The 265487-nt window shown below is 42.2% G+C and overlaps 11 protein-coding genes across 19 annotated transcripts; 6 read left to right on the forward strand and 5 right to left on the reverse strand.

Moving 5' to 3' along the window:
- Positions 1 to 2639: 2639 nt before the first annotated feature.
- Positions 2640 to 15009, reverse strand: RNF168 (ring finger protein 168). Of its 2 annotated transcripts, none has more exons than XM_054984029.1 (7): positions 14830 to 15009; positions 12744 to 13085; positions 11354 to 11430; positions 10947 to 11123; positions 10082 to 10191; positions 6720 to 6807; positions 2640 to 6466 (listed from the first exon to the last, which is right to left on the reverse strand). In XM_054984029.1, the coding sequence occupies exons 2-7, from the start codon at positions 13042 to 13044 to the stop codon at positions 5426 to 5428; spliced, it is 1794 nt and encodes a 597-aa protein (XP_054840004.1). In that variant the 5' UTR covers positions 13045 to 13085; positions 14830 to 15009; the 3' UTR covers positions 2640 to 5425. The 2 variants fall into 2 exon arrangements, with proteins under 2 accessions (XP_054840004.1, XP_054840003.1); XM_054984028.1 differs by having other exon boundaries at positions 14528 to 15009.
- A 3380-nt stretch (positions 15010 to 18389) lies between these two features.
- On the reverse strand, positions 18390 to 25243 carry SMCO1 (single-pass membrane protein with coiled-coil domains 1). Of its 3 annotated transcripts, none has more exons than XM_054983491.1 (4): positions 25139 to 25243; positions 22158 to 22307; positions 21219 to 21312; positions 18390 to 18682 (listed from the first exon to the last, which is right to left on the reverse strand). In XM_054983491.1, exons 1-4 carry the CDS (start codon positions 25192 to 25194, stop codon positions 18674 to 18676), a joined length of 309 nt encoding a protein of 102 aa, XP_054839466.1. In that variant the 5' UTR covers positions 25195 to 25243; the 3' UTR covers positions 18390 to 18673. The 3 variants fall into 3 exon arrangements, with proteins under 3 accessions (XP_054839466.1, XP_054839465.1, XP_054839464.1); XM_054983490.1 differs by lacking the exon at positions 18390 to 18682 and adding an exon at positions 19915 to 20800; XM_054983489.1 differs by lacking the exon at positions 18390 to 18682 and having other exon boundaries at positions 19915 to 21312.
- Positions 25244 to 30248: 5005 nt separating this feature from the next.
- WDR53 (WD repeat domain 53) lies at positions 30249 to 36488 on the reverse strand. The gene is made up of 3 exons (XM_054983563.1): positions 36033 to 36488; positions 34478 to 34973; positions 30249 to 32844 (listed from the first exon to the last, which is right to left on the reverse strand). Exons 2-3 carry the CDS (start codon positions 34955 to 34957, stop codon positions 32263 to 32265), a joined length of 1062 nt encoding a protein of 353 aa, XP_054839538.1. The 5' UTR covers positions 34958 to 34973; positions 36033 to 36488; the 3' UTR covers positions 30249 to 32262.
- On the forward strand, positions 36487 to 44237 carry FBXO45 (F-box protein 45). The gene is made up of 3 exons (XM_054983564.1): positions 36487 to 36814; positions 39236 to 39592; positions 41278 to 44237. Exons 1-3 carry the CDS (start codon positions 36557 to 36559, stop codon positions 41461 to 41463), a joined length of 801 nt encoding a protein of 266 aa, XP_054839539.1. The 5' UTR covers positions 36487 to 36556; the 3' UTR covers positions 41464 to 44237.
- A 7952-nt stretch (positions 44238 to 52189) lies between these two features.
- Positions 52190 to 57612, forward strand: NRROS (negative regulator of reactive oxygen species). The gene is made up of 3 exons (XM_054983697.1): positions 52190 to 52275; positions 53342 to 53453; positions 55346 to 57612. The coding sequence occupies exons 2-3, from the start codon at positions 53358 to 53360 to the stop codon at positions 57308 to 57310; spliced, it is 2061 nt and encodes a 686-aa protein (XP_054839672.1). The 5' UTR covers positions 52190 to 52275; positions 53342 to 53357; the 3' UTR covers positions 57311 to 57612.
- Positions 57613 to 69595: 11983 nt separating this feature from the next.
- CEP19 (centrosomal protein 19) lies at positions 69596 to 72679 on the reverse strand. 2 transcript variants are annotated; one of them, XM_054983580.1, is made up of 3 exons: positions 72634 to 72679; positions 71952 to 72153; positions 69596 to 70274 (listed from the first exon to the last, which is right to left on the reverse strand). In XM_054983580.1, the coding sequence occupies exons 2-3, from the start codon at positions 72079 to 72081 to the stop codon at positions 69913 to 69915; spliced, it is 492 nt and encodes a 163-aa protein (XP_054839555.1). In that variant the 5' UTR covers positions 72082 to 72153; positions 72634 to 72679; the 3' UTR covers positions 69596 to 69912. The 2 variants fall into 2 exon arrangements, with proteins under 2 accessions (XP_054839555.1, XP_054839556.1); XM_054983581.1 differs by having other exon boundaries at positions 72432 to 72649.
- A 278-nt stretch (positions 72680 to 72957) lies between these two features.
- Positions 72958 to 82530, forward strand: PIGX (phosphatidylinositol glycan anchor biosynthesis class X). 2 transcript variants are annotated; one of them, XM_054982094.1, is made up of 7 exons: positions 72958 to 73022; positions 74537 to 74615; positions 76888 to 76945; positions 78770 to 78911; positions 80579 to 80792; positions 81029 to 81129; positions 82003 to 82530. In XM_054982094.1, exons 2-7 carry the CDS (start codon positions 74549 to 74551, stop codon positions 82159 to 82161), a joined length of 741 nt encoding a protein of 246 aa, XP_054838069.1. In that variant the 5' UTR covers positions 72958 to 73022; positions 74537 to 74548; the 3' UTR covers positions 82162 to 82530. The 2 variants fall into 2 exon arrangements, with proteins under 2 accessions (XP_054838069.1, XP_054838070.1); XM_054982095.1 differs by lacking the exon at positions 72958 to 73022 and adding an exon at positions 73063 to 73148.
- Positions 82531 to 89483: 6953 nt separating this feature from the next.
- PAK2 (p21 (RAC1) activated kinase 2) lies at positions 89484 to 158090 on the forward strand. Of its 3 annotated transcripts, none has more exons than XM_054984130.1 (15): positions 89484 to 89600; positions 122974 to 123181; positions 134013 to 134113; positions 134484 to 134634; positions 141400 to 141431; positions 142678 to 142779; positions 144144 to 144273; positions 145186 to 145249; positions 146105 to 146153; positions 147583 to 147695; positions 149602 to 149719; positions 150632 to 150731; positions 152127 to 152323; positions 153149 to 153286; positions 154395 to 158090. In XM_054984130.1, the coding sequence occupies exons 2-15, from the start codon at positions 122995 to 122997 to the stop codon at positions 154479 to 154481; spliced, it is 1569 nt and encodes a 522-aa protein (XP_054840105.1). In that variant the 5' UTR covers positions 89484 to 89600; positions 122974 to 122994; the 3' UTR covers positions 154482 to 158090. The 3 variants fall into 3 exon arrangements, with proteins under 3 accessions (XP_054840105.1, XP_054840106.1, XP_054840107.1); XM_054984131.1 differs by lacking the exon at positions 89484 to 89600 and adding an exon at positions 89931 to 89986; XM_054984132.1 differs by lacking the exons at positions 89484 to 89600; positions 122974 to 123181 and adding an exon at positions 123385 to 123441.
- A 3413-nt stretch (positions 158091 to 161503) lies between these two features.
- LOC129332847 (aquaporin-12-like) lies at positions 161504 to 167729 on the forward strand. The gene is made up of 3 exons (XM_054984133.1): positions 161504 to 162110; positions 163230 to 163346; positions 166564 to 167729. Exons 1-3 carry the CDS (start codon positions 161504 to 161506, stop codon positions 166725 to 166727), a joined length of 888 nt encoding a protein of 295 aa, XP_054840108.1. The 3' UTR covers positions 166728 to 167729.
- A 5234-nt stretch (positions 167730 to 172963) lies between these two features.
- On the reverse strand, positions 172964 to 195960 carry LOC129332844 (galactose-3-O-sulfotransferase 2-like). Of its 2 annotated transcripts, none has more exons than XM_054984129.1 (4): positions 195876 to 195960; positions 181502 to 181612; positions 176004 to 176952; positions 172964 to 174226 (listed from the first exon to the last, which is right to left on the reverse strand). In XM_054984129.1, the coding sequence occupies exons 1-4, from the start codon at positions 195902 to 195904 to the stop codon at positions 173387 to 173389; spliced, it is 1929 nt and encodes a 642-aa protein (XP_054840104.1). In that variant the 5' UTR covers positions 195905 to 195960; the 3' UTR covers positions 172964 to 173386. The 2 variants fall into 2 exon arrangements, with proteins under 2 accessions (XP_054840104.1, XP_054840103.1); XM_054984128.1 differs by lacking the exon at positions 195876 to 195960 and adding an exon at positions 187602 to 187650.
- Positions 195961 to 204368: 8408 nt separating this feature from the next.
- Positions 204369 to 206756, forward strand: LOC129332671 (uncharacterized). Its single transcript, XM_054983902.1, has 2 exons — positions 204369 to 204740; positions 206043 to 206756. The coding sequence occupies exons 1-2, from the start codon at positions 204369 to 204371 to the stop codon at positions 206754 to 206756; spliced, it is 1086 nt and encodes a 361-aa protein (XP_054839877.1).
- Positions 206757 to 265487: the final 58731 nt, after the last annotated feature.

A 265487-nucleotide genomic window follows, 5' to 3' on the forward strand; every position in this document is an offset into this window, starting at 1 on the left:
CGATGCCTAGCAAAAACGAAACCAAAGAGCGAGGAGAGAACCGAGCAGAGCGCTTTGCTTGGCATCTTACCATTGATCCAGAAGAGTTAGCCGTATTAGTCTGTAGTAGCAAAATCAAAAAAAATCCAGTAGCACCTTTAAGACTAACCAATTTTATTGTAGCATAAGCTTTCGAGAATCACGTTCTCTTCTTCAGATGCATGGAGGGCAGAAGGAAACTGGCCAAATATAGGAGGGGGGGAGGAGGGGGGGGATGTAAACAACTCCTTTGATATGGAGATGCAGACAGCTCCTTTTGGTGTGGGGATCAGTTTGCTTGTGTAAAGATTCAAAGGAGTTTGCCGTGTTAGTCTGTAGTGGCAAAATCAAAAAGAGTTCTGCAGCACAAGCCCTCGATAACCACAGTCCTCTCCGCCAGATGCATCTGACAAAGAACCGTGGTCCTCGAAAGTCCAGTGGCACCTGGCGGGGGCTTTCAAGGACCACGGTTCTCTTTGTCAGATGCATCTGGCGGAGAGGACTGTGGTTATCGAGGGCTTGTGCTGCAGAACTCTTTTTGATTTTGCCACTACAGACTAACACGGCAAACTCCTTTGAATCTTTACACAAGCAAACTGATCCCCACACCAAAAGGAGCTGTCTGCATCTCCATATCAAAGGAGTTGTTTACATCCCCCCTCCTCCTCCCCTTCCCCCCCTCTCCGCCTCCTATATTTGGCCAGTTTCCTTCTGCCCTCCATGCATCTGACAGAGAACGTGATTCTCGAAAGCTTATGCTACAATAAAATTGGTTAGTCTTAAAGGTGCTACTGGACTCTTTTTGATCATCGTACCATTGTATGCAGTCGAGCTTTGAAACATCGCATGAAGCCGGTGAGGTAAATGCAGGATCACCACCGAATGGACATATCTCGACCATCCATTGACAGCACACGGTTGGAAACGGAATAGCAGCATGGGCTGATGCCAGAGAACATACTGACACTTCCAAACGCGGGAGAACCTGCTCCTGGTGGGCTGCAAAAATACAGCGAGTAGCCATGTTAGTTCACTGTAGTAAAGCAAAACAAACAAAAGGCCAGTGGCATCTTAAAGACTAACATTTATTCCCAGTATGAGCTTTGGTGAGATGGAGTTCAGGTGTGGAACTGGCTAGAAGTCTGTCCAACAAAAGCTCATACTGGAATAAACGTTTTCAGGCTTCAAGGTGTCACGAGATTTTTGTTCTGTTGCAAACCAAGAGCCCAGAATGGAACAATGGTTTTTTCTCTTAATTCCGCTTAACAGTGCTCCCTCTGCCCAAGCCACTTACATATGAGATTGATAGGTCTGACTAGAGGCAGTGTTCCTCCGCTTCTCGACACGTTTACTCCTCCCTCATCTAAATGCTGAGAAAAGCATTTGCTGAATGTCTCTGCCTTTCACATAATGTAAGAAATGCAAAGACTTAAGTACACACTCAAATGCTTATATGCAAAGGCTAGATTATTCTGGTAGTTATAGCATATTTCATCAGTGTGTTCGCGAAATGGAAATAATTGCCCCCTCCTCATTGACACAGCCCATCCCCACTTGTGAAGTGGCAATAAATACTGAATATCACCAATCAATCCATGTAGGTAAACATCTATTGGTAAAAATTGTCTGCAGGTTTTGTTTAGTATTGTCTAAGAAATTGTCAGAGACTGCTAGATCTAAAAGAAACATGCATTTCCATATAAATCTTTAAAACAAAAGAATGTTATAGTTGAGATGGAATAAATCACAAACACAGGTAACAGAATTTTAAAGCATTGTTGGGGTTCATCACTTCTTAGTATCCCAAAGGATTCTAGAAGTTAGGTCAGATGTGTGTAATGGCCAGAGAACAGAAATAGAAATGGAGAAATGCAAAGGCTTAGTTAAAGTTACTGCAGCCTTATACAAAGTAATGCCTGCCAGGTTGTCCACAAATAACTTTTTGACCCTACTTAGTAATCAATAATGGGCTATATACAAGTACAATACAGTAATCAGAATTATATAGAGCAGTTTCTTGTCAAGAGCAGAAGCCAGATTTCATTCCGACTAAACACTTTTTTAGTAATGTTATGCCCATGAGGTCATGTAGTGGAAAGAGCTAAAACAGTGTAGTGGTTAGAGGGCTAGATTATGACCTGGGTGACTCAGGTTTGAATTTCTATTCTGTCATGGAAGCCCAGTGCATTACTTTAGGTCAGGCAGTCTCTTGCAGCCTTAAGACACAAAGGAAAGACAGGGCATAAGTATTTTAATAAACCTACCTCAAAGGGTTGCTGTCAGGATAAAATGGAGGACATAAACATGCTGTAACCTGTTTTTGGTTACCTTTGGGAAGAAAAAGAGAGTATAAATATTTAAATAAAAGTGTTTGCTGAAGGAAATCTTAAGGAACCCAACAAGAATAGCACAAATGCTTACAACCCTTGATGTTATTTCAAAACAGTCCTGGCATTTTCATATAGTCACTACTGGAACACAATGGGCACACTTGGGGCGGGGGGTAAGGAAGCTATGACTGGTTTTCAACATACAGACAACCTTGTCTGGGGTATGTATGCACCACAAAACCAGTGCAATTTGAATATCTAACATATTTATTACAATGTTTATATCTCGTCTTTCCAAATGGTTTAAGGCAGCTTACAATAATGGTTAACATTTCCCAATTAAAACCAAGACAAAATAATACCTCAGATCTCTTAAAGATGCCTGCCATTTGCACACTCTCAAAAGCCCTGTCAAACAAGCAAGACTTACAGTGCCTCCTGAACATTGTCAAGGAGGGAGCTCCCCTCATCTCCTCAGGGAGCCCATTCCACAGAGCAGGAGCCACAACAGAAAGAGCCCAGGTACTGCTCAATGCCAGGCAGGCCACCCTAAGTGATGGGACAGTCAACAGTTCCAGGGCATATGGAAGAAGATGGTCCTTCAAATATGTGGGTCCCAGGTCATGAAGGGATTTAAAGGTCATGGCCTGTACACCTTGAGTTGACCCTTAAAACAAACTGGCAGCCAATGTAACTTTTAAAACAGGTAATGTATGCTCCTGGTTTCTATCTCCTGCCAATAGTTGAGCTGCTGCAGTTTGGACCAGTTGTAGCTTTTGGGTTGTCTTCAGCAGCATCCCCATGTGGAGCGCATTGCGGCAATCCATCTGTGACATTACAGAAGCATGGATTAGCATGGTTAGATGAGCTGAGTCTAGGTGGCGAGTTGGCACATCAAATGCAGCTGATAAAAGGTGCTCTCAGCCACCATGCCAACCTGCTTTTGAAAGAGCAAGGTAGGGTTCACAGGCACCCCCAAACTCTTAAATCTGCTCTGAGAAAGCCAACTTCATTTAGGGCAAGTAGATTCACTTACACAGCTTAAATGAAATACAGAATTGGACATCTAGAATATTCTTAAACAGAAAACTATAGTTTAAGTTCATCTCCACTTATGTACACCTGAATTAAACAAATTAGAAGGAACTCAACATGAATCTGACTTAACTGTCATCCATAAGCATTCTCTAGCTCTAGAACTGGCAGGTCTTTCTTCAAGTACTAATATGAGCACACCTTAAAACCCCAAACACCCATACATTACCACCACCACCCTGGTGTAAAAGATCAACTATGTAGTACATGATGCAACATGCTCAAGGTTTTTGTGGGCACTTTCAAAAGTTTACTGGTTCAGCAAATTTATAAAAATAAGGTTTTAAGCAATTCAGCAGAATGTCAGCCTGAAAAACAATACCATCTTAGCATATTTTCTCCCAAATAATCTGTATAAGGGTATAAGAGACTGTTCTCATAAGGGAATACTAGAGGAACAAGAGACTACATATAAAAAGTCGATGATCATTGTGGTTTTTGCCACTCCTTTATATACATCTTGGAGTTAAGATAATTTTGTTTCATTATTTCAGTGAGCCAGTCATTTTCAAGCCATGAATACCTTTATTGGGTTGTGGACTGGGCAGTTTCTCCAAACTATAAAGAACACTTAAGATATTATATATTTTTCAGTGGAAGCAGATTAAGTGTGTTTTAATAGCTGTTATTTATTTCATTGCTGGTGTTTAGAAGTTCGTCCATAGGAAGCTGGAGGTCTGGTGCTGGGCAGACTAGGCCCGCCTATACTGAAAGAGAAACCAGAGCAGGAAGAGCAAAGACAGGCCAAGTGAAGGCCTGTAAAAAAGGATACAACAATAAAGCCAATAAAGCCTTGTGTTGTGTCTTCATCAGGATCAAGCTAAAAAATAAGGATTAAAAAAGGCAGGCCCATTAATAACAGCTCCAGAGTTGTTACTGCTAAAATAGAAATCCAAGAACTTGGGTTTAAGCAAAAACAGACTAGAATGATATGGTAAAATTTGTCCTTGTGCATGAAAACAAATGATAAAAGCACAAAGTTGCGACCAATCTTAAGAATGTTTGCTCTGCCATTGTTAAGTATCTGGGTAGTTACGTTTTAGCAGGGAACGGAGGTCTCCGCAGCTGCGTCTTCTAACATTTGGGGGAAATTATATTATACTTTAAGTGCAGGAAAGAGATAAGGACATAAAGAAAATGGTCTACAGGATTCTGATGGCCTACTATTGCATATTACATGCATTTTTCAATATGCAACATTTGTGTTATACATCTTTCTAGAACTGAATTTTTAGCCATAGTCTTATGTAAAAAGACTAGTCATCAGAAACATATTGGAATACTAAAAGAGTAGGTCATTTTCTTATCTGTGAATGTGATGTTACAGATACTGAGAAACAAAATTCAAGTATTTATGTTTCTTTCTACTGACTCTGTCTAACCAGACATTACTTCAAAATATGTCAATGGTTTAATTTTCTGACAAAAATCACACAAAAATCCAATTATAGTGTTTTTCTCATAAGACTTCAAAGCCATTTTAATGGATGTTCTAAATGAATGTGCTTTACTTATGAATATTATGTTCATGGCACCTATACATTAAGAAACGTGTAAAGATATTCATTGACTAAACTGGCTATGAACTTAAAGATGGAAACTAATCAACAAGAACAGGTCACAGACATACTAGTTATAATTTTCCAGTACAATTTAATCCGTTCCACTCATTTACTTACTGCTCTTGTGCAGTAAGGATGGGAAGAAGAAAGAATCAGGAGTTCTTCTGGCAATACATTCCAACCTAAACCACAGCACAACCATGAGGTCTCCTGACACTCCAAATAACCTGTTACCATTCAAGTGAATTAAAGTACTCTGATAACACAAAAGACAGTAAAAGTGGGTATAGCTGGTTCCCAGTCAAGAAGTGTTAACTCTGAAAGGACTTAATCCCTCCACAAATAATTGCTTAACCCAGTTAGCTTTCAAACACAGAATCCCTTCATTCCCACTAATGCCATAGAGTCTTCATAGGTGCTCTACTTTGTGACAGATCTTTTAAACATCTGAAGGATTGTTTTTTGCTTATTTGGCAGCAATTCTGCCTCCTTAGAGTCTGAACTGTTGAGTACACAATTCAAAACATTTCCTCCTTTTATACCAAGTGGCTTTGGCTGGTGTTTGTTAGGCGGCTTACAGTTTTCATTCTGAGAGCTTCTGCGCAGTTTGCGTTGATCCACTTCAGTCTTCTTGTTTGGAGGTTTTGAGTTCTTTGACAGTTTACAAGAAACTGGAGATTCATGTTCTGACTGAGATGTTTTGGGGCGCAAATGGTACTCATCTGGAGAGCCTTTTTTGCGATTTAGAGTTTTCTCTTCTTTGTCCATTTCCTTCTGAAGCTTCAGAGCCAGAAGTCTGTCCTGCTGTTCTTGCTTCAACCTTTCATAAAATTTCTGCTCCAAACCCATTTGTTGTTCTATCTCATTCATCTCTTCTTCAGTAGTTTCAGAGAAAGTTCTTCTTCTTTTATCCTTCAAGTGTGAATTGGCTGCTGTTTCAGGGGATGATTCTTGAGATTTTCTCTTTGATAAAGAAATTTCATTCAGAGATCCACTGTGGTTTATATTTCCAACTGGGTGGTTTTCCACCATTAAATTGCAGGCTGCCGTACCGCTGTTCTGTTGGTTACCAGAAATCACAGATATTTGTATTTTCTGACAAGTGCCAAGTTTTGCATGTTTAGACAAGTGCATATTTTCTATAAGCGTGTCATTTTCAAAGTCAGAAACAGCTGCTTCTCTCTTTGAAAAAGGATCCACTAGCCGAGAGTCTTCCTTGCATGTGACACTGGAAAGTTTACTGGCAAGTTCATTTCCCCGATAAGTGGAAAGGCATGTCAGATCCAGACCGAGAGTGGTTGCTTCATCTTTAGTATAAACATTTAATTGTGGTATCAATGGATCTAAAAAAGTAACTTTGGTGTCACTCTCCTTGATTGTTATTTCTGGAGTCAGTATGGGCATCTCCTCTTCTCTCCCTTCCTCCTCACATATAAAACTGTTTTTAGTACTGCTGCTTTCCTGAAAAGACATGTTAGACAAAGTATAAATTATTCTTCCCTATCAGATTCTGTGTGCACTTTTTTTAAAGATAAAAATTAAAAATTGGAATTTCTTTGGCATAAGGGCTACAAAATTATGTGGGATGAACTAGGCAGGCATTCACAGTAACTTGGATTCAAAATTAAAATGTAGTTTTGGAAATAATCACAAGTACTACATGCTCTCATGTTACATAAAAATTAGAATAGGAATCCAGGTACGTATAGATTACCCAAGAAAAGGAACCCGTGTTTTCTTCCTCTGATTTGTTGAAGAGTATCATTGTAGGTGAAGCAGTACAGGATTTTGGAGACAAATACCTTAAAAAGAAAAAAGGGACATGTTTATGTTTCTTTTACAGTCTGTGATATACATGTGGGCAAAACCATGGCTCTCAATTTTGTCTTTTGTTTTGAAGTACAATAAGCTTCTTTCATTATGGTGGGAGGGGGCCAAACCTCTGACAAAATAAGCAAAAACTGACTAGTTAGCTAATTTATTTGGAGGTTCATGATTTACAGTAAAATACATAGATATCACCAGAATCTCCAAAGCAACAGTGACAACCAATTTAAGTGGCTAACTAATAAAGGACTAAAATGATATACGAACCCTAGCTGAAGGACCAGCATGGTACATCTATAGGAGTAGCCACGGCAATCTATTGTAGCAAAAAAACCTCTTAAAGCATCATAAACATTAACAGAGTAATTGTGGCACAGCCAAAGCACACTTTTTCAGATGTGTGGATGTTCATTTAAGGTCATTTAAGAGGGTAGAACCCAGATTCAGAAATGAGAGTTATTGTTTCCTACAAAGTGAGATCAAAAGGGTCAGGAATTGCTAAAGAGAGCAGGATTTGCCACATATTCCCACCTTGTCAAGCTTCAAATGGATACTCAAGCAAGTTTCACATTGTCAGACTGGTTTCAAGAGACCCTGGGAATGGCTGTTTCAGTATTGCTTTACTGACATTGTTCCACTTGGTATTTTTGTTTGTATCAGTAATGTAGATTTTTCAGAAAATTTGAATTGGAAAATTTTCTGATTCCCAAAACAGTATGATCATATTTAGAATGTTTATTTTGACTTCTATTTAGTGAACAATTTAAAAGCACGTCATGTTAATTGTATGACTCAATGGCAACAAATTCTTGGACTGAAATATTCAATTATGGAAAAAACAACTTAAATGTTATATTCAAACAAATTCAGAGCTTCATGTGGAAATTATGTGGAAGTTATTTTTACAAGCATTCTTTAAAAATAGCATGTACTTTGCCTGTACTGCTTAAATTTAAGGAAAAAAGAGAAGGCTCTAAAAATCCTGACATGCTAATTTTAGCACACCCAAAGAACTGTGCAAGAAGAGTCCTGGTTGTCCACTCGCATTTCAACAGAATTTAACGATTCCACAAAGGTCACTGGGGAACCTCAATTTTACTGTCACTATTAGTAGCATTATTCATTAGACTGGTGATTACAATATCCACCATGAGAGAGGGGAGACACAAGAATTTTAGCTTTGGTTCTGATTTGGCTTACATAGTCAATCAAGTGAATTTATAACTTGATTTTTACTTGGATTGGTATATGTATTTATGGTTTTATTCTCCCATGTTCCACTTACAAATCAATAAAGCACACATGGACTCTCTCATACAATTCTTAAAGATAATTATCTGAAAAACAATAATCACAACTTTGAAACTGTAAAGCCTGCCATATATTGGACAATGGCATCCATTCAATATTGTTAATTTTATCAAAGAATCATTAGAAAGGAATAATTTTCCAAGGAAAAATAAAACAGTGGGAACTTTTCTGCCCAACATCTCTGATTTACATCAATGGCTTTACTGCACTTATTTACCACTAGCAGCCTCTAACTGGGAGTGATTCATAACCATATAGGTTGAATTCTAAAATCAGTTTTCCTCTGCATACTATTCTACATACTACGCCAGTTTGGTGGAGCAGTTAAGAGTGTAGGACTCTAATCTGGAGAGCCGGGTTTGATTCCCCACTCCTACACTTGAAGCCAGCTGGGTGACCTTGGGCTAGTCACAGCTCTCTGGAGCTCTCTCAGCCACACCCACCTCACAGGGTGTTTGTTGTGGGGATAATAATAACATACTTTGTAAATTGCTCTGAATGGACATTAAGTTGTCCTGAAGGGCGATATAGAAATTGAATGTTGTATTGTCAAAGGCTTTCACGGCCAGAGAATGATAGTTGTTGTGGATTTCCCGGGCTGTATAGCCATGGTCTTGGTATTGTAGTTCCTGACATTTCGCCAGAAGCTGTGACTGGCATCTTCAGAGGTGAAGCACCAAAAGACAGAGATCTCTCAGTGTCACAGTGTGGAAAAGATGTTGGCAGGTAATTTATATCTACTCAGGACGGTGGGGTTGGGCTGAATCATCCTGTAAGAGTTTCCCAGGGTGTGGAATGCTAATGGAGGGAGGCTTCACTGTATATGCAAAAGAACCTCCTCAGGATACAGTGAAGCCTCTCTCCATTAGCATTCCACACCCTGGGAAACTGTTACAGGATGACTCAGCCCAACCCCACCGTCCTGAGTAGATATAAATTACCTGCCAACTTCTTTTCCACACTGTGACACTGAGAGATCTCTGTCTTTTGGTGCTACACCTCTGAAGATTCCAGTCACAGCTGCTGGCGAAACGTCAGGAACTACAATGCCAAGACCACGGCTATACAGCCAGGAAAATCCACAACAACCAAATTGAATGTTGTTGTTATATTACAACAATCTCCTCTGCATACTTCAACTTTGCATACTACAATTTCTTAACTTTAGTGGCATTTTGCAACAAATAAACAAAACCCACAAAACAAATAAGCTTTTCTTCTCTGTATTAAGACTCTACATACATATTCACTTTGGTGACTATTTCATGCATCTGACATGAACATTCTCACCTATGAAAATTTAAGTTACAATGAGTCTGTAAATTACAAGACTCTTTGCTCCTGGGGAAAGGGGGCCCCTCCCAAAAATACCATGGGGGTGAGAATCCAATGTTTGCAGGTAGAAGGAATTGGCAAGAATTGCCTTGTCTTCTGTCTGTGGAAATCCTGTATGGGATTCTACCCATCTACTAATCAGACTGCAGAATTACAATGCCAGAACCCAGAAATATTTTAATGTTGCAAATATGAGTTATGAGCAAGGAGGATTATCACTTCATACACAATATTGAGCCCAGCTGAAATTAAACCAACTGGTATGCTTGCACTGCTTTTCTGCTCTGTAAGAGGACATGATTTCTCAGCTGTCAATAAAATTACTAATAGCCAATAGCATATTATTACTATGTTTACTAAATCTGAACAGGAAAACTATATTTCATTTTTGACTCCAGGCTAAATAAAGTATAGGTTTAAAATAAGAAAACTCATTACCTACCATTTGAGGTATAATACACAGTTTTGTAAGACGTCAACATAAAATTGTCAGAATAAAAGCATAATGCAAGATTCCTATGACAAATTTTTCTCTCTCTCTGTATAGTATTACAAATTGAATTGGTGCACCATCTAATCCTGTGACAGACCAATGTGACTTACTTTTTAATGTCCCCAGAATAACCTGATTTGCTCTTTGATGTTTTGCAGGAATTCAAGGGGGATGGGCCAGGTGATAGACTTCCGAGTATATGATCCTCTGTAGAGCTGTTCTTTAATAATCAAAGAAAGGGGAAAAAGAAAATAAAGATGTCTTTATACAGTTGATAACATAGCACATTAAGTCCTATAATACCAATGAAAGAAGAAAATGCTGTTAAGTATTTTTCCATCCATTTTGGGTGGAGATTGTGTTGTTCATTTGCTCCAGACAAATCAGTGAGATTTTCATTACCTCCAACTGAAAAAGAGAAAAGGAGGGAGGGGGGATTTCATAGTTTAATCATGCCCAGCATCAATTTTTTGAGCCTTGTGTTCTAGATTGTATCATTTAATCTTTTGTTTTAATACAATGGTACATACATTTTGCTTTCTTACTGCCCAAGTACTTTTTAAACACAAGATTGGAACATAAATCAACTCATTAAGCAGTATTCAAAACCACTAGTGTTTCAATTGCTGAGACTGTTTAGGAGGAAACCCCCCAAACAAATGCCCGCTTGTCGTGAATCTCACAAGGTGACTTTGTTCTCTCACAGCCTAACCTACCTCACAGGGCTATTGGAAGGATAAAATGGTGAAGAGGTAAACCATGCTCATCATCTTGAGCCCCCGAGTAATAGCACTCGTAAGTTAAGCCCACTAGCTAAAATAGTGCAAAGGAGACTATGAGTAACATATAACAACACTTAAAAAGTTATTAAGTGTTTTAAGATTCCAATCAGCTTTTAAGGAAATTAAAGTGAGGCTGTAGCTGTTCCAAGTTGCCAACATCAAACTACTTATACCTGACCTTGATCAAACTTACCAGATTCAAACTTAGCTCCCGGGCCAATTTTTCATCTACTAGTAATTGTTCTGCCATCTGTTTTTTCATTTCTTCTGCTAGCCTCTGCTGCTCTTCTTCTTCTGCTAACAGCTTTCTAATATACTCTTCACTTGCTTTACTCTCCTCTTGTTCATAAGCCCGTCGCTCTGCCTCCACCTGAAGCAGGAATATACCATGACTTATTTATAGCTTCCTCTTATTCAGTTTGGAAATTATACTTACAACTACAAAAATTAAGGGTTCACAAAATTTTGCCTCAGCTTATGCCACCCATTATTTGTAGCTGCAGCTGACCCTCTTATCTTCCAAATCTAGTGCTGGGGCTATTTTTTGGGGCCCATTAAGAACCAACTACTACTAGGCTCCCTTCAACTTTCTAGATTTACCTTAGTAATCTCAGCTTCATACTCCTGTCTTAATTCTCCAGGCTTACTTAAGCAACGTGCTGGCTGAGGTATGCATACTGCAGCAGATAGGGGAAAAGAGAAGGGAGAAACAGAACAACATTAATGATGTTGCAGTTTAATTATATTTCTACATGGCAGGCTGCACACCTATGTAGTGAACCTCTTAAACACCTCCCTCTCAGCATTTGTGTTTTTCCAATACTGAAGTATTAAATAAAAATAAGAGGAAAAGAAGCTTCCAATTTTCCAGTCTCCAGGAATTTATCCAATAGTAGATCAAAATCTAAAGCACTGTGCAACTTGGTTTCAGAGTTGTCTTTTTTTCTTTTTCAGTATACAATCCATTCAGATATATTGCTTTGAAACTACAAAGCATTTTTAAAGTAGCTTGCGAGTATTGTGCACTAATAAGCTGTCTTGTAAGCTTTCGGCTCTGTGGGGGAGAAAAATTAAAACAGTTTTAAACAGTTACCGTTTAAAGAGGTAAACAAACAAAAAAACTACTGTAGTACAAATTCTTTGCATGTACTTATCTTTGAACTATGAACTATTACTTTCTGAAAAAAAGATAAATTGAGAAAGCAAGCCACACAATGAATTGGAAGAATTCTGATTACAAAGAAGTTAAAAACTGTTTCATAGAATCATAGAGTTGGAAGGGGCCATACAGACCATCTAGTCCAACCCCCTGCCCAGTGCAGGATTAGCCTAAAGCATCTCTGCTTTCTCTGTGAAGAATTTATCAGATCATTAGAACAGAAAATTGTGCCATCACCCAGTGTTAATAACTCCACTGGGATAAGTAACAGAAAGTACCTTTAACAACCATAGTCTCACACAACAACAAAGTTTTTGATAGTACTATGGGCTGTGGGGAAGGGGCACCTCTAGCCTTATGAAAGATGTTAAAGAAAACAACAAATGTTCAAGTCATGGTAAAAACTCTGTGAACCAGGAGATACAGTTCAGCCCTAAGATTTCAGCACTCGCTTTCTTTCTGAGCTCATACAACTTTCCCCCCTCCAAACAGCTATTTGCTACTCCCATTTTCTAAAAAGAAAAGCCCTCTCGTTCTTACAATATAACAGTGATAAATTACTGTGCTATATTTGTCATGAAATGTATTCATTTGCAATATTGATTCAGAAGAAATGCACATTTATGCAAAGCTCTGCATGTTTCCCCCTATAAGTTGTCATTGACACAAGAATAATTCTGCTATTGCAGCCTTGTAATTAAATCCACAATGAGAACATTCACAAAAATTTTACTAGCTTACCTACAGACATTCATAATTTAATTGCTTTGACAATCCTCTTCCAGATTAACAAGTACTTACTTATATGCAGCATGGTATAATTTTACTCACCGTTTTCTTCTAGATCCTGACCATTAATTCTACGTTTGCATTCTTCAGGGAAATACTTCAAAATCTTTCCCCATAATTTCAAATTAATAAGAGTGTTCTTACGGGCATTATAACGTGCCCAAGAAGAGACCCGTCGACGGCAGAAAGGACAGCATAAACTGGCCTTCTCTACAGTAAGCTGGAAACAGGGATTGCAGAGTGTGTGTTGGCATGGCAATGTGACAGGTTCCAGAAAAATTTCCATGCAAATATTGCAAAGACAGTCAGATAAGGAAAGCGGAGTCTCCAATTCATTTGACATCCTGGGTCCAGGAAAGGAAGGTGCTAGCACATTATTAGCATCTGCAACCAGAACATATTACAGTCACTGAATCATAAAAAGATAACATAAAAGAGGTGTCTATTCAATGATAACTGGATAAGCTATTTGTCTCCCTTTTCTCAAAATCCTCCCCAATCTTTAACTTCCTCTTTCTCACACCTTTCTTTTTGCACATGTGTAAGATACACATGTATCTTACTTGATATATAACCTACATCGCCACTGTATGGAGCAGCCTCATCAATTGTGAGGCAAATTTCTTATCCTTTAGTGCATACTATCCATCATATTGTATGTTACCCAATGTCAGCCTATCGCATGAGAATCTAGGTTAGCACTGTGTATGATTTCTATAATTGTTTTCCACAACAGCTATTCTAAACAATGAAAATGTAATGATAGCTTCTGTCTCTTTCTGTATAAAGCTGTGTGCAAGCTTCACTTTTCCCATCAGTATCTTCTGTCTCCTATTCCTTCCTCTCCTGTTCCTTAAGAAAGCAACTAAGTTTACAGCTGGATACAAAAGACTGAAGAAACCTAGTTTTCAGTTAAGATGAAGACTTTTATGGACGTTATCTAAAATGAATGGAAAAACTTGTAAACAAATAGCTGATCTGCAGAACATATTGATGTGACAAGAAATATATAAGAGTGAACGGTGCAATGTATTAGAGTGATATGATTTTTCCCACCTCTTTATTCTGTACCCCCCTTTTCTTAATAAAAAATAAAAAACTTTTTAAAAAGAGCAATCCTAAGCAGGTCTACTCAGAAGTAAGTCTAACCCTGTTTCTAAGAAGATACAACCTGAGTAGTATTATAACTTAGTGTTCCCAGATCACAAAAACTTATTTCATTAAGAATAGTATTAAGAACAAAACCAAATTATTCAAAAAGGTTTTCATATTGTAGGGAGGGTCTCATGCTTCGCTAATGAGTTAGGGACCATAGACTTCACCACTATGTTGCCTTACGTACTATCTGTTGCTTTAAATATGTGCTCCTATGTCAGCCCTAGAATTGCTTATATTATGTTTCAGCAATTCTTCAACTCTAACCTTATGTCTTTGTAAGCTTGCATTTATTTACCCCCACAGCATTGTTTACGAAATTGTCCTTGATACTGACTGTATTACTCTCACACTGTGTAATCCACCTTGACTCTCAGTGACATAAGTAATAAAAACTTGGAAGGCCTTAAGAATTTTTAATAATCCCATCTATGCAGATCTGAAAACGCAGGCTGTCAGTTAAAAACAGCAGACGTTACAGAAGTTACATACATATGTAGCATACTGCTATACTAGGACCGGAACAGAACCCCAAACACAAGCGGTTTCTCAAACACTGCAGTGGATAGAGGAAACGTTTGAAGAGGTCACACTAAATTCAACATCTCTTAACGAATTCCGCTTTCATCGCAGTATTCCGTTACGATCTCATCTAAAGAAATACAACTCACCGACATTTTAAAGTCGAGTACGACAAATTCCTCTGGCCCGAGCCCGCCAGTTCATATGCATCCAATCGCGCCCGATTTCCGGGTTTCAATACGCGCTCTCTTTTCTGGATTTTTTTTGCCCGAGGCTTTCGTGCAGGACGAAAATGGGGGTGGGGTGGGGGATTTCTTCGTGCTCTATTTTCAATCACAACCCATTGCGTCCCTGGCTGGGTGAATAAAGCTAGTCGAGTCCAACAACTACTAAATGTTTTAACGCGCGCCTCGCGAAAACAGAAAAAGCCGCGAATTCCCTTCAGCCTCACCCGCCAAGGAGAGCAAAAGCCAAGCGGCCTCCCTCCGCTCGCCGCGCAAGGAACAAGACCACAGCGGCAGCTGTCCCAGGCGCTGCGCTCGATCCGGGAAGGGGGGGGGGGGCAACGCAGTGCTAGTCCGTTGGGCGAACTGAGAAGCAGCCCCACAGCAGCCCCGCCGCTCCCTCGGCCGCCAAACGCCGGGCCACCCCTCCCTCAGCCCGGAGAGGAGGCGCGCACGCGCCCAACTGCTTCTCTTCTCCCCTCCGCAAACGCCTGGCGGAGAACGCGGTTCAGCCAATGCCGCCGTCGCCCAGTGGTAAGCCCCGCCCCTTCCTTCTGTATTGTCCCGCCACGCTTTAAAGTGCAACGGGAAAAGGCTCCATGGTGGGAGGAGGTTTGGTTTGTTGACTTCTCTGTCACTCACACTATGTGATGGGTAGGCAAGTCGCTGCCGATTGTCCACACTGTTTCCATCCTCTATATGTTGTTTATTTAAGTTAACTTACCAGGCTATGTAGCTTGCCAAGTGACTCTCTTGAAGGCCCAACAGGAGGGAAAGTCCTATAAAAGCAAGTTATAAAGCAGAGAAAGTTTCGCCTCTGATCTTATCACAGTGGAACAGGGAATGTGGTGCAAGGCCTCCTCAAAAGTATGAATGAGAAGGGAGGAAACAGAATAAGAACTCTAGTGTATGCAGGAACCTTCCGCTCAAGGCTTCAAAACAGCATGAACTGAGCATGAAAGCAAATTGGCAGGTTTGGGATCAGTTGGAAAGACCTCTGTGTAACACAAAATTATGGTATTAAGACTGAGAGAAGTTCCCAACAAAGTTTTTAAATCAGAAGCCTGATTTATTATGTAACACCCAAGTATATAAAGAACAAGCTGATCTACTGACAAACTCAAAGATAACAAGCATTATGTACTGTTCAAACTGGTTCTTTTAAGAGAATACATTGATTACTGAAATATATAGTTGTGTGTGACAAAATTCTGTACTCAACATATTAATAAATCAATTCTAGCAGGGAAAAGTAAATGCAGGACAATGAAAAGTTTGTTTTAACAAGATCAAAGTAACCAAAAACAACTTTCTATATATAATCTGAATACCTGTACAAAAATTATTCTTTTTACAAAGTTTGGTTTATTAATATTTTACATGAACTCTAGTTCTCTTTAAAGTACCAGTACATTCTTATTTAAAATATCTTTATATTGCTTTAACGGAAAACAGTAAAAAAATAAAACTGTCATCCTATAAAGCACCTCATCTAAAAAGGCTCAGTAACAGCGTAGATTAAATGCTCTGTACTGGAAGCTAGTAAAAAACAGAAAGATTTTACATCCATCAACAATTTTAAGAAATTATGCAACTTTCTATGTATCTTTCGGAAAAAAGTTTCCAGAGGATAAGAGCAGCCACTGGAAAAGCACTAGATCTCACTCTCTTTGCCTTTATTTGACAAAGTGAAAAAAAATCACCCATAGAATTTGCTAACCAGATCTTAACTAGCATGTGGACTCTTATGGATCCTTGGCTTACGAACGTTATAATCAGCACCTTAAATTTAACCTAGAAGCAAATCCTCAACTAATGCTGCTAGCACAGGATAGATCCAGAGGAGTTAGCCGTGTTAGTCTGTAGTAGCAAAATCAAAAAGAGTCCAGTAGCACCTTTAAGACTAACCAATTTTATTTTATTGTAGCATAAGCTTTCAAGAAGCAAGTTCTCTTCATCAGATGCCTGATCCGAACTGGTCAAATACAGAAGAGGAGGGGAGGGGAAAGAACAGGACATATATCACAAGAAGACAGGATGCAATTAGTGTGAAGGCAATCAAAACATTCCTTTGCTTGTAAATGTAAACATCTCCTTTTGGTGTGGAGTCAGTTTGCCGCAGTGAAGGTATACAATTCCTATGTAGTATAAGCCCTCGATAACCACAGCTCTCCCCGCCAGCTGCATCTGACAAAGAGAACTGTGGTCCCCGAAAGCCCACACGCACTCAGGCTGAGATAATTGACAAACAAAGCCCACACCAGGCGTCTCTGGGCTCCCCCAGACCACGCCTCTGTAAAGGAAATCTGTTACCTGTGATAATGTGATAACCATTCATAGTCTCTATTCAGTCCCAGCTTGACAGAGTCAAATTTGCATATGAATTCCAGTTCAGCAGCCTCCCGTTGGATTTTGTTTTTGAAGGGTTTCTGTTGAACCACAGCGACAGTAGACCGATACTCATATCTACATGCCTCCAGCTTCCACCCTAAACATACCACTCGGTCTATTGTCTACAGCCAAGCCTTACGTTACAACCGTATCTGCTCCGATGCTCTCGACCGAGACTCACACTTAAGAGATTTACAACAAGCATTTTTGAGACTACAGTACCCACCAAATGAAGTGAAGAAACAAATCAACAGGGCCAGACTAGTACCCAGAAACAGTCTGCTCCAGGACATACCTAAAGGAACTAACAACAGAACACCACTGGTTGTCACCTATAGCTCCCAGCTCAAACCCATCCAACGTATCATCAGGGAGCTACAACCCACCCTGGAAAATGATACCTCTCTCTCAGAAGTCCTGGGTGGAAGACCTTTCCTTGCCTACAGACAGCCCCCCAATCTTAAACGACTTCTCACTTACAATCATGAATCGGCCAGCAGGGCCACCAGCACAGGTACCAGGCCCTGCAACAGACCCAGATGCCAGCTCTGCCCCTATATCTACCCAGGGAATACAATTACAGGACCCAATGGCATCAACTACAGTGTCTCTGGCTCTTACAGCTGCTCATCCTCCAATCTGATATATGCCCTCATGTGCCAACAATGTCCTTCTGCTCTGTACATTGGACAAACCAGCCAACCTCTACGCAAAAGAATAAATGGACACAAATCTGACATTAGAAATGGAAACGTCCAAAAACCAGTGGGAGAACACTTCAATCTACCAGGACATTCCACCAAAGACTTAAAAGTCGCTGTGGTTCAACAGAAACCCTTCAAAAACAAAATCCAACGGGAGGCTGCTGAATTGGAATTCATATGCAAATTTGACTCTGTCAAGCTGGGACTGAATAGAGACTATGAATGGTTATCACATTATCACAGGTAACAGATTTCCTTTACAGAGGCGTGGTCTGGGGGAGCCCAGAGACGCCTGGTGTGGGCTTTGTTTGTCAATTATCTCAGCCTGAGTGCGTGTGGGCTTTCGGGGACCACAGTTCTCTTTGTCAGATGCAGCTGGCGGGGAGAGCTGTGGTTATCGAGGGCTTATACTACATAGGAATTGTATACCTTCACTGCGGCAAACTGACTCCACACCAAAAGGAGATGTTTACATTTACAAGCAAAGGAATGTTTTGATTGCCTTCACACTAATTGCATCCTGTCTTCTTGTGATATATGTCCTGTTCTTTCCCCTCCCCTCCTCTTCTGTATTTGACCAGTTCGGATCAGGCATCTGATGAAGAGAACTTGATTCTCGAAAGCTTATGCTACAATAAAATAAAATTGGTTAGTCTTAAAGGTGCTACTGGACTCTTTTTGATTTAGCACAGGATAGGTTCAGCACAGATACGTTGCCCAGCTCGAGATAACATACATGTTGCTGCATTTTTAGTTGAAGCTTCCTTGTCTTCAAAGGTAGACACATGAAGAATGTATTATAGTCAAGCCTGTACAAGCACAGTGAAGTCAGGCTGGTGTGGAAGATGTGCAAGATGTAAATGAAGAAGTCACACCTTGAAACAGTTTCATACTGCTTTTTGAAAAGCAGGCCTGGGTCCAGAAACTCCTCTAGGGCTGGCCAGATAAGGGAAGCCACTCAATTTGACTACAGCTTCTAGATCAACTAGTTAATGAAAGCATATCATTAGCATATCGACAATACCAACCAAAGCTTTGAATGATCTCATTCAGTGATTTCATACAGATATTATATACCACCCATGAGAGCATCAGCACTTGCAAACCTCCATATAACATGTTCCAGAAAGATCTCTGCATCTCCAATGACAACTCTACAGACAAAAAGATTCAGTCTACTGGATATTTGACCCTAACATTCCTAACAGTTATTCCAAATAGTCCATGAAAATAGAATGGTTGACTGTATCAAATACTGATGAGAGGACCACTAGAATCAACATGGAAGTATTCACCCAGTCTATGTGGAAGTAATTTAGGCTGAGTGCTCATAACTAGCCCAAGATGACCCAGCTATGGTTAAGAGAAGATCTGAACCCAAAATTCCCCACTCATTGATTATATCGCACTGGATTCCTCCATCTGTCAGCATAGGATTGGATTTATACTTCTCATATAGGATAATAACAATTAGCATTTATATAGAGTATTCAAAGTATTTCATGATTATTAGCTTCATAATCCGTACGACAACCCACCACATGTCTAACCTCTAATTTTCAGGCAGAGAGTCCTGATCCCAGTCCACATTGGGTCCCCCCCTCCTCTTCCAGAGGCTCTACCAGACAGGCAGCCTGTTCCCTAGGGTTGCCAGGTCTCTATACCCTCCCAGCAGAGGGGGGACCTGGTACTTACCTGGAGGCTAAATCCTACGTGTGGCAGTGCACGTGCATGTTCCCACACCGGCAGCGGGCTTGTTCCCACACCTTGTGCATGGACAATTCAGCCCATTTGGGGCCAAAATTGGCCCCTACAAAGCATGGGAGCATGCCCATGCCAGGCATGATGATGTCCCTTGAGGAAGTGATGTTGTCATGCCCGCCAGAAGCACACTCACTGAACATTTGCCCAGGAGGTTCCTGGCCAGGTAAGCAGTGGCGAGGGACAAAGGCTGGGAGCAGGGGATCCCCTGCCCTCGCTGGGAGAATGGGATCCCTACTGTTCCCTATATTTACTTCTCACCCAGCTACTGCCCAGGACTACTGGGGAGAGGGAATTCAGTGTTTACTTTCCCTTGTAGATGCTGCCACCATTTAGAATGACTATATTTACTATATTGGTTCATTTGTCATGACCAGAGTGTCTGAGGGCCAAGCTACAAGTGATGAATGACACAGGTTGGACACTTTTCAGCTTCCCTCAAGTTTTTTTTTTTGAGTTATTTTTATTTATATTTATACTTTCTCAATGAGACCAAAGGCAGATTACACAGTGTAAGTGAAATACAATATATACAATATAATCAACAGCTGGGACATTCATTGAGCAAAATACAATAGTGAACAACGGTTAGGACATTCAGTGAGCAGATACAATAGGGTACGGTAACAGAAAATTTGAAACAAACATAAAGCCAAGGACAGAGATGAAATCTTTCTGAAACAAGGCATAACTAGTTAACATGGCATGTTTAGCAACATGGAAAGTCCCTAGTAGGAGCATATATACATCGGTAGACAGTACAGCTTCCCTCAAGTTTTGATGGGAAATGTAGGCATCCTGGTCTTGCAGCTTGGCTTTCTGACTGCAGTCCAATGGACTTTTCAACTGTCATTTGTCCAACATTCTGCCAAGCTGCCTACATTTCCCATCAAAACTTGAGGGAAGCTGACAAGTGTCCAACCTTTGTCATTCGTCACGTGTAGTTTGGCCCTGAGATTTTAATTCCTCTCAGCCAATAAGTCCAAAACAGCCAGGATTAAAACAGAAACAAAAAAAAATTGAACATTTATTTACAAGATAAAACACAGGAGTGAATGTTTTCACAACTCATATATATTGTGGCTAAATAGGGAATGATTACTATGTAACAGAACAGATTAACAGCCAGCAGTCTTTCTGCTGCCTCTATTCAGCAGACCCAAACCCTTCTTTCCCTCTTTAATTGCCTTCCAATGGACTCCAACTGACACTGGCCCCCCATTCTGCCTGCTGTCATTGGCTGCTTCTCTGGACAGGCGGAGCTGGAACCAATCCTGCCTGTCACAGTAGGCTTGTACTGCTTCTCCCAAAATACAGATGAGGTGGAGGATGAGAGGTAGTCCTGCATGAGACAAACTAGAGAGTTTATGGCTGAATCAAAATTATAAACACTCGGAGATAAGAAATTTCATTTTTTACAAGACAATGTTTTTTCCCCCTTAAAGTGCCTTTTGATCTAGGAAAGCTTCCCACGCTTTTCCATGCTCCACCACATGGACAGCACTTAGCAGGCTATGCTGAAGCAACTGGTTCTTCACTACTTTCATTATAATGGAGCTGATGTTAGTGGAATAATTTTGTCTTTGATTAATGGGATAGTAGCAAGCATCAGAGCTATGTGCAATGAAAAAGGCACAGAGTGCTTTAACGTTTCCTTCTTGCAATCCAAGCATCTCCAGCACTGACTCCCAGGCCAACCTAATTCTTTGGTTTTTGCCTTTCTTCCTCAGGACTGATGAAAGAGTAGGAAGGGCTCTTACCAGATCCGGTAGCTTTTCTAGTACTTGAGAATGTAAATAATGAATAGTTTCACAGATGTAGCTATAGAAAAGGTTTATCTCAACAGAAGTAAATCTGCAAAAAGAGATGGAAATATAATCCACTTCAAAAATAATTAAATTTCAATAAGCCCAGAATTAATTCTCACTTAAGTAATGGGTGAGAGAATTTCAGGTTTGTAAAGTTTACCATTCTAAACATGCTTTCAGAGGTGTAAGTTCCACTCAGTCAGTGGGACTTAATTCAAAGAAAATATTTTAGAACTGGGTTGTGATTAGTACAAACATGGTTACTTCAGGTTTGAATTAATTCACAGATGGAATTAAAGCTTATAGTGGTCCATGTTAATGTCCTGGTTGGAGCATAAAATTAAGAGCGTTTTCCTTTCCAAGTTTTCTTAAGAAGTCTTTCGTTGAGTTGTCTAGCACCACCCTTCCAGCATCACAAATGAAGTCCTTGACTTTCTTAAGAAGTTCTGTTGAAAGCCTTTAATATCACAAAGTATTTATGTACTGCAGAGTAGTAACCCTAACACATGATGATTTCAGCCCATTTTTCTTAACACAAAAATGTAATGATAACTGCTAGCCATTTCCTGTGATACCATTATGGCAAAGATAATATTGTAATCCAGAGGACTGTGAATGGAGCTACACTTGCAAAATGGATCTTTCCAATCCATTCCAGTCTTCCACAGCCCTCTGTGCCACCTGAAAAGCTGCTCCTAAGGATCGGGGACCCTGAGAAATCATTGCGGATGTCATGTGGGAGAAATGCAGCACAAGTGGAAAATCTATGGATATCACAGACCTTTCGCTTGAGCAAAAATGCTTCCCACTTTTGCAAGGGAGCTTTGGGATCTAGCGTAACGTATTTTTAAAAAAATCATAGGTATCTCAGTCATAATTTCTATTTCTTACCTGTCTTCCAGCAGTGATATCCATATTTCATTCTGGTCCATTTGATTCTCTAGGGTGGTACTTTGACACTCAAAGTTTTCTGATAATTTCTGAATGCTAGAGTCTAGCACAGTGAACTGAGCCTTGATGTTCTGTAGTTTATGCTCCACCCTGTTAAGATTTAAAAACCAAAGTAACTTACTATAAGGAGTTGCCTGTATATATCTTTATAGTTCTTTCAGTCTGTCTGATCTTCTTACAAGTGGACTTTAATGCTCAATGGATTCCATTAACATATAACTTTGGCAGTTGATATTTGCATTTTAGTAGTGGGTATGCAGCTAATACCTGGTATGCTTACTTATTCTATCTTCTGTTCAGTCAGTATTATCTACTCTCTGTGTGTGCATCATTCCTCCTAAGAGAAATGTGACTGATCCGTATTATGTTCCTTGAAAGCTGCAAGACCAGGCCAGCCGCCAAAATAGGGTACATACTCCCCATCCCATTTATACAGAAAAAAACATGCAGAAAAAGTGTGATTTTTTAAATCACACGTAGTGTGACAGATTACATACGAAGATTACAGATTACATACGATTACATAAATCACACGTAGTGTGACAGATTACATACGAAGACACATAGTGGTCTTCGTATGTAATCAGATGTGTGCAGAAATGGCTGCTTGAAAGTAAATTGCTGTTATATACTTGTATAAATTTGGAGCAATCCCTAATTATGGGTCAGCAAGAGACAATTTATTCAATTTTCTGTTTTCCATAGGTATCAACTTCAAAGAGTCCTTTCAAAAGGGAACATCTGTTTTCTGCATATCCATGAAGATATGCATTAAATATAAGTGTTGTAAATTCTATATCTTTTGGAACTATATTTTTATTGATGGTTGTTGGGGGTTTTCCGGGCTGTATTGCCGTGGTCTTGGCATTGTAGTTCCTGACGTTTCGCCAGCAGCTGTGGCTGGCATCTTCAGAGGTGTAGCACCAAAAGACAGAGATCTCTCAGTGTCACAGTGTGGAAAAGATGTAGGTCATTTGTATCTACTCAGGAGGGGTGGGGTTGAGCTGAGTCATTCTGTAAGAGTTTCCCAGGGTGTGGAATGCTAATGGTGGGAGGCTTCACTGTAACCTGAGGAGGTTCTTTTGCATATGGATTGGTGCTTGATGTGCTAATCTTCTCTGCAGGGCTATTGTCGGGTGTGGAGTGTTTTGTTGGCCTGGTGTTTTTCAGAACTGGAGCCCATGCTCTGTTCATTCTTAAGGTTTCTTCTTTCCTGTTGAAGTTTTGCTTATGCTTGTGAATTTCAATGGCTTCCCTGTGCAGTCTGACAAAGTAGTTGGAAGTGTTGTCCAGTATTTTGGTGTCCTGGAATAAGATACTGTGCCCTGATCGGTACTTACACAAAAACTCCAATCACCACCCCCGACAGAAAAGAGGCATAATGAAAACATTAGTGGATCGTGCAAGACGGATATGTGAGCCGCGCTTTCTCAATGAGGAAATTAATCATCTAAACCACGCACTTCAGGCAAATGGCTACTCCAGAAATGAAATCCGAAGAGCAATCAAACCCAGGATGAATCAAACAACCAAGGAAAAACAGTCACCTACAGGAAAAGTGTTTTTGCCATATATCAAAGGAATTACTGATCAGATGGGAAAGCTTATGGAAAAGCATAACCTTCAAGCAGTATTCAGACCCACCCGAAAAATACAACAGATGCTACGATCAGCAAAAGACAGCAGAGACCCCCTCACCTCTGCAGGAGTATACCGTATACCCTGCAGCTGTGGACAAGTTTACATCGGGACCACAAAGCGTAGCATCCAGACAAGAATAAAAGAACATGAAAGACACTGCAGACTTGGACAGCCTGAAAAATCAGCAGTGGCTGAACATAGCCTAACTCAAACAGGGCACAGTATCTTATTCCAGGACACCAAAATACTGGACAACACTTCCAACTACTTTGTCAGACTGCACAGGGAAGCCATTGAAATTCACAAGCATAAGCAAAACTTCAACAGGAAAGAAGAAACCTTAAGAATGAACAGAGCATGGGCTCCAGTTCTGAAAAACACCAGGCCAACAAAACACTCCACACCCGACAATAGCCCTGCAGAGAAGATTAGCACATCAAGCACCAATCCATATGCAAAAGAACCTCCTCAGGTTACAGTGAAGCCTCCCGCCATTAGCATTCCACACCCTGGGAAACTCTTACAGAATGACTCAGCTCAACCCCACCCCTCCTGAGTAGATACAAATGACCTACATCTTTTCCACACTGTGACACTGAGAGATCTCTGTCTTTTGGTGCTACACCTCTGAAGATGCCAGCCACAGCTGCTGGCGAAACGTCAGGAACTACAATGCCAAGACCACGGCAATACAGCCCGGAAAACCCCCAACAACCATCGTTCTCCGGCCGTGAAAGCCTTCGACAATACATAGATTTTTATTCTTTCAGGTTACAGCAAAAAGGAAGTCATAAATGGCAGCATTCAGATCTTGGGACAACAGAAATTCAACCATGACGTGGAGTTCAAAACATCCATGTGTGTACTCAATGTACAGATCCTTTCAATTGTAGACCAGTTGATTTTGATCCTAGGAGAGCTGAGTTAAATTACAGGACTGCAAGAATGGGACATGCAAGCTGCACGCTACAACTTGAATCCTAAACACTGGCTTGAAGGCAAGTCAGTGGATATTTATATCCTGATACTCATGCAGCACACTTAGCAATGACAGCCCCGAAGTGCCAATATAAGCAACAACTGCACAGGTGATGGTTTTAAAATTGTACTCCCATGGTAAAACAGAAATACAACAATGTGAAAGCAGTTAATATTCTCCTTCAATTTATAACCTCTATGTTGCGCTCTTCTATCTTAAACATTAAACTCCAAGAATAATTTAATTCTCCACCCACCCATCCCCCAGCAAAACAGAGCTCTCTGTTGTTCCCATTTGTAACCTGTTTAATGTCTTGTTCAGCGCACACAGAGATATTGCTTCTCTGCTCATCTTCATGGAGAGGGGTGTGGGAAAAGTTATTTGAATGCGGCTTTGTCTTTCTTTTGTAGCACACAGCAACTGTATACAGAGCAAACCAAACTGGTACTGAAGGTCAACTTTCACTTAAAGCTTTTTATAGCTAGGACATCCAAGTATAGCTTAACACCACATGTCCACCGAACTGTACCAGAGTATAGCAGTGCCAGCTTCTCCGGTTTATATAGTGACAGATGAAATAAACCGCTTTCATGCAAAATATACCAGTGTTAAAATCCTAATAACAGGTATACAATCATATCAGCTAATCTTGTTGGAGATACAGTGGTTTATTACTTATACTTGTCAACATCTTAGTATTAGAAGTTACATATCTATTCATATAGCTATTTCCTTAGGAGTTCTGTACACAAGTCCCAGAATCAGTGTTTAAGAATGCATATAACTTGCCATTTCCCCTTTAAATTGACACAAATATTGAGAATAGTCCCTGCTTACACTTTAAAATTCTGTTGATTCATATATACATTTTTCAAGCCTAAACTATATTTAATACTCTGTTATGAGGACTAGTCAAAGGAAAAATATGTCCCAGGAAACAACTCGGATCCTTGGTTGAAGAAATATATTCAGATAGTAGATATAACAAACCCTTATCTGTAGTAGCCTTAGAACTGTGCTTAGAGTTCCAAAAGAGCTAATGACTGTAATCTTTTGAGAACTAGGGGAAAAAAGATTGTATAGCTTTTAGAAATTTGTGATGCCTTTTCTACTACAAAGTTTACTTGATCTGAGGTAACTTTGCTTCTCAGTTTTCAGTGCGTAGCTTGGGGACTAGGCAAATACCCTGTAGTGGGGTGGCAGTGTCCCCAGCAATTGTACTGTAACTCCCAGAAGATGTCACAGGGAAGCGATAGTGCAGCTGTGACAGATGGAGGAATCAACCCCAATCAATCCCAGGATGGCCTCTATGGGAACCTAGTCCCAAGGGAAGGGGAGTAGTCGAAAGGGACCACACATTACTGGGCCGTGCCCACAGTACACAAACCCTCCCCCTTAAAGTCTCTGGGCCCTGCCAAATAGACTGAAGGCGTAAAACCATGAGGGCTACTCTGGAAACAAGGGACTAAACTCTACAAACCACACTTCCTGAAGTGTATAGTCAATTAATTAATTTCGATATATTTTACAGTATATTAAAGTGACAAAGTGCAAAAAGTGTTCCACAATAATAAATAAATATAACAATTCACATACAAACGGACTTCAGTTTACGGCTACAAAATTGCCTGTAGAGCTGCTGTGAACGCTGAAGTCTTTCAGCCCATTGGGGCTTCTGGATATTTACAAGGAAACATACAAGTGTTCATTGTTTCTGTGACTCTTGTATTTCGTATGAACGGTTGTAGCTCTGAAGTGATTATATCTTCTCCACCAGTTGGACTGTTTTGTAATAATTGCATGTGTAATTATTTTGGTATTTATTGGAATAACTATTGGAATATTTATTGATGTATTTATTGAATTATTGAATGTATGGTTAATTGTGAGTTTGTATGTGAATTGTTATATTTATTTATTATTGTGGAACACTTTTTGCACTTTGTCACTTTAATATACTGTAAAATACATTGAAACTAATTAATTGACTATTTTGAACTATACACTCTGGGAAGTGTGGTTTGTAGTGTTTAAACAGAGGCAGCAGCACAAAAGAAAAAGGGGACAGGGGCCCTAGCACCCTGTGCACCAAGAGTGATCCCAAGCAAATCCACCCAGGAATAAGCCCTATGTGAAGCAATGGGGGAAACCCAAGGACAAAGGCACAGGGAAAGCAAAAGGAACATGGGGCTGGCCAAGGCCTCCCAGCACCACAGTGTGGATGCCAAGGCCAACTCTGAGGAGCGCCCTGGGCAACCCCATCCACAACCACTGGTAGAACAACCGGGGGCAGGGGGAGACCGACTGCTACCAACAGGTCCACAAGCAGGGCCTTAATGTGAGTCTACCAACCATCCATGTTCCCAGCGAAAGCCACCAGCCATTCGAGGTGCCCAGTAACTGCACCCTGAGCTGCCCTCCAAGCACGGCTGACCCTGGGCCACAGAATCCCTTCACTTGTGCCAGGTCTCCAGCCACTCCCTCTTGATGGTTGCCCACATGGACGAGATGGTGGAGGGAATGCTCTGTGCATAGCAGGGACCTAAGCCTGGAGGTCTGGCAGTGGCTCATAATCTCCAGCCCCCTACAAGGGGGCTGCGCTGGTCACACCATCTGGAGCCAGTCAGAGCACACCATGACACATGCAGCCTCCCCCCATCCCCTGCTGTCCCCTTTCCACTCCATCCAAGGAAGTGGGGCCTGCCTGCTGTGATGCCTCATCCACAAACACTCACCCTGGAGTCCCCAATGCCCAAGGTTTGGAGGGTGACTGACCTTGCCTCCATGGCCCATCTTGAAGCTGTGAGTGTGCAAAGATGCTCCACAACACCAGTGAAGAAGGTCAAGGAGAAGCCGCCTTGGGAAAAATGGAGAGCAACACATCAGTCAGCGGGGGCAATGCTGGCCCACTACCATCTCTTCTCCATCTGTGTCTACCTCTCCAGCTACAGTGGAGGTGACTATCCCATCGCTGACTTCCATCTACTCCTGGCTTGCAGCCAGGGGCCTGACACAGGGACCAGCCCAGGCACTCAGTGTACCCACAATGGTAGTAATATCCTCTTTACTCAGATCCACCACCTCCGAGCTGGCATGTGGATCAGTCTCCTTGCTGGCTTTAGTTCCCAACAACCCAGCACTGGCCTCCCCACTGAAAGAAGAAAGGAGTGAACAGGCGGCAAGGCAGGACAATCCCTGCTGTGGCCCCAGGGGTGCACTGCAGCTGCAAGGCCAAACACCCACTAGACAGGACCTTGATACCAACCACAGCCACCCAACTATGATGGATGAGATCACTTCATGCAACACAGCCTTGGGACTGGGCAGACCCTCCACCACCAACTGCTTTTAGAAGATGTTCTGGGCACATGGCAGTGAGCGGATCTAAAGGAGTCGGGCCAGTTCTGTTGCCATGCACTAGACCGCATAGTGGTGAGTGGTAGCAGAGTTGCCCTTACGGATGGAGAGTGGCATCCTCTACTACTAGCCCTAACAGCAGCTCTTTCTCTGCCTCAGTTTAGTTGGGGTGGCTTTGGGCATCACCACTGCAGGCCCAGTGCAACCATGCCAACATGCTACTGAGGAGTTCAAGGGCAGGGCGGCACACCAGGGTTATTGCTGGATCTTGGAATGCATCCCCACTCCCATCTCATAGGATGGATGCAGATGGATGCTTTCTGGTGATGGCAATAGGTGGTAGGCCAGGTTCACGGGGAGCACTAGCCATGGATCCTGCGGTGTGGGGAGGCCCTCCAATGCAAATTGTTCTTCTAGCCAGCTCCCCACTAGCCGCCAGATGGCTGCAGCCAGATGGCAGCCCCAGTTCCTTCTTCCCACCATCCCTCCAGGGATCCAGTTGATCCATCTCTTGCCTGTGCTGTATGTGTCATATATGACTGTACCCATTCATCCATGCCAATGTTAATTCTGACACTTATGTTCTAATGCCAGTTATTGTAAACATAATCCTGGTGTAACTCGATTTCCTGTTGCTAGTATTCTAATGGTTTCTCAGGCTTTCACAGGTGGCTATCTGTTGAGCTCAACTATTTACGACCTTGGACTTTCCCTTGGACTATGATATGGCTTTCTTCTTAGTGGCACAGCATCATAGCACAAATATGCAAAATGTTCTCACACTGAAAAAGCAGCAAGGGATTGTTTGGGAATTGGGAGGGGGAAGAAAAGCAGGGTAGAAAAGAGATGTATTTTTCCCATGTTGCCATTTTTGTCAAACTTCTACTTGAGCTACTTAGATGATTACCTTACTCCTACATAGACCTTTGGACCTGAATATGGAAAAGATCTGATTTCTGAATAAAAGTCATTTAACCAAGGACCTGTGTCTTGCTATATTGATCCAGGGATCTGTCTGCCATATCCTGTCATCCAGAGCCTGACATTATGTTGGGTTGTCACAGAAATGCTGCAGTAGGCATACCAGGCATTACAGTGAGTGCATCAGCACCCTGCAGTAGGGTTACTAGTCCCAGGTTGGGAATCTCCTGATGTATGGGTAGAGGCTGGGGAGGGCTGTGTTTGGGAAGGGGAGGGAGCTCAGCATGGATGTGATGCCACATAGTCCACTGTCCCAAACTGCCATTTCATCCAGGGAAACTGATCCCTGTTGTCCAGAGATCACTTGCAATACTCAAATCTCCAGACTCCATCTGGAGGTTAGCAATCCTCCCCTGCAGGTCTTTGACAGCACCTTCTTGGAGCAGTTGTGTCTGCACAGGATGCCCACTGGAGCCACCTGTGAGGAGCTTGTCCAGCGCTGTAAGGCCAGGTGCCTACCCCCAGGGCTATCCCCATTCTGAAGACGGTGCTGCTGCCAGTTAAGCTTTGTGCTGCCTGCCGTGGGGCTGTCGGATGCAGCCACAGCCCCTGGCTGGGGGGAGGGGCAGGCTGGGGCCCCATGAGTGCTGGACATGACACTTGTTGGCTTCCTGTGGTTTGCAAGGCATGACAGCAAATGGCGGGAGTTAATTTTTCCCGACTCCACAGGCACCTATGGGCTGTGCCGTGGCATTTGCTGGTGTAACTTGCCACAAGTTCTAGGGGGTGTTTCCAGGTTTGAGTGGCTTAGGGAGCAGACTAACTCCACCATGCCCCTGGGCCTGACCCCCTTTAGGATTGCACTGAAACTGTATGTTTAAATTTTTACACTGCTCTGCCCACATTCCTTGAGTGACAGGGCTTATTTAAACTAAGAGGATCTGGAATCTTTGAGTTCAGCAGTCACCAAAAACACTCTCCATTTTGACATCAAAATACATTTGTCTTATAGAAGAAGGAAAATTAGTATGAATGTTTTTTTTTAAATGATAAACTGATGCAATATTCACAATTTAAAGAGCAGGCAGAACATTACAACACAATTGACAATTTAGTAATATTGAAGATATAGCTTTATTTTTTCATTTATGCTGCTTGTGCTGAATATACCTTTTGAAAAACAATTATTTAGTTATTGGTGTATTGGGTAAAAGAATCTGCAGGATTCAATGCTTATCATTTTAAGGTATTAGTGCAATTGTATATTACATTTGTCATAGTGCCAAATTCTTTAATACTAAGATAGCAGTAAAATCCTAGTCTTTCAACATTATAGAAAACAACCAGACATGATAAAATTCGTGTAAAAGTACTTCTGCACATAGAAGCTTTGAACTCACAAATTGAAAGTCTTAGTAATTGGTTAAATCATCCACAAATATAAAATGCTCCAGGCCCGTAGAACTTGTACTCCCTTTTTATTATCAAGCATACTGCTTTTAGATAGTTGCTCTGGAAGGTCAAACAAACGGGGCATAAGGGCTGAGGCCCTGCCGTCCTGCTGCATCCCAGCACTGGTATTCAGAAGTTTGCTGCCTCTGTATATGGAGTCACCACAGACAGTAGCCATTGAAGGACCTGATTGGGGGAAGCAGCCAGTAAAGTGGCTGCCTGAGGACCACAGCACACAGGGTCATATGGGGGAGATGGACCTTTGGATATCTGGATCTGAGGCTGTAAAGGACTTTAAAGGTCATAACTAGCACCTTAAATTGGACTCAGAAACAAACTGGCAGCCAATGCAGCTGTTTTCAGGTGGCTGAGATATATTCCAATTGGCTAGCCTCTATCAGGCTGTCACATTCTGAACCAGTTGTAGTTTTCTGTTTGTCTTCAAGGGCAACTCAATGTAGACCACATTATAGCAATCTAGATGTGAGAAGCATGGATCAGCAAGGCCAGATTGGTTGAATCTAAAAAAGGAGAGATTTGGAAAACCAGATGCAGCTGATAGAAGGCACGCTTGGCCACTCAGCTAACCTACTTATCAAACAGCAAGGCTGGGTCCTTGAGTACCCCTGAGCTCTTACGCTACTTTACAAACATGGACTCCACTCCATCCACTATAAGGGGTTCCAACCCCTCTAAAACATCAGCCTTCACAACCAGCATCATCTCTGTCTTCTTTAGACTCATGTTCAGCTTATTTCGCTTTAGCCATCTAACCACAGCCTCACCACCAGTTCAGAGTCAAGACAGTGGTATCTAGAGACTTGGAGCTGGGTGTAATCTGCATAATGATGACACCCAACCTTGAAGCTCCAGACAACCCCATTCACTGGCTTCATAAATACTGAAGCATATGGGTAGGTGAAATAATATAATCTTATGCCACTCCTCAGGACAAACCCTATTGATTCTACTCCTTTGGTGGAAACTCTGTGTCTGTAGATTGACATCAACAAAGACAGTTAAATGCTCACAATTCCAAAACCTTGTAACATGTAGTTCAATAACTGCAACATCAGAAATAAAAGTAAGCCAGGACGGATATATTCTTAAAAACAAACAAACAAGGTTCTGCACTTTTGTGTCTGTTTCTACTATCTTGGTGCTTTCTTTAAAATGGGACAAAATACAAATTACCAGGGTGTTAAAAGAATGGAGCAAAGAAAGTCACTGACAGTTTTCTTGTGAATAGTTTACAAGCTTTTTAGAAAAGAAAAAATACATAGCTGTTTAAACATTCTCTTCAACTTTTCCTTCTAGCTTTGGATCAATCCCACTAACAAAGCTGTGCATGATTTAAACCCTCCTACACCTTTATCATGAAAGGTAGTGCAGTCTTAATAATACTTTCCTGGGGGTATGCCCCTCTGACCAGACTTGAGTAGGTTTCTAAGTAGATCAGTGTACAATTGCTCCCACAGTCTTGCAACTGACATGTTTCATTGCAAGCTCACCAGCAATAAGCATAACATAGTTTAACACAAGGTTCCCCAGTACTGAAACAGTAACTTAGCTTTATCAACTATCAAAATAAATACATTTTAGCAATATTTTAGCTGCAGCTAGTTTAATTTATTGGAGGTAAATAAAGGAAAAGGTGCATCATAGAAACACTTTAGCCCAATCGGACAGTTATGTCTAAGGCTCAGCAATAGGATAGACAGATATACTGCTAGTCTGATCAGCAACAAGTACTCTCCTGGAGCCTTTAACCTCCACATATGAAATCCAGTTCACCTTTTCTCCATGTTCAATGGTCAGTTTTGGTGAAATCAGTACACCCTCATTTGTAAACTCTGCATTCATTTTGTCAGCTTTCTTGGTGGAGTTGGGCATCCTGATCTTTCGTCTGTGAATGGTTTTGACTGGACTCTTCTGTTTCCCTAGGTCATTGCTGACATTCCACAACAACACTTTGCCATCATTTCCTCCTGTAACCAGCCAATAAGCTTCAGCTTCTGGTAGAAAGCAAACTTGTGACACTCCTAAGGAGTGGCCTTTAAATGCCATCGTTTGTTCAAACTTGGTACCTATGACCTGGAAGATTCTGATTTTACCATCTTCAGCACCACAGCCAAAAACATTGCCACAAGTTGAAATGGACAGGGAATGGACCAGGGGAGGGTTAAAGAGCCGGCCAGCTGACTTATCCTCTGATTCCTCCTCTTGCAAGTTTTTGATCCACAGGGGACGAGTTTTCTGCAAGTTCCACAGCATAACCTTCAAGGAAAACAACCTAGAATTATTTGATTTAGTATAGGCCCACTGTATAGTAGTATTGTATGCTTGTGTTTTGAAGTTGCCTTCATGCTGCCCTGTTCCCTTAATCAAATATTCAGGCACCTTTCACAAATGATGCTTAAATAAGATTTTGTCCTCCCATGTCTATAGACTGAGTGAAAAAGCTCAACTAAAATATATCGAAATGGTTTTCTTCTTCTTTCTGTAATGCAATGTCATCAGCAGTTACCTGCTCTAGTATAAAACACTCTTAGCAACTCATGTAAAAATGTCCTAAGCCCCATTTCTCCCTTAAGGTAATCAGCAAATCATAATTAATCAATAATCAGTCCAGTCCTAAAAATAGTTATTCACTGCATGGGTAATCCCATTGAATTCAACATGACTGATGCTCAAGTAAGTGTGTATAGGATTTCAGCTGAAGTAAATTTCTCTGTCAAGCTTTGAAAAGAAAGCCTTTAGCAAATTACTTAAAGACTTCTTTAAAAGAATGAATTAAAATGCATTTTTTAAAAACTGAAAAACCCTCTTCAAAGAACAAAAGTTCTCAAAAATTCAGAAAAAACTGGGTTCTTCACCCCAAAAGCTCCCTCACATTTTTTTCCAACACAAAAATTGGAAAAACACCCCCCAAAAACTCTCCTATGAAATACTTTATCTTTTAGAATTGATAAAATGCTTCTTAAGGCAAGGGTTTTCACATTCAGAATGTATAATGTAAAAATGTTTGTGGACCTCCATTTTTTCTGGAAGGAAAAATTAGGAAATTTGGGGGAACACTGGGAAAAAACCCTCTTATACTATAGATACGTGATATTTTTAAGATATGCTTTGTTTAGATGCAATTAATTTTGGCAACAATTAATATGCTATGTGTTAATTGAGAATACATTAAAGACTGCAGGGGCTTCAATGCTATCAAGTTTAGCTTAATATCAAAACATTCTAGAAGTCTGCTGTGATTCTATGAGAGAGTTTCTGTCCAAATAATACATTTTCTTTTGTGTACTATAGAATTTGTTTTCTACCTTCAACTTATATTTTTTCCTATCTCTCAAGATGCCAAAAATAAACGTACATGAGCCACACTTCTCTCAAGTATTAGGTATACTTGCAATTTTTCTTACACTTTTAAATTCCATATATAGTAAAATTTCATATACTGACAAAGTTACAAATACATTTCATGTTATTAACTCAATCAATAAAGTTTCAGTTTGATCAGGAATTTCCCCCCAGCTTAAATATTTCCAGAAACTTTACATCTATAGTAACAGCACATCCACAGGGGCACTTTATTCTTTAAGAAGTTCAAGAGCTAAACCCAATTTCAAGTTTTAGTTTTAGTTAGTTTAGCCTGGTTTTGATAGTTTGGTTTCAAAAGTACCTAAAAGCTATTCCTTTTCACCTTGCCTATTTGTTGTATCTTAGCTAGCACACTTACTACTATTTTAAAGCAAACATCTAGGTTCCTGATGCACATCCTGGCACATGAGGTTCAGCCAAACTAATGCAAATAGGAGACAAGAAGGTATGGGGGGAGGTAATATACACATCTTGGCATATACACATTGTTAGTATTCAAGCATTCAACTGCTTTTATGATACCCACCTTCATATCCAGACCACATGAAACAAGACACTGAGGCCTTTGAGGCCGAAACACAGCAGAAGTACAAATATTTGAATGTCTTCTCAGGCAGCGGCTTAAATTCTTGCTTTCCAAGTCAATTATCTTTATGGCTCCAGAATCATCTGCAACAGCTAAAAGTCTGTCTGTTTCATTTACTGAAAGATAATTGATTTCTTCCTCATTCACATGAAAACATTCAACTGGCTCCTTGAGACACCTTATATCCAGCATACTAACAGTTTCCCCATGAGAAGCATACAGTCTTCTGGGACAGATAGGAGAGAACACAATGCAAGTAACATCATCTGCTTTATGGAGCCATGTCTGGTCCAATCGATGCCCTTCCTCACTCCAGATGGTCAGTTCACCTCCTTCTGCTCCTGAAGCCACCAAACCATCTTTGTTCACATTCATACATAATATTGAAGAGGAATGTCCATTGGTCCACCTCTCAGCCATAATACTTCAAGAGATACTAAAAAAACAAAAGCCAAACTTTAAATTAATAAGGCATGAGCTGCTGTAACAGTGGTCGGGCTGTGAATCAGCACTCTGCTCATTTGAATCTCACTACTGCCATGAGCTCTGCAGGTGGCCTTGGATAAGCTACTCTTCTCAGTCCCAACTGTATTGTGGGGATTATAATACATTGGCTTTGTTCAGCGCTTTGATTGGGGCACTAATCTTTCTAATAAGAGTAGTATATAAGTACAATTACTATTAGTCCCAATAGATAATTCCAGGAATGCCAGAGTGGGTAGATACAATATTGTGTTCATGTTGAGATACTAGTTTCCCCAATACAGCACATAGTGACCAAAAATCATGAACTCATGACAATAGAAGCACTATTAGAAAGGATTTCTCTTGTAATTACTAAATAATTATCTATCATAGTCAATGACTAAGAGGATGCTAATCTTTTCAGGTCATCAAATCTCATGGACTTAATTTGATCCTATTTATTTATTTAATACATTTTTATCCTGGCCTTCCTCCAAGGAACTCAGAGCAACATATATGGCTCTCTCTTCAACCATTTTATCTTCACAAAACTCCTGTTCAGTAGATTAGACTGGGAGAGAACGACAAGACTATAGTCAGACACTGAGCTTTACGACAGGGCAGGGACTTGATCTAGTCTTAACGACTAAACTCGCATTAAGAAAACATGAGCAGCTGGGACTAGGAAAGCATTAATTAAAGAAAGTATATGCAACGACCGGAAGGAGGGAAGCGAACTCCCTGGGAAGAAGAAAACGGCCATTAAAAGAAAACTTACTTACGACTAAAGAGTCCGTGGTCCCGGAAACACGCCCATAGCAAAATTTTAACACTGCAATCCTAAACAAAGTTACTCCAGTCGAAGACCATTGATTTGAATGGGCTTAGCCTGGAGCAGCTCTTCTTAGATTTACGCTGTAAACACATTTATCAAAACGTAAACCTTACTGACTCAATAACACTCGCACAAAACGTAACTGCAGCGTTCATCACAATCCCACTGCCAGGAAGGGTGGACGGCTCGAGTTACCTTTAGACAGAAACAGTCTCCAACAGCCTCTCCATGTAAAGACTCCTTTTCCGGCGAAGGAAATTTACATCACCTCAAAATCACTTCCTCCCTTTGCATGAACAGGTGGATTTTTGCGCATGTGTGTAGAGAAGAGCCCTAACAGTTTGCCCTCGTTCAATATGGCTGCTTCGCCTTCAGGGCCTAGCTCCGCGTCAAAAGAAGAAAGGAACCATAGCCCTGGAGGCTGACGGGGCGTCTTTAGGCACAGAGCTCATCCCCGTTACTCTCCCCTCTCTGAAGTGAAGGCGGGAAGAAGCGCTTCCCCACATCGGGTTGGGCTGAGCCTCACGAATGACAGGATCCGTTTCCGCCCGCCCTTGCCGGCAACTAAGGCGTTTGGCGCTGCCCTCCTCGTCCGGCTGACGGCACCGCTCGGGTCGTTGGTTGGCTAGTGGGCTGGCGCCACCTTTTGCCTTTGCCAGGGCCAGTTGCGAAGGGTCGAGCGCGCAGGCTGGGCGCAGGGTGGGTGGTCGCCTGAGGCGATGGCGGCCGGCGGCGGGGCGCCTGGTTTGGCGGCCGGCGCGGGGGGCTGGCGCCTGCCCGGGCGAGTGCTGGAGTTCGTCTTCTCCTATCTCGAGCTGCGCGAACTGCGGAGCTGCGCGCTGGTGTGCAAGCTGTGGTACCGCGTCCTGCACAGCGACGAGAACAGCGAGGTGTGGCGCAGCCTGGCCGCTCGCAGCCTGGCCGAGGAAGCGCTGCGCACCGACATTCTCTGCAACGTGCCCACCTACAAGGGCAAGGTCAGGCTGCGGGGACAACCCTTCCCTCTCGGGCTCCGTTTCTCTCGTTTCCAGACCCCGGGAGGTGGGGGGCGGCAAGGCAGCAGCCTCTTGCATCCCTTCCCGCGTGTGCACTTTTGCTGGGGCTGTTTGAAAGCCTTGTCAGGTGTAGGCCCTTTGGTTGAAATCTAGGGGGCTAAAATGTAATGCAGGAGATGTCAGGGAGGCTCTTTTGCCCAGGCTCAGAGGCACGGGATGTTTTATTACTTATTCCAAGGTAAAAGTTTTGGCATTAGAAACAGATACTAGAGAATGCTTCAGATGAAGCACAGCCTGCATCTCTTGCTTGGATAGCCCATGCGCTCATAAAACAAACATCCAGTTGTACTTTAAAAAGTAACAACAAGTTTGAATTCCCGTTCTACCATGGAAGCTTGCTGGGTGACCTTGGGCCAGTCACACACTCAGCCTAACCTACCTCAAAGGGTTGTTGTAAAGATAAAACCGAAGAGAGGAGAATATTGTAAGCCACTTTGGGTCCCCATTGGCAAGAAAGATAGGGTATAAGGAACATACATGTTTCAGAGAGAAGTGACTTTACCATTAAGAATTTATATCTATTTTAATCTAAACTTGGATTATACAGGGGTGGGCAAATTGCGGCCCGCAGGCCACATGCGGCCCACCAAGACAGTCACCTACCGGACGCCTGGCACCGAAAGTTAACTAATGAATGCAATCATTTTAAAAGGTGCGGCCCTCCGCTAACCTCTGCTCCCACAAAGTGGCCCCCGAGCCAAAACAATTGCCCACCCCTGGATTATAACATAGCAGAAGAGGGGTGAAATTTAGAACTGATTTTTTAAAGAATAAGATAGGGAGGTTACGATAAGTAATACCTTTCTCAGAGTATATGAATAAGGGAATAGTTAAATAAATATACTGATGGGGCATACTATATATACTATTATGTTGGTAGATCAGATTGTATATTATATAATGAATGTGCAGTATGGTGCTGTGTGCGGTGCCACATTGGTGGCAGGGCGCACAGTAGGGGTGTTAATACATATTATAATGACAATAGTATATTTGATAGAATATATGTTTAAAAGAAATAGAATATGTTTAAACTAAGACTTTTGTTATATATTATATTATATTATATTATATTATATTATATTATATTATATTATATTATATTATATTATATTATATTATATTATATTATATTATATTATATTATATTATATTATACTGGTCTGCTATATTGAGGGGTATAAGATTTATACTATATTGATAGTATAATTGATAGATGTATATTATACTGATAGAATATTTGATAGTATAATTGATAGAAGCATGCTATATTGATAGGATATTTGATATATATGATAGAATACCTGAGGGGGAAAAAAATTAGAATGTGCTTAGACTAAGGGAATTATCAAGTAATAAGAGGGGGTAAGGGTTGGAAAGCTGTTGGAAGTCGATAGAGAGGGGGGAGGAAAAGGGTGGGGGATAGGGTTAATTAGATATTGAGGGAATGTATGTATTGAATTTGAAAAGTATACTCACCAATAAAAATTTTCTAAAAAAAAAAAAGGAACATACATGTTTCAATATGAGCTTTCGTGAAGTCAGCTGTGATGCACAAAAGCTCATGTTGAAATAAACGTTGCTGGTCTTTAAGGTACCACTGGACATTTGTTTTATTTCACTACAATAAGCTAAACTCTTTGCAATCACCATGCACTCATACCTTATAGTGTGAATATAGTCCCTGAATGTGTGTGGATGTGGTACCTTCTCATTCCATCTTCTGGCTGTGACCCCAGATACCTTATGTTTTGGGGATTGTAACCCCAAAGTCATTGCCTTGGAGGCTGGACAAGGTGCCATGTCAGGTAGAGATACCTCCCTCCAGAAAGACTGAAAAAGTTTTTTAAAGGCTCCATTTTGCCTCTTGCATTCTCTTGTATTTCTGGAAGACTTCAGCAGACGTGTTCTCTTGTGTTGAATCAGGTGTCAGTTGTATTTATTTATTTAGTTGTAGTCCTGTACTGAGGAGATGAAATTGTAACATTTCTTTATTCTTCAAGACAGCTTTTCTTAAAGGTGGACGGTGAATGAAGCTGTTAACAGGAATTGGGTTTTCCCCCATACATGCTAAGAACAAGTGGATCTGGTTGTGACGTATTTTAGTTATAACGTTCTTAGCATTAGCCTGCCAACTTACAGACATCACACAAATTCTCTGTGATTAAAATGTACTTGTAAAAGTACCACCTGCAATTGTTACACTGTACATGCAAACATGTGCATGCTGGAGATACACTTTTCATTAGCAATAAACTTATGAAATTAGGGAGTGAATTTAAGCATTTGTACCCTCCAAACTTGACCATTCTGTCTCCTTTTTAAAAAACGCCTCTCTTTTAGGTACGTGCCTTTCAGCATGCTTTCAGCACCAATGATTGCTCAAGGAATGTCTACATTAAGAAGAATGGATTTACTTTGCACAGGAATCCCATTGCTCAAAGTACGGATGGAGCAAGGACCAAGATTGGCTTCAGTGAAGGCCGGCATGCATGGGAAGTCTGGTGGGAAGGTCCTCTGGGCACAGTGGCAGTAATTGGAATTGCTACAAAACGAGCCCCCATGCAGTGTCAGGGTTATGTGGCACTCTTGGGCAGTGATGATCAGAGCTGGGGCTGGAATTTGGTGGACAATAACTTGTTACATAATGGAGAAGTCAATGGCAGCTTTCCCCAATGCAACAATGCACCAAAATATCAAGTGAGTGAACCTTGGTGTAGTCTTAAAGCCCTGTGGGGGTGGGGGGTATGAATTATTTTCAATGAATTTATGCCTTGTGGATTGTAATTATTTTAATCTGATCTTTTTGTGAAAAATTGGTAATGAAGGGCATAACTGCAAACTGCTTGTCTGTTTTAAGTATGTGAAACCTTTAAAAACCCTGTTTGCCTTCAGAAGCCTATGTGAGTAAAGAGTCTTATGAAAGGAATGTTAACATGTTCCTCTGCCTCTTGCCAGAATGATGTGTTGATAGGGCAAGCCCATAACATATGACACAATGTCCCTCCAGGCACTGCAAATCTCCAGCAATTATTGTGGTCCATGAGACCAAGTCTGAGGAACCTTTTCGGGGGTCCAGTTACCTTTCTTGGATAGGTTTTAAAAAATAAGTTGCAATCTCAGGTCCAAGGAGATCTTTAAGTATAGAACTTCACTGTGGTGCTTTTATTTACAGCCATGCTTCTGCATTCCATTTTAGCCATTGCTCATTGAGTGCATGGAGGGGTATAAACATTTGTGTATCCCTAGGAATGATAGTGTTGGATTGAAAAATGATAATAATTTGGTATCAGGGCCAAATTTGGTATGTAAACAGTATTTTAATTGTAGGGAGGCAGATCTTAATTGGCGGGCTGGACAATAGCCAGTGTAAACTTTTCAGCGTCATGAGGATACAAATGATGTGTGTTAATTAATGAATATATTTATATGCAATGTGTTGAAAATTTTGCAACATCAAGTGTTGCATTAAAACTTTGGGATTCATACAGGCATTAGCCATATTTACCCTCTAATGCAATCCTCACTGGTTTCAATGAGATTTACTGTCAGGTAAGCATATGTACATTGCAGTACCAAGCAGAGTTTAGTCTTTCCAAGTCCATTGACTTCAATGGACATAGAAGGATGGAACACTGCTTAGGATTGCACTTCTATGGTTGCAGCCCTAGTGTGTGCAAGTCAGGCATTCCCCAAATGCAGTTGGAATATATTTACCTTTGAAAATAGTAAGATTCTGATTCATTTGGCATATGCTCCATTAAAGTCTTTAAAGTTTTTGTTCACATAGGTTTATTCCCATTTTATTTACTTATCCTTACCTCCATGTAGACTTGAAAAGACCTTGATGGATAGATTTACCAGCCTCCCAGAATGTTTGTCCCATTTGGGAGCTCTCCCCATAATGCTGCAGCAATTGGAAAGACTGTACATGGTAGTTACTGTCCCAATAACAACTCTTAAAGAGACAGAGGCCCTGCCCCCACCCCACCCACCTACTGGAATAAGGCCATTTTATCGATGAGTTCTTGTGACACTTTCTAGTATTGCTCACCAGGTAAGACATGAGTATTAGGAATAAACTTGTTTACTTTATCAGTTTAGTTGCTATCAAACTTGCCAAAAATTTTTTCTCAGTATTAATATGAAAGCTTTGTCTTTATTCTTTGATAAGGTAGGTCCTTTCATCATTGCCATATAAGGCATCGTAATAACTATACTTTGGTAGTGCTTTGGTAGTGCCCCTATGTGACAATTTGATGACTGAATCTTAGAAGCAGAAGACTTCTAAGTATTTACTTGTGCATTCTCCTCATGCCCTGTGATATCTCATACTGTATCTTTGTCTTGTCCTTTGTCCCCACCTCCAATCTTTTCTTTTACAGATAGGTGAAAGAATTCGTGTCATCTTAGACATGGAAGATAAGACACTTGCGTTTGAGCGAGGCTATGAGTTTCTAGGAGTTGCATTCCGGGGACTTCCAAAGACTTGTCTGTATCCAGCAGTGTCTGCTGTGTATGGCAACACTGAGGTGACATTAGTTTATCTGGGGAAACCTTTAGATGGATGACTTTTTTTTTTGACTGGGACATGAAGATCAAATTAATAATGTGGAGAAACCTGCATGTAAGTTAAAAGGAAAGCACGAGTGCAATGTGTGGACATGTCAGAGAAGCATCCAGGAAAACCAAAATGCTTGATTTGGAAGACCAGGCTGTACTGAAGAGATTGCTTTGTTTCCTTTTTCTGCTGGACCAGAAAAATCCTCATGGATGGTAGTGGTTGAATGGGCAGTTAACTACATGCACATTGCATAAAATTTTGTTGCAAAAGTGGCAAAATGAAATCCTGTACATATTCAAGGCAATGTTTAATAGAAGTGGTTGCGGAAGTTACCCAAGAGTTGTAGGTAGTGTTTTGTGAAAAGGCTCCGTTTTGAAATCCTTCCCATCTGTCAGCCAGTGCATTTCCCAGAGGTCATTGAAACTGGTTGAGTTTTATTTAATGTATTTTAAATGTACTGAGAAGCATGGTCTCTGGACAGCAGTTCTCTAGAGCTAAACATTGTGCAGCTATATTGAAGTGTATTTTAAAGATGGTATGTACAGAACATGTTAAAAATCAGAACAAAACAAAATGTTGGTTTCTCTTTAACTGGGATATAATTTTTAAATGGACAAACCACTACATATTAGTTGTCAGCTTTGGTCCTAAAGATGGACAATATGTATACAAGTGCACTTCTTTTGTTTTGTTATAAAGCATCTCTTGTGGCAAAAGAAGCTATGTATGCTTATTGTAAAATGGCTGCAATTCAATAACTAGAATAGAGTTCAGATAGGGAGGAGAGATAATTTTTTTGTCTTTGTTTGGCTGAAATTTTACTGAGTTTTACAAATGACAATAAGTCTTTATATTCATCTTATGAAATAAATGACTTAATGTTACAAACTGTGAACATTCTGCACCAAATACTGATGTTTGTTATCTTCAGAATTGTATGTAGAAGCAGTGCTTGGTGGATTATACCTTTTTAAAGGTGTGCAGTATCCACAGACCTTCATTTTGGCTTATAAACAAACCTGCTTTCTTGAAACCAATATTAAGTCTTGCATATTTAATTATTTTGAAAATTTGGCTTTTAAAGTACTATAAAAGTAGTGCTTAATGTCCTATAAATATGGTTTTAAAATATTTAAAGCTTAACTTAAATACATGGAATCTTAAACACAAATCAGATATCTAACATTCACAATTCAGATGCAGGCTCTGTCCATCTGTAGTAAGGACTAGCAAAATCATTTGGCTGTAGCTTATGGTGAAGACCAAGAAGGGTTTTTTTTGCAAAATAAATGATTGTGTGCACGGGAAACACAAAATCATGGCATAACTGCTTTTGTCCAAGACAATCCCCCCTCACCCCCAAAGTTTTACAGCTCTGCTTTTCTCTGAAAGAATACAACATTCATGTATCACCTGCACAGTTTGCATGTGTTAACTTTGTAAGTCCTCAGTGCAGTTCTTGGTACTAAATATCATTTGCCATACTTTATAGGGCTATTTATTTTAAGTATATGTGATAAAATATTTTGGGAGGAAACAAGACGTTTACATACTTCGTTATCTGAATTAAACATTCTTGCAAATATCAAAGGATTTGCTAGGGGTGCAAAGGAGAACTACTTGTCTTGAATACTAATTCTTGATTTCAGCAGGGAAAGTGGTACATACAGCTAGCTGAGATCTGTGAATGCTGCTGATTGCCTACATGTGTATTTTTAATAATAAACTCTTAGCCTACAGGAAAAGATTATATTGCTGCATGAAACGTTTAAAGCTGTAATTCATAACATAATACAATTGGTGGTGCCACTAAACCCAAAAATAATAGTTACAGTGGTCATTCTCTGATATTTCTGGCAAATCTAGTTCAGTTGGTCTGCACTTTAGCCATCTTGGCATAATGTCCTACCATCGTAATATATCTGGCTATTTCCAAAGCACTGCTGCTACCTCTTTATGGCAACCACAGAGGACAGTTATGATAAGTGCTTTGTTTTGAATTGCAAATCACTAGTCTACTGGTGGCCCAGGAGTAGTGGTAGCATAAGTGCGAGGCAGAAAGAGGGTGCTAAAAATGGAGGGAGGATTCAGGAGAGGAAGTCTATGCAGTAAGAACTTCATGTTTGCATGCTTTTGACAGTTCTGGCTTTATTCTTTTCACACCTTTCTCCCTCTCTGTTCAGGCACAGCATCACCCCATACTTTGGGGCGGGGGGGGGGTGCTGCATATGTGAATCTTTTTTTCTATTTGTCATGCGTCGCTTTTTAACAGGATATGTTCATATTTAGTCTGTTTCTAAAATGCAAAACTAAGCAAATAAAAATGTCTTTCAGTACTCAGTACTGTAAACAATTGAATGCAGTGGTGAAGATTTGCAACTTCTTCCATTTATAAAGATCTCTTGATAACATTATCTATGTAGTATGCTACAAAATATAGCACTACAACAAGATCCTGTGGCATGAACTAAAATAAAAGGGGGAAAGCTGCAGTTTGATGGATATGATCTGCCAGTGCACACTTGAATAGTTTATCTTATGTGCTTATTTATACATTCCGGGTAAAGAGTGTTAATCCTAAGAACTGTGCCAGAGAATTCTTGATGGTTACTTCCATTGGTATAGGATATCTTGCCACCTTTTCCTATACATTTTGCATAGCATTCTGTTTTTGTCAATTGGTCCATAATTCCTTGGGGTGCGGGGGACTGCTTATGTAAATAAATCTTTTAAATTATTACCTGAACATCAATTGCAAGCTGTAGAAAATACTGAAATAAATTGATAAAATATGGAAATATGAATGTGTGGTATTGTTTTTGTAGTTAATTGTGTTAATAGCCTGTTTGATGTAGTGGTTAAGAGGGATGGAACTCTAATCTGGAGAACCAGGTTTGATTCCCCACTCCTCCACTTGAAGCCAGCTGGGTGACCTTGGGTCAGTCACAGCTTCTAGGAGCTCTCTCAGGCCTACCCACCTCACAGGGTGTTTGTTGTGGGGATAATAATAACATACTTTGTAAACTGCTCTGAGTGGGTGTTAAGTTGCCCTGAAGGGCGGTATATAAATTAAATGTTGTTGTTAATGGAGTCTGTGGGAGAAATATTAATCCTGAGGTTCAGTCCACATCCAGTCCAGTTCATAACTTATCGATTATCAGAGAGAGGCCTGAACATGAATATACTTTGTAATGAGATCTATGGTGCTGTCCCTGGCTTTCATTTTAGGTTATACATCTCTTTGGGGAATATGCATGAGATCAAGGCTGTCACTTCTGCGTGAGTTGTAGGTGGGGCTTGGGGAGAAGGCTTCCCTCGCATTGTTTTGAGGCATTAAGATTATGCAACCACAGTGTTTCCTTCTGCTTCTTGCTCTCCCACCCCCCTACCAGCCTACTACAACAAAGGAGAGAATGGAATGGACAAGGGACTGGAGGGGGAGCAGTTCAACAGGTGTAGAGGCTATATAGGTCTCCTTCTGCCTTGCGATGTTTAAGACTGCAGCCCTAAGAACACATAGGAATAGCACTGAATTCACTGGGACATTTCCAGACAAATATGCATAGAACTTGGCTGCACAAGGGCCTCCAGGGACTCAGGGCAAAAACCTGGCAGCTCCATTTATTTTTCTGTTTTACATTTATAAATTATTCTACTTACCAGAATTCACTGCTGGGTCTCCAACCCTTTTGAGCCTGCAGGCACCTTTGGAATTCTGACACGGTGGGCACAACCACAAAATGGTTGCTGCAGGAGGAAGAGCCAACACCAAGTTTCCAGTTGTACATAACTGCTGAAAAGTCCAACATTTCAAGCAGAAGCTCTGTTTGCCAGGTTGCCTTTTAAAATGAATGTATTGTTTAAAATATGTATACACACATGAAGTATACCTATTGAAATAATTAGAAACCCACATCTGGCAATATTTGCCATCTTTTTTTTCAGGCATCTAACCTGTATCCCCGTTACATGAGCTGGGCAAGCCCCACCCAACCCTCCCACTTTCTAAAAACACTTCATGGGCACTAGGAAAGATGTCAGAGGGTACTCTGGCACCCATAGGCACCACTTTAGAGACCCTTGGCTTATGTTAACAAGCAGAAGAATATATGTTGCATTATGCTGAGCATTTAAAAATAAATCTAAGCTTTGCCTTTTGATCATAAGGAACCTAAAGTAGTTCACATGTTGGTAGATAGGACAGCTGGGAAATTGCTAAAATAGTTCCTGCAGTCTTTTCCCCTAATTGAATAAAAAAATGTCCAGTGGCACCTTAGAGACTAAAAGGATTTTATTCCATCATAAGCTTTTCTTGAGTCAGAGTTTACTGCATGAAGATGAATTCTCATAAAGTGGAGTTCTTTGCCCCACCAATATCACTGAAACCTATTCATCTTGGAAAATTGACCGAGTGTGACTGGGAAGGAGTGATCCAGGTAAGAGAAAATACTGGGGCGTTGAAGAAAAAACTATACCACACAAGTCATTTACTTGAAATTGATATAAGTTTTTGTATGAAATAAAATAGGCAGAGAAAGCTTGGAGTTTGACTGAAGCATCTGCACAGTGTATTGGCTGTCTTTGGGAACCTGATGCAGGATAAGCAGCTGTATACTATCTACTGTAGGAGTGTTTATTTGCTTCCAGTATTTTTTTGTTTGTATATTTGCAAGTCAAATGTTAAAACATAAGTCTCTAGTTGGTGTTTTCTTATTCAATAGGCATCAGATCTTGTGATGCTGACTCAGAACTTCCTACTTTTCATGCAAATTGACTGAGTAACAAAATATGTGTATATATGAATTGGCTGTCAAGCAATAATCTGTACTGTAAAGAGCTACTGTGTCTACTAGTGGCACAGAAATGTGTTGACAACATTTGGAAATGCCAGAATACGTATTAATGAATTTAGAGCACTCTGGGTCTGATTACTTAAAAAAATGACGATTTTCTAACAGCAGGGGACAGCAGTTTACCACAGAGAAGCCAACATATGCTCTAAATATGAATACAAAATAATCCAAATTGGTTACAGTTTGTCACAAATAATGATAGAATACACACTGATTAAAGAGTTTGATAAGATTTAATTTTTGGGTTTTGGAACAGTGATTTGAGAGAGGGGGCTGCCTTATGGTGCTTGCTGTCTGCTAGACTTTTTTCATTAAATAAGAAATTGATTTCACTTCAAGGAGAACGAAAGAGAAGAAGCGTTCATTCTGTTTGCAAATTGGACCAAGGCTGGGCCAGGGTTACAAACCAGTTCCCATGGGGCCACAGTTTTCTGGGATGGCAAGATGTGACTGAACCCCAGGAGACAGCCCTGAATGAAGAAGAAATCCAGTGGACACCCAAGATAGATAGGGAACAGAGGTCAGATTGTTGGAGAACAATGTGGCCCTGCCCCCAGGCTTCTGTTTTACCTGTAGGCAGCCTGGGCACTTCCAGAAAGACTACCCTTTAGTAGTGTGATCTGGACTTTCCTGTAATTGGCCCCCAGAAAAACAAGGCTGAGCCTTATCATCCAAGCCCATTTCTTCAGTTAAAAGATCCCCAACTTCACCACCTTGGTGACACTCCTGTTGGATCTCTTCAGAAAGAGAACCCCTACCCTGGGGACCGGAATGCCAGAGGGCAGTGGACATAATTATAAAGATCCTGGCTAGTCCCTTGGTGTTAAGGGGTTCCAGTTTCACCAAGCCCTTAAGGTATACACTGACATCATGGGCAGGCCTGGGGGCTGTCCTGGCCCAAGAACAGAGGGGACTCGAACACCTGGTTCTATTCATGAGCTGGAAAATGTTTCCCTGGCAATAGGGATATTCTACCCTAGAGAAAGAGGCCTTGGCAATAAAGTTGGTGGTAACATTGAATTTTAATGTTTTAAATAATCTAAATTGTTTGAATTTAAATGTTTTAAGTTGTTTTTATGAAAATGTAATATTTATTGTGGCTTTTAAATGATGTGATCCACCCTGAGCCCGCTTGCGGGGAGGGTAGAATAAAAATCTAAAATAATAAATAATAAATCATTGCAATGGTTATTGTGTAACTCTTTTACCTGGTGACATACGTATCCCTAAACTGGATGAAGGATTGGGGCTAGCACAGCAAGAGGGTCCAGTGATGCTAGACCATACACCTTCACAGTACAGTAAAGGCAGGCCAACAGCAATCCAATGTGAACTTCTTCTCACAATGGCTCTTATAGGTGGAGTACGCAGCAAGTGCTTTAAAAGGCTGTAGCAGGCCAGAGCACTGGGGAGGTGGATGTCTGAGCCAGAGCAGCAGGGACCCTGGGAAAGTCCAAATGGTGACAGGACCAAGCCCCTGGGGGAGAAGCAAGATTGAGGGCTTTGGACCCGAAGAAGAGCCAGAGTGAGGGGTGCCCTCCAATGGACAGGGGACCTCCTCAGGAGAAAGGCACATTGGTGTAGGGGAGCACCATAGAAAATAAATGGGGAGTAGGTTACCTGGGTTACATAAATGGGGAGTGGGTTACACAAGCCCAGGAGAAAGCCTGGGGAACCTGTCTGCAACTGAGAAACTAGGGACCTGGTCTGAGGCCATTGTGCTTCATGAGAGAGAACTTTGGGAAGCAGCTAAATAGCTGAATGTGTGGCCATGATTATGGCTCCTTTTTAAAATTCGGAAGTAGATGTGTAGCTGGTCTGCTGGAACTTTGTGTTCTGAGGACATATGTTTGTGAATGTTTGTGCATGCCTCTTGCCTGATTCCCAAATTACACTGAATGCACGCTTAATCTGAAATTCTCATGTTCAGCTGAACAGGTCATACAAACCTCACATTTATGCAGATACTGATCCCTGGTTTCAATTGCAAAATGAACCTATTGGCTTCTTCTTATAGACATATGTACACATGTAAATGCAGAGTGTGCATTTGTTCACTGTAATGTGAATAGGGCCTCTGTGACAACTGTTTACACTATTAGTTGATCACAGCAATGTAAAATTAGAAGTCGTCTTGTAGCTATCTGGAAAAGTAAGTTTTTAATCCTGTGTCAAAGGAGCAAATCTTTCCCTCATCCTTGCTTGTCTCACAAGGACTACAACAGTGAACTTAATATCTTGGCTCCACACTTCAGCTTTTCTGTCACCACAGTATTTTGACCAGTTCTTGATCTAGGTAAGCAGATACATTTGATCAGAAATTGCTGATTCTGGAGAGCAGTTTGTTCTGGTGAAGTTGATACTTGCAGGTTCCTAGGCTGCATCCACATGGCAATGATTTTCCATGTTCCTTTCCTTATCTCTGAATGCAACAGCATTCGTAGCAGCAATAGAGAAGCCACACCATAGTCTTCCCCACTCTTTTCTTGTCCCAGCCCCCCATGTTTGCCATTCTCTCTATCTTCTTGAATCAAATTCCCTGGGCACTTGGTCAAACTGGAGTTTGTATCGTACCGTGAACTAACTGTGTTTAATTCCAGTTGAGGGAGAAAACAACTGACTGGCAACTGATTCACATACGTGGGACTTCAAATAAATGAATGGATAATCAATGGGTAGGAATTGTTAGGTCTAGAAACGTGCAAGTGGAATGAATAAAGTACAATTATTTTACATTCAGAAGCATTCACTTTCTTATAATGAGTTCTAATTAATATCTTCTTTAAGTTACTTTCCCCTGCATTTATGCATGTTGCCATGCTCATAAGCATAGTATCTTAAAAAAAAATTTTTTTGAGGATAAATGTGAAAAATCTGCTATAAGCCAAGGTGAAACTGGAGTGAGGAAGCACATGAATTCAGGAGGGAAGATATTTTGAGCATTTGAAGGGGAGCAGCTTTTATAGATGTTTAACTATACAATCTAGTTCTCAGTCATACCTGGAAGCTATTATCATAAATTAGCTTGTTTCCCCAAAAATCTTAGGTGAAGTGAATCAGTGCTTCAAGTAAGGTAGTGGAACTCCTGGTTGCACACTGGCTGACTGACAAAAGACCCAATGAAGAAAAAAATTACAGCATTAGAATGTGCTACCCTTTTAATTAACTTCTAGTTAGTATATTTGCACCATGTAATATGTGGTTGGCCATCTTGGGTTCTTTGAGGCGTATGTGGGTCTGTGGGAGGATTCACTATAGCATTTTCACTCTGCTAATTTCACTTCCTAAAGTGAACTAACTTGGGGGTGGAAGGATGACTTGTACGCAGGTGGAAAGTACTATCAGTTTTGCCTTGCAATAAATTGCCTTTGTTTTAGAATGGGGGGGCGGCGGTTAAAATTGTTTGAGAAGGAAGCATCCTTGTGCTAAAATTGATCTTTCCCCCCTTTCTTTCCCTTCATTTCCAACAGCCTTGGACAAGGAAGGTGGTGGTAAAGGAGAAAGCTGCTGTTAATTTAAAGGATTAATGTCTTGTTATTAGGCCCCCTTCAAACAAGGCCTAATCTACAATTCAGACTCAGACAGGTAGGAGGGAAGTGAATTAACTAGTTGATGTTTTAGCCCTATACATTTTTTAGCACCTGCAGCTAGGCATTGCCCATCTCACACTTACCTCTGAGAAGCCTTCCCCTTGAGGCTTGCTTGGTGCCTTCTTTGCTTACATTTGGGTGCCATTCCAAAACCCAAACTTTGAATTAGGGATTTTATCTTACCAGCTTTTGAATGGTATAGATCATTTTGATGTTATTCAACGGCTTGTTTTATTTTTTGTGATATCCTTTAAGCCACTTCAACAAGGACTGTGAAGATGTGGCATAGAAATATCCTAAATTAATAAACTCTGATTCGAAGATGTGGGCTGTTCTTTCATAGCTAACCCTGGTAACATGCTTGCTTAACTTTCAGAGAGAGAGTTGCTGTACATGCACTAGGGTGCTAAGATTCTGTTGGATAAGTATAGTTGCAGAGTAGAGAATTTGTACAGCAGATAAAGAATCACAGACACGTGTGTTCAGCTTCTAAAATAAATGTTTACTACATAAAGGGTAAAATAATAAAGGTTACATTGGAGATAAAATAAAGAAGAGCTAACTTAGTTCCTACATCCTCACATCCTAGAGATAATGGTCTAACTAACTGGAGAGCAATGGCGTCCTGAGTAAGGGGAAAGAATGTCAATTGCCCCCCAATAAACCTAGTCAGCCAATAATCAATCCTAGATCTGTTCATTAAGCATGCAACTCCCCTTTACCCTGGCGGGAAGAACAACTCGACATCTAACTGGTCTTATGCTAACTAGTTGTGCCTATCTAAACACAAACAAATTAACTCTTTCATGACTGAAGAGAATGACACTTGTAAAATTCCCAACAGATTCTAAGCTCAGGCGGGAAGAAAACAGACCCATGACTTCAAATAACTTAATTCAGTTCCAAAGAAAAGGAATAGAATGTGACACAATGTGTCTGTGACACAATGTACAAGCCCACCCCACCCCCTTGGTATTTGAGATTATAGTTTGGAGAACCAAGACAAATAAACAAGGTGATGCTGTAGTATTTCAGTTGGATTTCCCCCCACCAGATCCAGTGGTGCTTCTGCTCTTCAGCCCACAATTGTAGAATTGACTTGTCCATCCATTTGCCTGCAATTTAATTTATGTTGCTGTTGTTGTCTGTCAGCCTTCTAGTTCATTCTCTTCTGAATTATGTGCCTTAGAGTCTTGGTTAGTCTCTTCACTTTTTACATTAATCAATGGTGATTTTCATTGCCATGTAAACATCTCTGATTTATCAGTTTCCTTGAGCTATTTTGTCTCTCCTTACCCCTCCCATGATTTTCTTTCACTTCACTGGTTGTATCCATTCTTGGTTTTTGGATAATCCTTTCCCTGCTTCTGTTACGTAATTAATTTTAAGTTCTCAGTTTCTCTCCTCGGACTCAGCTTTAACCCCAGATTACTTGATACTGAGGCCCTCTCATTCTGTCTCTGATTTTTCTCCCCGACACAGTGGTATCACACCTTATTCTCTTACCTTGAGGTCTCCCATTTCTACATCACCATCAGATCTTTCTCTTATTGCCACCTGGTTATATATGCCAGGGCTGTGGGCTGAATATCTCTGGCACAAATTAATGTTTCTTCTATTTTCCATCCCCCCTTATATCCTTCATGCATATATTTTGCTGAAAAAATAGTGTTCAAAATTTTCCATTCACAATTGTATAACTGAATAAAGAATGTGGATAAAATTAGCATAATACTTGACAGGATCTTTTCAAGTTCTATCCAGTTATGAGGGCTGACATCTTGGTTTAGCTGACGTGCAGAATATGTGTCCTCTTCAAGTTATAGCATGGGTTATGCATAAATTGATGGCTAATTTAATTACAGGCATAAAATATCATACCCAGTTTCTGCTACATTCTGGTTTTTGGAACGCCAGTGAAGCTTTAACCTTATTCAATATTTCCAAAGCACTATTCCAAACTAGATGATAACCAATATTAATGGGAAAGAAAACTAATTCACCTTCACCCACTGCAGTCAGTAAGTTTCAACGAGTGTCTTGCATGATTTCCTTCCTCCCATTTCCTTTCTTCTAAGCTCCTTCTCATTTTCAAGTGACTTGCATATGCACAAATTGTGTGTGTGCGTGTGTGTGCGTGCATGCAACTGCTGAGCTCAAGGGGTGAAACAGCTTGCAACTCACTCTGTTCCATGTGACTGCAGTTTCCGTTAGTTAGTTCCTTCCGCAAGTTCTAAATTAATCTAGTACTAAGTGAGAGCGAACAGCTAATTTTGTGTGTGTGTGTGGGGGGGGGTTGGCAGATAAACAGCAAGATTGGAGGACAACTGGTGGTACAGAATGAGCCTCCCACAGCTGAGCACATTGCTCCAAACGGTGAGTACCAATCCCAGAATTTGGCCTTTGTGTTGAGAGGATTGGTTGATGTTAACTGAAGGGTACAGTCACTGTTTTAGTCTGAACATGTAAACTGCAAAAGACAACTTAAGTTTGCTGCATATCTGAATTAACTGAGAATGTGTATTCGTTCCATGCAGAGTGACCCTTAGAGTACATGACATAGGATGCTGCAAAATAGAAAGTTGGCTCAGGTGAGAGACGACATAGGGACAGTGCTTCTTAACATCAGTCATAGTCCAAACTTGTGCATCCAAAGATTGCAATGAATTCACCAGCCACTTCTTTGAATGATGTTCAAGAGCCAGGTCAGGAGAAAAGACAGATGATGGATAAAATTTATGGAATTGACCTGTGAGACCAAAGAAAAGGAGAGGCATAGAGCAAAGCAGGAACTCAGTGTAGGCTACTTTGCCAGTCAGTGGACAAGGTATCTCCTAATTCCTACTCTGGTTGTCCTTTAAACATTATTGTTGAACAACTTTTTTCAAGTAATGGAATACTGCAGATGTTAGCAAGCACTTCCCCTACCCCAGCTCTTCAACAGTTTTGTAAATAAATTTGATTATGAGATCAATATCTGATGGCTCCGTCCTAGAGGCAGACCTACAGAACAGAGGGTGCTTCAGCGAGAGTAAGAGGCAAACTGCTTGTGGTGTTGTTCAGAGCTGTAATAGGAATTCATGCCAATGTGCTTAGTGAAAATGCAGCTACTGGGAAGACTGCCAGTTTGACGGGAGTGTGGATACTCAGGGAGAGGTGTTTGACTTTCCTCCCTAATCATTTTCCTGAATGATTTTAAATATTTGTATAGTGTACCTGCAGAGTTCCTGTGGGAAAAGCTCTTGCATTACATTTATGGTAGAGCTTAGTGTAATGTTTGCAGTAGGTGTGAGACCTGGTGCATACTAGGTTTTAAATGGCTTGTACAGCGCTTTACGCTTTCTAGTATTATCTATGAGATAACAAACTGTAAGTCCCCCCCTCCAAAGGAAGGGACAGGTCTTTTGAACACATTTTCCCAATATTCTGTCTCTCTTTGCAGGAGTTCTGCTGTTGAAATGGCGTTAATAGCCCACAGTATCTTCTTATGTGTAGTTTTCCTAGATACAGGATGGGGAAGCAAGCCTACTGCCGATCACAGTGTCTGCAAAACAGTGAGTCTTCTGGAAACCCTAAACATATTGTTTCTTATCTCCACAGGGCTTTACTTAAAAAAAAACCTTCAAAACATGTAGATTCAAGATGACATTTGGAGTAAAATGATAACATTTTGACTCCATACAACTAACTTATCCAAGTGTCACTAATTGTGAGATTCAAGGAACCACCAGATGGTCCCAAGAATCAAGCATGTTCAGTAATTCTACTTCCCTGCCCATTTTAGGATTATTAAAGAACATTTTTCCAGAGTCTTCGTGTGACTTTGAGGTTTAGAGGCTAGGTGTGTGTATTCTCTGTAGTCCCACAGCATTAGATTTCTACACGTGCTATCTCAAACTAAACAAGCAAAGCAAGCTAAATCCCAAAACGCTGCAATATTTCAGTTTTTCATTATGCTGAATTAATTTCTCTGTGTCTAAGTAAGAGTTACTTACTCTTACTTGTTTCTTGCACAGCTGTACATGGGTCATCTTCACATGGTATGTGAAGAATGCTCACATATCTTCTTTACTGTGTGTATGCTAGGTACAGTGGCATATAAAGCAGGCATCTTCACACACCAACGGTTATACCATATAACACTGTTTGTTCTACGCTCATGTAGTAAAAGATAGTGGGTGAAATTTCTGAAAGTCCCTGTAATTTTTTTTGGTATATAAATTAGTCAGGAGCCTTGTCCCAGCATTCTAAACATATATTGACTAATTGTATAGAGGGGTGCTGGTATTGGGTTTCCTTGCCCTGACCTTTGTTTGGCAAACAGCTAGACAGGGGCGGCGCCAGGGTTTCTGGTGCCCGAGGCTGCCCCTATGCACGTGCACACAGTGCAGACTGCGTGTGACGTCATCATGCAGTAAGCCGGCCCCATTGGCCGGCGAGCGGCTGGGACGGCACACGGAGGCTGCCCGCGCTCCCAGTCGGGCACGGCGGGTGGCTGGGGAGGTTCTGCATGCCGCCCCGGACGCCTGCCATGCCTGGCCTGCGGCTGCTGTGCCCAGCCGGGGGCATGTGTTGGCAGCAACGGCAGCATGGGGTGGGAAGGCTGGTAGGCTGCAGCAGCTGCGGTCCAGGCACGGCAGGCGGCCGGGGCACCACGCGAGCAGCTTCCCATCCCTCCTGCTCAGCTGTCAGCTCCACAGCACCCGCACCCAGTGCCCCCTCCGGCGCCCCCTTTGGCGCCTTAGCACTCGAAGCGGGGGCCAGACATGCCTCAATGGGTGCGCCGGCCCTGCAGCTAGATATTGTATACTGCGAGGCTAGTGGGAATGTGATAAAATGGGGACGGGCACATTTTATGGAGAAAATCCCCCCTAACAATAATTGGGAGAAGGGAAGCATATGAAGCAGGATGAAAATGTTCCATCATTCAGAGCGGAAGCAGGCTGTATTGCCCTTATTCTGTGATGTAGTGTTGTGGATGACTCTGATCAGGCCTGATTCAGACATAGACGTCCACTTAAGAATCCCTAAGTATTTATTTATTTGATTTTTATACCATTTCTCTTCAGTTAAGAGCTTGAAGCAGTTCACATCAATATTAAATTTACAACAGTTAAAATCAACAAAAATAACAAAAATCCAATAAAATTCAACAAAACATACTGCATAATACAAAATACATAAAACCATACTAATCCCAGCCCTAGACAATAAAACCCTACAGATGGACATAAGTAGTACAACTATGCCTCACAATAAAGAAGTGTTAAGAGCCAAAGTGTCTAGTTAGGTTTTTTGTATCAGATCATTTAATTCCTGGCAAGAGGTACCCCTCAATAATGTTTTAGATCCATTACTGGGAATAGTACACAAGTAAATACTAGCCTTAGCAGCCTGTTCCACCGTTTTGTTGCTCCACAAATCAATTTGGGTTTTTTTGCCACAGGAAAAGAGAAGTGCCGATTGCAATGGGAGGTGGCTGGACACTGTCCCAGCAGACTTGCCTGCTGGAACAGAGGAACTTCTTCTGGATGCCAATGCCATTCAGACTCTAAGGAATGCTTCTCTGGGGCAGTATCAATTCCTGCAGAGCCTCAGACTGTGCGAGAATGGGTTGGAGGTCATTGAACCTGGGGCCTTCCTTGCCAGCAGAAGGATTAGCTTTCTCTTCATGGCCAACAATGCTCTCTTCATGAACTATTCCATGACAGCAGCTGCTCTATGGTCTTTGCCTGCCCTGAGGAAGCTAGACCTATCAGGAAACCAACTCACAGAGGATATGATGGCCACGTTGATACAACAATTATCCTCCTTAGAATCCTTGTCTGTGGCCAGGAATGCCATTATGAGGCTGGATGACTCTCACTTCAAAAACTTGCCCTACCTGAAGGAGCTGGATTTGCAGCAGAACTACATCTTTGAGATTGAGATTGGTGCCTTCGAAAGTTTACAAGGGCTGCAGTTTCTTAATCTGGCCTACAACTACATGCCTTGCATTGTGGAATTTGACCTGACCCAACTCCGAATACTCAATGCCAGCAACAACCGCATCGAATGGTTCCTGGCTGCAGACAATGATTCTGCCTTTAAACTAGAAACACTAGATCTTTCCCACAACCGGCTCCTGTTCTTCCCACTGTTGCCCCGGCGAAATAAACTGCAAACTCTGCTGCTTACACACAATAAGATAAGCTTCTATGGCAAACTTTTCAATGATTCAGAGAGTACATTGCAGCTGCAGTCACCATATGACAATATCACCAATGTCACCACCATTAACCTTTGGGAAGAGATTAGCTACGGCGTCCTCTCTTTCCTGAGCATTCTTGACATGAGCTGGAATAGGCTTCAGTACCTGCCTGAGAGATTTTTTGAAGGGATGGCTTCCCTCGGTCACCTGAAACTCAGTCACAACTGCTTAGAAACACTGCACATTCATGAGAGGGAATCACTAGACTCTCTTGTTGATTTGGATCTCAGCTACAATCGGCTTTCGAATCTGCAGATGAACTTGGGTCCTGGAATGTCTTTACCTAACCTCAGATGGTTTAATCTAAGCACCAATAGACTGCACGGCTTGCAAGCTGAAATTTTTACGCATACACCAATGATCACTACAGTTGACCTCAGTAACAACCCAATAGAAATGTGTGCCCTACATGGAAGCACAACTGGTGCTGGAAGTCTCAGCTGCATAGATATCAGAAATGCTGGCTCCTTGAGGAATCTCTACTTGGCTGGTTGTAACCTCAAAGTGCTGGGCAGCCATGTCTTTAGGGGTACCTTCTTAGTACAGTTAGATCTTTCTGACAATCCAAGTGCACTACTCAGTGGCCTGCTACCTCTGCAAGATGTGGCACCGTCCCTGCAGGTGCTGTCTCTCAGGAACACTGGCCTCTCTGCTGCAAGCATAAATGTGGACTTTTCTGCCTTTCAGAAGCTCAAAATCCTGGACCTGTCTGAAAACTCTCTGGCCAGCTTCCCTGAGTCATTAATAGGCTTGAGACTGAGCATGCTTGATCTCAGGAGAAATTGCCTCCATACACTACCTCAACATGCCATGCAAAATCCACTTGGGAAAAGTTTGCATGTGATCTACCTCAGCAGGAATCCCTATGATTGTTGCAGCCTGGGATGGTGGGATGTCCTTCGCAGCTTCAGCACTGTACACATTGCAGACATGAGTGAAGTCACCTGCAACTACTCCTCCAGGTTAATCAATGCAGCAAACCTACCAGAACTGGTCCTTCTGAGTTGCAAGTGGGTCACAACAGATATCATTTTGCTTTATCTGGTGCTGGTTCTTCCCACTTGTTTCGCTCTGCTGGTTGCCTTTGCCATCATTTTTTTGACTTTCAGGCAACACATTTTGCAAATGGTGAAGATCCGGTATAGATCTAGCCCATATTGATAGATCTAGACCATACTGATGTGGGCAGTGGGGGAGAGAAGCAAGGTACTGAGCCTCAGGAAAAGGTATAGCCAATACAGGAAGCTAGAGTTCCCTGGCCATTGATGTAATTCTAACCACAATGTGTGGCAGTGTTTTGAAAGAAGTTTTCTTACTAGTCTAATTTGCTTGTGTGCTGTTGGCAGTCTTGAGCAGTGCACTGAGGGTACAGTGCAAGGTAATATTGTGCAAATAGTACAATAACTATACAAATAAGAAAGAAAAGAGTAGGAGCCTTACACTGAGAATTAATCATGATGAAGGATGTATGAATAAATGTGACTCTCAAGGAGATGTGGCTTCTTAGGCATTTTTCTTCTAAAAGAAAAGATCTCTCCATGTATGGCCTTTTTGTGACACTAATGGAAAGACTTTGGTGGAGGATTAATGTTGGCGGGTGTGCTGTGGCACGTTTTCTTCCTGATTTTCTGGGTTTATGCATTTTTCATAACTCATGTTCTAAAGCACCCTAAGCAACACTGATGAGGGACAAAAGTAGTAAGGGTTGCCAGTGCCACATACATTGCAATAAAGTCTAGAATGGAAACCCATGTCCTGAACGTGCATTACGAAGTACTTATTCCCGACATGTTCTCCCAGTCCTATTGACAGATGTGCTCTGGGAGTTCCATGTTTGGAACATAATTCTAAGGTATGGAGGGGCCTGCTTTGGATCAGGAGTCAGGAGGACCATGGAACATAGAGACAGAGTGCTTCTCAACCCCCGCCCCATGTACCATTTCCCCAGCTTGAAATGGCCCTGAGGAGCTGCTCCTTGCCTGGTTGGAGAAGCTTACATGTACTGATGGCCATAGGAAAATTTCCCCAATGGTTCAAATTGATTGTGACATAAACTGTTATCAAATGAATAAAATATATCCTCACTTGTCACGTACATATAAAAATGGTAAACACTGAGGTCAAAAGGCAACGAAATGCAAAAGGTACAGTCTGAAAGCCAAAGTGCGCATTAATAAAGTCCAGTAGCACCTTTAAGACTAACCAACTTTATTGTAGCATAAGCTTTCGAGAGTCACAGCTCTCTTCATCAGATGCAAAGTGCGCACTGCATCCATTGCATGATTGCCACAGGAACTTGTAGCAGAATGCAAGCAGTGAGTCCCCCCTGTGGAAAGTGCCACAGGGACTTGATTTAAATCAGGACCATGATATGGTGGAAGGAGAGGTTGCTGCCTCCTTCTGGTGCCATTACTCTGACTTGAAATGTGCCTGGGGGTATTACTTGCCCCAACATGGGTCTGTACACTAGAGCATTCAGTGTATGTGCAGCACACCAGTGGGGCAACCCCCCCCCCGACCATTTCAGGTCAGGGAAATGGTGAGGGAAGGACAGGGGCCCCTTTCCCATGCCATAGTCCCACTCCAATTCAGATCATTATGGTGCTTCTAAATTAAGTTCTCACAGAGTATTCTTAGCTGTCATATGACTGCAAGTGCCTGTGGTGTCAATCTGTGACATTTCATGACTCAGTTTCATGTAAAATAAGGACAATGAGCATTCACATCAACAGTTCACAATGTTTTTTCCTCCTCTATTTGGTCTTTGCCAATGGAGGGCACCAGTTTGTGCATTTGGGTTCTAGTCTACAATAGCATATGCTTTATTTAAGGTGTCAGAACACTCCTTTTTATTTTGGTATAGGTAGTATATTTTAAAACAAGAAACATATAGCATGGGCAAGCTCTGACACAATACAGGTGTGCAGGGCTGCTTGTTCCCTGGCACTTATCAATAGTGAAGCTTCCTTCCATATTTCAGATGGGGGTCAGATGCTGCCTGAGAGAAGGTGAGTGTCATGTTGCCTCTGAGCTAGATACCAGCTCATCCATTCAAACATTTGACGTTATAATGTCTGCGCATGAAAATATAGATGGTTATGCTAACCCGTGTCAACAGTGAACTATGGCCCCAATGAAAAAGAGTGCATTTTCAAGCTCTTACGTCTCCTTTTTTAAAAGTGGATTTATAAATCTTCTTGTGAAAGGAGAAAAAAAATTAAATGGTGGTCAGTTTCTGCTCAAGTAAGTGAAGAATCTTGCAGACAGTGAAACTGCCCATGTCATACTACGGTTTGTTGGCCAGTTTCCTTCTCCCTTCAATGCATCCATTGCTTCCCTATGTTTGAACATTCCTTCTCCAGTGATTGGTAAATAAAGGCAGAGCAAGCCTAGGTTTTTGGATTTAGGATTATATATATAAAAAAAGAATGGGTCATCATAACCCTAGGTCAAAACACTCCTGTACTGTATCAATTCTTATCTTTTAAAGAAATATGTAAGGCTAAGCATAGACAGAGCAGTTGCTCCAAACTTATATCACATAATATAAACTGTTGGATGCATATTATGTGGTTTTATTCTGGTGAGAAATGAACTGAATGCTTCATTCTATTTGATGTGGTGCAAATATTAATTGAAGAAAGAGGAAAAGAGTTTGTTTTTTTAAAAAATTAGATTATATAGAAGTTGAATAAGAGGAAAAGTAGATCAGATATTGCAGGAGAGGCTGTGTAAAAGGAGGTGAATGGCTGGTACTGTCCCAAAAGTTAATTTGCATAAACAAAGACTGCAAAAAGCTCACGTTGGTTTGATAAGAATCACTGGTGAGAAGGATGGGCATAGGTTCTATCTCACCAAGGAAATCAATCTTTGACCTCCTGGTGGAAGGAGCTGCATCCATATGAGTATTTGGTTGTAGAATCTGGTTTCCTTTCCTTCCTTGATCTCTTTGAGATTTTAATATGGAACTCAAAATGGCTTTTGGTATTTTTAATAGTTACTGTTACTTCTTTAACATTTATTAGGTGTTAGTAAAGAACGTAAGATTGTGTTGCCTTTCACTGAAAATCCAAAAGGGCTGTAATCCAGACTAGAGTCTCTCTTCCATGAGTTGGTGCCATTATATCTTGCCCTTTTGTCTGCTCTCTTGTGTTAGGTGTGGTTGGTTTATTGGACCAGCCCCATTGTATGGCTTTCATGTTGATTGCATCTTTATCTTGGTTCTCTGTTTTCTTGTTCTTGGTTTTTATTTGTACCGGATTCAGGTTATTTTTATGATGGGCACTGAAATCCTAATACAAGTTACACTCTTCTAAAGCCAATGGATTTATAGAGGTAGTTTCCACATTAGAGATTTCTCCATGAGGGGTTTCATGTTAGTAGTAAATTTCCCATGAAGGCAGCTGCTCCAGAAGCAGAGCAATGGTTGTATCATAGAAGACTGGCATTACCCTGCAAGCAGCCAGCCTGCTATATGTGGATCAATGCTGACTGTTTGAGGCCTCCCTGTGGTAGAGGTTTACAGGCAGGAAAACCACATTCTGAGGAAACCTCAGCCCATTTTCTGCAATGCGTATGCACACTGCGGAAGTGTGTGTGTGTGTGTGTGTGTGTGTGTTATTTTGACTCTTAAAGATAGGCTTGCCCAGGTTCCAGTTTGCAATAACCAATCTGCAGTACCAGTGAAAGAGGACACTTTGTGGTGCTCTTATTTCATTTGGCCTTTTGTGAGTCAGTGCAGCCGAAATGCATGTTCTCTTCCAGAATGATGTTGACCAGTCAAACCCTTTCTTTATTGCATGCTTCAAGTTCACACACAGTTCAACAATTCCTGTAATGGTTCTACTTGGCCATGCCTCTGGGACTTATTCATTTGCATGCAGGGTAAGCAGTGTACAAAATCTCAGTGGAATAAACATATCATCTTGTTTTTTATGTAGTAGCAGTAACTGGGCTTAAAGGCAAGTCCAAAGGAGCTGCATCTTGTGCATCCTTTCTGTTATGTTTTTAAGTGATATCCCACCTTACAGTTAAAAAAAGGCTGGGGGGGGGCTCTTAAGGTGGCTTACCAATAGTTAAAAGAACACATGACAAAACACAGTAAAAACAAAAGCTGGATATGAACAGAATTAAGACTACGCTGTACCTGCAGCATCACCAAGATCAACCAAAGTTGCCAACATGAGATAGTGATAGGGTTGCCAGCTCTAGGTTGGGAGATAGTTGGAGAATTGGGGTGGAGCCTGGGGAGGGCAGGGTTTGGGAAGCATGGTATAATGCCATAGAGTTCTTTCTCTAAAGCAGCCATTTTCTCCAGGGGAATTGATCTCTATAGGCTGGATATCAGCTTAGACAGGTAACCGTGTTGCACTGCAGTAGAACAACAGGATTTTAGTCTTGTGGCACCTTACAGACCAACAAGACTTTCAGAGTGTAAGCTTTTGAGGGCCAAGGGAGTTCTAGCTCTTGAAAGCTTACATTCAAAACCTTGTTGGTCTCTAGGGTGCCACTGGACTAAAATCCTGGATATCAGTTATAATTTCAGGAGATCTCCAGCCACCACCTGGCAACCCTAGTTAATTTCAGGTGGGTAACTGTTGGTCTGCAGTAGAAGAGCAAGATTCAGGTCCAGTAGCACATGAGTTGGTCTTTAAGGGTCTACTGGAATCTTGCTTTTCCTCAGGAAGTGAATTTCAGAAAGAGAGCTACCACTATGAAAGGTCCTATTCTTTATGACCAATTCACTTATCTGGAGAGAATGGGAATATTTGGAACTAGTCATCTTCTGCTACATATGGGAGGAGGCATTCCTTAAAGTGTCTCAGTTACAGATCCTGATGGTAAGCTCAGGCTACAATGTTGATTCTAGGTAACTAAAGGAAGCCAAATAAAAATAACAGCGTGCTTATATACTGCCCTTCTAGTCAGATTAGTGCCCACTTGAAGCAGTGAACATAGTCAGTGTTATTATTATCCTCACAATATAGTTGGGGAGCTGAGGCTGAGAGTGGCGGCTTACCCAAGGTTATCTGCTGAGCTCAAGGCAGTAGAAGGATTCAAACCAGCAGAGTGCTGACTTGCAGCACAGCTTATAAAGAGCTGCTTTACAATTGATACTGATGCCAAACCTCTTGCTGTTCTATACATTTAATTAACATGGTTTTGTATGTCAGCAGCTAGGTTTATGGCAAACTGAGTAGCATATAATGCCTAGAAATGTACCATTTTTAAAAAGTATAGCCTTAGTATATTCCTTATGAATATACTTTACATTCCCCAGCAGGGACTACTGAAATCGTTCCTTCCAAATTTTGTAATTATTGCTGTCCCCAAATTGGTTGGGAGGGTACAAGATGCCCTGTTTTTCAGATGCGCTTAACAGTTTCTTCTAATGCTCTTGAGAGTAGCCAGAAATGACTGTGCCACCTTCCCCTTATTAGGCATGTGCTAGCTTCCTCTAACCTATGTAGGAGCAACAAGATAACTGGTTCTCCTTTTGTTCGGGGAAAGGCAGCTTCAGTTCAGGATGTGGTTATGAGTATGGGCATCTGGTGCTACCCAGCAGAAAAATAAGTAGGGGTTTAGGGAGAAATAGGTGTGAACTTTGCATTTTATCTGATCAAAGTACACTAATTGAGAGAACCACATTAGTCACAGTGCAAGCTGTGAAAGAAGCCCTGGGAAAGCAGCCGCGTAACCATTTGAAACCATGTGCCTTCTGAGGTGCACATGTTCCCCAGCTGTGGCTCGTTGTGGTCTGATTCAAAGATTAACCTGTCACAGTGACTAGTGGGGGCAGGCTTTTGGCAAGGATATGGACCAGTTGGCCTTTGGGTGCCTTGCAACTCTTGGTTTTTATGAACTCAAACATGCACTTGAGGACTACAACATCAAGTGACAGTTGTCCTATTTGAAAGTATCATCACAAATCAAACAGATCTGGTCTCAAGACAGTGTATTTCAATAGAGTTACATTGAGCTCCCGAGGCGATTGCTGAAAAATCATAGTGAATGTGTATATACATGAACTAGCCTTATGATAATGCTTAGAACTGGAGTTCCTACTCGCATATCCAGATCTCCCCTCTCTTGCTCCTATATGTTGCACATTGCCAAAACAGGTTAAGGTGGCTGATGTGATTCTGCATCTTATGCAATGAGATCAGAAATTAGTATTTGTTGATTTGCATAGCAAGTGAAAAACTGGGCCACTGCATAGACAGTAAAGGAATCGTGGTGGCAGCTGTAGGAGAAGAGCAGATGTTCAGAACCACCAGACAGGGGCATCTATCTTGGATGAAGTTCCACTGGCCTAAAGAAACTTCCTCCAACCTAATTGGATCTTCCATTTGAAGAAGACTTCAGACTTTACTCAGTAGGATGGTAAATTGGATGGTAGATTATATGCCATGATACCTGTTATCATCGATTATTTATATAATTATCTCCTATTAATATTAAGGGTTGGACCCAACCAGCTTTTTAGCTGGTGAAAAAGGGAGGAGGGGGTCCCCTCTGACCACTGACAAAGCTATGCTGGGGATCATGGGACCTGCATGGGAAAAAGGCATGTGGAATGGGGGCTGTAAGGAGGAGAATCGAATGAGAGTGAATGAAATAGCTGGCTGGATCCAGTCCTGATTTTTTTTTAAATTTGTTCATAGATGTCTGAGGGCATGGTGTATGTGCTATAAGTACATGGGAAGGTACATCTAGGTGGCTATAGTGTGGGCTATTCAGAGTCCCTAACTAACATCTAGTGGTGAGTGTGAGTGATATCCCATATGAAATTACATTTTCAGTTCTGTACAATAGCCCTGTGCTATGAGTGCAGGCAACTGAAGCAGACCTTGCTCATATGGCAAAGTTTGGCAATTACTGTTTTGATCGCTATTAGAAAGAAATATACGAGTTTCCCTAGGTCACAAAACCTACTAGGAAATATGACAATGATATATTGTATGGCAATGCCCCCAACAGCCATTATCATTCTGATTTAGTGGAGTGTGTGCACATACTTCCTGCCCAGCCGCTGTTTGAGGTGGAAATGAAAATGGAAACTTTTTACCACTGTGTCAAGTGTCCTGGTGGCCTGATGCATGGCCTGTGTTTCGATGGTGAACTGTCCTTACCATGACTTTCTACTGCCATAGTTCCCTTGACTTTCAACCAGGGCCTGGACTGTGGGGCAGAGCTCTACTTTGCATAGCCATGCTTGTCACCCAGATAAAACACAAACTTTTGCATTTGGCTAACCTCAGAGAGCTGCCTCCAACAGCCTTCACCTCAAAGGTTCTTTGCACACTCTCTCAGTGGCTTTTTCCATCTGCCCCTTTTCAGTGCTCTCTCCACCTCAAAATTTTTACTGTTTTATGTGGTGTATTTCTAGAATTGTCGAGAGAGTGCTGTGTCAAAGGGAAGAAACATGGCAAAAACTTGTTCTGAGTTCCCCAAGGAGGTTAGTCATATTTAACAAAAAATAAAAAACCAAGCATTTAGAACACTGGAATAAATTGTGACAAAAATAGTAAATACAGCATCCATCCTACTCCCTGTATCCTAAAATATTTCTAATAGTTTTTTTTCCCCAGGCTGCATTTTCAAAGAAACCTTCCAGTGGTGAGGATTTCACAGTTTTTAAAAGCTTCCTCTTTTAGCAACTGGAAATGCTTCTTTCAGGTTGCTTGACGCCAAGATTTTGTTGCAGTTTGACATCAAATGTGGAGTGGATTTTTAGTATCCACATGACAAAGTTCCTTAATCATTTACTTTCTGGGTTTTCCCCTGTTTTGCAGCATTGTTCCCCAGATTGGTTTGATATGATCTTTTGGAAACCTGAAAAAGCCCTCTGGTGGTAGTAGTGAATGGTAGCCACATAAACATACCATGTAATTTAGTTATGCTTGGTTTCAGGAATATTTCATCTCTGTGCTCAGCTTTATGCTTATTTTTCAATTTTTTCCTGCTTCCACACCCTACTGTATCTTTTTCTATGAATGTCCTAACAGCTGTTCATTATTGTATCTTGATCAGTGAATGTCCTAGCTGTTGATTAAATTGCATTATCACTTACACTGTATAATCTGCTTTGGATCTCAGTGGGAAAGGTGGATTTGGATCATCATCATCAATTCACATGAAGCTACCTTATAGAGAATCAGACCATTTTGACTGGCAGTGGCTCTTAGCTCTCTAGAGTCTTAGGCAGAGGTCTTTCACATCACCGACAACCTGATTCTTTGAACTGGAATTGCCAGGAACGGTTTCTGGGACTTTCTACACACCAATCAGCTACTCTAATACTGAACCATAGCCAGTCCAACAGAGCTTATCTTGATCAACTACTACGGATGGGTTTCTCTGGGGACAGCTTTCCATATACATAATGCCACAACTGAAAGCCTTAGGGCTTTAAGGAACAATACTGGCATTTTCAGTTGAGCCCAGAAATGAATAGACAGCTAAAGTAGATGATTATCAGTTACATGATTCATCCACAGAAGGGACCATGGCTCCACCTGAGACCCTTGATAGCCATTGCCAGTCTGAGTAGACAAAACTGATGTTGATGGACTGATGGTCTGGTTTAGTATAAAACAGCTTCACGTATTCATAGGTACTCCCAATTAGTATTTTAGCCACATTTTGTACTGATTTCTGAACATTCTACAAAGGCAGCTTCACTTAGAGCACATTACAATAATCTGAATGTCACTAAGGTAATGGATAATTGTAGCTAGGTCAGATTTTTCTAGGGTAGGGCACAGTTGGTGTACCAGCCTCCACTGGCAAAAGGCACTCCTAAAAGGCACTCCTCCACTGGCAAAAGGCACTCCTACAGCCACAATCCTAACATTCATATTCAATGTACAGTCCAGCAGCACCTCAAACTATGCATCTCCTCCTTAAAGGAGAATGCAATCCCATCCACGACAGGTCAATCTGCAGATCATCTGAAGTATCAATCAACAGAACTGCCAGTTTATCTGGATTAAGTTTAATTTGTTCACACGCATCCAGTTTGTTTTACGTTGTGCAGCCTTCCCAGAATTTAGTGAACAAGAAAGAGCTGTCATCTGCATATTGATATCTCAGCCCCAATTTCAGACAATCTTCTTCAATGGTTTCCTGTAAACGTTAAACAGTACAGGGGACAAGATAAATCACTGGGGTAGAAAACCAGATCCCTAGAACTACCTTCTGAACCTTCAGAGAACGAGCTGAGCCACTGGAGTTCATGACCAACCAATTCCTTCCCTGTGTAGGAACCCAGGTTCCAGTCAGGCCCTAATTTAGCTGAAATGCCTTTCCGTGGTACCTCAGAGAATGATGTTCAGTCCCTGCTGGAGAGAAAACCAAAAAAAATCAGCAGAAAATCTCTCAGAACCATTAAACAACCAGTAGAATACATGACCATCCAGAGGCAGATTAAAAATTAGTTCCCTATCCCTGAAAAATCTCTCAGAGTGGTTGCTAAAGGAAAGCATTATTCTCCCAGGTGGACAGTCTCCCCGCTTTCAGTTTCTGGGCTGTATGTTTTCCACTTGGGTCAACAAATACTTTGTAAGGTAAAGGTGGAAAGATGCGCATACATGGAAAATTGTGTAAGTGAATTTTTGATTATCAGTGGTAACAAGTCTTCCAAATAGCAACTCAGAAAAAGACAGCAAAGAGGCCACAGTTGTACTTTCCCAGAACACACAGATCAAAATCTGTAATGCTGCAGATAAGCAAGAGCTTCTCAGAAATGTCAAGCAGAATGGTAACAGGTTAAGATGTGAGAGTTCTTCTCATTGAACTCATTATGACTTTTTCTGAGTAAATGTGTACAATTTGCAGTGCAACATATTTTAAACAGAACTGTGGCATCTCTAACTGGAGGCAACCTGACACTTTTGCATTAGACTCTTCGTGGTGGTTAACTATCATAGATGAAGATCAAGTGAAATTTTGGGACTTACCTTGTCTTTATTTTGAAGGTGTGGTAGTAAGAACGTGGTCTTCAAAAAGTCCCCCCCACAGGTTAATTACATGTTCTGTCATTTCAAGAAAATAACACAATCAAAATTAATCACATAACTTCTAATAGTTTTAGACCACCATAGATTGTACAATGTCCAAGCACAGCAATATAACTTATTTGCAATCTGTTTCATGTCTGAGAAGTTTTTAATGATTGTGATACAGAATGCCTACCAAGTACAGAGGGTTACAAAAATAATCTACAAATAATAAAACATTGCCCTCTGGGGACAAAAGTATGTAGTTGTTTGTTTAGTATTTTTTAAAATATACATGTATTATTGCAGAAGCAATACTTGGGATCTGAATATGTATCTTGGGATTTGAATATATGTATGTGAGATGGTAATGGGATTGGATAAAAAGTATATAGTGATGATCAAGAGCTGATGTGGCTCTGCAAGTGTAGAGCCCTACACCTTTACAGGAAAAATAACAGAGGCCCAGAAAGAATATCCCTGGAAGCAGAGAGCAAGTACTAGCATGTGGAGGGGGAGGCAAGTATATGTAGAGAGAAAATGAGAATTGTTAGTCGTGACCACAATCTTTTCTTTCTGCCAGTGCAGGAAGCTGCAGTGTCAACTTCGGGGAGATTGTTCTCAAACCTAGAAGGATTCTGGGTCTTTTAAGGGTTTTTTCACCTTCTAGGGGCAACTAGACTCCTTTTGAGGCAAATGGAGACTGCTCCTTCTCTATTAACACACACACACACACACGCCCCAAGCCTCATATCTCCCACTCAGAATCTTGGTGAACAGGACCTGCCCTTTACTTCACAAAAGATTGTGAGAGGAAGGAGAGTTGGACAGAATTAATGGCTTCAACTATGTAGGTCTGCATATACAGTGAAGGGTGAGAGAATATGTTATCTCCTCTAGCAGAGGCAGAACTCTTGACAATGCAAACTCACCTATTAATAAATGCTGCTAAGTGAACCACAATATTCCTGCGTAATTATATAACAGTATTTCTGGGTCTACAGTCAGATCTTTCTACTGCCAAATAACAGAGATCAAATATTTTTAATTCTTCATTGATGCATCACACTCCTCACAGAATGGGTCCGGATGAACCAGACACAGTCTCTTGCAAGGCCTATGGAAAGTTATTTCTAAAAACTGGACAACTCCATTGAATGGTGCTATTTAATTTCCTGAAAGGTACGTTCTATTGAAATCCTTCAAATGAAATTTATCTATGTTGAAGGAACTAGAACCACTCTAATAACATCAACCAGCCAAGATTATCTTGCGGTGACTGAAGACCTTATAAATACATTAAAAGTGGCAGTATATTCCATTTTATCTTTTGAGGGATATACTGGCAAGTTCTGCTCCAGTAATCAAATAGCATAAGACATTCCATATATTTGCAGTAGACTGGTGTGTGGCAGGGAGTAGACAAAATCTAATGGAGAGATAGTATTCCTGCAGTAGGATAGAGGTGCGCTGCATTTTCATTTTTTAAATATATAAACTTACATATGTACTCTACCACAAAAGAGAGAGCACTACCTCTCTCAAACTGTAGACAGCAGGACTCAGCTTACCTTCTAGCAGCTTCTCACTCAGGTAAAAACAATCACAAAATCGGCAAACACAATGAAAAGATTTGCAGTTAATAGGGGACTTTCAGGGGTTCCTTATCAGTTTTGTATTACTCAGTTGAAAATCCCCCACTCTCACAGGATACAGAAGGAACTGACAAAGAAAACACATACTAATAATATTTTCCCATGTGCCTTTCAGGATCACTCTGTTTATTATCTATCATAACTACAGGTGAATCTCTAGCCAGAAGCAAAAAATTCCAGGGCATATTATGCTGTAATTTCAGCCCCCTGTCATGTCAATGCATTCCTATATAAGAATGATTAGAATGCCTTTGGAGCATCAGATGAAAGAGACAGAATATGCAAATACAACTTTGGCACCAGTATTAAAGCTTTTCATACTTACTGGTCTGCTGTTTTGTCATGTCTGACCATTGAGATTATAGAGGTAAGCAGTATAATAATAAAGCTTTCAAGTCAGCAGCACATACACGTTCAATTCATCTTCTAAATAGTTAACATTTCAGGCACAAAAATCCTATGAACTGAAACAGTGAAAAGAATTATTTTAAACACAGCACAACATATTTAAACATTAAAGTTCTGATGACCATGTTGATTTTTTTCCTCCACAAAGCAAAGGATTATGATATTTGTATGTAACAACATTATATGTGTAATACTTTGTAGTTGATGTTCTTGTTCAACTGGAAAAAAGAGAAGCAAACAAAAAAAACAGTTAGACTATCAAATTATGGTTTCTTAGCAAACTGAAAGGAAAATGAGAAGCAATAAATAAGATGTAACATTATCTGCACTGTTACAGTTTTGCACCATTACTGTTTTTTAAAAGTTAAGACCACACACAGAAGTTCTGTTGAGGCAGATTCACTATTTTTATTTTAAAAGGGTGTGTGCCAGTGTGAAGAACTAACCAATGGTCTGTAAATACCTCTTTGACTCCGATCATATATTTTTACATAGCATCTCAGAAGACTTTTTTCTCAGCTTGTAAAACATGTAAAGAGAAAGACATAAGCATGAATCTATCTTGATAGTACAAATGAATGTTAAGATTAGTCAAGTTCTGTTGCTACAATACAGCAGTGCATTTTCAGCATGACAAGTGGACAGTCCTTCCCGCTGTAATCAGACAAGTCTCCATGAATCCAAAGAGCTTGTTTATGGGTCAAAATTCATCATCTGAATCTGCATCCCAGCCACAGGATTCAAGCTCCTCATCTTGTGGGAACTCCACTTCTACATTGTAGACAAAATCAGGGTCATCCTTTTTTTTCCTGTTCTTTTCAAATAGCTCATCCATTATTTTTTTCCTTTTGGCAAGCTCCTTGTCATCAAGTTTGTTCAGGTTCTCCTCAGGGTCAATTGTTTCTTTCAGCTGTATTTGCTCTAGACTCTGAGTCAAACTTTGTCCTTCTAAATGGCCTCTCAGCAACCAGTGTAACTTTTGTAACTGTTCCATTGAGATTCCTTCCAAATAAGTCTTGTGTCGAGGGTTATTCTTTAGTTGCTCTGCTGCCCTGCTGCAATCTGCACCAAAGAGAAATCAAGGCAAGGTAACAACAAACAAACTCCCAAAACATTTGGTTGCAGACACATGCCTATAATTTGCAAACTGATCATACATGAATCTACTGGGTGTCTGGAAGAATACAAGGAAGCACTTTCGTTGGTCAAGTGTCACAGATGCACTATTGCTAGAATAGTCAATACTTTAGTTCAAGTTTTAAAGTGTACATGCTGCTGAAAGTCCTTGGGACACAGAGCCTTCTGTGCTGAAGGCCATATTATACTTTGCACTGTTGTACTTTGTGTAGGGAAGCTGACATCACACAGCATCTTTCTCTTTTTGTCCCTTTTCTCCTATTTGTCCCTTTTCTCCTATAGTTCAGATGTATTGTTTATCCTTCTACCTGTATGTCTCAAATATCACAGTTCCTAGTTGTGCCTTGCCTATTTCCTTTCTAGACTGACACCCTTTACCTACCTTTAGAGCCTCTTCCTCCACTTCCCAGAAAAGATCTAATTTATTTTTATTTATATATTTATTCAATTTATACTCCACCTTTCTTCCAAATGGGAACCCAAAGAAGCTTACATCATTCTTCTCTTCTCCATTTTATACAACGAAGCAACTATACAATTAAATAGTGCAACACTGGCCAGATATAACTGTAGCAAGTTTATGTAGCTGTACAAATGCACAACAAATGAACAAGAGTTTTTAAAAGCCTACATGAACCAGATGGGAAAAAATGTTCATTTTGCTATATGCTTCCTCAAGAATAATGGACAAAAGGAACAGGAGAGAGCATAACAGCAAAACCCTAAGCAGAGTTACTCCAGTTTAAGACCTTTGATTTCACTGTAATTTAGGATTTCACCACTTTTTTCCCACAGGCAAAACTGAAGTACTGGAGTACATGTTAGGTTTCTGTCCATGTACATTTTGTTGTGCTCTATAATAGAATATAACTTACAAATCAAGGGATGTAACAAACATAACAAAAAGCTTATAACCTTTTAGCTATGGGGATGAGCTCATTTTTTTCAAATAAAATGACGTGCATAATAGTGAAAAACTGGTTCAGCGGATAATTTTGCTTCTAACTCCACCTGCTGTTTACCTTTTTTAAAAAGTGCCATGTGAACATTTATTCCTTTATCTCTGCACTCATCACTTTACTGGTAAAAAGGGTGAATTTAAAGAATACTAAATTGCTCTGAGAACTTCTAGGAGCAGTTTCTTGGCACCTTCATAGGAGCTCACCCAATCAACACCATGAGCAATGGCTGCACCCTTACAAAATTCTGATAGATAGCACATGACCCTAGAAAGGAATACATATGATCAAGCTGAAGGCAATAAGGATGCTTCCAGATTGGCTCACTTCTCTGTGCTGCTTAGTACTTTTCTTCTTCCCAGAAAAAAATTCAATATGGGAACTAAATGGATGAAGCCACATTTTTTCCAAACATGCAAATAATACAGTTGCTATATGTGATAACGTCTGTTAAATCTTAATTAAATGTTAACATGTGGTATCACTATATACAAGACTTATGAACTGTCTATACTTAAAGAATTCGTTTCCTGTAAACTGTCCAGTCTGCTTTCTGCTAGACAAACTGCTGTGGTAACAATGATTATAGCTACCTATTTTGGAAAGGGACAAAATGTAAGCTAGTAGAATAAACATGCTGTACCTGAGAATTTGGAGAAATTCCGAACAGGCATAATGCGCTTACGTACATTATTCTTGAGCCGATCTTCATAGATTAAAATAATAGATGGAGGCTGTAACTGAATGCCACACTTCTTTGCAACGAAAGCCATTCTAGCTCCTGCTATAGCTTTAATTCAAAAATATCATTCTCATTTGTGCCCATGTAGCAATTTGAAATTCATCTGTTAAGAAGACCAAAGACAGGGCAATATTTAAAAGGACCAGGAAATTCCTAATGCTTTAATTAAATGTAATTCTTCGAAAAGTTTTATAAAAAAATGTTTTTTAAAGCCATTTTAACCGTAGCTGGCTTCAATGAGGCATGCTTAAATTCTGTGCCCAATTAAAATTCTGAAGAAAGCAGCAGCTTCGAACCATAAAAATCAGCTAGTTTATTAACACTGTCTTCAACGGGGCCAAGCAATTTACAAGACAAATTCTGTGACATTAGATGGTTTACATCACATTCAACTGCATACGACGCTATCTTCCACGTAGTCTTCACTCAGGAGATTTCTTAGCTTTAATGCAGTTTGTTTCAGAAGAGAGGCGAGCCGAGATCTGCTTGTTCGCCTCCATTATTTGGTCGTATTCAGACACAAACATTTTTAAAACTAGGCATGCGATAACACCCCCTGCAGCTTCTTCAGGAATCGACATACCGAACTCTCTCTCTCCCTCTCTTCTCTCCGATTCATCACCATAACGACCGCTAGGCGCCGTAGCTATGGCAGGCCCCTCAACCATTCCACCACACAAATGCCTGTAAGGAAAAAAATAATTTGCCAAGATTAGAAATAGCTGCCTGTTCCTTCCCTTGTTTGGTGCCTAATTAATATCAGTTTGGGCTTCCCTAACAAAAAAAAGTGACGGATTAACCAAGCATTCCAAGCAGGCGTAAGTAAGACAGCCCTCTGGGCGGGCACAGAAAAGGCAGTGAGTGTATGAGTAAGGTTAAATCTCTTCCTATGAGGGAGGCGCTAAACTCGTCAGGGCGGGTTTCGTCTCCTTTCGGGCGACAGTCAGGAGAAGAGATTGGCAGCGGACTAGGGTGGGTGTTGGTGGGCAGTTGTTGCCTCAGTATAAGAGGGAGGGGCCGTCTGTCCAGGTCCTGCTAGCCTCTAGCCAGATGTCGTGAGGAAGCGGTGGAGATGCCTGTTTGAAGCCGCTTCTCCCGGTAGAGAGATGCACCCGCAGCCCTCGCTTTCAGATTAGTTTTCTGTGACTGTTAGGGGAGATGTTTGGACAGTCTTGCTTCTTGTACATGGGAAATTAGGTTTGCTTAATTGATCGCCTGCTGTTGTTTAGCTTACCCTTAACAGAACAGATGGGCAAGGTCAAACTGCACCTTGTTTCGCACAAGCCTTTTCCGAATTGCAAGCAGTCTTCGTTAAGCTCAGCACTCTAAATATGCAGTGATCGGGACATGGAGAATCTTGTGTGGAAAATGCACAAGTATGGCACATAGAATAATGCAATGGGATGTATGGTAAATAACAAATGGCTTGTTGTCACACAGGGACTTGAGGTCTCAAATATGTATGTGTGCATGTTATATGAGGGGTGTGTGTATGCAAACCTCTGCATCTGTGTGAAGTGTGCCTGTGACCTTTGATATATAGGTAGAACACTGCAGGCTGGAACAGAAAAAACATGTCCCCAGTTTTCTTTCAAAGAGAAAAAGAAGTGGGAACAGGCAGGACTGCTTTGTGTAGACCATCGTGCAATATTTATCTGATTGCCATGCTGCATGTGTAGTGAATAGATAGTCTGCACCTTCCTTTAGTCCTCGCTGTAGGATATCCTTTCCTGCTAATGCTTCCTTCCATGACATACATGTTGCTTTCTGAGAACAAGGTCCAGGTCCAGTAGCACCTTCAAGACCAACTAGAACTTGGAAATCTGGTTGGTCTTGAAGGTGCTATTGGACCAGATCATGCTTTTCAGCTGCTGGCCAACACAACTACTAATGTTGCTTTCTGATTTCCAGGGATACAGGTGGAAAGGCAGCTGCCTGTTCTAATCAATGATAATATAAGAGGTTAATGCCATCTAACTCCCCTTGCTTGGTTGTAGTGTTCTGACCATTATGATTAGAGTGTTTGCATGATTAATACTGATGATATTATATTAAATTGGTGTTAATTTTGTCACAAATATGGGATCTCAGACACATACGAATGAGGATACAGCACAAAACAGTAATTTGAATGGTTAATTGTAGGGCCAGTTTGAATATAATAGTTTCCTTTTTATATAACAACCATTTTCATACTTGAATGTATATCTGTGGATTTTGGAAATCACAGGTTCCAGATTGATTGAGAATTGTGTTTCAAGGAGCTTTCAAACAAGAGCATTTTAATTTGATCTTTCCATCATTGAAAAGTTCTAGGTTTCTCAGTATTTTAGTGCAATTCAAAAATGTGGGGACTTATTTTTTCTTTTCATGTGAGTTAAACAGTAAAGGGTTACGTCTAGATTGAAAAACGGCAATTTTGACAGAAACAATTATAAACTTTGTGTCAATAGCTGCTTGTCATATATGATTTTTTTCCTTTGCAGCTTCATTTCCAGATGCCTCTTTGGTTGAGTAACTTCTCATTTTGGATATTTTTTTTTGTTTCCATGCTGGAGCACATATGTAAGTTGAAATCTTTCCCCCCTAAAGCTAGAGAGAAAACTGTATAAAGCAGTATTGATTGATTGATTGATTTGATTTGATTTCTACCCCGCCCTCCCCACAAATGGGCTCTAGTGCCTTGAATTTCATTTTTTTTGTTATATGTTACTTATAGTCTGGCTTTCTCACTGAAATGCAAGGTGGATAACATAGTATAAATCAATACAATCAACAGCTGGGACATTCAGTAAACAATACAATAGGGAAAGGATACCAGAAATTTGAAAACAAGCAAAAATCTGAATAGAGAGCTGAAAAACAATGCTGAAATAAAATATAAGCAGATTGATAGGACATATTAAACAACGTGAAACTATCCAGTAGAAGCATACTTACAGTAACAGACAGTACACAGTACTATAGTCCCTGTCCCAGTCCCTCTTACAGCAAAGCCCCATTACCTGTGTAAGAAAGCCCTCCTGAGTAATTTGGTTTTGTGCAGTTTACAGAAAACCAGGAGAGTGGAAACTTTCCTGACCTCTTCAGGCAGGCTGTTGCATAAGGCAGGAGACCCTAGAGTGTGTGTGTGTATGGGTAGCTGTTGATTTTGTCCATTTGCAGTGTGGTATCTGCAGAAGGCCATATTCAGATGAGTGAGACTGCCATGGCGGAACATAAGAGAGATGGTTCTGTAGATATGAGGGACTAAGGCCATAAACAGCTTTGTATGTGATAGCAAAAACCTTGGATTGAGCCTGGTAACTACAGTGACTGCAGAATGGGAGTAATATGCTTGTAGAACCTAGCTCCTGAAAATAGATGAGCTCCGGCGTTCTGCACCAACTGCTTAATTATGGGTTATAATGTTACATTTTTAATTTAATGTATTTCCATTCATGCATTGTCTTTACGTGATTAATTTTAGCAGACTTCTAACTTGCATGGCTTATTCAGTCAGCTTATTTGCATTTTCTTTTTATTTATGTGTATTTTATGCTGTGGAGTAGGCCAGAAGAGCATCTCTAACCTGCTGTGAAGTGATTAGATTCTATGAATATACCAAAATAGTCTTTGAGAATAAATAATATAAATAATAAATTACAGCCTGTTCTAGCAAGCCACACTTTCTTCAGCTGATTTATTTATTTACTTATTTATATCCTGCCTTCCTCCCCAATGGGAATGTAAAGCAGCTTACATTGTTTTCCTCTCCTCTAGTTTATGTTCACAACAATCCTGTGAGGTAGGTTAGGCTGAGTGTGTGTGACTGGCCCAAGGTCATCCAGCAAAATTCCATGGCAGAGTGAAGATTCAAGCCCAAATCTCCCAGATCCTAGTCTGACACTAGGAGCCAGTTTGGTGTAGTGGTTAAGAGCACGGGACTCTAATCTGGAGAGCCAGGTTTGATTCCCCACTCCACCGCTTGAAGCCATCTGGGTGACCTTGGGCTAGTCACAGCTCTCTGGAGCTCTCTCAGCCCCACCCACCTCACAGGGTGTTTTGTTGTGGGGATAATGACATACTTTATAAACCGCTCTGAATGGGCATTAAGTTGTCCTGAACGGTGGTATATAAATTGAATGTTATTATTTATTATCTAACCTCTATACAACACTGGGTGTCACTGGTTGTGAGATTCTTCTGTCTGGTCAGAGAAGGAAATAATACATTCAGCAACTAGAGAGCCTTGTTATGTTTCTCTGTAAAGGAAGACAGAATGGAGGTTTCTGTTTCCTTCTAACTTCTTTTCTTTCTCTGTCTCTCTCTACCAAAGAGCATGAATAGAAATACAAAGGGCGCTGCAAGCCTTATATTTGCTCCAGTTGGAGGCAGCAATCGGATCTTATTTATTTACTTTTACATGCACACATATGCATGTACACATGCACCTTTCTCCTTGACCTAAGGCAGTTTACAAGTAATAATTAAAACATTTCAAATTAAAACCAAATAAAATACCATCCCCCAAAAGATGCCTGCTGCGCATGCCCCATATCAAAAGCCCTGGCAAAGAACAAGTTTTGCAGTGTCTCCTGAAGGTCTCTGATGGGGTTCCCCTCACTTCTTCAGAGAGCCCATTTGACACAGCAGGGATCACCATGGAAAAGGCCCAGACTTTGATGCCATTTATATTGAATCCTATTTGTCTTTTAGTTTGTCTAATAAAATGTGAAGTCATAAACGTAGAAGAATATTCAAAATCTTTGCGCTGAAGTGGCCTTTTTTGTTATTGCAAAGTATGTTAATATTGATGATAGAAGATTTTTCTTGTAATTTTTGTTTCATCTTATAGTTGCACAGAATTTTTGTCCAGAGGTCACACAATGGCTTTTGAAAGATGGCTTTCACAGGTAAGTTTATGACAAGTAGGTGTTAGACCGTGCTTCTGTTATAGTGGTTATTAAGACCTGAATCCTTCAAACTTTTTGCACTCACCTAACTAGCAACAATGCCCATTGTGTGAAAAAATACAACTGGCTCTAGCAAACTAGTTAGTTTGCATCTAACTAGCAACAATGCCCATTGTGTGAAAAAATACAACTGGCTCTAGCAAACTGATTTGGCGAGCCCCTCCTGGCAGCAATTGGGCACTTTGCAGCAGCTTTGAGGCCAGAGTCGTTGGCAGTGCACCTGCGTGAGGATAAAAAGTGAGTCATCACCAATATAGCTTGCCAAGTGGCCCTGATCTATGGATACTTAAATCCAGAGATTTGTGCCATGAACAGATAAAATAAACTTTCCTACATGCCTGAAAAATGCCCCAGGGTTGCAGAAAAATTGGAAATCTAAAAAAAATGATAAAAGGAGTGCTTGTAGCTTCAACCAGACACTTTCAGTGCCTGTTGCTAGACAACCATAACAGTTTAGTTGGTATTCCAGGTTTGGTTGCTGTCAGTAAAAAGCAGGGCTTTCCAGGGTTGATTTGGCCTTTGAGAGAGGACTCTTCAGGGCCAGACTCTGCAGCAACCACCAAGTGACTAAATAACATGAGACTTGCTTGACTTTCCCAGTCCTGGCTGCTTGCTACTATTCAGAAGCAGCCTCCCCCCCCCGCCCAAAAGCCAGTGTTGTGGTTAGAGTTTCAGAGTAGGATGTGTGAGACCTAGGTTCAAATTACCACTTTGCTGTGGAAGCTCACTGGCTGACTGATCCAGTCCATTCTCAGTCTAGCCTACCTCTCAGGGTTGTGTGAGGATAATATGGAGGAAAGGAGAATGAAGTAAGCTGCTTTGTGGAGAATGGCAGTATAAAAATGAAGTAAAGTAAGAAATATAGGTGAAGGAGGGACAGCTAAAAGGTAAGTTTGGTGGGTTTCAAGGAGAGCAGAGTGTAGGGAAAGGTGAGCATATAGAGGCTGCCTGGAGGAGGGGAAGAGGAAATAGTGTGGGGAAGGGGATACAGGGGAAAGTGAAGTACCCCTTCAAGTCCTTGCAGGTTCCCACTGGACCCATCTCAGTTGGCACCACACAACTGGGCTACAGGGGAGTGGCTGCTGGGGGTGAGGGAAGGTGAAGACAATGGGACAGTCAAAGGTGGATGGGAAGGAGAGAAGAAAGCAGGAAAAAAGAGAGAGGCTATGGGGGCGGCCAAGGAAGGGAAAGGGGACATGTGGAGGAGGGGTAAATAATATGCCCCTTGCAAGACCTTGAGGGTCCTCACTTGTGTAGTCTAATGGACAAGGAAACTGATTTATACCAAAGAAAATGGATTTGCAATAACATACCATTAATACCTAATTATCCATATAATTTCCAGGCCGTGTTTGGCCATATGGAATTATAAGTTGTTCAGTGAACCATCTACTTCCGTTAACGTTGTATACTGGACAACCACTGTAGATACTGAACTTGATAGGGACTACTTCTGAGCTTCAGTCCTCCAGTAGTACAGAGATGATGGCAATGCTTTATAGTGTGAGTAGGGATGACAATAGAACTTGCAATCTGATTTTATAAATACTCATCCAGAAATTAGTTCAGTGAGGATGACTGTAGCCCCAGAACACAAATAGCAGATGAAGTGTAAAAATACAATTTTAGATTCTTAAAAGTGTTTTACATGCAGAAGTAAAACTGTTATTTTTTTGAGATTGCTTGAATTCTTTGACATGAATTTAGTGTGTTGAAAGAGCTTTTCATTTGTCTTTATTGGTCTTTATTTTTTCTGTATGTTAGAGATCTCCTGACTAGGGTAAACCTTGGTACAGTTGATGAAGGCACAGGAAACTGCATGGTGGCAATTAAAATTCACCTTCCAAAAGGATTATATGTGGATCCCTATGAACTGATAACTTTACATAAACACAATATCACTGAGGTATGACTTTGGATGATGTTCAGCCAAGATAATTTGGAAAAAGGCACAAAATGGCATTCAGTGAATATACCCATAAAGTTATGCTTCCAGCGGCACGCTATCACTTGGTCTTTGTTGGAAGCAAATAGATTTATGCTTTACCACCAAACTGTAAATAGCCTAAACTGGATTTAATCTAGTGGAAGTGTATGTATTTGATCTTTCTTCTTTCCTTTGTGAACATTTCTTTTAAATGTTTAGGGTTTTTGAGGCTGAAGTGCCCTTAATATTTGAACTAGTTATCATCCTGCATATCTATGTTTCATGGAACTGAAACTCTCCAATGCCAGTTTTTGTGAAAATATCCATTTAAAAAATCTTCACATCTAGGGTACACCAGGTTTGGGAAAATCCGTAATTGTTTACCAGGTATTTATTCACTAAAATTAGCACTCTTCTGAGGTTAGATGAAGAAAAATATATTTCTCTGATGTTTTTGAAAAATTGAAAATGTGAACAATTGGGTTGCCATCAGGTGAAAACCACTGGACACCAGTGCTCTGAAAGCACATGGGAGGATTATTGAAAATGCTAGCTCTAATGTTTCTAGGTTCATTTTTTTACAGAGCAAGCCTAAGCAGGTCTACTTGGAATCCTACTAAGGTCTATTTAGTAAGGCTTTCTCCTAGAAAAGTCTTTTTAGGATTGTATTGTGTTTACAAACCCATTGAAGATACGAACTTTTATCACATCAGAAAGATAAGTTACTGCTTTGCAAATTCTGCAAGATCTACATCTCAGACTCATATTTGACTGCTGACACTTCTGTCAGTTTTCATCTGAACTTTACTTACGTTGTTAAAACACAATGTTTGGTTTAAGTTGCCTCAGCTCCTACTTCAGGCGCTGAAAATAGCCACATTGACAGTCAGACAGGAGTGGAGCTTGACCCTTTTACTCAAATTGGGCTAAGAGCTCTGCCTTCACCGAGGCCCTGACTCTCCAACGCCTGGGTTCATCTTTCGAGTATACTCACATCTCAGTCAGTAAATCCAGACATCGCTTTAATAAAATATATTTTATTAGCTTTTAGAGAGTGTTACAAAGCATGAAAGCACTCCAACAGTTAAAAGATATAAAACAAATAACCTTATTACTACTAAACTGAAATCTATCTAAAACTTTAAGAAATTACTAACTTAAGCTTCTCTAGTTGGCGTCCAGTGGTGGGTAGGTAACATGTACTCAGAAGCCATCTTTTCTAATCCTCAGCACATCACCAGGCAACACTTGAGCCAATCAGGGGCAAAGCAACTAATTGGCATTACTGCTATGAAAACATTCAGAGAGGATAGATAGAACTCTCTAAGACAGGTCTTCAAGGCTGTTTCACTAGGAACTCAGAGATTGCTTGCAGGTGTTGTTGATTAGCTGAGCCAGCATGTTTCAACTATGTCTGGGTCTGCAAATACTTCATTGACCCACACTGAACCAATGTTCTGCCATCCTTGCTGGAATCCTATGCATTAGGTCCAATTTCCATGCACACAAGTAAGTAGCATATGACACTGGAATCAGCTTTGGGGCTGTTCAGTGGACTAGATAACATTGAGTATTACTGTCTACAACAGGACTGTGCTTTGTAACGGTACTGGGCTTTTAATGATGCTTTTGTTCTTTTTGTGCAGGCTTTGGTGGTTGCTGATTATGTAGATCTGGAAGTTCCTGAGTATTTAGCCGCTGAAATTATTGTCCTCGTTTACATGAAACCTGATCCTGACTGCTTATATTGTTTTAGAGCAATTTTACCTCTGCACTGCCGGTACCACCAGCCAGCAGAGGTTGATGGAGAAATCTCTGTCATACTGAAAAGTCCCGAAATATTGATCCATTGCCAGAAATGTAAGAAACGTTGGACATCTTTTGGGAATAAGAAAAGGGTAATAATTAGAACAGGATTTAAAAAGACTCCATAGAATCATGAATCTTGGTATTGGTGAGGAATCTTATATATTGGTAGAAATATGAGGGAGATGCCTAAGCAGGATTTCCAAATTTAGGAAAGTAGTACTTAAAATTTAAGATTAAATGATTCCAGAGTATTAGGTTTGATTTATGTGTTTTTTTCTTTCTCCTAGCCTTCCTATCAACGGAATGTTTGAAAGAAACCAAAATAGAAGCTCCATGTTCCTGGAAGATTAAACATAACTGCCATTGGGATAGCATGAAGTTTCAAGCTGTGTGTTGATTATTCCTAAAATATATTTGTCTCCAGCAATTCTGAAATTCATTTATTGACTGTACTTCATTTATTTATTCATTTATGGACTGAAATTAATTTATTTCAGTCCATTGACAATGGATTAGATCCTAACTGGCAAGTTCCACTGCTTCGCACTGCAGACTCCCTCCATGTCAATCCTTAGGGCCACTTACGCCTCAGGAGCAGGATTTTGTGTAGAATAGTGGGCTGAAGTGGGAGGAGGAAGGCAGGAAAGTTTTGTTCTGCCAATGGAAATTTAATGTTGATCTAATCCAGTGCTTGGTGCTCATAGAAGAAGAAACTTGGGCTTTGCTGTGCATGTAGTTATCTTTGGACCCTGCAGAGGCAGTTCTCTGCAGGGTTTACTTCTTTTGGTACTAGGCACTTCTGTTTTTGTAATTCCAATGTTTTTCAGTGAGCTCAAAGTGCCCAACACAGAGCAGGAAAATGTTGCAGCACCCAGAGATAAGTGGCCACAGAGCAAAGGTATAGGATTCAAGCCCATGGATGCATTCTTGTGTACTAGTTAGGTTGCTTCACATTGACTTCTGTGGACTATGTAAGCACAAGATTGTAGCTCAGGTTACCATATGGATACGCTAATTGGTGGAAAGGGGAACTCTTTCTTCCACATTCTTATGCCAGTGCCCTAAGGATTATTAAAGGAGGTTGATTCAAGGAACCTTTTAAAATAGACAGGGCTGAAATAGACTCCAGTAGGTAGGCTAAAAGTCACCTGAAAAAGAAATACGGAGTTAAAATGTGGGTTATATGAAATAAACATTTTAATTAAGAGTTTATATTTGTCTTTTAAACTTTCTTTCTTTCTTTCTTTCTTTCTTTCTTTAGATAAACCGGGAACTGAAATTGCAGATACCAGTTGGGCTCAAACATCACCTTATCTTAGTATGCACAGGAACTCTTGTTACCACTATATTATGCTCTGGCCTTATTCTTTCAGCTGTATTCAAACATGGAGACTTTTTGTTGGTTCATAGCTCATTGTGAAATGAGACAAGACTTTTTTTATTTGAATCATCATGGTAAGACTGTCAAACTGTAAACAGATCGATCAAACAAGATATAGGAAGTGAAGAACAGACTTGTTGTGATTGGCACAGCATTACTATTTGGGAGTCAGCCCAGTGCCTTATAGTCAACTGTTGGGTATTATATTTGTCTGACTGTATTGCTTTTAACCAATTGTTTTTCTAGAATTTTATACAAGCTTTCGGAGTAGTCTGATAGTTATCAGATAACTGTTACATACTTTAAATTATTTTATGGTGAAACCTGTACACTGGATTGAACACATTTGATAAAACAAGTTCCAACTCTTGAAAGCTTATGCTGGAATAAATTTTGTTAAATTTCCAAGGTGCCACTGGACTTTTGTTTTATTTTGCTGCTACAAACTAACATGGCTACCTATCCTTAATTAATAAAACCCATGATTCCCAGCTCATTGCAGGTATTAACTAGCTTAGCATAACTAATTAATGGTCTCTGTATTTTTTCACAATTAGATTTGAATTTTATATTATTACATTTCACTCTGTACTTCCTACATTTCTCCTTGAACAACTGTTTGGTTGCCTTTGTCAAACCATCTACCTCCTACATGAAATTAATGCAAAGTAAGAATCTTCCCATAGCATCTGAATAAGTGGACCTTGGTCTATGAAAGCCCTTATTGCTTTGTTATATATCTGCGTGATAAAGTAGGATACAAATATATTAAAGTAAATAAATGCTTTATGTTTGCAGGGGGGGGGATTGTTAGTCTTTAAAATGCCACAAGACTCCTGTTTATTTTTGCTTTATAAGCAGTTCTACATCAAACAGAATACAAGAATTTCTTTGAGCATTAGAAAGCGAATCTTATTTATTTTATGCATGTCTAATAGTAGAGACCGATCAAATTCTAAGTGGAAATAATAACTCTTTGGAAGGAAGTTTCAAATGTACACTTTGTAAACCATATGCTATATTAATTTGAATCCCAGAGGATGATAGAGCTGATGGAATTATTCCAAGTACTGAGAAAACACTTGGAAAATCATTAGTTTTGAAAATACAAGGAAATACAGAGAGGAAATTGCTTCATTAATGGAAAAACTGAGCAGTGCCAACGATTACTAATTTTCATACTCTAAATAAGCTTCATAAGTCACTAAGGGGCATTAAGTGGCTGCTAGAATGTAAAATAAGGTTGATAGAGAAAGATGTGCCCATTTCCCATATTAGTAGAGGGTATAAAATATCTATACACTATAAATAGACTAGACTTAAATATTATTTTTGTGCTGTAGTACAGTAAAACCTGAATTCATGTAGAGAGATTATCTTACCTGTACTGTCTCTTTGTCTCTTCTGTTATTCTGCTTGGGGTTTCATCAAGAATTCATTAAAAAGGCATGTTTTGTGGCTTCTTTTGTTCCTGACGGATGAGTTACTTTGACACAGGTCTTTTGTCCTCCTTGCACAAAGTGCTGAGTGATGATAGCTGAAGCAATGCTTTAGTGAATACCTCAGTGTGAAGACTACTCTGCATCTGTTTGGGGGAAGGGAGGCCTTAAGGAAAACAACTGCAGATGTATTGTTTTTGTTGCTTATATGAACAGCTATTGCATGTGATGCCAGGTCAGCTGTGCGCTTATTGCTTGCCTTATCCATTCGCTCCTTTTAATGTAATGTCAGCTTGAGAGAGTTTTGTATTATTTTTGCATCTGCATCTACCAATGTGGTGAAAGGCGGTCTTTGTAATTGTATCTTCAACTAGTTTCAAGTTAAATATATTGCCTTTTGGTAAGATTTTATTAAAGCATATGATTTTTGAACTGCAAGTCCAGAATAATTATATAGATAGGGTGATGAAATGGAAGTAGTGCCATTTCATGTGACAAATGATAAAAATTATCACTTAAAATGAAAGGGGAAGCATGAACGTAAAACAGCATGAGATCAGTAATAGATTTTTATCAAAGTAGTACAAAGTTTTTTCCTGAATTGTTTGCAAACATTTAGAAGTTTACATATCACGTACATTAGAATTTGTTTATATTATTTCTACTAGAGGAGATTAGTTTTCATTGTCATTTTAGATGTCTAACACAGAGGTAGTTTCCAGATAAAATTGTCAGAAGTGTAGTGCTACTGTTTTCCTCACTGTGCACACAAGTACATCAATTAGATTTGTGAATTTGCTGTAGAAAAAAAATTGCATATAAGGTGGATCCAGACTAATTTTTCCACTTGTAGAATAGAACTTTCCTGCTTCCCCTTCCCGCTGCAGCCCACTAACACCCTGGCGGATAGAGTACCCTTTGGGGGGGGGGCGCGGAGAAGAAAGGGGGAAATTACCAATTTAGTCTGGATCCAACTCATACTTTCCTACACAGAATCACTTCTGTGCTGTCAAAATATGTGGTGTGGTCTGTGCCCGTAGTGCCTAAGAGAATGATGGAGCACAAGCTTCTTTAATAAGTGTATTGCTGTGAGTGTCACCTTGTTATGGCAATGATTTCAAACAAACATTTGGATTTGACTACAAATTTTAGTTTGCCACAAACTATCTTACTGCAGAGAGGGAACTACTATCTTATAACTATCTCACTGTTATCTTTACTGGAGCTAACTATCACTGCAGAGAGGGAAGGAGAGAGCATCGAAGGATTCTCCCAGGCACATATAGTAGCGAATCATCGTCTAGTTTAGTTATTTGTTAAGCCAGAGCCTCTGTTCTCTGACTTGAAAGTACAGAATATCAATCACATTTTGTCTTGCCTTTCTTGTAAGGACCTTGTTAAAGGAATTTTTGTAATAGTACTCTGCTTCCAATTTTTAAGTTCCCTACTACCACTAACCCATATATATTTCAAGACACCAAACAGTGATTACAGAAGAAAAATGGGTTTATTTCTTAAAGGAATAACCCCAGACACATTCTCCATTTCTAGGAGACGTGTAAAGACAAGTAGCATTGGAGGGCCTTATATACCCTTCAGTACTGATAGTATACAGAATAATTGCTATTTGTTTACAGAATAAAAGATCAAAGATTAGGATGAAACCCTGTAAAAATGATGCATACACCTTGTCAGACTGATGCAGAATGACATTTTCTCAGAGAACATGATATCTGACAAACTTGAGTGACGAATTATGCAAACATTTGAGAAGCTGGAGCCATGTATCTGATATATTCCTTGGGAAGGAATTCATTCATGGTTGAAATCTTACTTATTTAATTAGAATAATCAAAACAAAATGTTTACACGTTGCTCAATGACCTGTCTCATCCACTGGAGACATATGTAACAAGCAGGATATCTCGGAAGGAATGTGACACTTAGAGCAAGGCTTTATTACTTGTTTACAGATTTCTGTGTGTTGGTAGCTTGAATGTATGCTCCGAAAAAGATTTTATGAAATGGGGCCTAAAAATTCCTTAACAGACCTCCAGGCAGTGTTCATGTTTTTTTTCATCTCCATTTTATCTTCACAACAACCTTATGAGGCAGGCTAGGTTGAGAGACAGATTGGAGAGAGCTGCTGTGTTTCTATCTCTTAAGCTGTGAATTGTGGATATTACTGGAAATTAAAGAAGTTGCAACTAATGATATATCTGGTTTTGTGGAATAGTATTGGGGTGGTATTTTTTTAAATAGATCTACAATGGGTGGTATTTTTTAAAAAGGAAAAGTGGCAATTGTAAGGAAGTTGGGGTGAAATGAGGGGCCAGAGCTTCAGGGTGTATAAATAGTTTGGGAGTAAAGTTCAAGGATTCCAGCTGTCAAGGATAATTTATAAAGCTTTTCCCAATCTTTTTGCTGCTGCTCCCAATTCAGCTGTTGTGCAACATCCACCTCTCCAACAAATCAATGTCAGGGTAATGGAAGGTTCATAAATATTTGCTAGAGGGTTATGGACTCTGCTGGCACCTGTAGGTACAAGGACAACAATTCTTGCTCGAGAGTTAGTCTGCAGTTCATTACATTCCAATTTTTACTTCTTAGCTGGATTTAAGTTAGGGCTGAGGTAAATAAAATGCATTTTCGGAATGTGAGATAAGGCTTTGTCTGGGGCTCCGCCTTCTTTGTTATTTTATACTACAAAAAATCCATTCTTTCAGAGACCCAATAATCTCTCAGGAGCTTCTCTAACACACACATTGCTGGATTGGAGTCCAGTGGCACCATAGAGACCAACAAGATTTTCAGGGTATAAGCTTTCAAGGGTCAAAGCTCCCTTCTTCAGATACAAGTAGGAGTGGAGATCCCTGATCCTTTATATGCCAAACAGGAGGTGGAAGGGGTGAAGCAAAGAGTGGACTCGGGATGTAAAGCAGAAATTAGAAACTAGTGAGATAAGAATTGTGTCTCTCTATTCATCCCTGGTTGGGGATGGGGGTTCCATTGTTCTGATCCTGTGAATGAACTCATAGATCCAGAGGAGTTAGCCGTGTTAGTCTGTAGTAGCAAAATCAAAAAGAGTCCAGTAGCACCTTTAAGACTAACCAATTTTATTGTAGCATAAGCTTTCGAGAATCAAGTTCTCTTCGTCAGATGCATGATCCGAACTGGTCAAATACAGAAGAGGAGGGGAGAGAGGGGAGAAAGAAGGGGACATATATCACAAGGGGACAGGATGCAATTAGCGGGGAGGCAACCCAAACATTCCTTTGCTAGTAAATGTAAACATCTCCTTTTGGTGTGGAGTCAGTTTGCCGTGTTAGTTTGCAGCAGTGAAAGCATCCAATTCCTATGTAGTATAAGCCTTCGATAACCACAGCTCTCCCTGCCAGATGCATCTGACAAAGAGAACTGTGGTCCCCGAAAGCCCACACCAGGCGTCACTGGGCTCCCCTAGACCTGTTCTGTTGTTAGTTCCTTTAGGTTTGTCCTGGAACAGACTGTTTCTGGGTACTAGTCTGGCCCTGTTGACTAGTACCCAGAAACAGTCTGCTCCAGGACAAACCTAAAGGAACTAACAACAGAACACCACTGGTTGTCACCTATAGCTCCCAGCTCAAACCCATCCAACGTATCATCAGTGAGCTACAACCCATCCTGGAAAATGATACCTCTCTCTCAGAAGCCCTGGGTGGAAGACCTTTCCTTGCCTACAGACAGCCCCCCAATCTTAAACGACTTCTCACTTACAATCATGAATTGGCCAGCAGAGTCACCAGCACAGGTACCAGGCCCTGCAACAGACCCAGATGCCAGCTCTGCCCCTATATCTACCCAGGGAATACAATTACAGGACCCAATGGCATCAACTACACTGTCTCTGGCTCTTACAGCTGCTCATCCTCCAATCTGATATATGCCCTCGTGCCAACAATGTCCTTCTGCTCTGTACATTGGACAAACCAGCCAACCTCTACGCAAAAGAATAAATGGACACAAATCTGACATTAGAAATGGAAACGTCCAAAAACCAGTGGGAGAACACTTCAATCTACCAGGACATTCCACCAAAGACTTAAAGGTTGCTGTGGTTCAACAGAAACCTTTCAAAAACAAAATCCAACGGGAGGCTGCTGAATTGGAATTCATATGCAAATTTGACTCTGTCAAGCTGGGACTGAATAGAGACTATGAATGGTTATCACATTATCACAGGTAACAGATTTCCTTTACAGAGGCGTGGTCTAGGGGAGCCCAGTGATGCCTGGTGTGGGCTTTCGGGGACCACAGTTCTCTTTGTCAGATGCACCTGGCAGGGAGAGCTGTGGTTATCGAAGGCTTATACTACATAGGAATTGGATGCTTTCACTGCTGCAAACTAACACGGCAAACTGACTCCACACCAAAAGGAGATGTTTACATTTACTAGCAAAGGAATGTTTGGGTTGCCTCCCCGCTAATTGCATCCTGTCCCCTTGTGATATATGTCCCCTTCTTTCTCCCCTCTCTCCCCTCCTCTTCTGTATTTGACCAGTTCGGATCATGCATCTGACGAAGAGAACTTGATTCTCGAAAGCTTATGCTACAATAAAATTGGTTAGTCTTAAAGGTGCTACTGGACTCTTTTTGAATGAACTCAGGTTCACATCTTGTTGAATGAGCTGTGATTTTAGTAATAGTGGTGTGAACTGATGTGTTTTCTGTAAATGCTGTATAAAATGAGGGACTGAGAAAATAGATTAGACAGAGATGGTACTGTAGGAAGGATAGAAGGAAACGTGCCCATCTAGAAAAATCAGCCATTCCCAGTCCTGTGCTGGTTTAGCTTCATTGGAAACACTAACTGGTGCCAGGAAAGGCTGCTGTAGAGTAAGAAACAGTTTTACTTTTTAGTTGCACATACAAAATTGTGTCTCATGGGAATTTTTTGTGTTTTAATATTTTTCTTACCTCACTGCTTGACTGAAGCAAACTGCTGCTGCACTCTCATAGCTATGAGGTCTGTTTTAAATGTTTTCATGCTGTACAGTCATTGGTCATGTTGGGGAAGGGTGTGTGTACTGATTTCTTGCGATTAGTGGCGACTCATGGATGGTAATTCACTGTCAACCGTATTTGGCTTGCAAAGGTCAGCAGATAAAGGCTTGTATGAAATGAAACATCCCTAATGTGGAACAGGTTGGTTGCTTTAGACCTTTATTTCCTTCACCTTGACTTGCTCAGTAGTGACACAAAAGCTACTAAGTATTAGTCAACATGAGCCACTGTTTTACTGTTTTTATCATTGTATTTTTTTTGAGCAAACTGTAATGTTTGCTGATGTCTTTGCTTGAAGGATTTTCCTTGTTTCTAGTCAGCGTTACAGTAAATGTGTCAAGACTTTTACTAAACTCATGGCTGAGTAGTCCTAAGAGTGAGTAAACTGTAAAAGAGAAGCAGTGGAGACAGGGTCAAGCAGAGAGAGGCTAACATCTGTAGTAACTAGGAAAAACAAGAGAATCTACAACCAGTAAATTCAATGAAGAGGAACCTGACAGAATAGGAAAACGCTTGACGGTGGAAAGGGTCCTAAAATCGTAACTAACTTATGTCGACTCCTGCTGAGGTTTTCAAGGCAAGAGACTGACAGAGGTGGTTTACCCTTTGCCTGCGTAGTGGCCCTGGTCTTTCTTAGAGGCTGCATCGTTTCAGAGCGTGCTCGCCTGGGCTATCCCGGTAGCGCATCTTTTTATCCATCCAGGGAAACCCACAGTCGAGATGCCTTATGGGGGTTGTAGTGCACCGCTACGCACTAAAGGCATGGCGGGAACAGTAGTCTTCGCGCCTCTCTCCCTTCCCCCTCTCTTCGGCGCCGCTATCCGCACCAGGAGCCGCCTGCCCGGCTCCACCTCTTCCTTTCCCGGGCTGTGGCCACGCGCGGCGGTTCCGCTTAGTCCTCAGGCCGCCCGGTGGGTCCTCCTCCCCGCCATTGTAGGAGGCCGCGCCCTGTCCTCTAGTGGTTGGGCCGGTAGCGAGCGGTTGGGCCTGTGGCTGGTGAGTGTGGGCGGCTTCGAGAGCCCCTCTCGGGAGGTGGGTTGGGGCGGAGAGGCGCTGAGAGGGCGGCGGGGCGAGAGACTGCACTGCCCGGCCCAGAGGTCAGGCTCTTCGGGGTCAGGCTTTCTGGAGTCCAGCCTTCGGGGGAGGTCTCGGGTGGAGGCTGAGGGCCGGGGAAGGGGGAGGATGAGGGGAAGGTCCGGCCGCGCCGCTCTGACTTGCGGCGGTGCGGGCAGGTGCCTGAGGCGACGGGCTCCGGCGTGGAGCGCTTCAGCGGGGAGGCGAGCCTGGGTCTCCGCTCGGGGCGCAGGGGGCGAGGTGGCGTCTCCCGCTCTCTCTCACACGGCCGTGGGAGACGGTTGTTTCCTCATCGCAGACTTGTTCGGGTAACGGAACTTTCTCCTGTTCGGAAGCGGAACAAGAAATGCTCACAGTAAAAAGCACCTCAGTCTTAACGAGGTTTTGGGGAAGCTTCTTGTAAAAAAAAAAAAAAGTGTGTGTACGTGTGTATAATACCTCGCCACCGATAACCAACTGTGTGTCCTGGAGTCAGTGTTTTTTCTTTTTTCTTTCATACCTTACGGTTTCTCCAAAAGCGGTATGCACGGGGTTTTTTTACCTTTTACTCTGGCGACAACCCTGTGAGGTAGGGTAAGCTGAATGTGTGAGTGGGCCATGAGTGATGAGCGGTCCATGAGTTATCATCACGATGAGGGAGGGTCCGGAGTTAGATCTCCCTTCGCAAGGCCAATTGCTACTATTACTAGGTATTGTATGGGCGGGTGCGATGTGCGTGAGGAGGAGACGCTGGCGCAGATGTTGATCCGACTGTGTCTGTTCCCCACCTTTCGTTAACTGTATAATGTTGCAGAGAGTGTTGTCAGATGGGGATACCCTTGGGGTATCATGAAGATTTTCTGTCACCACATTCTGAGCCCATCCATCACTGAGATTGCCAAATCTACTTTCTAACTTGAGAAGCATATTGCTTCATAGGAAGAAAGGAAAGGATTCTTTACCTCTTTCAGTCTTCCAGTTTATTGGCTGTAGTTGAAACTGTTGCATTCTTCCTCAAATGCTTGAGAAGGTGAGCAGGTAGCATACCCTTTGGCTCCTCCAGAGGGCAGCCCCCTGCATTGGTAGTTTAGTGCTGGTATCTTGGAGCTATTGGTGATGTTTTTCCCCCCCAGTCTTGTAATTGAGCACTAATAATATGTTTAACTTTACTGTGGTAGGAAGAGTTCCCATGTTAGAATCTAAAGTGTAATTTTAGGTCCAGAGTTGGTTATTATCTAAGCTTTAAAACAAAGTATGGGCTTGAAGTCTCCTTCTAACATATGCTATCATATACTATATAGTTTTATTTATTATGGAATATTATTTTGTACAGATAGGATGTGTTTATAGCTAGCTGGCAAAGTACTGAGCATCTTTGGATCGAAACATTCAAGCTCTTTCCCCCCCACGTTGTACTTGTCTGCATGATATTGCAGGGAGAGTAAGTTTACAGGATCTGAGGTAGGTGAGTTAATTTAACTTTGGAGTTAATTTAGTTTTGGAGTTTTTCATAATTGTGTTGGGAAGGAATAAGGTGGTTTGTTTTATTGTTAATCTTGGCATTGCAAAGATAGAGTCATGATCCAGCTTATACTTCACACAGCTCTACAAGTGATGGTCAGAAATGGTTCAGGAAGATACCACTTTATGTACAGGAAGAATTCTGTAGACAGAAACTGAATTGACCTCGTAGAATGCAGAATCTAAAGCAGAAATCCAGTGAGCTAGCTGTGGAATGGCAATATGCTTCTCAAGGATACAGTATTTAAATATGTCTGTTGACCTGAAATCTGTTTTGCAGTGAAACTGTTTAGAATATGTTTTATAGTGATTTCAAAAGATGTGTACTTGAATGAAGATCTAGAAGAATTGAAAGACTTGGAAAATTTGCCTTTGTGGATCTGTTCAAACTATATACTGTCTGCCAACTGCTAAAACATGATTAGATGTTTGGGGATAAGAAATAAATGGCTTTGTCTCTGTTCTGTGAATATTTTTGTAGAAGTGTAAAACTGAAAGGCACAGATGTTGTGTTATTTGCATGGGCTGCCCAAATGACAAGAAATTAGGTCATAAAAAGATAACCCAGCCACAGATTTTCTAAATACCTATGAAATTTAGTGCAAAGTATCAAAATCAAAAAGAGTCCAGTAGCACCTTTAAGACTAACCAATTTTATTGTAGCATAAGCTTTCGAGAATCAAGTTCTCTTCATCAGATGCATGATCCGAACTGGTCAAATACAGAAGAGGAGGGATGAGAGGGGAGAAAGAAGGGGACATATATCACAAGGAGACAGAATCTAATTAGCGTGGAGGCAGTCAAAACATTCCTTTGCCTGGAAATGTAAACATCCCCTTTTGGTGTTCAGTCAGCCTGCCGTATTCATTTGTAGCAGTGAAAGTATCCAATTCCTATGTAGTATAAGCCTTCAATGACCACAGCTCTCCCTGCCAGCTGCATCTGACAAAGAGAACTGTGATCCCCGAAAGCCCACACCAGGCGTCACTGGGCTCCCCCAGACCACGCCTCTGTAAAGGGAATCTGTTACCTGTGATAATGTGATAACCATTCATAGTCTCTATTCAGTCCCAGCTTGACAGAGTCAAATTTGCATATGAATTCCAATTCAGCAGCCTCCCGTTGGATTTTGTTTTTGAAAGGTTTCTGTTGAACCACAGCGACCTTTAAGTCTTTGGTGGAATGTCCTGGTAGATTGAAGTGTTCTCCCACTGGTTTCTGGACGTTTCCATTTCTAATGTCAGATTTGTGTCCATTTATTCTTTTGCGTAGAGGTTGGCTGGTTTGTCCAATGTACAGAGCAGAAGGACATTGTTGGCACATGAGGGCATATATCAGATTGGAGGATGAGCAGCTGTAAGAGCCAGAGACAGTGTAGTTGATGCCATTGGGTCCTGTAATTGTATTCCCTGGGTAGATATAGGGGCAGAGCTGGCATCTGGGTCTGTTGCAGGGCCTGGTGCCTGTGCTGGTGACTCTGCTGGCCGATTCATGATTGTAAGTGAGAAGTCGTTTAAGATTGGGGGGCTGTCTGTAGGCAAGGAAAGGTCTTCCACCCAGGACTTCTGAGAGAGAGGTATCATTTTCCAGGATGGGTTGTAGCTCACTGATGATACGTTGGATGGGTTTGAGCTGGGAGCTATAGGTGACAACCAGTGGTGTTCTGTTGTTAGTTCCTTTAGGTTTGTCCTGGAGCAGACTGTTTCTGGGTACTAGTCTGGCCCTGTTGATTTGTTTCTTCACTTCATTTGGTGGGTACTGTAGTCTCAAAAATGCTTGTTGTAAATCTCTTAAGTGTGAGTCTCGGTCGAGAGCATTGGAGCAGATACGGTTGTAACGTAAGGCTTGGCTGTAGACAATAGACCGAGTGGTATGTTTAGGGTGGAAGCTGGAGGCATGTAGATATGAGTATTGGTCTGTTGGTTTCCGGTATAAGGTGGTATTTATTCGTCCATTATGTAGTTGTACAGTGGTGTCCAGGAAGTGTACCTGTTGTGTAGAGTGGTCCAGGCTTAGGTTGATAGTAGGGTGAAAGTTATTGAAGTCCTGATGAAATCTCTCAAGGGCTTCCTTCCCATGGGTCCAAATGATGAAGATGTCATCCAGGAATCTTAAGTATAGTAGTGGTTCCAGTGGATGGGAGCTGAGGAAGCGTTGCTCTAAGTCCGCCATGAATATGTTAGCATATTGTGGTGCCATGCGTGTGCCCATGGCTGTGCCATTCACCTGTAGATATAAGTTGTCACCAAATTCGAAGTAATTGTGAGTGAGTACGAAGTGACAAAGTTCAGTGGCAAGGTTTGCTGTGGTTTTGTCTGGGATAATATTCCGTATGGCTTGCAGTCCATCTGCATGTGGGATATTGGTGTACAAGGCCTCCACATCCATGGTTGCTAGGATGGTGTCATCTGGTAGGTTGTCAATGGACTGTATTTTCCTGAGGAAGTCAGTGGTGTCCCGTAAGTAGCTGCGTGTTCTGGTGGCATAGGGCCTGAGGATAGAGTCCATGTATCCCGAGACTCCTACTGTGATGGTGCATTTTCCTGAAACAATTGGGCGTCCTGGGTTACCTGTTTTGTGGATTTTGGGTAGCAGGTAGAATCTTCCTGGTCGTGGTTCCTGGGGTGTGTCTGTATGGATGCATTCTTGTATGTCCATGGGGAGTGTTTTTAATATTTTATTGAGTTCCCTTTTGTATTGCTCCGTGGGGTCAGAAGGTAGTATTTTATAGAATGTTGTGTTGGAGAGTTGTCTTTCTGCTTCTTGTATATAATTTTGTTTGTCCATGATGACAACTGCTCCGCCTTTGTCAGCTTCCTTGATTACGATGCCAGAATTATTTTGGAGGCTGTTTATGGCCTCTCTTTCTACACGGCTGAGGTTATGCTTTAGGTGTTGTTTGTCAGTTATCTCAGCCTGAGCACGTCTACGGAAGCATTCAATGTAAAAGTCCAATGAGGAGTTACGGCAAAGTATGTGTCTTAGATAAGATTGTTTTGAACTCCTGTGATATTAGAATATCTTTAGGAAAAATACTGTTTTTTCTGTTCAGTTTTGTATTTGATGTAGCGCGGGAAGAATATTGCAGACTTTTCAGAGCAAGTGAAAAAATAGTGTCAAGCAGATGCCATTGTCAACTTCCCGAGTGCTTGGTCTCCTAGAAGCATGGAATTATCAGATTTCATTTCACCACTAATCTATCTGTCAGTTTATTCCTCTCATCCTCGAAGGAGCTAAGGGTAATGTACTTGTTTGTTCCTTGCATTTTATTGTTACAACAAACCTATGAGGAAGGTTAGGCTGTGTGTGTGTGTGACTGGCCTAAAGCCATCCCTTGATTTTCAAGACAGTGCAAAGATTTGTAATGTGGCTGACTCAAGAACTATTCTAATACAGCTTCGTCTCTTTACTAGCTCTCTGCTTGTGTCCTGCTGTTTGGCAGTAGATCTGAAAATGTGTCTTCTAAAGCAAGTGGTTGTCCAGTATGAGCATCCCTTTTTTAATGTCAAAAAATTTCACAAACCTCTGCATGATAGTAGTTGTACTATTAATATCCATTGATTGAGAAACCACATCATGACAAAAATGATTATAATAATATATAAGAATAATAACATTTGATTTATATACCGCCCTTCAGGACAACTTAATGCCCACTCAGAGCGGTTTACAAAGTATGTCATTATTATCCCCACAACAACAAACACCCTTTGAGATGGGTGGGGCTGAGAGAGCTCCTAGAAGCTGTGACTGACCCAAGGTCACCCAGCTGGCTTCAAGTTGAGGAGTGGGGAATCAAACCTGGCTCTCCAAATTAGATTCCCACACTCTTAACCACTACACCAAACTGGTGAATTCAGTTACACTTTTGAATGAATTTGTATTTAATTAATCACAGCACTGCATACATCTGAAAAACAGTAAAACTACATACATGTGCTAGTCATATTCAGTCTATGGAAGATATGTTTGCTTATTTAGTCTGAGTAATTTAATGATATGGCTGGTGCTATTTTGCAGCTATCATGTGATTGGATGTGAGATTGAAGGGTAGACAGTACAGACCAATGGCTTGACAAAGTATAAAAGCTTGATATGTTTGTATAGCTTGGGATTTCTCATATAGCTGCCTAGAGAATGACCCCTTTGCTACCACAGTTAGCAGTTAGTCTGTACACATGGGAGTTTGCTTGAATGTCCTTGACAGAACAATTGATGGATGCTTACTTGTTTTGATTTTAGCTTTGCTTTTCAGTGGTAAATTGACTCTCAGAGAAGCTCCCAGGTATCAGAATCTAACACCAGTAATGTTTAATGTATGTTATGAAATGTTCCATGTGGAGAATTTTGGATACTTGCATGATCAAGAGATACCTGACTGCTCTCCACCCCCCACGGCCTTAGCTATAGCACTTGGATTGGAAGAAGGGAGAGCTCATCTCTAGAATATATTTTCCAATCTCTGAGCACATATGTTGCGCTGCAGGTCTTTTCCACAGTTGATAATGTAGTGATTACTAAACTAGGTAGCAAAATAAATCATAAGTCCAATGACAACTTAAGTGTTCCTGAGTCAGACCTCACTTCAGAGGCATGATCTCTTCAGGGGTAACACCTCCTCCACACTTACTGGGATGGTTGGAAGGGAGATGCTGCATCATGGTGAAGCTCCTGGCTCTGATGGCTGTTTGATACAGCTCTGTAAGGGACCAGGGAATCTAACTCATGGGCCCACAAAGAAGCCACCAACCAAACAATAGTTCCTTAAAGTGCTGTAGTCCACACTTCCATTCAAGGGGTGAACTATTCCAGCTGTCAGCAGAGATGAGAGGGGGTTGCGCAGTGGGAGCCAATATGCACCCCCCCCACAAGCCTCTCCCAAGAAGAGTTATCCTTGTAGGTAAGCCAGAACCCTCACTGGACTAGTGCACACTTGGGGACCATTGGCTGAGGATGGCCCAATGTCACTGGTCTAGCAGGACCAGCTCAGTGTTGGGGGGCACGGCTGCCATGGAGGTAAGACTGGAGAGGAAGACACAGGTAGGGGAAGGTGAAAACATGTCTAAGCTGGATAGATTTGCAGACCTGTTGAAATTACTCTTTGCCCCCCCCCCCCGGGGTCCTCTGCTCACAGGTTGGGAACCACTGAACATAAGAACATAAGAGAAGCCATGTTGGATCAGGCCAGTGGCCCATCCAGTCCAACACACAGTGGCCAAAAACAAGGTGTTCTCAGGAGGTCTGCCAGTGGGAAAGGGACACTAGAAGCCCTCCCACTGATTGCTCCTCCAAACACCAAGAATACAGAGCATCACTGCCCTAGACAGAGAGTTCCATCTATACCTTGTGACTAATAGCCACTGATGGACCTTTGCTCCATATGTTTATCCAATCCCCTCTTGAAGCTGTCTATGCTTGAAACTGCCACCACCTCCTGAGGCAGTGAATTCCATGTGTTAATCACCCTTTGGGTGAAGAAGTATTTCCTTTTATCCGTTCTAACCCAACTGCTCAGCAATTTCATTGAGTGCCCACGAGTTCTTGTATTGTGAGAAAGGGAGAAAAATACTTTTTTTTCTACCTTCTCTATCCCATGCATAATCTTGTAAACCTCTATCATGTCGCCCCTCAGTCATTGTTTCTCCAAGCTAAAGAGCCCCAAGCGCTTTAACCTTTCTTCATAGGGGAAGTGTTCCATCCCTTTAATCATTCTAGTTGCCCTTTTCTGCACTTTTCCCAGTGCTATAGAATCTTTTTTGAGGTGTGGGGGCCAGAATTGTACACAGTATTCCAAATGAAGCTGCACCATTGATTTATACAGGGGCATTATGATACTAGCTGATTTGTTTTCAATTCCCTTCCTAATAATCCCCAGCACAGCATTGGCCTTTTTTATTGCCGTCGCACACTATTGACATTTTCAGTGAGTTATCCACCACAACTCCAAGATCTCTCTCCTGGTCAGTCTTTGCCAGTTTGGACCCCATCATTATGGGGTCACTGAAGAACTGTTTTTAGAACTCTTTTTAGAACTGGCAGCTGTCTCCTAGGCATTTTATTTAAAGTAGTTATATACTGCTTTATCTAAGCTCAAAGCAGTTTTTAAAGAATAACTATGTCAAAAATGATGTAAAAATAGAAACAACAATTCCATTTCAATGTATTCCCTACAAAATCCTCACCTGCTAATAAAAATGGCATCCCATGACGATCGTATTCATGTTTGCTGTTGAGAGCCATATGAAATAGGTGAGTGTTGCAGCCTCTCACTAGGATTATCAAGTTGGAGAAAAAATGTCCTGCTTCTTTAATAGAGGCATAATGTGTGGAAATGGGTAGGTGAAGCTTTTCATGGCATGGGATAACTAATATCAGTTGGTAAATAATAGTTCATTAGGCTTCTGTTAGAGGGTAGGACATTTTTTCTCCAACTTTTTGGCAACCCTACCTCTCACATGCTAACAAAGGGCACAGTTTCTGATCTCACTCAGGAATTTAATTTAATTTTAATTTAATTTATTATATTTATATTCCGCCCTCCCCGCTTTCGCAGGCTCAGGGCGGATAACAAATACAAACACCATTAAAAAACATTTAAAAACATTAAATAATACATTTAAAAATATTAAATATTACAGTTCATGCTGCATAGTGGTTCATACATGCCTCTGTGTTCGCATAGGGGCGATGGTTTAACCCCCCCTTCACGGGGGGGGCACTGTTCGGCGTCAGCCATATGCCTGGCGGAATAGCTCTGTCTTACAGGCCTGGCGAAATGCAAGCAAATCTTGCCGGGCCCTTGTCTCGCAAGACAGAGCATTCCACCAGGTCGGGGCCAGGACCAAAAAGGCCCTGGCCCTGGTCGACGCCAGGCGGGCCTCCCTAGGGCCAGGGACACTTAAAAGATGTTTTCCACCAGAGCGGAGAGTCCTCCGGGGCTCATATGGTGAGAGACGGTCCCTCAGATACGTCGGTCCCAGTCCACTTAGGGCTTTGTAGGTTAACACCAAAACCTTGAACCTGATTCAGTACTCCACTGGCAGCCAATGCAGCTGGCATAGCACCGGTGTAATCTGCTCCCACACCGGTGCTCCAGCAATGACCCATGCTGCTGCATTCTGTACCAGCTGTAACCGCCGGATCAGGCCCGTGGGAAGCCCAGCGTAGAGCACGTTACAGTAATCCAACCTAGAGGTGACCATTGCTTGGACCACTGTAGTCAAGTCACGGGGAGACAAATAAGGGGCAATCTGCCTGGCCTGCCAAAGATAATAAAAGGAAGACCTGGCAACTGCAGTGATCTGGTCCTCCATCTTCAGGGAGGAATCTAGAATCACCCCCAGGCTCCTAACTCTCGGGGCCAGTGTAAGTGCTGCCCCATCAAGTGTAGGAAGCCGGGGTCCCAAAGCCATCTCCCCATGACCCACATACAGGACCTCCGTCTTCGTGGGATTCAATTTCAGCCGACTTTGTCTCAACCAACCAGCCACAGCCTCAAAAGGACGCTCCAGGGCATCAAGTAAAGCTCTGGAAGTTATTCCAGAGCTTCAGTGTGATTGTAGTGAAAGCACTTTATTTAATTAGGGGATTTATATGTTTTCTTCAGATACCTGCTCAAAATGGTAGAGCTCTGGATGCCATCTGTGTATTGGTGACACCTCACTCCAAACCCTCTTCTCCCTGCTGCTGACAATTTCTCTTTCCATAATGGAATATGGGAGCATGGCTTAATCTGGTAATTGAAACCACATGAGGTTTGAAGAGCCAGTTCCTAAATTATGTTGGATGCAGATTTTGAGAGCTTTTTAAAGGGAAGTACTGGCATCTTGAATTGAGTCCACAGGCACCAATGCAGTTGTAAAAATGCTGCTTGCACGTATCTGTGCCTCTGTACATTAATGAGTTGCAACTTGTGTGTCATCTCCAAAGGCCCACGTATTGCATATTACAGTAGTTGATCATTGAGGTTTCAGACTGCTATTGTGTATTCTGGAATGTATGTTCTGTTCATGGGGGCCCCTGACATGTCTGTAGGGCTTTACTTGTCATCCTCTGTGGATTGGGAGTTCACCATATAATACATGAAAACACTTTTCTCTGGTTGTGCAGTGCCAGGAGAATGTCCATGGTCCTGTGTCTCAGGAAAGTTTGACCTCCATTGATGACCTCATATTGAGGGGTTTTTGGTAAGCTTCCAAGGGAATCTAGGACTCCTAGAATTACAGTTTGAAAACCATTAGTATATGGATAAAGCTGTCCTATTAAAATAATGTCTTCAGTGTTTGTCTTTCTATTGTCAAAAGTTCTTTCTCATTTTTCATAGTCTTGTTAGCAGATGTATCTATTTTTAAAACTGCCTTTTTCTAAGTTCAAGTTGGTTAACAGGTTTTTGACTTCTTAAATTCTGCATCTTTTTCTTTTCATATTAGCCTTTTTCCATACTTGTACTGCTTGGGCAGTATAAGTGCAATAGAATAACAGTCTTTATAAAGCAAAACCTTTAGCCTAGAACTTTTATTTGTGTGGGTGGCTTTAATAGTCAGGTGTCTGATTATGCAATAAGGAAAAGTGAACTGCTTTTTTACACGTGCAGGCAAAATGTGATGTGCTACTATTCTTATGCACTTTTTATATGCTCTAGTACTGAATTATTCATTTGAGTATTAACAGGGTATATAGGAGAATAAAATTTTAGGAAGTTGAATGTGGAGAAAACTAGAATATCATAGTGTGACTCCAGCACAAGTGTGTGTGTGTATCTGTAAACAGTATGAGTATGTAGGCCCTCCTGAATGTTACAGGTTTATTTATTGCTATTTGCTTGTATTGATGTTGGTACTGACATAAGGACTAGATCCAAGATTTGTCTTCCCTGTGTGAGTTTTTAGGGAAAGTTGTTCTTGGATCCAATCTTAGTTTTTATATGTAAATAGTGTTTTACTAATGAACCATACATGAGTGGCTCATGGATCCAGAAGAAGAGATTGTTTAATGAGTTTTATAAGACAGTGATTCCCAAACGCTGAGGCTGGATTGCTTGCTTAGTACTCTCCTGCTTGCAACATCTCCAGTAAGAGGTGCTGGGCTGTTCACTGGGTGGAGATGGGGAAAGAAACAACCTCTTCTGTTCCAAGATTTCAGCTGGGAGAGGATTTATAGCATTACTTTTTAAAAGTGTGTGATATTTGTGTTTTACTCTTGGGTCCATATATTAGGGATTAAATCAGGCTTTATATTTTCATAAGAGCTGGAATCTGAGTTTTGATTTACAATACAATAATCTGTATTAGTGATATTTGTAGGTGGTGGTAGATAGTAGTAGCAAAATAAAACAAGAGTCCAGAAACGCCTTTAAAGACTAACCAAATGTACTCCCAGATAAGCTTTTTGTGAGTCAGAGCTCATTTCATTAGATACATGAAGTGTACATCCATTAGGGATGATGCATTTATACTTCACTAACAAGTTAGGGACCATAGACTTAACTACTATATTACCTTATGTATTATCTGTTGCTTTAAGTATGTGCTCCTATGTACCACCTGTTAATTATGACCCTACTGGGTAGTTCTGTGTTGTCTAATGTCAGGACTAGAATTGCTTATGCTCTGTTTCAGCATTTCTTCAACTCTGTATTGGATTTTTGCTAATGTTATGTCTTTGTAAAATTACATTTATTTACCCTATGGCATTGTTTATTGAAATGTCCTTGATACTGATGGTGCTAATCTCACACTATGTAATCTACCTTGAGTCTCAGTGAGAAAGATGGACTATAAATGACATAAATAATAATTAATAATAATAATAAAGGAATGCCTCTTGTCACAAGCATAACCTAAATAATTACTTATCATATAATACTCTGAACAATATGCTTTCTGCAGAAGTAGGTTCTTCTGTGGATCATACCTGCAGTTGTAAGAGCATCTTGGGGTTTTTGTATTTTAGGATGTGCACACAGTACTTTAGTAACTTAATTTTACATAAAAACAATAATTCAGCAATCAATAGTTTAGCCGCATGCACTTCCTTCAAGTGTGGGTGCTGCTATCTGCTTCAAGCGAAGCCACAAAGGGCAAGACAAAACCTGAAACCAGGAAAGATGTTTCACAACTAGCTACTGTAGGTTTACTTCTGAAATAGTGGCTATTGGATACGTAACTCAGATAATTCTAATTTATTTTGCTATGGCCAAATAACTTTTCCATTAGCAATGGGTATATTTGTAAAAACCTCTATTATTCCCATACTTTTAGGGAGGTGGTGGGTTTAAAAAAAGAAAAGAAAATATCAGCCTTATGCTGCCCAGGGTTGTAGTCTGGTGCCCACCCCCTTTATTTTCTTTCAGAAATGTTGCTGTTTTTATTTTTAACATATTCTTGAATGTTGGCATAAAGTTTCAGTGTCTGTTTACCCTGCTGATCAAGTAGCTCATAATAACATTTGATTTATATATCGCCCTTCAGGATGACTTTACACCCACTCAGAGTGGTTTACAAAGTATGCTATTATTATCCCCACAACAGCAATCACCCTGTGAGGTGGGTGGGGCTGAGAGAGCCCCTAGAAGCTGTGACTGACCTAAGGTCACCTAGGTGGCTTCAAGTGGAGGAGTGGGGAATCAAACCTGGCTCTCCAGATTAGAGTCCCATGCTCTTATCCACTACACCATAGCACAACTGTGATAGATTTATATCTGTCTATTTCCAAGGACTCTTAGTAGATAACACACAATATGTACTAGCTACACTCTTGTGCTTAGTGTAAGGGTTGATTATAAATTTTGATGGAATAGGAGTCAGGTGGGTTTCTTAGAAATGTTGGACTCTTGTTGTTTAGAATCCTATAGCACTTTGATTCAAGCTTAGAAGAACATAGGAAGCCAGTATAGACAATTGAGTGTTTGTGTAATGTAATTTCAATGACACATGTACAAGAAGTTGGACTGCAACGTTGTGCTTTATTTTATACTAGCAACAAAGCCCATTGTGGGGGAAAATACAACAGGCTCTAGAAAGAGGAGGGTGAGCAGGCGGGCATTCCCCTCCCCATTGATCATGGGCAGAAGAAGGCAGGGGGGGCAGGTATGGCCACCTCCTCTGCACCTGATCCCAGCTGAGTGAAGGGGGATGGGTGGGCATTGCTGCCTGCTCTGTGCCTGATCCAAGATGGATGAATGGGGGGGGCATTGCCTCCTGTTCAACACCTGATCCCAGCTGGGTGAGGGGGGTGCTGGCAGTGCCTCATGCTCTGGTCCTGATCCCAGCCTGGTGAAGGGGGCAGACATTGTCACCTTCTCCTTGCCTGATCCTGGCCGGGTGAAGAGGGGCGGACATTGCCACCTGCTCCACTTCTGATCCCAGCTGGGTGAGAGGGGGCGGGCATTTCAACCTGCTCCACTCTTGATCCCAGCTGGGTGAAAGGTAGGCAGGCATTGCCACCTGCTCTGCTCCTGATCCGAGCTGGGTGAAGAGGGGATGGGCATTTCCACCTGCTCCACTCCTGATCCCAGCTTGGAGATGGCAGGGGGTGGGCATTACCACCTACTATACTCCTGTTCCCAGCTGAGTGAAGACAGAGGGTGAGTATTGCCCCTGCTTCATGCCAGATCCCAGCTGGGTAAAGAGTGGGCAGGCATTGCCACCTGGCCTGCTTCTGATCCCAGCTGGGTGATGGCGGGTGCGGGCATTGCTCCGCTCCTGCTCCCAACTGCTCCTGCTCCACTCCTGATCCCTTTTGGGTGATGGCGGGTGTGGACATTGCCACCTGCTCTGCTCCTCAACCCAGCTGGGTGAAGGCAGGGGGCAGGAATTGTCGCCTGCTCTGTGCCTGGTCCCAGCCTGGGCTTCCCACCGTGGCATGCTCTTTGGAGGTTTGGATGCCTCCTCTGGGCTTCCCTCCACAGCGGCACCCTCTGGTGGCCCACCAGAGTAGGAAGTGAGTTGTCTTGAATATGCTTAGCCTTTTATATAGTAGGATTCTGTTATTAAAGATATCTCTGTGATAGTTATAAAGGCCTAGATCAGGATCTGCAACCTATGACATGTGAGAACTTCATGCAGCATTCAGAGTCATCTCTCTCATTCAGCAACACTCATCTGAAGGGCCTGAACCCACCCATTAGGTACTGAAGGATGGGGCTCTCTCTTCTCTTTAGTACTCAACAACCAGAGGCAGTGGCTAGTCCCTTGGGCTGTTTGGCTTTCCCTCCTCTTCACTGCCCAGGAGCTGATGGGATTGCCCCTCTCTTCAGCACTGTGGGGAAGGGAGGGGGGAACACCATCCATTCATTTTTGAACAGCTGAAATGCAGCTCCAGTCCCATTAGCTATTATATGCTGCATGGAACTGCAAGAAGAGATTCTGTGGTGGAGCTCCTGGTTACCTCCCACAGGGCTTGTACAGAAGATGGAGCAGGAGACAGAACCCAGCAGCCTCAGGCATACAAAATCTTAAATTTAAAAATACTTGATGCAGCACTTCTGAAAGTTGCTGATCCCGTGGTGGTTGTTAGGTCTACAGTGGCTAGCAGATTAAAAACATAGTAAAAACACAACTTAAACCATTAAAACCAAACAAAGAACATCAAAACCAAAGCTAAAATACTCATATAAAAACACAGGGCAAGAAGGAGGGATCACTGAGGGAGACGAAATAAAAAAATCTTTACCTACTGATGGAAGATGGTGACAGAAAGGGACAGATGAGTGCCCCTGGGGAGAGATTTCCAGGGTCTTGGTGCCATGACTGAGGGCCCTCTCCTGGGTTGCTGCTTATCTCAGAAGATAGGGCATCCAAAGTAAGGCGTCAGAAGATGTCCATTGTAGTTTGTAGGCTTGTAAGAGAGTAGCGGATGCTTCAGGTCTTCTGGTTATAAGCCAAATAGGGCTTCAAAGTTTGATATCAGCCCCTTGAATTGGGCCTAGAAATATAATGGGAGCCAGTGTAGATGGGCCAAAACTAGAGTGGTTTCTACAGCCTTCCTGGGATTGGCTAGAAGCATGTGATACTGTTAAGTGTTATCGGAATGTTAGTGACAACCTATCCCAAACCTCCAGATGAATTCACCCATTATTTTCATGAAGATCTTGAAAAGCATAAAGGACAAGAGTCTTGTGAGGCCTCGTAGATCAAAGGGCTGAGGAACAAAACTCACCCACCAAGTAGGGCCAGAGCCACTGCAAAATGAACTCCCTGGAAAAGCAGTCCAGAAGGATACTGTGATCAAAAGCCTCTTAGAGGTCCAGAGACTTAATAAAATGGAACAAACTGAATTTATCATGGCTCGGAAGAATTGCAGCAGTAAAAATGAATGTTTTACTACGTGTGATGTTCTTGTTGCAAACTATACCAATTATCCGAGACTCCAAACAATTTGATAAATGGCAAAGGAAAATCTCAGATTTTGTGTGGGCAGGCAAGAAACCATGAGTGAAAATGAAGGTTTTACAAGATGCGAAAGAAAGAGGAGGCTTGCAACTGCCCAACATAAGACTGTATCATGAGGCAGTATGTCTTGTATGGCTGAAAGAGTGGATAACGTTAAAAAATCGCAAGTTGCTGGCCCTGGAGGGACATAAAAAATATTTGGATGGCATGCATACATGTGGTATGACAAAGTAAAAGCGGACTCTATGTTTTTGCATCATTATATTCGGAGAAGCCTCTTCACGGTCTGAAAGAAATATAAGGTGTATATGGAAGATGGAATTCCTTCATGGGTGGTTCCGTATGAAGTAATAGATCCGAGAATTGTCGATAATGAACAGCAATGCCTAACTTACAAGGAGATTATACAAATACAATATTCAAAGCTGAGAATAAAAACAGAAGAAGAATTGTCTCCTTGTTATGGATGGTTTCAGTACAGACAGATTAGAGATCTTTACAATGCGGATTGCCTGAGAGGAGGTATAAGACTGGAAAATTCGGAGTTAGAGGAAGTGATATTACAAGAAAGGCAAGAAAGAAATATCTAAGATTTACAAATTACTTTTAAAATGGTTTACGGTGGACGAAACAGTAAAAGTCCAGATGGTGAAGTGGGCAATAAATTTTCATAAAGAAATAACAATGGAGGCATGGGAGTACTTATGGAAAAATACAGTGAAGATTTCAACTTGTACGAACATTAAAGAAAATGTATACAAAATGATTTACAGATGGTATTTAACACCAAAGAAAATTGCGCTAGGAAATACTAATATGTCAGACAAATGCTGGAAATGCAAAAAGCATGAAGGATCATTATATCATATGTGGTGGACATGTGAAGTAGCTAAACAGTACTGGGGTGAAATAATTGATGCAATTAACGAGATTTTACAAATACAAATTAATAAGAACCCAGAACTGTTGTTACTGAACTTGGGAATGGAGGCAGTTCCAGTGCAGTATAGAACATTGTTATTTTACATGACTGCAGCGGCAAGACTCTTGTACGCGCAGAAATGGAAGACACAAGAAATACCAACTGTAGAAGATTGGATTTATAAATTGCTGTACATGGCGGAAATGGACAAATTGACAAGGAAACTTAAAGATTTTGACCTAGGGCAATATATTGTTGACTGGGGGAAATTGAAACAATTTTTGGAAAAAAATGGGATGTAAAAGAAGAACTGTGGCAGTTTGAAAATTTTTAAAAGAATAATGTTGTAATGGGAAAAGAGAAGGGATCTTACCACTTAGGGGGAATGTAACTATAATCTAAGCAAATATAACATTTAAGGGAATTTTACATTGAACATACGGGACAAGATATACAGTGCATAGTATATAGTATAAAACAATAAGGTAGCGGATCAGATATTATATTATATTATATTATATTATATTATATTATATTATATTATATTATATTATATTATATTATATTATATTATATTATATTATATTATATTATATTATATTATGTGGTTGGGTTATATTGTGTTGTGTGCTGTGCTACATTGGTGGCATAGCATACAATCTATGTCTTGTGATATATACTATATTGATAGTATAATTGATGGAATATATGTCTAAAAGAAGAGAAATAGAAAATGTTTAAAGTAAGAGACATTGAGATCCCGATTATATATTATACCATACTGTTGTGTTATACTGATATGATATATACTATATTGATAGTATGCTTGATAGACTTTATGTAAAAGAACAAGAATGTGCTTAGAGTAAGAGATATTATGATCTAGAGGCGGCAGGAAAATATAAATGAACTAGATTTAAGCAATAAGAAGGGTTAAGGGTTGGAAAGCTGTTGGACGTCAATAGGGAGGGGGGAGGAAAGGGGTGGGGGGATAGAGCAAGGGGAATAATGGGATTATATGTGTTAAATTTTGAAAATATTTTTTTTCTTTTGTTTTTTCGCTCACCAATAAAAAAATTATTAAAAAAAAAAGCCTCTGAGAGGTCCAAGAGAATCAGTACAGTCTTACTCCCTCTGTCCATCTACCAGTACAGGTCATCCACCAGGCTATAAGGCTATTGCAGGCCCATAACAATACCTGAAAACATATTGAAAAGGAGCCAAACAATCCGCTTCATCCAGGAATGCTTGAAGTTGTCCAACCACCCAAGTTCAATTACCTTGCTCAAGAATGAAACATTTGAGACAGTTTGATAGTTACTGAAATATTCTGGTTCCGGGGTAGATTTCTTTAGGGATGAAGTTTCAGTTGTCTCACCAAATGTAGCTAGTAAAAAATACTCCTAGATTCTTCAGTACTTGCCAGTGAATCCAGGAGAACCCCAAAAGTGCAACCCTGATTGACCAGAGGGAGGCCAGACCTCATCAACAATGAGAATTCCAACCCTCTCCAACTTAACAATATTTAATTTCAGTTAGCTCACCTGTATACAATTTCTGAGTTTCTCATTCACAAAAATAATGAAAACCATTTTAGTCCTAAAGTATTTCAGAAATATTACCTGAGAGATGTTGTGAATGAATGAATGTTACATTTATTGCAAGGGCGGTGAGCTTATTTATGCTTGCCTACGGAGACTTATGGATCCAATTGGTTTCCAGAATGCTCTGCAGGATCCGATGCTCCCTGGCGGCTCATTGGATGAGCTGGTGGAAGACTGACAAGTCCGTCTTTCCGAAGCCATCGATGAAATCACCCCCCCCCATCGCCCTCTCCACCCCTGTACCAACCTAGCTCCCTGGTATACAGAGGAGCTACTTCGGAAGAAGTGGGAGCTGAGACGGCTAGAGCGAGTGTGGCGGCGAACTCGTGACGAAGAGGCAAGAGCATCTTATAGGACGTTTATGAAGGCCTATGAGATGGCAGTGAAGGCTACAAAGAAAGAGTTCTATGCAGCCTCCATTGCATCAGCTAGCTCATGCCCAGCAAAACTGTTCAATGTGGTTTGGTCTTTGGTCTCCTTATCAGGAGGGGACCATCAAAATTCAAATTCGGATATTAGCTGTGAGGCTTTTGGGAGCTTTTTTGCTGATAAAATCTTGTCTCTCCGACGTGATCTCCTAGCCACAGTTGATACAGTGTGCGAACTGGAGGCCCCTTGACCGCCTTCTGGGATGATATTAGACCATTTCAGTCCACTCTTTGGGGATGAGATTGATAGGATCCTGCGAGCAGTTAGGCCTACCACATGCTCCTTGGACCCGTGCCCTTTGTGGCTGGTGAAGGCCAGCGTAGATGGACTACGAGATGTCCTGGAGGCCATTGTCAACATGTCTCTGAGCTCCGGGATCTTCCCGGAAGCGTTGAAGGAAGCTGTGGTTAGGCCTCTCCTGAAAAAAACCATCTTTGGACCCTACTGCCTGGGTCAGTTACCGCCCAGTTTCGAACCTCCTGTTCCTGGGTAAGGTGATTGAGCAGGCAGTGGTAGAGCAGCTGCAGGTCTTCCTGAATGATTCCTCATCCCTAGATCCTTTCCAGTTGGGCTTCCGTCCGGGACATGGGACGGAGACGTTGCTGGTCGCCCTGATGGACGATCTCCGTAGACAGCTGGATCAAGGCGGGTCGGCGCTGCTGATATTGTTAGATCTATCAGCAGCATTCGACACGGTCGATCATGACCTGTTGGTCCACTGCCTTGTCAATGTGGGGATTCGAGGGACAGCTCTGCAGTGGTTTGTCTCTTTTCTCCGCGGTTGGGGACAGAGGGTGGCACTAGGGGAGAAGTTGTCATCCCGCCACCCGTTGGTGTGCGGTGTCCCTCAAGGGGCAATACTCTCCACCCTGCTATTTAATGTATATATGCGCCCCCTCGCCCAGCTGGTACGGAGTTTCGGACTTGGGTGCCATCAATACGCAGATGACACCCAATTGTATCTGATAATGGACGACCCTGGCTCTGCCCCAGATGTCCTGGAACGTGCCTTCAGAGCTGTGACTGCATGGTTGAAGCAGAGTCGGCTGAGATTGAATCCCTTGAAGATGGAGGTCCTGCATGTGGGTCTAGGGTCCATGGGTGCGGGACTCCGGCTCCCTGCTCTCGACGGAGCGCCACTTACGCCGGTGTCGAGAGTGAGGAGCCTGGGGGTGGTCCTGGATGCTTCCTTGTCTATGGAGGCACAGGTCGCAGCGGTTGTTAGATCCTCTTTCTTCTATCTAAGACAGGCTCGACAACTTGTCCCCTACCTATCAACCCATGACCTTACAACAGTGATCCAGGCAACGGTCACCTCCAGATTAGACTACTGCAACTCACTCTACGCGGGGCTTCCCTTGGGCTTGATCCGGAAACTGCAGCTGGTTCAGAATGCAGCTGCATGGGTGGTTGCCAGAGCACCAATCATGTGTAAAAAACAATGGCTTCTCCCGTAATATACCACCAGAACTACCAGAGAGAAAACTCTCGGGAGAAATCAACCACAACCTTGTAACTTATCACAATTATTTCAAAAGTGCAATGTGCTATAATCATACATCAAATTCATATCCAATAAATATATATCCATATACTATCATTCATATACATATACAAGAATAACCCAAACAAGATGGGCAATAAAGTCTTGTTTGGGTTATTCTTGTATATGTATATGAATGATAGTATATGGATATATATTTATTGGATATGAATTTGATGTATGATTATAGCACATTGCACTTTTGAAATAATTGTGATAAGTTACAAGGTTGTGGTTGATTTCTCCCGAGAGTTTTCTCTCTGGTAGTTCTGAGAGCACCAATCATGGCTCATATAACACCTATCCTCCGTCAGCTGCACTGGTTACCGGTTGAGTACCGGGTCCGGTTCAAGGTTTTGGTGTTGACCTATAAAGTCCTATGCGGACTGGGCCCAGCATACCTTCGGGACTGCCTCTCCCCATATGTTCCCCGGAGGTCGCTTCGATCAGCTACTAAGAACTTGCTGATGGTCCCTGGCCCCAGGGAGGTCCGCCTGGCCTCTACCAGAGCCAGGGCCTTCTCAGTTCTGGCTCCGACCTGGTGGAACTCTCTGTCTGAGGAAACTAGGGCCCAGCAGGATTTGTTATCTTTCCGCCGGGCCTGCAAGACGGAGATGTTCCACCAGGCATTTGGTGGGGGCTAGGCTGTCCTCTCGCCAGCCATACCACTGAAGACCTTCCACCACCCATGCAGGACAATGCTGTATTTTAATATTTTATATCAGCCAATTTTAATTGTTTTGATACGATGTTTTAATGTTTTTATAATGTTTTTACTTTTTTAAGCTGTTGTTAGACCGCCCTGAGCCCGTCTGATGGGGAGGGCGGTCTAGAAATGTGATTAAATAAATAAATAAATAAATAAATTGTTTGTGGCCAAAGGCCATTACAATCATACAGATATAACATATAAAACACTCTAGCATGTAAACATATGTACAAATATTAAAAAATTAAAATGATCTAGGCAGAAAATGCCAGTCAGATAAAACCATTGCTGTCTCTGGACACAACTCTAGCCTGGATTTTCTTGGCTGCTAAGGCGAACAGAGAGACTCTATAAGAGACAAATGCAATAGTGTCAGACAGGAGAAAAAACAACTTCTCAGAGTCTGAAGAGGAGTTTAAACCGATTAAAAACTCTTCTAGGAATTTATTCCTTGGCTCTGCATTAAGTGGGCAGGATAGTAGGTAATATGATAAATCCTCCACAACGTAAGCACCACAAATACAGTAGCAAAGGGCTTGAGGTGTTTTGGCATAGCGTCCAGCTAGCAATGCTGTGGGCATTGTTGTGAGGAAGGATATTGACAAAACAGGGCGCTCTAATATGGTCCTTCTTGAAAATTTTAAACCATGGGGAGAATTTAGAATAGGAGATCGCTTGCCTATCCGTTATGGCGTCACAGTGGAACACCCATTCTCGAATGTTAAAGCCAGCAACCGGGACACCCTGGGAGTCGTCACAGATGGAGTAACATCAAAGGATGTTGTTATAGCTGGCTAGCTGTACAGCCTCATTTTTATGTATAATTTCATAACATAACCTGTGCAATAGATTGGTATTGTCGTTACACTCCTTCCTCCAGAATCTAAGCAGGGTTAGATGTTGTGTTAATTTACCAGTGTGAGTTCTTGTGGCACAAAGGTAGAGCTTAGCAGGCAGAATTAGGTAATTTGATCTTTTTTCATATTGGGAATAGGCATAATGCTATTGTAAGATTAAAAAGAACGTGAGCATGTAGGGGAGGGGATGAGGCTTTGAAAATATGTCACTGTTAAATAGATCCTGATGGAAAGTAGTTCTCAATGAGGTAAAAGTACCTTGCTAAGAGAGTGGTCCTTTAGAATAAGGAGAAAAATAATAATGGTTTGCCTATTTATTTGTAACTGTAGTGGAAACTTTTTACCTTGCTGTTGATGTTTGAGAAGTTTGCCTATGCTATGTTTCCAGACAATGTTCTCGCTTTTGGCTGCTGTGAAGTGTGTGTATGTTGCGTCACTTCAGACCCACTGTTGGCCCTCTTAGGTATAGGTAATGCTTACCCCAGTTTGAAGCAGTCATATCAAAACATCAGTCATGCTATTGTATACAGGTTAAGTACTAATTATCTAGTGTCTGGAGCCATTGTAACTAGCTCATATTTATCTTTAGTGTTCTAAATATAGTACCTTTTCAAGAATAAGCAAGAAAATCTGTGGTAGAGATCTAAAGCTAATTTTTGTATTGATACAGGTTGCATTCAGACAATGGTTTAAAATCTTGGATTTAAATTGAAGTTCAGGATCCTGTTTTGTTTGAAATAAACCCTAATAATTCACCAAAGTGCCTGTATTCAGTTTTCATGTGAACTGGAGTTTGGTCAGACTGGGAAGATTCAGATCAAGCTCTGTGCATGAAGAGGGATATGCCCAACAAGGAGCTCACATAGGCACAGTAACAAGCTCTGTGTAATTGGAGCTTCATTTCATTTTTTCATGGCTTTTGACTGCAGCTGTAATGTACAAAGATGAATGACCGATTCTGAAGGGCATAAAATGGAAGTAGTTGTCAATCGGAAGATGTTAATTTATCAGTCAAGTGCATAAATTATTCACTCACTTTGTATTTGAAAGGTTGGAGCAGAGTTCTGTTAAAGTACTTGATCAAAAGGTGGTAGTGGAGGATTGTTTAAATTTCCCTTCTGTATTACAAGTAGTTGAGGTTTCTTAAAGTGCTTAGATAAAAGCCATGTCAAACCTTTTATTGGGACCAACCAAAACAATACAAAACAAAACATTGTGCAAGCTTTTGAGTCTCTAGAAACCTACTCATTTTAAGGGACGGAGGTTGTCAGGCCACGAGGCCTTGTCTTGTCAGCATCCTGTATAGACTGTTGAGCAGATATATAGGTTTATAATGGTTCTGGCACCAGGTTCCCTTCTGGGCTGAACAAAAAAATAGACCAGTAGCACCTTTAAGACTAACCAACTTTATTGTAGCATAAGCTTTTGAGAATCACAGTTCTCTTCATCAGATGCATCTGACGAAGAGAACTGTGATTCTTGAAAGCTTATGCTACAATAAAGTTGGTTAGTCTTAAAGGTGCTACTGGGCTCTTTTTGATTTTGCTACTACAGACTAACATGGCTAACTCCTCTGGACCAAAAAAATAGAAACATCTTTTTGAAAACTCAACAAGGAGCAGTTGATATAAAGGCTCTCTGGCACCAAACGCTCCCTTAAAAGGCCGAGTGCAGTGGAAAGTGTGGTAGTCCTTTTAATTATATTACTGGAGATTAATGGTAGCTGAAACGGGTAAAGAGAATCAAAGGGATCCAAACTGGATATTATCTTGTGTTAGGAGATGGGGGGAGCCCATAAGTTCAGCCATTTCCCAGTTGTTTTTCCTCCTCTAGCTGAAAAATGAGGTATTCTCCAAAATAGAAAGAAATTGCAGGTAGGAAGTGATAGTAGTAGATTGTGTATTTGGAAAGGTTATTTTACACTGTAGGTTTCTGTTAATGTCATAGTTGGTAGTTTGTATAACAAAAGAAATTCTGTCATGGAAGTTTGAGAGTTATCTGTGTCAGAAGTTCTTAGAGTTGACTCCTACATTAGTTTGACCAAGCTGCAGGCTAGAAGTGGCTGTTGTCTGTGTATTACTAAAACCCTTTGTATTAAGTCCTTTTACAGGCACCCAGGCTGATAATGTTTTAGAATATTAAAATGCAAATGATCTAATAGTTATTTTAGTTGGTTCAGAATCTGTGAAGCAGTATTATCCCAGCTGTAGCCCATGGTGAATACATTAGGATTTAGGAGATTTGGGCTTAATTCCAGTGTCTGTCTTTGCTTTCCGGTGTGTATTGGGCAGGTTGCCTTATGTATTTCTGAATGCTTTCCCATAAAAAAAGAGCCAGACTGTATGTTCTCTGCTGCAGAAACCCTGTTTATATTTGTATGACTAGAACCTAGTATTATAGGGTATCTTTTCATTAAAATTTTTAGTTTTTCTGTTCCAAGTTAGTCATAATACAGTGGACCTTGCAAAATGGACATGGTTCCCCTTATGTCCAAGGAATTTAACTCCTCAGTTTGCCCACCTATCCCCAATGTGAGTGAGGCCTTCTGTTCCTGTACTTACCAGGACAGCCCCCATACTCACCCCAGAACTACAGTAGTAGCTCCAAAATGCTCAATAGTGTGATTTAGCCCAAAGTGGAATGCATTTCTCCACAATAAACATGTTGTATTTACATTTATAGTTATGTATAGTTTAAGTATACATCTAGAAATGTAATCCGATGTAATTGTTATGTATATGATTCCAGAGAGATCCATCAACAAGGCATCAACAGTAACTCTTAAGGAAAACTACTCTGGCTTTTCTTTCAGCAGCAAAAACCATAGACAGCTGTAATCATTCTCTTAATATGGTCTTTTCAGTTTGTATTTGCCATAATACTGATGTTGAATGAATGGTAGTGGTAGCTTTTATTGCAAGCTCTCATTTACTTAAAACTGTGTGTTTCACTATTTCAGAAAGGGCATTATAATTTTGCATTGCTAATAAACTTTTCAAATAAGATGAAACACTCCAATTGGTTCATAGTCATGGTCTGAATTTTTGTCTGTTGCATTCTGTCAGCCATTCTATATGCACCTCCTGTTTGTATCCCTTTTTTCCTAGATAATGTGATCTTCTTTGAAGCATGTTAATATGGAATTAATTGAGGGGGGATTGAAGAAGAGTAATAGATTAAAGATGCTTGATTTAGACAATGTTTTCCCAAAACAATTAGCTCCAGAGGAGGAGGGGAGGGAGGAGGAAGCAGGCAAATTGACACGAAACTCTTGATTCCCTCTCCCCCTTGGTTAAGAGTTCAGTATCACTCTGTGGCCTTGCACTCTCCCCCTCCTTTCCTTGTTTGAAGCTAACTGGTGCAGTATTACATCTGCACCAGTATTAATACCTAACTACAGTTAGCTTTAATCAGTTTGTAGACTAGCATCAAAATCTACTTGCAAACTACAGTTCGAGGCTAATCATGATTAACATTTTTTTTTCAATTGTAACTTTTTATTCATAGTTAGGTTCAAACTGGAAGGGAGGTTTGCATGGGAGTGGGGAGGGGAGAGGTTATTGGTAAAATGAGAATCTTCTGTTGCTCACTGTCTCTAGGAGTAGAGGTGGGCACGAACTGGGAAAAACCCCATGCACTGCCAGCCTGTGGTCCGTCAATTTTCACGGACCACAAACTTTTCACAGACCAGCCTGGTTTGCGGACTGGTTCTTTGGTCCGTGGTCTGTCTCTTTTGGCAGCCCTGGCTGTGCCCCTTCACACCCAGAGAGCCCAATATACCAGCACCAGGATGTGTGGACTCGGAGCACGGACCAACAGACTGGCCCAAATGGACCAAAATTCGTGAAAAAGGTGAGTCCCATTAACTGTGTGTTTGCGAACCATGAACCGGGCCGGACCATGTCTAATTTAGGTCTGTTTTCCAGACCGTGCCCACCTCTATCTAGGAGGAAACAAGCCTAATCAGTTCTTCAAGCTGTTGTAATATGAACAGCACAGAAGTGAATTGTTAATAAAATACTGTCTTTATACAACTTTTGTTTTAAAAGCATCTTAAGAGGTTCAGTTGAGTGCTGCTATTGTCAGTTATTTTCATTTTTTAAATACATTCTTGATTCTATTTTTTCATATATGACCATTTTTGTCCTTTGCATTTCATATTCAGACCAGTTTTCTAGTTAGGTAATTTTGGAGCGATTCGGTTGTATATTTCTTTAAGTGTAGAGTCTGAATGCCTGAGAGTTAGCTATTGTCTGATGCAATAAAAATAATTTTCCATCTTGAAGTCACAGTTCTCCTTTAGTACAGGCAGGTGTCCTGAAATGGGGCATTTCTCCTACTCACTCCACAGTTAGGGCTATTCAAATGTTTTTGTAGTACTTCTGTATCTCTCTGCCCTGCCTCATTCCACATCAGATGAACTTCCATAGATCTCTGCAGAAAGGGGAGGGAGAGACATGCAATTCAAGCAAGGAGAAGAGAGAAGAATGACAGAATACTGGAACATTCCAAAAAGGCTTCAGGCATGGTGCCTGCCCACCCTGGTGCCTCTTCAGTGCAGACCACTAGGATGCCCCTGAGCACCCAGCTTCTGGAACAGCTGCTTCTAGAGCCAGATCCTCTGTGCCAGATCCTCATTTTGACAGGACAGTTGGTACTTCGACTGCCAAAACAGCTTGCCAAGATTCCCCTTCTCCTGCCCCTGGCCTCCGTTGGGGCAGGAGCCTTCTAAATTACTGCTGCTGTAGTAGCTTTCGATTCAGGCATGCCAAACTCATCTAATCAACTCCAGTAAGTCAGAGAAACTCTGAGAATATAGAGCCTCCTGCACATTGGTGGCAGCAAGATTTACCATGCAGTAAATAGCCAGCAATGAGCTCTGGGGAAGGTGAAGTTCTCCGATGGATCTGGCTCCCCTTATCCTGCTATCTGAGGATTTTTGATGAGGTGTCCCCACACCCACCTGGCTCACTAGCAAGGTTGTTAAGGATGTACAGGAGGAGCTTCAGAAAAATAGGGAAAAGCAAAAGTGCAGACATAGGAGTCACTTTCCCTTATCACTTCATAAGATTAAAAAGGAGCTTAAGGGGCAAATACAGGCATACCTTTGATAAAGTCAACTCCTATTCTCCAACACCCCAGCACACTTCCAGGGGCAGAAACTCCTGGAGCTCCTCCAGATGCAAAAATGTGTAATGCCCTCAGTGACGGACAGGTGGCTGTCCTGCCCCTGAAAGATAGAACAGCCACTCAGCTGTTTCATCCCTGAGCCTGTGGGAGTGCTACACCAGCATCTAATCACCTTTCAGAGGGAGGATGGAAGGTTGGGGTCTGCCTCAGTAAAAGAGCAGACAGTATCAAGCAAGGGTAGCTCTGCTTGGTAGTATGGCAGAGTGGTTTAACTCTAGGTTTGAGAGAGGACAGAGTTCTCAGTCAGGAGGCCTGTCTCTGTTGATGAGCAGACCTGGTACTATTTAGTCTGACTTTGGAAATTTAAATTTCCAAACAAGCCTAGTTCTCAAAATTATAGGAGTCTGTGTGGGTTCCCTCAGCTGGAAGAAAATGCCTGTCACATACCCCCCCCCCTCCATAGCCCATGTGCAGCTCCACACTGCCCCCTCTGATATTTGGAATCTCATCACTCTTGAGTCATGATCAAATTCTATGCATTCTGACAAGCAGGAAGGAGAATCGTTGGATGAGGAAGCCTCTCATATAGCACCAGCTTCCATGAAAACTTTTCCAACAAGAGGATTTCCCTCCCTTCTAGAGAAGGTTACTACAGGGCTAAAATTCTCTCTGAAATTTCCCTCAAACTTCACTGAACATCTCCAGTTATGGAGATCCAGCATCTTAAATGAACCTGCTGATACCCCATCTATTGTGCTAATTCATTTGAGGAAGTTGTGAGGGTGAGTGGGCTGTACCCAGAAAAGCAAGAACCTTCATCAGTTGTTACTAAAATCCTTATTGCCAAAAAGTCGCACTGATTCAGTTAGAGTGGTTCAGCTAAGAGAGACTAAAAACTTAATGAATAGATACAACAATGAAATAGAGTAAGAATAGATACAACAAAATAGAGTAAGACCAGGAACGAAGTGAACCACCATTGCTAACCGAAGCCATCTTGAACCTCTCCCCCAGTACCAAGACCCTGGCAAGAGCCTACACTCAGTGGCTTAAGAACCTTTACTCCCTCCCTTTTTCTACCATGAAGACTCTGCAAGTTCTCTTAGTGGATGCCTCGTAACTGCTCTTCTCTTGGGCGTGATGCTGTCCAAGGATGATGATGCTCTCAAGGACCCAGTGGATAGAAAGAATGAGCTCTCACTCAAGAAGGCTCACAAAGCCTCGTCACTGATTATCAGGGCCTGCTCATCTGCTGCAGTCTTTGCTAGAGTGACAGTTCTTTGGGTGGATGAGCTCCCACAGAACCCCAGGCAGACTGAGACAATTTCTGTTAAAACTCAACCTTCACAGCTGATACCACCTTGCATGCCATGAAATTCTCTGGAAGTTCCCTCATGGCCAAAATTGTGATTAGCTGCAATTTATGGCTAAAGCACTAGATAGTGGGAACAGCCCTTCCAAGGAGGAAATTTTTTCCAGAACGCATCACTAGATGAAGTCTTAGTCAAGACAAATGAGGAAGGGGTGGGGGGTGGGGAAACACCTAAAGAGTTTGCTGACTTCTCATCTTCCAAAAGAGAGGAAAATAAGTTGCCTATTACAATCAACACTTCCAGGGTTCCCGTTTGGCCTTTTGTTCTCTCCTCAGGTTTTCACAAAGTTGATGATCGCCCTGGTCAGTCATCTCAGGACAAAGAGAATTTGTATCCCTGCCTGGACACTCTCCTTATCAGGTCAGAGGGGCCAATGTGGTGTGTGTACCGCGTTGTACAAGACTGGAGATGCTAGTGATGCATGGCAACCCTGTCTTCAGTCTTCAGCACAGACAACAAAGGGGACTCTTTCATCACACTTTGTGAACCAATTCCTGTTGGGGTGCCTTCCTCCCACGCACATACTTTGGCACTGTTTTCCTTCTTGGGGAAAAAAGATGTAACTTTTGTACCACGGTTAACTCCAAACAGGAAGGTAATTTCTCATGTGAGAGGGGAGGAGAGAACTTATTGGTAAGATGAGGAACATCATATCTGCACTGGGCCCAATATGGGTGAAGTGAAAAAGACAGAGGATGAAGGTGGTAGACAGAATATGAACAAGTGCATTTATGTACATAAATGCTTTGTTTCAGTTGGTAATAAATATTAAAAGGTTAAGTCTTAAAGATCAAGGAAAAGGTAGGTTATGGAGGAGGGATTTGAAGGCAGTAGGCGGCATATAGTAAACGTCCTGGACATAATACTGCCTTTTCTGTGTCTGCTAAATAAAGTTTAATCATATTTGTATTTAAAAGTTGTTGACACATTTAGTCAGCATTATTTTAGGTGATATCCACTACATCAAAAATAACTTTGGCAAATTGCTCCCATGTGTTCTGTGATGGATTTACCAAGATTTGCTATTCAGTGGTGGTAATCTTTTCTTGGTTTGGATGGTAATCGTCCTGGCATAAGTGATTTGAGTACCATAACGTCAATCTTCTGAATTTTACCGAGTGAAATACTTTTGATATATTGGGAGACCTTCACTAATTGGTTTTGTTGTATAGCAGTCCGAAATGTGTGTACCAATACAGCAAAGCCTGTTTAGGACAGGCTTAAAAAGAATAGTAGATCTTATGCTGTGTGTATACCACTTCTGCCTTCCTACTGAAGTCTGCTGTGGTTCCTGAAATACAGTTCCTGTGGGTCAGTGGCTCTTCGGGAGAAGTGTGGGGTACAAATTGGGGGTCTGTAGTGGGAGAGGCGAATTTGTGGATATTGTGTGTGCACGCGTGCATGCTTGCGTGCAAAAGCTAAGGTTTGTAATCCAAACACCTAAATTCTAATTGCAGTATTAAGACTAACCCTACAGTTCTCTGAGGTCAGGGAAATGTTGTTCTGGTAAATTTCGTTTCTTTGACTAGCTTTTGTTTCTGCATATTTGTGTGGAATGTCAAACAATACTTACAGAGCAATGCTAGGCAGAGTTACTCCATTCTAAAGATTGCACTGTAAGTCAACCAGATCGTCTATTGCCACTGTATAGGAAAAAGGAGATATTTTGTATTTTTATGCATTATTAGTGCTGCTACATTTTGTGCTGAATTTTAAACTCAGTGTTTTGAAATGGCTTGCCGTAATTCACTTCCTGTTTTTAACTACATAAGAGGATTTCCTCTTACACCATGAGCAAGCTTAGTAAAGGACTTTTTCAGTAGTACTTCAATAAAGCAAGAGATCAGTTTTGTTAAAATTTGAGACACAGGCTAAAGGCCTCTTCAAGAGAACAAAGACAAAACACAGACAGCCTGACTGGCAATGTGTGACTGTATTTGAAATCTGGACCCGTGCAGATCAAAAACAAAAGCTCTTTTTTTGTTTTGCATCAAGGAAGGAAGCATCAAATTTTTAACTTGTATTAGAAGAAAACAAGAAGAGCCCTTCTGGATCAGACCAGTGGTCCATCTAGTCTAGCATTCTGTTTGACACAGCTACCAACCAGTTACCCTGGAGGACCAACACACAGGGCATAGAAGCCAAAGCCTTCTCCTTCCTTAAGAAGCAAGGACTTCTGTCTATGGAGTGTGAGTTTCCCACCTCTTTGTTTCCATAGAAACCCAAAATGCTCTCCATCATGTTCCTGATGGGGTCCCCTCTCCCTTGGGAACAGGATTTTGGGGGCTTTCAGGCAGCTATGGGAGGTAGAAAAATTGCACTCTGTGGACATGGAAAAATTCTGCTTATGGATAAACGTTTAGTCTGGATCCAAGCTTCAACATTTTCCTCTTTGCAGTTATTTGATCTTTTTAATTTCAAATTGGAAGCATTAGTTAAACCTTTTACTTAAAAAAATGATCATAGCACTCTGAGAGGCCCCTCTCTAAATGTATTGTAGGTGTGGTCAGTGCCGGATCGAGGGGGGGCAGGGGGTTAGTCTGCCCCCGGCGCCACCAGGGAGGGGGCGCCGGGAGCAGCTACCAGCTGCCAGAGCGTGCAGGTGGCAGCATTGGCAGCCTCACAGCCCCCCGTACTGCCTTTTGCCTGCCCCGCATGAGAGGGGGCAGCTGGCCGCGCCCTGTCCTGTGGGGCAGCCGCATGGCGTGGGTGGCCTCGCAGGCCCCTGCACTGCCTTTTGCCTGCCCTGCAGGACAGGGGGCGCACGGCAAGCCAGCCGCCCCATCCTGCAGGGCAGGCGAAAGGCAGTGCGGGGGGCTGCGAGGCCGCCCGCGCCATTCGCCTGCGGAGAAGCGAATGGCGCGGGGGGCTTCCCAGCCCCGCCCGCTGCCTCCGCCCCTGCATGATGACATCACCAAAATGACATCACGCCGCGCTGGGAGCGCGCGCACACTGCGCGCGCAAGGCTGGACTAGGGTTGCCTCAGGCACCAGCAACCCTAGATCCGGCCCTGGGTGTGGTGCATGCAAAACAGGAGATAAATAATAGAAGCAAGATTCCCATTATCTTCTCTTTTTCTTGCTAATAACATTCTAGAACAATGGGAATAGTCTGCTTTGATATGGTGCGCCTGTTTTCATTGAGAATTTTACAGCAAATTCTCAATGGAGTGTTTGTCCTTCACTATACTTACTTGCATTTTAAAACAAATGCAATGAAAATAGATGCTTGGGCTTTACATATAACATGTCCGTTGTATTTGGATATGTATATTCAAATATTAGGAAAATAAGAATCTTCTTTAAACAGGAGCATATTCTCTCATCAACTCTGTGAAAGTCAGTAGATTATTGTTCTTCTGTTTCCCAGGACTGAATGTTGTCTCAAATAATCCAAGATAATAGGTCTTTTTCGCCTTTTGTTGTATCACTACAGATTGGCTCACGATTTGTTGAACAGGCAGTACAAGATTTCAAGATGGTAACAGAAGTACCAGATAGGCCACTTCTACCCAGGTTAATCACAATCAGTCCTCCAGGAATTGCATAACAGCCTGTGAACATTACCTCTGAAGTTTTAGCTAGAAAAATCAGACTATATTGAAATTTCACTCTCTCCCTTTCACCTGTATGAATTCCCCACCCCTTCTCTGGTTAGTGTTAATTAGGGTACAGTATCACTTTGAGTCATGTAGCCAGTTCATGAATGCAGTGCCTAGTTTGGAGTTGCACATGCTATGGGGTCCCTCAGGGTTCCATCTTGTCCCTCATGTTGTTTAACATGTATATGAAACCTCTGGAAGAGATCACCAGGGGTTTTGGAATAAGGTGCCACCAATATACAGATGATGCCCAGCTATACTTCTCCTTAACTGCTGAGTCAGATGAGTCTGTGGAAATCTCAAACAGGGGCCTGGAGATGATAATAGGATGAATGAGTGCAAATAAACTGAAGCTCAGTCCTGACAAGAGAGAGGGGCTCCTGGTCAATGATAATGCTGCTCCTAGGCCTGAGGAGTCTGCCTTTCTTGTAGAGGTTGCACTCCTGAAGGAACAGGTCTGTAGATAGAGGATACTGCTGAATTGTGGCCTACAGTTGAATGCCCAGCTCTCACTTGTGGCACTTTTGCCTTTTATCAGCTGCAGCTGATATGCCACTTACAGCCATTCCTCGAAAAGTGCAATGACCACAGTAATCCATGCTCTGATTATGTCCAGGTTAGATTATTGTAATGTGTTTTACATATGGCTGCTTTTGAAAACAGTCTGGAAACTTTGGCTTGACCAAAATGCAGCAGCTGGACTATTATCAGAGGCAAGATGCAGGGATTGTATCATCGTAGTGCTGAAAGATCTGCACTGGCTGCCCGTTTGTTTCTGGTCAAAATCCAAAGTAATGGTTCTTACCTTAAAAGCCCTAAATTGCTTGAGACCAGGGTACTTGAAGAACTACTTTCTTCCATATTGTCCAGCCTGCCAGTTAAGAACTGTCTCACCGGCCCTGCTGTCTGTGATTGTGAGATGGTGAGCAGTCAACCACAGGGCTTTTTCAGTTGTGCCACCTCACTTGTGGAATGCCCTTACTCTTGAGGCTTGTCTGGCAACTGCAGTGACTTGTTAGATTAGTATATGTGTGACTCACTGTGACTTTTCGTATTAAGTCAGAAGTCCCCATCTTTTTGAGTGTATAGGCACCTTTGTGGTCAGAATTCCACAGTGTGATGGGCATAGCCACAAAATGGCTACTGTAGGAGGTGGAGCCAATCATGCAATGGCTGCCACAGCTTGGCTTCAGGCACACAGTGAAAATCCTTAAGCTATGGTGGCAGCTACTGCCAAAACAATTTTTAAAAAAATTTGCATAGTCAGTCAGAAGCCTTGCTGGGCAAAAGCCCTACCTGCCTCTGTCATTTTTTAAAACCCCTTGGTGGGCTCCAGGGAAAGTGTTGGTGGGCACCACGTTGGGGAACCCCTGGATTAGAAAAAGGGTACATTAATGAGCTGAAATGGGCAGTGTATTTGTTTGAAACAATGTTCAAAATGCTACAAGCAACTTTCAGCTGACGTGGATGTTACTGTCAAGGGTGTTTATAACTTTTTTTTAAAAAGTACATTAATGTTAATAATAATAACATTTATATGCCACCCTTCAGGACAACTTAATGCCCTCTCAGAGCAGTTTACGAAGTGGATGGGGCTGAGAGAGCTTCTAGAAGCTGTAACTGACCCAAGGTCACCCAGCTGGCTTCAAGTGGAGGAGTGGGGAATCAAATTCGGTTCTCCAGATTAGAGTCCTGCGCTTTTAACTACTATACCAAACTGGCTAACCCAGTGAAGTTGAATATTTTAAAAACAAAGGAGAGGAATAGCTTAAAAACTGAAGAATTTAACTGAATCACAATACTCCTGCTCTTGTGGGATGGATCAAGTTCTAGTCCATTGGTGACAAATGTTAGCATGGAAATAAAGACACTGAAGGATATCTCTCAGTCTCCAGTTCTATTTTCTTCATAGGACGCTTGCAAGGCTGCTGTCTTCTGTTTTGCAGTAACATGAGCAAAACTTTGTATGTCCATCCAATGATGTCTTGTAGAAGTATGAGAAGAGTGTATATATAGAATTGGGGAGAGAAACACATATCATTAAAGTCTGGTGCCTAAGCTCTTTGTCATTTGTCCTAACAGTGTCCTTGGGAATGTTTAAGTCCGTTTCCACTGTGGATGATATTAAAGGAGTATGAGAGGGGTTGAATGTGATGGGATAATCAATCAAGATGAAAGATGGTTTTATTATACAAATGTATTTGTACAGACTAAATGTGTTACTATTCAATTTCAGAGTGTTTAGCAATTGAGTATCATGTCTGACAACGGAGAACTTGAAGACAAGCCCCCAGCGCCACCTGTTCGGATGAGCAGTACTATTTTCAGTTCAGGAGGCAAAGACCCGTTGTGTGCTAATCATAGCTTGAAACCTCTGCCCTCTGTGCCAGAAGAGAAAAAACCCAGGAACAAGATCATCTCTATTTTCTCTGGCACTGAAAAAGGTGAGATGCTGTGTTTTGTAACTTCAAGACATGGTTCCCAGAAGAAGGAGTTGCTAATGATGTCTGTGTCTTTTATTGTATTGAAACCCAACGCTGAAGTCTGGGAAGATGACTTCCTATGTGACAAATACAGTGGTAGGCTGGCTGCTTCTCTTTTTGTGTGCTTTCCTCATAGCAGAGGATCAGAAATAGAAAGAGAGAAGTAACAGCTGGCTCCAATATGGTTCCCTCAGGTGGGCAAATACAGCTGAACTACTTAGGTATGTCTTTGCTGTTTGTTGGTCTGTCTCAGCAGTGGGAGAGGAATCAGGGGTGGGGGGTGGGGAGCTGGAACTATGGCCTCTTCTACATGGTGAACTTTACATCAGGCTTCCTGTGTATTCAATCCATGAAGATTGGATTCACTTTATTCATCAGTTTTGGCCCCATACTGCTTTGATTTTTTAAATTTTACTCTTAGAGGGAGTTGAACTGAAGTGGTGTCTATTTTGTATTTTTGCACTAAAAAAAGTCTCATTTCTGCTGTGGGTTTTGAGAACACCTCCGTTTTGTTAGCTAATCAGTTTCCTCAGTTGATCTGCTGAGGACTGGTCAGTTGATCTGAGAACTCTTCTGTTTTCTCAGTTGATTGGCTGAGGAAACGTATCAAGGTCCCCCCCCCATCTTTTTTAATGGTACCAAGTTGCAACCTTGCTATTTAAACTTTTTAAAAAAATGTCCAAAAACTAAGGCACCAACATTGCAACATTGCTATTTAATTTTTTTACCAAAAAAAATCAGGAAGAAAACTGGCATTGGTTACTGTTCAGCTAATCAGGATGCAGAGGAATAAAGGGGAGAGTGACCGGCAGGACAGGGACAGGCCACACTGAAGAAAGCATTCTCACTACAAAAAAGCCTTGGTTTGACTTTGCTGGGAAAAAACATTGGAGTACGTGCACAGGGAGAAAGGCTGCAGAAAAGCTGGGGAAAGATTGATTCTGTGGCAGATGCAGCCTTTCTCCAAGTAGAACACAAAAAAGTCTTTAGAAGCAGTTTGGAGACTGGATCAGAGTACTTTGACTGTGCATTAAGAACCAGTGAAAAAGACCTGTGTGGAAAAGACCAATCTCTGCTGAATATGCGTGGCTGGGTGAACAAAACAAACTAGTTCCTGCTTTACTACCTGTCCCTCTTTGAGGGAGAGGTCATCCAGATATTTGGGCTGAGTTGCCACCGATGTGCAGATAACACTCAGCTCTGTCTCATGCTTCCAGCAGATCCCAAGGAGGCTGTGGAAACTGTTCGCAAGTGTTTGGAGGCAGTTTTGGGATGGATAAGGACTAATAAGGGCTGAAATTAATCCCTGCAAAATGGAAGTTATACCAGTAGCGGGGAAGGCCTGACCTAGGAATGAAGATATCTCCTGTTCTGGATGGGGTTGCACTCCCCATTACAGAGTGGGTTTTTAGTTTTGGAGTGCTGCTGGATCTGGGCCCCCTGTTAGATAAACAGGTGGCAGCAGAGGCTAGGGGCATCTTTCTGCCCACGTTGGCTGGTGAACCAGCTGTGGCCCTTCCTGGGCAGAAAAGATTTTATCATTGTGGTGCATGCCCTGGTAACATCAAGATTGGATTACTGCAATGTGCTTTGAAAAATATATAATGTTTTAATGTATATAATGTTTTTAATGTATATAATGTTTTAATGTTTGCTGCCTTGACCCTGAATTGGGTAGAAAAGTGACATAAAAATATTTTTAAGTAAACGGAGTATCAGTCTAGTCACTTAGTGGGTATCCTTTCACACGGAGCCCTGTAACACAGGGCCAGACTACATGTCATGTTTTTGACGAATTTGGTCTGGGTTCTGCAGATCCAGTTGTTTTCCTGGTAGTCACACAGCATCTTCAGGAAAAGGCATTTTTAAAGTTCCCAGGAGCCTCATTGCGCTCAGGACAATGGCATGGAGCAGAGGGCCTCCTGCATCCCCCTCCCCCCTGCTATTTTTCCAAAACAGAAAGTCTGAAGGAATAAATTATTATATTGTAAACCACTTTGAGTTCCTTTAAACTGGAAAAGTGATTAATAAATGTTCTAAATAAGTAAACAAATAATTCATTGCTCCAAAGCAGATTTACAAGTTTTTGTATTACTAAATGTCTCTAAACTCACTTTTGGATAAAATTAGTTTAATTGTGTTACTACCCTGTGCAGTTTGAAGTGGTGGATGATTTGAGGGTTGGAGGCTATAAGGATTTGAAAAAATTAGCTTAAATGTTGTGGAGAAAATGACCCAAGAGAGAAAAAAATGCTTACCTCTGTATCTTCCGTTATAGTTATCATTATCATCTTTAGTTGTCCACCTAATTGTAAGCTTAGGCTTGAGCTGAAAAGTATATATTTCAAATATGCCTGCTTCCATAACATTATTTTTATATGAGGTGACTTGTAGAAGCCAGTTTAAAATGGTCACTTTTTGGTTTGAATTACAAATGTAGAGGAAGGTAGCCCTGCTCAATATCACCACACAATATGAACGTTAGGGGGAAAAATGCTGTACCTTTTTAAGGTAATGTCAAGGTTGAAGAAGAATGTATAATGGTTGTTGTGGGTTTTCCGGGCTGTATTGCCGTGGTCTTGGCATTGTAGTTCCTGACGTTTCGCCAGCAGCTGTGGCTGGCATCTTCAGAGGTGTAGCACCAAAAGACAGAGATCTCTGAGAGATCTCTGTCTTTTGGTGCTACACCTCTGAAGATGCCAGCCACAGCTGCTGGCGAAACGTCAGGAACTACAATGCCAAGACCACGGCAATACAGCCCGGAAAACCCACAACAACCATCGTTCTCCGGCCGTGAAAGCCTTCGACAACACAAAGAATGTATAAATTTGTAAAACAAGCCAACCTGGAATAAAAGTAAGTTCCTGAAAAACGTACGGTCTTTTGCTTGCTAGGAAGCCCACTAAGTCTAATATATCAAGATTTTATCATGTCTAGCATGCAACTCAGCAGAATTTAGTTCATTTTGCTTAAATGCTTGCATTTTCCTTAGCGTAATTTTCAAAATATTGCAGAGCAGTTTTTCCAAAACATTTTGTTTGGTGAATTAGTCAGTGTTCTTCGTGGATTTTTCAGTCCTTTTTGGAGCAGTACTGTTTTTTCTTTAATCTGTGACTTTATCTAAGATATTGATACTCTATCTAAGAAACAAAATGCAGCTCAGTCTACATTGTGTTCTGCCTTGCTCTGAAAACATGGGGGTGGTCATAAATATTTATTTAAAATAGAGGCATTAGAAGCATCAGCAAGAAATTACAGTTTAAACTGCAGTGCAAATCATGTATGACCTTTCACTAGCCTGCTTAATGAAGGTGCAAACAGCTGCTGCTAAAGCTGATGACTAACTGACCATATCTCTGGGCTAACATGAACCTGTGTTTGTTTTAAAATATTCTTGTATTTTATTGAGAAAAGAAGAATTTATTTGAACAGCTTGGTGCCCTTAAATTGTAACATAATTGATAAAAACATGAAGAATGAGATATTTTCTTAGAAATTGGAAGGAACAGTTAAAATTTAACCCAAAGTGCCACATACAGTATCTCAGCTCACTTTGGCAGCATCTCCCTCCCCGAGGCTGGGGTATCTCTGGAGTATCAATCATGAATTGTGCAGGGCTGCTACCACCAGAAAAAAATTCAGCCTCCCAATGTTGTGTGCACATACACACCCTCTGTGCACAAAGGCCTATTAATCCACCTCTTATTTTGAGGAAGTGTGCATGCTTCTGGTCTTTGGGGGGAAATGTCTGGTGGGGCTCTCATTGAACCTGGGTTATTCCCTGGTATCAAATGGTTTTATGAGTTCCCTTTAGCCAGACTCAACTAATAATTTAAGAATTTTTATCAGGATTTCAGGGATGTTTCCAGGGGTGCTCAAATAACATTCTGCATTAGCTTTATTTTTTAATGATTTTAAATATATATATATACTTTAGATAAAGGTCAACAAGGAAAAGTGTAATTTAGCCCCTTTAATGCCTTCTGTCTGTGGCTTCTGTAATCAATTATATGGCCTTAAACTATGATAGTCTTCAATAAGGCATAAAAAGACTTTTAAAATAGTGGATACAATTAAATGTTCAGGAATCACTGTATTTCTCATGGAGGTATTAATACTAAGGTGCTTCCATAGTACCTAGAGACCTGGAATTTGGTACACATGGAGCCTAAGACACACTAATTACTAGAAAACAACCCATGGGATGGAATCGAGGCCTGTGATAGTTCTGTTGCTCCATACCTTGCTTGAATTATCCTTAGACAAATTGAGAGTAGCAACCAAGAATTTGTATCTGTGCTTGTAGGATGTAAGTTGAATTTACCAGCTATATAAAGACTTCATTGACTTACTCATGAAGGGTATAAAAACTGCTTCATTAATTCTTTGTAAATTAGGTGAAATGTGATGTTGTACATGTTTGAGATATTCTATTGACTACTAGTAGAATGGGAAAAGAGAAAAAATAGCAGGCCCTCTAGGAATTCTGTATAACAAAATTAACCCTAAAAAAGAGAAATTGGAATTAAGTAGAAGATCAGTATTAAAGTATGGCCGGAATGGTTTTTTATCTCCTTCTTCAGGATCTGTGAGAGGAGATCTACTTGCCTTCTGTATTTTTACGTCAGAGTAAAGATTGCTGTGCAAACAGCTGGTTTCTCAGTTTGAACAAATGAGATGGACATTCAATAACAAACCATCATTTGATGAAGATATTAAAATGAGTTCTTGAGCTTGGGGAACTTCATAATGCACAAGTATTTATAATGGCTTTGTCTCTGTTGATCCATGTCGAGGTGAGGAGAATATGGATGTTTTTGTACAATGATAGATATACATGACAGGTATGCATGACAGTTGTTTTAGGGTCCTTCTTGGTTTTGTTATGTAGAGTAGTAGAATGGGATACTTGTGCAGCTAATGGTTCGGTATAAAGATAATTGCTTTAAGTACTGGTAGATAGCTTTACTCAGTTTAAAAGGGTTTATGTAACTCTTGATCGTCGTCGTCCTTCTGTGCAGCCCCACATTGGGACTGCGCAGGCGCAGGCCAGCCGCGGAGAAGATTCTTTTAGCTTCTAGAAATGTGACGGGGACGTTCGGGCCCACCGCGCATGCGCGCCGGTGTTCCCGCCAATTTTGAAGTACAAGTACCCGAACGTCCCCGGCATTCCCTCAGTTCCTTTTTCGCCGCCGTTCGAAAAGGTTCTTCAGCTGTCGCTTGTGTCTTCCGACTTTCTTCTAGCTGTGAGTTGCCGTTTCCTTCTGACTGGGAAACGCCTCCACTATGTCCCATTCCGCTTTATTTAAAAAATGCCAACAGTGTGGCACTAAAATGACCCACTCTGATGGTCATGACCTCTGCCTCATCTGTTTGGGCGAGGGGCACGTCGTGGAGCGCTGTAAGTTTTGCATGGCCTTCACTCCGAAAGCGCGGAACGACCGCAAGGCCAGGCTCCGGGCCTTTCTTTGGGACGCCAACCTTCTGCCGCCCAAAACCTCTGGGTCGTCCGGGAGCAAGCCCAGCTCTGTCGCCCCCTCGCCGGCTCCTCATCACTCGTCGGAACCGCTCGTCTCGGCTCCGACGGAGGCGTCCGCTCCGGACGGTTCTATCGCCTCCGGTTCCGTGAGTGCTCCGTCCAGTCGAAAGGCGAAGAAACGTGCTTCTTCGAAGCCTTCTTCGAAACCTGTGGCCACCGAGGCTTCTTCGGAGCCCCCGCCGAAGAAGGCAAAGGCCAAGTCAAAGGCCAAGCGCCGTGCTCTGTCGCCGGCCCCGGCCTCGTTGGCTGGTTCCTCTCCTGGACCGGCCCCTCCTCCTGAGGACGTCCGGAGTCTCCTCCATACCCCGTCGCCTCCTCACACACCTCCTCCGGTGATTCCCGACGACTGTGAGTCGATCCGTGGATTTTCGGACGCGTTCCAGGAGTTTGAGCGCTCTCTGCCGTGTGCTCCGGTTCCGGCGGAGGTCTCCATTCCATCGCAGCCAGTCTTCTCCGTTCCAGCGCCGTTTCACCGGTCCGTTCCGTTGCCTGCTGCTCTGCCTCCTTGGCAGCCTGTCCCGGGCCTAGGGAACGTGGCCTCCTGGCAGGATTTTGTGGCTTGGATTCAGCAGTCCGCTCCCTTTCTGCCTGGTCCTTCGGTGCCCCTGGCCACGGTTCCGGCGCCCTCCACTCTGCCTCCAGCTCCGCCTGCCACTCAGCCGCGTCGCCATCTTTCGGCACCCCAGCCTTCTACTTCGGTTCCGGCTGACCGCCCGTCGGTTCCGACACAGACCCCAGCAGCTTTCTCCGACTCCGAGGATGATGAGGGCTTGGCGTCTCCGCCTGAGTACTCGTCGGACACGGCCTCTGACCCTTCCCCTGATGATGCTGTGGGGGAGCTCCGCTCATCGTCCCCTAATGACGATTACAGGGTGTTTGCAGAGCAGATGGTCCGAATGGCCGCAGCACTGGAGCTCGACGTCGCCTCCACGACCTCCAAACCCAAGAGTAAGCTGTTGGAGCCGTTGTATTCGGGCTCTCCTGCCTCGGTGGCGTTTCCTCCTGTCGAGGATCTCGTCGACAATGCCCTGGCACTCTGGCAGACCCCTGCTTCTGTACCGCCTACGGCCAAGAAGGTTGAGAAATATTATTGCCTCAAACAGGAAGATTGCCCTTACCTCTTTGCCCATCCGAAGCCCTCTTCCATCGTGGCCGAGGAGGGTCAGGCTCGGTTCCGACGGGGCTCTTCTTCGGCTCCATCGGATCGGGAGGGGAGAAAGCTGGATGGAATTGGTCGGAAGGTGTATTCTTCGGCTTCCCTGGGGTTCCGGATCGCCCATTTCCAAGTAATAATGGGCTCTTACAATCTTTTCTTGTGGAAGCGTCTGTCGTCCTACCTCTCTGACCTCCCCGACGATCGCCGTCACTTGGTCAAGGCTCTCCAGGCTGAGGCTTTCCGTTTGTCGAAGCAACAGATGACGGCTGGCAAGGACGCTGCCGACTCCGCGGCGCGTGCGATGGCATCCTCAGTGCTCTTGCGTCGGCACGCCTGGCTTCGATCTACTGCCCTGCCCCCCGAGAAGAAGGCCAAGGTCGAGGATTTTCCGTTTGAAGGTCCTCAGCTCTTCTCAGAGAAAACGGATGAGTCCCTTTCTCTTATGAAGAAGAACCAGCAGACGGCCAAGTCGCTCGGGGTTGCGCCTTCGGTTCCGCAGACGGGTCCGAGATATCGGTACGGCAGGTTCCGGTCCTATCAGTCCCCCTACCAGCAGTTCCACCAGCGCCAAGGACGGTTCCCCTCCGGTCAATCCTATGGCCACCGTTCCTACTCTGGCCAGCAGCGCCACTCTTCGAGACGCTCCGGCCGGTCCAAGGGACGACAGCAGCCTCCTTCGCCCAAGCCCTCGACTTCAGCGCAGAAGCCCACGGTCTTCTGACTAGACCAGGACGCTTCCCAGTTGGTCTCCAAGGACGCTGTTAATGTCCTGTTCTTGGACAGGCTACGGCCTTTCTTGCCCCGTTGGCGACTCATTACTACGGATACCTGGGTCCTCTCTGTTGTGGCCCGTGGTTATAAGTTGTCGTTTACCACTGCACCCCCTCTTTCGCACCCACCCCGTTGTGCTTCTTGTTGTAATGTTGTGTTACAAAATAATGTTTTGGAGTTGGTTGCCAAAGGTGCTGTCCGGGTGGTCAATGTCTCTACTTCCCCTTGGGGGTTTTACTCAAGATACTTTCTTGTGGATAAGAAAGATGGGGGGTCTCGTCCCATTTTGGACCTTCGGGCCCTTAATACCTACTTGAAGGTGGAGAAGTTTAGGATGCTTACCCTGTCCCGGGTGTTGGAACTCTTAGAGTCAGGCGTCTGGATGGCCATTTTGGATCTCAAAGACGCCTACTTCCACATTTCCATCTTTGAGGGCCACAGGAAATATCTCCGTTTTACCTGTGGAGGTGCTGTCTATGAGTACACGGCCTTGCCCTTTGGCCTGGCCTCGGCGCCCAGGGTGTTCACTAAATGTATGGCCACCATGGTGGCACATCTACGGTCTAGTGGCTGTTTTGTTTATCCCTATTTGGATGATTGGCTCCTGGTGGGTCCCTCCTCTGACTCCCTCCGGGCCTCTATCGCCCTCACCTTGTCCGTCCTAGACGGTCTGGGGCTAGTGGTCAATTTGGGGAAGTCGGTCCTGTCCCCTGGTACGAGCATTAGATTCATTGGGGTCCACTTTGACTCTCTCCTGGGCCGGGCTTATCTACCCCCGGACCGCTTGAGCAGGCTGTCCTCCCTGGCCCGCCACTTCGTGCATAACCGGTTCCAAACTGCCCTCCTGATTCAAACGTTGTTAGGCCTTATGGCCTCCTCCACAGGGGTGGTGTGTTTTGCACGCCTGCGCATGAGGCCTCTACAAAATTGGTTTGTTCGGGTTTTCAACCCCCTCACTATGAGTCAACACCGTGGGTTTTCCGTCCCGAGGGTGATACAGCGGACATTGGTGTGGTGGACTGACCCTGAGAATTTGTCCAAGGGTTGTCCTTTTGGTCCCTTCCTGCCGGAGGTCACCGTCTTCACGGACGCTTCCAATCTAGGCTGGGGAGGGCGTTGTGGACACCTGTCTGCTCAAGGTGTTTGGTCCCCCCTTGAAATGAGCATGCACATTAACCTGTTAGAGCTTAGAGCGATCCGTTACTCCCTTGCTTCTTTTGCAGATGTCATTCGGAACAAGCGGGTGCAGGTCCTATCGGACAATACCACGGCCTGTTACTATCTCAACAAGCAGGGAGGAACGGTCTCGCTCAAGCTCTGCAAGGAGGCGACTACACTCTGGACTTGGGCCATTGCCAACAACGTCCTGCCCAGGGCCATTCATATTGCGGGGGAGAACAACACAGCAGCAGACACGCTGAGCAGGGTGTTTCTGCCCCAGCACGAGTGGTCCCTCAACACGGTTTATCTCCACAAGGTTTTCCGCACATGGGGCACGCCTTTGGTCGACCTCTTTGCCACAGCCCACAACAGACAAGCCCCGCTGTTTTGCTCCCGGGCCGGGATTGGCCATCGTTCACTGGGGGATGCCTTCCAGATACCCTGGTCTCCAGGGCTCTTTTACGCCTTCCCGCCCTTCCCGCTCCTTCACAAGGTCCTCTCCAGGATCAGGGCCTTCCGAACCCATTGTATCCTGATTGCCCCTCGGTGGCCTCGCCAGGATTGGTTCCCCCTTTTACTTTCCCTGTCACAGGGGCGGTGTCTCCCGCTGCCACACGCCCCAGACCTGCTACTCAGGGACGGAGTGTGGCATCACGATGTGGCAGTGCTAAATCTGACTGCCTGGCTCCTCTGCGCCCCAGACTAGGCCTCTCTACTAGGGTGCTTAATGTGATTCTGAATGCCCGAAAACCGTCTACCAGGTTGTCCTACCAGAGGAAGTGGTCACGTTTCTCTAGGTGGTTAGCCCCCAAAGGGGTTTCCCCTTTCACTTGCCCGCTGCCTGTCATTCTGGAGTACCTCCTGGACCTGTGCTCCCAGGGCCTGGCGTTCTCCAGTGTTAAGGTGCACATGGCTGCCTTCCATGAGCAGATTGATGGGAGGACTGTGTTTGCACATTGGCTGTCCAAACAGTTCCTGAAGGGCCTACTAAAGTCCTTTCCTCCTAGGGCCCATCCTATTCCTCAGTGGAGCCTGACCCTGGTGCTCTCCCGTCTGATGCTCTCCCCTTTTGAGCCCCTGTCTACCTGTCCCTTGCCTCTGCTCACACAGAAGGTGGCCTTTTTGGTTGCAGTCACTTCCTCCAGGCGGGTTGGGGAGTTGTCTGCTCTGAGGTGTGACCCCCCCTTCCTGCAATTTTTCCCCGGTACGGTCATGCTCCACACTAGTATGCAGTTCCTGCCCAAGGTGGTTTCAAAATTTCACCTGCGTCAAAAGGTGGTCCTTCCTTCCTTTTTTCCTACACCCTCTTCCCCAGAGGAACGTACTCTACACACATTGGATGTGAAACGTGCTTTATTGTTTTATTTACATCGCACCAAGTGTTTCAGGAAGTCTCCTGCCTTGTTTTTATGTTACTCTGGCCCTCGCAAGGGCTCGCCAGCTTCTGCCCAGTCCATTTCTCGCTGGATTGTGTCTGCAATTAAACTTTGTTATCAGCAAGCTGGAGTTGGGTGCCCGTTGTCGATTACTGCTCATTCTACTCGAGCACAAGCTGCCTCTGCTGCCTTCCTGCGAGGAGTGCCACTCCAAGACGTCTGCCAAGCTGCAACGTGGTCTACCGCTGACACTTTCATTAAACATTATTCCATAGACGTGAATGCACGCCGTGAATCCGCTGTTGGCACGGCTGTTCTGCACTCTCTGTTCTCATAGACACTCACACCCGCCCCCATTGGTGAGATGCTAGCTATTCTCCCAATGTGGGGCTGCACAGAAGGACGACGACGATAAACAGGGTTTCTCACCTGTAACTGTTGATCGTCGAGTCTCTTCTGTGCAGACACACATTCCCTCCCACCTGCCCCGCTGTGAGTGCTTGGTTTCTCCATTGTTTCTCAGGCGGCTCAGGTGAACTGAGGGAATGCCGGGGACGTTCGGGTACTTGTACTTCAAAATTGGCGGGAACACCGGCGCGCATGCGCGGTGGGCCCGAACGTCCCCGTCACATTTCTAGAAGCTAAAAGAATCTTCTCCGCGGCTGGCCTGCGCCTGCGCAGTCCCAATGTGTGTCTGCACAGAAGAGACTCGACGATCAACAGTTACAGGTGAGAAACCCTGTTTTTGTATGCTGAATAGTTTTGTAAAATATTTTGTTTTTTCTGTAGGGAGTAGGAAAAAGGAAAAAGAGAGGCCTGAAATTTCTCCCCCATCAGACTTTGAACATACCATTCATGTTGGCTTTGATGCTGTTACTGGAGAATTCACTGTAAGTATACCTCACTTGGCTCTGTTAAGAGTGCAGTTGGCATAATGCTGTAATGAAAAAGAATGTTTTCAAGTCCTTATTACAAGTGTTCATAGGTTTTTATTTTTTTCCACTGTAAAATTTATTGAACAAAGTTTTTTCCCTGTTACTCTTACAGGATATTTGTAGAATATTGAAAGCCCTGTAGTCAGTTGATTAAAGTTAAAATACATTGTGTAGTAAAATCTAAATGATCCTGGGTGGAGGTGGAGGATGTCCAGTACTACTCACTTCTTCAGGGTACCAGTAGAGTCAGCATCTTGAAAAAACTGATTAGTTTATGATCATAAATTCAGGTGTAAAGTATATCAATTTTGTCTTCTTCTCTCAGGGAATGCCAGAGCAGTGGGCTCGGCTGCTACAAACCTCAAATATCACCAAGCTAGAACAAAAGAAGAACCCTCAGGCTGTATTAGATGTGTTGAAGTTCTATGATTCTAAAGACACAGCAAAACAGAAGTATCTGAGCTTGTCTGCAACAGGTATGACTTGAGCAAATTCTGGATAAATTCATGGGGAAATCCAGGCTCCTGTTGATCAGTGGTAAAACACTAAATGAGACATGTAATGAAGTTCTACAAGGTCAGGTGTTTGTGGAAAACAGGAAAAATTGTAATAATGGCTATGATCCAGACATGAAAAAGAGCTGAAAGACTTGGCTCAGCATGTAATGATTACCCAGGTGAAAGCCAAGAAAGTATTAAGGGAATCTGTGGCTAAAATTAGTAGAGTTACTCTAGTCTTAACGCTGATCCAGAGGATGAGAAAGCTGGTTAGTCAGCTTGTGTTACCAGGAGCTAGTAATGCTGGAAGAAAAGCATAGGATAGCGTAATCATTGATTAATCTACCACATTTCTGTTTCGTGTTCTTAGTTATCCTCCCCTTTTTATATGCTTCTTGAACATTTAAATATCTCCATTCTCTTCCTCCTATCTGGCATCTGTTTTTCTCTATGCTCCTTCTCAGACTATTCACTCTATATACTCAAATCTTTTAGTTAAACCAAAGATAAAAACATACCAGTGGTTTATCTAGTCCAGCATCCTGTCTCACTTAGTGGCCAACCAGTTACTCTGGAGGACCAACAAAGGACCATAGGGTCTGAGGCATTCTCTTGATGTTGTCTCCTGGCACTGGTATTCACAGGTTTACTGTCTGTGATTGTGGAAGTTCCCTTTAGTCCTCATGGCTAATAGCCACCAATCCTCTATGAATCTGTCTAATCTCCTTTAAAACCATCTTCACCTGTGGTCTTCACTATATTTTCTAGCAGTGAGTTTCATATTTCAGTCACTTGTTCAGTAAGAAAGTATTTCCTTCTCCTGCGGTTGGAAAGTGGGTCAGTCTGACTGACGGGAAGTAGCTCCTCCTCTTGCTCAGGGTCGGTCGAATCAACGATCCTCTAGGAGGAGGGCTCTTCCCTGGTAGACCAGTTTTTTGCCGTGCAGGGAGTCGAGTCGCTGTGCTCTGCTGAGCACCGATCCCCCCCCAAAAAAAGAAGAAGAAGAAGAAGAAAGAGAAGGATTACTGCCTCCTGGGGAAAAGGAAGGGCTTGTCCCTCCACCCCAACCCTCCCTCCCGACCTCCACTCCTCTACATCGGATCGGACAGAAGGCGTCCGACCACCCTTAACAACCGCGGCGGTGCAGAGGCGCCAAAACCTACAGCGGTTTTTTTTCGGCGCAGCAGGGAAGAGCGAAGTGGGCACTGAAACGGGCTGTGCTGCACTCGAGTGCGCTTCGCAGCTGGCTGCCCAGAACACAACCCGGAGTGGAAGGGGAGGTGGAGGAGGCGCACGGCGAGAGTGCAGCAAGCAGCAGAGCGCCGCGCCAACTGAATAGCGGAGCGCCGCGGAAGCACGCTGATGGTGGCAGCAGCAGCAAGAGCCTCTACACCCTCTGAAGCCCAGTAAGTGACCCTGCAGGACACTGGGTTTGGAGGGCAGTTAGGCCTGAGCTTAGCACAGCGGGGGAACCTGTTTTCAGAAGCCCACTCAGTGCTGACAAGGACCACTTACTGTCTCTCTCTATGTTCTCTCCCCTCCCCCTCCCCCTTTCACTTAGGCGGGAGTGAGTTTTGGTGGGAATGGCGGCCAAGAGAGACATGGAAGGGCCTAACACGGCTCCAGACAGGGCCGAAGGCCTGGAATCTTCCTTTTCCCTTGCCTCAACTCAGTCTTCACAAGGCCACATTGGTTTTGGTCAGGAGAGCAGCCAATTAGACCTGGCAGGGCCAGAGGCTAAAGAAAACCTACTGGCCTGGATTAGAACAGAACTCAAGAAGGGGCTTAGAGAAATTATGGACACGATCAAGGATCAGGGGACATCACAGAAAGAATCTTCCCCAGGGCCAAGTAAGAGACCCAGGCCTACACACAGCTCTACCCCTCCTAAAGCTAAGAAAAGTAAAAAGCAAGTGAAATATCTGGAAGGAGATTCCAGTCTTTCAGAGGAGATCCAGTCAGACTCTGAGCTTTCTAACCATCACAGGGGAGCTTTCTGATGAACAGAATGGGGAATTAATACAAACCAGGCTTTTTCCCCAGGAGGTCTTTCCTAAACTGCTCCCTAAAGTCCTGAGAACCCTAGAGATTGCTCAGACAAATACAGGAAAAGAGGATCTAGATCCGGTCTTCCCTCAAGGTCTGGAAAAGGTGCTTCCTAAAGTGACTGCCTCAAACACAGGAGTGCCTCTTCCAGCAATTTTTCATAGTGTACTAAAGGCAGAACCCTGCTAAGCCTAAAACATACCAATCGGTGTTTAATAAGTTTTACTCCCTAGCTCTGGAGGCTGCAAGAAAAATAAAGCTGCCGATCGTGGATGATCCAGTAACCAGCCTAGCTACCACATCAGTGCTACCTATGGATGCAGAAGGCATGCCCAAAGATCCCTCGGATAAGATTGAGCAGGCCTTACGGAGGGAATTTGAGGCCTCAGCTGCCTCACTCAGAGCCTCAGCTACTGGATCCTTATTCGCCAGAGCAGCTTTCAATTGGGCATCCAACCTGGCAGCAGCAGGGAGAGAAGTGCCAAAAGAGGTTAAGAATGAGGTCAAGAAAATTGCCTTGGCCATAGCCTTCGCTGCAGATGCTACTCTGGATTCATTCCAAATGGCCTTTAGAGCGATGGGTTTCAATGTCGCAGCTTGAAGGAACACCTGGCTGAGAAATTGGGACGTGGATCCCCCTGCTAGGAGCAAGGTGGCAGCAATCCCATTTATGGGGACCAAACTATTTGGAGAAGCCTTAGACAAATAATTGGTGGAGGACACAGAGAAGAAGAGGGTCCTTCCGTCAAAGAAGAGGGAAGCAAAGACAAAATAGAGGCATTCCTTTCGTGACTCCAAGCGTTCCTTCAGACAGAGTTCCTCCAGATCTTACAAGACCAGATGGCAACCAAGACCTAGAGGTGATAACAGATCCTTTTCCTTTCAGAAAACCAGTCAGCAAGCCAAGGGCCAGAAGAAGAATCAGCAGATATGACTATGGGCTACATACGACCATACTGATCGGGGGACAGCTCCAGGAATTTTCCTCACAATGGGAGATGACAATCACGGACAAATGGGTACTGGAGACAGTATTCAGGGGCTATTCTCTGGAGTTCCAGTCCCTACCCCCGAATCGGATAGTCAGTGTACAGAAGAAGCCTTTAAACTCAAAACATCTTCTTCAAATGATGGGGGCAATCCAACACCTGTTATCGATCAAAGCCATAGAACAGGTACCTACTCCTTATTGGAACAGGGGAGGGTACTCAATTTTCTTCACTGTGCCAAAGAAGAATGGAGACATCCGAGCAATTCTGGACTTGCGCTGGCTAAATCAATTCATTGCATCACCCAAATTCAAGATGGAGACATTGAGATCAATAACGGGAGCCATCCAGAAAGGGGATTTTCTGGCATCCATCTATCTCTCGGAGGCCTATCTACATGTCCCTATCAGGGAGAGACACAGATGATATCTTCATTTCGCGTACAACGGAGAGCACTTCCAATACAGGGCTCTTCCTTTCGGACTCAAGTCTTACCCCAGAGTATTCACGAAGGTACTAGTGACCTTAGTGGCATTCCTCAGACTACAGGGGATATATCTCTTTCCTTATCTGGACGACATCTTAATAATGTCCTCATCTCTTCAGATGGGGGTGGAAGCTGTGCGAACTACCATCTCATGCCTGGAGAGCCACGGCTTCGTAATCAACAGGAGCAAAAGCAAGCTGTCCCCGTGTCAAAGGATCATGCATCTGGGAGTGACCATAGACACGGTTTTGGACAGTATGTTCTTATCAGAAGAGAGACAAGTAAAGATCAGATCGTTGGCTCAAGTAATTCATGGGCAGACAATGACGGAAGTCATGCTGCTAACTAAGCTCTTGGGAATGATGGTCTCCAGTCAGGACGCGGTGATGTGGTCCAGATTTCATTCAAGACCAATACAGAAGCTACTACGGCCATTTCAACGGGTCATAGCACGCAGCGGACACAAACAGATACCGATACCAGATCTACTGAAAGAGGAATTGAACTGGCAGACGGCACCAGACAGATTCAAAGAGATTCAGAGAAACGGTCAGGACGGTGCTGACTACGGATGCGAGTCTGACCAGATGGGGAGCACATACGAAGGGCCACATGGCACAGGGTACTTGGTCAGTACAAGAACGACAAAACAGCATAAACTGGCTGGAACTGAGGGCCATCAAGATGGGACTATGGAAACTTCAGACAGTACTGAGGGGACACCATGTCCTGATACAAACCGACAACACTACAGCAAAGGCGTATGTAAACATACAGGGAGGAAACAGATACAGGAATCTGAACATGGAGGCGGAGACAATCATGCTTTGGGCAGAACAGAATCTGAAATCGGTAAAAGCTGTACATGTAGCGGGAGTACGGAACACGACGGCGGACTGGTTGAGCAGAAACAGTGTCGACCAAGCGGAGTGGACACTGAACAAGGAAATATTCTCCCAGATATGCAGGAGGTTCGGAAGTCTGGAAGTGGATTTGTTCGCTTTGAGCGAGAACTCTCAACTACCAAAGTTCTTCACCAGACTAAGATAACAGGGGGTGTTAGGAACAGATGCACTGAGCGAAGACTGGCCCCAGGCTGTTCTTTACGCCTTTCCACCAATAAGAATACTGGACAGAGTACTTTAACGGGTCGTACAGCAACGGGCAGAGGTGATTCTGATTGCGCCTTTCTGGCCGAGGAGACCCTGGTTTCAGGAACTGAGACGCTTGTCCATCAGGGAACCGTGGAGTCTACCTCAGCAGAAGGATCTTCTCTACCAGGGGAAGATGTTACATCCAGACCCTGCATCCTTGAAATTAACAGCCTGGAGATTGAGCGTCAACAACTGTCAGGGCTAGGTTATGAAGACAGTGTGATTACCACCATGCTGGCCTCCAGGAGGAGATCCGCTAACAAAAGTTACAACAAAACTTGGCAGACATTTGATACATGGTGCAGACAGAAGGACATTGATCCACTAGCAGCATCTGTGAAGGAGATACTTGTCTTCCTCCAGGAAGGTTTGGACAAAGGGCTTAGCACCAGCAACTTGAAAAGGCAGATAGCAGCCATTTCCGCAGTTAGAGGATCTAGGAGTGGGGTGCCCTTTTCTGGTCATCCACACATCAAACGATTCCTAAGGGGACAATGCTAATCAATCCACCCCAAGTGCATAGGTTCCCTATGTGGAACCTAAATGTGGTGCTGAATGCTCTTACTAAGGGACCTGTCAAACCAATGGTTACTTGCCCTCTCAAGGAACTGACTTTTAAAACATTATTCTTAGTGGGGATTACCTCAGCTAGAAGGGTATCCGAGGTTAGGGCCTTGTCAGTAAACAGGGAATTATGTATATTCCATAATGACAGAGTTGTACTGAGACCTGATCCATCCTTCATTCCCAAAGTGAACTCTACCTTTCATAGGGGGGAGGATATTGTACTACCTTCCTTCTGTAATAATCCTAAACATGACAAGGAGAAGGAATGGCACAAGTTAGATGTCAAACGGGCTCTCAGTTATTACTTAGACAGGACGAAGGAGATTAGAAAAGTGGAGAACATATTCGTCTCCTTCAGGAAGAGCTCTCTGGGGCAGAAGGTATCCACTTCCACTCTGAGCAGATGGCTTAGGGAATGCATTACGCTAGCATATAAGACTAGGCAGCTTTCTCCTCCAGGGGGAATCACGGCCCACTCCTTGAGAGGGGCAGCTACATCAGCAGCGTATAGAACCTTCCCCTCTTTAGACAGGATTTGTAGGGCAGCCACTTGGAAATCAGTGCATACTTTCACTAAGCACTACAAGGTGGACAAGATAGCTTCGGCCAAGGCAGCATTCGGTAGAAGGGTGCTTCAGCATGCCTTATGAATGTGTCGTTTGGCCTGCCCCTAAGTAGTACTGCTAGACGTATATCCCGTCAGTCAGACTGACCCACTTTCCAACCACAGGAGAACGGAAGATTTGTATTCACTTACTGTGAAGCTTCCTTCTCGATGGTTGGGAAGTGGGTCAGTCAAACCCACCCAAGTTTAGAGTTATAATGTTGAGTATGGTTGAAATGTTAAGTTAGTGTTCAGTTTGTTACAGAATATCTGGCATGGAGAGACTGAGTAAAACAGCAGAGTCTAGAGGGCTTGGAAAATAACTGGTCTACCAGGGAAGAGCCCTCCTCCTAGAGGATCGTTGATTCGACCGACCCTGAGCAAGAGGAGGAGCTACTTCCCGTCAGTCAGACTGACCCACTTCCCAACCACCGAGAAGGAAGCTTCACAGTAAGTGAATACAAATCTTCCGTTCTGTTCATCCTGAGTCTAGTGCCCATCAACTTCATTGAAAGTTGATACCCTCCTCCTCTGTATCCTGGATCCTTTTCCTTTGCAGTTCCTACCACTGGAATGGCCTTCCGTCTTTCATTTAGCCCTCTGTTTTTATAACTTCAGTCACTAGACTGTTTACTCTGGCTTTCTCTGATTGTTTTTCTTTGCTTTCCCTTGTTTTCCTCTTCTCTGCTGCCTTTTCACACTTACATATTAAGCTTGCCAACAGGTCATGTTTTATTTTTGTGTATTGTTCCTAGCAGTTGTAGGCACTCAGGAGCACTTGCAGTAAGTTTACTGTGGTCTCAACCCTTGTTGAACATACTGATGTTCTGTTATTACAGATAGTTAAAATATCTAGGTGTGCATGTTCGACATAATTTTTATCTCTCTCTTTTCTAGACAAAGATGGCTTCCCCTCAGGAGCGCCTGCAGTAAGTATGCTCATTATTCCTTAAATCTTTTCAGGAGTACTCTTGCTTGATGCCATCCAGTCATATTAAACTACTGTAGCAGCTTGATACAGACAATATGATTCTATTCCATACAACACGTAATACTAAGCACTGTATTATAAAACAGCTCACAACCACATTGTTTGTGGTGCTATGCCAACTCAACAGCAAATAGGATCAAGTGGTCAGTTTTGATGACAGTATCTTCAGCTTTTATCTAAAGAGCATACAGATAGAGAAAGTGGATCTGTTTTACCTATAGAGTAACTATCTTTCTTGATGTTTTTAAATGTTATATAGATGTTTGTATGGTATTTCAAAATACCCTAGTAATTTCTCTGGTATTGGATTGCTTTGCACTACTCAATTGAAAGTGTGTCTGCTGTGAGATCAGTTCTGCTAATCTCCAGTTTGGTATTATGCATTACCCCAGTACATGTGATGATGTGCCATGATGGCTGATCAGAGATGGAACCTGGAAAGATGATGATGATGTGTTCTGCATGCAGCATCTGCTTTCATTGTATTCTTTGAGATGCAAGGCACTGAAAAGACAGAAATGAATTTTACTGAATTATACTTAAGCCATTATTCTTTCTAAGCCGCACTTCCAATATTTGAGATGTTACTGCTTATGTGATTATATCAGTGTTTAGAGTTATATCAATATAAAGTTACTACTCTGATAAATATTAGCTGCCTAACAGATAGTTTGTTCCAGTACTTTAAAATTTCAGACTATTGGACATGTTTGGCCTTTCAAAATAAACACAGATGTTCAGAATGTGCCCATAATGGGTGACTGTGATTGCCGCATCCTATCTTGCCCTGCATTGTGCATCCATCCTGGCTCCACTTGTGTTGTGCCATGGGTTTCATGGTTGCAGAGGGACCTACATGTGCAGAACTAGGTGTGTGCAGGCCCAAAGTGTATGCCTCTATTTTGTAGGGTACAGTTTGCATTAATTAAACTTATGTATATGAACATGTGTAGACCATATGCAGCCATGAAATACAACATAAAAGTGGCTGCAGCTGGCAACACTTGGTGTAGGCTTTGCAAATGTCAATTTAGGACTACTGACAGGTGGAATGGCACATTATTCTAAACTGTTGTAGTATGCCAGGTTACTGTTCTAGCGTATATCTCGTGGAAAATTTTCTAAAACACTCAGTAACAGCGCTTAATTTATTTTATTTTCCTCCTTATTAACACTTCTTACAGCCCAATGCAAAAGTATCAGAGCCTTCTACAGCAACTGAAGAGGAAGAGGATGATGAAGCGCCTCCTCCAGTTATTGCTCCGCGGCCAGACCATACAAAATCAGTGAGTCAGTTTTGCCATTTCTCTTACTCCTGTGTTCATTGTGCAGCTCTGTGCAGTGTTCCTATATATTAACAAATATCCAGTTCAGATCTCAGTTTGCCAGAATTTACTACATTTCTCTTTCTATCTCAAGACTGTGCATAGGCTACTGATTATGTATTTATGGCATTCTTATGGCTTTACTTGGCAGAAAGGACCGAGAATTTGAACATTTGTTTCTAGAGTTTGGAAATACCTGACAACTTGTTAATTTGGCGCAAAAAAAATTACTAGTGTAGTATTGTACCAAATGTAGCATTGTTGTGCTTGTGCTTGTCAAGGACTGTGAAATTTCCAAATAGCCACAGTTGTTTAGGAAAGCCCTTTTTTACCCTTGTAATGATTTTAAGTAAATGCATGTATGTGTCTTTAAATGCTCTGTGTGGTATAGATGAAGAGTGGGGCTGAAAGAGAGGGACGAGTGAGTGATATGATTGGTTGATGATTGAGAGTGTGGGTGGAGTGAATGCAGTTTTAGACTGAGGGTGGAGAAAAAGATTCAGTTGGCAAGAGAGGCAAGCTGTGTGCAGCCTGAGCTTGTTTATGTTGTCTGAGAGAAATATAACCTGTGTGGAAGCCTGAACTGTGTGTTTATGAAAGAACATTCAGTCAGGAGAAAGCAGGCAAAACTGTGTGTGTGCCTGAGAAAAGGTCTTGCTTGTAATTGAGAGAGATATTAATATCAAAAGCAGGCAAACTGTGTGTGAAGCTTGAGAAGAAGATCTATGTGACTGGGTTTAAGTAAAGTAACTTCAAGAATTGAGAACTACTCTTTTGAAACCATCAAGTTTTAGAAATAATATGATACGCTTCTTGTAAAAATAAAAGTTTACTTTGTTTTTTTATATCCCAGAGTATCTGCCATTCCTATATCCCATTCCTTTCCTCAGGGCCATATAGTACCATGAAAAAGCCTGACCCCTGGGCATGTTACTAAAAGGAGAAATTTAAGTTATTCTGGAATTTAATTTCTGGTGACAGCAATCTACCAAGAGGGGCAAGAATAAAAGGATTAAAGACCAAATCTACCCAAGAGAAAGAAAGGGGTTGTAACAACCCTATTCATGGGAAACCTCAAATCTATATAGAATTCATATGGCTACAAACTACAGGAACGTATGCGTGGTCAGTTGTCTTAAAAAAAAAATCTAACACTTGCAGAACCCAAGACAACATTCCATATTAGTTTATAGAATCTACTAGTGTTTGATATGTATAGACTAAAAAAAATAAGTCTTCTTCCATAAATCTTAACATTCTGTGGCATTTTGAAGCTAATGTGCAGTCACAACATGGAGGAACAATTAAGATCTTGTTTTCTGTAGATTTACACAAGGTCAGTAATAGATCCCATCCCAGCACCATCTAGTGACTCCGGTGACAATGCTGCAAAATCAGCTGATAAGCAGAAAAAGAAAACTAAAATGTCAGATGAAGAGATCATGGAAAAGCTAAGTAAGTTGAAATTTTAAATGAACTATTGAAATGGAGATATAAACCATAATCAGCCTGGAGTTATTCTAAGAATTCTGTATAATGAATCAGCTCTTTGGCCTTTCTAACTATACCCTTTGTGCCAGATTTCCCTCATAGAAATCATTAGCATTTCTCTTGATGTGATGCTGGTGGGTACGGTGCCATTCTTCGCCAGGGAAACCCTCTCCACTCTCCTAGTACCTGTCACATCCAAAATCCTTCACGCATACATCAATAAAATCTATTTTACACAGGCTTATAGATTCAGTATTGGCTTTCAAATTGATTTCCAGATCCCTGATCCCATACATACTTGCAGATTATAACTAAGGGTCATCCACCACGATCTATTTAAATAATAGTAAGCTTGGCCAATTAATTCATTATCTGAATTTTTTTCTTAAGACTCCTACAAAAATGCAGTATTTCATTTTTTATGTAGTTGGTACTTCATTAAAAAAAATGGGGGAGGATTATTGCTGATGGCACCCATTTTGTAGTGGCAACTGCTATCCTGCTGGTTCAAGTCATATCATAACCACAAATTCACTATTCTTCCTGTATTGCAGATGGGTGTCTAAAGCTGAGAGGGGTTTGCCTTCCTCTCAGCCCCAGGCTTCATCTGCAGTATGGGGAAAATATTAACTTGCCTTTCAGGGTTGTTGCATGGATTATAGTCATAAAGTATGTGAAGCTGTTTGCCATGAAAGGATTGTATAAAAGTGCCTGTATACTGAAAAAATACAATGTTGGATAAAAATTATGTATTTTATTCAATGTTGGTAATGCAAATTTAATTTCCCAAATCAGTGCCAAATATATGCCAGAGTTATCTGCAATGAATAATTTTAGTTGGTTTATAATATTGCCTATGGAATCTTTGTTTTTTAGGAACTATTGTAAGTATAGGAGATCCCAAGAAAAAATATACCAGATATGAAAAAATAGGGCAGGGGTGAGTATTTGTAAATAAGACCTGTAAATGGGCTGTGAAGTGTTAGTTGAAATACTGTGTTTTTTTCATGTTGTCATTTTTTGATCACAGTTTACAGAACAAGAAATGCTAGTGATAGATTAATGTAAGCAGTAGCAACCAGATACAGAGCAGACTTGTAAATTTTAAAATGATTCTTTTATGAGCATTGATATTACTACATGGTGGTGGAGAGTACCTTTCAAGCGATAGCTGACTTATGGCGACCTTGGCAGGTTTTCATGGCAAGAGACTAACAGTGGTTTGCCAGGGTTTGTCTCTGCAACCCTGGCCTTCATTGGAGGTCTCCCATCCAATTACTAACAAAGGCTGACCCTGCTTAGCTTCTGAGATCTAACAAGATCAGGCTCACCTGTGCTATCCAGGTCAGGGCAACATTAGTACATACTTTATGAAATAAGGGAGGGAATTATGAGCAAGAGTACGAGGCACCTTAAAAAATAAGTCCCACATTAACTAGGCAGATAATAAATTGTTGTGTGTGGCCAGGAAAGAAGCACATACAATGAATTTGCCCAGCTGTTTAACCTAGTTGATTTATGCCCATGTTAATTAATTAACCTTTACCTAATTAATTAAGTGCTTTTGTGAAATGGCATGTTTTAGTGTTTCCTCATGTATCTTACATTGGTTTATTATGTCTTCTTTTACCAATATTTCAGTGTCTGGTTTTCTGGAGAAAATTGAAATAATTTATTAAATCGTCGCGGAAAGGCCTACTATAATTTTTTCCTGTTCACGTCTGTGTGTGTGTGTGTGTGTGTTAAATATCTGAACTCCTGTACCTGATTCCACATTATTTTTTTTAAAAACCAGGGCTTCGGGGACCGTTTTCATTGCCATAGATGTGGCTACAGGACAGGAGGTAAGGATGAAATGCCTTATAATGAATTTGTATCTTCTGTTTGAATTGGCAGAATGGACTGCAATAGGATTTCTACCGGTCACACTGATTTCTGCCATCCCTCTCCAGCAGCGAATCCCACATAGTTAACAAATGCAATTCCGTTGTTCTGTAGAATCAGGTTATGGTTTTCAAAGCATATTAGGTGTATAGTGAAAATCAGATGTACTGGATGCCTTTTAATTGTGGATTATAAAGGCAGTTTAAGTAACAGTTTAAACTCTCTATCTTTTTTGGTTGTGTAAAACTTCAGCTTAATGAGAATTGGATATATAGTTATTTCTGAACTCCCACTATCTCTGACTTTAATGTTCTTTGGTGTGTGTGTGAGTTGCTTCTTCCCAGATCAGTTCCAAATAGATGAACTAGATATCACTGTGCTATTAAATTTCTGGTTTGTTTACCATATAATTCCATGTATTGGTGAAGTCGCATGTCCTCATGCAAAAATTGACCCTCTGAATAGAAGGGAGTCCAAACGCAAGGCGAGCATGTCAGGCTTAGAGAAGCTGAATCTTATGGCATAAATTTTGTAAGATTAAATTTCCCCTATCCTTGTGAAGCAGGGGCTTGATCAGCCATTGAAAGGATTGTGAGGGAGGGGGACTAGGGATTTCCTGCTGAAGCAAGAAAGGGGGCAGAGAAATTGCACCTATCCTCACCCACAAGCCACAAATTATTTATGGGTTTTTTAAATACATTCTCTGTTTAATTATTTGGGCTTCTCCACTCCCCTTCTTGATTCCATGTGTGAGGTGATAGATACTGTTTAGGAGTCCAGTCATGCTACCAAAACAGCATTATCCTGTAGTATTGTTTGTGCATTGAAAAGCTTCATTTTTAATCTATTGCTTTCTGAACTGGTCTTTTAAAAGTCATGTTACATTTCAGTTTTTCACATGCCTGTGTTGGAAACCTCCTACCAAAACAGCCATAGTCTGTATTGGCATAGCAAAAATTCTTAAGACTTCTCTGTCCCATCTCTTTCCAAAAACATGAGTGAGAGCCACAACACAGACCCTACCACTGATTCTCCTTGCTAACAACACACATTTTCTCTGCTACTTTCCCCCTTAATCCATCATACACCTTGCCAACCCATCAGACTGTTTTCTTCCTATCCACAAGTTTTAGACCTTGTTAACTTTTCAGTTGCTAGAGTTGAAGCATAATGCTGCTGGTTTCATTCTCTGTGTTGTAAGGTTGATGATGTAGTGATTGATGTCTCTGCACATTACAGACAATTAGTGGTTATAGCAGGAAAAGAAATGTCAGGAAAGCTACCACTTTCCTTTTATTGTAACCTTTTAAATAGCAGTCTTTCAAGAGTTTTACAAGCATCTTTCTTTGAATACCAACTTTTCTTGTCTCTGTTCTTTTTTTCTTTTAGGTTGCTATTAAACAGATAAATCTTCAGAAACAGCCCAAGAAGGAGTTAATTATCAATGAGATTCTGGTAATGAAGGAATTGAAGAACCCAAACATAGTCAACTTTCTGGACAGGTAACTATGTACATAAAGTAATGCTCAGAGAGTTGGGTTTGAATCTGAGGGGGGTGAGGGTGGGAATCCCAGTTCAAATCCTTGCTTGCACACAAAACTCAGGGAATGGCTTTGCACAAATAATTTTATCTCAGTTTAAATTAACCTCACAGGATTGTTGTGAGAGGCTGCAAATTTCAGGCTTACTTACCTAACAGTAAGCCCTATTAAATAAAGGAGGACTTCTGAATGAATATGAATAGGATTGCACTGTAGAACACTGATTTGAGTTTGGAGGGATGGGAGAATGTGAATATAACAATAAATTAGAAATCAGCCTTTCTCCTAAGGTGAATCCAGCATGATATTGTTGTAATTCTTATTCCCAATACAATGTGGCATTATAAATTAAGAGAAGGTCATACTGGAACCTTCAGATAAGAACAGTGAGATTTGTTTTGCTTTTATTGTTACTGTTGCAGAGTTAACAGACACATTTTAAAATGGAGAATCCTCATACCATATCTTCATATCGCAGTCATGGCTTGCGTATAGAAATTATAGCTAATTGAAACATGGAGCTGGAAGGCACCTCAAGGGTCTTCTAGTCGAATCCCCTGCACAGTGCAGGAAATGTACAGCCTTCTCTTCCGTTCACCTCCCCCACTGATCTCTGTTCTATGTCCAGAGGAAGGCAGAAACCCTCTAGGATCCCCAGCCAATATGGCCTGGAAGAAAATTCCTTTCTGACCCCAAAGTCACGATTAGCATTACCCTGGGCATGTAAGAAGGGGTCATGAGAGCTTCACTTTGGCTCATCCTTTCATATCCTCGCTCTTCTGATCTTTGTACATTCATATTGAGTCGTATAATCATCATAGGGGTCAGGTGGATATCTATCTCTTCTTAAATACCTTCAAGGAAGGAGAGCCCACCACCTCCCGAGGTAGCTGGTTCCACTGAGGAACTGCTCTGTCAGGAAGTTCTTCCTAATGTTTAGCTGAAAACTCTTTTGCTTTAATTTTAACATGTTGTGTCTGGTCCAACCCTCTGGGGCAACAGAAAACTTCGCTCCATCCTCTGTGACAGCCCTACAAATACTTGAAGAGGGCTATCATATCTCCTCTCAGTCATCTCCTCTCCAAGCTAAACATACCAGGCTCCTTCAACCTTTTCTCATAGGACTTGGTGTCCAGACCCCCTCACCACCTTTGTTGCCCTCCTTTGGACATACTCCAGGTTGTCAACATTCTTAAGCTGTGGTGTCCAAAACTGAACACAGTACTTGCAGTAAAGTGATACCATCACTTTGTGTGATCTGGACACTATACTCCTGTTGATACTGCCTAAAATCACATTTGCCTTTTTAGCTACTGCACCACGCTACTGACTCATGTTCGGTGTATGATCTACTAAGACCCCTAGACCCTTTCCCCATGTATTACTGTCAAGACAAGTCTACCCATGCTATAATTATGCCTTTGATGTTTCCTACCTAGATGCAGAACTTTACATTTCTCTATTGAAATTAATTTTGTTAGTTTTAGCCCAGCTTTCCAGCCTGTCAAGACCATCTTGAATCTTAATTCTGTCTTTTATTGTATTTACAACTCCTCCCAGTTTATCATCATCTGCTGATTTAATGAGCATTCCCTCTATTACTTCATTCAAGTCATTTACAAAGATTTTGAATAACACAAGGCCCAGGACAGATCCCTGAGCCACTCCAGTTATCACTCCTCTTCAAGAGGATGAAGAACTATTTATAAGCACTTTGGGTGCAATCTGTCAACCAGTTACAAATTCACCTAACAGTAATAGCATCCATCTATCTCTTTATCTAAATGTAACTCTTCTTACTCTGTAGACTATTTCCTTAGTATACTGAAGTTTTAATTCTATCATTCTGTGTAACTTTTGTCTTCAGTTACCTTGTTGGAGATGAACTGTTTGTTGTAATGGAGTACTTGGCTGGTGGGTCTCTCACAGATGTGGTTACAGAGACTTGTATGGATGAGGCACAAATTGCAGCTGTCTGTAGAGAGGTGGGTGATCATTTGGTGGTAGTTGGAGGAAGGAAAAGCATTGCTTTCTCGGTGTTAATGGTTTTAATTTTAGATGCTTTTAAATGATTGTAGGATTATAATTACAGTTCTAATTTACATTGTTTTTTTTAAAAAAAATCTGGGATTTGAAATGTCATTTGTAAGTATCAGTGAGCATGCTGATCCTGGTGGCGGTTGTTATTCAAACGGCAAAATTTAAAATTATGCTGTAAAAAAATTAGAGTTGTAATGGATAGAGAGATCCCAGTGATTAAATGCTTAGGGAAACCTGAGCGTGTATTCCTGAGTTTTGGGGCGGGGGGCAGATGGTGGTGGGGATTTCTGCCAATTTTCCTTTCTTATTGCAGTATCCTGTTGTATCATATCCCACATTGTTCCTGAGGACACCTCCCCCCCCCTCAAAAAAAAAACTGAAGGAAGGTAGAGAGAGACGTTCGATGATTTCTTTTGGTTCATGATTCATAGAATCCAAGTTACATACTTAATTATGTATAGAAGACCCAGTTATTTCTAGACATGAATTTGGTTAGTCAAATTTCCCCAAACACTTTTATTAGGTGTGCTAGACTATTTCAGGATTTCAGGCAAGCTTATCAATGAACTGTTACCTTGGCTGCTTTGGACATTTTATTGGAATAATATCTTAATATCTAATAAGCAAATAATCCTTTCCTTTCTCTGTAATTTAACAGCCTACAAACCATACATCTGAGTATTTTTATGAATAGTTTAAAACTGCATTAGTACATATGACTAAATCACATGTGCACTTTTAATCTTGCCTAACAGCAGTATCTTTAGTTTCTAAGCAAATAATCATTTGATCCTGCTAGAGAGAGTTTGAATTTTGAATGTCTGTAGACAATAATCCTATCCTTTCTCCCCATACAGTGTTTGCAGGCACTGGAGTTCCTCCATGCCAATCAGGTGATACACAGAGATATTAAAAGCGACAATGTGCTATTGGGAATGGATGGATCAGTTAAACTGAGTAAGTCTGTAGCAGTTACTTTGTGTGAACTAAGCTTTTAGTTTCCTTGCCAAGTCTGCAATTTGTGGTTCCGCACATCTTGCCCACTCAAGCTAGTTTTGATTTAAGTGAATGTGAGAATGTGTCTGAGGTGTTTAAGATAGGAAGAACATGTTGTCTGTGTGTTTATAAATACATACTTAGTTTACTTCATAAAGTGAGAGAGTTTGTCAGAACTGCAAGCTGTAGAAGCTGATGGTTTTTCACCTAAAATTTCTAAGTATTAAGTGGGGAAAGTTTGCACTGTTTTGCAGCACTCTAGTAAGTTTGAGCTTGCATTCATAAACCAGCAGGTGGCAATCTTGAAAAATGGAAAATGTTCAGTTGACCAGTGTCTACAGTCTCTTAGCCCCCTTCCTCTCCCCTGCGCTGAACTCAGTGAAAAAATAAGGTATAAGTAAATTTAAAAAGCAGAAGCAAGAAAATACCTAATTGAGCAGTCTCTATCTTCTTTAAACAGCAAAGTAATCTTAACTGCAACCAAAGAGTAGTAAAGGAAAGTTAGGTCCCCATAGTAAATCTAAATTGATTACTAAGTGAGAACTACATTCAAGATTCATAGATGATTAAATAAAATTATAACAGAATTATAAAGCTTTAATGGGGGAGGACTAAGTTACATAATTCACTTTCAGATGTCCATGTTTTTCATGATGGTTAGGCAGATGTCTTAGGTTTATGGATTTCTGAAGTCCTTTTCCACAGCAGAAGTAAGAATCCCAGTGCTAGACAATGAGAACAAGAATGGTTTAGTGACTTCCTTTGAGTGACCAGGTTGCCTTTAAATTATCCTAATGTTAAGACAGCTCTTCAGTTCATTTATTGAACGTACTAGTTTGTAATCACACAAGTTCACGTTTTCATTTTTGTTAACACAGATTTCTAAATGAAAGTACCAGTTTGTCATGGAACATGTAAAGATGATTAAGATGGCTTCCTTCTTTCACATTCTTTCATGTTTTGTGATGTTCTCTGACAGGCTAAATAAATACATTTCTATTTAAAATTTCAATTTCTAGGGACACGCCCCCCCAATCCTATCTAAACAGAATGACTCCTTCATAGTCTACCTCCTGTACAAGTGGAGAAGTCAAAGGAAATATATACTGTTGTTTTCATAATGAAAATAGCCAGAAATTAAAATTGATCCAGTGCACAAGAGAGTTGAGCAAAACTGACCAAAAGGCTAGAAAACGTGGCCATTGTAACCAACCAAAGAACATCATTTAAACTAAGAATAATATTGTGGGAATATCATGTGGGTTTGTAGGGCCTTTGGAAATGCAGGTTGGTTAATAATGTAGAAGATGGCCCCAATGGCACAAATTATTTTACTTTTATTTTATCTTTTTGCAGCTGACTTTGGATTTTGTGCTCAGATTACTCCAGAACAGAGCAAACGTAGTACTATGGTTGGGACTCCTTACTGGATGGCTCCTGAAGTGGTAACACGGAAGGCCTATGGCCCTAAAGTAGATATCTGGTCTCTGGGTATTATGGCTATTGAAATGGTTGAAGGAGAACCCCCATATCTCAATGAAAATCCTTTGAGGGTATGTTATAGCTCCATTGACCATTAGTTTTGTCTTGGTGTGTTCTTTTCATAGCACCTCAGAGGTTCCATTAGTCAGTAGCAGAGTACATAATTTGCATGCAGAAGATCAGGTTTATACATTGGTCTTTCCTGTTAAAGGATCTTAGGTGTAAAATGCTTTTCTCTCTTGTAGTCCAGTAGCACATACTGTATTTCCCCATAAAATCATCTGAAGTATCATGCCTGGAGAAATATCAGTCTGAAATCCTAGAAAGATGCTGTATGTGAAAGCTCACAATCTGGCTATCCTTCTACTCTAATTGTCTGTCTTATGATGGGGGAATGTAGATTTTTATGAAGAGGCTGAACAGGTATCCAATAACAGGATCTTTTAGATAAGGAGGCAGTGGTTGTATAAATAAGTGGTTTTCAAACATTCTAGCATCAGGAAATATTCCCCTCCCCCAATCAAATTGTCTGCCATGGAAACTGAGAGGCATTTTAGAATTTACCTTATTCTGTTCGTTGGTGCATGAACTAATTAACTTCCTAGAACCCACGTAAAAGTTCCATGTTGCGTTGCATTGCATTACAGGGGAATATAAGTAATAGTGAGCAAGCGGTCCTTCATGAAAACCTGTCCACTATTTCTGATCCCCTTTTTAAGGATTTTCTGAACAACAGGGTTCTTGGAATCCTAGATTGAAAGCCTCAGGTCTAGGTAAAAATATACTAGGCAAATGGTCTTTTCCAATTCTGAGATTAAACTTTGAGGTACTTGAGGTGCACTTACAGTAAATTGCTAACTACCTTTTTAGTTTTCAACTTTATCTCTTTCTTGCAGGCTTTATATTTGATAGCAACTAATGGCACCCCAGAGCTGCAGAATCCAGAGAAATTGTCCCCAATATTCCGTGATTTTCTAAATAGTTGTTTGGAAATGGATGTAGAAAAAAGAGGGTCAGCCAAAGAACTCTTACAGGTAAAGGGCTGGAATCTTCCCAGATGGCTACTATTAAAGATAATGGTCACATCTTGAGAATGGAAAAGGGGAGGGAGGGGGTGCGTATCAAGTCAAAATGAAGAAGGAACAGCAGATTGTGCAAGGAAAAAAAATTAATGTTGAGTAACCCCTACATAGTCCACCTCAGCTTCATCAAGGGGATCTTCAGAATTCTTTTAGATGTCTGTTCTGTATGTGCACTGGGTTATTCAACATTAAAGAATTCTTTCCTTGCACAATTTGCTATCACTTCTTCGCATCAGGAGAAGACCGGAGTCACTGGAAAAGACAATACTGCTAGAAAAGGTGGCAGTAGGAAAAGAGGAAGACCCAAAACAAGATGACTTGACTCAGTAAAAACTCCAGTTTGCAAGATCTGAGGAAGGCTGTTAATGATAGGACATGTTGGAGATCCTTAATTCATAAGATTGCCATAAATTGGAAGCAATTTGATGGCACATAACACACACACACACACACACAGAGACAATGATTTGACAATTTAAGCCACTTTACATTGAAATGAAAAGACTGATATAATCAGTGACTTCAGAAGAGAGAGAAATGGAGATTTAAAGGGTACCTTGGTGGGGTAATGCCTAGTGCCACTCAGAAGTTGCTAAAGCAGTTTAGTTGTAGAAGAGTCTCCTGCATTTCCTCTGCTCTTCCATACTTCCTAAAACATTCATTCCTGGAGCAGAAGGGGAGCATGTATTGAGCTAGCTGAACACAGGCTCTTTCACTCTCACTCCTGTGTTCTTCCTGTTGCAGAGCCCAGTACCACTAGTTTCAACTTGTTGAACCTGCATATCCACAAGAGAGCAATAGTAATAATCATATGGATGAAAGGATTCTAGGCAAGAACCTGGGGAAGATTTCTTCCTCACTTTGTAACCCTCATTCAAGGTGCAGGGAGTAGAGACTTCATTTGAATCTCCAATCCCCACCCATCTTGTCTGCTGCAGTGTCACTTGGATGCAATGAATTGTGTAAAACAGTGTGTTTAAGAAAGTGTCTGTCTGGAAGTTGTGCTATCATAGTTTCTTTTAAAATATACCTTGCATTAATTGTTTCTTTTTCTTGACAGCACCCTTTCCTGAAACTGGCCAAACCTTTGTCAAGCTTGACGCCGCTGATCCTAGCAGCCAAAGAAGCAATGAAGAGTAACCGTTAGCATTGCTGCTGTGGCCTTCATAATTTTTTATTTTTAAAAATCTTCATAATATATAAATTGTTCTTGTTAGGGGCTGAAAGTCTGCAGAAATGGACAAAAAATCTCTCACCCGGAACACACACACAGACAAGGAAAAAAATGTGGTGTTAGTGAACTCTCCTAGGAGCCTGGAAGAAGATATGGACTGAATCACTGGCCTTTTCCCCTTTTTTGCAGACAACTCAAGCATATTTTACTAAGCCTGGGAGTCCTTTTTATGATTTTGCTGTACCAGATCCCACTCATTGTGCTCTGTTGGGGCACTTTCAATACTTGAACAACAGATTCAGGCTTTTAGAGGGAGGCATTACTGTTAATGTGCTAATTTTTTTTTCTTCTTCCCTTTCTTTTGTCAGTCAGCCTTTCAAAATATGGTATGTTCCAAGTTATTGGATAAAAGGCAGATGGATAGAAATGTGAAAGTACCTCTGATCCCTTTTTCTTAAGTACAGTTTAGCTATAGCTGTATTGTAGCATTAACCACCCAGCTACCTAAGAACCATAATTTTTCATTGACTTTGCTTAAAGACAGAAGAACATGTGAAGAGAGGGAAGAAAAAGTCTCAGCAAAGTTGTTGCATGGACTTCTTAACCCAAGGGAAAGATTCTTCTGAATTCTGGAGATGGAATATGAATGTGAGGAAAAGGAGGAGTTTGTGTGTGCGTGTGTGTGTATGTTTAATGCTTAAACTACCCTCTGGGCTTGGGGAGAGAATCCCAGTCCTGTAAATTGTCTTCCACTCCTCCCTTGCCTCTTTAGGCTTGTTAACATTTAAAGGGATGTCTTGAAAGTTTGTGGTTTTATAGCAAAGTGCTGTATCCATTCTCTGACTTGGGCTTTATGCTGGTGCCTTCTGAATTTTTAAATTACCTTCTTTGTATTAAATACATTTTGTATATGTTGTACATTTTTTCTCCAAAAGCAAATAATGCACCAACTTTGGAATTGTCAGGACTTCTATTAGAGCTGTTCCTCTTTTATATATGTATGTGCGCGATTTCTACTAACAAAAGACCCAGCAGATTTGCAAAATGGGAAAAATCAAAGACTTTTTGTATAATTCAGCCAAGTGAAACTTCTGAACACCTAAAGTGCTATTTTGTGGAGACAAAAATTCAAGGAGGTATAGCTTAGATTCAGTGTTTGAATTGGCTTGCTGGAGAAACTTACTTTCTCATGGTGGCCCTTTCCTGAAAGACTTACCAATTATTATGGCAAAAGATACACGCAAGATAAAGTGCCTCTTTAAATAAAAGGAAATAATTGGAGCCATAGAAGAGTTCCAGGTGACACAGCCAGATAGACCATGAGGGGTTCCTGGTCACTCACATCAGCCTTTTTAAAATCACTGTATTTTTATGTGCAGCTTATATTGAAGACTTCCTGAGTGGTAATGTGCCAAACTGTAATACAAAAGATTTATTCATTTGGTGCTATAGCTTTGCCACACTCCTAGATGGTATTCTTAGGAGGACATCTCAAAGCTCTGGTTTTTAAAAAAATCCTTTAGTGGCCTTTCTGATGGTCAGTGAAAAAACCTCTTTGAACAATTTGGACAAGTATTGGTAAAGGTACATAATTATGTTGGGGTTTCATGCATAGGTTGCTGCAATAACACATATTTGATTCCAAGTTAGGAGCCATTGCATCCCACGAGCTTGGAAGTGCTTGCAGCAGCCACTGACACTCTGCTTTGCACTGACAAATGCCTTATTTGTACAGTGGAAAGCAACGCCACACTCCCATGTTTAGCTTTTTATCTTGTGAAAAGTATTCCTTTAGAAAAGACCTGACAAGGCAGCCCATTTATTTTCAGTGCATTTATAATATTCACAATTTGGTCCCAGGAAGTGTTAAGTCCTGGTTGGTATAATATTTTAGGATGCTGTTCTTCCCCTTGCCATAACTTGCAATACCAGTCACCTTACTGTAAAAGTTAGAATAGTCTTGCTTTTAAATGTGTTGTATGTGAATCAAGCCAAGACACTTAAAAAAGAAAAGAAAACCTTACATTTAATGTTAATGTTAGCATTGGGTCTTTGTCTATTGCTGGCAATAGATTGTGTGGAACCCATGACTCTGGCTTAGGTGTGTTGATATTTTTTTTTTAAATAGTAGCACTGGTAAAGTTAAAAAAACAGTTAGGAAAAGTAACTTTTAAACAAGACCATAATCTTTATTGCCCTTTAAGTTATTTCATAAAACATTTATCTGAAATTAGCAATCTATTGCATATCTATCCATATCCTCAAATCTTTAAGAAATCACTATACAATTTGGACTAGCCCTGGAGTAGTTGAAGCACATTTGGAGTAGAGATCTCTCACATTATGTCCATATAGACACTCTTGAAAGTAACTTGCAGTTTTGTACTACAGCAGAGTATTCATCTAAATTGTCTTGCTGCTTTGTGCTAAAAAGGACTAAGTACAGAATTAGGAGAGATCATGTGTCTAGAGGAGCCATTCGGAAGTCCATGACCCATGGTTCATTATATAGCCATGTATACAGTTTCGGTGCACATGATCTGAATATATATTGCAAGATGTGTTTAAAAGCTTGATTTAGAAATGGATGCATGGCAGCCCTGTGAGGTCAGCCTTGGATTTCTGACAGCACAATCCTGGAATATATAGCTAATTAGTACTAGGTTGAGAACACTGAACAGAGCATTGCTAGGATTCTCACCTGACTAACTTCTTGGCTAACTATGACTTACCCACATTTCCAGTTGCTAATGGGAATATGCAATGACTGATATAGATTGGGGGCTTATTTTTTTACCTATAGTGATTTTGATCAGCCTAAATTAAATGTGTGTGGGGGGGGGGATTGAATGCTTCGTCTTGGGGCTAGACCCTCGTTTAATGCGTCATTGAAAAATGGCTGATGGTCATAAAGTGGGAGCTGAGTCTGTAGTAGAAGGTTCATTGCCTCAGAATTTAATCTGGGCTAATAAAGTCACCTTAACTGAAAATAAGCCCTCCAAGTGCTGATGTGGATCACCTTTTGGACGTATTTTCAGTGGTGAGTTATAATTGATGGTTTGAATATATGTGAGAAGGGTGTCTTGTTCTGTGAAAGCTGAGTAATCTGGAATAATCAGCTCCCAGAGGTCGTCCCCCTTCCCCTGAAATTGAAACAGACTTGATTTGTGACCATAAAATGTTCCATTGAGCGTGCACTGGTTTGGGTAGAGACTCTTACCACTTGAGTATGTATCTTTTTAAGTTAAGTGATCACCATATATGTACTTTATGGCAATTTGGAGTAAATTAACTTTGCTAGTAGAGTTGGAGGTGTTTTTTGGTATGTGTCTACATAGCTGGAATTAAGAACACCTTGAAATGATTTCTTTCTATACATCTTTTTCTCACTTTGCCCAAACGGAAATGGATGTAGGTGCAAACTTTCAATATTTTTTTACTGTCTTCAGATTTTATTGCCTTTTGTTTAATTTAATCCCAATCTGTTATTTAATTGTTACTGCAATATTAACTACTGTATTTGACTATGTTTAATGACTTTGTTCTTTCAGGGCTAGAAATAAAAATTTCTAAAACGTGTAACCGTTCTCTCCTCACCTCCTTCCCAGGATCAGAGTGCTTTAAAATAATTTTTGTTCAGGAGCGCATAGATATATATCGTATTTATATTCCGCCCTCCCCGCAAGCAGGCTCAGGTAGGATGATTAACTTGGGAGCAAATGTGAGGCTGAATTATCATTTGTCTTCAAAGTTTTCCTGACAGTGAGAGCTGCTGTCATGTTTCTGTGCTATTGAACATTACTTTCAAGGCCAGTCTGTTTCTCAGTGGAAAAAGCAGATCTACACATTTCTAGCGACTCTCACCACTAGGAGTTGCCAACAAAAAATTCTGGTTGTGAAACTGGTTGTCTTCAGTGCTACATCCCCCCTCCCCCATAGCAGTCCCTGCATTTGGCTTTATTAGTGTGTTTGTTTGGGGTCAGTTCTGTAGTATCGGCTTCTCCTTATGTGGAGAGTTCCCTCTCTTCCAAACTAAGAGGTCTATAAATGGCTGCAGGGTTGGAGTAACTCAGTGAATCTTGAATCCATTATCCACCAAGTGTGCAATGTTATCATTCAAACACCTCAACCTACATGTTAAAAATTAAAGTCTGTTTACAAAAAAGCAGCACTTCAGCCAAGTCACTTCTATATAGGTATATATACAGATTTTAGGTATATGGTCAGTGAGATCCTTGTGCCTGATGGCTATCAGCCAATATTTTAATATTAGGTTTGATTCCAAATTGCTTTTGCCACTTTTTTTGAGGAGTTGGTGGAGAAATCTGGGATTTTACTTTCAGGGTGAGGTGAGCAGTATAAAATCTAGTATCTAGAAGCTGTTGCAAGTGGGGAGGAAGGCTTTCTAAAACCCCAAATCCCAAGTTCTGAATGTTTCACAAGATTCCTGTACTGTCTGGATGAACGTTGTTAAGAATTACTTTAGCCTAATTCGGCATTTCCCAAGCCACCAGTTGTTGCTAGTTTCAATCTTCAATGAGAAATGTATATTTTCCTGCTCTACCCCTGCTGAGCATGCCAGCTCTTATGTATACTTTGGTCTATGATACAGTACTCATGGAGGAGACAATGCCAGGAAACCTCTGAAGGAAGCGGGTAGCCCAGAGGAAAGGGATTTTGCACTGGGCCAAACTGGCCTGGGATCCTGGAGGTCTTTTGCCTTCCCTTCGGAATTTAGTAGGGGTTACTGTGGAAGGGGTTGGGGTAGCTATGAATTTCCTGCATTGTGCAGCGGGTTGGACTAGATGACACTTAGGATCTTTTCCAGTTCTTGTGTTTCTACGTGTACAGACTGCAAGTCTGAACAAAATAATCTCATAGGGCAAGTGCAAACTGCAGGCCACCAGTTGTCCACGTGAATTACAAAGCATATTTTCCTTCAGAGATGTATAGCAGTATCTTTGCAACCACTCCAGAGCTCTTGTTCTGTATATCTTCAAGTCTTAAAAATAAACTCTGTGTCTGAACAAATGGGAATTATTCTGTAGCTTGGGTAGTTAAGAATCTAGAAAACCAGTGCAAAGGAACTAGAGCTCCAATTGGAGGGGTGGCAGTAAAGGAAAAAATAAGGATAGAGGGGAAGTAATGCGAAGGGAGCCATTTTTTAAAAACAAGCACAGGTGGTAATGGGTCTCCAAACTTATCGCCCGTTCCCCCAGGGTTCAAATTTCCTTTTGAGTTAACTCCTTTTGGAGAGCTGTTGCATGTTACTTCATGCAAACTTTCTGGGCTCAGGCAGGGGTTTTGCTGGAGGGTTTCATCCATGTGGGACTTCTTCCCTTGTTGTCATTGCTCAGTCCTGACTGACATAAGGGAGGTGACTTGGCACAACGGAATTGGCCTCACTTTCCCTCGTAGCATTCCAGCATTTGTATCCTTTCTCCAAACTGAACTCTTAACATTTATTCAATCATAGGCAAGAGATGCCAACATTCCTGCTGAGAACACAGTATCTCATGCAACAGCTAGTAAACTGTAAATGCTGTCTACCCATTGGAGCCTATATATGTTTTCCCAAGCATATTAAACTTCTGTGCTGATTTTTGTTATGGTTTGGTCTCTGTAAGAAAAAAACCAATATTGGATGCAAGTGTCAGAATGCACAAATGGGGAGGTTCCTTAAGGTCCCCACTGCTAGTTTCCTTTTTCACTGGCCAAAAATAGGTACTCTGAGATCCTTAGAGCAGCAGGACACTGCATACAACTTTGTATGTCAATCTCTTCTCACTTGTGAAATTATTGATGTGTTGTGAGGAACAGACGGCATGGTTTTTTTAAAAAAAACATTGACATGCCTAGCATTTTGAGCTTAATGGTCACATGCAGCTCTTTATAGAACCAGCAGCAGCTAGGAAACCTGTGAGCCCTATTTCTGTGAGCATGCTTGACATTGATTTAGTTTGAAATCTATGCACTTTTTTAATGCAATTGCCAAATTGTTAGGTGAAATTTCTCATCTGAAGCTGTACCTAAAGAGCAAAGTAAAACCATTACCTATTTCAAACATATAGAGGAGTTTGTTTACTCTGATAACTCTAGGATTTAAAAGTTCTAGCAGCTCATCCTGGTCCCCTCCATCCTAATTTGTGGTTGGGAAGAATGAGAAGATACTAACTATACATTTATCTCCATTAAGGTCCAAGCAATTCCCTTTATCAACTGGGAGCCCCAGGAGGAGGAACAAGCAGAAACTTGTTTCCTGTCTTCAATTGAATTATGCTGGACTTGACATTTTAGAAACACTAGCATTCATAGGGGCAAACGTTGCTCTTCCCTTCTTCCTAGGCCTAGTTGTTGATCAATTTGATATAAAGGAAAACCTGAAGGTACCTAAAGTGGAAACTAAGTACCATCTTTGTGAGATAAGCAAAAATGGAAATTGAAACTGAAGGCCAAAAGTACAACTGAATAAACCTCCTGGTCATGTACAACTTCCTGTATATGCTTGATGACCTAGCCAGTACGCGTGACAGTAAATAGGCAAGAGGATTATATAATCCTTATTGGTAAACATTAACTGTGGGCAAGAGCAAGGATTTCAACTGCTAAGTGGCCTGTATTCCTGTAGGCATTTGTGAGATTGAAGTATAAAATTACTTGCTAGTTTCAAGTGTCTAGCTGAAGTGATTTGAAAAGGCACAAAACTGGTGATAACACAGGACAGAGTCAAGATAACATTCTTACACGAGCTGATCTGGATGTGATAAGGGAATAATTTTTTGTCTAAGCCAATTCATGGTGTTAAATGTGTTAGTTTTCCCAGAGATGGCCATGACTCTTACTGAGTAGGTGCCTGTCATCATGTGCCACGTTTACTTAAAACCACATTACTGTTGATGAATAGCAAGCTAATAAGTCTTAACCCAGCCCTCTTTCAAGCAACTTGAGTTTATTATATTGCAGTACAATTCCCATTGCCAGAGTTGACAGCCAGCATGGCTGGTCTGAATATCTCAATTGCCTTTTTTGCCTCTGTAGTAGCCCTTTGTGAGGTGACCAGATGGATCTCCAAAAGAATTTTTCCCTCTATGGTATATTTATGTCTTGCTAGAGAACTGGCCAGTTCGTTCCAGATGTGTGCTTGCTGCCTTGAACTGAAGATGTTGGTGATGATTGGTCCCTGGGGCGGTGGCTTTGGCCCAGATGTGAGCCTGACTCTCCTCTTCCTTATATTCTTGGTTCATGGAGCCTCGTTTGATGGAGCTTCTGCTAATCCTACTCTCTCACTCCAGGAATTTCTTGTGTTGAATTCTTCCTTTGTGGTGACGGTTGTCAAACTTTTGGCCCAGTTCATGGGGATGGGAGCAGCTTGGGCTGTTACCAAGCAATATTGGTCATGGGAATTAACAGATTTCCACATGATCCAGAACTTAATAGCCCAAGACTGCAGTTCCTCTCTCAGCACATCTGTCTCCCAGGGCATCTTTGTGGAAGCCACATGTTCATTCTTTTTCCAGCTAGTGGTTCTCAGGTTCCAGGCTAGCTATCCCATGTACAGAATTCCTATCACAGCACTTGCTGTTACCATCCTGGCCTATACAGGTAGGCTACCATATACACTTTTTGTTACATGTTTTGATATTTAATTAGCTCAAGTTGTGCTAATTTTTGTATTGATGGCTTCTGGTTGCCTTGTAAACATGGGTCATTACTACTGGAGCATCTTGTTCCTATATCACCATTATGCAAACTGTTGTTGGATACTGTAACAACTGGTGAAACCCCGTAGTCCTGTGCCTCTGCTCTAGGGACAGTACAAAAGGTGGGACTGGTGATAGGCTAGTGCTTGACATAAATGGAGATGTAGTTCAGGAGGACAGAAGCTTGAAGGCAAGACCCTCAAAGAACTGAGGAGCACTGCAGGATTTATGTCTTCTCATTGCATTGGATCTGATTGGGACTTCAATAGTTCTAGACTAAGGAGGGAGGGAATATGAACACCTGTTCCTCTGTGCTGAGGATGTATGTGCTAAACAGTGCAAGATATTTTGTCGCCTGGTAAAATATGTTGCTGCCCTCCCACTTTCCCTTAAGGCATAGGCTCTTGCAGCATTTGGGTCTAGGATATCTTTCCAAGCTGCCCTGCCCTGAGTCTATGTTTAAATTCTGGTTACCGGCCTTGGTACCCATCATCTCTCTCCCCTTACATATCCAGCCTTCACAGGGTTAATTTCTCATGTTCTCAGTAAGTCCCTTCTGATGCCATTTCAGGCCCTTTTGTCCAACCACCTTATAGCTGATTAATGCTATAATATATCTGGTTGTAGGACAGCAATGGTCTCCATTATAACCTTGTTTTAGAGGGAACTTCAATGGTTGGCTCCCTATTCCCCAACCAAGCAGGTACTCAAAATAAACTTGCTGAGTGGCAACTTGTGGGTGACAGCCACCAACTTTTACACCTGCAGGCTAGGCAGCTCCCAGATACTGTAAGCTGGTAGTTCACTGTAAGCTGGTAGATACTGTAAGCTTGTAGTTCAAAGCTCAGTACTTTAGGCAGTAATTCCAGAACATTCCACTGTGCTGGTTTTAATGTAAACATTTAATTTAAACAATTTAAACTCCTGTATGTTTAATTAATCTTATCCTGGTACATGGTCATGCAAACTAATTTGAGAAGAAAAGAGACTGATTAAGTTGTTTGCTTTTCTCCTCCCACAGCTGCGCCTTTCACAGGAGCCTTTTTCAACCCTGCCCTGGCCTCAGCTGTGACCTTCCTCTGCTCTGGGAATAGTTTACTGGAGTACATGCAGGTATATTGGCTGGGACCCCTCACAGGTAAGCCAGCTGCTAAAACACTAGAAATGGAAGCCTTTTGCAGGTATGACCTTACTGGGCTATAGAACATCATGTGGGGACCCACAAGGACTTGTGGAGGGTATCTCATTTTCCCCTCCCCACCATGTCCTCTTTCCATTCCTAGCCCTCTCCCCCATTTTTGTGCTTCTAGGAGCTTCTATCCACCTTCTTCTTGTGCTTCTAGGAGCTTCTTCTATCCACCACCCCATCTTCACTCCTGTCTTCCCCCCTTCTGCCATCCCCCTCGGTAGCCTCTCCTTTATGGCCGTGTTAGGATTGCCAACCTCCAGGTGGTGGTGACAGATCTGGAATTGCAACTGGTCTCCAGGTGGACATTGATCAGTTCCCCTGGAGAAAATGGCTGCTTTGGAGGGTGGACTCTACAGTATCATGCCCTGCTGAGACCCTCCCCTCCTAAACCCCACCTTCCCCATGCTCCATCCTCAAAATCTCCAAGAATTTCACAATCCAGAGTCTGCAGCCCTAGGGCACTGGCTGAGCCAGGCCCAGTTGCATGGTGGAGAACCTGCAAGGATTTGTGGGAGGTACTTCACTTTCCACTGTATTCCCTTCCCCACACTATTTCCTCTTTTCCTTCTCCTGACAGCCTCTATATCCTTACCTTTCCCTATGTCCTTCTCTCTTTCACACCCACTAAAAATTTACCTTTTCTCTGACCCCCATCATCACTTATATTTCTTAATTTACTTCATTTATATACTGCCTTTCTTCACAATGGGGACCCAAAGCAGTTTACATCATTCTGTTTGCATCCAATTTTCCTCACAACAACCCTGAGATGTAGATTAGACTGAGAGTGTGTAACTGGATCAGTCACCCAGTGAGCTTCCACAGCAGAGTGGTGATTCAAACCTGGGTCTCCCAAATTCTACTGTGAAACTCTAATTACTACACTACACTAGCTTTTGTGGTAGAGGGGCTACTTTTGAACAGCAGCAAGCAGCCAGGCCTGGGTGAGTCATGCAAGTCATGTAGTATCAAGTCGCTCAGTGGTTGCTTCTGGGCCTGTCTCCAATGAGTCCTTCAACAGCCAAAATAACCCTGGAAAAGGCCTTGCTTCCTCCCCTCTGCCTTTTCCTAACAGAAACCAAACCTGGGATATTGGCTGAACTGCTGTGGTTTTCTATTAACAGCTATTGAAAACATCTGGTTTTTAAACCCCTCAATGTATTTTTTTTTTAGATTTCATATTTTTCTGCAAACCCAGCGCATTTTTAGGTGTGTTGGAAGATCTATTTTGTCTGTTTATGGCTCCAGTTTCCAGATTTAAGTATGCTCATATCAGGGCCATTAAGCTATTAGTATATAAGATACTTCTGTGGCAGGGGCAAGGAGAGAAGGACTGATACTAATACTGTTCCTAGGTTATTTTGATGGATTAGAATTTACCTCCAAAGGCTCAAGGCATATCAAGGGAATTAAAAATCAAATTTGAATCATGGATTGCCCGTCCCCTGCTGGAAGTGGGGGAATCCCCCGTCCCCACCCTCCACCCCCCACTCCCACTTATCTGGCTGGTGGGGGAGGAATGCGTCTCCCTGGGGCTTGATCCTGGGCACGCTGCGCGCTCCCACAGGCCTGGGCCAGTCTGATCTGCCCCAAATCGGGCCACTGTGGAGCATGGGAGTGCTCCTGCGCTCCACAGTGGCCCAATTCGAGCCTGAATCAGGCCAGATCACCACAGTGGCCCAATCCAGCCGATTCAGAGCTCTCATAATCCTCAGCAGCCTGATTCAGGAATGAATCGAGCTGGATTCAGGCCAGATTGGGCTGCTGCAAAGTGGGGCAGCGCTCCCACGCTCCACAGCAGCCTGATTTGGGCCAAATTGGCTCAAATCCAGCCTGATTCGGACCCAATCTGGCTTGATTCGGCCCCCTGCAGAGCATGGGAGTGCTCCCAAGGGTGGCAGATGTCACTTCCCAAACATCACTTCATTGCATGGGCTAGGAGCGTGCGTGCGAGGAAGGAGGAGGGAAGGTAAGTGCTGGGTCCCCCACCTCCCGCTAGAAGGACAAGCAGACCTGGCAACCCTAGAATCGTCCCATTAAAACATTGACCTTCCTGAAGTGGGTCATATAGCTGGACTTGAAGTGAGTCACATCAGCAATTCCATCTGCATCTTTTCTTTTTTTAAAAAAAAGGGAGAGAAAGATGTGGGGTCTGGGAAGGGGGAATGGGAGGAAAGACTACCCAAACAAGGCAGTGTGGAAGCACTTGCTCTTAACAAAACAGTAGTTAGCCAGTAAGCAGCAAATGGATCAAGATATTTCAGTTTCTCAATTAAAAATTCCATACAAGTTTCTGTTTTACAAGAGGAAGCCTTTTGAAAGAGACAGAACAAATGGTTTTTTTTAAAAAAAGTGATCCACACTGTGGTTGATATCTGTTTTTGAAGTTCTAAACAATTAGATTTTTTTTAAAAAAGCTTAAATTAAAATCTTATCCTCTCCAAAAGCCACTAGTCTCCTTTTGAAAAGATACTTTGGCCTTGGGAACAAGTACCCATTTCAAACATATATTGAGGGTTTTTCTAGTAGTTGTTGGGCAGCCATTGTTATTAATGTGCCAAAAAACCCTGTAGACTGTAATATAAAATTTGAAAATTGAACAGAACGTGAGAGACCTAAGCTGTTCATTCCCTGCCCCAACTCCCTTTCAGAGAAGTTCTGACGTGATGTCAACAGTATCAGATTGGTTTTCTTGAGCTGTCCTTGCTTATCTTGATTTCAAGATCCTTTCCAGATTGATTCCTAGAACAAAAGCAGACTAAAATATTTTTAGAAAATGGCACTGAGTAAAAAGACTTATTGAAAAGACTTATTTTCCTTTTTTAATTCTTTGGAGGGTGTTATATAATGTGTGTATGTGTCTGCGTTATCCTCATCTGAGGCTAGGTTGACTATAATGAAAGTGCTCCGGCATAGAAGACTTTCCACAGATATCTGCCAATCTGATAGGTTTTATTAGCTTGTTCTTGCAATGAACTGATTAAATTTTGATCACACCTTCTTTGCTGACTAGCCTTCTTTGTTTAGATTAGCCAGAAGAAAGAGGATGCATTTACTAATTAAGAACTCCTGAACAAATTTAATCTCCCCAACCAAAGGTACTGAAGGATGACTGAAATGAAGTACAATGATAGTAATTCAATTGTCCTTCTTGACTTTCTTCCAGGGATGTTGATTGCGCTCTTTGTGTACCAAGGAAACATCCCACGACTCTTTCAAAGAAACCTGATCTACAATCAAAAGAACAAATATAGAACACCCAAGGGAAAAGTAATTCCTGTGTCAGGCACCCAAAGGAGACAGGCAAAAACAGAGAAGACCAGCTGTTAAGGATCAACAGAAAGAAAAGGCTGAAAGAGATGGGCAAGGGTGTCCTTTCATTCAGTACTTCTTTGCATGATAACTTAAAAATAACAACAACATTCAATTTATATACTGCCCTTCAGGACAACTTAACGCCCACTCAGAGCAGTTTACAAAGTATGTTGTTATCCCCACAAAAATCACTCTGTGAGGTGGGAAGAACTAAGAGAGCTGTGACTGACCCAAGGTCGCCCGGTTGGCTTCAAGGGGAGGAGTGGGGAATCAAACTTGGTTCTCCAGATTAGAGTCTTGCCGATCTTAACCAGTACACCACTACACCAAACTGGCTCAAAAAGGGATGTTTAGCATTATGAGAATTTCTGAGGTCAGTTATGGTGGACTTGCACTGGAAAGAAAAAAGGGAGACTCCAGTCAAAGGTGGTTATATTGCATTGTGCAGGGCTGGGCGTATTCTGTGAAAGGCTAAAGAAATTCTAAAGATGGGACACTCTGAGTATACCATACATTCAGTCCTTCTTCCCAGTTTTTGGGATATGTATCATATTCTATTGTTCTTGTGAGAGTTTTCTGTAACACTCTCTGTTGTCCTCAGCTACAGAAAGTTAGCTGTCTATAAGTTCTGTGGTAATGGCTATAAGCGATGTGCAGGTCTAGAATGGATGTTTTAATAAAATATTGATGCCTTATCATTCATTTGATTTTCTGTGGAAATAGAAACTTCATGGGAAAACTGTAATAGGTCTTCCTTGCACTCATTTCCTTGACAAAGGTCCTTTTTATTTTGCACTCTTCTCCATATTATGAACTGAACTGGAGACTCCCTAGTTGTTCACTGCAAGCCCTGTGGTTATGAGGTGGCTCTGGAACTAGTGTAATGTCAGTATGTTCAGTGTGCTGTCTCTCTGTACCTATCAAGCTTGGGGTATTTAGGGACTACTCCAAGATGTTTTGAAGACCAAACATACCAAATGGTGACTTCTGCCTCCCCACAGTAAATATATTGCCCACTTGACATCTGCCTCTGAAGATTTAATTAAATAATTGAAAATTTGCTGCCTCTTAACAATGCTTCAGATCTGTTCCTTGAAACTTCATGACTTGTTTTACTTAACATAGTCTGCAGAATTTTATCCAAGCAAGGCAAATAAACACCAGCTTAGGGTCTGTTACTGACCTGTCCGCTTGACATCTGCTGCTAAATGGGAATGGCCACTGCATACAAATACAGCAGGGACAAATCATACGGTACAGGTGTACCACTGTCAAGGGAAAAGTTGCATTTTGTCAAATGCAGGTACCTCAAAGGCACAGGAGCCCTCTTAGGCTCTAGAGATGGCTAATCCTACCCTCTCAGCAGTCCTTTGCTAATGAGGCAATTTTGAGGATTTATTTATTTATATATTTGTACGCGGCTTTTCTCACCAATGGGTTCCCAAAGCAGCTTACAGCATTGTTCTTCCTTCCTCCAAGATGAAGAAACTGTTAAGGCAGTGGCCATGGCAGTTATCATTTGGGGCAGGGAGTTTTCCTCATCAATATAAATACAGTTGGCACTATTAAACAATGAAACTGCAGTGATTTGCAATAGGTATAGATTAGCTATTGCACCACAACCGGTTGAGTCTTCCAGATTTCTTTTTCTTTTTGACCAGGCAATGTAGTCCCTCTGAAAGTATTCTTAATCCTCATGGTATTCTGAAAAGATGGTGGAGGAATACAAGGTTCTAATTGCTATTATGTACATGAAAGCTCATCATCACCCCTTGAGCAACCATCTTTCCAGAAAAGCTTTACATGTTATCTAGCCTGCATAGTCCCTGGCTCATATGCTTTGAGAACATTATGCCTATAGTAGGTTGACTAGGTACATGCTGGCTGTGTAATGAGGATGTGCTGCTGGTAGCATTTCCTTATGTTATGGGAACCATCTCTTTGTCTTACTATTCCTATACAGCTCAGTCGCAACTTTCTGATGTTCATCTCTGCTCCACTTTGTTGCTGCTGCTTCATTTTAGTAGATGGAGCCTTATTTGGTGAAATGGCAGAAACTTGGTTCAGGTCTCTTGCAATCAGGTTGGCAATAGTTACTATTGCAATAGGTTGGCAATAATATTTATTGATTTTTAAAACTTTTAAATATAATGCATTCTGTTACTGACATGCCAATTGAAAAAGAAAACTATTATACAATAAAGAACAGTGAAGCGCAATACAAATTTAAACATATTAATAAACATAGTTCAAGACATAATGAGCTAGATCAACTCTTAAGTACCTCTGGAATATTTCCAGAATGGCTATGTCTTACCTAAGGTGCAATCCTAAAGATGATTTCCTGGGAGTAAGCTCCAATGAATAACATGGAACTTCTGAGTGGACTGCTTAGGGTTTTTGAAAAGCCAACAAAGATATAATCACTCCTACTTTGCAATATAAACATTGCCCTGGAGTGTCCTTAAAGTTCTCTGTAATGTGTGGGGCATTGAACAGCTCTCTCAAAATGTGACAACTGTTACATGAGAGCCAGTTTGGTGTAGTGGTTAAGAGTGCGGGACTCTAATCTGCAGAATTGGGTTTGATTCCCTATTCCTCCATTTGAAGCCAGCTGGGTGACCTTGGGTTAGTCACAGCTTCTAGGAGCACTCTCAGCCCCACCCACCTCACAGGGTGTTTGTTGTGGGGATAATAATGACATACTTTGTAAACCGCTTTGAGTGGGCGTTAAGTCCTGAAGGGCGGTATATAAATAGGTTGTTGTTGTTATATTGATAAAACCTAAAGAACTTTGGATGATTAGCTCATAGTACAATGATATATGAGCAGGAAGTAGGGTTGGCAATAAAGTTCTAGAGAGAAAAAAAGATCTAACAGAGAGGCAATGGGCAGCTGAAGCTTTTCGTGGCATGAAGGTAAATAACATCAAAACATTGCATTAAGCCTCTATTAAAGGTACAGTCACAGGACATTTTTCTCCTGGCTGTTGGAAACCCACCCTAGTGGGAAGCTGTAGATAGCTTCTGAAGAAGCAAGCTCAAGCAATGACTAGAACAGTAGCAAAATGAACTGGGCATAAATTAACACAGCTGATAACTTGTAGAGGAAGAAAGAAATTGGAGGCATTTTAGCACTTAGGACAAAAAAGTATCTTGTACCAGGAAGTTGGATGTTTTGTTCTAGGGTTAATGTAGACGTTATGATTGAGGAAGATGAGCAGCACTAGCTTTTTTCAGCATAAACATGTAGTGATGGGAGTTGTTCATTGACAAATCCAACTGTGTGCTTTTGTTACCTGAGAAGACAAATATATTTCATAGTGTTTATGTTAGAGGTGCAGGCTAGCTGCATTTTACTGATATTTGTTTTGTTTCTTTATAAGATTTTTACTCCATTTTTCTGTCCTTACAGGGCTACCAAAGTGACTAACAAAATGAAAATATACAAATTAAAATCTCACTTTAAAAACTATTAAAACAAATGTATAAATGTATCATGAAAACAACTTAAAAGCAGAATTTAAAAATAAATATGAAGGTTAAAAACAAAACCATTAGGGACATAGGTGGGATTGCTGAGGGAATGCAAATGAAGCAAAAATGTCACCAAGCACTGGTGAAAGAATACAACAGAAGGGGACAGGTGCATACTCCTGGGGAGAGAGTTCTAGAGTTTTGGTGCCACTACTGAGAAGGTCCTCTCCTGGACTGCCACCTATCTAAGGGGGGGGGGCAAACTTCAAGTATGGCCTAGAGGTCTCCTGGAATTATAACATCTCCAGCCGGCATAGATCTGTTCCCTGGGAGAAAATGGCTGCTTTGGAGGGTGGACTCATGGCAGTAAACTTGGCTAAGGTCCCTCTGCTCTCCTAACCCCACTTTCCCCCAGAGTCTACCCCCAAATCTCCAGGAATTTCCCAACCTGAAGCTAGCAACCCTGCATCCACCTAATCTTGGAAATCAGGGCTCCGAAGATGACTGCAGTGGTTGAGTAGGTTCATAAGGGAGTAGGTGGCCCTTCAGTTATGTTGGTTCCAAACCATATAGGGATTTAAATGTCAGCCACCAGCACCTTGAATTGTGCCCATAAACAAATTAGGAGCCAGTGTCCTTGAGCCAAGACTGGGTTACTGCAATCCCATGTACAGCGCATTGCAGTAATCTAATCTACATGTAACCAGGCCATGTGCCATAGTGGCTAGAACTTTCCTGCCACAATTGTCATCACTGTATGTTTCATATCAAAAACAGTTGTTTTAAGCAATGTGTTGTGTGAGACCAAACTTGCTCTGAATAATTATGTACACCAGCTTGGAAGGACAATGGATAATACATACAAAGTAGTAACTCAGAACTGTATCAACTGGTCTGAATAATTCACTTTACAGTGGAGAAAGCACAAATTTCTCTGTAAACACTGATGAAAGTGAACTTTCTTTAACTAATTAAAGGGGAATGTTCTTCCCTCAACCAACCAAATGTATTTATTGCAAATGAGAGACTCAACTAGGGTTGAGCACAAAGGCTATACTCATGCACATCTTGTTTTGGAAGTAAGTGCCATTGATCTCAATCTTACTTCTGAGTTAACATGTATAGGACAAAGTTGGCATGTCCCTGGAAATCCACAGTTAACTTTGGGCCAAACTACAAGTGACAAATGACATAGGTTAGACACTTGTCAGCTTCCCTCAAGTTTTGATGGGAAATGTAGGCAGCTTGGCAAAATGTTGGACAAGTGACAGTTGAAAAGTCCATTGGGCAGCAGTCGGAGAGCCAAGCTGCAAGACCAGGATGCCTACATTTCCCATCAAAACTTGAGGGAAGCTGACAAGTGTCCAACCTGTGTCATTCGTCACTTGTAGCTTGGCCCTCTGTCCTATAAAAACCAATGGGCTTTAAAAGTATGTAACAGTGGCCGTCTGTCTATTCTGTTGCAAAAAATGACCTTGCAGTCACATTGAAACTGTCCAAAATGGTTCTGCCACACCAAATGGGAAAGGAGTTACCATGACAGCATTGCTCACTCAGGCACCTTTCACATTTGCATGGCCCTTCTCCATTATTGTTACAAGGTTGAATAAACTTCCAATACAAGAGACAACCTTCCAGCTTTGTTTCTGTCAGCAATTGGCTACAATATAATGTGGATTCTCCTCCACAGAGGAGTGTACATGAAAAATGATACTAATGCCAAATCTACTTTATTTAGCAGGAAGGACCCTCACGCATAGGCAAACAGGAATGTGCTGTGTTTTGCATAATAAGAAAACTTTCTCTGTGTGGGTGTCTGTAAAAAAAACTGCTCTGGACTTGACCTTAGTTATTTTTAACTTCACAGGTTTAAAAAGACTGGTAAGAGAGTATGGGCTCAGCACAAGACACTTTTGTAGAGGCAATTCTTCTTGTGTGAAGCCGTCCTTCCTATGTAGAAGGATGTAGGAGAATCCTGGAACAAACTCCCAAAGCCCCAGTCCAGTGGGTTTTAGGGTATTATATTAACAAAAATAAATTAAATCAGCATCTAGATCAGAGAATAAAGATATATAAAATATGCTTAGAGCTAGCTGGAGGTAGGTATCTTTTTGTTGATTAACGTATTGGACTTCCAATGATTACCTACCTCTTATATTTTTCTTTTGCCTTTTCTCTGAGGAGTTCAGGGTTGTATTGTATTATTGTCTTCACAATAATCTTATTTATTTTACTGCATTTATACCCCACTTCCCCCTCAATGGGGCTCCACAATGACTTCCAATATTCTCCCCTGCTCCATTTTATTTATTTATTTTAATGTTATCCTCAGCAAAATCCTGTGAGGTGGATTAGGCTGAAGATGTATGAGGGCCCGTAGTCACCCAGAAAAATCCCACAGTAGAATGGAGACCTGAACCCAGGTCTCCCAGACCCAAGACTGACACTGTAACCAACTACACTATGCTTCTTCATCTCTGTGCTTATGAGGTAGGTTAGGCTGAGAGAGAGAGAGAGAGGGTGAGTGACCCAAGGTCACCTTGTGAGCTTTGTGGCTCAGTAGCACTTTGAGCTAGGTCAACATTCCAACTGTGACACTGCACCAAGTCTCAACATCTAAGCCTAACAGGTCTGGTTCGCTTTCCTCAAGTAGGGATCAGAATGAATTGGTAACAGGTTGGATTGTTACTGGTTTATTATATTAGCAACTGGCTCTAGAGGTATATAAAGTTCTATGGGGAAAGGGGGTTTCTGAAGTTTTAAATTACGTCCCCCCCCAATCAAAATTTAACACCTCATTTGAATTCCAAGATTAATTTTGTTACATAATTTTCTATGAGTGAGCATGTTGCATGGTTCTAGATGTGTGCCTTACAAAGCCCAAAAATGATCTATTCTCACAATATTATTTATATTTGTGTGGGACAATATTATTGGAAAGTGGAATAATTGCATGGGCTCAGGTGTTTTGCAATGGCAGGTAGCTTGGGATATAATATAGTATAGTATAGGGAAGATCATGCAGATTTTGACTCCCATGTGGGTCAACATCTTTTTAAAGGATGTGCCAAACAGTGAGTGAAAACTTGCTCTGGATATTGGCATGTTCCCCAGCCAGTCTTTTATCCTTATCTAGGCTACCACATTATTGATGATTTCTGGTTATGAATCAGAGCACATTTCTTACTCGTGTTTGTCTCAAACTGCCCTACGGTCAGACAGTTTAGGCAAGATAGCTATATTGCTGGGTTTCAAAGCTTTCTTTGGGAACTGTTTCCTGTATAGGAGCCTATTATACTGAAGTTCAGGTGTCACCATGCGCTGGCACTTCTGCCTTGTTGTCTTATCTAGTCTAGGCTTTAAATTGTAGCCCATAATTACTGCTCTGCCATACTGCAGTGGTGCCAATGACCGGTCTCTGATCAGCTGTGGAACTACACTGCCACTTCCTTGAAGGCAAATCTTTGCCAACTGTTCCCGCTTCTGCTGCAGTATCCTCACTTCATTTTGCATGCGCTCCCTGCCAATGTTCCTGTCTATTTTCTTCCAGAAGGTCTTGTTGAAATGTGCATAGATTGCCCAGTCAAGCTTGTTCCAACTCTTGATCTTCTCTGCAACCCTTTCTGAAAGTGGGTTCTTGGCACTATTGTGTCTGCTGTTGAGAGGAAAGAAGGTCACATCATCCAGGTCCCAGCACAAGGTTTCCTTCAGCAGCACCATTGACTCATCAAAGTACTCTGAGATCAGGAGAAGGTCAAATTCTGCCTCAATAGCTTGCAGCATGAGTTGGATGTGCTTGGCTGAGAAGTTCCCATTGTGATTATACCCAAAATCAAATGTCATTAGGTTTTTGGCATAATGGCTGTCGGTGGCTGAGGCATTGTAAAACTGGGAAGGTTGGTTGAGAAACTCCTCCAAGTTCTTGGCTTTGGAGAATACAGATGTCCCTTTATAGTAGGTGAATGAAGATTCCATTAGTTGAACAGGATTGCGGAGGATGGAAAAATAAAAGGTAGAGTTCAGCATGACTTTGGCAATCTGAGAATGGGAACAGAGGGAAATTAAATAAATAAAATTATTAGTATAAATGTTACTAGATTATATAGACAGGAAGTGGGAAGTTTCAGACTATGAGCAGACTGCTTTACAAGTACAATGGCTCAACTGGGAAAGTATCCTATGTGTAACTAAGGTACAGTAGAGTTAATCCAGTCGGAGTTTATTGATTTCAGTGGGTTTAGACTGGAGTAACTCTGCACAGGATTGCACTGTAAGTAGTGCTTCTTAAATTTGCCCTTTTCCCTACTGCTGCCTTCTGTCATTTCTGCTTCATAGTCTCTCCTGCTGTTGGTGTGAGATGCCCTCTGATATGTTTTATATTGATTTATTTTCTTTAGTATATTTATATACTGTACTTTTAATAGGATACATTTTCTGAGATGATAGACAAGGAAAACTTCTGCAAATAAAATAAACAATAACATGCATTAAAACAGAATACAATAGCAGCACAGCGCTTAACTTTTTAAAATTACAACTGTATTAAAATCAAAGTGGAAAGAGCAGCATTAAAAATAAAACAGCAGTGTACCACCATATATAAAAATAGTACATATGAAAAACAAGAAAGGAAAAATGGGTCATGTGCCAGTGGTAGAGCATATGCTTTGTATGCAGAAGGTCCTGGTTCAACCCCCAGAACCTTGAGCTACAAATATCAGGTAACCCGGGGGAGGGGGGGGGGTGAAAATCTTTAGCCTGAGAACCCTGGAGAGTTGCTGCCAGTCAAAGTAGATAATGCTGGCCTTGATAGACCAATGGCTTTGATAATGCAACTTCATGTGCTTATAAACTAATTTTTGGCTATCAAGGCAGACTCGTGTAGGACCATGTGGTACTTCAGATACCCTGGCCACAGACCATTGGGCTTTAATGGCACCCCCTCCGCACAACACAAAACAACACAGTACTCTGCTCTGGAAAAAAAAATAGGAAGCCAGTAGTGTTCTTTCAACACTTGGAAGAGGTTTCCCTTCTATCAGTACAAGCAGGCCATCTAGTTCTGTTTTTAGTATCAACCGATGTTTCTGAACCAACTTTAATAGCAGCCGCATGTCAAATTCATTGCGGTAGGTAACCAGAGCATGAGAAATGGTGTAACCAAATTGTACTTTTCAAGGAAGGGCTAAAATTGGTACACACTTATACAGACTTTATTGTCTCAAATAACTTAAGGTGTTAAAAAGCATAGGGAAGAGAAAGTCCTGGAGGACTTCATGGTACAAGTTCCAGGTAGTTGAGCTGTCATTTTTCAGCAACAGATAGGGTCCAAACTACCAGGCCGTGGGCACAAACTGGACATTTCAGCCTGTCGACTTAGAGAGGCATCATGGTTGATGGCTGCTGAAGGGTCCAGGAATATCAACAGACTCACATTGCTCCCTGTTTCTCTTTTGGGAGAGATCATCTGTCAAGATGACTGAGGCAGTCTGTTCCAAAACATGGACTAAAGTTGGAGAAATTAATCTCAATAATAAAAATAGTCTAATAAAAGTAGGGCACTGATCTCTTTCACCATCTCTTACTGCTTGGTATAGGTGGCCAAAGTTCCCCAAACTTGAAAGACACATATTCTGTATCTGGATGCTTCCATGAGTAGTTCTTCATACTCCATACACCTCCCTGAATTTACTTCCTCTTTTCAGCTGTCTCCATACTTTACCAGTGTGAATGGAACCTATCATATACTAGAAATTTTGCAGAGAAATAACAGTTCAACTGTACAACTGGAGCAGACAAGAGTTCTGTCTCTTACCTCTGGCTTAAAGAACCTCATATGATGACACATAATGTTGAATTGAGAACCGTTGCTTGGAGAGAGGGGCTCCACTGCTGCTGCCGTGAAGTAATACGGATAGTTCAACTGATGACCACCATTGAGTGGCAAGGCAAAGGTGAGGTTGTGAGTCTCGCCAAAGCGAAACAAGATGTTCATGACAGTGCTGCTAGCACTCTTGTGTACTTTTAGAAAAACGATGTGAGTCCTAGGCTTGCATGTTGTACCTTGAGAGAAGTTGGTCATATTTTCTCCAACCATTCTTCCAACTGTTGGAAGAACTGTTTTCTCTGGCAGTGATACCCCATTGTCCATCTCTGACGATGCCTCCTCACTTTGTTTTTTGTCTTTAGGAACACTAAAGTTTTGTGAGTTTGTTTTTGTAACTCTGGAAGACTTGCTTCTGCGGTGGTTAGAAGATGATGTTTCAGTTGGACTCTGAAATGAACCATTCACACCTGGGGCTTGGTCATCTGCATTCATCTTTGTTGTAAAATTGTTCATTTTGATCAGGAAAGTTCCAGCCTTTGTTACAGCAACAAATTTCCTACTGGCAGAAAAGGTCAATGCATCTTTTGCAGGAATTTGTTTGAAGCGGTGGTTCAGGCCTTCTGGTCTTTTTTCAAAATGCAACATCTGTGCCTGGTGTGCACCCTTCACAAAGGGTTTTTGCCAGAACTCTTCCTCACTGCCCAAACTACTGTCCAGGAGCTTGGTTTGGTTGAATGCTTTGCTTAATTTCATGATATGTCTCTTTTTCTCAGCCAAACTGGGCTTTGGCATTAGCTGTTCAACCACATTTTGTGAAGTGATGCTTTTCTCCATAGGTTTTGAGAAAAGGTGGGCAGAGTTTGGGTCCCTGTCATCCTGCAATGAATTCTCATGGGCTCTACTTTGCTGGAGAGAAAGCTGCTTCAATTGGCATTTGCTATGAAAGACAGACAAGGATGTTAACAAGGATATCTCATGTGTGGCCCACCTCCTACATCCAAACATGTCGCAGACTCACTTTCCATTACTTTCCCTCTACAACCCACTGCCAAACTGAATTGCTTTCCTATGATTGCTTTCCACAGGCAGCACCCATTGGTCCGATCAATCCTGTTTTAATCCTCTTGCACCCTCCACCCTCATTATAAACACATCTGAACTGCCACTTCACAAGCGTTATTGCCAATTGGATATGAGTTACTGATAACAAACAATGCAGTACACATGCAAGACAATTTGCGGTTGGGAGTAACACTAAGTAACGTGGTGAGCAGGCAGTCCTGGGTGAATGCCACTGATCTAGCTGCAGCCAGATCCTCCCATTTGATAGCAATGCCTGGCTCTTTAGGATATGAAATCATTGTCTATTCCAAAGGGGGTTGGGGTTAGATGGGGGTTGATTATTGTGTAGAACTATGGCTGAGTGGGGGTTGTTGATTACCCTTTAATCCCCTTTACGGGGGAGGAATCTTGTGTATTTAGGGGAGTAACAATTTTAGATATTCCACTTCATCCCTCAAAGTCTCCCTCTCCAAGATTGTGTTATCCCAGGGTCTTCAATTACTCTCCACTTAACTTTAACTTACAGCAATTAATCTTTTTAGCAATATGCTCCTGAATTTTCTATTCGCTTGCTATACTATCAATTTACTCTGGGTTTTTTTGTGTGTTTTGTTGTTTAGGCAAAACTTCATTATTTTTTAAAAAAGATGCTTTCTTGGTTTGTATGTCTTTCTTAACTTTGCTTGTTAACTACATTTCGGTCCTCTTAGTTTTGATTGTACCTTTCCTAACCTGTGGTGTACATTCTGTCTTAGCTTAATTTTTTGGTATTCTGAAGAACCTCTTTACTCTCTTTACTTTTGACTAATCTTCGCATTTTTTAGAAATTTCCTCTTTTGAAATTATGTGGCCATGCTAGACTTTTCATTTACATAAATGCTGAATTTACGGAGTTTATTTCTGCGATGATCACATCCTACTGTTTTCCTTATTCGACCAGCTTTCTGAAATGTCCACTATATCTGTGTCCACATTTAGCACAAATCACACCAGCACTTCCATCTCAGTTTGAAAGCTTCTTGGATTTGTACATGAACACCTGTACCTTATTTCCCTTGTCAGGTATGTGTATTTCCCCAAGACCCTTTGGTCTCCTTAAAGGGTTGTTGACCCCTCCCATATGCTCACTGTCCCCCTTTAGTTGACTTGGAATATTTACTTCATCATCCCTTATGGATGAGTCATCTAGTGCCAGATTCTCCACAGGAACTTTTGTTTCCTCTGTAGGATTTGGTTTAAAAGCTGTTATCTGACCTTTTTGATATTAAGGGCCAAACCAGATGATAATCTGCCATGAGTCTGGTTGGGCCTCCCAAACCCAACTTTCAAATGTTTTTTCAGGGAACTAGCATTCCCAAAGGCACTGGGACCACAAGAAACCACACTGCAGGGCAAATATGTCCCTCTGTGATCATTTCGGCACCCAAAAGTGGTGCAGCAAGGAAAGCTGAAGCCCCTCTTCACCCTGTGTTGTGCTCCCAAGCCAAACTGGGAAGTGGGGCATTTGGGAATGTTAGTCCCTACCTCATAATGTCTGTCTGCAAGTTGGGTTATGGAACCACAACCTACTCATGGCAGATGTATCATGTAGTTTGGCCCCAAATGCCAGCATTCTAATTCCATTTCAGTTCATGTGGAGCCTGTCTCGTTTGTCAGCTTGTCCCCAAAGACCGTTTCCAGCAAACCAAAATTTTCCTTTCAACACTACAGTCTCATTCACTATTGACATTCCTAAACTCCCTCTGTCTAATTAGCGAACAGCACATGGAACAGGAAGAATTTCTAAAATCAATCCCATGGATCATGACCTAGCCCAGCAAGCTAATTTTTTCTTCCAGGACCACACAACTACATATCCTCCCTGATCTGCAATTAAAGGACAAGCTAGCATGTGGATATATAGCTGGGTCAGCTTCTCTCTTCCTTTCCCAGACTGACGGAAAGAAAGGCCCGTCACAAACCTATGAATGAACCATCTATTTAGCCTCTTTGGTGTGAGAGGATATCTGTTCATTATCTGAGGAACAGCTCCCTTCTAAGGGATTGCTTCCTTCATCCCCAGCCTGATGCCTTCTGACATCAAGCCCTTCAGTCTCAGCCGTCAGTATGTGTATGGAATGACTCTGAAAGTCTTGACAACATATCTCTCTACCTTTCTCAGCTTCTGCAGGGCTGATTCCATGTGAAGCTTTTGGTCTAGTTTCAGTGGCGTAGCATGGTTTGCGAGCGCCCAGGGCAACTCCTGGCAGAAGGTGGTACCTGTGGCACCACACACGCACGTGGGGGCTCCCAGGCCCCCATGTGATAACATCACTTCCAAGAAGTGATGGTATTGTTCAGGGCATGGCCGCCCCCTGCAAGCACTCCACTGATTCAGGTCTGATTGCCTCCCCATCCCTTACCCCTCCGCCACAGCCGCTTGTCCCCCCTGGGAGCACTCCTGTGATTCAGGGTCCTCGCCTTCCCGCCCCTTACCCCTCTGCTGCAGCTGCTCGCTGCAGCCGCCCACACCGCTGCAGCCTGCTCAGCCTGCTCCTTGGCTAGCAGCCATGGAGGGCCAGCTTGGTGCCCAGCGAGCCAGCCACCTCATCAGTGTGGCAGGCGGCCATGGCAGAGCAGGTGGCCTCCTGGCTCCCGTGGACGTGATGCAGGCTCTCCTTAGTGGCCAGCGCCCCCTAATAATTTTGTGCCTGGGGCATCCGCCCCTCTAGCTAGGCCACTGTCTAGTTTTTCAACCAAACTGGAACAGAGTTTTTGAGGGACTGTCCACATGCCATAGTTCCCCAATTGTACTCTAGTTGTCCTTTTCCATCCTTGGTACGGTCTCCTCCAAAGTTGCTATTATCTTTCTGGGAAGGTATGGATTTCTGAACCTCCCTGCTCTTATCATTCCCCCTCTGTAGCACCTTGTATCCTCTATTTCCCTCACCAATCCCAGCAGACTTTTTGCTAGTTTTTTAAAAAGATAATTGCTGTATTTATTTATTTATTTATTTATTTATAGACCACCTTTTTCACTGAGACTCAAGGCAGATTACACAGAGTGAGATTAGTACAGTCAGTTTCAAGGATATTTCCATAAACAACGCCATACGGTAAATAAACACAATTTTACAAAGACATAGCATTAGTAAGAGTCCAATACAGAGTTGAAGAAATGCTGAAATAGAATATAAGCAATTCTAGGGTTGACATTAGACCACATGAAGCACTAGTAGCTCATAGGAGCATGTATTTAAGACATAGACAACAGGTAAGATAACATGTAAAGCAGCACAGTAGTGAAGTCTATGGTCCTTAACTCATTAGCGAAGCATTTGAGAGCCCCTCCCTAAGAAATCTTTTTGAATAATTCAGTTTGCATTGTTTGCAGAAATCTAGGAGAGTGAGAGCTCTCCTGACCTCCTCAGGCAGCCCATTCCTCAGGGTAGAGGCCACCACAGAGAAAGCCCTGCAGTTCATTTCGCCCATGCGCAGAGTGGCACCTGTATCACTATAGTTTTACAGAATTATAGGTGCTAGTGGAGGTGGGGAGACTGGTGGATATGAGGGGACAAGGGGATACCAAGGAAAACATGGATTATACGCCCCTCCCTCCCCGGTGGATGCTCCACTGCCACTGTGAATGCTTCTGCATTCAAAATGGCAATGAGCGCCCAATGGGGAATTGTCCCTGTGTGGAAGCAGCCCAGCCAGTAATCTTGGTCTTTAGTGAAAGCGCCATGAACTCATTGTACGGAGTGCATGCACACACAGACCATTTCCTGTGCAGTACACTGGACACCCCCATCATCCTGCTGGATTTCTACCTTCATAATCAGTTGTATCTTTAAATATTTTTAATTGAATAACTAAAGTTATAGAACCAAAATGTGAAGTTTTTATTTACAAACATACCTGTAGTTTGTAAATTAAATTAAGTATTAAGGAGCTCCATGGTGCAGAGTGCTAAGCTGAAGTACTGCAGCCTAAGCTCTGCTCATGACCTGAGTTCGATCCTGGCAGAAGCTGGGTTCAAGTAGCCGGCTCAAGGTTGACTCAGCCTTCCAACCTTCTGAGGTTGGTAAAATGAGTACCCAGTTTCCTGGGGGTAAAGTGTAGATGACTGGGGAAGGCAATAGCAAACCACCCCGTAAAAAGTCTGCCAAGAAAACGTTGTGATGTGGCGTCCCCCATGGGCCAGTAATGAATCGGTGCTTGCACAGGGGACGACCTTTGCCTTTACCCTACCTGTAATAAGAGAAAGATGGGAAAGATATCCCAGGTTCCTTAGTTTGCTACTGAAGTCAGATGCTCAGCTTGCCTGTCTCACCTATCTTAGTCAAACACTTCATTACTGGGGTACTCTTGTGCTTGCAGCATCATATTTATATATGGACCTAATATTTATCATTCATCCATTGATCATTCTGAGCTGAATTTACCTGGTGCACTGGAGCTTCTGAACAACTTGGAATGTTACACAGAGTAGGAAGATGAGGAAGAGGCCAAACCAGAGTCTTCTCAGTTGTCTGCTTTGCATGAGATTCCATTTCCTATAGGAAAGTAAAGGCATCAGGCTAACCTGGACTTTTGATTTTGGTAGTATTTTATGTAGAACACACTGGTCTATGGACATTAAGGTTACAGGGCTTACAGTGCAGTCCCATGAAGAGTTACTCTAGTTTACCCCCATTCATTTCAATGAGATGCCAGGTCTTTTTTTCTTTTCTCATCTTGATACAAATTGTCCCATCTAGGCAAGGCAAGAGAACCCCTGTGTATATCGCCAAGTTTCAGAGAGTGTTACCTTGGGACAACAATTCCCTTTCTGGGCTTTTTTGCAGTTTTTGCTGCCACTGACTTCTTAACTGCATCGGTTATTTTACTCAGCGAGGCTGGTGTGAGCACGCAGTGAGATGGGGCAGCTGCCAGGGCCCATGTCTCCTGGTGGGACCCACTGCTGCTGATTTCCTACTCATGCATCGCCTCTGACGCCTGCACTCACACCCTTACACTACCTGCTTGTGAGTGTTTTGTCAACTGCTCCCATCTGCATATGCTACCTAGCACTGCTTGCATGTCAGCGGTGCATAAAGCATCAGCATTCTTGGTGCCCATGGCAGTGGCGCTCCTAGCTGTACCTACCAGCCAGCACCACTGGGGAAAGGATGTGCAGGCAGCATGGGTAGCTGTGATTGTAGGTGATAGGAGAGATTGTGAGTGTGCAAAGGAAGGATGCACAGACAGGTGGGGGCACGTGGGTGGGAGGACAAGAAAGGGAACCTAGTAGTGGGCATGGGGTGGGGGGCTGAGCACTCTCTGCCCAGGGCCCTGTAAAACCTGGAACTGGCCCTGACAGTGGTTTGAAATTTTTTAAAAAACTTGAAAATATGAAAACAATTCCTGCCACAAGAAAATTACTAATTTTTGCTAGTCAGCATCTAAGGCTCTAATGACTAAATCTTGGAAGCATGATAAAATACCATCCATATCATTGTGGCATAAGAAGCTATGGGACTTCTTCATTATGGATAAAGTCTCAGATTGCTTACAAACTGCAGACAACCCATTATATCAATCTACATTTTTGGAATAGTGGCTTCCTTTCCTGGAATATTGTAATAATTGAAAACAATCACAGTCTTCTGTGAGGAACTGATCGCTGTAGTCTGGAGTAGAGATGGGCACAAACCACAAAAAACCCGAACCATGAGGTTCGTGGTTCATGGATTTTCACGAACCATGAACTGGCATGAACTGGGGCCAGTTTACGAACCAGTTCATGGTTTGTGGGGTTTAAATGCCCCTTTCCGGCCACTTAGCAGCAGCAGGGAAAGGGGCGTTTGACAGTTTAAAGGGCCCTTTCCTGCCTTGCAAGTGGCAGGTCCCTTTAAACTATCAGCTGGCAGGCGGCAGGGAGGGATCCCCCCTCACCACCTGCCAGCTGATAGTTTAAAAGGACCTACCTCTTGCAAGCCACAGGGCCCTTTAAACTGTCCAAACCCCAGCCCCCAGCCCCCAAGCCCCAGCCCCACACTTACCTCACCCTGCAGGCCTGTGGCGTCCTTCCCCTCCTCCTGCGAGAGGTTGGAAGGCCGTTTTTGGCCTCTTCTGCCACTGCGTGGGCCCACAGGGCAGTGGAGGAGGTCGATAACGGCCTTCCCGCCCCTCAAATGGCAGCCATGGCAGCCACAGCGGCCATTTGAGGGGCGGGAAGGCCGTTTTCAGCTTTGTCCGCCACCGAAAACGGCCTCCTTGCCCCTCAAATGGCAGCGGCAGCCATTTAAGGGGCAGGGAGGATGTTTTCGGTGGCGTACGAAGCAAAAAACCTGCGGGCATAGGCAGTGGTGGAAGAGGCCAAAAACGGCCTTCCAACTCCTCGTGGGAGGAGGGGGAGGACACTGCGGGCCCGCAGGAAGAGGTAGGTGTGGGGCTGGGGGTGGGGCTGGAGTTTGGGCAGTTTAAAGGGCCCTGTGGCTTGCAAGCGGCAGGTCCCTTTAAACAATCAGCTGGCAGGCGGCAAAGGGGGGATCCCCCAGGCCCCAACTGGAGGTTGTCAAACCTAGACCCACTACTTACTAGCTTAGGCTACTCACAGGTCACTGTGTTTTTGTCTATGACTATGAATGCATCAGCAAGAAGTCTACTATTGTTCAAAGACTAATTTTCAAACGAGAAAAAAGCAAGCCCCACATCTTGCTTAGAGTTGTTTTTCATTCAATTCACTTCAACTGAATTTACATTTTAAATACATTACTTTTTATTTTACAGCATTAAGTAAATGGTGATTTGTGGGCTTGCCTATGATCATAAGATGGTAGTTTTTTCAGGAACAAGGCTTAGAGGCTACTGTCAAATATGTTTTAGTTGCTGTTGGTATTGAAGTTGTTTCAAGCCATTCCTCATTCGGCTTAGTCATTATCCGTGTTTCCAGAAATATTACAGCAACCTCTGAGTTATATTTTGAAATGGGTAAATAAATCCAAGTGAGAGTGCAGAGCTAATGAGTGCAGGATAACACTTGTGCCAGGTGGGTTGCATGTGTGTGTGTATGCATGCAAAGCACTGTAAAGTATTTGGGCAAAAGTACAATCAGAAACCTGGCAGACTAGAATCTGTTTAAAGGTATTTATAAGTAACTGTAAAGTAAAAGATTAATAATGCCAGGAGGAAGGCACTGCTGTTATGTAGCTCCATGCTGGGGCTGGTATTTCTCCCCTGAGCCAGAATCACCTCTTGCTTATTGCTCAACAGGCATTTCCACGGCTTGGCTTCCTTATCTCACAGGCTTGTGTCATCTAAACTGGTTCTATATGAACCTTGTGCTCTGAATGTTTCAGGGCTTTCTGTGAGTTGCTTGCTTTCTGTGATTCCCATAATCACACCACCCAAATATGACATATGGGTACAAAATTCAGACTCCAGTTAAGGTTGCCAACCTCCAAGTGAGGCCTGGAGATCTCCTGAAATTACAAATGACCTCCAGCTTCCAGAGATCAGTTCACCTATAGAAAATTGCTGCTTTAGAGGGTAGACTTCGTGGCATTAAACCCTGCTGAGGTCCCTTGCCTCTCCAAGCCCTATTCTTCCCTGGGCTCCACCCCCAAATCTTCAAGAAGTCCCCAACCCAGTGCTGGCAATCCTGCTTCCAGTGGATCTCTGCTTCCACTTAATGATCTTGGCCTGTGAAGTTGCATTGCTTGGACACAAAATCATTGTGCCTTCATTTTCAGTCCTTTATGGGTTCAAATATTAGTCTGAAAGTACGTAAAGCTCACCACTTTCTTCAGACATAGATGGGATAGTTGACTATATCTAATGCTGGAGAGGCACTGTAGCACAAGTCAACCTAGTATATCTCTTTGGCTTTTTTCTGCCTTACATCATAATAGCATGAACCTATTACTGGATTAACATGTTACTGTCAAAGTGTACATATTTTTATTTCAATCATCTTAATTTCAGCTATGGGCTGCTTTCACACGGCCAAATATAGCACAAATTTTGCAGAATGAATCGCTTACCTGTGATCCGCCTCATCGCGCTCCTAGCAGTTCACATTTGCTTCAGAAATTGCGCGACAGTGGGCGGTACGTGTTCACATCACAGTTGACGTCAGGGCCGTACCGCCCGCTTTCTCCACCTTTTTTTTAAAAAAAAGTAACCAAGATTCCTGCTATTTCGAAAATTCATTAGGCAGGTTCTGCGGAACTCTCCCAGCAGCCACCTGCCAGCCCCATAGCCCTGGCTCCCTTGAAATATCACAATAGCGCAAATCACTTCCTTTAAAAAAAACCCTGGTCTGAACAGGATAGCATGGAGCCGGAGAAGAGCGGGTTGTGCTGGCGGGGGAAGGCGAAGGTCGCCAGGTGGGGGAGAGCCTCCAGCTAGCCTGCCCGCTGCAGCCATCGGAGGCAGAAAGGGAGCAGGCAGAGGTCTCCAGGAAGCTCTGTGGTGCGGAAGGACAAGCATGCTCAGAATCTACCTGATGAATTATCGAAACAGCGCAAATCTTGATTACTTTTATTCGTTCAGAGAAACAGCACAATAGCACAATTGGTTTTTCTTTTTCTTTTTAAAAAGGGACGTCACTGGGAGCCTGCAAAGGCTAGGGGGATCCCTGGACTTGCGCGGGAAAATCTCTCCTAACAGTTCCAGACAAGAAAACGGGGGAGGGGCTAAGTGGGAAGTCTGATGAAGTGTTTCCAATAGTCATTCCCATGAACAGTTAAAAAAGCATCACGAAGCGGAATAAAGGGAACTCCGTGATTGCAAGATGATACAGGTATTCGCGGGTTTTAGCGGAAGAATAGCGAAAGTATGCGCGAGTTTTGCACCACAATAAGGCCGTGTGAAAACGGCCTATATTCCTGCAGTACTGGCCCTCCTAAAATATCTTTAGAGCTAGTTTAGCGGCTGAAGATACAGTCTAAGGATGTTTCAATAAGTGGGTGTTGGACAAACAATAAACTGGGTATAGGATTATAAGAAAAAAATTGCACACAATAAATATGAAACTCAGCACTTCCGTCCATGGCACGCAAACTCCTGGCCATTTGCCTCTTTTCCCAGTGATCACTGGCAATTGGCAGGAGGAGGAAGACTGCCCAGAGATTGCCTGCCATTTGGCAGGCAGCCCAGGAAAATGACTATATGCACACACCATGCCCTGCATGATGATGGCTTCCAGTCATACTGGAAGTGATGGGAAGTGCAAAGGCCAATTCCTTAAGAACCAGCCCCAAATGCTGTTTTGGGCTGATTCTTAGAGAATTGGCTCTGGCACAAAGTGCTTTCACACAAAAGCAACCAAATGTAAGTATCCATGCCCCTACTCTCCCAATAGTTGCTAGGAGGATCTAGCCAACCTATTGGTAGGTGTTAGAGGCAATGCTGGTTCTCTTTTGATTTGAAGCCTGTTCAGAGACCAGAGCCACAGGTATTTTCATTATTCTTTCTCTTACTCAGTTCTTCCCAGTGGACCAGATTGGAATGGGGGATGCTGATCAATTCTTCAAGGTCACAGCTGACACTGGCAGCCAGAATTGTGATTCACCCCAGTGAATCTGTGAAACCCGGAGATAAAAGGAAGAACAACAGGGCCTTAGTGCTCTTACCTATAAGTGCCAAAAGTAACACTACAGCTAGCTGACAATCCTCCCTGGTGGTAGGTGACACAATCTGAGGGAAGAAGAGCAGGAAGCACAGGAAAAGGGATTTAAGAGCCAACGCATCCCCAAGCTTGGGATCTCCTTCCTTATTTTGGGGCACCCAGCTCGGGCTGTTGCAGTGCTTCTCGTTCTACACTATGGCAACAGGGACAGCCATAGGTATTCATCTGTCTGTAGTTGTGTGTGTGAGACCTAATAGCAAAAAAAAAAAAAAATCTCCCTTTTCTCTTGTGTAAGTGACATCTCTCACCTTTTCACAAAGCAGGTAAGACCCCCTGTTTGCCTTTCAGAACTTAGGCTTGATCACCCCAGGTTTTGAATAGGGAGCTGGATGGCTTCAGTTAGCCAAGTGCCTGTTTTTTAACAACTGATCAAATGTATAGAGCCATTTGAATAAGAAACCATTGGGTTAGAAGGGTGTAACTCTGCTTAGGATGTCACTGTAAAGTGACTACACTACAACTTGGTTGTGATCCTAATTTAGCTATACACTCCCCATCCTTTTAAAATCCTGGACTCTTCTTTACCTCCTTTTGTTGGGTTGATGTGGCACTGCACTGGAATGAGCTAAGGTGAGTAGATGATCTGTGAGCACGGCAGGGGAGACTGGATCTGCTGATCTATGAGCAGGATAGAGTTGATATGACTCTGCTTATTTTAGGTGTTTATTGTATTGCCTATTTAAAACTAGTAGCGTGTACACACTGGGAAAAAGTGTGATGCTATTAAACTCTGAGGAGTGTGTGTGGAGGTAGAACAGGGTTGCCAACTCTGGGTTGGGAAATTCCTGGAGATTTGGCAGTACAGCCAGAAGAGGACAGGTTTTGGAGAGGGAAGGGACTGCAGCAGGGTATAATGTCATAGAGTATACCTTCCATTGCAGCCATTTTCTCCAGGGGAACTGATCTCTGTCATCTGGAGATCTCCAGGCCGCAGCTGAATGTTGGCAACCCTAGGATAGAATTTCTGGTGTTAAGGAGATATGATTCCATTGACCTTGATAAGACCTTGATATATGCACATTGGAATGCATATGAGACAGAATTTAGTTCCTCTTGCTGCAGCCTTTTTATTTTTCTTTTAAAAGGATCAAGGTGTACACAGTCCCACACATATGTTTATAGTGGATTAATTGTGCAAGGGACTTCTTAGAGTACGACTGCATCTAAGTACTTCCATCAACAAAGATAGTGTGTGTTGGCTCATAACCAGATCAGAAATATTAGCCATTGTTCTCAGAACTTATGAGGCATTACTGCTTCCCTGTTTTAAACAAAGGTTAACTGTGTATGTTCGTATTTCACAGTTTGGTTTTGGAAAAGATTTGGTAAAGTATCTGACAGAGCAATCCTATCTGTGAGTGATGTCTGCTGTGCATAAGAACCTTACTCCCCAATCCTCTTGTTTTGGTAGAGCATAATTCTATAAAAAGTTTATAGAAGCAGCCAAGGAGCAGGCCTTGGCTGGAGTCCTTTGCTGAATCAGAGGTTGGGTTACCTCTAATGGTGTAAGGTGACATATGCCCAAAAGGTGGCATAAATTAAAGTTTAGGCTGAACTGCAGAACTGTGTTCTGTAGCTAATTATGAGCCAAACTGCACATTACAATAATCAAAGGTCCAACCTGTGGTTGCTGAAACCATTTTAGAGGAAAAGTTACTGATTTAAAAATTGCCCTGAAGGCCCGATTCTAGGGTTGCCCCATCCCTATACCTTACCGGCAGGAAGGAGGAGAGCTAGTACTTACCTTGTGCCTTCTGCATGTGTGTCTTCATGCGTGCACGAAGCACATGCGCATTTCCAGGGCTTGCATAATGATGGCATTACCAGAAGTGACATTGTCATGTTGGCCGTGGAAGTATTCCTGTGCTCTGCGTGGGCCCAATTCTTTGAGAGCTGGCCCATTTGGGGCCAGAATTGGCCCCAAACAAAGCACATAACCGCCCCGTAGGAGATGGATACAGTGCCCCACCTTCTGAAACTAGGTGGGTGGCAATCTGGAAGAGGGCCTTCTTTATAATGGCATCAAAACTCTGGACCTCTCTCCTCAGGGAGATTTGCCTGCCTCCTTCTCTTGCTGTCTTCTGCTAGTGGGAGAAAACAGTTTTTTGTTTGGGCTGGTATACCCTCCCTGATGCCTCCTTCCTCCCAGTTTTTTAACTGTTGTATTCATTTTAAGCTCTGGTTTTGAATTGTTTTAATGATTTATTTGTGTTTTGGTTTTAATGGTTTTTAAGATAACAGTTTAATTTGTATGTTTTAATTTTTAGCTATCTTGTAGATTGTATGATGGTGGAAAGGTGGGGTAAAATTAAGTCTTGTAAATAAATAAATAAAAGTATCTTTGAATGTTCTATACCTATGTTCATATATTCAGATATGCCATTTTACTGTATACAACTACATAAATCACTAACTACTAGAGACAAGTTGTGGAGTCCCCACAGTGGGGAAGATAATTTGCAGAATGATGAAAAGCAGTGATGAAATCTCCTGTTGCTTACTCTTCCTCTTAAAAATATATGTACTGGAAGAACTACATTCTTATGTACATAGTGGGGGATCATGAGAAATCATACTAGGGAGAATAATCAATGATTGGGAAACCCAAATTTCCTCATTAAAAATATGCTCTCTGAAGCCTGAGCATGCCAAGTCCCTCCTCACCTCCCACTAACTGACTTTAAGTGCTCTTAACATTTACCATTCCATGTTCATCACTTGTTAGTCCATTTGAGGGGTATTAGGCATGCTGACCTTCAGGAATTACAACTAATCGAGATGACAGAGATCAGTTTGCCTGGAGAAAATGGCTGCTTAAGAGGGTTGATTGTATGGCATTATACCCCACTAAGGCTCCTCTCCAGGCTCTACTCCCAAATCTCCAGGAATTTCCCAGCTCGGAGTTGACAATCCCTTGCATAATGTTAAGCAATCCTTGTTGGAAGAAGGGACTGGCAATGTCTCTTGCTCAGGCCTTTGGGACTGCCAGCAAAGAAGAAGGAAGGCAACAACCATAGAGTCAGTTAGATAGATAGGCTGTTATCAGTCTCCTTCCCGCCAGGTGAACTTCCTTCCCTTCTCTCTCTCTCTCCTTCCCTGCATGCTCCAGGAGAGGTAGCATGGTGTCCCCTCCTGAGAGGGATGGCCTACTTTCAATCTAAAGCCATCCTAGCTAGTTAGATCAGCTATTCATTCTATATCTCCATTCATCTTAAATGAATGTATTTCTTTACACTAATAAACAGTTATTGGTTCTCTAACTTGGATGAGAGCTTTCTGTGTGCAGTTTGTTTAGTAAATGTGCCTGAACTAAAACCCAATAAATGGTTAGGACCCAGCCTCACCAAGTTAATTATCAGAACATATTATTTGAGTTCTGATTAACCAAGTAGAACCTCAAAATTGTGGAGAGAGAAATATTTGAATTCCAATTAACCAAGTAGAACCTCAAAATTGTGGAGAGAGAAAAAGAAAGTATAAGGCATAATGGCTGCTACTATAAAGGATCAAGACACATGTCTTTGTTCTTGAGGATGATAACTTTGCTGAATGGAAAATAAGGCTGAAGTTTAATCTCAAGAAAAAGCACCTGGAGAAACACCTCACAGAAGGCCCACCAGCTGAGGGTGATGAGAGAGTGAAGTGGAACCAGGAAGACGATATAGCACAAGCAGTCATTGTAAGTTCTGTCTATACCAATTATCTAGAATTGATTCAGGACTGTGAAACAGCTAAGCAGATGTATGACCTTATACTTAAAGAGCATGAGACAGATGATTGGGCAACCAGGTTACTTTTTCAAGATCAATTGGAAGCGTTAAGATATTCAGACAGACAATACTTTAAAAGTCACGTGAGAAAACTACAGGACCTGTTCTTTCAGTATGCCCAAGCAGGGGAAGAAAAAGACGATTCTGCCAAGGTTGTAGCTTTGTTTAAATCTCAAGACCACACGTTTCTGCCAGTAATCTCCCAACTTGAAATAAAGGGAAAATTTAATTTTTGAGAAGCAGTCATAGAAATTGAAAAGAAAGTTGCAAGACATAAAACTTTAAACTCAAATTTACGAGAATTGCCTGACCAGTTTGTTCAGTCTCCCTAAGAGCAAAAATGCAAGTTGCCACCTCCAGCCCTGGAGAAAGACATTTCTCAAACTATCAAATTGGCAAGCATCCCAAGGGGACTACATTGGCCAGATAGAGAGAATCCTTAAGCAAACAAAGGTTCTCTACAGCAACCCAGTATGAGACAGGGCAAAACTCATTTGTAACCACTCCAAAGGCAAAAACAATTAGCATGTTACAATTGCATGGGTATAGGCCATAAACAAATCAACTGCTCTTCCTCCAGAGCAATGGGAGCTCCCCCTCCCTCTTTAACATGAAAGCAAGTAATTTTAAACACAAGACAGATCAGCAAAAGAAGTTTAGTTTGAATTCATTCAGCACCAGCCTTACAAATACAAATACCATAGTATTAGACAGTGGAGCATCTGTATTAGTCTTTCACTTTAAAGAGTTCTTCAAAGAATTAAAGGACTTAGAACAGCCCATCAAGTTAAAAGTGGCTGACTCACATGAAATCCTTGCCATCAGATGTGGAACTATCAGCATTCCTCTTCCACAAGACACTTCCAAAGAACAGCTAGAAATACAACATGTTTTGTATGCGGCTGAATTCCAAAGCAATGTCCTTTCTATAAAGCAAATCGGTGAACAACATAACCTGGAGCGACACTTTGATAAAGAGAACGTTGTACTTGCAAAGAATGGAAAGGTGTATTGTCAGATATGCCTCCTGCATATCTGCCATTAATGTATTTGGGTTCTGCCTCTGGCTCCTGAGAGTGTAGGAAGTTCTTTATTGCTCCATGCCAGTGGGTTATCTTGCAATGTTTACTTTCTCTTTCTCGCTCCGCTGAGCTAGTGTCCTTGACAGCCAGCTGAAGCTGGCTTGTGGTGTGCTCTCCCTGAGAATAAAAATAAGTCCATCTTTCTCACTGCTCTAAATAATGTCTTGCTCCAACCCCCCTCCCAGGTTAACGGCCCAGGTTAAGGCAGGAATATGCCCTATAACTAACACTGCTAGCCCTACCTACGTCACTTCTGCCAATTCCCATTGTCTATGCACCTTGTACTGAATGGATCTCTAATAAAGTTACTTCAACTGGAACACCTGTGTGTTAACTGTGGAGATACTGGGGACCTAACTGCCAGGAACTGACATGTATTGCTCAGGGAGTACCAAAAGTGGACTTTATATACTGGACAAAATATCAGAGACTGTCCAAAATAATTTTTACATGGACAAATATCAAGAATAATCAGACATAGAGGAAGATGATGAAGAGAAAGACTTTACTGATATGTCGCAGCAAGAGTCCTCTGATTTTAAAAACAGAGAAGAGCAAGTAAATTTCAATACAACCTGCGACCATAAAGAATGTATCACCCTGTAGCACCTAAGATTTTGTCACAGGAACTTAGAAATTATAAAGGAAATGCATACAAAGGGGTTTGTCAGAAATGTATGTATTAATGATTGCAAAATTAACCAAAGCTGTGTTTCTTGTTTAGAATGCAAGGCACTGAAGCAGCCTTTTCAAAAGGAAAGCCAGGAGAAGACAAATTCCCCAATCTAGCTGGTTCACACAGACTTATGTGGACCTCTCCCAACCACAGTGGGAGGAAACAGATACATTCTGAACTTTATAGATGATTTTAGCAGGTATAATGTTTGCTATCTCTTAAAGGAAAAGTCCCAAGTGTTTTGCAAGCTCAAAGAATACATAGCGATGGTGTCCAACATATTTGGAGGAAAGCCAGAGGTCCTACGCTCGGACAATGGAGGTGAATACATGTCTAATGAGTTCCAACAGTTCCTGAGAGACAAAGGCATCATTCACCAAAGGACCATCCCCAGATGTCCAGAACAAAATGGCATAGCTGAAAGGAATTGCTATCTACTGGATGCGGTGAGATGCATGATTAAAAGTTCACACCTACCACACACCTTTTGGGGTGAGGCCGCCTTACAGCTAATTACACACAAAATAGGCTACCCACTAAGGCCACAGGTGTTACACCGTACCAACTTTGGTTTGGCTACAAGCCGTCAGTTGAGCACTTAAGAGTCTTTGGATGCAGAGCTTATGCACACTTTCCAAAAGAAAATAGGCACAAGCTAGATAATAGAGTAGTGGCTAGCTTATTTATAGATTACGCTGCAAGGGTTACAAAATCCTGAATCTTCAGACCAAGGAAATGATAGTAAGCAGATCAGTTCATTTCGAAGAGAACACAGAACCTCCCTGTTCAGAGGGGGTAACTCCAGACGAAGCTGAGATGCAGCTCCAATATCCTGCCATCCCCAATGTCCAAGACACAAGAGAAGAGAGGGAATCAGGTAATCCAGATGTAATCCTGACAGATGAAGCTGCCCAACAAGCAGTGTTTGAACCAGACGGGGAAAGTGAAGACGTTCTACCAAATGTACAAACAGTACCTGAAGAGCCCAGGGAACCTGAAAAAGCTGCACAGCAGATGCTGAGATGGTCAGAACACTCCAACAGCCCCCAAGTTAAACCTGATGATTAGGGCTGAGGAAGAATCCTGACAGATGAAGCTGCCCACATCCTGGACAGACATCTCAAGCTTGCCACCCGCTCAAGCACAGGAATGGAAGCGAGCTGCAAGAACAAAGTTAAATGCTATATACAAGAACAACACATGGACACTCACTGAACTCCCTAGAAATAAGAAAGCTGTGGGGAGCAAAGGGATTTTTAAACTGAAATGAGACAATGAAGGTAAAATCCAATGTCACAAAGCCAGACTTGTTACCCAAGGCTACACACAAAGGTTTGATGAGGATTACGATGAGACATTTGCATCTATTGTGAAACACACTACGACAAGAACACTCCTTAGTGTTACAGCTTGCAAGAGGATGCAAATAGATCACCTAGATGTCGAGACTGCTTTCTTACACGGTGATCTAACAGAAGAAGTATACATGAAGCAACCACCAGGTTTCATTGAAAAAGGCAAGGAAGATCTCGTATGCAAGCTTCAGAAACCAATCTGTGGCCTAAAACAAAGTGCAAAATGCTGGAATGACAAACTAAATGACATTATTCTAAAGGCAGGCTTCCAAAGAAGTGAGTCTGACCCATGCCTATATACATGATGTAAAAGTGAACTATGGACTTACATTCTAGTTTATATTGATGATCTGGTTTTGGCCTATGAGAACTCAAATGATGGCAAAGAAGTTGTAGATCACCTGAGTAAGGAAGTCACAATCAAACAGCTTGGGAACGTGACTATTTAGGCATTCAAATACAGAGAGAAGCTAATGGATGCTTCCTTCTCAGCCAAGAACAAAAGATCAGAGATGTATTGAAAGACCTGCACTTGGAAGACAGTGCTCTCTAATACTTTCCAATGGAGCCTAACTACACCAAACAAAATGAAGCGTCTGAAGAGCTACCCAAAGAGGAACAGATATCATGAAATCTTAGGTAAGATCTTATACATTTCGACCCTGACTCGACCAGACATTAGATTAGCAGTAGGACTATTGTGCAGAAAGTTTACCAAACCCACAAAGAAAGATTGGAAAGCCCTAATGACTTTAGTAAGATATTTAAAGCAAACTGCAAGCCTTAAACTCAGGCTACCAGCAGACAACATGCCTAAATTGTCACTTTATGTGGATGCAGATCACGCTGGGGACAAATCTGACAGGAAGTCCACAAGTGGCAACTTAATCTTCTATGGTGGTGGAGCCATAAGCTGGGCAAGTAAGAAACAGACCATCACTGCTGGATCTACTGCAGAAGCTGGATATGTTTCAGCAGCATTAGGATGCAGAGAAATTCAGTTTCAAAATAACTGAAGATCTAGGCCCAAATATACCTATACCTGTCATCATATATGAGGATAATGAAACATGCATTTGTATGTCACAAACTGAAGACGTCAGTACATCTTTGAAGCACATTGACCTGAAGTACCACATAGTTAAGCATCTGTACAAAGATGAGACTTAAATTAGTCTACTGTCCTAGCAACGAAATGATTGCTGATGTTTTAACCTCTCCAGAGAGAAGGTTTTGAAGCTCTCTGAATGAAGATGGGCCTGGTACACTGAGCCAAGATTTATTGAGAGGGGGTGTTGGAAGAAGGGACTGGCGATGTCTCTTGCTCAGGCCTTTAGGACTGCCAGCGGAGAAGAAGGAAGGCAACAACCATAGAGTCAGTTAGATAGATAGGTTGCTATCAGTCTCCTTCCTGCCACGGGAACTTCCTTCCCTTCTCTCCTCCTCCTCTCTCTCTTCTTCCCTGCATGCTCCAGGAGAGGAAGCATGGTGTCTCCTCCTGAGAGAGATGGCCTACTTTCAATCTAAAGCCATCCTAGCTAGTTAGATCAGTTCTTCGTTCTATATCTTCACTAATTTTAAGTGAATGTATTTCTTTACACAAATAAACAGTTATTGGTTCTCTAACTTGGATGAGAGCTTTCTGTATGCAGTTTGTTTAGTTAACATGCCTTAACTAAAACCCAGTAATCCTAAGGATGTATTCTTGCTTAAGAATGTAAGAACAAATTCAGCATTTGCTAAGAATACTAGCAACCAGCAGGTAGAAAATAGTCTGCTAGAAACTGACCAAGCCATTCACTTGTGGAACACATTCTTCTTTCTGCATCTATTCTCGTCTATGTATATGGGAATGATAGAGAGTAGCTATGTCCTCCTAGCTGTTTCTGTGGAGTGCAAAATTCAACTACAAGTATCATGCCCCTGGACTTCTGTTTTATTTTTCTGCCACTGATTAAAACAGCTACTGTGTATGTTAAAAACATACTATGAGAAATAGGTCTGTGACAACCACTATGCCACCATGCCATTTCTGCCCTTATTCCTACCTAGCCTTAGATTCAACTATAATTTTCCCCTGAACTAGTGAAAAATCACTGAACTGCTCTCAGCTTTTGCTCAACCCACAAACACTTAAATCTTCCTTGCATCTCAGCTTGGCATTCCTCTATACCAGCCATCAGCAGCACAATGGTATTTTGCTACAGGGTTTTGCCAGCTTGTCAGTAAAAGAATAAAATTAAAAAGTTGAGACACTTACTTCAGCCCGTATCTTTTGAGTTTGTGCATGGTTTGGTTTATGAAGCAAGGCAAAGGGACTTAATCCAATGAGATCAGCCCAGGTTCCTCAGAGATAGGAAAGTGTAAAGTAAATACCTTTTGCTTTTCTTCTTAAAAAACCTTATCTGAATAATCCCGCCTACTTGGTCTATCAGGCTATGTATGGAGAGTAGGTATTTCTGATTGTGTGCTGGACTTGCCTTAGGGTAGCTATATTAATGAACTGCCTGGAATTTGCTAAAACGTTGATGAGGCGTCACTAATAGGCAACAACAATTTTGTTGGTTGATTCCGGACTGAAAATATTACAGACAAACAAGCAAATGCCCCACGATGAAAGGAATGCTCACCCTTCCATCTCTGACTTAGCTGCTCCACCCTGCTCAGTATTTGATCACCCAGAGCCCTTCTCTGCGTTTTATTTCTTTTAAAAATCCAGTTTCTCTTCTACACTAACTTAGTGTGATATTGGGGGGAGGGGAGAGAAGGAAGAACAATAGAAATAGGAAAGAGCCCATGGGTGTGAGTTTCATGTTCAATTTATATATTTACAATATTTACATTATGCATACTACTCCTGTTGTTTTTGTAATGTCTCCCTTTTGCTGTGGTTTCCCAGGTTATGGTACTCACTCAGGCACTCGTCCTCACATTCATTCAGTAGAGACAAACTGGCTCAAAACGTCAGCCGTTTATTTGCAAGAAGACAACTCCAACAACCAACAACTTTAGCTAACACACAAAACTGGACAACTGAAACAAGAGCTCCACTCAACAGAACAAATCTAAATCACACTGATATTAGGGGAGGAGCAGACTGTTTCATTACATACAAACATGTTTACAATAAAGATATCAGAGTTTTAGAGGCACACACCAATCCAGGGCCAGGTCTAATGTTGTCTCTCCGGCTGCCAGTATTTAAAACTTGGGCAAGCCTGTGGGCACAAGCCTAAGTGCTCTTGGCCCTGGCCTCTTAGCCCATGGTTTTCAGTCCATGGCCATGGCTTCATAGACTAACACATTGGACACCAGTCCAGCATATGTTGTGTACTTTAAAAAAAATACTGTGTGTTATTGAAATTTTTAATTGCATTTTTATATGCTACTTAGGGTCCCCACTGGGGAGAAAAGCAGAATAAAAATATACTACATAATTAACAAATTTAAAAGGTTGATAAAGAGAAAAGTTAAGAACAATACCCTCTTCAGCAAAGCAGTAGCATTGCAATAGAAGTCAGTGCAAATCAGAAATAGCAGAAAAATCAGCTGACATGTAAGAGCCAAGAAACTGAATGTGGAGAGTCCCACAACTTCAGGGCAGCGTTCATGGTTTTTCTCTCCACATTTTATCCTTGTGACAACACTGTGAAGCAAGTTAGGCAGAGAGATAATGGCAGGCCCAATCTAAGATTTATGGTGGAGTGGGGATTTGAGCCTCACAGAGCCATCCAAAAAGAATTACATCATTGTAAGTATATTAGCTTAGAACAGTGTAGGATGCCACTCTAGGTCTTCCACCTCCTTGTCTGACACTCTAACTGCTACAGCATCATGGCTCCAATTCCCATAACATCTTATGTCTGAAGATGAAGAATATCTGTCCTTCGTGGTTTTCATGGTGGTTTTAGTTGTTACACTGATTTACAGAAAGCAACTAAGTGATTGAATTACACATCTGCTGTTCTCACCTCTGGTGGGGAAATTTGTGAGGTTGAGTATAATGAAAGCAGGGTTAGGGTACTGAAACTACAGTATGGCCAATGATTTTCCTCATCTGTTGTAAAAACTAGGCTTTTTGAGTTTTTGACATTACGTTTTTCATTTTAAAATGGGTTAAATAGAATTTAAATAGTGATAGTGGAGGTATAAAAAAGGAGAAGTGGAGAATGGTGGCTTTCAAAAATGACTGAATGCCAGACTCCCCTGTCTTCTCTGACATGCGCAGGTATGACCATCTAGTAATCCTCCTAGCACTGTTCCTCAGCTTAAAGGTGGGGTTAGCAACTGGTGTTACCCAACTGGGGGTCTCCTTGTGAGTTTGGGGAAATTAGCTTGCAAGGAGAGGCAACGCAAGGAAGTAACAAGCAAGATCTTTCACCTGTATATATGGGGATCATTCCTTTAGAGAACTCTTAATAAAAACAAGTGGATGTTCAACCAAAATGGTTTTTATTAAAGGGATAGCAAGAGCAAACACACAGGAAATCACGCACAACATACACACAGAGCTAACTAGAAAAACAGGGAAGAAAAGTGGATAAGATTGCAGGATTGGGTAATAATTACCAGTCCAGAGGAGTTGTCAGTAAAGAAGAGCAGCTTGAAGAAGGGGGCTCAGACGTGTAGTCTGAGGAACCATGGGTCGGTCTAGAACACACACACACAACTCTGAAGGAGGGTAGCCTAATTATACCGTGTAATGTAGCCCTGGGGCAGGATTGTATTTTCTGTCAAAAACAATAACTTAATGGCTGTTTGCGGAGATGAGACGAAGAACTGGGGACAAAGAACTGGTAAAACTAAAGTTATCAATTATGATTGATGGCCTGCAATGGCTGGATGGAAGCGGCTATCTGAGCCCTGATTAGCTTTGAATAGGGAAGGGGACAAGGAAAGACTGGAAGAGTGTGTTGAGATTAATTTAGGAACTTCTTGAGTACCTCTAGTGACTGAATTCTTGCACATCTCCAGGGCAGGGAGGGGCAGTCAGCCTGACACACCTCCTAGTAGTTTTCCATACTCCAGCCAGAGTTGGCAACTGTGTTCTGTCTAGCCAGGCCATTTGGTGCTTGAAGCACATGGGGGGAAAGGAACTTATGCTATTCTATATCCATAAGCTTCCTTTTCAAATATAATTAAGGAGTCTGACTGCTAACACTGGGACCTATTATGTCTTTTACGACATTTATAGTCTACCTTTCACAAAACAGATTCAAGTCGGACTACAAATATATTTAAAATCATTAAATAACTATCTGACAAAATATTTTAAACCAGTAAATGATCTTATGAAACCTAACAAACAACAATATGAGATTAAAAACAAACCAATCTACATCCCTCAAAGTTCTGTCTTGCATAGTGTGTGGAAGGATAGAAGATGGCTTTCCTCTGGTAAGTTTGCTACCAGGTAGGAGGTACAAATGAGAAGGCTCAAGCATGGGCTGTAGCTAGGGTTGGCAACTCCAGGATGGGAAATTCATGGAGATTTTGGGGGGTGGAGCCTGGGGAGGGCAGAGTTTGGAGAAGGGAGGGACCTCAGCTGGGTGTAATGCTATACAGTCCACCTTCCAAGGCAGTCATTTTCTCCAGAGGAACTGATGTCTGTTGCCTAAAGATCAGTTATATTTCCAGGAGATCTGCAGCCACTGCCTGGAGGTTCAAAACCAAAAGAGAGCCTTCCCCAGGAATCACCAATGGAAACACACCACAAAAAGCACTTGGGGGAAATCACACTAATCAAACTTATTAATATCATATATATATAGTGCTTAGTGAAAGACAAAATTTAAATCTACAAATGTATATTACAATTCAAGAATCCATCAAACTAAATGAATACAAGGAACATTATATAACACTTTCATAAGACCATAACCTCCAAAAAGTCCCTCAACGTTGGACCCAGTCTCACAGCTTTCCAGATGATCCAAATGTTAAGGAAGTCCGCATAGCCATCAGTTCAAAGGATATGCGGGGGGAGATTCAAATAAGAGATGACAGTGTAAATGATAAAAATTGTTTATTTTTAGAAAGTTGATTGGTGGAATCTCTGTTGGCCCCTGAGGAAGTTCTTGCGGGATGAAACAAGCAAAATAACTTTGCCAGCAGCTTGTGGGGCCTTTTGGAGATCCCTTGAGGTCCCTTGTTCCATCTATCTTCATCCACCTGCAGAGAAAAAGAAAAGAGAATTAGACGTTGTACCATCTTTTGCCTGATTCTCTTATCTTCCACGATACCCACGTATCCTTTGAACTGATGGCTACGCGGGCTTCCTTAACATTTGGATCATCTGGAAAACTGTGAACAAACAAACATTTTGAATAGAGACTGGGTACAATATTGAGGGACTTTTTGGAGGTTATGATCTTATGAAAGTGTTATTCAAGGTGCTTCCGTACTACCTTAAAAAAGTGGCAGGCTCTTGAGACACTGGCAGCTTCTTCGCGCGATGTTTTCTTTAAAACGGATGCGGGGCGTTTTTTCAGCTCATATCGTGCAAAGAAGCCACCAGCGTTCCAGGAGCCGGCCGCTATTTTAAGGCAGTGTGGAAACGGCCACAATGTTTCTTGTATTCATTTAGTTTGATGGATTCTTAAATTGTAATATACATTTGTAGATTTAAATTTTGTATTTCACTGAGCACTATATATTAAAAACATTGTTTATATATTTGATATTAATAGGTTTGATTAGTGTGATTTTCCCCAAGTGCTTTTTGTGGTGTGTTTCCACTGCCTGGAGGTTGGCAACCCTAAGTGTAGTAGATTGCCCTTGTCTGCAGGGCAAAATGTTCATGAGAATCCTGCTCAGATGAACAGGGTTGATGATCCAGTGGAGCATGAGTGCAGGCAGTTCTGTAGATATTATGTTTCCCTTAGGTCATTACATTACAACATGTGTTGCAAGTTCTGTGCTGGGAACTAAATCCAGGAATGTCAGGTCTCCATTCAGATCAGGACCAAGGCATGAGAGGGAAGGGAGTTTAAGCCTTCTGCCCCACACCATCTTTTCAACCTGTAGTACACAGAGCCCAGACCCTCAGTGAACCCGCCTCTCCCTGTGGTCCCAATCCAAATCTAGCCAGCAGATGCCTGGGATTTAGGATTGCCAGCCAATGGTCGGCTCCTGGCAGGAGATGGTGTTGGGGACATGGGGGGCACTGTTGGTACAACAGCATGAAGTCACTTCCAGGGAAAACCTCAATAGGACATCATCCCTCTCTAGGCATTTTTTTAGTAGCGTTTTCTTTATTTAAACTATAAACTATAAACAATAACATAAAAACTATAAACAATAAACATAAAGGATAAGCAAAACAACATTCTAAACAGAAGACACTAACAATACATAAACAAGTAACAAAATAATAATAATAATAATAATAAAAACCCTAAAATTACATTACAAGTTGAGTTCCTATTATCTCTGCAACAAATATTTATCATTTCTAGAGTCTCACTTATTCTAAGTTAATCATAAGAGCCCTCTTTTTTCTATTGTTCACGTTTCTTAACCCATAAATCCAGATGTCATCAAATCCTTGTTATCCATTTCATGTAAAAAATCTATAAATGGTTTCCATTCAGTCAAGAAGTTAACTAATGTCCTTTCTCTAATCAATTAAGTAAGTTTTGCCATTGACGCAAACTCCAAAACTTTTGTCCACCATTCCTCCACTGTAGGCAATATTGGAGTTTTCCACTTTTGTGCATAAAGTACTCTTGCTGCCGTAATAAAGTATAACCTTTATTCCCAACAGAAAAGGGATTTGGGGGGGGGGAGTTGGTTTTTTGGTTTTATCCCTCTCTAGGCAGTGCTGGAGACTATGGTAATACCATAGGATTTCCAGTGATCCCTAGAGTGGCATGATATCACTTTCAGTTTTTTCTTGGAAGTGATGTCATGCTGTTGTACTGACAGCAATTTTTAAATTAATTTTTTCCCGCACTGGCTAACAGATCAGCAGCAGGAAGCTGGGGTTGCAGGAGACCGGGCAACACTATTGGGAATCAGTTCCTAGCACAGAATTCACAATAGACATTTGATCACAGAGATATGGGGAGAACGGGGGAGGGGGAAATGTAATGTATAGCTTCTAGTTGTTTATGAGGACAGGCCTAATTTTTTAAAATAATGTCTTTAAAGCTGTACCAAATGAGGAGGGCTGGCTATAGTTTTTGGATGTATGAACTGCAGATGAAGAAACTGCTTACTCTTTTGCTCACAGATTGATAGCCAGCATGGCATAGGATCCTGGGGGACCCGGGTTTAAATCCCCAGTTCTATCATAGAAGCTTGCTGAGTGATCTTGGGCCAGTCACTTTCTTTCCAGCCTAACTTACCTCAGAGGGTGGTGGTTGTGAGAAAATGTAGGAGGTAAGAATGATGTTCTAAGCCATTTCCCCATTGGGGAGAAAAATGGGATACAAATAAATGCATACATTCCACTGTGACAACAAGTGAAGGAGGCAAGTTTCCCTTTCACACTTGTCAGCAGTTCAAAACAACAAATATACATAAATCCATCGCACATCTACTTTCCTCCTTAATAGCTGGACCACCCTCACTTTCTTCTTTTTGTTCCTGTGTCAGTGCTTTGTGGTCACAGTACACATGTGCAGCTTTCCAGCACAGCAGAAACAAGTGCTAGCTTACACAAGGTGTCATCCCAACATCTGTGGCTTTGGGTACAAATCTAACAAGGGGTGTGCTTATTTACCATGATTCCTAGAGAAATAAGGGTGTGTGTGAGAAAATTCTGCAGTTTGCTCCATAAAGGTGGCATGAGAAAATCAAATATCAATGGAGTTAATTTTAAAGGGGGCGGAGGTTGCTGCTACCATAAGTCAGATACTGTTTTCTTCATTTTTTTGTGATGTGCAAAAATAAATTTATAGACCATAAAAATTTAGAACATGCTGCATCTCTGCCCAGTTTTTGTATCTAAAGCATGCAATCTGAATATGATGTTCACATTATGCATATTAAAATATTAATTCACTAGAGATGTTCATGTAATAATGACAGCATTTTTTTATTTATTGTATTAAATATTTTATTTTATTAACATAATTTAAGTTATTAATATAATTTACATTAATATAAGCTATTTATGTTACATGTTATTTTTCTTCAACTAACTATACTTTATTGTGAAATTTTCTGTTCTCATCCTTTTATGGGAAACTGAAGCAAATAGCCAGTCTGCTGCATAGGGGAGGGGGGGAAATTCCCAACTTTTCTATACTCCATGGCTTTTGGCTTGAGAAATACTTTAAAGCCTTAATGCTTGTTAGCTAGAATTTGTAACCCAATCCATGCCAGAACGTTTATATCTCACATTTGTCCTGATCAAACAATGTATTTCTATATTGATCTTTTAGCATTCCTAGCTGTGGTTTCAATTTCCCTTTCCTCCGTTGGACCTTGTGGAACAGATCTCTTGTTCTTCCTTTGTTGCTGTCCTCTTCTGTTTCTTTGCATTGGTTATTATAATAGTTATTTGTCTCTACGTGCAAGTCGCTGAAAAGCTGCATTTAGAATTCTGATTCTATTTCTGTCACCTCCTAATTTTGCTTCTCATCTGTCTTTAGCATTTTAAAGAGTTTAATCTGTCATTCATTGAGGCTTTTCTTTTCCTTGGGCTACAGGAATAGTCTTTGTTGTGTATTGCTGGACCTTGAGTCTGAACAAAGGCTCCTGAAGCCTACATGGTTATTGGGTGTTTTTGCACTGGTAACGGCCAATCATAACTGTTGCTTTCTAATCCAATCACTGTGTTGTAAATAGTTACTTTGTGTATAGTTCATGCAAACGAAGGAATCTAACTATTTGCTTTGTATTGGTTGTTGCTAAAAAGGGATACAGTTTTCTTAAGTATAAATTGGCTCCAGTTGAGCCTGGTTTCAGTCTGTCTGCTTCCAGTCTTCAATAAAGTTGTTTTTATGAGCTGTTAATCACAATGCTTAATAGTCTTTGTATATTTTACCCAGGAAATCTCTCCGGTTTCAGTCCACTGTTCTTCTGATTCACATTCATGTTCAGTTCCTGGTCTTGTTTAGGAGGGGTAACAGAGTTTCTCCAACTGCTACTTCAATTCTATTTGATCTTTGTATTGGCCATGTGGTGACGTCCATGGCTGAATCCACATTACCTTTTCCCCCGCATTTTTTCCGGATATCTTCCGTTTGCCTCCAATCCGCGATTTTGTCTTTTCCGTTCACATCTCCACCTCCAATCCGCCTTTTCCGCGCGTCCTCGCGGTCACACGCCTGCCCGAAAACCGTTGTTTTGGGCGGGACCGTTTTTCCCCGCCTTTTTTTTTTTTAAAAAAAAACCTATTCCGTTATAACGGACATGCGTAACAAGGAAACATGACCATTTCGAAACATCAAATTAGCACAGCAACACCATTGGTCCGCGTCTCTTGGCGGGGTTTTTAAAAATGTTATAAAAGGGGAAGTGTCTGGGGAAAAACTCTTTGTGGGTTTGAATGGTTGTTTGGTGTATTTGGATTTGGTGTTTTTGCAATCTGTGTTTTTTGAAATGGATCCTGTTCTGGCGATCATCGGGCATGTGCTTTTTATTATGATGGCATGCCAGTCTCAGATGCTGCTGGCGGTACCGTGCCCAAAGGCGCAGGGCTGTTGCCAGATTTTTGTCCAGCAACTCGCTCACCACCCTGGCAATGACACGTGCACGAAGACGGCGGCGCCAGCCCCGACAGCAGTGGTTTTTTCTTGCAGAGATGCAGGAACCGAGGCAGCATTGGGTATACCCACGCAGCACGGATTGGTGGGAGAACATCGTGCTGCGACATTGGGATGAACATCGGTGGATTCGCCGTTTCAGAATGTCCAAGGGCACATTTTTGGAATTGGTCTCCGCTCTCCGTCCAACGCTTCAGCGAAATACAACCACATTCCGCTCCCCAATATCTGTTGAGCGCAGAGTAGCTGTTGCGATCTGGTGGCTTGCAAGTGGCACCAGTTACCAGGTCACCAGTGACTTGTTCGGACTTGGCAAGTCAACGGTTGCCTCGGCTGTCGTAGAATTCTGCCTTGCCGTCGAGCTACACCTGCTTTCAAGAACGGTTCTCTTTGGAGACTCTATTACACAGGTTAGTTATACACTGAACTTGCACAATTTCGTTATGACGGTAATTATTTCTTTAAAAAAATTCTGTGTTGCCAATTTAAAACCTTTTAAAAAACCTATCGTTAACAGTGATGAAAGCATCCCCTACGCTTCCACCCCCACAAAGAAGCTATTGGTACAATGGAGTGATGTATTGCGCTGTCTCTTCAATGACAGTACTGTAAAAGTGGATTGGCAATTCGCACCTAAACAAATTTGTGGATTGACATTTGAAAACGCGCTACATGGCAGCACAATAGTGGCCATGTGTTTCTGCTGTGTTGCGTCTGCTGCAGCAATGTTAATGCCAGCAGAATTTAGGAAAGACAAATTTTACTTTGTTCCAAATCCCAAATTGTGAAACTCGAACGCCTCCTCTCTTAGTGCCAGTCACCCACCACATTCGGTCATAATAGCAGAAATGTGATTTTGGACCAGTCTGGTCACTGTCTTCACAGTGTCTCACGCCACAGAGGTCTGCTGTTGTCTGGACAATTTCTTCCTGTGGTTTTTTTTTTTTTTAAAAAAAAAGTTTGTTCAGGTTTGTTGTTGGCCCCATGGGACTGCAATGGTGTCTCCAATGGAGCATTGTTAATGTTTGCTGTCCCCATGGCTATAGTTGACCTCTGTAGAGAGACCACATATTCGATGGTTTTAGACATGGTGAAGCCATCACTTTGACAGTCTCCAAAGGGTTTTTTTTGTTCCTTTGGTTTCTGTTGAATCAAGGCTGCATGACGAAGCAGAGAGAGAGTGCATATCGTTCTCTTTCTGTTTTTAAATGATCAAAATGCAACTTCTATGGACTTGATCGCCCAAAAAATAAGTTATTAGAATGATGCCACCACCTGAAAAATCACCTCTCTATTCCTCGGATAGATCCCGATGACAGTTGTGGTGGATGTCCCTGGAACAACGCGAGAAAAAATTGTCAAACAGTAAATGTTCCCATTGCTTTCATGTGACAATCAATGTAACATCCATGGCAACTGTCTTTGATTCATTGGACATGAGAGCTAGGAATAGTCAGCATTAAAACATTTTTGGATTGATTTTATTAAGGGGATTGAACACTTCAGAACAGATTCTACAATGTGCTACTTGCCCAATTGTAATTGGTCCTTCAAGAATCAAGCTATATCAACCCTGGGCATTTTGTGTTTAGAATCACTGAGGAATCTGTTCCTTCTATCAGTAGTGAAACAACACTTGACCGTGCTTCCAAATCGTTCCCTCAGTTTGGTTAAACAGTGGTCTTTGTTCCCCACCCTGTCTTTTCACACAGATAATGGATGGCTTCAGGAGGATGGGGTTTCCTCATTGCGTGGGAGCAGTAGACGGCACACATATCGCCATTTGTGCCCCTGGTGGCCGTCCAGAGCAGTATGGCAACAGGAAAAACTACTCCTCGATACTGCTCCAGGGGACCGTGGACCACAGAGGAAGGTTTGTGGACGCTGAGGTCGGGTGGAGTGGCAAAAACCATGATGCGTTTGTTTTTGCCCACTCCGCCCTGTGTTCTGCAATGGACTCCGGCGCACTGATCCCCAACAACCACGACATGGTTTTGGATGGGATTAGGATTCCACCGGTGATTTTGGCTGACGGTGCATATCCCATGCGCAGGTGGCTCATGAAGCCATACGGCCGAACCGCAACAACCCCTGCACAGCGGAATTTCGATCGTCAACTTGCTCGCTGCAGGAACGTGGTGGAAAGGAGCTTCGGTAGATTGAAATCCAGGTGGAGGTGTCTCTCACACAGGCTGCAGATCAGAGAGCAAAATGTCATCTCGGTTGTGACTGCATGTGTGGTGCTCCACAACTTGTGTGAGAGCAAAGGGCACCCGATAGTGGGTGGTGGTGAATGTCCCTCACCGGTGCTGCTGTCCCAACAGGAGGAGCAAGATTTCAATGGCAACACCCGGCACCTTGCAGAGGGCAAGATGGTCCGCGATGCCCTTGCTAGACACATCCTTGGAAGGATGGACTCACTCTGAGACTGCTTGTGTGTGTTGGCCAAAAATGAAAACCGGAACAACACACATGTGAACCGGGCTCAAGACATGAAGAGAGACTGTGCTTGGGGTTTGCAAATGTTCTCCCTTCCTATTGTATGCTAATAAAAACACCCAACATAACATTAGAGAATCTTTCCTGATATCTTTCTTTTTTGAATTGGAACACTTGATTATAAGCTTTGTAAGGAAAATTGCAATATGTGGTGTGGTTGAATTGCCTTCCAGAATGTGATATTTCCACTATGGTCTCATGCTTGGGCACAATGCTGTGTGAGAACAGATAAAAAAATGATGTTTCCTAATGAACCATCATTTTGGAAACGTCAAAAGTCTCCAGCACTCACATTTCTGAAGCCAACCATTGCTGCACATGTTTGCCTTTGCATCATTAGAGAACAACGTTCCTGGACTCATCCAAGCACTCAGTCTGGGTAAATGAGGAGTGATCGGATTAGTGATGGGCAAATACATCAATGAAATCCACAAATGCTGCCACTTTGCAGGATGTGCTTTTCAGAACAAACAGAGTCGTCCTTGAAATAACTCATTGTTTACTTAAATATCTTTGACAGGTTCCATCTCACCCAGAGAGCATAGGTTCTGGAACATTAAAAAATGCACAAAACAGTGATAGTTGGAAGGGAGCTTCCTGTCCCATAAATAATTTTTCAAGCTTAGCTTGAAATGGCATACTCCGCGATCCATTGGCTGGATGCATCAGTGGAAAAACATCTTGGAGGCCAGCAAATCATTGTGTGTCTCAGGTCAGGAGGGACGTGATCTAAATTTGGAAAACATCTTCTCACCTAACATGAGAGAATACATCTTTTCCATTAACTGTGTTTTTCTTATCCATAATATGATGAAAAAAGGGGGGATTGTTTGGTGACACAAACGTTGCATGATTTTGGCTCCCATTCCTTTGGGGTGTGTGTGCGTGTGTCGTCTCACCAACAGCTGGCTGACTCTGTTATTTAGTATTGGTTAGACACAAGACACGTTTTGAGTGCCAATGTGGACAATTTCCACCCTTGCGTATGCCGGAGCGGTTTCTTTGGGAACTGTTCTTTGTCTCAGTCAGAGGCCAGACAAGTCATGGAATGGGAGAGAACTAAGGAAAGGCAATAGAGGGGGTGGGCAAAGCTCAAACATGCCCGGACTGATCTAAACAAAAAAAGGGGGTGACTGCGATGATGAGAGAACGGGACTGAGTGTGAGGGCAAAGGTTGAGATCATGGAAACCCAACAATGGCACAAACAGTGCCCATAAGTGCAGTTGAGGCCATGCCAGAAATAAAGCACCATTATCAGCCTAGATCAGATTTTGCGTGGACAAGCCCCTCCATGTCAAAAACCTACTGGTGTGGTCCTACTTGAACTGGGCTTGAGTGTGGACCAATCACCAAGTTGCTCTGGATTGATGTGTCCTCCACAGGTGATGAATTTGCATTTTGCGGTAAAAGAAAGATGAATGGACGTTATAAAAAGGTGCAAACATAATTTTTTTTTTAATCAACAGGAGGAAATTTGAAATTGAGGGTCTACATTGTTAGAAACACCTAGCCAAAAATCGAATTAACACAACTGCAGTTATTTCAACTGTGGTGACAATAAAACCAAAGACTCATCACAGAACGACACGGCACAATGTTCAGAGGGTCAGCCTATCTCTAGGTTTGCCAACGCATGACCGTCTGCTGTTGGTGTGCCTGTTAGAGACAGTTAAAACGTCCTGAGACAACTGTTCTGTTTCTTGCGTGACAAGTGGTTGCTGGCGCTGACTTGTGAGCATCTCTCCAAGTGCTTTCAATATTTGGACAGCATCAGTCATCACAGCAATGTTCTGTTGCCATGCCCTAGCAAAGTTGTCACTTTCTGACCTTGCCTGCTCCAAAAACTCTCTCTGGAGCCGCCTCTCATCCGACCTCCATTCACACATGACCTCTCTGTCAATCCTCCACTCTGCGAGATGAGCGTCATGTTCCTGGCGAGACCGGTTCATCATTTGGTCTGCCACACCATATAGTGCCGCGTTACGCCTCTTCCTGTTTCTGATTTGGTTTAACCTTGTCCCCGGAGAAAGTTCTGCCAAACATGCGTTCAATCTTCCTAAATGTGTGACAGAAAACTTTTGTTAGTGAACCATACACATTAGTTCCACTACAGCCATGCATAATCACAAATCATTGCTGAAAGTGTTGTGATGGTGGGATGCGTTCCAGACTGGGCCCAAGCAAAGAAGGGAATTGTCATGACAGGAGCACTGTTCTTCAATTTGACCCCGATGGTAGCCTAAAACACAGTTAACACGTCACAAAACAGCAGTCCATGCATGGATTGCCATGCACGCATGTGGATCGAGTATCGTCAGCTGTTGTGGATTGTCGAATGGGCTTGTCGGGGATGCTCTATTCTAGTTTGCAAAACAAAAATTCATGAGTTGGTTAGGAACAACCGTTTTCAACATCATAGGTGCTTGCTCTGAGATGAGAGGCATTCCACTGCTTTGAATTAGACAGTACACAGATTTTTAACTTTTCTAACCGACAATGAATAATCCACTCACCATTGTTGTCACGCAAGCGATGGCCCATTGGCAGGTCAGATTCACTGTCCGCATCACCCTCAGCATTGGCACCGGGGGGATCATTCTCTGCAAATAGAAGGACGTGACATTATGAGTGATTAGAAGGGGTGTTCCTTGGTCAAGGCACGCAAAAAAATTATGGTTGTCCACCATTCTCCAGGTTTGTGGCCAGACGGGGTTGTCAACGGCTCATGGCACGAAGAAGATAGGAGATGCAGATGCTATCTCTCCTAGATCACATCAGAGGGGCAAACTGTGTCCATTTCCCACGTCTCCAAATCAGTTCTCGGTAAAGCAGGTAAAGGTCTAATAAGGGCACTCTGACACATGGAATGACACTAACTGCGTGCATCATTTGACTCCTGATTTCGTAATAGCATGAATGTCTGCAGGACACGGGTGACGCCGTTCTTGCAAGGACAGCGATCTGGTCCGTGTCTTAACATTTCTAAGAACACCCAACCATCCCCCCTTGAAGGCAAGACACAAATCAGTGTGATTCTCAGAAGGAAAATTTGGATTTCACAACACATTTTTTTCAAGAGATGGAACCGTTGGGCATAACATTCTCACATGGCAATGTAGTCAGCTTTGAAATCACACGTGATGGTGACCTGCGCTTCTCTCCGTAGAGAAGGAAGGATCACATCTTTGTGGGCAGGAATGCGCCAAAACCACACAAACCTTGTCTTGTCTGGTTCGTCCACCTTGGTTTTTTAAATAAAGAATATCAAAAAATGCCAGCACATGACCTCCCCAAATGATTATGACGCTTTTCAGGGGGGGCTTCCACAATAGAAAGAAACATGGAAAGTAGCCCCTAAACAGGAAACACATTTTTGGCCCCCAACAGGTGCAATCCATACTCACCCTTGTCTTCCAGTCCATCTATGGTGCGGTCAAGGTCATCATCTGCTACATCTGTGGACGATGTTGAGTGATTCTCTGGTGACATTGAAAAAAAAAATCACATTATTGGCTTTTCAGAAAGGTGAGCGTGCGCACAAACATAAATTTTTTTTTGTCACTTTTATGTTGTTTATTGTGCACTCACGTTCATACATGGTCGTTGGTGACGAGGTTCTCAAGAGGGCAGAATCCACGGTCACCAAATCATGGGTAAATAACTCCTCTGATCCCTCCATGATTACATCAGGCCTGATCAGCTCCTGGGGACCAATACCCAAATTCAAGCTGCGTGCAATTCTTCTTGGCTTCACACTCGCATCACCTCTCAATATGCTGTCCAGCTCCCTGAAGTATGGGCAGGTGACTGGTCCGTTCCCTGAGGTGGAATTGTGAGCAATCACGCGTTTGTACTCCAAACGCATGGCTTTGGTTTTGTTACGACATTCCAGGGCTGTGCGTTGTTGGCCACGGGAGGACATCATCAGCGCGATTTTTTGAAAGCAGTCTATGTTTCTGTGGGAACTCCTAAGGGCTTCTTGAATCTTCTCCTCTCCCCAAAATGAAAGCAAGTCCAGCACCTCGCGTTCCCTCCATGTTACTGATCTCACTGAAGCTGGAGCCAGGGCTGTCATATTAAAGATATTGCTCTCGATGCTCCAATCTCCCCAAAAAAGGATGACAAAGAAAGATAATACTTCCCTTCCACCTTTTAACGGAGGCGTTGACAGAATGCTGTGATCCCCAGTAGCTCAAAGTTCGACCAGAACTGAATTCTCCCGCCGTTTGTTCAATCTATTCCCTGACCATGCGCTAAGCAGCCCAACGGCTGCCGAACCTCTCTCCATTCCTTTAATCTATTTTTATATTTCAATATTCCGTTATATCGAAGTTTTGTTAAAAAGGAGGACCGTTAGAGACCCTGCATGCACCAAAGCGTTGTCTAATGTTTCGGCTGGGTTGGATGTATTTCTATTTTTTACACTGTCAGTTCTGCGTTCAAACTGTGAAATGTGCAATTGCCACAATCCGGCAAAAGCCTGGTTGTGCGACCAAGATGCGGATCCCCAGAGATTAACCACTGTAAGGTTTTGAACAGCATTTCCCTGTATGTCCTCCGGGTCACCGGTCCTTTTTTTTTAAAAAAAAAATTAAATTGAAATCGATACATTTGTGCGGGAAAGCTAGGCAGTCTTCAGAGTTGATTTCCCTCCTTTTTGCACAAGAGCATGTCCCATTGGACAAAATTCGAAGGATAGACCAATGAACTGCTTGTTTTTTCGCGCCTTTTTGTAGCCGTTGTTTGCTCGTGTTAGGTATTACCCAAGGTTATTTCTGTAATATCGCTCTCACACTAAGATGGCAGGACGGGCTAAGGGAGTCTTCTGGACAGATGAAGAGGTGGAGACACTTCTGGACCTCATTGCACGCTCAGGGAAAGCTGAGCGTGTAATGAAGAGCACTCATTTGCCCACAAAGCTGATTTTTCACAAGCTTGCAAGGCAAATGAGTGCTCGAGGTTACCAGCGGACCCCCGAGCAGTGTAGGTCCAAATTCAAGAGGGTGAAGGGTGATTTTTATGGGGCGCTGGAAGCTTGGCAGGGGATTCCTCGCCAAAGCGGCAAGCCCCCCTACTTCACCAGTCTCATGCACCTCTGGGATCTCTCCGGGAGACCAAGCTGGCAGACCCGAAGACATGCTGGTAAGTTTTTTTCTAAAATACTTTGCGTTCTGCAATTTCTACTCAAAATCTCACCCTTTGGCGTGCTTAGCATGCAGCGGATACCCTTGCTTCTTGGAATGTCCTGTTACCTGTCCCTAAAGTTTTGCGAAATTATGTACGATTGATAAAGTGTTGACGCGTGCTAGAATGCATTGGAGTTGATTCCACCATTATTTGGTGTTAGAGAGATGTTGAGAGAGTCAAAAATTCCAAGCTTCCCTGGGTATGAGCATGAAACACATTTCCCCCCCCACACCAATATCAATAGAATTGGTTTTTTTAGTTTTCATTAATAGAAATTATGACTGTCATGTTTGAGTCTGAGTCTATTCTCTGATGCTTGACTTGTTTCCTTGTCAGCCATACTTCGTGGGAGAGTTGCAGCTCATCGTGCAGGGGAGGAAGAAGAGGAGGGAGCACAGGAAAATCCTCCACAGTCACCTGAGCAAACCGCCCCAGAGGACACAGAGGTTACAGGGCCACAGCAACACTCAGGTGAGCTTGGTACCTAAATTTCCACTAATTGTGGGTCACAAGATGCATGGGTCAACAATTCAATGGCACAGTTCTCTAAATCTGCACCTCAGAAAATATGAAGTGTTGTCCTTTGGCATTCAGTTATTTCAAAGCTTGCTGTCTAGTGGTACAGGTTTTGCACGTGTGGGACGTTGAGCCGCTTGAACATGCTTTGCCCTACATTATTTGCTCTCCTGAAATTTAAAAATTTACAATTTCCAACACATGCTGCAAAGATGAATTGCCAAGGTATAGATGAATAACCTAATTTCTACATAATGTCAAAGTTCACAATTTTTTTCTTTCACAGTTGAAGAAAGTGCCCCGGGAACGTCAGCAGAGGATGCTCCCTCAACTAGTGCTCCGAGAATCACCAAAACCCAACCCAGGAGTAGAGGTGTGGAGGACGTTCTCACCGCTATGGAGGCCATGGAAGGAAGACTGGGCGCCTCAAGTAAGTGTTTTTTTGACAGGTGAGATACACCCTGCACTTGGAGGATGGTAATATCTATCCACTTCTCCACCTCTCCACAGTCACCAACTTGCAAGAGAGGATGACCATGGTGGAGGGGCGTCTGAGAAGACTGGCGCGAAGGGTGTCCACTCTTGAACGGCGTGACCGTCGAACGGACAGAGCAGCACACACCTGAACTGTCCTCAATTTTGTAAATTTTTTGGGATTACTTTGAATTTGTGTACAGTGTTAATAATAGTTTTAAGTTATTCATGCAGTTAATGTTAAATTAAAAGATAATTTATGCGTTCCTTTTGAAAATATTTTCCTTTTTACCTCACAAAAAATTACTGTTAGATTGTTTCAAGTTTGACATTAAATCATTTTTTTGCACTGTTTCTTGGTGTAATTTTTTTCATTCTCTGGTAACATGTCAGAGCAGCAGTCTAGAAAGCAAGCAATCCTGCATCAGAGTGTTTTGCATGTGAATGAATTCACCCTTTGACATAAACTTTCCATTGCCCCATGGAGAGGGCTAGGAGGTGTTAGTCCAGGTGTAAGAAGGACCAGGAGCCATCCTACTTGGGCCAATTTTTATTCCACTTATTCCTCTGCACAGCCTTTACTTACATGCCGGAATTGGACTTTCTGTATTCTTACATTTTAACAAAAGGTTGAAAAATTAAAAGTGAGTCCTGCCTTGGTCACCCTGGCAAGGTTTTTTTCTTCAAATCATGCAGCTATTCCTTCAAGACTGAGCACGCGACTCTCAAGTTTGGTTCTCCTTTTTTATTTTTTTTTCTGCATGAAATTTGGTATAACGAAATTACAAACCGTCGAAAGGGAGGTGCTCTGCAAATCATCGCTTTGGGGAAAAACCTGTGACCGCGCTCATATTTGGCCACCATTACATGGCAAGAGCAAACGAGAAGGAGAGACGTCTGTGTAGGGCGACTTTAAAAAAAAAAAATTTCGTTCAACGATCGGGTGTCATTACATTTAATCTGAACAGCGACTGCTCTATTCGCCGTTATTTCGATATTATAGTCGAAAAATTTTTTAAAAAAGGCGAAATTATAAAAGGGCCATCGAAAGAAGTCATTCCCCAACATTCCATTGACCAAAAAAAAAGGTGACTAGATTCTGCTTGGACAAATGTTTTTAAAACTGCAAGGTCAAACACAGCCGTTCACAAAACACGAATTTATGGATGTTTTGAACAGCCAATAGGAACTCTGGGAACGGCAAGAAAAATGGAGGGGGGAACGGTTAAAAGACAAAAGCCGCGAAAATCGTGGATTGCCCGTTCACGGCCACCGTTTACATCTCGCGAAAAACCCGTTCCTAAAAAGTAGAGGAATATGCGGATGAGATGCGTTTGTCTAAACAGGTAATGTGACCGCGGCTCCGAATTGCGGGGGAAATCCGTAAAAAAAACGGAAGAAAAGGGGTAGTGTGGATTCAGCCCATGTATACAATCGTTTGTTTGGTTGTCTGAAGCATGTGTTTGCAATGAACAAACTGATGCTTTCACAAAATTCTGAGTTGCTCTCCTACTTCTTTTCATAATTCTAGTCCAAATTACCAAACAGTATTTAATACTGTCCTGATCTGGATGGCCCAAGCTAGCCTGATCTCATCAGATCTTGGAATCCATGGTTAGTACTTGGGTGGGAGACCACCAATAGGAAGGCAAGAGTTGCTACAGAGAGGCAGGCAAATGGCAAATCCCCTCTGAACATCTCTTGCTTTGAAAACCCTATCAGGTTGCCATAAGTTGCCTGTGACTTGATGTCACTTTACATGCACACATATTTGATTCTGCTTTGTTTCCTACTTTTGCATTTCAGTCACCTATGATTATCAGCACATCTTCTTCCTGGTCACTGACATAAAAGCTTTCCATTTTTTCCATTCCAGCATCTGTAGTTGAGGCATAAACTTGAATGATGGTTGCATTGATAGGCTTTCCATGAAGTCTGGTTGATATTATTTGGTCATGCTTTGCATTATAGTCTCTGATTGCTTATGCTGTCTCACCTCACAATTAGAGCAATACTGTTTCTTCTGAATCTGTCATTTCCAGAGTAAAATATTGGTAATTTTCTGATTGAAAATGTCCTTATATCTTAATCTATTTGATTTTTGTATTGGCCATGCAGTGATATCCATGTATACAGTTGTCCATTTGGTTGCCTGAAGCATGTGTTTGCAATAAACAAAGTAAAACTAGAAAGAAAAGACTGAGGACAGGCATGAACCCACATCCTCCATATCCACCACCATCATCTTCATCACCAGGCCAGGCTCAAAAGAGGCATGCCTCCTGTCATCACCATCGGCCACATGGGGCCAGGCAGAGACCATTGCAAAGTCAGGCATGGTTCAGTGTGGAAAGGCACTGGGATAGCATGGCCAGGGCTCCTGGTTTGATTCCTACATGGGGAGAGAAGAGAGGCAGGAAACAGCCCCAGAGCTGATGTGTTTCCCCTGCAAATCTCAAGAAAGGGAACAAAATGGCCCAGCCAATGGGCCCCCCTAGACATCCATTAGTTTGGGAGCGACACCCCCCTTGCTGTAACCATGGCAGCATCTCTCTTGCTTCCACCCTGGGTCCCCTTTGCCTGCATCCCGAGCTGCATGGCTTATCAGATGCCAGCAGTGCTGTGGGGAAGTATGGAACCCAGAAACCCTTCTCTTGCCAGAGCAGCCACACGCAGCATTAGACCACCCACCAGCCCATTTCCCATGCAAGCTGCACATGGCAGCCAGCAATATGTATGTGTATGTGTGACTGAAGGAGGTGGGGACCACTATATGGAGTCAGCGTGCAAGGTTCCAATGGACCCATGTTTTGCAGATGTATGATACAGAAGTTCAGTGGCACCAGAAAGACCAACAACGGCAGTCCCAGCATGGGTGTCTCTGAGTCAGAGCCAACCTTCTCGGACATGTGAAAGGGCAGCCCTACAGGGAAATCACATACTGGGGGGGGGGTGAGGCAGGGAGGGGAATCTGCTCAATAACAAACAGGCAGGCACCAACTTGTCAAACACCCCAGGTTTTATTGAACTGCAAATGTTAAGTGGTCTGGTGAACTGGGTTGCCAACTCCTTCCATCCAGTATGGCACATGTGCCTTTGCAAGCTGGTCCCAGGGGCCATGAGGAGACAGGCAGAGTCATCCCTAGCACAGTATGCATCTGAGTGAGACAAATTTGCAGGTTGGAAAGCTGGCTGAGGAAGAATGTTGCAGAAGTTCAGCTGGAACTGGTGAATGAACAAAGTGGCAGGGAATACCCCAGTCATGCTCCCAGGTCTCCCTGTTGAATCACCCCCTGCATAGATGCTAAACAGAAATATGTGTAACAATGGCGAACAGCTCAGAAATCATTCTGGCCACATCCACACCAGTGGGACCCCAGCAGGGTCTGCAGTTCCACCCCAATGGGGGGCATTAACCAGGAAACCTCCTTGAGGTGCATGCTGTAGCCCTCCAAATGACACTGATTCCATGAGGAAGTGCCCTGCAACTGCACATGCTCTGTCTTCTGCTACTGTTGCACAGCACTCTGATCCTGCAAGGCAATAGCTCCCATAGCTGCTTGGGCAGCTGATCCACAGAGCACAGTGGGCAGCTGCCAGGCACCACTAACCACAGCTGTGCCCTGTCTCATGCCCGAGGGACCTGGCAAGGGGAGTGGGTATGCTAACAACCTGGTATGAGGCTGCAAGCATCCCTGCTCCCCTATCATTAGCAGCCCGGTTCACCTATCAGTGTTTGGTTGCCTGTTCAAAATTGATCTTTTAGAGATGGGGTCCTGTAAGGATTCAGAAGGAGGCATGTTACCAGAAGCCATGGACTTTTCTCTCCCCCTTGGGTGTTAGTGGTGGGCAACTTAGGGAACCAACTAAGGGTGGAAATATACATTACCAAGTACCTAGCGGTGCTTAATTGAATCTTATTTCACGTGTGTCCCCCCCTCCAACTTCCCATGCACTCTCTCACAGAGTCATACTTCAATTTGCTCCACGTGTGTTCATTCACACATTCAATATCAGCTCCTCTTCAACTGCTAAAAGTATCCTAGTTTCCCCCACCTTCTACATCCATTCATTGAAATGCAGATCTTGATGCTTTCTCACACCTTAAAGAAATGCAAATTGTCAAGTCAAAGAACTCTACATTACTTGTTCTCGCAGCAAAACCAGAACTGAATTGGCGCTGTGCCCTCTGGACTCACTTGCAGATGCAGTCACATAAAGCAAGCTCCCGTGAAAGTGGCATGCACATGCACCAAGCAAGAACAGACTGCACATGAATTGAGGACCACACATAAAATCCTGCACTTGAATGTCCCTAGGAAATTTGCAATGTATATTTCCATTCTAACTCCTGCCACACCCCTGGGTCTACATCTTTCCCCACCAGCACAGTATCTTGCATGGGTGTTGCTCCATGGTGTTCCCTTGCTAGCACCCACCCAGCCACAGCTCTGCTAGAGCCTTCACTGGTATCTCTGAGATACACCAGCATACTCTGGCTTGCAGTGTGAATTGGAAGCACTCCTAACTCATTTGACCTTCTGAGCAGTCTCCACCTCCCATGGGGTTTATTAAGAAGTGTGTGCTTGAAAGATTTATGATGCTGTGCACACCTCTGTGGAAAGGAAGGGACTGTGGAAGAGAAGTCATCACAATGGGAAGGCACTGGGCAGTTGTGCCAACATGTACTGCTCCCATGAACTGAAGTAATCTATGGCTGTATCCACACAATGTTGGATATTGCACTATCATTGTCCACAAAGGAAACACAATGAATGCTTGCTACCGTGCAAGAATGCAATATCCAACAACATGTAGGTGGCATTACAAAGGTGTCTTAGGCTTCTGTCCTACCATGTTCTATTTCCTCTCATTCAGGAATCACCCATTCTGGTCTTTCTAGGGGATTAACAAACATTCTGCAGCTGGAGGAGGAAAAGTATGATGTTGATTGGCCATTTCTCCAAGAAGGCACCATATATGTTGCTAGAAGTGTCCTTCATAGGTAGTTATCAGTCTTCTATGAGGAAGGCATCTCTGTGGAAATATTCTTGGTTATAAGAAATTATCATTGACCTATTTGTGCCTTTCTTCCATGCAGCCAACTGCTTCAGTTTTCTAATGAGCCCATTGAAGTTTAGAAAAAGAACATTACTGACCTCCAGAACAAAAACACTTGTAATGTGAATGCACCAATACATATACAAACATGAATATGGAAGGCAGGCAGTCAACATCTCCCACAATGTGTTCAGTATAAATCACATATGTATCCTTGAACAAGGCTTTTATCACCTTGAAAGAATCCATAACCTAATCTTTAGAACTTGTGAGACACTTTTGGAAAAGTAAATAGCAAATCCATGAGCTCACCTTGAAGCCATGGTTTATTTAACTGTTGTAAACAGTCCAATAAGACGTCCTAAAAAATTAAATAAATATGTGATAACAGCCAGGAAAGAGCAATGAAGCTCTTTTTTCAATTTTAATCTTTTCTTGAGTTTTCATTGTAAATTGGAAAAGACACTACAATTCAAATAAAATGTTAATATGCCACAGCTTCTAGCTTGTAGGGAACTTTCTTATCTAGCAGCATGGCCAACTCCAGGTGTTTGAAAGCCATCAGGCATAGGGTGCCTGTATCCTTGTTTCCCATCATGACAAAACCATGAAATGGACAACTGTCCCAGAGGTCCCAGCAAGCAGAGATGCAGTAGGGACCAGTGGATTGCAACTTTCAAACTTGAAGGAGATGGGGAGGCTAAAAGGAGACAGAGCCACTGCTGTGCTCCCCCAATTCTTTATCCTACTAGCAAACAGAAGATTGTTGCAGGGCCTCAGGGTGACATCCATTTCCTGTTTGATGGGGCAATCAGCAGCAGCAACAAGATAAATGTTTTCAGGAGATCGCAAAGATTGTACCCCTTCCTCATAGGATCTTGCCTGCCAAACTTCATACAGATTGGAGTATATGTCCCTGTAATAGGGGTCATTAAAGACCCCCCCCAAAACTTCTAAATGTATCTTTTTCTCCATCTAAATGTAATACACAGAATATCTCACGAAATTTAATTAGATCGTATTGCAAATAATTAGACACCACCCCATAGACAAACAGACTGATAACTACATTGCAATAAAAGGGCTAGAGGGATAAGGAGGAAATAGCTCTCTCTCTCATGCACACACTAGCAATCAATGACAGTCAAACAGCTCAGGGCCAAAACACACAATACAAAATCCATATATCTCCTGGCACCAGATACTCATTTAGGCATGTGAAACCAAAGGAAAGGGTAAATAGATTTCTGTAGTAAAAATGCTGCGGGAAAGAAGCTTGAAGACCTTCCTTCCTCAATACCCTGTTTGCAGCTGATGGAGTAACTGTTGCCCGCATTTTTCATGCACTTGGATCCTGCTAGGTTGGGGGGAAGTTTGTTTCTCCCTGCAGAAACAATGCTTCCCTTGTTGTGTGTTTGCAAGTGCTGAGAATTAAGCAACACAAAGACCTCTACCATGTCAGCACATTTGTGACTGCTGTTAGATACAGTGCTCTTTTTCAAACAAACTTGCTGCCCCCTGCATGGACTATGAATAAGGTTGCCAATCTCCACATGGGGGCTGGAGATACCCTAGAATTACAACTGGTCTCCAGAGCAGGGCCGGCATCAGCATACTTTTAGGTAGGGCAGCTACTGGGGCCAAGAGCTTCTGGCTGAGTCCACTGTCACTGACCTCCCTACCCACATCCCTCCCTGCCATCTGGCTCTCTGTTCTTCCCCACCATGTAATTGCAAGCACTCCACCACCCATTAAAACAGCTTCCTAGCACTAATGTGGAAATGCATGCTGGTGGTACACAGCAGCAGTACTATTAGCTGCACACACTAGACAGTGCTGTTGGGGAAAGGGTATTAATGTGATGCAGGCAGTGGGAGGGCTTGGGAGCAGAGGAAGGATACACAGTACAGTTTGGGACACACAGTTGGGTGGGTGGAAAGTAGGGTTGCCAGCTCCAAGTTGGGAAATTCCTGGAGATCTGGGGGATGAAACCTGGAGAAAGTAGGGTTTGGGGAGAGAAAGGACCTTGGCATGGCATAATTTCATAGAGTCCACCCCCCAAAGTAGCCATTTTCTCCAGGTGGCCTGAAGACCAGTTGTAATTCCGGGAGATCTCCAGCTACTACCTGGAGGCTGGCAACCCTAGTGGAAAGGGAGACATGAGGGGAATCTGGTGGTGGGTAGAAGGGGGGCCCTGGGTACTGTCTGCCCAGGGCTTCCCAAAACCTGGAATCAGTAGTGCTCTAGATGACAAAGATCAGTTCCTCTGAAGAAAATGGAGGGCACATTCTATGGCATTATATCTTGCTGAAGCCCCTATCACCCAAACCCCACTCCCAAAACTCTAGGTATTTCCCAAGCAGAAATTGTTAACCCCAAATATGAACATACAACACTAGGGTCATTCAGAGGCAACACAGAGGTATCAACCTACCTAGAAAACTCAACAGTTATGTCGAAAAATATGATGTGGTAAATTAGCTGAAATGGGTGTCTGTGTGTGCAATAAAACTAGTTTAAAGGAGAATGCAAATGCTCCAGAACGGACAGACTAAACGCGGGCTAAACTAGATGGCCACCATGAAGGTGCCATTGCCATTTTAAAGCTATTTTAAAATGCTGTGAGGGCCAGATGAGGCCTACAGCACGGTCGGACTGAGGGGATTTTATCCCTCCCACACTCTTATCAAGTGCCAAAGCAGCCACACCCACCCACAGGTGTTTTGGCGCTTGAAAAAGCTTGGGGCTGGAAGTGCCACACTGTGGGACCAATCAAACCAGGCCCTCACAGCATTTGAAAATGCCTTTTAAATGGCAGTGGGATCCTCATGGCAACAATTAGGATGCCATCCTGTCTAATTTGGCCTGAGTGTCAAAGAAAGGAAAGAGAAGGAGAAAATAGTCCTCCAGTAATTCCAGTCAGGGGATCCTAGCCAGAGATATGGGGGTGGGGGTGGTGAGAGACACTGTAATTTTCAGTTTGTTCCCTGCTCTTACAATTCCTTGTTCTATTTCCTTGTTCTTCTATTTATCCTTGCGTTATGTTCCCTTGTTTTATATATTAATTCCTTGTTTTATTTATCATCTATTTTTATACGTACTCAGTACTGTACGACTCCAGGGCAGGAAGGATCCTCTGCCATTTAAAGCTTGCTCCTTCTGCTGCTGCAATGATATACCATTTTCTAAACATTTATACTGATTTTTTTAATGCACTAATTTTAGAAGATTATACTTTTTGTGTTGGACATCTGTTCTGATATGTTTGAAAAAGTAAGGGGCAGTGTAGTTTCTCCCATCACCTAACAACCCTGTTCTTTCCATACGTTTTATGTGGATTGGATTCCACAGCTTGGGCATGCATGGGTTGAGAATCTGAATAAATGCTAAGGAGAAACTGCTAGAAGAGTAGAGACTCCTAGAGATGAAAGAAAGTTCATCAATAGTGCCATCTACTGGACTCAACTGCACAAAATCCCTGTCAGGTTTCCCTTTTCTTTTTGTCCAGTATTTGTAATGAAAATAGGAACAGAATTGTCATAGAAAGAGGCTGACAAATGCTACACACGGTATTAAAGGGGAAATATTCATGTTTATGCCCTGACCTGAATGGCCCAACTAGTCTTGTCTCATTAGATCTCAGAAGCTCGGCAGGGTCAGCCCTGGTTAGTACTCAGATGGGAGACCACCAATGAAGTCTAGGGTCACTGTGCATGCAGAGCTTACTTACTTAAATTTACTTCTAATATTTCACTTCTATTTAAATATCTTTATTCTGTCTTTCCCATCTGTCTTCATATCTATCGATATGCATATGCAAATATAACATTTTCATGTTACTTGGTTCATGTTGTTATCATGCTTTTATTGTATGGTTTAATTGTATATCTTTGTTGTAAGCTGCCCTGAGCCCGCTTGTGGGAAGAGCAGGGTATAAATAAATAAATAAATAAATAAATAAATAAATAAATAAATAAATAAATAAATAAATAAATAAATAAATAAATAAATAAATAAATAACCCAAGTCTTTTTGTCTTTTTCTGTTTAATTTAATTTTAATCTTGATTTTCACCTTTATAAAAAAAAGCCTCCATTTTCCTTAAAACTCTGAAATTGGTCTGTTGTGTATAAAAGCTGTTAATTTTGCCATTGTTGCATATTCATTCAGTTTGTTCTTCCATTCCTTCAAATCTGGACATTTCACTGCCTTCCATTTTACTGCAAATATTATTCTTGCCACTGTCATATATACTTAAATAATTCAGTGTGTATTTTTGTAATATTGCTTGGTAAGATACTTAATAGCATGTTTTTCAGATCCATTACAAAGTTAACTTTTAATATCGTTTGCATTTCTTCATGTGTTCTCTATCCAATATTTTCTTGTTTTTTTAATATGTCTGCTACATGTGATAAAATGTTGCATCTTGTGTTCTGGAAACTGGACTCTCTTATGTCAATTGTCAATTTTGGCCAGCAACATTCAAATCAGCATCATTAATAACTTTTCCTTTCAAATGTAGACAGGTAAAGGCGGGGAATGAGCTCCTCTTCGTGGTGTTTCAAAGGGGAAAGTAGCAAATGCCACATGCCTGCACAGCTCACAGCACTGTCATCAGTCCTGGAAGTTGGAAAAAGAGTCACATTTGCTCAGCAACAAGATAATGATTGTAAACTAGTCTGCCTAACTACAAAGTAACACGTCACTGACCTTAGTTTGTGAAAAATCTAATGTATTTCTGTTGGGCATACTTCTGGGATCTTGGCAAAACTGAGGCCAGGGCCCATCTTGGGTTCAGCTCTTTAGCCTGTAAGTAAAGGGGGTGTTATGTTAGGGCTACTTGCCAGACTGTGACCTGATTAAAGACACCATAATTGGGGTAGGCAGTCTTTTCAGTTATGGAAAAGTCTTTAAATGACTAATCAGTTACAGGTTTCAGCCCTTAGAACTCCCTGTGATGATCTGGTGGACAACTAAGGGCTTGGGCCTGGGAAAAGAACCATCCAGTGTAAAAACGCTCAGCCGAATGGAATTATTGCTTGGAAAGATACCGTGTCTGTCTCTAAACAGAACATTCTGTACAGTGAATCATGGCTGGGATCTACTGTTCCACAAATCCCAAGAAGATTAACTCATATAAAATATATACTATGCTCATCCGAATTATAGTTTTACCATTTTAACCTACCTAAAAGTTGTTCTACCACTTTCTATCTTGAGTTCTCTAGTGTCGTTATTCGTCACTCTCATTGCTTCAAGAACATGATCCTGAAAATGGTGAGACACAGGTTTGTGAGTCAACACAGACAACAGGAAGATCCAGAGGACAGGAAGTGTCTGACATACTGCAGAGGTCTGTAAGACAATGAGTTTCGCTAAGGTGATGCAGGCGATTTAGTACTGCATATCAAATGTCATAGCAAAAGTAGCACCCCTCTTCCAAATCACTACTCACTGATGGCTTCCACACAAGGAGACTTTTGCCCTGCTCAATCATTCCTTTTCCAGAATCAAAACTCCAGAGCCAGATGACATTTAATATAGCACTATATTTGTGGTAAAAATCTGGCTGTTACAGATGCTGCTATATGTCTACTTGGAAACAAGTCCCATTCAGCAGAGCTTCTGCTTGTCCATATAACCATCACTTTAAACGTTACTCCTTTGTTTTACAGGTTTGTTGGCTTCCCTACTTAATAAATGACTTCCTGTTCACTTGCAGTGGCTGAATGGATCCTGAACAGACCCATAATGATTGATTCTTGTTCCCAAGAGGTAGGTTTGTGATGGTTTAATTACAGCTTTTTTGTTAGTTGCTGCAATCAAAGCAATTACTCATTCACTTTTATTTTTCATAATAATTTTGTGCAATTACAATCATAACCTTTAAAAAACCCTGAGCCATAGCTTTGACTTCAAAGAGAAAAGCCCCCTTAAAACAGAAAAGATATTTAAGCATCCCTTCAGGAATGCTAGGTTATCTGCAAGTAAACAGGCTGTAATCAACGAAGCAAAGAAGCGGAAGGATCTGTCAAACTGAAAAGCAAACTATGTAGGTCTAGTATCAGTATGACGCCCAGGTAGGACCCATCCCTGGCCTTCGTCTATCCAGGTCTCAGTACCTTAAAACTTGTGCTGCAAGGCCAGCTCCAGAACAGAAGACAGGAGGAAGGTTCTGAAGTCTATGCAGGTCAAAAGCACCATCTGAACTACAATTTCCACTCAGCACCTGACACCTAGCACCAGTCAGGAATCGGATACCTGAAACTCTATAAATCCTGGTTTATAAGCTGCCTCTTCAATCTAGACAACTTGTCAAGTACTGATCAGGCCTGGCCTGAGCATAAGGCAGCACACCCCTCCCTGCTTGTATGTATTGATGCCTTGGCTACCAGACTTTTCCTATCAATACTTATGCCCTTTGTACACACCTCTGACTGCTAAAAAAACCCACTTTTTGACGTCGCCTCAGTGGCAAGTAGCTTGGAAACAGCTGCATCTACTGGGGGCACAAAAGCATGCTCCCACCCACCACCCGTCAGCAGTAGCACTAGCAAGCAGCTTGGGAACAGATGGGAATGATGCCCACCTGCCACTCACAGCCAGCCCTCTACTACAATTGAGTCTGCACCAAAGTACAGATGCAGCAGCAGTCACAATACTCCCACACAGTCCAGAAGCCCCCTTAGTCCTCACTTTCACTTTCCTTTCTGAGCTGCAATGCAGCTGCCACACGGCCTGGCAGGGAATGTGGGGGAAATGACCAAAAGGTGAGCAGGAACGGCGTGTGGCAGCATGCTGCCTTGTACCATTTTGAAAGCTCAGCTTAGCTCTGTTGATCCCTGAAGTGGTAACAGTGGTAGCATCCACATAGGTTCTCTATCTGCAGCTGCCTTTTGAACTGTTTCAAAGTTGTTTAGTTTATTTTTTGATCCAGTCTAAAGGCCTTAGGAAGTCAACTAATTGTGCCCCCCCCAAAAGTGCACAATGTAAGATGGCCACTCCCATTTAATTCAGAATTGTCCTGCATTCCAGGCAAGGAAAAACCTGTGTACAAACAGCCCTAGATCCTACTTGCCTCCAGTACGATATAAGTCAGAATACATAGGAAGTTTTGTATTCACTAAGATTTGTTCCTGTTTAATCGCTAAACAAAATTTGCTTCTGCTTCAATCTCACTCTGACCTCTGTAACAGGATAACCCTATGCCTGAAGGATAACCCTTTGCTGTTACAAGTTTGGACTCTGAATGGATGAAACAAGGGCTTTTTCCTGCAATAAAACGGAGTTGTGTTCTAATGACGGCTTACACAAAGCACAAACTCTGGTGGCAATGACAAAGTCCTATAGTTAACTTGAGCCCGGAGGGATTTGCTGCTAGGTGTCTCTCCAGCGTCTGATTACATTCACTGGTTTGGCTATCACACTCTGACCCCTCCGGGATTGCTTTTGCATGCTGATGATTCACTAGGGAAGGAAAGCTAACAAAGATCTTCACTGTGGAGGAAACAGAAGAAGCAGGCTGCACTTTTTTAAAAAACATACTCTCTGTAATGGAGCAATGAACAATAACTGCACGGTACCATTTTTGGAAACTGTTAACAGGATCCAAATACTTATGATGCAGTTTTATCATTGTCATAAGGCAGTGAGAGTGGTCAGATGAAAGTGGCAGACAAACACTTCTTTTGGGCTGAGTACTGCAATTGTGGTGTATCATCAAGAACTGCTAAAATAGCTAGGCCAAAGTCAGAGCTTTAATTTCCTGTAAGTAGCAGGTCAGCACTTCAGAGGCAAACAGGAAAGAGGTTCAAAGAGCATGTAATAGGGTAGAGGTCACTGAACCCATCTCGGGGTGGGTGGCTGGGGGCGGATCTAGTGGAGATAGGAACAGAGACTTGAATGGTGAGAGAGAAATGGAGAAGAAACGAAGTAGTCTTCAGATGCTTCAGAGCTGCTTCTGCATTTAGGGATGAGCACAGAATTATTCCAGGATGCATCTGATTTTTCAAGTTCTTATCATCAGTGTTTCATTTATGCAGGGGTCATTTTGAGGGGGAACGCACAGGAACGCAGTTCCAGTTCTCCAAAAAGGTCACATGTCAGGTGGCCCCGTCCACCTGATTTTGGGCCTGTTTTGCCCAATTCGTGCCCAAAAAGGCCAGGATCAGGCCCAAAACAGCCAGGATTGGTCCTGAAATGGCCAGGATCAGGCCTCTGATGGGTGGTGGATCACTCTCCAGCTCAGCAGCAGCCCAATCCTGACCATTCTGGGCCCCTTTTTGGCCATTTTCAGCCCCTTTTTTCCATTTTGGACCCAATTTTGGCCCTGAATGGCCAGGATTGGGTCCAAAATAACCACAATAGGTGATGTCAGGGGGTGAGACATATGCAAATCAGTTATGCTAATGACACACTTCCGGTGATGTCAAGGGGCATGGCATATGCAAATGAGTTGTGCTAATGAGTTATGCTAATGAATTCCTACAGCTCTTTTTCTATGAAATGACCCCTGCATGTATGGCATCTGTCTGTTTCTCTAAACTGATATGTCCATCACTTGATCATCTGAAGCTGAATCTCATCATGCTCTCTTCACCTCCTTGAGCAACGAGGAGTTACAGAGGCAGCGTTCCTAGATTTGCAAACATACCAGAAGAGCACAAGTGGAAGCAAAGAGGATTTCCTATAAGGCAGCAGGTTCATTAGCTCATGTCCACTTCTGGCTCCTCCCATATCTGCCCAGCTGCCTGCTGGGACAAGATGAGTTCCAGTGGTGTGGTCAGTGCTTCTGGAGTTCACCTTGGACTTGTACAGTGGTGCAGGAGAGGGCAACACCAGTCCTTGTCAAAATATGGTGCCAAAATATGGTGCCCCAGTCAGCTGCTTGGCTGATGAATTGGCCCTTCCCACATCACATCTTGAGAGAAAAAGAGATCCTGCAGGCATTCACTATTGCTCAGAGTACACAAACTAATAGTCCAGTTGCAAAATTCATATATTGACAGAATGGCACTCAAGATAATTGTAACTGATATTTATAAGATAGCAAAACTTCAAAAACAATTTAGAACAAAAAGGTGTTTAATGCAATGCTCCTGAAACTTCTAGTATCTAGTGAGAGTGCACGGAAGCTGCCATTGGCTGCCAACATTCAGAGCATGTTCTGCGACCTTGTACTTCATGGTCCTTTCTGTACAAGTAATCAGCCAGTAGATGTGCATTTGTTGATATGTTTTAATTTCTTTATATCCTACCTTTCTATTCAACAAAAACAACTAAGGTAGCTAACAAATATAAAATTTCCTAATAAAAAACGAGCATCACATTGTTTTATCATGACTGATAGATGGCACTAGCAGTGCAATTCTAAACTGAATTACTCCCTTCTTTGCTTAGGATTGCAACTGCTTTTGAGGACAAGAGAAGCCAGGAGATATAGCTGAGCAGGTGGAAAAGTCCAGCCCCTGATGGAACATTCTCCCCAGGTGAGTTCTCTGCCGGCAGAAGGCAGCACCCATTTGTTGCATCCAATCTTCCTGACTTCCCTCAAGGCTGATCTCCTGTCGCTCAGAGATTTCAGTGATTGAAGGGCAATCTTTGTACCTGTAGTCCTTTAATCCATTGCTCTTTGCATTGTTGCGTGGAAGGTGGTTGTTTAAAGAGCTGTGATTAGTTAGTGCCTGAATGTTTTCTCTATCAAGAAGACAAATAGCAGCTTTCATAGGATGGGGTGATGAACATCAGATAAAATGGCATAAGAAGAAAGGGTTCTGCCCTAATGCCACTGGGTCTCCGTTTGACATGATAGAAGATACATAGTACACTCCTGAGCAGAGTTACACCCTTCTAAATCCGTTGAAATCTGTAGGCTAAGAAGCATATAACTTTTTTCGGATTGCACTGATAATCATTGATCTCATGTCCTGTCTAGTTTGGCCTTCAGTGATATAATGCAACCAAGTCTCTCAGCCACAGCTGCTTAAACAGCACCTTTATTTAACCATTTTAAAACAATCTGTTCAAGGTTGTTGAAATCCAGGTGTTTGCTTAGCAAGATGCCTGATGTTTGCATGCAGGGCAACAGATTAGATTTTGTACTTTTGCTCCACAGATGTTACATTCCAGCTGGGCCTTTGCAGTCTGCTGATTTGGCTATTTCATGCCACGTTCCCTCTGTTCATTTAGAACCATGGAAATCTTTTTTTCATTAATCAGCTTCAGTTCCCTGGGAGAAAAACTCGCATATGATTCCTGTCAGGAGCTGAGTATTTTGGAAATTAAAGTGCTAGCCTTGCTCTCATAACATTCTGAACATGAGGTGTGTTCAAATTACTCTTATTGCAAGCCTGTACAAAAACATTCCATAATACGTGCATGTGGGGATTTTGTTTGAAGAGAACAGCAATATATTAGAAATTACTTAACTATATAGAATGCTAAGTTTTGTGAGCTGGAATACCTAAATTTAGCCCATAAAGAGAGGATTCTTCAACTGGAGTGGGAAAAAAACCTGGGAAGGAACACAAGGGAACATTCCTCAGTTTGGCTTCCACTGATTGTTTGTTTAGTGTATCAGCTAAACCCTGTTCCTTTCTGGCCTAACATTGACATCATGTAAATTGGGCACAAACCAACCAGACATAGATGTCTATGATCAGGAACCCTCTTTCTTCAGGGTTCTCACTTGTGTGAAGAGATTCATTATGTGCATGCAGCTTATATTAGGGTTACCAACCTCCAGATGGAGCCTGACATTCTTCCAGAATTATAGTTCATCTCTAAACTAAAGAGATCAATTTCCCTAGAGGAAGTGGCTGCTTCAGGGGTGGGGGTGGGGACTCTCTGACATCATATCCTCACTGAAGTCAAAGGCCACCAGGGTGGAGCCTGATGATGAGAGGATTTGGGAGAGGGGAGGAAGCTCAGGATATCATGCCTTAGAGTCCCCCCTCCAATACAGTCATTTTCTTCATGGGAACTGATTTCTATAGTCTGGATATGTTATTCTGGGAGATCTCCAGGCTCTACCTGGAGGTTGGCACCCATTTTGGTAACCCTAGTTTATATGCCTGTAAGTTCCATGTTGACTAGATGCAGATAGCAACTGCTATGGAAGGCAGAAACTCTTTCCATCCTGACCCCTTATTGCTAAGTATTCATGTACCTTAGTTGGGTATCCGAAGAAAGGAGTTTTGTCTCGCGAAAGCTTATACCCTGAAAATCTTGTTGGACTCTAAGGTGCCACTAGACTCAAATCCTGCTGTTCTATTGCTGACCAACATGGCTACCTACTTGAAAATTAGTTGGGCTCGATGATCCCTTTCTTTTCCTTAAATCTCAACCAGTGTAAACAGAAATCGCTGTTATAAAACTATACATGACACATGAGATTCAGGATTAGGCTGGCCCATGGGCTTTTAAAAAACTAAATATTACCTCTACAACCTGCACTGACAATTGTGAAACAGCAAGGGCCGGGGAGAGCTAGTGTTTAACCCTTTCCTCCTGTACCTCTTGTTCCATTTAACCCAAACACCACCACTCCCCAAACTACAATTAGCTTTGCAAGGGAAAACAGACCAGTTTGGCTCATGCATTTCCTCATTCATGTTTCATAAGGTGGAAGATAGAGACAACTGGATGTTTAAGAGCTTCCTCTTCATTATCCCCATCTCTGGAATAATGTGGAGATCAGTTGTAATTTTAAGAGAACTCCAGGCCCCACATGGTTGGGTTGATGATAACCCTTCTCTAGAACTACTACAAGAATAAGCATTGCCATATTGTTTTTTCTCATGGTATAATTAAACGTTATGTACAAATGCGTACAAGAAAATCCAGCCATAGAAGAAAACGAAGAAACAATGTATGAGGAGAAGATGCTGCTGCTCAACCCCTTCCCCACTTTCCTCATCCAAATTGCAGCCCCTGCTGCTTTTCTCCTTGTGGAAGTAAATTTCATTAAATCTTCAGGAGGAGCTGGAAGGTCATTTTATTTCCAAGGGATTTTAATGTGGTATAAACTGCAGGCATCTGGAGGGTGGTCATATGGGGCTTTGCTAGTCTGTTGGTTTTAATTGTAAAGTTTTAATTGTAGACTGCCTTGAGCCAAGGTAAGGCAGGTTGAAAATAAATAAAGCAGGCAAGTATTTGGAACTCCATAGGTGGTGATGCCTATTTCTCCTTTCCAAATTTCCCTCTTAAGCGACCCTTTTCCTTTTAGGATAAATACACATCTGGAGACTTGTGAGGTTGTTAGCAGTTGGACCCCTCCTCTCGCTGAGGGGCAGTTTATGCATAGACAGCCATGAACACCCTACCTCAGTTATCATAAGCACAGGACATTGCCTTGCCTAAAATGAAACAAAATGGATGCAAGTCAGGGAAAATATTTTATGAGGGGAGTCAGAGTGGCTGCCTGACTAACACCCCCCTCCATGCCTGGGAGAGATGCATAATTTAGGATAATGGGCCTCTCCCAAGAATCTCCTGACTAATCTCACTTCCCCTTACCCATTTAGCCTAATCAAGCAACACTTAACACTGTTAATCAAACCTGGTAACTTTTCCCATCTGGTACTTACAGGATCATCAAGCACTGTTTATACCTATAGTTCACCTTGAGTAGACCCACCAAGCCTCTCCCAACTCATTATCCTCCTTTGGAAAATCCATTGTTATTGATGTATTGTCGAAGGCTTTCACGGCCGGAGAACGATGGTTGTTGTGGGTTTTCCGGGCTGTATTGCCGTGGTCTTGGCATTGTAGTTCCTGACGTTTCGCCAGCAGCTGTGTCTCAGTGTGACACAGAGATCTCTGTCTTTTGGTGCTATACCTCTGAAGATGCCAGCCACAGCTGCTGGCGAAACGTCAGGAACTACAATGCCAAGACCACGGCAATACAGCCCGGAAAACCCACAACAACCATCCATTGTTATTGTTTTGGGGGTGAATATGTCAGCTTGCCCCAGGGAGCATTTTGCCCTATATCTGGAGTCCCTAGCCACCAGTATGTGTGTGTGTGTTCTGTAACTCGTACATACACCCCCAAATCCATTTGGGTCTTCTCTTATTCTCTCCATGAAATGTTGGTTGTTTTGGTGATGCCTCCACAGACCTTCATCTCTGAGACTGGTAATTATAGTCTTTCCCGAAATTGTTTTCTCTGCTCTCCTCCCTGATTTCCACTTAGCTAGCCTTGTATATGTTCTGGGTGTAAGTGTATGTTTGCCTTTTTATTTCTCTTTCAATAAAAACCTATTTTGGCTGAACATTTGGCTGGTTTATTTCCAGAGCTCTTTAGGGGGGAAATCCCTGTAGACATTGGTGGAGAATCCCAGTTATCCTCTCTCAGTTTTGTCTCCTTTAAGCTAATTTCCCCCAACTAATTAGGAGACTGCCTATTTGGGTAACAAGGTGGTAAGTACTGAGGAAGGGTTGATCTGAAGCACAGAAATAGCAGGCATGGAAAAGGTTAAGCACTCCCATTACCTCATCTCAAAATAGCTTGATTCTCTATTTAAAAAAATGATTGTTGGGATTTTTACACTTACTTGTCTGCAACATTACTTAGATGCTTCCTTGCCTCTGGGAAGCCCCCCCCCCTCAAGAATTATGGCAAGGTTTGAGATGCCTTGGCAAGAGGAAACTTCAAAGCTCATGAGTGTGGCAAGCTATCAAAGGTTTTCAAGAGAGGTCAGGCAATGTGCTACAAGCCTTTTTCTAAAGCCTCTCAAGGAAGAAGAGGACTAAGAAGTAAAGAACAATCTGCTGAATCATTCCTGCAGGAAGCTAAGAAAGAAGTTGAAGCATTATTAGTTTCTGCTGAGAGATCTTGAGAGCCTCTTTGGTTTTACTATCCTCAAAACACCTGTAGTTATTCTCCTTATAAGTTAAATTCCAAAGGGAGTCCAAAGTTCCCTGATCACTAGAAAAGATAAACATTTATCCTCAATGAACAATACTCAAGGCATTAAATTTGTCTCAAAATGGAGGCCTCTACACTAAGCCATATCACATGTGAGATCAAATACTGAACTGTGGGAGTTTCAGTTTCATAGACATGAAGCAGTATCAGATTGGGGAGGGGAAAGTTGCTATGGTGGCTAAGGAACTGAAAAGGAGGGAAACATTCAAACCCCTCTTCCCATGCTTTATAATAATTTGTATTATTGTATAATGTATTTATAATCCACTTTCTCACTGAGATTCAAGGCAGATGACACAGTGTAAATCAATGTGATCAGTAGGATGAGCCATCTAAGAAATAATGTAATAGGACTAGGTTTTCAGCCATTTGAAGCAAGGCATAAGTATTAGACACAATATGTTAAACAATGCAGAAAATGGTATTACATAAAAAAAACAAAGCAAGGGTAGGATAAAACATACAGCAAAAAGATAATACATATTAGACACAGTGGTATAGTTCACAGTCCTGCTCCCTTTATTAAAATTGCCTTCCTGAACATTTCGTTATAATATAACAATATAACAACCCATTTGGACCCATGGGAAGGAAGCCCTTGAGAGATTTCATCAGGACTTCAACAACTTTCACCCTACTATCAACCTAAGCCTGGACCACTCTACACAACAGGTACACTTCCTGGACACCACTGTACAACTACATAATGGACGGATAAATACCACCTTATACAGGAAACCAACAGACCGATAATCATATCTACATGCCTCCAGCTACCACCCTAAACATACTACTCGGTCTATTGTCTACAGCCAAGCCTTACGTTACAACCGTATCTGCTCCAATGCTCTTGATCGAGACTCCCACTTAAGAGATTTACAACAAGCATTTTTGGGGCTACAGTACCCACCAAATGAAGTGAGGAAACAAATCAACAGGGCCAGACTAGTACCCAGAAACAGCCTGCTCCAGGACAAACCTAAAGGAACTAACAACAGAACACCACTGGTTGTCACCTATAGCTCCCAGCTCAAACCCATCCAACGTAGCATCAGTGAGCTACAAACCCATCCTGGAAAATGATACCTCTCTCTCAGAAGCCCTGGGTGGAAGACATTTCCTTGCCTACAGACAGCCCCCCAACCTTAAACAACTTCTCACTTACAATCAAGAATCGGCTAGCGGAGTCACCAGCACAGGTACCAGGCCCTGCAACAGACCCAGATGCCAGCTCTGCCCCTATATCTACCCAGGGAATACAATTACAGGACCCAATGGCATCAATTACACTGTCTCTGGCTCTTACAGCTGCTCATCCTCCAATCTGATATATGCCCTCATGTACCAACAATGTCCTTCTGCTCTGTACATTGGACAAACCAGCCAACCTCTACGCAAAAGAATAAATGGACACAAATCTGACATTAGAAATGGCAACGTCCAGAAACCAGTGGGAGAACACTTCAATCTACCAGGACATTCCATCAAAGACTTAAAGGTCGCTGTAGTTCAACAGAAACCTTTCAAAAACAAAATCCAACGGGAAGCTGCTGAATTGGAATTCATATGCAAATTTGACTCTGTCAAGCTGGGACTGAATAGGGACTATGAATGGTTATCTCATTATCACAGGTAGCTGATTTCATTTACATAGGCGGGGTCAGGGAGAGTCCAGTGGCACCTGATGTGGGCTTTCGAGGACCACAGTTCTCTTTGTCAGATGCATCTGGCGGGGGAGGGCTGTGGTTATCGAAGGCTTGTGCTGCAGTGGAATTGTATGGTCTTGGTGGTGATGCTGGACTCTTTTTTATTTTGCTGCTACAGACTAACATGGCAAACTCCTTTGAACCTTTACACAAGCAAACTGATCCCTACATCAAAAGGAGCTGTTTGCATCTCCATATCAAAGGAGTTGTTTACATCCCTCCTCTCCTCCTCCCCTCCCCTCCTCTATATTTGACCAGTTTCTTTCTGCCCTCCATGCATCTGACGAGGAGAACTGTGATTCTCGAAAGCTTATGCTGCAATAAAATTGGTTAGTCTTAAAGGTGCTGCTGGACTCTTTTTGAAAGTCCTTGATATTAGCATTCTGGGTAAGGAAAGAGATAGGAGCAAAACAGCCAAGAGGAAGGATATAGAGGAAGCTGACCTGCAGGGGTGGACTTAGCTACTGGGCAACAAGGGCTCCTACCCTGGGCCCCCCACTTGGGTGAGCCAACTGTCCACACACACCAGAAGGAAGAAGAAGAAAAATGGGCTTCTTTTTTTTTTTGAAAAAATTTTATTGGGTTAGAATCCGTTATTTTTACATTACATTCAATTTTCCCCAAATTTTTCATTTCTAACCCCCTCCCTTTCCCCCCCTTTTGCTGACTTCCAACAGCTTTCCCACCCTTTGTCCCTTTTCCCTTGCTTCTATTAAATTCCTCTATCTAAAACAAATATACATTCTCCATTATGCTAAGCAGTACATCCTTAACTACTTTTCTTGTTATATACCCAAACTGTAAGTCCTTATTTCCATCTTGGATAAACAATTTATCCCATTTTCCAGTTTTAAATATTTCTATATATCATAAACCTATGTGTCATAAACCATAAAAATCTTACATTTAAATCAAACAATTTGACTTATTCTCTTATTATAAATTACTCATTGTATCTTTTTATGGTAGTTCTATATAGCTCATCACATAATCAATCAATTTGAGTCGTCTGTACATTCAGTTTGGTACATTATACAAATCTTATCAAAGAAAGAAAATATTGTTGGTTACTCAATCCTTATATTTAAACCTTATCATTAATTATTTTCTATCAATATTCTATCTGTATATCTATATATATTTCACTCTGTTAATCTAACTGCTTATAAGTTCACATTTATCTCTTCCCCCCCCCGGTAAAGTCACCCCCCTCTACATTTTATTATACTTCAGTAGTTCTCAAACTGCCACAGTTTTCCTCCCACCTCCCATTTCTTCTCCAAATATTGTTTCAGCTTCTCCCAATCTGTGTTAAACTGCCCTGAGTCCAGATTTCTCAGTTTTCTTGTCATCTTGTCCATTTCTGCCATGTACAGCAATTTGTAGATCCAATCTTCAATAGTTGGCACTTCTTGTACTTTCCATTTTTGCGCATACAAAAGTCTGGCTGCTGCTGTCATATAAAATATCAACGTCCTATGATGGGCTGGAATTCCCTCCATTCCCAGGTTTAGTAGCAGGAGTTCTGGGTTCTTATTTATTTGAAATTGTAAAATTTCACTCATTTCTCTTATTATTTCCCCCCAGTACTGCCTAGCTACATCACACGACCACCACATGTGATAGAGGGAGCCCTCATGCTTCCTACATTTCCAGCATTTATTAGAAGTGTTCAAGTTCCCTAGCGCAATCTTCTTTGGTGTCATGTACCAACGATAGATCATTTTGTAAATATTCTCTTTAATATTTGTACATGTCGTTGTCTTCATTGTAGTCTTCCACAAGTATTCCCATGCCTCCATTGTTATCTCTTTATTAAAATTTATAGCCCATTTCACCATTTGTGTTTTAACTGTCTCATCCTCAGTATACCATTTCAACAGTACTTGGTATACCTTGGATATTCTTTTCTTGTCCTCTTTAAAAAGGGTCTGCTCTAGTTCCGAATTCTCTGTTCGTATACCTCCCTATACAGAGTCCGAGTTATACAAATCTCTGATCTGTCTATACTGGAACCAATCGTAGTTCGGTGATAGTTCCTCTTGTGTCTTTATTCTAAGTTTAGATGCTTCTATTTTAGTTATTCCTTTGTATGTCAAACATTGTCGTTCATTGTCAACAGCTCTCGGGTCTATCACCTCATATGGAACCACCCACCAAGGAGTTCCTTCTTGTAGGTAAATTCTGTACTTCTTCCAGATTGTGTATAGACTTCTCCGTACAAAATGGTGCAGGAACATCGAGTTGACCTTTACTTTGTCATGCCATAGGTATGCATGCCATCCAAATATTTTTTTATATCCCTCTAGGGCTAATAGTTTCTTGTTCTTTAATGTCATCCACTCTTTCAGCCAAACTAGGCAGATTGCATCATGATAAAGTCTCAGGTTGGGCAGTTGCATTCCGCCTCTTTCCTTTGCATCTTGTAAAACTTTCATTTTCACTCGAGGCTTCTTGCCTGCCCATACAAAATCTGATATTTTCCTCTGCCATTTTTCAAATTGTTTAGAGTCTCTGATGATTGGTATTGTCTGTAGCAAAAACATCACTCTTGGTAACACATTCATCTTAACCACTGCAATCCTACCCAACCATGACAGATTGAGCCTATTCCATTTAATCAAGTCTCTCTCAATCTGAATCCACAATTTTTCATAATTATTCTTGAACAAATCTATATTCTTTGCAGTCAGTTCAATTCCCAAATATTTCACCTTACTTGTTACTTCACAATCCATTGTTTCCATTAACAATTGTTGTTTCTGCTTAGTCATGTTTTTGCATAGTATCTTTGACTTCTTTTTGTTAATGAAGAAACCTGCCAGGTCTCCAAACTCCTTGATCTTATCTATCACTTTTGGCATGTTCTCCAGTGGGTCCTCTACAATTAACATTATGTCATCCGCAAATGCTCTGACCTTGTATGAATAGTCCTTTATTTTTATTCCTCGAATTTCCTCATCTTGTCGTATTTGTATCATCAGAATCTCCAATACTAAAATGAACAACAGTGGAGACAACGGGCAACCTTGTCTTGTTCCTTTGCTTATAGTCAATTTCTTGGTCAATTCATCATTTACCACAATTGCTGCAGTCTGGTCTCTATAAATTTCCTTAATTGCTCTGATGAATCTTTCTCCTAATTGTAGCTTTTCCATAGTGGCAAACATAAAGTCCCAGTTTAAGTTGTCAAATGCCTTTTCAGCGTCAACAAAGAAGAAACCAACCTCTTTATCACAACGCTTATCATAGTATTCAATAGCATCAATCACTGTCCTTAAATTGTTTCTTATTTGTCTGTCTGGCAGAAAGCCTGCTTGCTCCTCCTCTATAACTTCCGAAAGCGACCCCTTCAGTCTCTCCGCCAGTATCTTCGCAAAGATTTTATAGTCATTGTTGAGTAACGATATAGGTCTGTAATTTTTCACACTAGTCAAGTCTTGGCCCTCTTTTGGGATCAATGATATGTTCGCTTCAGACCAAGTGTCTGGAATCCTTTGGTCCCTTAAAACTCCATTGATCACCTCCTTTAGGAATGGTGCCAGCTCATTGGCCATAGTCTTATAAAATTTAGCTGTAAGTCCGTCTGGCCCTGGCGCCTTTCCTAGATTTGCAGATTGTATTGCCTTACTTATTTCCTCATCCGTTACTTCACTGTTCAATTTATTTCTCCAAGCGTCCGAGATTTCTGGAAGTGTCATTTTCTCCAAATATGACGCTATTGAGTCTTTATTTACTTCTTTCTTATTATACAGTTTAGCGTAGAATTTATAAAAGGCTCTACTAATGGTATTCTGTTCCAAATAAGTTTTGTCATCTTCACAAATTTTATTTATTGTTTTCTTTTCCCTTCTTTTCTTCAGTTGCCATGCCAGGTACTTCCCAGGTTTATTTGCACCCTCAAACACTTTCTGATTCAGCCTTTTGAGATTCCACTCCAATTCTTTATTACTCATTGCTGTTAGCTGTTCTTGCAATATTTTAATTTCCTGGTATAATTTCTTTTTCCCTGGTCTCTTTTTTAACTGTATTTCCTTAGTTTTTATTTTCTCCTCAATCTCTTGTCTCTTCTCCTCTTTCTTCTTTCTTGCTCTACCATTTAAGTCCATTAGTATGCCCCTTATAACCGCCTTGTAAGCATCCCAAACTTTATCAGTTGGTACTTCTTTATTCACGTTGTATTGGATGAAAAACTTTGTCTCTCTTCTCAATATTTCCATATTCTCTTTTTCCTGTAACAAATCCTCATTTATTCTCCATGCTTTCCTTTTCCTCCTTTTCCCCAGCTTCCACATAATTGGGTTATGATCTGAGCCTACCATCGGCATTATTTCTACATCTTTAGTCCATAACGCCAAATCTTTTGAGGCCCAGATCATGTCAATTCTTGATAACGTGGAATGCCTTGCAGAATAAAAAGTAAACTGCCTACTTTTAGGATATTCTCTCCTCCATACATCTTCAAGAGTCTCTTGTTGAATCAACTCAAAAAAGAGCTTTGGTAATAGTCCTCTTTTCTTTTGTGTCATTGTAGTCTTTTTATCCAGTTCCAAGTCTGTCACTCCATTGAAGTCTCCAGCAAGTATTATTTGGTCATATGAAAGATCATCTAACTGCTTCCTCAAATCCTCAAAGAAGCTCTCTTTTGCGCCGTTGGGTGCATAGATTCCGACTACCAACACTCTCTTTAAATTCCAAGTACATTCCACTGCTACAAATCTGGCTTCCACATCTTTCATTATAAATTTTGGTTGTAGCTCCTCTTTTACATACAACACCACTCCTCTTTTTTTTTTACTTGAGGCCGCTACAAAGTCTTTGCCCAATTTTCCCAGTTTTAGATATTTTACATCCTGTTTTCGAATATGAGTCTCTTGCAAACAAACAATGTCACATTTTTGTTTTAATAGCCAGTGAAAAATATTTTTTCTCTTATTCGGTGAATTTAGTCCATTTACATTCCAAGATAATACTTTACACTCCATATTCATAATCTTGTTGGTAAGTCTTTTTCATTGTCCCTTATAAATCGCTCCATCTCCCGCTCAGACCTGATACGCTTTTTAGCTCCTCCAAATTCGAAGGACAAACCCTCTGGGAGCTCCCATCTGTACCTGATTTTCATGTCCTTCAGGATCTGGATTAGCCCTTTATATTTTTTCCGATCTAGTAACACTGATCTGGGTAGTTCCTTCATTATGATAATTGTCTTGCCATCGATCTCCAATGGATCTTGAAACTGTTTAGTCACAATCTTCTCTTTCACGTTTCTTGTTGTAAATTGTACAATCACGTCTCTTGGTAGTTTCCTCTGGGTTGCAATTCTCGAATTCACACAATATGCCACATCTAGGATAGCCACAACATCCTCCTCCTCCTCCTTCCCCAGGTATTCAGCTAACACCTCCGTCATCTGTTCTTGCGCTGTCTTTCCTTCCACTTCCGGCAGGCCGCGAAATCTGAGCTGCTTCTCCATATGTCTGCTTTCCGCAACCGCCATCCTTCCCCTCATCTGCCTCATCTCTGTTTGTTGCGTATCTGCTAGGTTCTCCATCGCTCCTTCTACTGTTTTGACTCTCTGCTGCGTCCCTTGCAATTCACTTTGTATTGTTTCCATACCTTTCTTCACTTCTGACAGCTCCGATTTTACTTCTGACAGCTCCGATTTTACTGTCTGTTTAACCTCTTTAATCAGCTCCAATTTCATGTCCTTAAATTCTTTAATCACCTCCAAAAGTTTTTTATCCAGGTTTTCTATTGCCGATTGCCACTCTTTCTTCGACATCGTGGGGCTTGCTTTAGCTCGCTCCCACGAGTCCACTCTCTTCCTTAACTCCGTGGCGTTAAATTTAGTACCTTTTTTATTTCAAATGTCCCGGTCTTCTTGCATTAATTAATTTTAAAGGGTCCAAAATGTCGGGCGTCTTTTCTCTATGGTCTCTCTATGATTTTATAATCCAATATGGCCTACTTCCTTTTCTGCTGAGGCCGCGGCCCTTCCCCTCTCAAAAATGGCGATTCCCTTCTTCCTGCCCTCCAGCCAGGGCCGCTTCTCTCCAGCCGCTCTATTGCCGTTACGCACTTCCTGTCTCCCGTCTTCCCACAGCAGATCTCGCGATGGTGTCTTTTTCTCACAGCTCCAAAGCCACAGGTATTCAAAACAATAGTCCGATTTCTTTAATAACTTCTTTAAACTTAGTCTCTTTTCTAATACAACTCCTGCCGAGGCTTCCCCTCCTTTTCACTAGTCTGTTGCAGTTTAAAAGTCTACTTTTTTTCCTCTCTGTTTTTATCAATCTGTCCCGTATCGGAAGATAGTGATCTTTACCTTCCCTTCACTTTTCTCGGGTTGTAATCGCTGTTTCGATTTCAGATTCTCCTTTCCACTTCTTCCCCCAATCGAAGCTTGGGTATGTAGGTCTTATGCCAGCCGAGTTGGCCCCAAAACTGCCGCAGAGATTGTAGCCGACCCGTCTCAGGGTGGGACCTCAAGGATCGGGAGGGGACCCGTTGTGTAGAGCCCCCCCCTCGTCCGAGATCAACGCGCCCTAGGGTCTCGAGCGTTCTTTGCCTGCTCTCCGCCTGAGAGCAGTCGGCCGCGGGCTATTTTCACTCCGCCGGCCGCTTAAAACGGCAGTCCGGTCAGCTCCGCAAATGGAGCTGCGTTAGACCTCCATAAATCCCAAACCGGAAGTCAGAAAAATGGGCTTCTGATGCCATGTACATCTGCCCCATCTGGGGCTTGGGCAGCTGTCTTCCAGCTGCAGTGGTGGGATTCACCCAGCTTGCACAGGTGACTTCTACCCTCTGCTTGGACCCAATGAGGGGAACAGGTGGTCAGGTGGCAGTGATCCTGGTGCCCCAACTTCCACTTTTGCTTAGGTCTCCAGACCACCTCTGCTGACCTCTTCACCATACTAGTTCTACTGCTAGAGTACTCTGGAGTACATGGCACAGTCCATTCCAACATTTTTGGTGGGGTTTTTTCATGCTTCACAATAATCTGATTTTCCTTTCTTCAGCCTCCATGGGGCTGAAGCTAAGTACAAAGTAGTATTACCATTCCATCTGAGATTGTATAAGCAACTGAAGAGTGGGTACTTTGATGAAGTGCTTCACATTACCGGCCTCCCTTAATTCTGATTGGGGTATTTGAAGCACTGTTGGTCCTTCATGTGACATTACTCTCTGGCACAGTTTAAAATCCAGCCAAGATAGTTCTTCAAAGCTACACCCCATCATCTCCTTTGATAACATTGTTTTATGTAACTACTAGAAACAATATGGGTTTAGGAGCTTATTTATTTTGGGAAATCTATAAGAAAACTAAGAAAACAGCTGATACAAAAATAACAACATGGATTAAAATGTATATCATGTTTTATGCACCTTAATTAAATCAGTTTGGACTGTATTAATGGATCCACCGGTACCCATGATTCTCTTAGTGCCAATATACACTGGACTGTGTGTGTGGATTCCTGTTGATTTTCCTTTACAGCTTAATTCAATAAAACTGGTTCAGTTATAGCGGCAAAAGCAGTTCAGCATACCTAAACTAGATCATCATTCTCAGCATAGGTGTAAACTATGGGGGGGCTGAGGGGCTTGAGCCCCCCCTGGATTTGGCCAGTGGGGGGCAAGCAGTGACAAACTCACATGAGTGACTCAGTTATAATGGCAGATGAAACACAGGACTGCCCATCCTTTCTGTTGTATCATATTACAATTTCCATGATTCTTTGGGATTTTTTCCTGTTTTTTGCTCTTATGTATTTCTGTGTTTATTAATAATTTATAATTTTTAAAAGGAGTTGCAGTTTATATAAACAATTTACAAATAAATGTTACAGATGAATTAAGAGACTCTGATGGAAGTTATGATTTTGAAAATCAGGCTCCTGGAAGTGAAGATTTACACACTAGCAACAATATATGCGCCAAACAATGCAAGAGAAAATTTTTTATGAAAATGTTTTCCAATCCATTTTCAATTTTCAAGAAGATAATGATCTTTGGAAACATGAACGGGGCAATGGATTAAAAAAAAAGATAGGTGGAAAAAAAAAACAAGAAGGCAAACTTCCCAAAAATGTGTTTAATTATGTGGAAGTGTTACAATTGGAAGATGCTTGGAGGATCAAAAATCTGAATACTGACTATACTTTCTTTTCTAACAGAGACCAAACACATTCAAGGATTGATATATGCTGGATATAAAAAAACCCTGAGTTATTTATATTGTTTATTATATGTTTACTCTTTCTTTTCTTTTTCTTTTGATGTAATTATAGTTGTGCTATCATTTTTATTTTCTTTTTTTGTTCTGCTTATATTTATAAAAATACATTTTATATAAAAAAAGAATTTATACACTGCCTTAAAATACCTATGGCTATGGCCCACACTAAGTAGTTTAGTCCTTAACCGTGGCTGGCTGCACCCACTTTCAATATTTTATATTTTATTTATATTTCAATTTATATACTGCCCATCCCCAGGGGCTCTGGGCAGTGAACAGTTAAAATCGATAAAAACAAGAACTAAAATCAATATACAAACAATAAAACAAATTAACAAAGTGCAGTGGTGGGGAGAACCCTCCCCCACCCCAAAGGTGGGAGGCCGACATGGCACCGCCCCCTTCAATCACCGAATGCCTGGCGGAACAGCTCTGTCTTACAGGCCTGGCGGAACGATAATATGTCCCGCTGGGCCCGGGTTTCCATTGACAGAGCATTCCACCAGGCTGGGGCCAGGACTGAAAAGGCCCTGGCCCTGGTTGAAGCGAGGCGGGCTCCCTTAGGGCCGGGGACCACAAGTAAATATTTATTCGCTGATCGAAGCGATCTCCAGGGAACGTACAGGGAGAGGCGGTCCCGAAGATATGCCGGTCCCAACCCGCTCAGGGCTTTAAAGGTAAGAACCAACACTTTGAACCTGATTCAGAATTCAACCGGAAGCCAGTGCAGCTGGCGCAGGACAGGTGTGATGTGTGACTGGTAAGATATACCAGTCAGGACCCATGCTGCCGCATTCTGGACCAGTTGTAGTTTCTGGATCAGGCCCAGGGGTAGCCCAGCGTAGAGTGAGTTACAGTAATCTAGCCTGGAGGTGACCGTTGCATGGATCACTGTAGCCAGGTTCTGGGGCGTCAGGTAGGGGGCAAGTTGCCTGATCTGACGAAGATGGAAAAATGCAGACTTGGCAACTGCCATAACCTGGGCCTCCATCGATAGGGAGGCATCCAGGAGCACACCCAGACTCTTTACCACTGTCAAAGTTGCCAGTGGTGTCCCATCCAGGGCAGGGAGCTGGATCCCAACATCTGGCAGCCCCCATCCCAGCTGCAGGATATAGCAACAGTCAGATTGTTGGGCATAATTGCAATATAATTGCTTGGCTCCAATTTACATTTGGAAAACAAAACAATGGCCCACAGACTGGAAATGCTCAGTCTACATTATAATTCCCCAAAAAGGGTATGCCAAAGAGTCAGAAAAGGAATTCAGAAAAGGAAGAGGCACCAGATTTATGATGGCTAATGGAACATATCAGGGAATTTCAGAAGAAAATCAGCCTGTGTTTTATAGATTACAGCAAAGCTTTTGTCTGCATGGATCATAAAAAGCTAGAGTCTTAAAAGAAATGGGGGTGCCACAACATCTGATTGTTTTGATGTGCAATCTGTACTCTGGACAAGAGGCTACTGTCAGAACATAGAAAACCAGAATGGTTTCCAGTTGGCAAAGGTGCCAGACAAGGATTCATATTATCTCCCTACCTGTTCAACCTGTATGCAGAGCATATCATAAGGAAAGCAGATTTGATCTAGAAGAAGGTGGAGTGAAAATTGATGGAAGGAACATTAACAATTTGAGATATGCAGTTGACACCACATTACTGGCAGAAAATAGTGAAGACTTGAAATGACTACTGATGAAGGTTAAAGGAGAAAGCGCTGAAGCAGGATTACAACTGAACATCAAGAAGACAAAAGTAATGACTACTGAGGAATTACAGAATTTTAAAGTTGACAATGAGGAAATTGAAATTGTCCACGGTTTTCTATTCTTTGGCTCAATCATCAACCAAAAAGGAGACTGCAATGAAGAAATCAGAAGAAGACTGAGACTTGGAAGAGCAGCCATGAGGGAGCTAGATAAGATCCCTAAAGACAAAGATGTCTCTCTAGGAACCAAGATCAAGATAATCCATACTGTTGTATTCCCCGTTACTTTGTATGGGTGTGAAAGTTGGAGAGTGAAGAAAGCTGACAGGAAGAAAATGGATTCATTTGAAATGTGGTGCTGGAGGAGAGTTGTGCAGGTATCATGGACAGCCAGAAAGACAAATAAGTGGGTACTAGATCAAATCAAGCCTGAAGTCTCCCTAGAAGCTCAAAATGACAAAACTGAGGCTATCGTACTTTGGTCACATTGTGAGAAGACAAGATTCTCTAGAAAAGTCAACAATGCTAGTAAAAGTAGAAGGCAGTTAGAAAAGAGGAAGACCTAAAATGAGATGGCTTGACTCAATAAAAGAAGCCATGTCCTCCAGTTTGCAGGATCTGAGCAAGTCTGTTAATGACAGGATGTTTTGGCGGTCTTTCATTCATAGGGTTGCCATAGGTTGGAGGCAATTTGATGGCACATAACAATAACAACAAGACTCCACTGCTAACGCTGTCCCTTTCCTCAGGTTTCAGAACAGGAGAAACCAGAGTTAGAAAAATAAGACAGGTCAAGGTATCTGTTTACTGTTTACTTCTTTACTGCCCTGAACTATCTGATGTGTAGATTGTTAATCTCAGAACTTCCTCCTCAGGAATAGATCGGTAGATAGGAATCTCTCTCTCCACTTTCCTATCAAATCATGGAATGCCTATAATAAAGAACTCTTTCTTCTTTTCTAAAACAAAGGCAAGTATAAGTTTATTTTCTCTTTTTCTTTCACATTCACACCAGCCAGCATGCTTCAACCACCCATCAGCACATTTTCTCTGCAATCAATGCTACTCTGTTAAGGAACAGTTTCTGTTCCTTTTAATAGGGAATGTATCTGTCTTCAGGAACTCATTGCTCCTATGTGTTGACTGTTGTTATTTATCAAGGACCAACCCCTCACCCCCCCCAAAAAACCCCCACCAGTGGCATGGTAGTGAAGAAATCCAGGGAAAATAGTAGCTGATGTGAAAGTGTGGACAAAACATCCGTGTGGATGATCCATTGCTAGTACAGATAGAGACCTCTGTTTGTACTAGAAAGGGAGCATCCTCATGGATGGACCATTGATGTAGATGCAGCCTTGGAGTAGGAAACCAATGTATTTTTTTTAATCTCGGCAGTTGGCAATCACTGTGGTTTAGAATCCTGGTTTAGTACCCACCAACAGATTACAGTTTGTTGAGCAGCCTGCATTCAGTAGGAGTGTGCAAAATGAAACAAATGAGCCAGAAATACGCCTGGAAATCACTGTTTTGTTTAGTTAGTCCAGAACAGTGAACCAAACCTGAGAAAACAAATTATCACATCCACCCACCCAAAAGTTTGCGTGCTTTGTTTCATTTTGGTTCTTATCTTGCAGCAGTGGCAGGCAGCAGCAGCAGACACACACTGTGTGTGTAGTCTGTTCAATTAATTAAACTTGGTAAAAGCCTCAGAAAACTTCAACCATAGGCTGCAGTTCTATAGACACTGGGAGTAAGCACTATTGAATAAAATAGGACTTATATCTGACTGCGCCTGTTTAGGATTGCTCCCCCCACAAGGAAACATGAAACCAACAGGCAGCAGCAGGATGCAAAGGTAATAATTTGTTGGTCCTACAGAAAAAGGAAAAAGGGAACATAAAGCAGCAGGATTGTTTTTATTGTCGCTGCCTCCCTGCTACCCCTTGCCAGCCAGTTTATCACAACAGCATGCACCCACGGATGCTCACCTTCTTCAGGATCCATTGTTGCATGTGTATGTGTGGTGTAACTGAGGGAAAACCTGGTGGATTGATGGTTTAGATGGAGGACTCTGTTATGTGTGATTTTGATACCATTAAGGGTAAAAACAACTGCCCCAAAGAGCCTGGAAGCCCTCATTGCAAAGAGTGGAGCCAAAACTCATTATAACGATAAAAACCGAATGAAGTAAATCTGAGCTGGCAATGCCCCATCCAGAAAAAAAACAATAAGGGTACATGGTTCCTTCAGAAACCACAAATCTGAAACGAAAATGGAATTTTTTTTGTGCACACCCCTAGCATTTAGACAACATAATAAACTGGATTTTAATCAAACTATGGTTTATGGAGGCATCTGAATACAGCTATAACCAACGATGGAGAGCCATGCACTGGATTAGGGAACGGCAGCCTCACCGGAACAGTTTAGCCATCACTGTAGCACTGTAAAGGGCAAAACTGTACCCACTATTTTTTTCCAGAAACTTAGGGTTAGCAGGTAGGTGTGAATCGTTTAAATAAATACTGAAGGCACAAGAGGATAGCTTTACATTTTCGTAGTTTTGACTCAGGTCTCTCTGTGCATAGAATAGCCATTTTTTTCTTTTACTGGCCTCTTTAATATATGGAGATCAAGCAGATAAAAACTTTCTCCATCACTTCATGCCAGGAAAAGCATCCCTGATACATTTCTGTGTGTCATGTAAAACTATTGGTAAAGTTAAGGCCAATTGCGATGCAGATGATGCAGTCGCGATTATCCAGTGAAGATTGCTCTATGCTGTCAGGAATGATGAAACCACTTAGGCTGTCCTACACCCCGTGACCTTGCTTGAAGATTTTTTAAATTGTCTGTTGTTGACACCTTTCCTCTTAGGTTGGCTCTGTGGGTGTTGATGACTACAAACATGACTTAAGTTCTTGCTATGAAATCTCTCTGCAGGAAGCTGGTTTAAGAACTGCTGTTTCCAAACCAACCACAACAGCTCTGTTTAGCAAGGCTGAACAGAGAAAGTTCCTTAAAACATCTCCATATGCAGCTGGACCTATGATTATTCAGAATGAAGGTAGCTACTGCGAGATTTACAGGGAGGCTGTATTGGCTAGAATCCTAAGGACCATGTGCAAAAGCAACTTTTGTGTACTTGCAGAAGTGTTCTGTGTGAGCATTGGGCACTCTGGTTCCTGGTCAGAATCTGGAATATGTTTTAAGGTACAAATAATGTTTACTGTGTACAGCCAAAAGCTATTCCAAACAAACACAAACAGCTTAAAACATAAATCATAAAAGACATCACTAAAATAACCAGATCTAAAAATACTCATCATGTACAAACATTTCACCCTGTTCAGATACAGCTTTAGCTAGCATTTTCTTGGCTTCCAAAGCAAAGAACAACACACTGTATGAAACATGAGTCAGTATCCAAGAGAAGAAAAAACAAGCTTTTCTGCTAGAATAGGACCTGGCCTCTCTGAGACCTTTAGGTTACAGGGAGGGGTTGTTGTGGCTCAGTGGAAGAGCCTCTGCCTTGCATATAGAAGATCCCAGGTTCAATCCACAGCATCTCCAGTTAAAAGGACTAGGCAGATGGTGATGTGAAAGACTTTTGCCCGAGAACCAGGAGAGCCACTGCCAGTCTGAGTAAACAATATAGAGCTTGACGGACTGTTCAAGTGTGTTAAAAATCTGATTGCTGAACATGCCTCTTTCCTGGACCAGTATGTTTTAAGCAGTCATCGCTAACTTTTTACTCATTTCAAATATAAACTTTCTTCTATAAGCAGTTGGGTCACATTTGTCCCCCAAACCTTTTTACCCACGAGCAAGGTATTGGAAATGAAGCGACTCATCATGCCTGGCCTCTGGACATGCTATTTCTTCCTTTTCCTTAGAAGCAGACTGTATAGTTAAGTGATGCCTCTCTTTGTCTGACCTGGAAGCTGTAGGCCCGGAGTTGGCACACCACACAGCCTGCATTAGCTGACTCTCTGCATCCCTGCATTCTTGATTCCTGGTCGATTGGCACACCACCCAGGAACCGGGAGAGTAGTGTCAATATGTTTCATCTGAACACAATTAAATCTCTCATCCTTCTCAGAGCACAGTATCCCCATACACTCTAAGTAATATTCTTCTTACATGGCTTAAGGTCCACTGTGTTCCTCTCACTATGCTTCATAGATAAGACAAAAGCATGATCACAGCGTATCTGCTTAGCTAGCTGTGACTGGTTTAGAATGTGTAACTGTTGCTATAGACATATTTGGTCATTGCTCTTTTCCAGGACTTCCTGAAAACTTTCCAATAAAGCCCTCGCCTCCGGAAGGGGGGACAGACTTTGCATCTGGATCTGGGTCTCGTGTCGTTACTACAGAAGCTTCTATCTGAATTCTTTTTCTCTTTTGGTGCATTTTGTTGTCTCTCTATCCTGCTGGTCCTGCAAGAAGCAAGATGCATTCTGCAAAGCTTTCTTGTGCAAGATTGCCAACAGGCACACCCCGGGCTTTTTTTCGAGGAAAAGAGGTGGCGGAACTCAGTGGGTTGCCAGCACAGGGGGCAACTCCTGGCAGGAGGTAGTGCCCCTGATACCACATGTGCATGCGCAAAGCGCACACACACTCCCAGGACCACACAATGACATCACTTTGGGTCAGCTGGAACAAGGGGGGAGTTTTTAAAAGTTTAAATTGCCCTTGGAGAAAATGATCACATGGCTGGTGGCCCCGCCCCCTGATCTCCAGACAGAGGGGAGTTTAGATTGCTCTCTGCCCAGAGCAATCTAAACTCCCCTCTGTCTGGAGATCAGGGGGCAGGGCCACCAGCCATGTGACCATTTTCAAGAGGTGCGGGAACTCTGTTCCACCGCGTTCCAGCTGAAAAAAAGCCCTGGGCACACCCATTCTCCCACTCAAGTGCAGCTGAATTAGCTGGCCACTTGTAATAGAGAATAGTGTTATTTAGATGATTTAGATTAGGCTTCTCTGTTTTCAGCTACTAAAGAATGCAAGCAAAAGTGAATCAGCTTCAATAAAAGTAAGTATTATCTGGGGCAATTTACTGGCTTGGAGAGTGTTTTACCACACATGGCTATGCAACTTTGCTACAACAACTAACAAATATCCCCAGTGCAAGGCCCACTGAATACTCCGGAGCTATACACAGGACTGCAGTTACGGGCGTCAGTACTGTACACATTTACTGCCCTGTGACTTGCCCTGGGATACATGAAACATATTCCAAAGTACAAAGTGAACCACAGTTGAGTAAGGAAGGACTAGGAGCCCTAGGGTTGGGTCTTCTGATGTCTTCCATTAGCTTCAGGAAGAGGGAGAATGATTTAGGCCGAATCCACATTACCTTCGCGCGTCCCGGTGTTGCGCCAAATGTCCGCGAAACACCCGGAAGTATAGAGTCTTTCAAGCGCGATTTCAGAAATCGCGCTTGAAAGACGCTATACTTCCGGGTGTTTCGCGGACATTTAGCGCCGCGCGGAGGTAATGTGGATTCGGCCTTAGACGGGCTCTGGGTCAAGGGAGGATACTGTTATGCTGTTTCCCCAGAAGAAATCGGTTCCCCAGAGCAACTTGAAGCCCTGATTGGATAAAATAAGGTCTCTTTTTCCTACTGGGTCTCCAAAGAACATGGGAATGCTGCTTTCTCCTGAAACAGTGGCACAGGCAGAGGGTTAATTTCCCCTGTGTCAGCACCACAATCCAGATTCAAATCAGGGCACCAGCGATAGCATTATAAAAAAAATGAAACTGGTGGGAGACCCAGTGGTCCTCCTGTGTTGCATCTAGTTAGTTTACTCATTCAAATTAAATGATTCCGTACTCAAGGTAGGTAAGATCGATTGAAACAATTTTTTATTCACCCTTAAACTGCATACTAGATTCATTTCTTGAGTTTGTTGCTTGTCTTGTCTCTAGCCCAGCACAAAGCACAACTCTGTTGATTGTTTCTGCTCATCCAGCCTTGGAAGTTTGAAACACCAATAGGATTAGCAAGACAAGGCAAAACAAAAGCCTTCCAGCAACTGTCCTACATATAATTATTAGTCCTTTGCTAATCCCACTTCTCGATCATTAATGTTAGCTAAACGCCTGAAGCTTTTATTTCCAACATTGCAAAACAACAATTACTGGCAAGGCACAAGGGAAGTTGTACAGAGTCACCCTAGTGATGTGCAGAGTGGCAGGTGCACCAAGCATCACCAAAGCTGTGCCATAACTGGAGAACTGAGAACACTCTTGTTTTCTTGACATCCTAAAATTAATATTTCTGGTAAGGCAAATTTGAAGGTCCTCCAAGCCACAGGTTAAAAAATTAGTAAATAAAAACAGCAACAACTGTGTTTATATAGATATGTTTATAATATATGCATAGGATACACAGCATATATTCAGTGAGATCATAGTGCCTGATGGTAACCTTTTGATGTTAGGTTTGATTCTTATTTACTGTGTACTACCTTTATAAAGGGTAAGATATCTGGGGTCTGGGATTTTACCCTTCAGGGTGCAGAAAGCAGTTCAAAACCGTTCTGTTCTGTGAGTTAGAAGTTATTGCAAGTGGGGGAAAAGGGATGCTTAAAATCTCGAAAGCCCCCCAAAGTTCTGAATGTCTTCAATCAAATTATATATTTATTTATAATTTGCTTTTCTCCTTAGTGGGAACAAAAACCACCTGGCAACATCAATGTATCTTCCTCCATTTTATTCTCACAGCAATTCTGACATAGATTAGGTGAGAGAGAGAGAGAGAGAGAGAGAGAGATTGGCCCGTGATCACCCTCTGATCTTCCATGGCAGACTGGGGGATTTGAAACTGTATCTCCCATATCCCAGTCCAAGATTCTAGACCATACTGGCTGTCACCTCCTGGAGGCCATATTGCCCCCATTAAATGTCTTTGGCTTATACTATTTGGTGGCTTTTATCTTCAAGCAAGGACATTCTACTTGCTGTGCCCTTCAAATGAAACTTCTTGGGCACAATCCAGTTTAGGTGCAGCCTTGTTCTGAAGAAGGTTTTAATCAACACAGTCCCTCCTGATGCCAGGAACAGGGACTGACCCAAGAGACTTGGCTGTTCATTTCTTGCCCTTGAACTTCCTCATTATGAAAATCCCCCATAGCTCTGTTGTTCATCTGTCAATGGCCTGACTTCCTTGTTCCAAATTCTCACTGGCTGCTTGATGTTTAGCTCATGAGACAAAAAGCCCAGCTGCCATTGAGATGAAAGGAACTTTTGTAGATCAGCTCAATTGGTAACCTAGTCCATCACTTGATAGATGTGAATGAGCCCCTACTCACAAGAAGAAATGCCTCTTTTCTATGAAGCAATGCTAACAAGCTTTCACCCTTTGCCAGTGAAAATTTCTTATTCAGTGCTTTCTTCCAGAGCCCTTTCCCTCTTCCACACAATGTTAGTTACTAAGGCTATGCTGAACATTTATGGTCAAGTATTTTAGCATAAAAAACAGTTTGGAGAGCCTGAAATATTCTATGAAAGAAACTCATCTAGTGAAGTGAGCTGTGACTCATGAAAGTTTATGCTCAAACACATTTTGTTTGTCTCTAAGGTGCCAAAAAACAACAGGAAGAGTTCCACCAGAAACCACAACATTTACCAATATAACTCTTTTGTCTATTTAAAGTGCAAGTGCCAAATAAATGTGCAAATACATTATCTTAAGTACCTCATACAAATAGAACAATAATATACACAAAGAGCTACAAATGCAGTAATTCACAGTCTTTTTCTTTCCAGGGTTTGAATGACCAGCTAACAACAGACCACATGCAGATAAGTAAAATTAATAGTTTAGTCCAATGGGTAATCCTTTCTCTTTTATCCTTTCTGTTATAGGTAGTATAAGGACAATCTGCGAACGCCTGAAATCTGGCGTGAAACACCCGGAAGAATGCCCCTCCATGACCCACCAGCACACCAGCCAGCAATCTGAGCTTGCCTTAGGTTTCTGGATTACTCCCAGAAATCATGCAGCACTGTGGTTGTGAGCTACAGACCGGCAGCTCACAACTGCAGTATTGTATGATTTATGGGAGTAACTAGTCGAAACTGAACAGTTTTAGGGGAGGCCTGGGGGGAGGAGCCCTGAGGCAAGCTCAGATTGTGGGCTGGCGGGCTTGTGGCCGTGGAGGGGGATATGTATTTGCACATTTATTCAGCACTTGCACTTTAAATAGACCAAACAGTTATATTGGTAAATGTTGTGGTTTCCAGTGGAGCCTTTTCCTGTTGTTTTTGTAATTTGTAGCATCTCTAAGGTGCCACTGGACTCCTGTTTTATTTCCTACCTTTTTATATCGCTTTGCCCCATCTCAGCAATATCCTCTTATTCTTGTTGACTACATGGCCTATGAAGTCAAATCACAACTGACTTCCTACCTTCACTCTGAATGGACAAAATCTTTTGTCCTGTTTTGAAGCTCCATACACTATTGTGCAACAGGGTGCGGATGGGGGTGTTTTGGGAAAGCAAAGATTTTCACCAAATCTGTGCCCTTTGTTTTGGCACATTGTTTTGGACCTCTAAAGGGAAATGCCTAATTTAAATGAAGAGTTGCCATCTTTTTACAGACAAGGATTGTGCTTTTAGTAGCTGTAACACAGGCACAAATTTCAAAAAGATGTTCCCTTGTTGCAGGGGTCATTTCGTAGAAAAAGAGCTGGAGGAACTCATTAGCATCACTCATTAGCATATGCCACACCTCTTGCCATCACCGGAAGTGTGTCATTAGCATGACTGATTTGCATATGCCACACCCCCTGACATCACCTATCCTGGCTGTTTTGGATCCAATCCTGGCCATTCAGGGCCGAAATGGGGCCCAAAATGGCAAAAAATGGCTGAAAAGGGGCCCAAAATGGTCAGGATCGGGCCACTGATGAGCGGGAGAGTGATCGACCACCCGTCAGAGGCCCAATCCAGGCCATTTTGGCCCAAATCCAGGTCGAAATGGGCCCAAAATGGCCGAGAGTCAGGTGGGTGGGGCCACCTGACATGTGACCTCTTTGGGGAACTGCCAGAACTGCGTTCCGGCACGTTCCCCCTCAAAATGAGCCCTGCCTCATTGCTTTTTCATGCTGAGAAAAGTATATGCTGGGGATGTCAGCCAATATTTTATTTGTAACATCCAGTCTGCTGAAGAGTTCTGGTGATCTGGAAAGATTTCACACTGTTTTGTGTCATTTTGGTTGGTCTTAATAAAAAGTATTAGGTAGATTTTGTTCTTGTTTTCAAACCTTATTTGTAGTTGTTTTGTTCTTTAATGCTTTTATTCATTCTCTTTCTCACAGTCATTATACCTGTTCAATTTTTTTAAAAATTTACATTGGTTCCAATGGAAAACACACTTCTGGCTTTAACATTTTTGCATTTTGGTCAATTGAGATGCAATTTTCAAGGATTAGATCTGCAGTCTTTGAATCCTGACTGCAGGAACATAGAACAATTAAAGGCACAACACATTTCTGACTCTCCCTTTTCGTTTCTGTATCCAGTTTAGATAACTTTCTCAGGAATTGTACCCCTCACCCAAGGGATGTTTCCTGCCAGATTTCAGCCAGATCACAAATTCCCATTTTATAGAGAATTAAAGACAGTGTTTGCAGAGCAGGCAGAGGGGAGGTATTTGGCGCCACAAGAAAGACAAATGCTAAATTACACCTTCTGTAACTTAACACTACAAAAAGGCATGTGGAGAAATGTGCTGCTCCATGCTTATATGGGATCCAGAAGGCACTCCCCAACAGTGGCACTGTTGGAAGAAATGCTGAGTGCAAAAATGAATTTATCAGTATCAGTATAGTCTTCTTGGCAGTCAATGCAACTGTAATTTACCATATCTGCTGACTTGCTCTCTGCTCTCTCCCACTCCTACTGCATCACTAAACTGAATGCACCAGAATACAAAGAATTTTTTCTCTCATTATTCCTGAATATAGTTGCTTGCCCAATTCAGATTAGTTACAATAACTATATTAAAGAATAGGGCACATGAAGTTCACATTGTGATTAGCAAATATCTGAAGCACATCCCTCCTAGGTACCACCGTTTGGAAGGCACAAATCTGACATGGGCTGTTTCCACATGGCTTACCTTGTTCTGGAAAACAGCAAAATCTCTCATGAAATCACGCAAGAAGACACGATAACAGTGTCTTTTCGTGAGATTTCGCTGTTTTCCGGAACAAGGTAAGCTGTGTGGAAATGGCCATGGTTTGGGGCTAGGCTTCTCAAGCTCCTGGGGCTGTGGTGGGATCCCCTGTCCCAAGCTTGCATTGCCCACCACTGCTCCAAGCTGTATCAGGGGAATGCATATATGTGGGGCCCACTTAGGAATGGAGCCAGCAACAAAGTCATTTGTGTTAAAAGGCATAGAGCTGTTAAAAACAGGCCTGTCTCCCTTCCCATTGTATCTGAAACAGTGAGCTCTGTCTCATGAAAGCTCACACTCTAATAAATGTTGTTAGGTTTTAACGTACTACTTGGCTTCCATTTTGTTTTGTCTCTTTCCTGTTCCTATCATTATGGGGCCGGGGTGGGGGGAGATAGCCTTCATTTGGCAATTGGCCAGAAGAGGGAAACTGTCATTGGAAAACTGGTCAGCTGACATCCCAGTTGCCTTGAGTCCCAATTGAATGGGGAGAAAAGTGGCCTAGACACATTTTAAAATATAAATACCAATATGAAAAGACCAACTTTTTTCATTGGCAACGGTCAGACTCAGATCCACTTGGAACCACATATTATTAAAGAAACATTTTTAAATACTTAATTTTGGGAGAAACAACCTGACTGTACAGGCGAAAGCTCTGAACATAGTATCATTAGAAGAATGAATTTACATATGTGTTCATGGACCTAAATATTCTACATAGGCTTAAAGAATACATCTATAAAATGTTAATATCTGTGGCAATATATGCCAGATTGGATTAAAGTTATATACATTGCTGCTTCACATAATTGGTGACACTATGATTTAGCAAGTCAGTGGAAAGATGAAGAACTATTAGAAATCAGTTCTGGAAAATGCGGTAGTTGAGGGATCATCCAGACAAACCCTCCTTAAAAGTTCTGGCAGGCCATTAAGCCAGCCAAATGGCCATTTTGCTAGGCAACCCAGCAAGGGTGTAAAGCTTAGCTCAGAGCCAAGCTACAAGTGACGCCTTACACAGGTTGGACACTTGTCAGCTTACTTCAAGTTTTGATGGGAAATGTAGGTGTCCTGGTTTTACAGCTTGGCTCTCCATTACAGCTGCAAGACCAGGTTGCCTACATTTCCCATCAAAGTTTGAGGGAAGCTGACAAGTGTCCAACCTGTGTCAGGCGTCACTTGTAGCTTGGCTCTCAGTCTCTGGAACAGATATCCACTGACACTGATTGATCATTCCTTGAAGAGTTCAGTTCTGTACTGGTCCCCCTCCCCCACTACAGTTGAGGGGTTCAGAGTGAGAAAGTTGCACTCATAGGAACTTGCACTATGGAGGGAAATAAGCAAATGATATAATATGGTCTTAAGATTTGAAAAGGTTTATAAAAAGTGACAAAGCATCCTTTGTCTTTGCACCTACAGAGAGGCAGTTCTGGTCAATTAGAGTTGCCCTCTTGATGCAAGAGTTGCCCTCTTAATGCAAGAAAGCTAGAACCCTAGGGAGAGGCTACATTGGAAACAGTACTAACTAGATGTGTGAGTTTTGCATTTGGTGAAATGGGCATGATATTTACCTTAACTTCTAATCCCATGTTCCCATTTAGCATCACCATTCCTTTACCTTCTTTTTAGCGCCTGTCCTCCTGAGTAAACTTTTTTGATTTTGCCCATTTTAATCCAAGTGGTGACTGGGGGTTTTCTGCACTTTTACTTCTCAAGAAAGAGAAGCGAAAGCAAGCAAAGGTTATTCTTTCCTGGAATTATGTTTTCTTTTCCTTTGTGCTATCCAAAATGGAGGCTCAATGTCTACTTTCTGAGCCTTTGGGGAGTAAAATCTAAGTTGGTGGGAGCTTATAGGAACCTCCTTTCCTTTTCTCCCCAGGGACCCAACACCTCTTTTCCCTATAAATCTCTGACCTGGGCTGGGGGGAGGGGATACAGCACCCCCCTTTTCAGATTACCATAGAAACTACCACTAAGGTAACAGGGTATTCTATTCTTTACTACAATCACAAAAGTTTTTCTTGAGGTTGTTATTTACATGTAGCTGATTTTCTGTGTCTGTTGTGATTATGACTATCCTCTTAGATGTTGTGGTTTGGAGCCTACCAGCTTTTCTGCTGATGCAAGAGTGAGGAAAGGGGTCTTTTGATCCTTTCCCCAGGGATGCAGTGAACAAGGGAGTTTGTTCTAGCACAGATTTCCTGCATTGTGCAAGGCATTGGACTAGATGACTTTTGTGGTCCCTTCCATCTCTATGTTTCTATACTTACAGCTGCCCTGCACTCCTTCTGTAAACTCAGAGCAAAGGAAGGGAAAGCCCTGGGAGCCACACAGGGATCTGGTGGATGTTCTGTATTATGCTGCCTTAATACAGTTGGTAGGATCAACTCAATGTCTTAAAACAGTAAATGAGATTTAAACAATAACTTCTTCTACTGTGCTCTTAATTCCTAAGATAACTTTCTGGGCCTTTAAGGCAGCATAATACAGAATATCCACCAGATCCCTGTGTGGCTCCCAGGGCTTTCCCCTCCTTTGCTCTGAGTTACAGAGGGAGTGCAGGACAGCGTAAGTATAGAAACATAGAGATGGAAGGTGCCACAAAGGTTATCTAGTCCAATGCCTTGCACAATGCAGGAAATTCACAGCTACCTCTCCCCAGTGACCCCTGCTCTATGGAAAAAAACCTCAGGGAACCCTGGCCAGTCTGACCTGGAGGGAAATTTCTTCCTGACCCCAAAGTGGCAATCAGCATTACCCTGGGCATGTAAGAAAGGGTCACAAGAGTCTAGCATTGGCTCATACCTTCATGCCCTCTCTCTCTTGATCTGTGTACATTCAAACTGAGTCACAGTCATCATTGCTGTCAGGTGGTCATCCAGCCTCTTCTTACCTATCTTCAAAGAAGGAGAGACCACCACCTCATTAGGTAGCCTGTCCCACTGAGGAATCACTTTAACTGTCAGAAAATTCTTCCTTATGTTTAACTGAAAACTCTTTTGCTTTAATTTTAACCTGCTGTTTCTGGTCTAACCCGCTGGGGCAACAGAAAACCACTCCTCTCCATCTTCTATGTGACAGCCCTTAAAATACTTCAAGAGGGCTATCATATCACCTCTCAGTTGCCTCCTCTCCAGGCTAAACATATCCCGCTCCTTCAACTTCTCCTTATAGGCCTTGGTCTCCACCCCTCACCATCTTTGTTGCCCTACTTTGACACGTTCTAGTTTGTCAACAATTGTGGTGCCCAAAATTGAGCACAGTACTTCAAGTGTGCTCTAAGCAGAGCCTGTGCACCCAAACTTGGGGGAAGGGGGAACCAAGATGAGCTCAGTTTTTCCTCCCTTAACAGCCAGTCAGTGCAAAGATTGGCTGTTAAGCCAATTGGCTGTTAATGCAAAGATTGGCCATCCCCACTTGCCTCCACCATGCTCATTGCTTCTATAGTCTGAGTGAACTTTTTAACAAAAAGAATAACAATGCATATAACTGCTTTTAGTATTATAATGGAACTTGTATGAGAGGATTATCTGTTATAATTATGCATAATGCAAACTTCGACATGGACAACCACTGATCACACTTACCTTTTTCAAACTCCCCAGATTAACATTGCCTAGATGCTCCCTGATGAAGTTTGTTTACAAGCAAAGTGCTGTTCTGACCTGCACAATAGCTACTTTGTTGTTGCGGTGTATGGCTGCTTTTGCCCAGTCCAAAAATAAAACCATCTGATTTACTAGACAAGAGATCACTGCTCATTAAATTGCCCACCCTGTATAACATGTAGAATCACTTGCACTGCACCCCCTTCTTGCATATCTTGTGGTCAGGTGCATTGGTTACTTGACCAACACTGGATAGATGGCATTGTCTGGTTTTTGCACCTGCTCAATCAATGATGTCTATTGAGAAGTGAATGCAAGAACCAGTTGCAAGGTTAGCTGGGTTCATGAGCAGACAACAAAGGTACACAGTGGTACTTAGTAGTAAGGCTCAACTAAAAAAATCTCGCATTTTATTTTGTTTCTTTTAAAAGTGGAGGTGGTGACAATGTCAGATGAGTGGCAGTGGGGACAACTGCTGCAAGAAAACCATCTAACTGAAGAAAAATACTGCAATTCCACATGGAGGCAAAGCAACAGGGCAATTTTGCAAATTAGATGCACCTGAGTTTGCTCAGCTGTACCTGAATAATTTGCTGAACAATCTGAACCCTGATTGTAACTAGTAAGCAGGATGTGAACCAAGCCTTTCTGTTTAAAAAGCTGTTTTTATACATTATCAGTGTTGTTTTGTTCACTGGGTTTGTTAAAAGGTACATTTCTTCAAATTATGTGACTATTAATAGCATTAAAAATTGCCAGGAAAAGAAAGTGGCAACCTAGCAGCCTTAGCAAAGTAACCAACTTTTGAGAGACGAGCCCTATTTTAAAGTGGAGGATGCTGGGAGGAGAAGGGATTGAATCTCTCAGGCAAACACAGTCTTCTTTGTTTGCTTTTGTCGTCTGAAAAATTAGGTAATATTTACATGCAAATATTGGCTCAGCGGCCACCAGAACTTCCCCCTGCTCCAGCTTATCCTCATCCCATCAGGGAACAAGCCCAAGATGCATTTCATGAACTTGATATCTGAAGTCTCTTCCAAGAGAAAGAAGATTTGGACTTGATCCTGTTTGTATTAATTGAAACAAGTTTAAAACTAATATTCATGCTTTCATTTTGTCAGTGCGATGGTTGGAATGTTGGTGGTGGTTAGGGCTCCCCCTCATCCACCCTTTCCTTCTTTCTCTGCAAAAGGGTACCTTTTCCTAGTGGTACCAGACTGTGCGTGCAGCTGGGAGCAAATGATGTCATTCATTCATTTCCTGTGCCTGCACTGGGTTCTGCTTGTCTCTCAATAGCTGTGCACTTGGCCCTGCATGGGTGCTGGACCTGTGATCTCTTGTGCTGCTATAAATATTCTTAACATTGGCTTTTTGGCTTAATATCCCTGAACCTCTCTCCAAGGCACGGGGTCATTTCAGCACATTCAAGGGATCCCTCAGTAGGTGCTGAATCTGGGGTTTGTGAGATATTAGGCAAGCATCCTGTGTAGCAACAACACTAAACTCTGGCCAAAGAAAGAAACTACAGAGAAAGCAGTCAAACAAATAGTAGGATTAAATAAGTCATGGGGTACTCCTGAACTCATATAAAAGCTTCCAGGCCAGGCTTGGTTGTTGAGTTATAAGGGTGGATCTGCGGCTTGGGTCTCTGTAAGAAATGGACCTCACCATTTTACAGAAACTTGGTTTAACAATTGCACCCCCTTTCTGCCACAGGGATAGGAGTTTTGCCAGTCACATCAGCGGTAAAGGGCAGGGGTAAAGGTGCTCATATCACCTTTTGGAATGTCTTGTGGATAGAGGATGTAGATGCCAAATTGCCTCCTCACTTCTGTCCCTGGTCTGAGCACTTCTGATGCCCAGATGTTGGTGTGTGGCTCACAAGAGGAACATCTGCAACAGTTGCTTGGGTTTCCCATCCAGATTACTGATCAGGTCCACATCTGTTGAATTTCTACAGTGCTGTTAGCATCTGATGTTCCCAGACCATTCACTTGGCCCTTTCTAATTTACCTTAAGTGATACTTCTTCTCTAGTGGCTTTTACAATACTTTCAGGCATCTGTCCTTCTGTTTACCCACCTTGTGGCTCTCATTAAAAATTTCAGTTTACAACATGGTCATTATAGCAATAAAACAAGGAAAACATGAGAACTAGTTGAAAGAGCAATTATTTTTTTCCCTATGTCACAGCAGAAGTCATGAAAATATAACCAACAATAAAGATGTAGCATAAAATATAAAGCCATAAAAATGTAATCAATTTCCAAGCGGTAAGTAAGCAATAGCCGGGGTCCACATCCCAGCCCCTGGACTTACCTGGAGAAGAGGATGGGAGACCCTCGGGAGACAACTGCCCACTGCCTCAACAGACAGTTGTCCGGGGTTGAGCAGTCCCGGCACCCCAGCAGTGGATTCAGGGTCCCCAGAAGCTCCAGAAAAGGCAGCACAGCCAGCAGCAAGTGCAGGAGGGAGAGAGCCAGAAGGGGAGGCCAGCCAGGGAAGGGCAGCCATGCCCAGCATCAAGAGACAGGCAGCCCAGAGGCTGGCCAGGGCAGCACCTCGTGAGCAAGGCCAGGGAAGCGCAGCCACGCCCAGCCCCAATGGACAGGCAGCTCAGGTGCCGGCCAGGGCAGCACCTCATGAGCAGAGGCAGAGATGGCTGAGGCGCATCAACTGGAAAGGCCCTGCCAGCCCTGTCCTGCAGGAAAGACTGAAGGAGAAGGGAGGAAGAAGGAAAGGAGGCACACCTGGGGGAAGCCTCAGCTGGGATACATTCGCATTTAACCCCACCCTGCTAGAGAGGCAAGGAATGCCAGGAGGAGTTAGTGAAAGGAACACCTGAGGGCAGACAACGCTGGGCAGCATCAGGAGAGGGAAGGAGCTTGGAAGAAAGGGCGGGGGGGGCAGGTAAAGGAAACCCTATAAAAGCTGGCCCAGGAGAGTGTTTGGGGTGGGTTGTGTAGGAGTGATGGAGTGGAGAGGAGTGAGAGAGTGAGAGGAGGCAAGTTGATGGAGGAGGAGATGGAGGAGATCAAGCGGGATGACAGGAGCAGGTTGAGCAGGCTAGTGAGTGGACTGAGAGGGAGTCTGGGTGAGGTATACCGCCCCTCCTTCCACAGAGCAGGGTCCTGCAGTATCCCTGACACCCCTTTGAAATCAGAGGCAGGTATGCCAGCGCCCTGCCCAGCGGTGCCCGCGGCGCCTGCGGCAAGCTCTGACAAGCAACAGTACAAGATGACCTTCCGCCGCTCCCTGTACTAACTATAGCTGGCATTGACTGTATGTCAGTGGTTGAGAAGCAAAGATAGATTAGCTATTTTGCTTGTTTATCGACTGCCTAATTCCTCAGTAAGCACTCTTTTCAAGTTGGCGGAGCTGCTTTCAGACTTGGTACTGAAGACACCAAGACTGATTGTTCTGGGTGACTTCAACATCAGTACTGCATGTACCTTGCCAGGGCTAGCCCAGAATTTTATAGCTTCTTTGGCTGCCCAAGGCCTCTCTCAAATTGTGATAGGTCCAATGCATGAAAAAGGCCACAGCCTGGACTTAATCTTGGGAAGTCTTCTCTTGGGACTGGAGATTCAGCCTGAACTGTTGCCTGACCATTATCTACCATTATCTATTGAAGGCCACGATGCCCTGCAGGATGGGAGAAGCTTTAAAGGCTCACAGACCCTTCTGGATTACAAAATGCTCTGTGGGATTTTAGAATTCCAAACACATGCTCTGTTGAGGCTATAATGGGACATGAAGCTCCTCAAAGCTATTGACAAGATTGCTCCTTGTTGACCTCTCCCACTCTTGGGGTGGAAGCCAGCCCCGTGGTTTAATTACCACAGAGCAGGGTAGCCTAAAGATGGGTGGAAGACATCCAGAACTGCACTGAATCTGATGGAATGTGCTTATAGATCCCATTGGAAAACCTATGAAGTGGCAATGATAGTGGCAAAGAAACATTATTTCTCTGCTAAAAATATGAGTGCTTGATAATTTGTTATTGTCATTACTTTCCTACAGTATTTTCACAAATTATGGTCCATGTTAGTCAACTATTGCACTTAGAGGTGGAGAAACATGTTTTGATTTTTTAACTTCTCCTTCTCTTGATTTTGACATCAAAGTGTTCCTTTTTGGGGCAAGAACTTACACAATTACTGGAAACCTGATGTTGCCTGAAAAATATGTGAGCTTCCATTTCTTCACAATGTTTGGAATAGAATGATCTCATAGCATAAAATAACAGGACCTCCTCACGTCTTACACAAACTCAGGTTTGTACAAAACCCCAACCCACCTTGTGTTTAACATATGAGAAGCTTACCTTTAAAACAGTGGGGGAAGGGGAATCATCTCTCATATATGTAGAAAGAGAAGGAGAGACGTCACCCCCTGCACATGTTTCAATTAGCCAAGAAAGGCCATGGGGGTAGGGCTATTCACTTTACTGATGATTCCTCACATCTGCCAAGGATCTTTCTGTATCGTCTAATAAGGCCTGGGCAGACATGTGGAATCAGTAATGCAAATAGCCCTCCTCCCATGACCTTTCTCAGCAGACATGAAAGGAATGGATAGAGAGAGACCCTCCTTCTGTCTACATGCATGCATGGGAGATGATTTGCACCAACCCCTCTGTTTTATAAGTGAGCTTACAGTCACACATTAAAACACAAGGTGGGATGTGAGGAGGCCTATAGTTTGTCTTATTATTGCAACTTGATTGAATAGAGATTTCAAGCTACTGTTGCCAAGTAGGCCCCCTCTCCTGCTTTAAGGCCTGCCATGGACTGTGTTAAAGTTTCCTGCATTGCTGTTTTACTGCCACACAAAGATTGCCCTGCACTTGTGTGCTCTGATACACGTGTCAGTTTCCTGCCTGCGTGTTAATTACCTTGCTGCTGCAATAGACTGTGTAGTTTCCTGACTCCATGTTTGGTTAACTGCACAAAGGACTCTCTTCCTGGGCAGCCCTGCCCAGACCTATATCTGGACTTCCCAGTGTGTGTTTGGACTTTGTTACAAGTGTGCCCCGTACCTGCATTGCCATCTGCCACGGACCGTGCCTGTTCCCTGCTTTGGACTGTGTTTTACATGCTGTTCCCCCTGCCTCCATGGAAGCCTGCCTCATATGGGCCCAAGCCGCTGCTAGCAGCCGGGCGCCTGCCAGGGAAACCTCCAGCAAGCCTGGCTAGGCGCTCCCTGGTCAGTTCCCGCCTGGAGCCTCCCGCGGGCCGGTCCCTGAGCTTGCCCTCACTACCGGGCAGCCTGCTATCCAGCCCCAGTAATGCCCAGCCGGTAACCATGTTCTTAGGCAGCCAGAAGACCCAGGGAAGAAGACTGCTTTGAGAAGCCATTTCGGCGAAGCGGGCACACCACATCTGCAGCGAGAGTACCTCGCCCCGCTCTGCATATCTTAGGAGCCGCCCCGGAGAAGGAACTAAGTGCTGACCATCCCAAGAACTTAGAGAATGCATCTCAAAGAAACCTCCGCATTCCAGAGCTGATGACATCAGGACAAGCCCTGTCCGCTGGAACATCCATTCAGCCCACTCGGATTTCCCCCTCCCTCTTTTGTCCCCTCTTCCTGAGGTGTCACTTATCACAATCAGATTACCAAAGTGGCCCATCCAAGCCATTCAGTAACCCATTAGAGCCTTTGTTTTAATCTGTGAGAACCACCAAGTACAGCACCAGCCCCAGGGTACGTTTTGGGGTATTTAAGTTGGTCTCTCAGACCACACGGTGCTCAGGCCATCCCTATCCAGACCCCCTTGCTGTCTGTCCGTGGATCCATTGCTGGCATTGGACCACCTCGCTGTTGTGTCTCTGCTACGCTTCAGGATAAGTGAGTATTCCCCTTACCATCGTTGGGAACGTGCTAATGCGAACGTCTCTATATTTCTTACTCTGTATCTCCTAGTTCTTGTGTGCTTTCTTGTATGTTTGTGCAAGTTCAGGCTTACGCCACACTATTAGTAAATACACGTGATTGAACCTATTTGTAGTCTGCCTCTTTGTCACTAGAGTGTCTGGAATCGGGACCTCCGTAAACATTGGTTAGATCCGCGCTAATTTTAGTTACAGACTGCTAAAGCTAATTTCCCCATTATAAAAAGCAGTTCTGGTAACACTACATCTGAATAATTCTAAAATTTAACTCTTAGAACACTCTTATGAGAAAGATATGAGCCAGTTTTAGCATAGTAAAATGGGTATAATTTTCTTTCACAGTGTAGCATAACCATTGGCAAAACAGTTTTATGAATGCTTGCCACACTGTTATTTTACATAAGGTTTTGTTTTTTGGTTGCTCTTCAGAGAGAATGGTTTTTGTCAGCACAGCAGCCATCCAGGTGACATTTTCCCTGGTATAAGCATCTATTTGGTTAAACTGCATTTCCACAAATCAAACTGCAATATTGAATTTCAGGGCAAATTGATTTTCCTGCAGGCTACTAAAGCCGTTGCTATTGTGAGTGTGACATGGAATATGACTGCATGATACTAATGAGCATCTGATGGCTTATACATATGATAACATTATCTGTGGTCAATAAGGGGCATGCCTTTTGGTATTTTTAAAATGTTTTACTTTAAAAGATATTAAAAAACAGCCTTTAGACTCTGTTAAGATATTGCTGAAGATGCTGCCCAGAGCTATCAATGTTGAGGGCTAAATTAAAACTCAGCATCTTTTTAATTCTGATGCAGCTGTTCTAAACATGTGGGGTGAAGGGGAAATGTTGCTTAGTGGTAGGAAAGTCTCATTAGCTTTGTGCATGTTATGTGCCATCGAGACACTTATCTATCATGAACCTCAATGTGCCCAAGCACATTGAGATCTCCCCACTACCTGCTTCTCTGTGTTTAGCACAGTGCAGAAGAAACAGAGTTTTGGTTTAATTTGGAAGCAATTAAAACAACCTCACATGCATTGGTTGGTGCAAATAAAGTTTTTAAAAAGAAAAAAAATGCAGTACTCCACAGTGAAGTGTACTAATCACTAATGCAAGTGTTATAATTTGCCCGTTTAGGATTTCAACTCAAAGTTATGACTATGTGTAACTTGCCCTTGAGCTTTATCTTTCAGATAAATACATTCAGGTGTAAAGATCTCTGTGGCAAAATGGGACAATAGCTTCTCAACTCTGCTACTGCCATTTTTGCCAAATAAAGGATTCAGGTTCACTGACACCCTACCCTGCTACTGCCTCTACTCCCTTTTCTGCTTCCACTGTCAGAGCATGCAGTATCCGCTTGACTCAGGCTTATTGTCAAGTCCCACTCTGACAACAAACCACTTCCAGAGATCTTTGGTAAGTGAGTAATAATCATGAAAGCTTAACAAGATACTGCTATCCACATTCTTTGAAAATAAACTATTTATTATGAAAAAACACATTGAATATTTAGACTTAAATTAATATTAAATATGTTCCAGCAACATGAACAAGTGGATCAATTCAGATATTAACATACAAACTTCTACAAACATACTACTCAGTCATCTGGATGAAGTATCAAATCTTATCTATCAACTATTAACTGTAACTTCAGTGCTATCATTTCTCCCTAGACTTCATCAGCACTTGCCAGTATTATTTATTTATTTATTTATTTATTTATTTATTTATTTATTTTATTGCATTTCTATTCCGCTTTCTCCACAAGCATGCTCAGAGAGGATACACTGTTAGTGTTATCGTAAGAAGAGTTACACCATTCTAAATCCATTGAAATCAATGATTTTAGAAAGGTGCCACTCTGCTTAGGATGGCACTATATACTCTCTGTCATTACGCCGTTTATCAACTGTCACTCTTCAATGGTCATTCTTTAACACTTCCTTCACAAGATTCTAAAACAGGTCTCCCTAACTGGTTGCAGGCTTCCCCTTCTAACCAATAGTTTGTCAGTTCTTTTCTAGCCAATAGACTCCTTAATTACAATTTCAGCTAATGGCCAAGTGGCCCTGATCTGTGGATACTTAAATATGGAGACAGGAGCCATGAACAGATACAAT

Source organism: Eublepharis macularius, chromosome 6, assembly GCF_028583425.1.
Source record: "Eublepharis macularius isolate TG4126 chromosome 6, MPM_Emac_v1.0, whole genome shotgun sequence".
Lineage (NCBI taxonomy): Eukaryota > Metazoa > Chordata > Lepidosauria > Squamata > Eublepharidae > Eublepharis > Eublepharis macularius.

Bases quoted from the DNA above. Each gene is read 5' to 3' on its own strand.
- RNF168 (XM_054984029.1), bottom strand. From the start codon at position 13,044: ATGTCAAATGAATTGGAGACTCCGCTTTCCTTATCTGACTGTCTTTGC. The intron at 10,192-10,946 runs GTAAGTTTGATC...TGATTATTAAAG, and splicing joins GGGAGCTAAGTTTGAATCTG to AACAGCTCTACAGAGGATCA. The intron at 6,808-10,081 runs GTAAGTCACATT...TTTCTTTTTAAG, and splicing joins TATTCTGGGGACATTAAAAA to GTATTTGTCTCCAAAATCCT.
- SMCO1 (XM_054983489.1), bottom strand. From the start codon at position 25,194: ATGAAGATGAGCAGAGAAGCAATATCTCTGTGTGCGCTGAACAAGACA. The intron at 22,308-25,138 runs GTTACAAATGGG...AAATCTTAACAG, and splicing joins CTGAACAAGACATTAAACAG to GGTGGAGCATAAACTACAGA. The intron at 21,313-22,157 runs GTAAGAAATAGA...CTCTTTTTGCAG, and splicing joins ATATCACTGCTGGAAGACAG to ATTTACTTCTGTTGAGATAA.
- WDR53 (XM_054983563.1), bottom strand. From the start codon at position 34,957: ATGGCTGAGAGGTGGACCAATGGACATTCCTCTTCAATATTATGTATG. The intron at 32,845-34,477 runs GTGGGTATCATA...TTTTCCTTGAAG, and splicing joins CATGTGGTCTGGATATGAAG to GTTATGCTGTGGAACTTGCA.
- FBXO45 (XM_054983564.1), top strand. From the start codon at position 36,557: ATGGCGGCCGGCGGCGGGGCGCCTGGTTTGGCGGCCGGCGCGGGGGGC. The intron at 36,815-39,235 runs GTCAGGCTGCGG...CCTCTCTTTTAG, and splicing joins TGCCCACCTACAAGGGCAAG to GTACGTGCCTTTCAGCATGC. The intron at 39,593-41,277 runs GTGAGTGAACCT...TTTCTTTTACAG, and splicing joins ACAATGCACCAAAATATCAA to ATAGGTGAAAGAATTCGTGT.
- NRROS (XM_054983697.1), top strand. From the start codon at position 53,358: ATGGCGTTAATAGCCCACAGTATCTTCTTATGTGTAGTTTTCCTAGAT. The intron at 53,454-55,345 runs GTGAGTCTTCTG...TTTTTGCCACAG, and splicing joins ATCACAGTGTCTGCAAAACA to GAAAAGAGAAGTGCCGATTG.
- CEP19 (XM_054983580.1), bottom strand. From the start codon at position 72,081: ATGGCTTTCGTTGCAAAGAAGTGTGGCATTCAGTTACAGCCTCCATCT. The intron at 70,275-71,951 runs GTACAGCATGTT...TCTTTGGTGCAG, and splicing joins GAATTTCTCCAAATTCTCAG to ATTGCAGCAGGGCAGCAGAG.
- PIGX (XM_054982094.1), top strand. From the start codon at position 74,549: ATGCCTCTTTGGTTGAGTAACTTCTCATTTTGGATATTTTTTTTTGTT. The intron at 78,912-80,578 runs GTATGACTTTGG...CTTTTTGTGCAG, and splicing joins ATAAACACAATATCACTGAG to GCTTTGGTGGTTGCTGATTA. The intron at 80,793-81,028 runs GTAAGAAACGTT...TCTTTCTCCTAG, and splicing joins ATTGATCCATTGCCAGAAAT to CCTTCCTATCAACGGAATGT.
- PAK2 (XM_054984130.1), top strand. From the start codon at position 122,995: ATGTCTGACAACGGAGAACTTGAAGACAAGCCCCCAGCGCCACCTGTT. The intron at 144,274-145,185 runs GTAAGTTGAAAT...TTTGTTTTTTAG, and splicing joins AGAGATCATGGAAAAGCTAA to GAACTATTGTAAGTATAGGA. The intron at 145,250-146,104 runs GTGAGTATTTGT...TTTAAAAACCAG, and splicing joins TATGAAAAAATAGGGCAGGG to GGCTTCGGGGACCGTTTTCA.
- LOC129332847 (XM_054984133.1), top strand. From the start codon at position 161,504: ATGGCTGGTCTGAATATCTCAATTGCCTTTTTTGCCTCTGTAGTAGCC. The intron at 162,111-163,229 runs GTAGGCTACCAT...CTCCTCCCACAG, and splicing joins TACCATCCTGGCCTATACAG to CTGCGCCTTTCACAGGAGCC. The intron at 163,347-166,563 runs GTAAGCCAGCTG...ACTTTCTTCCAG, and splicing joins TTGGCTGGGACCCCTCACAG to GGATGTTGATTGCGCTCTTT.
- LOC129332844 (XM_054984128.1), bottom strand. From the start codon at position 187,645: ATGACAGAGATCAGTTCCCCTGGAGAAAATGGCTGCAATGGAAG. The intron at 181,613-187,601 runs GTATACTCTATG...ACTTTCCTATAG, and splicing joins GAAAATGGCTGCAATGGAAG to GAAATGGAATCTCATGCAAA. The intron at 176,953-181,501 runs GTAAATTCAGCT...TGTCTTTCATAG, and splicing joins CAGAAGCTCCAGTGCACCAG to CAAATGCCAATTGAAGCAGC.
- LOC129332671 (XM_054983902.1), top strand. From the start codon at position 204,369: ATGCAGGAACCGAGGCAGCATTGGGTATACCCACGCAGCACGGATTGG. The intron at 204,741-206,042 runs GTTAGTTATACA...CTTTTCACACAG, and splicing joins TTGGAGACTCTATTACACAG to ATAATGGATGGCTTCAGGAG.